This window comes from Artibeus jamaicensis, unplaced genomic scaffold, assembly GCF_021234435.1.
Source record: "Artibeus jamaicensis isolate MK-2021 breed Jamaican fruit bat unplaced genomic scaffold, CSHL_Jam_final contig_76, whole genome shotgun sequence".
Lineage (NCBI taxonomy): Eukaryota > Metazoa > Chordata > Mammalia > Chiroptera > Phyllostomidae > Artibeus > Artibeus jamaicensis.
The window spans coordinates 12114058-12320869 of record NW_026521954.1 but is presented as its reverse complement, the minus strand read 5'-3'; the positions used below and the strand labels follow the sequence as shown (position 1 = coordinate 12320869).

The 206812-nt window shown below is 39.2% G+C and overlaps 1 protein-coding gene across 2 annotated transcripts; it reads left to right on the top strand.

Moving 5' to 3' along the window:
- The first annotated feature begins 65718 nt into the window (after positions 1 to 65718).
- On the top strand, positions 65719 to 200802 carry STIM2 (stromal interaction molecule 2). 2 transcript variants are annotated; one of them, XM_037156730.2, is made up of 12 exons: positions 65719 to 66339; positions 117650 to 117780; positions 142194 to 142308; positions 171517 to 171628; positions 175348 to 175463; positions 177928 to 178105; positions 178632 to 178809; positions 182985 to 183152; positions 184037 to 184137; positions 184380 to 184618; positions 195213 to 195486; positions 199373 to 200802. In XM_037156730.2, the coding sequence occupies exons 1-12, from the start codon at positions 65934 to 65936 to the stop codon at positions 199848 to 199850; spliced, it is 2496 nt and encodes an 831-aa protein (XP_037012625.2). In that variant the 5' UTR covers positions 65719 to 65933; the 3' UTR covers positions 199851 to 200802. The 2 variants fall into 2 exon arrangements, with proteins under 2 accessions (XP_037012625.2, XP_037012626.2); XM_037156731.2 differs by lacking the exons at positions 195213 to 195486; positions 199373 to 200802 and adding an exon at positions 188701 to 189912.
- The last annotated feature ends 6010 nt before the right edge of the window (positions 200803 to 206812 follow it).

Sequence of the window (206812 nt, the reverse complement as noted above, 5' to 3'; positions counted from 1 at the left end):
AAGAAAGGAAACAGATGCAGAATGAGGGGCAGAGAGATGTTGATAGACAAGATAAATGGTGTAATTTCTTTGTTGTTAATCATCCAAATGGCTTCTTCAAATTAATCTTTTTACTTAGTCATTTGGCTTCAGGTATTATCAATGCCTTTATCATGTTAGGTAACGTGACAAAGGCATTGATAATTCGTTATCAATGACAGGTCATTGTCTTTGTATTACTTCTGTATTTACAACTTTTTTTAAAAGGCATGTGGTGTGCATGTATTCAACAAGCATCAGATGCTTGCTCTGGGGAAGGTGCTGTGCCCTGGATTCAATGTTTATGTAAATATATTTGTATGTTTGCTCTCTTGGCACCAGGTGTTTGAAAAGACAGCACTTTTTTATGGAAATGGAATAGTAACACCTCTCTTTTGAAGTAATGGCGTTACCTGTGCTCTGGTAAGAAACATGTTTCTGGCAAGAAACATGATGGTCCCCTCCCGGTACTCCTGTCCCAATTCCTGAATCCTACGAACGTGTTACCTGACATGACACAAGGTACTGTGCTGTAATTAACCTCCTCTCAGATAATGTGGGTTTAGCATAGCAACTGTAACCTAGGACAGTAAATTCACCTTGTTCCCATTCTCTTACCTGTAAAAATAGGTGATTCTACCTTTCTCCCATGGTTTTTATAATGACCAAATAAGATCGAATGTGTAAGGGTATTTTGAATACTACCTTCTGCTGCTCTGGTGCTGACAGGGAAAAGACCCCAGACAGTCGGGCGTGTTTGTAAGACAAGTGTAACAGAGGAAGAGAGGAGTTGGGGGAATCGTATCACCAAGTCCTGATGTTTCCTTCCACGGAGAATTCACTGGGTTCCGCTCCTCCTCCCTCCCATGGGGAGGGGTGACTGACACTACCAATAGGGTCGGGACCAGTGAGGGGCGTGTAAGGCCAACTCTTTTCTCACCTTTCTTGTGGGCGCTAGCCGCCCCGAGCAGTCATGTTTTGTGCCACTCCTCTGTGCCCCGAGCTCCGGAAGGTATCGACCCCATGGTATGGGAGGCAGCAGTGGGGACGGGGGTGATGGCTGAGTGCATACATCCACAACTTGGTTTTGCCGAGCCCATTCTTGCTGTAAAACTGAGTCAAACTCCCTACGATTAACTTTATCTGCAAGAAAGGTGACATCTTCATCTGCCTAGATGTTAATTTTTCCTCTCAAGAATTCAGAACTTAGGCAGGAAGGAGGATGCTCTTTATTGGATCTGTAAACCTCATTCAACAAGGCAAAGATGTTAGGGGTTGCAAGGAGCAAACTGTTGCAGTGGGTCATGGGATATAATAGGAAAGGAGAAATGAAGGGGAACGAGGGTTGGCAATAGATATGAATAAAGGGGGCAGGGGATTGAAAGTGACAACAAAAATGTAAAAGCACTTTTGAAGGAAGGATACTTGTGAAAGCAACTTGGAAGGATGATATTTGTAGTCAAAACAAGATACCTGCAGTTAAAATTTTGGTGCCATTTTTGTTGATGCCAAGATCTACAGCACGATGGGTAGCTGAGGTAAAGTGGAAGAAAGAAAACCTCAGTTAAAATATGAGGGAGAAACCAGGAGCTCATGGTGTTGGATGAATCATCAGCATGCATGTTGAAGTCACCAAGAATGACAGGAGTGGGGATAGAGAAGAAAACGGAGTGGCTTATAAAAAGTTAGTTGTACTGACAACGAGGAGGAGAGACCCAGAAGCTACTTGTAGGTGAGTGTAACTTGGAGGAGGAAGAGTGTTATAACCAGATGGCGTAAGCCTCAAAGGAGCAGAAGGGGTTTGCAAGAGGGAAGGGGGAACGGCACTCTAAAGCAGGCATTGAGAGAGGTTGCAAAGCTCTCTGGGAGCAAGAGCAAATAACTCGTCCGTTTGAGAAGGATGCAGAGGAACCAGTCCCCAGGATACACCCTGCTTTTAGATAAGTGAAGAGGTGACTGGGACCTTCAGAGAAGAGATTGGAAAATACAGGCGTTTATTGACCTCACATTGGGAACTGGGATTTCCAGAGGCTGAAGGGAATGGTTTACTAGAGAGGGAAGAAGGGGAAGGGTGGATGGAAATAGGTCAGGTTAAGGGAAGAAAGGAGAGGTTATGGGTGACCGGGAAGCAGGGCACTCTGATGGCGTGTGGGATAAACAGGGATGTGTGGGTGGGCTGATCATGTGGGGCCTGAGGTTCTGCCTTTTCACACTGGCCGTCTGCATGTTCTCTTTGGAGAAGTGTCTATTCAGGTCCTTTGCCCATTTTTTAATTGGGTTGTTTGGGTTTTTTGGTATTTAGTAGTATGAGTCCTTTATAAATTTTGGATATTAGCCTATTATCAGATGTACCATTGGCCAATATGTTCTCCCATTTACTAGGATGTCTTTTTGTTTCGTTAATGGTTTCCTTTGCTGTGAAAAAAACTTTTTGGTGTGATGTAGTCTCATTTGTTTTTCTTTTGTTTCCCTTGCCTGAGGAAATGTATCAGAAAAAATTACTGCCAAGAGAAGTGTCAGAGATTTTACCGCCTATGTTTTCTTCTAGGAGTTTCACGGTTAGAGTCTTACATTTAAGTCTTTAATCCATTTTGACTTTATTCCTGGTGTATGAAGGTGGATAGCTTCATTTTTTGTATGTATCTGTCCAATTTTCCCAGCACCATTTATTGAATAGATCGTCTTTCCCCTATTATATGTTCTTGCCTCCTTTGTCAAATATTAATTGACTGTATAAACGTGGGTTTATTTCTGGGCTCTGTATTCTGTTCCATTGATCTATTTGTTTGTTTTGATGCTAGTGCCATGCTGCTTTGATTATTGTGGGCTTGTAGTACAGTTTAACTTTGAGTAGCATGGTACTTTCAACTTTATTCTTGTTTTTCAATATTGCTTGTAGTACAGTTTTTAATGTTTGTTTTTACTTCTTTGTTTTGGTCTTCCATAGGAACCCCTGGAATGGTAGGTGACCTTATATCTTTACATAGTTCTACTAGATAGACCTTGTTACCCCTATTTTTCAGGTAATGAAAGTGATGATCAGAGAGATTATGTAATTCAAGCTTCCACAGTTGGTAAGGGGAAGACTAGAACTCTGATCTGCTCAACCCCATATCTGAGGCCTTTTCTCCCACACTACCCTGCTGCCTGTGTTGATTTCACTGCATTTCTTCCCAAATGGTCAGCCTGATGTGTCTTAAAATCATGCTTCTCAAAGCAGACTGCCTGGGCCTGCAGGCCTAGTATCCCCGGGGAAGCACGGGTTTAGGAGGGAAGTCCACAGAAGTCCACAGGCAGTTCAGGCATCGCTTCTCCAGCTTCACAGCACATTAGAATCACCCAGGAATCATTTAAAAATCCTGGTACCCAAGCCACACCCCCGATCAATTAAGTAAGACCCTCCGAAGACGGAGCCCAGACATCAGTACATTTTAAAACTTCCCAAAAGTACAGCCAAGCTGGGAACCAATGATTAAGGCACTGGTTCAATTTCTTAATGTTTGCAGGAGCCACCTGAGAGCATGTTAAATAATTTAACAGAAGGTGACTCACGGATCCAGGGTGGGGCCTGAGGTTCTATATTCCTGCCAAGTCCTCAGATGCAGACACTGCTGGTCTGAGGAGTTTCTGAACTAAAATGAAATTACTTGGGGTGGTTTTAATACTGGTAAGTACAAATAGTAGTGAATCAAGCTTCCCCAAGGCACAGTCCTGGAGGACAGGTGGTGCTGCACTCTTTTGGGGTTTCAGGTGACTTCGCACCTGGTGCTGGGCTGAGTGGGCCTGTGGTTCCCGGGGCCAAGGGGCTACCCAGCTGGACCGTTCTCCTGCAGCCCTGGGAAAAGCTTTCCCATCACCCCACTTCTCTCTGGGTGCCTGTGCCCCGTCTTTCCCTAGTCTGATCTGCTCTCCCTTGGCTCCAAGGTCCTGTGTCTGGGGATCCTGGCAGTCCCTGCAGCACTTGCTCGATCCCCTGGGGACTCACTCAGGCTCTGGACTCAGTCAGAACTGCAAAAGGTCAGGCCCTACCAACTCGGGACCGCAGCCAGGACATCAAGGCCGCGGGGGTGAGTGCGACGGGGCTCGATTCGTTTTCACCCTGGCTCCATTTGTGACATGCAAGATTTGGTCTGACAACTGTGGCTTGACAGGACTTAACATGCACCGTTCTCACTTGAGCTTATAATTTACATAGTTCTCTCCCTCGGCAAGCGCCAAGCCACTGTCATCAGCAGGGTGTGTGAACCCGGCTGTGTGAGAGGCAGGCTTGTATTAGGTTCAGCTGCTGCCCAGAAGATTTTTTTTTACTTTATTAATGTAAGAGAGACATCGATTTTGTGGTTCTATTTATTAATGCATTCATCGGCTGTTTTTCATACGTGCCCTGACTGGGGATCAAACCTGTCACCACAAGGCTCTAATCGTGGGTACACAGCCAGGGCCTGGTGCCCAGAGTTGTGACTCAGACCCCTCAGCTGCAGCTGAGAGGAGGCCTGGGGCGGAGCGTGGTTTGTGAAGCAGAGGCTGAGTAAGGGCTTCCCTCCAGACGCGTGGAGGCTGAGGGGTCCCCAACAGCCCTGTTTCTAAGATGGTGCGAAGCTTATCCAGAATCCCCGTGGGCCAGAAGGTAACCTCTACAACACAGCCACCTAATTCACCTTTCTTCAGGTTTGACAGAATAAAAGGAACCATGGGAAGGGAAGGGGACAGCTGAGACCGTAGGACAGGGGTGTCAAACTCATTTTCACTGAGGGACCACATCAGCCTCGTGGTTGCCTTCAAAGGGCTGCATGCAATGTTAGGACTGTGTGAATGTAACTGCCCCTTAACAGTTACGAGACAGCTCAGCGCTGCTGCCGGGTAGAAACAAGGAGCTGGGCTGGATAAAACGAGGTGGGGGGCCGGGTCGAGCCTGCGGGCCTTGTGTTTGCCCCTGTGTACCTTAGGCTATCTCATGCAAAGGCAGCAAAGGAGGGGTTCTTTAAATCTCACTTCCACTTTAGAATCACCGGTGTTTTTCATTTGGGGCTGGTGCATGGGCATTTTTCTAAGCCCTACGTACAAGGCATTTTATCACATGCCAGATAAAACAGCATCAGAACACAACCTGTTTATCCTACAGAATAACACCTCTTTCTCCGCTCCCCAAATTCTTGAGACTCTAATTTCCTGCCAGTTACTAAGGACTCAGAGAGAGCAACCCTGGTTCCTGGAAGAGTTAATTTAGCTCAAAATCTGAGCACGTTCCTCCTCCCCGCTGGTAGCATAACCAATCCTCATTGTTCCCCAAAGGACAGATGAGGTAGTTCAACCATCTCCCCAAGACTTTGGTCCCAGCTAGTAAGCGTACAAGCTCCCACAGTGTTTGTGGGCTGGACCCCGCCTCTCGGGATTGGCCTCTGGTCTCCCGTGACCACATGGACTCAACATTCCTCTCTTTTCTTCCCCAAGCCTAATGACACCCCATGGGGTGCTGTTTAAGTGTAGGTGTTTAAGGACTGAAAAGAAAGTTTCTGGCCCCTAAGTGGGTAATTGGCATAGAGAAACCTCACAGGGGGGAGGAGCTATTTGACCAATAGAGAGCGAACACTAAGCGCTTCGGGAGGAAGGCCCCGCTGGCCACTTTCAAGATAGCAGGGCCGCTCAGGGCACGTGGCAGCCAGAAACATCCCATAAGTTAGAGGAACACCTGAAGGGCTCTTATATCCAGGCCTCAACCCTCCACCTTGGAAAGTCGTAGAACTCGGGTCCTGCTCTCGCCCACCAGTCACCAGCAAGCAGCCTCAGCGTAAGCCTGGATCGTGTTAGAGAGGCACGTTCTCAGGCCCCCTCCCACACCTGCCGAGTCCAGATGTCCGGTGGCGGGACCCAGCAGTCTGTCTCGACAAGTCTACCAGGTGACTCTGGTGCGGGCTCGTGAAAAACAACTCGGTTTGTTCAGTCCCTTTAAATCAGGCTGAATCGGGACCAGCTGGAGGTACGGGGAATGGGGTTGGGTCACAAAGTGGGACTTTCCCGTCAGATTGCCGGTTCTTATCATTAGCTCTGTGACTTCTGAGTCACGTGGCCTGCACATCAGTTCCCTCGGCTCCGAGATGGAGAGTGACACACCCCCCCACAGGAGGTCATGTGTGTGCTTCCCCACCCCAGTCTTTCTTTTTCTTAAAAGATTATTTTTAGAGAGGGTAAGAGAGAGAAAAACCTCAACATGTGGTTGCCTTTCATGCACCCTCTACTGGGGACCTGGCCAGCAACCCAGGCACGTGCCCTGACTGGGAATCGATCCCGTGACTCCGGTTTGCAGGCCAGCACTTGATCTGCTGAACTGTACCAGCCAGGGCCACCGCAGTCCTTCTAAGGAAATTTACAGAACAAGACCTACTGCCCTTAGAGTAAAAATCTGTGAGACAGAATGGCCACACACAAACAGGATGATGTTGTTAATACATTTTTAATTAACATTCTTAAGTGACTTTAGGTTTACAAGAATTCAGTTCAGCCTTTGAGTCCCGAGGATGAGGGTGCTTGTTTTTTGTTTTTTGTTTTCAGCAGAAATGTGTTTCACCGTGTGGACTTCCATCCACATAGTTTCAAAGATTAAATGAACACTTTCCTAAAAAGCGAAACTTCATGCAGTTATGCTTTTGTTTTCTTTTTAAGAGACAGGGAGAGCTGATCGTGTGAGAATTGATTTGCTTTTCTGTGTATGTACTTCAGAATTTGGTCAAGTTAACAAAACTAATCAAAATGATTTGAGCATTTTCCTTCTTTCTTAAGGCAGAGTGTTTTTGACTATTGCATGCTATTGCTTTTTGTTACATATAAAGTATATGTTCATAGCAGGAATTTTAGAAAATACAGAGAAATATGAGGAGGAAAGAAAACACCCACATCCTACTGCTCAGAGAGCATCGCTCCCAGTGTGTAGTCTATTTCTTTGAGGTTTTGTTCCTGCTCACAGGTACAGTAATTATGTGCACATACATAAACCTTTTAAATAGGATCATGCTGTACGTTTACCCTTTAAAGGCAGGACGGCCTCTGCCCCACATGCAAAATTTAGCTCAGCTGTCAAAACTGGAGATGCTGTGCACACACCGACAGGATATGAGAGGGTTTGGTGCACGGGAGGAGGCTTTCCGGGGAGGGCAAGGCAGGCTTCCAAGGAGGCCCGTAAAAGTGTCCAGACAGCAGGGAGAGGAGATGGGCCGGTGGAAGGCTGGGCTGCGGGGCCTCAGGTGGTTCTGAACTTGCCAGTGGTACCCTGAGGACACGCCTGGGCTCTCTCAGCAGCTTGTCCAGAGGTGGGGCCGAAAGGGCCAGGGGAGCAGTGGGCTTGGGGGTTGTCAACAGCCAAACATCAGAACTGGAGTTAGACTCTTCATTACTTGCACAATTTTGCATCGAAAGTTGTATGCTTAAGGGTGACAATAAAGCAGATTGTCAAATTCCACAATGGCATCTTGTGGCAAGGCCAGTTTTCCCTGTAGGTGATTATGTATTTATAAGGATGTGTGGATTAAAAACATTTTTTCTTATGAAACAACAAAAAGTTCATGGAAGAATAAAACATAGCATATATTGTGAAAGTGAAGCATCAATAAATTTACCCTGATAATAACTACAGCCTGCTCAGGGAAGAGAATGCAGATAGTTTTCTTGTTTGTGAGTATATTTGCATTTTCTATGATCACACATGACTCTCACTATTCTGCAAAATATGACTGCAGAATGTGTGAGTCACATAGCTCATCTACTTTTAAATATTGGCCCAAATAACAGAGGTACTTGTAATCCTACAGTTAGAGCCTGCACCTTACGACAACGGAAGACAACTCGAGTCAGATTCAAACAGGAATCTGAACTCGCCGCGGGGCTATTTTTTCCATCTGCAATGAAGAATGTTCCAACATCTTTAATGACCGAAGATAATCCTCTGTCGTCATCTTGTGCATCTAGATTACAAAAATATATACAGAGCTTAGGAAGGTTCTGGTCCACCGATGTCAAGTCAAGGTCAGATTACAGAAAACTGGCATTGTTACAATAAGAAATGAAGCTTGCTTATGTTTTCTCTTGGTATTTTGAATAAAGGATCTCACCACATAGTTTCCAACTCGAAGATTTAATTAAGGACATGAGGAGTGATTGATTCTGGATGCTGAACACTGAAGATGACTGGCTGTGCGTTGGAGAAACAACTTCTGTTGAAACGTGTGAGTGGCAATAATCTGGTTTCAGGGTGAAGGCCTACTGGAAAACATTTTGAATGGACCGGGAAGATAAGAACAAATTGGAATGTTATATTCTGAGATTAAAAACAACCCCCCCCCCTTTTAAAGCTATTTGGTAGCAACATCAGCCAATCCTATTTTTTTCCCCTTTAATACAAAAGAACTTGTCATCCCTGAGATATTAAGTGGGTGTGTCTTTTGAACTGAAGTGTAAAGATTGACAATACAATGTCAAAATAAGAGCTCGATGGGTGAGAAGCCGGGAGGGAGGGTGGAGGCAGGCTGACTTTAACAGAAGGAATGCTCTCCACCGCTTTTAATTTAGAGACCTTGGTGCTCCTCATCCCTCCCCTAGGAGGGTGGCTCACCTGCCCCGGCAGCCTGCACCTGGAGCCAGCCCTTCCTTCTTGTGGTTGCCCTCTCCAGGAAGTCCCGCCCCGCCCCCACCACTGTGCAAAGTCAGAGTGCAGTTAAGCTTCTCCTTCCTGAAAGTGCTAACCTCACTAAAATTTTTAGCTGTTCAGTGGCTTTGGGCTTCAAATCGCATCTCCTGTTTTCCACCCTCAATAAGAACTCCATCATCCTTACCAGGTATAGAAAGAAACCTGAGTAATCTTGTTCACCCTAAGCTGGGGGCAGGGAGACTAACCTTGCCCCTTCTCCTCTGCCCAGGCCATGACAAAGGCGATGGTGACCGATAGCAGCACAGCAAGGATCCCCAAGAGTCCCAGGGGTCCGATAGTCCCAAGTGGTTCCCCCAGTAAAGAGTCTTGGGGGCTGTGACTTTGCTAGCATCACTGTGCTCCATAAACCTGTTGTGGGGAGGCCAGGGAGGGATTAAAGACCTTTGTCTAAGCCTCTTATCTCTCAGACCCAAAGTCATCTTGTGACTTACCCAAGGCAGCTGGCAGGAGCCCATGGCCCCAGTCTGGAATCCTAGGCTGGGGCTGGCTTCATCCTCACCTCTCCTCTGCAGGCTATGGACGACTGCTTGGGCTACTGAACAACCAGGCAAACCACCAGATGTAGCCCAAAACACAACAGAAATGGTTCTTTATGAGCATTCCCAAAGTTTGTCTTTGTCTGTACCCAGGAGACATTCCCAAGGGCTCTCAGTCTGCCCCTGCTTCTCCCTCCAGCCTCCGGCCACTGCAGAGCCAGGCTCAGAGTGGCTGGGTAACTCCTGATCCAGCACAGGCACATGCGTGGTGACTCTAGTCTGAAGCAGGTCCCGTGAATCCCCTGAAGATGTAAAAGATCATAACCCTAGACCAAAACAACGTCTTCGAGTACTTTCATATCTCTAGTATGGCAAGTTCATGTTCTAATACCAAGCAATTTCTGAATTTATGAGGGGAGAAATAGTTCTCTGCCTTAGGGAACATTGGCTAATTATTTGTGGAGAACTAAAACCAGCTTTGGTGTAAGTTCAGGCTAAACACCAGCTTGTATTACTCTCTAATGTTCAAGGGTAAGTACTGACCATGAAAATAATGTGAAAATAATCACAATTTATTAAACACCTACTTTGGGTCATGCACCATGCTAGACACTATGCCTACGTTCTCCCTGGTTTTCCTAACACCACAGGTCAGGTTTTATCACCCCACTTTGCATTGGTTCAAACTGAGGTTCAGCGAGGTGAGTGAACTGGCCCAAGGCCATGTGTATGGTGTTAGAGGGAGTTTCCCATCTAGGTCTGCCTGTCTTTTATCTCCCCACAACCCCTAGTTATTTTGACATTGCCCTAGAGATCTTTCTTTTTTTAATGCTTACCTGAGGATATGTTTTTATTGATTTTAGAGAGCGAGGAAGGGGGGGAGAGAGAAAGAGAAACATCCATCGATCGACGCCTGTATGTGCCCTGACCAGGGGTCCAGCCCACTGCCTAGGCACATGTCCTGACTGGAGGTCAAACATGCGACCTTTTGGTGTAAGGGAAGGCACTCCAAGCAGCTCAGCCACCCGGCCAGGGCTGCACTGGAGACCTTTGAAAATTCTGTTCAAAAAGTTTCTATCTCAGAAATGACAAGTTCTTCTGCTAAAGGGGAGCTATTTCTCCTCAACAGCTTTTTTTAAAAAGAGCTTTTACACCAAGACGGACCTTGCTGAACCTGCACGTGGGGACTGCAGAGAGCGCACGGCCCCAGGGAACTCTAAGAGCACCTACCTGGCAGGATTGTCCTCGCTGGATTCCAGTAATACACATGGGGCCTTAACACGAGGTCTGTCACACAGCACCGAAGAATGTTAAGTATCACCAGGATGACGATGACCGTGACCACGCAGTGACCGCTCCCAGGGAGTTAACAGTCTGGTGGAGGAAGCATTCAAGGAAGCAGTCAGTCCTAAGACAGCAAGGTAAGAATAATGCACAAAGTGTGACCAGGACTGGAGAGAGGAGATCCCAACCTAGAGCGGGGCAGGCAGGCCGTGGGGACCACAGCCTTCGGTCAACACGCAGGTGTCCCGTGTGCGTGTGGATGCATGACTGCAGAGTGACCACTGGCCTGCCCCTCTGTCTGCGTCAAGAGGAACAGAATGAGGTTCACACAAGTGATGCTTTGGTCATTTCCTTTTCCTTGTGCCACGGAGGGCCAGGGTCTCCGGGAGCTTTTTTTAAAAAAACCACATTGGATGCTGCTGAAGTGTGTTCTGAATTTGTGTTCCAGTTGTCAGAGATCCCACTGTAATTCAGAGGGACAGGCAGGATGGAAAGAGCAACAATTACGGTTGCTTAGGAAACTAAGTGCTGCATTTCCTGTGCTTGCATTCCCAAGGCCGAAGTTCCCTGCTTCTTGACAGCGGTGTGCACCTGTCAAAAGGGTTTGAAAGAGATATAAAACGGGTTCTTCTGGGTTCCCGGAGACTCTGGCTCAAGCATCTGAAAAGAGGCCCTTCATCTGTTGATTTTTTTTGAAAGGCCTTCCCTGGGCTAGGTGACCTGAAGACGTGGCGGCCTGGCCCCTGGTCATCTAGGGACATGGCGGGTATCTTCCCCACCTGCCCACGGACTCAGGGTCAGCCTTGGAGGTTTTGAAGGCAACTGGGTACGAGTTGCCGTTCTGTCTTTTACTAGCTGCATCACCCTAGGATATTTAATTACCCCCTTCAAACCCAATTTCCTCACCTATAAAACACTGATGATAATAGTTGCCTCACAAGCTCATTGAAGAAATTAAGTGCGGTGAGCCTTGTGAAGCACTTGGCACAGGGTAGGTGCTCCATAAAGAGCAATTATGCTCATTTATGTTAGTAACAGTCTAGAGAAGTTGCCAGGTGGACCTGGAGTCGGAAGCAGGCCTGGAGACAGGGTGGGAGGGAGGCAGATGGAGAGGAGGAAGAGGGCAATCCGACAGAACAGCGCCACGAGAGCACGTGCCTGGAAAAGCTGGCGGCACATTTGGGGGCCTTGGGGGGGGGGGGGCGGCGCAACTGGAGCCTGAGGTCTGTGGGGTTGGAAAGGTCAGTTGGAGGCAGGCTTTTGAAGATCTGAACGTTAAGTAGTTCTGGCTTTCCCGTGGAGGTCAGGAGGGAATACTAAAGGTTCAGAAGGAAGCAGAAAGTTTCCCTCGGGTCCCTCTCTTCCTCGGCCTGAACTTGACAACATCCGGATTTCCTCCGAACTTGGAGACACTAATTTTTTACAGTATTTATAGTTCCCCTTCCTTTTGACAATAGTGGCTGGACTTCCTGTGCCTGGGACAGCTTCAGGCCAGTCCGGGCCAGCCTCAACTCCCTCTCCAGCGGAGCAGGCGAAAGGCGGCGGGCTGTGCACAGAAAGTCTCCTGACCATTTAGAAGCAAATGATTTTTAAAGATTAGCTGGCACAAAGGGAAACAAGGCCCTTAAACTTCCCTTGTCAAATAAAAGCTCCCTCTGAATCAGAAGAGCGATCTGCCATGACTCATGCTTTCATAAAGCTCCGTGCAGCAGGCCATCTGCCAGCAATCGGGGGTGCGGTTCCAGGCAACCGGAGGCCTCTGGCTTGCGGGGAGGGGCTGTGCAGACCTCCTGGAGGCTGACACAGGGACCTGCCTAGCTGCTGCCTAGAAGGTTTTCTTCCACAGGAGGCAGCCGAGTGAAAGAAAGCCATTCTTTTGTCACTGCATCTTGGGAACACAGAAGCGTTAGAGCTAAGAGTGCCTGTAGTCTGGCTGATCTTAACTAGTAGTCCACAGATACCCTTCAGGAAGTCTGCAGTAGACTCCTGTAAAATCGGTGGGTTTGCATTTTGTGGGGAGAGGACCTGTAGTTTTAATCAGATCATTTTGGTTCTAAGACCCCTTACATGTCTTCTTATTTTGCCCAGAAAACAAAATTGGGTGATTTACCTAAAGTCAGTCCACCAATGGGTAGTAAAGAAGACAGTGGAAGTCAAGTCTCCGCGGCCCTTTCTGATGCCCCTGGCCCAATGAGAGAGCCTAAAATAAGGTGACATTCTATAGTACCCTGAACATGGCCCCCTAGACAGAAACTAAATGTGCTAAGAAGGATTACTTTGAAGTTCTTTTTGCCACCAACCCCTCTCCTCCCTCCAGTTGACCCCTCCCCTAAATGTGCTAAGGATTACTTTGAAGTTCTTTTTGCCACCAACCCCTCTCCTCCCTCCAGTTGACCCCTCCCCCTTAGCCCCAGGCACCACCCATCAGTCTGGCTTTCTGCTAAGAGGACAGCAATACAAGAAGCTCTAGGGAACAGGCATTGGCCATGGGGGGTTGCTGAGGCGGACTCCATGATTATCACCTACCTGGGGGTGGAGGCAGGTGGGATTGTGGCTGAGTTTCTGGCCCTATTGGCTCTGTACTCAGGGGCCATAGCAGATTGAGAGAGAGCAGGAAAACGGGAGCATTCTGGGGCCTAGGAGTCATTGCTGCTGTTTTTCACTTATGTGAATGACCAGTTGTCACTTTGATCTAACTTCCATGGAACAGTGTCACAGGTGTAGCGATAAAGCACACCTACCCTGGAGGCTGATAGCTTGGGTTTGAATCCTGGCTCCATCACTTATTAGTGATACAAATTTTTGGCAAGCTTCTTAACCTTCTAGACCTCGGTGACCTTGTTTTTCCCATGTGTAAAACAGCATACTAGTACCCACGTTTGGGAAAGACAGATATATGCCAACTCTTCACACACCAGGCTGTTCTCCCCTTGCTCTCAGGTCTGCTGGGTGATTGAATTCCCTAGCAAATAGAATGCAAGGGGAAGTGATGTGCACTAATTCCAGGCCTGGCCGTAAAAACTTCCCAGGCGATCCTCCACATTCTTTCTTATCCCATCCGCTGGTGAAGGGTCCCTAAGAGGACCCTGCAGTCTTGGGGGATGATGGAACCACCCAAAAGGAAGAAGCCTGGGGGCCATGCAGAAAGCTGCCTGCCAAACACCTGCACTGAACTATTGCTAGGATGGGTCTCCAGCAATTAGCCTACTTCACATGGTTGTTGTAAGAATTAAATGAATTAACATATGCAAAGCTCCTTCAACAGAGCCTAGACTATATATATACATGTACATATATGTATGTATGATTATATACATGATTGCTATTGTCATGACAGATGGGCAGATGGGAAGACAAGTAGATATTGAGAGAGAGAGAGCCTGTGAGAATTATCTTTAAGGATGGCGAAGGTCACTGGCCTCAGAAGGCTTTCCCCAGTTCTACTGAGCAATAATGGACATGCAGCATGTTGCAAGTTTAAGTGTGCGACACCATAATTTCACTCACACATACTGTGACATGATCACCACAATGGGGTTACTTAACATCTATCATTACACAGAAATAGAAAAAAAAAAAGAAAAGAAACGCATGCCTATTTTCTCGTGATGAGAAAATAGGGATCTATTTTCATGGAATCTACTCTTTTAACTTCCAACTATATCATACAAAGGTGTTAATTGCAATCATCATGCCGTATATTTAGTACTTATTTACCTAATAAGTGAATAAGTAAATAAATTGGTACTTTTTGACCACCGCTATCCATTTCTCCCTCCCAACAACTCCACCACTGGTAAGCACAAATTTGGTTTCTTTTTCTATGATTTTTGTGTTTTGTTTTAGACTCTACATATGAGTGAAATCATACAGGATTTGTCTTTCTCTGAGTTATTTCACTTAGGCCAGGGTCTTGTTCCTTAGATTACCACCAAGATAGTATTAAAATACACTCTTACTGTACAGCTGCAGAGTTTGCATTTGGGGGGCATAAGATGGCATTGAGGAAAAGTGCATTGAAGCATTTTGAGTACATTCCTGTTTTCTGAAAAACAAGAGACTACCCCTTTCTTCAAAGAGATAAGTCTGGACAAGACAGATTTTTTTCAACCAAATAATAGTGTTTATGCAAAAATAAGATTTTCACTTTTCTACTCAAATAATTATTAAAATCATTTGCCTATATGGAGAGTAAGAAGGAAAGGCAAAGAGAGGAAAAGGGAAGTCATAATTGATCCTGCCTCCGAGGTAGCTCCCTCTACAGATGTTGGTATTTCTCTTTTTGTGCCAATTTCAAAGGCTTAAACTCCAAAGCCAGCATTAGCTCTTTTCTTGACTATTAAAATGTTCTCCCACTGGGCAACCTGCCCCCAGTTTCTTCCCCATGCCTCCCTACCCACACTCAGATCCACCCAGCGCCCTCTCTCCAGAACAGTTGCCCCGAATCCTCCTTTGTCACCTCTCTCTCTTTCTCCAGTCCTAGGAGCATTGCTCTTGCTGCTTCCTGCAGAAAACTTCACACATTTCCAGGGAAGAGCCATCATGATAGAGAAGGATGAACTGCTGTCATTCATTCCTTAATCACTGATTCATTGCACTCAAATAGCATTTTCGAGTCCCTGCTGTGAACCGGGGGGTACAACAGTGAGCAAAACAGGCAAAAAGATTTCCGCCCGCATGGAGTTCATGTACAGTGTAGGTAGATAGAGACTAAACGAATAAATAAGTTAAATCATGGTGCATTAAATGGTGATAAGCATAAGGGAAAAAAGTCAGGGATGAATAAATCGTAGGTACCAGGAGTGGGGGCAGAAGGATGCTGTTTTAAATAAGGTAATCAGGGAAGAACTCATGGAAAAGTGATATTTAAGCCAAGGACTAAGGAGGTGAGGGAGTAAGGTATGTGCAAAGCTGAGGAAGAGCATTGCAGAAGGAAGAATTTGGGCCAGGGCAGGCCTGGTGGGTTGGAGGGGCAGCAAGGAATCCAGCATGGCTGAAGGGGAGTGAGTCGGGAGAAAGAAGCAGCTAGATTAAGGGCCGACCTGAGGACCATCAGACGGAGTTGGGCTTTTACCCTGAGAGAACTGGGAAGCTATTGGAAGGTTCTGAAGAGAGGAATAGCGTGATCCAACTTGTGTACTGAAATGATCGCTCTAGTTGCGAGGTAGAGAATTGCCTAGAGTGGGCAGAGACAGAGCCAGGAGACTAGTAAGGAACCTAAGATAGTATATGAGTAAGAGGTGGTGAACGATGGCAACTTAGACCAGGGTGGGACCGGTGAAAATTCTGGACCCAGAACTACGATGTTTTCTGATCGATCATACGTGGGGTAGAAGAGTAAAAGAGAAATCAACAATGACTCTATAGTACAAAGCCTGAAAGTATAAAAGGTAGAATTGTCATTCAATGAGATGGAAGAAGAGCAGGATGGTTGTGGGAAGATTAAGAGTTTCTTTTTTAAGTGTGTTAAGTCTGAGATGCATATTGGATATCCAAGTGGGGATGGCAAGTATGCAGCTGGAATTCAGGGGAAAGGTCCAGGCCAGAGACATGAATTTGGCAGTTGTCAGCATGCAGACGGTATATAAAGCCATGAGACTGGATGAGATCACCCCATCAGAACACATGCAGAGGGCAGGCCATAAAGGGCTGAGACCTGGGAGTTCCCCACCTCACACTAAATGGTCTGGGAAATGAAAAGAACCAGCAAAGGAGGCTGGGAAGGAGTGGCCGCTGTTGGAGACAAGAGCGGAGCAGAATGTATGTCTTGGAAGCCAGGCGAAGAGTGCTTTCAGGAACAGAGGCTGATAAGCTGCATTTGATGCTGAAGGAGCCAAATAAGCTGAGGGCAGATAATTGCCCATTGGATTTAGCCACATGGAAGCTACTAGGGACTTGGCAAGTGCAAAGTGGGAGCCAAGGGGGTGGGTTCAGGAGAGACGAGGATGAAGAGAAGTAGAGACAGTAGATTTAGACACAACTTTTTGAATTTGTGTCTGTACAGGAAGTCGATTAAAGGGGCCATAGCTGGAAGACAATATGGAGTTGGGGGAGGGTTTTTCTTAAATCGGGAGCAATCACTTCATAAGTGTATGTCACCAGAAAACTGAGGGTGCACTGGAGAAAGCAACCTGCCGTAAGCATAAAATTTCTTTGAAATCTTAAAGATTGACATCAGTTTTTCCTTTTGTTTTGAAGAATTCTGTTTTAATTTACAAGTAATCTATCCTCCCTAAATCTTTCAGTAAAATTAAACTGCCACCCCTGCCCCAAATGCTGTATTTGTCCTATTGCCCTGCAAATACCACAAGGGATATGCATGTTCCATTCAGAGAAGCCGGGTTCGACAGCCAACCAGAAGACTTGGAGAACCAAATGATGTGGGAGTTGCCTGCTGAAGAGCCCAAGGGAGTGAGCGTTTCCAAGAAGGAGGGAGTCAGGAACAGTGAGGGTTGCAGCTAAGAAAGCCAGAGATTCATAGCCTATGGTATGTGGAGTAACTCTGCCCCTGGTAGCTTGACCACACTCTGCCAAGAGACAAGCAGGAGCCTGCTTCTGGTGAAAAAGAGCCTGACATGGTCTGTGTCCACCAGGATTCCTCTAATGCTGTATGGCAGAAGCCCCATTCAAACACAAGGAACAAACATGGGAATTTACTCACATAACTGGAATGTTCAAAGGGGGAAACTCAGCTGCAGACATGACGATCCAAGGGTCCAACTGATATTAAGGATCCAGCTCTTTCTCTCCGTTCTTCCTCCATGTTGATGTCATTCTCTGGCAGGCTCTTTCTAGTGCCAATAGAGATGGCTTCTAGCCCCTCCAGACTTTCCTGCTTCGTAGCACCTAAAATCTCAGAAGGAAAGAGGGTGTCTTTACTAATAGTTCTAGCAAACCTTGGAAAGAGATTTAATTGGCCCATCTCGAGTCATACACCCATTCCTGGACCAATCACTGTGGTCAGAAAGATGCAGATCTCCAATGAGCTAGGCCTGAGTCACATTGCCTTCACCTTGAGCTTGGATTTTGGATCTTGTAGACTGAGGATGAGAAAGAGATTGTCCCCAGAGGGAAATTAATGTTTTGTTGCAAAGAGAAAGAGAGGTGCATATTACAGGAATCACAATAAATATCAATGTCCCTTTTACACAACTAATTTCAATTTACTTTTGAGAAAAAATTCTTTTTTAAAAAAGATTTTATTTATTTATCTTTAGGGGGGACGGGAAGGAGAGAAGGAGAGAAATATCAATGTATGGTTGCCTCTCATGAGTTCCCTGCTTGGAACTGGCCTGCAACCCAGGCATGTGCCTTGACTGGGAATCAAACCACGATCGTGTGGTTTGCAGGCCCACACTCAATCCACTGAGCTACATCAGCCAGGGCAGAAGGAATTCTTATTTTAGTCAAGAATTATTGTTGCTTAGCTATTCCTATGTTGGGGGTTTATTTTGTTAATTCTTTGGAACTTGAAATTAAGTTTGTAAAAATTAAAAAAAAACCAAATCAAACTAGGAAGGTGAAAATTAATGAAGACAAGAATCTAACACTATTGAACTATAAATCAACAAAGCAATGAGAGGGTAAATAAATCCAACATCAAATTATTTGGAAAGACTAATAAACAAATTGAATGCGCTTTATTAAGGATAAAAGAGAACAAAACATGTAAGTTTATAAGTAGAAGTGGAGACACACCACGTATACAGAAGATTAAAAAGCATATACAAAGAGATGCACTATTGAAAACAAAGGAGACATATAATTTTTAAACAAAATACAAAATGTCAAAATTAACCATAAGATAACTAGAAAAATCACATGAACATTAGTTATCATAGAGGAGATGGAAAAAGCAACTTTAAAACCACCAGCGAAACAGACACTAGCACTTGATGGTGCCACAGTTGAGTTCTAAGTTTAGGAATGGTGAATCAGTATAAACCAACACTGTGGTGGCTGGTCCACACATTGTACGCCTTAAGTTCACAGAATGATTTGTGTTAATTATATCTCAATAAAAATAATTTTTAAAAAGAATATTTAAATGTTAACTCTAGGCCAGAAACCTGTAACTATTCTATGATTCAGTATCTGGAAAACTCAACCATTCAACTTGGCATGCAAAATCTTTTTAAAAATGAGCCAATAGACTCCAGCAATGAATCAAAAGCATAACTTCATGATCAAGTGGAGTTTTTTCTAATAATCTGATTCATAGAAAAGCAATTCCAGGTAGTGAACACATGTATGAAAAGAGGTTCAAACTCATGTGCAATCAGGGAGATATGAAGGAGTCAGCATGAGACATCAGTTTACAGGGAGTGATCAGACAGAAAAACGAGAGCGTGGTGGGCTCCATCGCTGAAGGGGGTACGAGGACCTTAGTAAATTTCTGGTTAGAAATACATATTCATGAAAATTTGGGGGAAGCAATATGGTGAGATTTGTTATGAATAAAAATAGATACATTTTTGACTCTGAAATCCCAGTCCCAGGAAGCTAGTCCTTAGGGATAAAGCCTAAGGATGTATTTACACAGAAGTGGATTAAATTGTAAGCAGTGGTAAACCAACAGAACTGGAAACAGGGACTATCATCTACTATATGAGAATGGTTAAATAAATTATAGTGCTGCTGCACCATAACATCATATAGGACCCTTGCAAAGAATAAGTTGAGGCTCAATTGGGTGAACTAAGGGGGATTCAATCCATTAGATATTGGAGGAAAAAAATCAATACAGAAAAATATAAAAATAATAAAATGAGGGTAAATATTTATTATGTATCTACAAGGATGTGCATGTACATTGATGTTTATAGGTGGTTATATGAACACAGAGAAAAAATAGTGGAAGGATAATGCCATAGTCTGTTCCAGCTGCTGTAACAAAACTCCATAGACGGGATGTCTTAATCAATACAGTTATTTCCCACAGTTCTGGAGGCTAACATCCAAGATCTAGGTGTCAGCAGATTGGGCTCTTGGTGAGGTCCGTCGTCTTGGCTTGTACATGGCCACCTTCTAACCTCACATGGCCAAGAGAAGAAGCTCTGATGTCTCTTCCTCTTCTTATAGGGACACTAATTCCATCTTGGGGATTGTACCCTCATTCCCTCAGGTAGTCCCAATCCCCTCCCAAAGGTCCCACCTCCTAATACCATCACATTCAGAGTCAGGACTTCAACATAGGAATTCGGGGGACAGAATCAGCCAGTTCATAACAGATAAGCACTGATTGTCTGTAGAGGTGCTGAGGTATCTAGGATACATGGGGTGCTACAGCACAACTAAATAGGAAGCAGGGAAAAAAAATAAAGCACTAGATCTATCTGTTAAAATGAAGATTTATCAGCAGATTCTAGAGCACTTGACAAATAGCTGCCGCATGGAAGATTTCTCCCTGTTTTCAAAACGGAGAAGTGCAGGCTCACAGAGGACTAGTCCCTGAGCCAGAACCCTGCAACAAGGCACTCACTGAACCATAAATACCACCCCGGCCTTTCCCATGGCTTGAATCAAAACCATTCCCATGTAAATATAACTAAGTCATCAGCATGAAATTGATGAGCACAAACAGACAAGAGGAAGGCTTGGCTTCGCAGCCTGAGAATTTGGAACTGGCCCTGTGACTAAAGAGAGTCATCCAGTGTCACCTAGCTGGGTGGAGTCAAGGTGACTTTCTCTGTGTTTCCTAAGGAAACAGAACAAATGGAAGTGGAGCCCTGTGAATTAACACCATGGTCTGGCTCCCAGTTGTCTCCAGCGAAGCGCGCACTTGGAGGGATTAACAGGGAGTGGGAGAGGGTGAGCAGATGCTACAGATTAGAGAGGAAATCTGTTCCTGGGTGGCTCTTGGCAAACTGGTGGGGGTTCTGGCAGAACAGAGGAGAGAGAGGACATTTGAGGAAGGGTGGAGAGGAAAAGGTCTCTTTCATTTTTTATTTTGCAGCGCCTTCTGGGCAGGAATCTTTACTGCTTGCAGATCTTGGGAAACTGCAGCTACATTACGAATAAAGGGAAGGTATGAGTTGAGGTAGGAAAGATGGAATCTCCTGGGATCCAAGGGTTTGAAATGAATTCAAATGGAATTCAGTGGGCAGTGTCAATTTCTCATTCAGTCACTTTGTGTCTGAGGGCCCAGGAAATCTAACTCCTAAAAAACAAAACAAATAAGAAACCAAGCAAGCAGCTGCCTTCTTCTGTGTTACTAAAAAGTTTACCTGTGCTCTCCAACAGAGACCGTGGACATTCACCCTAGTGTCTGGAAGCCTGTGTGGAACATGACACCCTCCCCAGGTTTTCACCAGGGGGCATCTGGCAGACCTCAACTAAATTAAAACTGGTGGGAGAGCTGGCAAGCAGCCTTGCTTTCCCAAAAGGGGCTCTGGCTCTGCTGGCCCCTGAGGGCCAGCTTTGTCTGAGCAGCTGCGGGAGGGGCCCGCCCGGGTTGTCAGGTTTGCGGGGCTTTCCTCTCTCGCCCTTGACCATGGCCATCTATTGTTGCCGATGCTCCACTTCACCAGCACTCAAGGCTGTGTGACAAAGAGCGCTCTTAAATAAACGGGAAGCTGCAGACACAGTCCAGAGGGCAAGATTTATTTTTATTTAGAAAGGTTAAAGAGGAAAAATTTAAATATTTACTCCAAGAGGAGATGGAGCTGAAAGATTCTAACCTCAACTCAGGACAAGAAGCTGAAGGCTGCTTTTCTGGGCAGTCCACAGGGAAACCCCTTGGTTGAAGAAAAGAAAGGGGGCTTAAAGGGTCAGGAGATTCACAAAATCAGCTTATGGTCTGAGATCATGTGGCCCAGCTCCTTGACCCATACATGTTTGGTTGGACTTGGTCTGAGATTTTGGACCAATTTTGTACTTAAATGTTCTATGCCTTCATGTTTTCATGTGTTACAGGTGGGGGGGGGGAGCATCTATCTCATAGCACTTTTTAGATGTTATTTATTTATTTTTAGAAGGGGAAGGGAGGGAGGAAGAAAGGGAAACATCAATGTGTGGTTGCCTCTTGAGCGTCCCCTCCTAGGGATCTGGTCCACAACCCAGGAATGTGCTCTGACTGGGAATCGAACTGGTGACCCTTTGGTTCACAGGCTGGTGCTCAATCCACTGAGCCACACCAGCCAGGGCAGAGTTCTGAAGAGATTATAATACAAGAAATGTCAAGTGCACACAGGAAGTGGTTAATAAAAGTAATCTATTACTACTTAAGTCTATAGTAGGTATGTTGTAAGTACAGATTCTTGGGTCCTCTTGTATTTAGACTCAATGATTGTGAGAGCCCACGAGTCTGTAGTTTGAACATGGTCTCTGAGGTTTTCCAGTGGGCAACCAGGCTTAGAAACTAGGCACAGACCCCACACACAAGTGACCAACCCTACAGTGGACACAGGCAGGATTCTCAACAGGGAGTCCTCATTCTGATGCGGTCCCACAGCTTCAAAGATGACTGGATCTCTAACAGACACACAGTATTAAACTTAGTACTTGCTCACCCACCACTCCAGTCTGTCACCATCTCACCATCTTGCCTGTATCCCTGCGGCCTCATCATTCCCCGAGGGCCTCAGGCTCCAAGCGAATGATTTTCCTACTGTTTCCCCTTCACATCCATCAGCAGAGCCTGGCAGCAGCCTTTCCTCCCAGCTTCGCCCTTACATAATCAGGCTCTCAGCTTCCTCTTCTGGACTCAGGGCCTTGGTGTGGCTCTTCTTTCTGCCTGGAACACTTGTCTGCACCCCCTCCACCCCTAGACTTCCTGTAGCTGCTGCTCTCTCCTCATCCAAGTGTCTACTTGTGTGCCAACTCCTCAGAGAGATGTGCCCTGACTTCCACAGCCAAAGGAACTTGCTCTTGACCTTTGGCAGGTCATTCAGCTTTTCTGGAATTCAATTCTCTCATCTATAAAATGGGGATAATAATAGTACCTGCCTCTTAGGTTCACTGTGAGGATTATATGGGTTTAAATGCACATTAATTTTTTTAATTTTATTTTTTACAATTTTATCAAGCTATTGACAAATTATATTAAAGTTGTACAACAGAAACATTTGGTATATGTATATATTGCAAATGGTCACTGTGATAAGTTTAGTTAACATTCATCCCCTCATATAGTTAAAATTTTTTTCTTATGATGAGAACTTTGAAGATGTACTCACTTAGCAACTTTCAGATATACAGTATTGTACACTGTACAATAGTCATTGTATGTTGTAGTCATTGTACTGTGCATTATACCCCCGGGACTTTTATATCTTATAAATGGAAGTTTGTACATTTTGATCTCCTTTTCCCCACTCCCAGAAACCCCCACTCACCTCTGGCAACCCCCAAGCTGTTCTCTGCATCTAGGTCTTTTTTTTTTTTTTAGATTCCACATATAAGTGAGATCATTCAATATTTTACTTTTTCTGATCTATTATATTATTTCAAGTTCCATTCATGTTTTTACCCAGGGAGGAATTTTCTTCTTTTTTATGGCTAAGTAATATTCCATCGTATATGTACCACATTTTTGTTGTCCATTCATCCATTGATTGAAAATGTACATTGTTTAAAACAGTGCCAGGCACTTAGTAGGTGTTCAGTCAATGTAAAGTATTAGCTCATATTTATCTCATGGAGTTACAATAATTTATAGTGCTCATGCACCTACCTTATCTCTATACCCAGGCCAACCGGCAGGGTGTCTCAGCATAAGGAAGACAGCTGTACTGGGTTGAACAGTATTCCCTTCAAATTCATGTTCGCATGGAACCTCAGAATGTGACGTTATTTGGAGTTAGAGTCCTTGCAGGTGCAGTTAGTGAAGGTGAGGCCAGAGCGGATCATCTTGGGCCCAATGACCGGTATTCTCATAAAAGGCCATGTGAATGCACATATAGACACAGACGCGGAGGGGAGACCTACATGACGGAGGCAGAGATTGGACTGATGTGACTACAAGCCAAAGAGCCTCAGAGATTGCTAGAAAATGCCAGAAGCTACGGAGGCAGAAGGAAGGATCGTCCCCCAGAGTCTTCAGAGAGCTGGTAACACTGCCGACACCTTGATTTTGGACCTCTATCTCTTCCAACTGTGAGACAAGAAATCTCCATTGTTTCAGGCCACCCAGTTTGTGGTACTTTGTTCTGGCAACCCCAGGAAGCTAATGCAACACCCAACAACCAGTGAGTGGGTGAGAGAGGGAGTGAATATTCAGGCGCCGCCTTCCCCCTACATTCTGACCCTCGTGAGAAGGCAAAGGCTTCCCTTCTCTTTCTCCCTGGAACATTACAGGGCACGGTTAGAGGTGTTGGCAGACAGGGTTCCCTCAAGGGACACAGTGGCTGTCCACAGTCCTCCTTACTCTCCACTGACCACCCTGCCTCAGCCAAGGTCAGCCCAACACAAACAGCGCTGCAACCTGCCGTCAACACAATGGCCTCTGTCCAGCAGGGAGGAAGGTCTTCCACAACAAAAGTCATTTAAACCCATCCATGGGTTTGGTAATACTGACCGAGGACCCACATGGGCCAGGTACTGGGCCTGGTTCTGAGCTCCCTCAACCACGGCTCTGCCTCTCTTGGGAAATCTCTCACTTCCTCTCTCCAATCCGGGCTATTTATATATGAGGAGCTGCCTCGTTTTCCCAAGGGGGTCATTTTGCAAAGATAAAAATGGCTCAGAGAAAACCACAGACTAAAATACCTTTTCAACAAGAACCACCCGCCCTTCAATGTGCCACTTGCTTGGAGAGTTCATGCTTTTCCACCCACGGGAGGACGTCATCATTTTGCCCCGGACACAAGAGCATCTACTAATCCCATGGGTTTCTCCTCTGGATCCCAGGATTCGTGGCTCTTTCAGGTCAACACCTCCTGTCTGTGGGACAGGTCATAGAGGGAAGACAGAAGTAGTCACAGCTGATCTCACTGCTCACCCTGCACCAGGCACCAGAGGTTCATTTCATGTTCATTCTACATGAGGGGGTAAGACTGTTATTAAGCCTACTTTGGTGAGGGGAAACTGAGGCACGGGGAGGTTATACAGTGCATGAGGACCATGTGACCAGCTGGAGTGTGGTGATGGGGGTCAGCTCCAGGGCCCAGGCTCTCAGCCACCGCTACCAGTGCTGCTGAAGGACAAGTGCCATATCTTGTCGTCACTGAGGACTTGTTTGTTGTGTTTCTAAAAATAACCAGTATCAATTTTCTTAGCAATAATCCACTAGAAGCCTCTACTGAATGCATAGAAGAATACGGACTTTGGAGTCAGCAGGACATAGACTCCATTCCCACTAGATGTGCAACCTTGAGCAAGTTACTCAGCGCTCTGGGCCCTGGACTCTCGGTCTGTGCAGCGATGGTGGTTACAAGTCGTCTGGTACACAGCAGGCTTTCAACACGTTTAATTCTGTTGGCCCCCATCGCCCTAAGTTGATTTTGCAAGAAATTCCAGAGGAAGGGCACTAATAACAGAAAGGGCACTAATCCCATTCTTGAGGGCTCCCTCCCCATGATGTAATCACTTCCCAAGGCCCCACCTCCAGATGCAATCACATGGGGGGGTAGGATTTCAGCACATGAGATTATGGAGGGGGTACAAAACCATTGTCTGTAGTGTCACACTAGCTCACCCCAGTTGAAATCAGATCACTATGAAAGTAAGAAATTTGAAGCTAAATGGGAACTTCAGAAATTGAAAGGGTTGGTTACTGACTCTTAAATAACAAAGATATATGGTAACACTTAGAATACACTCACTGCTGAGCACCAGAGACATTCTTTTCTGGAAAGATCTAGTATACTAGAGTGAATGATGGACTTGAAAAAAAAAGATAAGATATGGATTCCTGGCTCAGTAGGGAATGGATATTAACACCTGCTACCCAGCAGACCCCGTTATTTTGAAGCCAAAGCAGTACAGGGTCAATGACAAGTACTTATGATGAGTTCACACACAGAAGGCATTGTTGGAAAGGGCTGTGACTGCTGTGGAATGATGAGCGTGCTGGCAGCCCGGCTTCAACCTGAACGGTGAGGGTTGAAAGTTACCCTTCAGGTCTCAAGTGTTGAGACCACCGATGCCTGCTCTTGGCACCTGTCTTCCCTTGTGGCTGCTCACCTCTGTCGCTCATTCCTTCTTCCAACTCTCTTCACTCACCCCTTGAGTGGGCCATCTCTTTCCTGCCCTGACTCCACAACCTGGCATGTTTTTCCAAATTATTCTATTGGAATGACCAGATGTAGCAGAAGCTCATGGCCCACCCCATCCCTTATCACTCGCTGGTCCTTGTTCATGCACCTGCATGTTTTCTCTGGCCGAAGGCTGCCATGGCCCTTACCAGGGGCAGACCACAGTGCTGGGGAGTTCAAGCCCCTGTGATCAGGCCTTGAGCAAAGACTGAGAGGAACTGGCGGTACTACCCTCCCTCCTCCCCTCCCTCTTCCTCCTTGCGTGGATTGACTCAGAAATTTGTTCGACAGTAGTCCAGATGCCTGAGGGAGCTGCTCACAGCGATAACCTGCTGTCAGAGCTCCTGCAGTGGCCGCCTTCCCTTTCCTGACACTCTACCCCATTCCCCGAAGAGTCCCCAGGGTCTCCTCACAATTAGCCCCTTTTCATTTGACTCTCGATCTCAGAATCTGCTTCTGTGGGAACTCAACCTAAGAATAGCAGGTGATCTTATCTTGACCTGGGGTATCACTGACTATTTCATCTACACAGGTCCATTACAGCCACAGTGAACTAAACAAATCCTATCACAAGGTTGATAAGACCAAGACTGGGCTGCTGATAACTATCCAGATTCACCTTTCCCCAATACTTTCTCCTCCACACCCTCCTGCTTGATGTCCATACACCAATTTTACTCAACTATTTGCAGTTCTTGGAATATACTCCAATCCTCAAGCCTCTGGCCCCATGCCATGCTGTTCTCCTCGCTAGGAACATCCTTCCCTACTATTCATTCGTTCACTTCCCACTTGACTTCGAGATTTCAGCCTTCCCTGACCACCCGCACCAGAACACACACCAGCTGGGTGACATAGCCCTCTGACATTCTCCCAGGCCACTGATATTGTACATTTTCTCTGCTAGATCAAGTGAGCTCCGTGGCAGAAGAAACCTATCTTATTTATCTTAAAACTCTGAGCCTAGCACCGTACATACACAGACTAGGTTTTGAATAAATACTTGATGAATTAATGAAAAAATGTAGTAAATAAACAAAGCTTTTAACTGGGGAGAGGGAATAAGACAATTCCTCTAATATAAGGAGAAATGGTGAGAATCATGAGGAAAGTCCAGACCAGCCTGTGGGCTGCCAGAGTGGAGAGAAGGCCAAGCGATTCCTTCCTTGTGAAGAGGTGAGCTTTGGCTTTGAAGGTCGGGAAGGGCCGTGGGAACTGGGCAAGTAGCACTGAAGAGGTTGAGGAGCCAGGGGTGGAAACGTTCCAGAGAGATCCCCGAGGCTGAATATTTCTGCGTAAGGAATGACCCTGGCCAGCTGAGTGCAGGGCACCCAGGGGAGCGTTGGGGGCAGCAAGGAAGGCGTGGGCAGGGGGGTTTCCTCTGACCACACAGACGCATCCCAAGGCACGTGACTGCGCTTATTGTTTAATTACTGGCCCTCCCCCAGCACTGCCATCTTTCCTTCCTTCCTCAGCTTCCTCTGTTAGTGGGTGAGGCTTCCTGTTAAGGCGTTCTGAGAACTGTGGTTTCAGAGCCTTAGCGACCAGGAATGCCTGCCAGCAAAATCGCCACCAAAGGTCCCCATTGAATTCTCAGAAACCATTCCTCACTCTGCTCACCTGGGCATTCCCGAGAGCGCCGGTCCCCAGGGGGATGGAGACCAGGAGAGGTCCACTTCCCCTTCGGGGCCCACGTCCTTGACCAAGCTTCCAGTACCACGCAGGAAAAGTAGCCTATCCCTCTTTTTGTCGGCAAAGCCAATCTGTAACCACCTGGGAGCTCGCTGGGTCGAGTTGAATCCTGCTGTGAATTGCCATGCTCTTTTAGTTTTGAATTAATATTTTTAAGAACCTGTATATGGCAATTTTCTATTTTTCTAGAATCCACAGAAATACATATAAATATTAACGAGATAATAAAAGAAAGACTATACAAGGACAATCAGCATTCACAATAACAACCATAAAATGCCACCAAATCCTAGGTGCATGTTGAAAAGTAAACAGCTGGTCAGTAATCGCTTATCCTCAATTCCAAAATTCATATGGTAGCAAGAAATGACCTGAACTAATGAGAAGTGATTTATCTTTATTTATCTCAAGTAGACTGGATATTCGAACCCTTTGCTGCCCTCAAGCCAGCTGTATATCAACTATACAGTGTATGCACACTATTATCTTTCTGGAATTCAAAACATTCTGAATTACAGAACACATCTTGTACAAAGGGCTTCAAGTAAGGGACTGCGGACCTGAGTCTGTATAAATTATGTTCAGGTTTATTTTAGCGTTAGATTTGTTTTAGGGCATCACAAGTCTGTATGGTTGGAACATTGGCTGTTTTTCTCATTTTATTGCCTGTGCCCTCCCCACCCACTCTTGATCTGCACGTCACTGCCCTGCTCTGCCAGGAGGCTGCTCACATGTTTGGCCTCGTTCTGGCTGGGCCCCCTAATGGCCAGTGGCAGGGACTGGCCTGGGAATGGAGGGCCGAGGGAGAGAGGGAGGTCAGGCGCTCCTTCCATACTTCAGCAGCTATGCTGGCGCTCCCTGCCTCCCTCCCCGTGTTCGCACCTGCTGGGAAGCCCTGTGAGCTGGGGACCATACATGCTCCCCTTCCTCCTTCAGCTCTTGGGGAAGTAACTGTTCCCCATGATTGCCGAGGGTGAGTGCACCCACCCTCCTGCTGGCTCTCCGTGGCCTGCCCTGCACCCCCGCCTTGTATCCTCCCCAGTGAGCACTGTCTCCGGCAGCACACCAGCCAATATGTTGACAGCTCCGAGTGTCTGCAGTGCCCGGTAAAACGCACTGGCCTCCAATCGCGACCTGCCTTTGAGGGTTGGTGAACTTGGGGCGGGTCCCTTCACTTTTTGGATCCTCCCATTTTCTCTCTGTTAAAGGGCTTGACAATGCCTATTTCAGAGTGTGCTGTGATACTAAAAACAAATCAGTTGTATGTGAAAATGCCTAGGAAACACGAAAGAAACGTCAAAGAATTTACAATCTCTTAGGAAACTAGAATATACCATTATTCCTCGATGGGAAGGCCACCATCGATCACGGCTTGGGTGGATCCCATTTCTGGTGGGGACCAGCTTCCTGCCTTGCAGGGGGCCGCCTTCGCCTCGTGTCCTCACGTGGCAGGGAGCAGAGGCAGATCCGGCATCTCCTCCTCGTGTTAGGAAGGCTTTACCCCCATCTCGAGAGCCCCCCTCTCATGAACTCACCTAACCATGCCTACCTCCTTGGCCCACTGCCTGCTACCGTCCCACTGCGGGTAGGGTTTCAACATAGAATTTGGGTGGGGGGGGAGGGCACAAACATTCAGTCCACAACATGGTGTTTAAAGCATACATACTCTGCCCTGTGCTGAGACCAGAGTTGACTCCTAAAAGGAAGGCCCGGGGTCTCCCCTCCCTCCTCCTTAAATGTCCATTTTTATTCTTTTGTGGCCTGAGCTTAATGTCTATCATCCGCCCTCAGTGAGAACTGGGGCAGACGCTTCTGTGCTTTGGTCTCATACTAATCAGTCCACTTTTCTTGTTGTTCTTGTCCATCTTCTGTCTTCGCTCAGAGCTTCATTTCTATGTTCTTCCAAATCTTCAAACTTCATTCCAGTTTTTGGTTGCTTCATTTGTTTTAAAGTCATGTGCTTCCCTAGAATGAGAAGTAATCATTTTTAATAAAAACCCATCACTCACTGAAATGCTTCCCACCTCCCCATACCGACGCCATCTCAAACATGGATCTACCATGTCTAGTTTTGATCAATAAGAAATGGTGGCTTTGGCTTTAGAAACACTTAGCTTGATTTTTTTGTGGTGAAAATTTACCAAAAATATATTTAACTCTCTATTTTACTTGAATCCTATAGACACGGCCTGAAACTCTGACCTCTTCCTGGAGCTGGCCATCCCAGCACCGCACGGGTGTTCCCCATTAGAGGAAATAGTCAACGAGATTAAGTTACTCTGGGTTCTTAATTGATTTTCCAGAACTTCCTCTTCCTATGCAAAACATAGCCTTCTGAACAACACATTCAATTTAGCCTAATCCTGCCCAGAGCTTTAGTGAATAAGATACATTCTGGGAATGAAAGTGGTTTCTCATACGGATGACTAGTTGATTCTTTCACCCTCCCAATAACCCTTATTATTTATCTTTGTCGAAGCTAGTGCCCAAACAGAGTCCGATTTCAGGCTGCACACTTTGGGTTCGAGTTCTTCTGATCCCTGGAGTTTTGTTGTGCTACACAGTTGCTAGAAGTAAAGAGGGCATTCTTTCTCCCAGGGCTTGGGAAGGCTTTGACATGCAAAGGCTGTGTGTGGTCGAGCTAGTCGTGGTGATTGTATTTCATTGCTATGGCAGTGTGTACATTTCCTTCTTTTGATAATCTATGCAGGGGTGTCAAACTCATTTTCACCTGGGGCCACATCAGCCTTGTGGTTGCCTTCCAAGGGCCGAATGTAGTTTTAGGACTGTATAAGTGTAACTACTCCTTAACAGTTAAGCAAGAGTGTGGTGCCGCCCCGGGGTAGAAACAAGGTGCCAGGCCACATTTGGCCCAGGGGTCTTGTGTTTGCCACCTGGGAGCTATAGTTATACTTTATCAAGAGCGAAGGTAATCTCTTGCAAGACGTGGCATGGCACCTCTGTAGTGTGTGTGGTGACCCACACGGGGAAGCCTGGCCCAGGACTAGGCTCCAGGGCAGGAGCACCGACGGGCCTGCAGGGCAGACGAACGGGCGAACGCTCCCTGAGTGCCACCCACGGACACGGAATTCCAGTTCATTCCCGAAGGGCTCCCCCCACAGGCCTTTTATCGGGCATCAGCAAACTTTCCCGTGAGGCCCAGGTAGTCAACACATTAAGCTCCATGGGCCGTGGTCTCTTTCACAATGTTTCACCGATAACATTGAGAGAGCAGTCACAAACAATAGGTAAACAGCCAGGCATGCTTTGTAAATAAAACTTTATTTACAAAAATAGCTGTTGTGCTAGATTTGACCCAGGAGCTTGCAGCTTGCTACCCGCTACCTTACTTTATTACCGAGCAATCGCTGCATTGTACTATACTTGTTTCTAACTTGTCTTTCTCCTCCATAAAGCCATGTACTTCTCATGAAGATTCTCCACTGTTAAACATTTTCAGAAATAAAGTCCAATCATTGTGCTACTGCTCAGGGCCGGACCTACAGCAGGTCTGCCTCAGGCCAGCCTGTAGTGTGCGGGTTCTTGACTTCATGCAGGAAAGATTTCAGTCCACGGGTCCAGGTGGTTTGGAGAGTGTGTTTATTAAAACTGAGGACAGTGAGAGAAAGGAAGGACTTGTGGTAGAAGAAGCAGCGGGAGAGAGCCGAGGCGGTGCTCTGCTCTGGCTCCCTAGAAGGGTTATGGGAAAGAAGTGAGCCAAGGTGGGCTGTTGTTAGCTCACTGGGAAGTCCGAGAAAAAGGGGGCCTTGGAGGCAGGATCGGGGTAATTCCAGGATGAGCTGCCGCTGCCCACTGCTCCCCCCGGTTGCAAGTCTTATGGGGCCCCTTAGAGTTTAGGAGCAGGTAAAAAGTTCATGTCCTCACAGGTGCTTGGCCGTGCTCTAGAGAGAGCCTGCACTGGGTTTTATATTTTTCTTCCAAAGATCAGTATCTTAGGGGAGGGTCTCAGCAGAATATATCCATCAGTCTTCCAGGTGTTTTTAAACGATGCTGATGCACCAGAATGAGCATGTAGGGGAGTTTGGGATTATTCTTTGGTCCATTTTACTGACTTACTTTCATCTTGGGTCTGTCTGGCTCTAACTAGGTCTTTGTTATACTCGTATATTTGTTCCCCTGACTTCATCCATCCTTGGGTTTAGCTGGCACAAAAGGCATCAATTGGGTCTCTGTTCTCTGTCTCCCCAACCAGGGAGATCGAAGCTGTGTGTTCTCTGGTCAGGGAAGAGAGGAATAAACCATTTTCTCTTAACTGTCCTTGGTTAGGGAAGATAAGATCTTGTGATTCACTCGCTGGCTGTAAGTCGTTCAAATTGTTTGGCTCTGTTTAATTTTCTTGCCTCGGTTTCCCCATTCCACTTGGCCTGGAAATTTTCTAGCTTCTTACGATCCTGACTCAGCTGGTGGCCCTCATAAAAATAATCGGTTCAGTTAAGAGTCACCAATGAACACTAAAGTGGGAGAGTCCAACGAGAAACAAGGCATTGACATAGTCTCCACACATCTCCCCACGGTACGCCTGTCAACTGCAAAGGGGAAAAGAGTGAATTCACAGTCTCAGTGGGAGAAACCTGACAAACCCACTCCCTCAGCCAAATGATCACAGATAATATACCTGCTTGGGGGATAAATAATGCATCATCCAGTGCCTCAGTTCCATGACTCCTGCCAAAATCAAATAACCTGAATTCAATCGTGTAAACACATCACACGAACCCACACTGAGGGACATTCTATGTCATGCTTGGCCTACACTCTTCACAAATATCAGTGTCACAGAAGACAAGACCGAGGAGCTGGTCCAGAGTGAAGAGCAGAAGGAAACCTGCAGAAGTGAACGCAACGTGCCATCTGGGATTTTCTCTTTACAAAGGACGTCACTGGGAAGGTTGACGCAGTCTGCGAAAAGGTCTGAGTATTTGGTATCAAAGGTCATTTCCAGATTTTGATAATTACGCACTGGTTATGTCCTTGTTTTTAGTGCATACACCTTCGAGTATTTACAGGTAAATGGGCATCACAGCTGCAGCGAAGGTGACCAGTCACCCCCATTTGTAAGGCCTGAGGTGGTTCCCAAACGCAGAAGTTTTCACATTCGAATCAGGAAAGTCCCCGGCAACTAGGAGGAGTTGCTCGCCCACGCTGCATCGGACTCTCCAAAGTTCAGGACAGACTGTGTGCATGCGTGCGTGTGTGCGTGTGTGTGTGAGAATATGTGTGTGAAACACGTGTGATAAATGTTAATATTGGGCAGATACACGTGATGAATCTTTGTACTCTTCTTGCCACTTTTCTATGTCTGAAATTACAGCAAAATAAAAAGTTGAAAGGGAAGAAATCCAACCCAGTTTCAAGAAACACCCCCCCGGAGCAGGTTTAGTCGTGGGTCCTGTGTCCAGTCTCAGAGAAGAGCCACGCTGACCGGAGTCTCTGCGTGTGGGGCGTGGCTCCGGGAGCACCCCCTGGACTCCGAGCCGCAGCCCTGCAATCAGAATCTTTCCGATGCCAGAGTGCGAGGCCAGTCAGAGAATGACTGACAGCCTGTTATTTCATCACCGCTTCCATGTCGGGCACTGTGTCACTCACTGTCCTTCAGGGAAGCTCTGTCGATCCTCACAGCCATCTTAGGAAGACTGTTAATAACTTTGTTTAAAAATGAAAGAAAAAACTGAGTCATAAGAGAGTGAAATACTTGACCAAGATCACACAGCTACAAAGTGGCCATGGAGGGTCCAAAATAGCGGTGTCCATCTCGACTATGCAGTAGGGAGAGTTGTTGGAAAATAGGAGCTTTTGCTGCGTATACTACTGAAGGTTGTCAGTGATGTTTCGTGGAGTCCAATCAGCCCAGCTTCAAAGTAGCAAACCTTCAGTTTGCGTTGCACGAGCTGCTTTGTGCAGAGGAGCGTGTGTAGTGCGTGTATGTGTCAAGCTGTGTGCACACATACACGTCTTGTGTTAATGGAAGGGTCAAGGACAATGGGCCTCTCGAACTTAAGAGTCCATAAGAGAAACCCGGTGAACTTGTTCAAATGCACATCAATACAACACTCTCTGCTCCCACCAGAGAGGTAGTTCAGGAGGGGACCCGTGAGTTTGCATTTCCAATGCACACTTAGAATCTGGAAGGCCACAGATCAGGTTGTTTCCAAAGGTATCAAGTACAGAATGGGAGTTTTGACTTCTCACTTTTTAAGTATGTTGTGTCCTATGAATATTTTAAAACAGGCATGTACCATTTTTATATCATTAAAGTTTATTTCTAACCCCTGCCCTGACACCAGACCACTCACTGCAAACCCACACCTGCCCGTCAGTCAGCTCCTGGACCCCACCGGCCCGCAGCTGCTGCTGTGGCTGCAGCCGAGACCTGGGCCCCTGTGGAAGCTGAGCGCTGTAAGACCATCCTGCAAAAGTGCGTCCTTCCTGCTGTCAGGCTCAAGATAAAGCCCAGGGCTTACCTCATGTGTAGAAAAATCATCAGAGCTTCTGGAAACAATGCCTGTGGCATCTCCAAGGAAATGGATGCTCAGGAGACCAACACTCAACAAAGCAGGTTGTGACCTCTCAGGGCAGCTGCGGGAGGGAGCAACAAAAGCAGTCACTAAAAGCAATCGCTAGCAACTGCTTGTCAAACAAGAATGTGTTTGCGAGCAGCTTGCTCTCGCCTCAGGAGTCTGTTTCCTCTCCCAGAACAGTGGCCCATGGGGGTTCTGGGGACCAGACATGGGGCACGGAAATCAAGGTGGCTAGGATTGAATCTTTGCAGCTGGGAATACTGACAGGTGTGCTGATGCTTCTGGGATCCTAGAACACCCGTTCTTGCTCTGGTTGGCTTCTGTTTCCTCTGAGCAGCATGGGGGGGATAGTGGAGAGAGGAGGGAAATGCCCACACAGAAAAAAAGTAAGAATTTAAAGTTGACATGCATCCAGCATCTGTCTTGTCACTCCTCATCACTTCCTCGCACGTGCACTGGTCCAGCTGCCATGTCTCTCGCCTACAGGACAGCCACAGCCAGAGACGTGGCCGTTGCAACAGCAAAACCTGTGATCGCCTGCTTCTCCTCTTGGCGCTCTCAGCCTGTGCTCAATAATGCCTCCGTAGTCATCCTATACGAATTGGATGATGTGACACTGTTGCCTCTGGTGGCTTCCTATCTAACTCAGACTAAAGTTCAAATTACTCATGATGGCACCTGAGGCCCTACCCAGTCTGATTCTCAGTCATGCCTCTGACCTTACTGAATACTAATTGTAGCCTTGATTACTCCTCTATACCAGCGCTGGCTACTTGCTCTCCCTCAAAGTATGCAAACATGCCCTGCCTCTGGGCATCCGTACTTGCCCTTCCCTCAGCTTGGAATGCTTTTCCCTCAGATACATGCCTGGTTTTCTTCCTCACCAGTTTTAATTCTTTGCCTGTGTAATCCCTTCTCGATGAGACCTTCTCTTGCCACTATCTCTAAACTGTACCCTTCAATCTACTCTCTCTGCTTTACTTTACTCCTTAGCACTTACTACCACCTAACTTATTAGATAGACACTTAGCCTATTTGGCGGCAGTCTTTGGTCCCACCAGACTGAAAGCTCCAACCATGCGGGGTTTGTTTTTTGGTTGTTTTTTTTTTTTCCCTCCATGGCTGTATTCTTAGTGCCCAGACATCCCCTGGAGGTAGAGTGGCACACAGATGTCTGTCGGGCAGGTAGTACTTGAACAGGAATCACTCTGCTCAGCAAGCCCTGAGCCCTGTGCTGCACTCGGTGTGGGAACGCGTGGGCCCCAATGTGAGGCACGGGAGGAGAGGGCCTTTGCACCTCAAGCATGATGTGAATAAACACTTAGCAGTTACCAGACTGTTTTTTAAAATTTATTGGGGTCACACTGGTTAACAAAATTATACAGGTTTTAGGTTCCTGTATAATTTTGGAAATTATGCAATTCCACAACATATCATCAGTACACTGTATTGTGTGTTCACCACCCCAAGTCAAGACTCCTTCCATCACCATTTATCCCCCCGTTACCTTTCTCCTTCTCCCCTTTCTTTCCTGCCCCCAGCAATCACCACACTGTTGTCCAAGTCTGAATTTTTTCCTTTTTTGCTCAGTCCCTCCACTCACCCACCCCCCACCTCTAGACTGTTTGAAAGGGCTGTGAGTCCTAGCCACCCTCTCTCTCGAAGGTCCCACCTTACCTATTAGCCATATATTTAAGTGCACCAGCCTTGCACTTTAAGCCTAATCTTGGCTGAAAAAGGGACTATTATACTTTTGCTTTTGGAATCATTTGGCAAAGGGTGACAGTTAGTCTGCACTTGGCTCTGACTTTCAGCAGTCATCATGCACACTAGGGAGTTTTTTCGAAGTGGAATTCAATCTAACCATAACATAATTTTCAAATATCATGAAATTTTTATGAATAATCAGTTTGACAGTTAATGAAAATTGGGATAGTTCTGTGCTTTGTGGGCCTGGATGGGAGCCCTTGGTAACTGAGGTCTTGCAGTGCGCCTAGTGTCTGTCACAGCTGGTAATTTTTTCTTTGGAGACTCAGCCATGTATCTCAACCCTTGGAATCTCATAGGACCCACGTCTCAGACCTGGAAGCTCCAATGGATGACATAATCGGGGCATGAATCAGAGGCTTGAAAAGAGAAGTCTCCTTTTACTGCCCATTCACGTTGGTCCTTGAATAGCAGCCGATGCCCTGTGGCGGGGGGAGGGCTGGAAAGCTATGGCAGGGCTCACCATGGTTGTGCTGGAAGTCTTGTCCCACCGTGCTGTCAGGCACCAACCAGCTGGGGACCCACTTTTTATGTGTGGCAGACCACTGGTGGCCAGATGGACCATTTCTGTCCATGACCACCTCTCCCCACTTCCATTGTCTCCTGGGCTCTGATGGAAAAAACAGTCTCACTGACATTTTATGACACTTTTGCAGAATTCTGTTGACTCATGTGAGACAAGATGGGGGATTTTTCTGCAGCAGTTGCCACGTGGGAAAACAGATCACTTAGTCACATCATCTGCCAAGCCCTGCTGTCGTCTGTGTGGAGCGTTTGAAGTCATGTCACCTTCTAAGCTGTCACTTGTTTGCAATGGCATTCGCCTTGATGGGCTTTTCCCCTCCCTCTTAATAAGCCTTCAGCTGCCCAGGCTTTCTTGTCTCTGTCTCCGACAGGGGCACGTTCATTTATCACAGGAGAGGTTAGCTCTGAAAAAAGTCAGCAAACTTCCTTCTGGAGAGAAAAAGAAAGCATCTCATTCCTAGCCTGTGCCACCCCCTGCAAACCTTCCAAAACCCAGAGCTAGTGACGGTCCTAGTGGACAGATGTCACCCGAAGCAGAAGCAGGCATGGCTCATTTTGTTTGTTTTTCTTGCTAAGCCTGCACGACTTTGAACCCACTCTGCAAATAAGACACAGGAGCTCAGAACCTGCTCCACTTCCTGCTTTCCCTCCAGTGTGCTGACATTTCAAAGCCCCATATGTTCCCTAAACAAAGTTTCATGAAAATATGTATTAAAAAAAAAAACAACTGTTTGCAGGTTATTACAACTGAAGGGAAGAGAGGCTGGCGGCAGTTGAGCAGGACAGTTCACAGCATGATGTGGTCGTCCCCACCCCTGTGATCGCAGCAGGCGCCCTCAAAAGGTTCCAAGTGGACATGTGGCTGAAGACCTGCCATCAACGTATGGTTCCTCCTTTAGCCATGGGAGCGATTAGCGATATTCTGCAACTAAGCCACAAGAGGGATGTAGTTTTCATAAGTATTTTCTAATCAAAATAAGCAAGTAACTAGAGTTTAAAGCATGTTGGACTCCTACTAAAGAGTTGTTTGTGATGGACCTTTGCTAATTACCTCTCCAGTGCGGATTCTTCCTTCCCCACTTTGATTCTCCCTGGGAATACACAGCTATTCCATCTGCACTGGCAGTCTAGATATGGTTGACTTTCCCCCTCAGCTCCCAAAAATGGACTCGGAAGGGCTCAGGCTGAACAATGCATCCCAGTCCTCAGGCCCCATAGAATGGCCGGGGATGAGCACATGATCCAATTTGGGCCAATGCTTCCTAATGATAAACACCTATGTGAAGACAAAAGAAGTCTCAGATAAGCAACCTAACTTGATATTTTAGGGAACTAGAGAAAGAAGAACAAACTCAGCCCAAAGTTTGTAGAAGGAAGAAAATAACAAGGAGCAGAGTGGAAATTATAAATGAAATAGACTAAAGAGACAATAGAAAAGATAAATGAAACTGAGAGCTGGATTTTTGAAAAGGTAAAGAAAACAGCAAACCCTGGGGTGGGAGCCCAGGGTTGCCAGGGGCCTATGTGTGGGACCCAGAGCAGAAACCCTCATCATTGGAGAAATTGCAAAAGCCGGATCCTTTGCTGGCTTAGACTCACCTGGAGCCAGCCCTACCGCTGGGCTTTTCAGAGTAAGCCAATAAATTCTCTTTGTTGTTTAAGCCAGGTCTAATTGAATTCTCTGTCACTTGCAACCACAAGAGAACTCAGTGATTCAAGGCTGCTTATGCAGTTCCTAGCCTTACATAGTCACCATTTAAAGAAACTCTGAAATCTGTGGTGAATATGGTGAATGTGTCTTTGTTTCTTTGTTGTCTGGTTTTAATCTCACCAGCTTTATACACTGTCATTGTTCTTTTTTTTTTTTTATGGAACCCCATTGTCTCTTAGGGAACTACCCTTCCCCAACTTACTCCATGACATCCTAGCTGAACCCCACTCCTAGCTCCAGCAGTGGACATGTGACCCTGGCATAACCAATCAGGGCATTCCATTGTAGGGACCATTTGATTGGATCAGGGATGAGAACTTGATCCCAAGAACTTGGCCAATAAAAATAAGATCCAGGACTTTTATTTTAAGTCCTATTGAAATGGAAATTAGAGGGTTTGTCCAGGGAGAAGGATATAAACTTTTCCATAGGCATGTCATCAGAAGGTAGAGAGAACATTTATGAAAATGGAGCAATAGAGAGCAAAGAGAGACAAGAGACATGAAGACAGCCAGAGAAGGGCCAAGTCCTCACGGCCTTGACTGAGGCCTGGAGCCAGCCATGCCTGACATATGTAAAGCAGTATCTTCTTTCGTGTTGAGACGGTTTGATCTGGGCTTTCTGCCACTTGCAGTTCAGAATCTTCGTTAATACAGCCCTGAAAATTTTTGCACACTAAAATAAATGTTTCTTTCTATTTGTAATAATAGCTTTATTCCTCCCTAGTACAAAAGTAATACATGCTTAATGCAGAAAGTCTGGGAAATAGAAAGAAAACAAAGCAAAAGTTACTGTTAGTACTGCCACTCGGAGATTATGACTGCTAACCTCTTAGTGTGTACTCTTTGTCTCTTTAATATGCAACTTTATGGACTCCTACAACGTAAGTCCTGAGTTCTGTAGGGGCACTAACCTTCATTCTCTCCTTTGGACAGCTGAAGCCACTTCCTTGCTCTCTCTCTCCTGCCGTCACTCACTCTGTACCACCCTGAACGTCTGCGTTGACCGTCTTTGCGCACGTCCGTGGCCATGTCCTTAGGGCAAATTCACGTGGCCTTAAACATTAACGTCATCAGGTTGTTTTCAATTCTTCCTTCTAAATAACATTTAAATGAACATGTTTATGCCTTCCTTTGCATGGAAAAAGCTCCTAGAGTCGGGGTTGCAGGGTAGAAGCCTCTGCCTGTTTAAGGCTCTTGACAGACCACCCAGAGAGCCCCGCAGAGGGGGGCCTGAGCCTGTGGCTCTGCGGCTCCGCCACAGTCATGCACCCCCTGCTGCTACTCTCACCTTCCTTACTCAGCAAGGGGACATTTTCTTCATATGCTGGGTGGATATTTGTACTGGCGTTTTCTTGATTTGCCATTTCACACCCCAAAATATGGAGTTCTTTGACTTTCCTTTCAGGAGTGACTGGGTGCTCATTATCAGTCATTTCAGTGATTTTTTCCCCCAAACACATTTTCTGTACGTACAGGCCTGACTAGGTGCAGTTTGGTTGGAAACACCCATTGTTCATTGCTTTGAAATCTTGCTGACGAATTATTTGTCACTGACCTGCCGTGAGTTCAGTACGATGACTTGAGAGGCGCTATTGTGTAGTTAGTTATATGAGTTAAGTCAACAGCATTAAGGGCTAGACTTTCTGGGTTCAAAATCCCCCTTTATCACTTAGCAGTTGTGTGACATTAGAAAAATTACTGAAAATCTCTATTCCTCATTTTTCTTCTCTGTGAAACAGGGACAATAGTACTTACTCTGCAGGGTTGTTATGATAACGTGAAAATGAGACAAGTACTTATAACAGGACCTCCTGGTACAAGTTAAAACCTCAACAGACTCTAACTGTCAGTAATAGAATAAAATTACCATATTGATTTTTGTCTGTGGTACAATGAAATAAACATCCCTTTTGATCTTCACCCACTCTCTGAGTTAGTTTCTTTTGTCGTATTCATTTTTGTAAATGAAGAAGCTAAGACACAGAGGGGTTAACTAACTTTGAGACCAAAGTCTCAACATGTGGGGTTGGGACTCCAGCCCCCGCTAGATTGCCTCTGGGAGAATATAAGGGAAGAAACTGTTTACATTTAAAATATTTTTTTCTTATTTGAAGACCATATTTTTGTTATAAGAGGAAAATTTTATTCCCACGGCAGGCAGAACTTCACATTGTGCCTGTCTGTCACTTAATTCTAGTATCAGAACATTTTGCCCAGCAACCTAGTACATATTTAACAGTGGCACTAATCATGGAAAGCGGGATGTTTTAAACAATTTAAAGTTTATGTACATTAGTGCCCTCACTGTGTGCTTAGACTGGGTGAATGTTATTTACAAAAAAATACAGAATGGCATTACTAATAACCACGTTTTAAATTCTAAACAAAGAGACAATCATTATTAAGCTATTAGAGCTGTTACAGTCATAGATGTTTCTTTTTTCTCTTTCCCATAATAGACCTTCCTAAATGCTCACTTTGAGAGTCATTGATAGTCGATGTCCACATGTATTTTGTTAGCTTGGATTCAGCTGCATATACAACAACCCGCCCAAACCCAGCAAAGGTTGGCATAATGACTTTTCAAGGTTTATAACCCTGTCGGTAAGCAGAAAAAGACTGCTATTTTACTTAATAACGATTAGTGCCCCGGTGTTGGGTGGATGTTTATAATGGCTCTGAGTGTGGGTGGTGACGTAGATTGGGAGGACCAAGTGGAGAATGAGTGTTATTAGCAATAAAAGATAAGTAAGCCCTTCTAGAGAAATAATAATCGTTATGAAACAGGAATGAGCCTCCCAGCCATGTAATTCAACCCCCTGCCGAGATGTGGGGCGAGGCAAGTCTCTCTCTGCTAAACTGGTTACATAATATTTTTTTTTTCCTTAGGAGGTTTCACAGCCTCTTTTATAAGCTGTGAATGTGCTTGTTCGATTGTATCATGGGGAAAACTAAGTAATTTTTAACTTTGACCAGGGTGGCTTGACCTTCTCATGGTAACTCTGCTGAACCCATGCACACTGCTGTTCCGTAGTCTTTCCTTTACTCTTGACAAAACATTTCTTCACAATACATGGCAAATAGAAAGACGGATCACTCTTTATTTTCACTTTCACTTGATTGAAATACGCAGCTTTCAGCATATTACTGTTCAAAGGATCTCTCATCCTAGTCCCCAACTCCATCATTTGGGTCAAAGCATGAGGCTGTCACCTGCCCACCTAGCCTTACATCCAAGCAAATGTTTTTGAGGACGGGACCATTTCCTGGGCTTGGAGGTGAACTGAGGCCACCACCAAACAAACCTGTATCTGAAGATTCTTACTAGGAAAGGACTTGGAGACAGTTCCTCCCAGATCTGGTTGGGCAGTTCCTCGGACAGCGGTGGGTATAAAGGGCAGGACAGAAACTGCCCTGGGCTGCTAGTCAGAATTCCCCTACACCCGCTGTCAAGAAGTGTGTGTGGTCCCCAGGAGAATTATCAACTATGCTGAGCCTCGGTTTTCTCTTCTATAAAATGGGTTCGGCAGAGGATGAGCAGGCTCTGCGTGTGAGCTCAAGGGAAGCCGCTTGTGATTATTGCTCCCAAATAGACTTGATGCATGTCAACTGGGCAGTGAATTTACACCTCCTAGGCTGTAGCCTCAGCTGTCCTATGGAGGCAGCCTGACATGTGAGCTGAGCCTTAACCTAGAGTAAACAAGTAAGCTTTTCTGGCTGTATTTTTTTCATAAATTCATCATGGGAACAGAGATAAAAAAAAAAGTACTGAAACATCTGTTCCACATAATCTTGGAGCTGTTGCTTTTGTGCTGAAAGATTATTCAATGGAAACCATTCTGTCATTCCAAATTATCTTTCGATAAACCTTTACTAGGATGGTAAACACTTGATAAAATGACATTTAAAAAATTACATTTTATAAAATGTCTATTATAAAACATTGCTTCCCAAATCCATGAGTGCTGAAATATAATGCATTGCAGGAGAGCAGTCCAGAACATGAACTCTGGAGCCCGACCACATTCAAATCCTGCTTTTGTCACTTAACTAGCTGAGGGACCTTGGGCAAGTTGCTTCAATGCTCTCTGCTTTCAGTGTCCTAGTTGGTAAATAGGTGCAATAAAAATACTTACCTTAAAGGATTGCAAGGAGATTTAGCTCAATTAACAAGTTTAAAGGACTTAGAATGGTGCCTGGAATATTGAAGTGCTGTGTTTAGTGTTAGCCTTTAAAACAGTGTTTGGCAATAGAAAGGCACTGAGTAAATGTTGGCTTTTACATTCTGTTTTAAATAATGGAGGCTGTGATGCAGGAGAGGGGGGAGGGAGATTTGGGCAAATTCGTTTAGTTTATACCCATTAGTCACTGTATCTATGACCTCTATCAAACCAATTACCTTTCTGGAAAGCTACAGCTTTGCCTGGGCATCCATAGGTGCCTGGGATTCCATATTAAAGGAAACATGTAGCTCAAATAACAGGTAATTAGAAGGAGCTCACTTTGAACACTATGTTTGCTTTTTAATGGAGCTTTAAATGAGCTCATGGGAAGTTTATTATTAAATGCTTGCCTGTACCAAATGCCTTAATGGGGAAAGCCTTATTGCAACTGAATTGTTTTAATAATACCCAAGCCATGTCCCTCCTGAGACTCTGATCCCGCTAGGAGAGTCAAAGATTCTTTGATTATCCCAATGCATTTCAAAGCAATCATAAAAATCCCATTTTAGAGGTAGGAGGGAATTCAGAAATCATCTCCTGAGCTCTCTTTTTATAGCTGAAGAAACAAACCTAAAGGAGTTAAAAGATTTGTTCGAGGCCACGCAGCAACTGCAGCGCTAACACCAACACCCCCTTCCTCACCTCCTTGTCCAGTCAGTGCCTTCCCACCAACGTGTGTCCAAACCCACAGAAGCAGGGAGCGGGAGCTGCTACATGCAGATGGGAATTCTCTATTTTTTCCTTTCGAAAGAAAAAAGGATAAACTGATCACACGGCAGTAAAAACAACTAGGATTTTTCAGAGGAAGTATGCAGGCTAAGCCACGTACCACCAAGCATTCACGGTGAATGTTTATTATAGGTGGGTAAGATGTTATTGTTGTTGTTAGTTTATTTTTACTCGATCAGGACTAAAACGTGTTGCTGTGTTGGGTCCAGGCCGTCATGACGCTGTGGACAAGGAGCATAGCAGACTGCCCGGGAGGTCTAGCCAGCGGTGTCACCCGACGCAGGGCCACTCCGGAGCTTCCCCGTATGCCAGGGTGGGAGGGGGCGAGAACCGTAGCTCATCTTTCGGCAATTCCCGCTGCACCCCTTCCACACCCGTAACACACTACAGGAGCCAGCCAGGACCGCACTTGAGGAGCAGGGCCCCAGAGCTGGAGCCATTCCATCCCACTGGGGCCAACTGCGGTCCACAGAGAGGTTCTATTTCTGCGAGCAGCTGATTCTGCCAGAGCAGCACCCCGTGTCACACTGAGTGTGGCAAGGAGCGTGCATGACCGTTCACTCAACTGGACACATGCGGCTGACTCTTGACCAACACGGATTTGAACTGTGCAGCTCCACTTATATGTGGATTTTCTTTCAACAAAGCCAGTAAATGCATTTTCTCTTCCTTATGATGTTCTCAATATTTTTTTAGCTTACTGTATTACAATACAGTATATAATATATAATAGCAATAATATATAACACACTTACTACCAATGTGTTCATTGGCTATTTATGTTGTCAGGAAGGCTTCCTGTTAACAGTAGGCTCTCAGTAGTTAAGTTTCGTGGAGCCAGAAGTTATACATGGCTTTTTGGCTGTGCGGAAGTCACTCGGTGCCTCTGACCCCTACGTTGTTCAAGGGTCAGCAGCACTCGCAAATCATCGCTCTGTTCTATGGACAGACTGTGCTTATATGCCAATGAGAAGCCTCCTGTTTGGCCAGGGCTCCTAAGTACCGCGGGGCAGTGAGTCAGTGGACACTCCACTGGAGCGCTCCTGGCTCCCATCTTCAAATGGCTAGGTTATCTCTCAGTTATTTTCCTTAAATGAAGTGTGTGTGACATCCTACCTCTGCAGAGTAGATGTTCTGCAAAAGTGATTTCCTCTGTACACTAACGGGCAGACAAAACTGAAAGAGATAGGAGATGGGTCATTGCAGTTCTGGGGGGGGAACTCTCAGAGCTGCCCGATGTTTGTGTATTTTGGGACACTTACCACTTCTGAATTCTACATTTGTCTTCTATGACTGGGGCTCCCCTAACCACCAGATTGCAACTTCTGCAATTCAGAGGCACACAAAGGTTTTTGTTTTTACCTAAGATCACATAGAACTCAGACATCTACAACCTAAAAGCCTTTAAGACTTCAGTTTTATAAAACAAAGTGATTGCTTATGAGGTGTGATTTTTCAAAAATACTGGGACTGCCTTGATACCCTCCACATTGCCCTCCTCAGACTAGCTCATACCAGGAGTTCTGCCTGTTGGTCATTCTACACTCACAAGTTGCTAAAGGAGTAATTCACCTGACATGTACTAGGTGGGCTTTCAGACCTCTGGGAACTCTTGAAAACGCACATAGAGTTTGAGTGTTATTTGCCCATTTTTAGCTCCCAAGAAAGAATCTTTAGAGATTTCTCTGATACCCAAAACTGTCAGTACCTCACCAAAAGTTTAAGAATAACTGCTTTTCTGATAAGTTGTTTTAATTACTTACTATTGAAGGCACATGAAAACACATAGACACATGACCATAAATTTGATATATCACAAAGAGGGCCAGTGGGAAACTGCCTGAGATATTTTCTAAAAACAAAAACCACCCAAGAGTTTTATTAAACTTTTCCCTATTTATTATTCAAATGAAGTGTCTGTATTAGTGAGAGAGATTACCACAACATAGATGCTACCTTTCCATCCTTAACTTCCTAAGTGAGGCCTCAGTGAGGTTAGGTCTGATGGGGATTCAATGACTATGGAACATTTTGTTTTCTTGGAGCAGGGATGGCCAAACTTCTTCTGTAAAGGGTCATAGAGTAAATATTTTCACTTTTTCAGGCCACATGGTTCCTGCCACAACTTTACAACTCTGTTGTGTGGAAAGCAACCATAGACTATTTGTGAACAAACTGGAGGTGGTGTTTCAATAAAACTTTATTTGCAAAAAACAGATAGGGGGCCAGATTTGGCCCATGGGAGTAGATTGGTGACCACTTAAAGGTCTAAAGATGCTACTGAACGAAAATAATAAAGGTCACCTATTTGCCAGGGTATGTCATATGCCAACTCTGAAGCTACTTTGCAACAACAAAATGCCTGATCATATTATTCTGTTAGTTGTTGTGCTGAAGTGAAAGTAATTTCAACAAGTATTTCTACATGCAGGGCAAGCTATGTGTGATGTTAAACCCCTAACAGTGAAAATCTAGAGCTCCACATGTCCGATTTTTCCAGGGCATAAAGCAAAAATACAACTGGATTCTTTAAACAGACATTTGTCTTTCCAAACAACTTGAGAAAGTCCAATTTTGGGCAACTAATTATGGTAAAATAATCCTTTTACCCTAAGGCCTCACTCTGGGTGGGAAATCTCTCCCTGCTCCTCTGCAGGTAGAATTCCGTGTTTTCTAGAAACCTGATATCTTCTGGAATCACAGGCTTCTGGCACTGCAGACACACGCAGGCGGTGCCCGCCAGGCTCAGGCTGCTGCCCGTGCCGTTGGGGAGGAGAGAAATCCCCGTGCCGCCCGGAAGTCTGCAGTGTCTTTCATTTCCAAGGCGAAATGGTAGACACTCTTTCCACACTGGAGATATTAGTCAGGACATCTTCCTGTTTACTATTTAATTTTGCATGCTGCCTGGTTAGCAACTTTCACTTCTGGAGAGGAGCAGACAGTGAGGTCTGACCAAATGAACTAAGAGAGAAAGGAAATGGGTTGGAATGGGTTGGAACGGACCCTCAGTGAGCCAGAGGGTCCGCGATCCTCCCTTTGGGAGGTGATCCAAAGGCCAAGAGTCCATCCAAACTGAAATCACTCCTCTGGATCAAAACATCCCCACAGAATTAGCAAGTGCTGAGTTACCTGTAGGAAAAACAAAATGGAAGTAAGCTCTGCCCACTGTCCTCCAGGAACACCAGGCATAGTTGCAGACACACAGACTGAGAAACCGGGAAAGACTTCACATGGCTGGGTAACCTTTAAATGGACAGGAGTACTCAGATTTCACAGGTGCAATGCAGGTGCATGGGTCATTAAGGAAGAACGATGCCTTTTTTCTTTTAAGTCAGAGTCATTCAGGCATAGTTTACAAGCAGTAAAATCACCTTTTTTTTTTTTTTAAAGTATATAGCTCTGTGGGTTTTGACAAACAGAATTGTAAACACATTTCTACCATCACAGAATATTCCCTTTGCCCCTCGGCCGTCAGCCTTTCTGGCCACTCCTAGTCCTTGGCAATCACTGATTTGGTTTCTGTCTTTCTAGTTTTGCATTTTGCAGAATGTCAGATAAATCGAATCATATCGTCAGTAGCAGAAATGGTGAGATTTTCATCTCAAACAGAGAGGAGTTTTTTAGAGACCAAATGTCTCTAAGGCATCTTAACACAGATGGGACAGATTGTGCTATAGACTCAGCATGTGTAACAGAACTTGTGCAGGGCTATTATTTGCACACAAACTTCCTAAAAGGAGCACCTGATCCTGTCACATCCCCATCATAAACCTTCATGGTTTCCCATTGTCCTCAGGATAAAGTACAAACTCTTTACTGTGGCTGACGTGGTGCGGTGTGGCACAAATTGCCCCCTCAGCCCCATTTTTCTTTTTCCCCTTCTCCACTTAAAATCTGTGTGCTGGCTTCTCTGCTCAGGTTCTTCCTGGGGAGGTGCACTCTCTCTCACCGCTGGGCCCTGGGTGGGGTTTTGTTTCTCTCAAGGGCTTTGCACCGTGACCCCTCCCTCTTTGGCTTCAAACATTGGCTTTCCTGGGAAGCACTTCCTGACCCTCCCAGCTCGGTTTAAACATCATTCTCGGGGACTCCAACACATGCACTTCCCCTGTCCTGATGCTTATCAAACTACATAGCGACTGCATTTTTCAGTGTGTCTCCCCAACTAGAATTTAAGATCCACGAAGGTCTAAGGGAACAGAACCAAGTCTGTTCCTCACAGTTGTATTTTCAGCATCCAGCACAGTGTTTAGCACACAGTGGTTTCTCATTAGTTATGCTTTACATTGAGTCAGAGACAATCCAAGTTCACAGAAATGCAGAAGAGGGAGAAGTTTCTTTTAGTTGGGGATGTAGAGGGGCAGGGAAGGGCAAAGAATCAGGAAATACTTTAGGAAACACATGGTATTTGAATCGGGCCCTTGCCTAGTTATTCGCCTGTTATCTTGTAGCCCCATCTGTCCTTCTGTATTTGGCTTCATAGGGGAAACGGCTCAGTGTCTGAAAACTACGTTTCCCAGGCTCCCTGGCCAGCTGGGCCCAGATGGAAACCAAAGGCAGCGGAAAGAAAAGGGTCCTTCTCTGGCTATTACCTCCTTCAAGGTCTAAGTAGAATAAACATGGAAAAAAAAAGTCCCAGGGGATTGCAGATATCAGTGTCAGTGATGTAGTGGGACAGAATCTAGCCTTCCAGTGGCTGAGAGTGGTTGAGTAATGAAGTGAGAGTGAAAACAGCCTATTTTACAATCCTCTTGGCCCCCTTTGCATCCATCTCCTCTGCCTACCACAAAGCCCTTTCCCCTCACATCCTCAGCTCTGTGCTCAGGAGCTCCCCGACCGCCTCTACTGAAACCTCGGGTGGGCCACCTGTTGGGACTGTATATGCAGAGCTGGCTCACTGACTTGCAGGTTGGGACCTCATGTCCACACTGTATCAGCTAACTGGGGAGGTCAAAGTTATTGATTAGTGTCAAAGAATAGTGTTTACAGTTGTAGGGTTTGTCTTAAAGGCACCTAGAAAATTTTTAAATAAAGGCTAAGTGCCCTTTATAACTTCATTAAACAAACATGAAAAACTTACATAATCCCCCCCCCCTTTTTAAATAAGTGTAGCTTGTCTTATGGACTTGACATCCACTCAAAGTCACAAAATCTCATGAACACACACCGTGAGTGTTTAAATCTTTGTTTTCCACAGGTCCCTGGTGGGCTGTGCAGACCACACTCTAAACAGTCGGTGAGAGTAGGCCGCAGAGGGAGTGAGTACGCTTCCTGTACTTTGAGAGACTAGCGAAAGACAAGGTCAAAATCTGATTACTTCCCAAGGAATCCAAACCTTGACCTAAATCACGTCACAGAAATTTTTTTGTAACAGATGAGAGCATCTTTAGCAAGGACTGAATGCCAAGCAAGAGGCATTCAGTCCTCACAATTCTGGTAAATTCCACTGTGAAGCTAGGATATACCCAACCAAGTTAGACCTCTCATGAAATGCAGAGCCTGCTGAACCCAAACCTACCCATGTTCATGATAAAACACCAACCTTGTAAATGACATTCTTTATGAACAAAGAAACCTGGAAAACACCCAACAACAGTGCAGTAGTAGAAACAGATGGCATCATTATTTTAAAACTAGTTTATGCAACAATGGAAAGGGGAAATATTACTTGTTTTGCACAGCAGCGTAGGACAGTCGGCCTGTCGAAGAGTTCTCTGAGCAGTAGCCGATCCGTGTCGCTCTGTGCCCTGGAGTATGAACAACACAGATTTTTCCTAACACCTGCCATGAAAACTATGTTGTTGCAGAATAGAATAGCTTAAAATAAGTAAAACAAAATAATAAATAAACAGATGAAATGAATAATATTACATAAAACCAAACAGAAAAAAGCGGCTTAAAAAACTCCTGGAAATCAACCTCTGAACAGCCTAAATTCATTTTTTTCAAATCACCAATACTGACAGCAGTAAATACTCAGGATTGGCATCTCTGAGTATGGAAAATCCTGGTGAATTTCTACTTCTGGTCTTGAATTGTTTTTTGTCCTCAAGTGTAAAATTTCGAACAGCGATCTTACTGCATGTCATCTACTTCTCCTATATTTAGTTATAGAGAGTGTGTGGGAAGGAGGATGTGGGAGGAGCAGGGAGAGCTGGGTGGCTTCAAACTACTTTTGCATCACCCTTCTGTGTGACAAAAAAAATAAAAAACAACAAGCTTGAAATATTAGTCTCTGCCGTCGCTGTCTGAACTTCATCCCCTCCCATTCACTTCGCAGCCCACTGCCATCTGGCTTCCACCCCATCACTCCATTCAGACTGTTCTTATTAAGATCCTACCAATGTTTTCCCACTTGCCAAGTTCAATGACCTATTTTTCAGGCCCCCCTTCCTTGACCTTTCTGCAGCATTGGACATGCGGTGCAGACCCAAGCTTCCGAACTCGGGTGTCCGCAGTAACCTGCATCGGTGAAGCCGGTCCCACACAGCTGCCCGTGTGGCCGCAGAGAGAGTCCCAGGGGCCTGACAAGCGGGGGGCCTGGGCCCCTCTAGGGGAGCTGCTGCTGCTCATCTCTGGTTTGTACTTTGGCCATGGAGGCATAGAGACATGGCGTCGTTAAACCTTTTCATTTTTTTCTTTAAAGAATAGCTTGGTTTTTATGAGAGTACTTTTAATTTTTAAATATTGGTTCAAACTTTTAAAATGCTAATGGGACAAGGAAACATGTCTGCAGACCCCCCCCCGGGAGAAGCTTCTACCCCTGATGACCGCGACTTCCCTCAGCTTGTGGGTCTACTTCTCTCTCTCTTCTGCCTCTTCATCTCTGCCTGGTTTTCACTCTTTTTTTTTTTTCCTTCCCCACCTGCCTCTCTTATGCAGGGGTTCCCTACTCTTCCTCCTTGGTCTTCTTCTATTTTCTCAGCCTCATGGGCGGTATCACAGGTCTAGGGCTGGCCCCATGGTTTGTGGCAGTTGCACACGGCCCCCTATTCGGGAGGCCCCATGTTTGGGGGTTAATGCTATGCACCTAAATTTTTTGTGGTATCTTTGAACTTAGATTTTGTGAGTGAAGTCTGATGGGCAATGGGACTGTGTCCTGGGGGCTTGGTGTCTCATTTTAAGAGTGATCCCTCCTCCCCTGCCTCCCTGGCAAGCGTTCTTGGCACTGGCTTCCTGAGCCTTGACTGTTGTACCCTGAGCCCTGCCTGTCTTCCTTGTAGACCCCTATCCTCCAAACTGCTGCTGTCCTCTGCCCTGGCAGGCATCTGAGTGCAGGTTTCCGGAGGGCTGGGATCACAACCAACAGCATCTCGGGGCAAGGCCTGGCAGTGGTGGCTGTCCCTACCCCAGGCAGGCAGTACTGCATCTCATTCCCTGGGCAAGTTGGCCTAGGCCAACCTCTGGCTACCCTTGAACCAAGTATCTAGTGGGTTTTGGCGCAGAGGTTGCAATACCCTTGGAGTTGCCCATCTGCTGTAGGTTTAGACAGCTGGCCCGTGGAAAGGAGAAATGCTTGACTTGACTCCCCAGCTCCCTGCAGAGGTGTGATTCATCGATCTGGGGGCTGGTTGGAGAGGGAACATAGCAGTCCAAGTGCATCAGACTTTGCCAGTCCCAGGCTCTGAACAGACTCTACAACTATGCTCAGAACCTCTGAGCCCACATTGTGCCTAGGGGATCCTTTCCTTCCTCCTTCTGACTTCTCTAGTCTGGCTTGTATTCATTTCTTCTGACCAGCTCAGGACACCCTGCAGGACCAAGCCATGAAAAATGAATTGCCTAATTTTAGTAATTCCACACACAAGTTAATGTGCTGATATATACAATTTGGACTGGCATTGCACAATATAAAGACAAATGGTAAAATTCATGACAATTATCTAAAATTTTCATTTACTTTGAACCACATTAAATAGTTCATAAAAACCATCATGATATATTGTGAGACTATGAAAGAAAAGAACGTACTTTTTATTTCAGTAACTTAGTAGATTTAAAAACTTAAATGGCACCTTTTCCTGCTTTTGGAACATGGAGGACTACGTTTTTATTTTTCACCGGTCCTCACAAATTGTGTGTCTGGTCCTGCCCAGTTCTGCACTTGCGGATGCCTCCATGTCTTCATCTTCAGCTTGGACCCTGCTCCTCCTCTCAGACCCGTATTTCCGAGGGTGGAGGTGTTGCAGGCGACTCCAGCTCAGCATGTTCTCCTCTGACCTCATCTCCAAGTCTGTTTCCTCCTTTATATTTCCTTTCGCTCTTAAAAAAATATCACCCAGTCACTTCCTTGCAACAGAGTAGGTACTAATGGTTGAAATCTTACAAGTATTATTATCTCAGTCCTTCCTCTCAAGTTCCCATACCAATTGGTCAACACGTTCTATTAGTTGTACCAGATACTCCATGCCCTCTTGGGTCTTTATGCCTAAGTATGATACATGCTGCCTGAAATACGTGCCTGGGTTAAAACCCAGATCATATATTCCCTCCTTCAGGAAGACTTTTTTGTAATTGCCCAGGCAGAATTAGTCTTTTTCACCCCCCTGCAATCCAACTGCCTACTGTCTTGTAATTATTTGTTTACATGTCTGTCTCCTTTATTGGACTGTGAGAAATCAAAGACAGAATGTATTTTTTATCAATTTTTTTTTATGTCTAGCAGAGGACATGGGAGACTCTCAATGAATGACGAACTAGTACAGGGAAAACAAGAGAGAATTTATGGGTACCGGAAAAAAAGCATATTCTTGTAGAGGATAAACCTATTTTCTAGGGATACCTGAGCTCAGGGGGACAGAAAATAGAGGCAGACCCCTTATCTGGATAGTTAGAGGTTCATTTCAAGCACAAAATTAATTGTCAGGAAGGAAAAAGGAGGGAGAGGCAAGGAAAAATTCTTTGCTACTGGCAGAAACATGATATAGTGGAAATCAATGCATTATAAAATAATTTCTGTATTAAACTTTTGAAACATAACACTTTTTATTTTTAAAAACGCTTTGACATATTTAACAAAGTGTGAGTTCATACAGAAGCTGTGGATAATTAATGTATATTACTTGACAGGCATGGGGATAAGCCCACACACGTGAAACTGTTGTCATGATCGGTGGCGCAAACTGCTCATTGCCTCCAAGTCTTCTCCTGTCCTCTTATTTATTATTCTAACCACTCGATAAGGACACTTAACATAATATCTGCCTTCTTAGCAAACTTTCAGTACACAATACAGTATTGTTAACCACAGGTGCTATGCTGCACAAGAGATCTCCAGACCTTATTCATCTTGCATAACCCAAAATGTTTACCTTTAACTGATACCTCTCCACTTCCCCTTCCCTCCTGCCCCTGGACACCACCGTTCTCCTCTCTGCTTTTAAGAGTTTGACTATTTAATATTCACCATATGAGTGGTATCATGACACTTTTTAAAGCTTCATTCTTATTTAGTTAAATTCCATTGAGGGAAAAAAATATCAATGCCATGTCCAGGTAGATTCATTCATGACTCCTTAAACTTTTTAGTAATACCATGCATTCGATTAAGACTTCTTTATGCTCACTACATGATTCTCCCGGTGTCAGACAAACAACCCACCCTCCCTCCAGGTACCAGGCATTGGGACAAAACACCTCAAGAAGTCAGAGAAAGGCTATAGGGTATGAAAACATTCTGCAGAAAAGGCAGTGGTAAAATGGTACTGACACCAGAGACCACTGCTATGCTATACTGTATTACATTTTTATCAACACTAAATACACAGCTGGGGTCAGGTCTATTGTTGACCTAAACATTAAACATTAGTACTAGCAGAACAGGAGTTCTTGAAAGTTAAAAACAGAACCATAAGATCTTAACTAAAGTCAGCACAGGTATGACTGGCAACTGTCTTAATAATGCAGCAGGTTATTTTAGGTCAGTTAGTACTTTTGTTTAATCTAAGGAGTGAAGGTATGTACCTCTTTTCATGCAGAATAGCAAGCATTAAAATGTTTTTGGCTGGAGGCTTGGGAAAGCTTAGAACTCACTAGTAATTTCCAAACTAAGTCTTCATAGCCTGATTCCACTATTTCAGAATGTCTAGAGCAAATTATCTGGGTAACTGTTAACAATGCCAGTATCCCAAGTGTGCCCCAGCCCATAATGCCCATTACACAATAGAAATCAATGAATAATAGATCTTGGCATCACGAGGCATCAAATTCATGATGTATGTGTGCATCTCTGAGTGTGTGAACACTTTAGTGTTGAACCACTTGGAAAGTTCTTAGAATACTACATTTTAATTGGGAAGATTTAAACCAAAAAGTTTATTTTTACCTAATAAACAATGTGTTTGGGGACTTCCGCCAAGATGGAGACGTAGGTGGAGGAACCACCTCGCCTCTGTGCACAACCAAATCTAAGAACAACTATTTTTAACAGCAGTCACAACCAAGCCACACGGAAAATCGACAATACGGAGTCCAAAGGACAACTAGATACTCAGCTGGACCGGTACGAGGAGCGAGGCCAGCAGCGGAGCAGGTTAGCAAGAAGAAATTCCAGGGGTGGTGCACGGTGCGAGCAGGCAACCGAGGGCGCTGATCGCAGCGAGCTGGCTGCCGGAGCGCACAGGGAAGAGGCGCGGTGGGTGGGTCGGTCGGTCGCACACATTTACCACATTTACGTGCGGAGAAACCAGTGAGAAGGGAAGCCGGCGCGGGGCAGCAGGCTCGCACAATTCCGATAAACAAGGCCCAGGCGTGTGGAGTGACTGGATGCGCTGGGCTAGCGGAGAGGACCGCCATTGCTCCCTCTCTGACCACGCCCCCACACACAGCGTCACAAACCAGCGACCTGGGTCTCCCCGTCCTGGTAAACAACTAAGGCTTCGCTCCGCTCACTTAACAGCACGAATAGACCAAAAATGGCTCTAGGACAACTCAGAGCCCCAGAACCGATAGACCTAAGTGATGAAGAAATAGCCAGTCTTTCAGATGCACAGTTCAAAGCACTGGTTATCAGGATCCTTACAGAACTGGTTGATTTTAGTCACAAATTAGAGAAACATATGGAAGCTAAACTAATTGAAATGAATGGTGATACAAAGGATACCAATAGTAATGGAAAGAAAACTGGGACTCAAATCAAGGGAGTGGACCAGAAGGAAGAAAAAAATGATCAAACAGAAAGGAATGAAGAAATAAGAATTCAGAAAAATGAGGAGAAGCTTAGGAACCTCCAGGACATCTTTAAACATTCCAACATCCGAATTATAGGGGTACCAGAAGGGGGAAAGGCACAGCCACCAGTGGAAAACTTATTTGTACAGATAATAAAGGAGAATTTCCCCAAGCTAGCAAAGGAAATAGACTTCCAAGAAATCCAGGAAGCTCAGAGAGTCCCAAAGAAGTTGGACTCAAGAAGGAACACACCAAGGCACATCATAATTACATTAGCCAAGATTAAAATGAAGGAGAGAATCCTAGAGGCAGCAAGAGCTAAGGGGACAGTCACCTACAAAGGAGTTCCCATCAGACTGTCAGCTGATTTCTCAAAAGAGACCTTACAGGCAAGAAGGGGCTGGAAAGAGGTATTCCAAGTCATGAAAACCAAAGATCTACAACCAAGATTGCTCTACCCAGCAAAACTTTCATTTAGAATGGAAGGACAGATAAAGTGCTTCTCAGATAAGACCAAATTCAAGGAGTTCATCATCACCAAGCCCTTATTATATGAAATGTTAAAGGGACTTACCTAAGAAAAAGAAGATAAAAAAGATGAACAGTGAAAGGACAGCAAACTCACAGTTATTAAGAACCACACCTAAAACAAAAGCAAACTAAGAGGACAGCTAGATCAGGAGCAGAACCATAGAAATGAAGATCTCACGGAGGGTTAGCAACAGGGGAGTGGGAGGAGGGGAAGGGGGGGAGAAGGTACAGAAAATAAGTAGCATAGACAGTAGATAGAAAATAGATAGGGGGAAGGGTAAGAATAGTAGGGGAAATACAGAATCTAAAGAATTTGAGATATGTGTTCATGAACTAAAGGGGGAAATGGTGGGGGAGGGGTATGCAGGGTGGAGGGGAATGGAGGGGGGAATAGAGCAAATGTAATGGCATAATCAATAAAAAAAGTTAAAAAACAAACAAACAAAAAAAAACCAATGTGTTTGGACAGATTGAATAAAGCCATGGTAATGTACATCCCAGGAGCATATATGGGTGGGAGACATTCTTTGGGGAAGCTGGTGGTTTATTATTGTAAAGTAAGAGAAAACAGTAATAATGTTAACAGGGCTTCTGAGAATTTGATAAGCGGCATTCATTCTATAGCTGTGGGAAGCTCAAAGCTGAATATGCTGCAAGATTTTAGTTCTTGGATAGGAACACAAATGTATATAACAACTTACTCTTTCACCTTGGTTTTTATTTCTCTGCCCTATCAAAGTGGCGGTTCTATACATAGAAGTGGAGAATAAAACAGGAGCATCAGTTCTGAATTCTTGATATGGGTAGTTTGAAATGTTTTGGTATATGCACAGCAAGCACTTATATGAGTATATACGACAGAGTGAGTCAGAGCACACTGCTGTTCTCCACTACACTTATTCTTTGATAATGTCATCTAATCACATGGCTTTAAATGCCATCATATTTTAATGATTTCAAAATTTATTTCTTTGAATCAGAGCTATTTTGTGAATTCCAGACTTACAGTGTGATGTCTCCACTTGATTACCTGATTAGCATCTCCAATTCACATGTTTAAAAACCAAGTTCCCTTTATCTTCCCCCAAACCTGCTTTTTTCTACAGTCCCCATCTATCATGAGAAAGAGACACTCCATAGTGGATTGTCAAAGGTGTCCAAAAAGTCCGCGCTGCCTGTGCCCTGTGTGCTGTCTTCCATGGAAGAACCCTGTGAGGTTCTTCCTCGAATTCTCGCATCTAATCACTCAGCAGATCCTGTTGACTCTGCCATTTCTCACCATTTCTCACCACTTCTACAGCTACCACTCGGGGCTGAGCAACCATTAACTCTTGCCTGGGTTGCTACAATTGCCTCTTAACTGGTTTCCCTCTTTTTCCCATGCCCTCCAAAGTTTATTCTTGACATATCTGCCAGAGATCATAGAATTTCTCTCCTTAAAAACTCTCAAACAGCCCATCTTTCCAGGGGTAAAAGCCATATAATGGCCAACGGGGCCCTGCCTGATCTCCATCACCTCTCTGACCTCACTTCCTAGGGTTTTCTTCATTCCATCTGCAGAAGCCTCCTCACTCCTACTGCCTTAGGCTGTAGCGTGTGCGTTTTCTTCTGCTCGGAATGTTGCCCCAGGCTTTGGCTTTTGCTCTTCCTTCTGCCTGGAATGTTCTTTCAACAGATACCTACAATGGTTGCTTCCTATTCTAATTTCCTTCAGCTCTTTGGACAGTCCTCTTCTCTGCAGGGCCTTCCCTGACCATGCGACTTAAAACTGCAACCCTCACATCTCTCCGCAGACACATTTCAACTTCCTTGCCTGCATCCATTTTCTCCATAGCTCTTATCACTACCCAGAACACCACATATTGCCTGTGCTCACAGTACTGTCGGTCTGGACCACAGTACTGCAAGCGGCACAGTGACTGGCGTTAGTAACCGATTGGTGACGTATATACTAAACAAAGTAGTGCCCTTTGTGAACAAAAGAGCCTTATTACCACACAGAAAAATGATGATGTGCTTGTTGTTGAACTGACTCTGAGTCCATGTCACATTGAGTTTAAATCCTAAACCACTTTCCAGGTTTTAGGGTCACTCAACACACTAATAGCCTCAACTTTTAATTGGTTTTAAGGGAGAGTGAAATTTTTCATTATTTTAATAGCCAGGGTTGATTGGTTCCAGAGACTTCTTTTTTTGTGAATTATAAAGGTCATTTCACACTTTGTGTAAGGTGTATAAGATTGTAAACCTAAGATACTGAATTTTCTGTAATTGATAAACTTTAGATCATTCAATCATTCATTTAACTAATCCTTCTTTGAAATTATATAAATATTTATTTTGTACCACTTGTATGGGTGGTGAAGTCTATACGTTTTTCTCTTGCTATGGTAAGACCTATTTCTTTTATTTGTACCTGTTTAGTAAGTGAAGAAAAGACAGGAAGGGTACATTTAGGGAATGTGTGAATAATCTCATGACTTTAAAATCAGTCCATGTGCTGATGACTCCTACATTTAAATCTCCAGCCTGGGCTTTTCCTCTGAACTCAAGAGGTGTATATGCAGCTGCTCACCGATGCTTCCACTTGGACACCTAATTGAATCTCCAATTAAGCCTACCCCACACTGACCTTTTAATCTTATCCCTCTCCATTCCCAACCTGTCTTCTCATACCTCTCCCACCTTGGTTGATAACAACTCCATTCTTCTAGTTGCTTAAGGCAAAAATTTCAGTGTTCTCCTTGACTTTCTTCTTACACACTGTGCTGGGTTGGGCCATAAAGCCTGTTGATTCTACTTTTAAAATTTACCAAGAATTTCACTTTTTACCATCACTTCTGCCACTATTTTGACCCAAACTACCTTCATTTCTTGTCTGGATTGTTTTAGGAGCTTCCCAACTGTTGTCACTGCTCCTGCTATGAGGCAGCTAGAAGGATGGATGAAAATATGTGTCATGTGACATAAGAGTACTCAAAACCTTCCACTGGATTCTAAACACACTCGGGAGAAAGAGCTAAACTCTTACTATGGCCTGATAGACCCTGCATTTTCTGGCCCCTATTACTTCTCTTACACTTTCTACTGTTCTCTCCCTTAGTCTATTCTAGCCATGCTTTTACCTGTTTGCTATTCCTGGAATGAGCCACACACATCCCCTGTTTCTCCAAAACCTTCCTGCAGGCTGAGATCCTCTTTCCCCAGATATCCGTTGATAGTCTCACTTGGTTTAATACTTTGCTCAAAAGCCACTTTCCCCCTCCTTGCTTTTATTCTCCATTAGCAATCTAGCACACAATTTATTTTATTTATTTACCTCAAAGGGTATAATTTCATGAGGTGTCTTTTCTTTTTCTTTATTGTCGCATAGTAAATTTTGGCCAAATAGCACTAATTTGTCTTGATTAGAGAGATAACTTTAAACTATCTTCTTCTTCCTTTTGGATTTGCAATAATACTAGGAAAATGTGCTCTTTTTAAATCTGAACTCCATGTTCCCAGGCTCTCTGCTTTCCTTCCTTTTTCTCTTCTGACAGAAGGCTTGTTTCCAAACTCTCCTTTATTCATTTTATTCACCTAACTGCAAACACATTCCGGAATACCTTTGTGTAAATATTAAAACATTTAGACAAACACCTCATTTCGCCAGTTCCTGGCAGCTGTATTATGTGAAGTATGAGGTCATTGATAAACTCACTTGATACTAATTTTTTTAGGCAAGAACTTCTCACATCAAACTGTTTTCTTAGAATGGGTTAGCCCCATTTGATGGTGACAGATATTATTAAATGACAAATCAATCCTGGACATAGAGATTATTTTATTCATCTTGGATCCTAGCACCTAATATGGTATCTGCCCCCTGAAAGGCATTTACTATTTGAAAGCATGAAGAGTTTCTCTTAGTTCACAATGCCTTTTAAGTCTTGGTCCTCCTATGCCTCTGCCATTACTATTATGTCGAGCCTAATTTACTTACCTTCAGAGTTTGCCTGGCCATTGTTTTTTGTTTGATGCTAGTGTTACCGTCTGGGAACATTACTGCAGTGCACTAACATCCTGCCAGATCGCAGAAGGGATGTTTCAATCTTTGTTGGAGGGAGGTTTGCTGAGCTCTGTGGCTGCCCTGTGTGGCAGTGGCTGAGATGTCGTGACTTGTTTCAGATCCCTCAGGTTGCTTTTGGGCATGACTTAATAATGCCTTGCTCAATGCCTTGAATCCATAGCTTTTAAAAAAGGTCTTGGTGGGGTTTCTCTGTTTCCACAGAGGTGGTAGACATGGCTGGAAGCTGCAGGCTGCAGGTGGACAGTTGGGAAGTGCCTTTGGCTCCCTTTCACTTGCTGGCTCAGCTCATGCATGCTTAATGCCACTGCTGTTGAGGGATCTGGCTCCCCTGGCAGCTGCCTGGAAAGGCAGGTGGCATGATTCAAAAGTCTGGGGGAGTTCATGTCTACTGCAGTAACCTTTCACTGATGGGAGCCAGGTCTCCTCCCTTTCTCTGTTCCCAATCTCACGCCCAAATGCCACGATCTCCCAAGTTCTTTATGGAGACATCTCATGAGACTGAGCAGCCAGTGCTCTTTGTTGCAACTGGTGGCCAGCTCAATAGTTCATCTCTTTGATTTTTTTTCTACCTCCTTCCCTCCTGCATTTCTTCTTTCCTCTCATTCTTGCTTCTCTGAGGTTTTACTTTCTAAGAAATTGTTGTTATATAAGCCTTTATCTCAGGTTTTCTTGTGAACCTAGATTAAAATATCACCATTGACTGTCCCCTCAGACATAAGGCTCTGTGAAGATTTTTATGTGCTTATTCTTTGTTTTTTCTTGTGTTCTTTCTTTCCACTTTCCTCTTGTGTACTATGTGACTGAAAAAAGATCTTGTACTTAACACTATCAAGGGCTTAGATAATAATTGCTAACTATGCACTGGAAACTTTTATAATTGTTTTTAGCTCAAAATAACCCTGTCTAGGTATTGATAGTATTGCCTTTTACAGAAGGGGAAACTGAGGTTAATGTGTTTAGTAACTTGGCCAAAGTCACACGGTTAGTAAATGAGGGTGTGAACCCCAGAATCCATATTACTGTTGAAAAAATTTATTAAGTTAATCATTGTGGCATTGGTTAATAAGTAACATAGTTTCAAGTGTATAATTTTATAACAGTTCATCTCTATATTGCACTGTGTGTTCACCGCCAAAAGTCAAGTCTCCTTCCATCACCATATATTTGACCCCCTTCACTCTTTTCTACTCCCCACCTACTTTCCCCTCTGGTAACCACCATACTGTTCTCTCTGTGTATATGAGTTTTTTTTGGTGGTCTTCTTTATTGCTTTCTGTTTTATATCACACATATGAGTGAAATCACATGGTTCTTGACTGTTTCCACCTAACTTATTTTGGTTAGCGTGATATTCTCAAGATCCATCTATGTTGTCATAAATGACATTATTTCACCTTTTCTTATGGCTTAGTAGTATTTTATTGTGTATATGTACCACATGTTCTTTATTCCATCATCTATGGAAGGACACTTAGGTTGTCTCCATGTCTTGGCCACTGTGAATAATGCTGCCATGAATATAGGGGTCTATCCATCTATCTATCTATCTATCATCTATCTATCTTTAAAAATAAAAGTTTACAAAATTTCAGGTAGATACTCAGAAGAAGAATTGCTAGGCCATATGCTAACTCTAAATTTAGTGAGGAAACTCCATGCCATATTAATGACCAAACTGGCTGTATCAATTTATAATACATTCCCACTAGAGGTGTATGAGAGTTCCTTTTTCTCTATAACCTTTCCAACACTTGTTACTTCTTGTCTGCTTGATAATAGCCATTCTAACAGGTATGAGGTGGTACATTATTATGGTTTTGAAACACATTTTCCTAATAGCTAGTGAAGTTGAACAACTTTTCATATAGCTGTTGGCCATTTGTATGTCTTCTTGGGAGAAGTGTCTCTGCCCATTTTTTAATTGGATATTTTTTGTTGTTGAATTGTATGAGTTCTTCATATATTTTTGATATTGGCCCCTTATTAAAGGAATTGTTAACAAATTATTTCCCCCATTTAGTCAGTTGTCTTTTCGTTGTTGTTGTTTTTTTTGCTGTGCAGAAGCTTTTTAGTTTGATATAGTTCCATTTGTTTACTTTTGTTTTTACTTCGCTTGCCTTTGAGGTCAAATTCATAAAATCCTCTCTAAGACCAAGATCCATTTAGGTTAGTACCTAAATTTTCTTCTATGTATTGTATTGCTTCAGGTCTTGTATTTACATCTTTGATCCATTTTGAGTTAATTTTTGTGTATGATGACAAATAGCAGTCAAGTCTGGTTTCATTCTTCTGCATGTGACATTCCAATTTTCTCAGCCCCAGTTATTGAAGATTTCTTTTCTTTTTTGTATGTTTTTGGCTCCTTTGTTGAAAATTATTTGCCTGTATATAGTAGGTTTATTTCTCGGTTCTCTTCCATTGGTTTGTGTGTGTGGTTTTTTGCCAACACCATGCTGTTTGATTATTGTAGTATAATGTAGTATAATTTGAAATCAGGGAGTGTGATACCTCCAAACTTGTTCTTTTTTCCCCCTCAGGATTCCTTTGGCTTTTCAGGGTCTCTTGTGGTTCCATACAAATTTGATAATATCTTGTTCTCTTTTTTAAAAAATGTCATTGGAATTTTGATGGGGATTGCATTAAATCTGTATATTTCTTTGGGTGATATGGCCATTTTAACTATGTCAAGAATCTACATTCTTAAAGACATCATTCCTCAAATAAGCCTCCAGTAAAGACCTGGCTTTCCTGGAACCTAGAGAGAGGAGCTCCTCTTTTTACACAGAGTTTAGATTCCAAATGGCTGTACTTAGGGCCATTGTTTTTTATTTAGACTTAATGAGAGGAGTTTTCAACGTGCAGTTTCTGGATGCATTTTCCACTAAAGAGGGAGGTAGGCAACTTGAAACTTTAAAACAGGTCTACTTTTCTCCTCCTAGCTCATGTATGTTCTATGCTATCTTTTTCCAAAATACATGTTTTGTATACTTTGAAATTGAGGGTATGTAATTCCCTCCTAGGTAATTTCTTCAAGTGTTGTAAGGAACCTGTTAGTAACTTCGTGCCCCATAACTCAGACATTATGAACATTTGGTGCTTGGGATGCATGGAACTGCACTTTTCCAGAAACATGTATTTTACCAACCTAGCCTTGGTTCTAGAACAAACGTTTGGTCTTCTGTGACTTAAGATTAGGTTTAGTAGGCATCTGACTTCCCAATTTAGTCTCTTTCGTCATACTTAAAAACTTTTGCATTCTGTCAATCACTTTTTCAATGTCTTGTTGTCAAGAGCATAGGCGTACCATCTCACGTTTTACCTGTTTGCCTTTTGCGTTCGCAACTGTCATTACTAAGCAGTCATCTTTGTGCAAATGAGCAGTTCTCGTTTTCTTGTGATTTTCAGTTGTGAGTATCTATCTCCTTTTGTTTTCATCACAACGTTACTCAGTTCACAGTAACTGTCAGTACTCCTACTACTTTAACGCTTATCAGGTATTACACAGAACACCTCAAATTAAGTAGTCTTAGAGCAAACATCCTTTTAAATAGAAACAACCCCATGAGCCCACTGACTCACTTGGCTTTGGTGGGCAACGTTGAGTTTCTTTTGTTCTGTTTTGCGGCTTTTTAAAAAAACGATGTGAAGAAGTTAAAAATTCTTAGTGAGTTTTTGATTTCCTACTGCGGATGTAGGACACCTTTCAAATGACTTCCTCAACGCATTGAAAGATGGGAAGATGAGGTTTACCACCATCACTAAACTAGTCGAGGAAAATCCCATGCCTTATTGGCTTTAGGGAGAAAGAATCTTGCTAATGAGTTACTCCCACTGTGTCATTTTTCTTTTCTTAGTGCTTTCATTCAACCATTTTTATTTGCTGGGGCTTCATTTACTGTTTGGATCCTGGGGCCGATAACATCACTCAGAGATGTTTCGCAAGTTCTCTGGACTTTAATTCCCTTACAAGCTTGTGTGGGAGTTGGTGGAAAAACAAAGTGGTTGGTACTCAACACGACTTCCACCAAAAAGAACTCTTATGCATTTCTCCAAGAGGCTTAACCGTGATGAGCAGAAGAGACCTGCTCCCGGATGGCGCTCATATTCCAGAAGCGCGGAGTGGAAGCTGAGAAATCCTACATGCAACCCGCCCTTTGAGTCAGAGGCGGGTCGGAGAAGCTAGTGAGCAGGCGTGTGGTCCGGCGAAACTCAGGAAGAAGCCCCTCTCGGTCAACCACAGCCGGAATTCCCCACTCCACTAGCTCCATCCCATCTCTTCTCACGCCCACCCACAGCCTCCGGAGTCCGCCCGCGCGGTAACGTCACCACGAGGCAGCCCCGAGGCCCCACGGATCCGCGGAGGGGCGCTCCGACGCTCCGCCCCTGAAGTGGAAGCCGGAAGCTGGGTGCGACGTCGTGGGGCGTCCCTTAACCGCGGAAGCCTAATAGCTGGCGCACCTGCAGGAAGGCGGCGGGAGACAGCGGGCATGCGCAAGGCTGCTGAGCGGCGCACGCGCTCTACTGGCCTCACCCGGCGGAGGTGATCCGGTTTTCCTGGTTGGAGTGGGTGGCGCGTCGTGGGCTGTCCTGGCTTGCGGGGAGAAGGAGGAGAAGAAGGAGATGGGGAGGGACCCCGACTCTTGCGAAGGATGGGTTTGCTTTTGGGATAGAGAGGAGCTGAGTGGACGGATCCCGTTGTGCATTTGTGCTGGCTGTGCCTCCCGGAGTAAGGGAATTATCTGTCGAAAGATGAAACCAAACCACCACGCAAAATGCAATGAGCTTATTCTAAGCCTGGAACACTGGCTGTACACGACTAGAGCCTGGGACCAGTTCTCCCTAAAGGGATGACAACGTATCTGTATGACAGACACTGCCTTGCTGACAACCTTGTGGGGCATTATTACAAGACCCCTAATTTCCCCTCGGAAACCGAGTACAGATTAATTTGTCTACCGGTCACACGGCAGAAAAAGGGTGGAGTTGCCATTTCCATCAGATTTGTCTGATTCGAAAACTCAGAGCTGTCTACCAGATGCTTGGAACTCATGAACGGGTGAAAAGCAGATAGTAAAGACATTCTGTAAATAAATGGCAAACGTGAATTTTAGATGTTAAGAGATATAAACCAGGCTGGAGGAGACAGGTGGGGCAGGAAAAGGGGGTAGATTTTGAGTGGTATTTGGCAAGAAAAAAGGAGAGAAGAAAGGAAAGGTTTTGGGAAGCAAGGAAAGGAAAGCAAAGGCTTGGAAGTGGGAGAGGAAACCTGAGAGAAAAGGGGAGTATTTACCTTAAAGGGAATCTTTTCTGTTTGGCTTGCAAATAGATGATCTGTTAATTCCAGAGACAGGCTTGTCTTCCAGAGCAATGGACTTTCTCTTTTCTGCACAAAAGTATATGCTAGATGCACAGTGATACCTCTGTCTGTTCAGCAAGAAGACACATTCCAGCTTATTTCACAGTCGGAAACTTCTGTACTGGTGACAAAGATGAAACAGGTTGGGGAATTTATTGCTGGACACCGGCTTGCCTGAGAGAGCTTTCTTCAGTGCTTTCAGCTTCCCTGTCTCCTTTATGGCTACAGTGATGAGAGGAATAAACACTTAACCCCAAATCCAGTATCCTGTCAGTGTCAACATCCTGTCTTTCAAAGAAAGAAAAAAATCCTACGTCATGTTTGTTTATAAAAGGTTGGCTTCAGTTGTTTTTTTAATGTGTTCATGGTTTTATGCTGCTTTTACTGCTCTAACACAGCTTATCTACCCAATTTAGCAACTGATTACTACCTTGTATTGGCCTGCAATTGTTTATAGGTGTAAATTATCTTCTAAGCAAGGTAAGATTCCTCAGACAGGGACTATGTTCTCTATCTTATACCCATGAGTACTGATTTAAATGACTTTTTCAAGTGTCTCTTTTCTACCCTGTTGAATCCTCACAATTCAGTAACCTGCCTGTAACATACTAGCACTCAGTAAATATTAAATGAATGAAATGATGTCTTCTGGAGATATTATTTGTTATTTTCTCGGTTCTCTAGCATAATTATGCCCTTTTTGGTGGACATTCAGCAAAGGTGTGACCTAATTGCTGTGCCTCTTAGCAGGGGAAACATAATCTCCCTGTTGCCCTATAAAGAATTGCCACCTGAACATCATGTCCCCAAGAAGTCTGTCAAGAAATAATTGTTGAGAGACTGACTAGCCTCAAAGAAATTCTTGATTCTTCCCTGAACTGTGCATGACACTTCCACAATGGTGCTTCATTCGAGGCAGGTGAAGGCAACTCAAGTCTGAACCACCTTTCTTCTGCCAACGTATTCAGCTGACAGTAAAGACTCCATGGGGTGACCACGGGTAGGGGGAGAGGGGCTAGAGAAGGGATGAATTCAGGTACTGTTTGAATATAGGGGAGCTAGAGGCTAGAGCAAATTTCAGTATTTCCATTTAGTGGTGCTAAATCTGACTCTCCCATTAATTAGTTGTGAGTGTGTGTTGCAAGTTATTTAACATTTCTGGGCCTTAGTTTCCTGATTTGTAAATGGATTTGATAAGGATAACGCCACAAAACCGTAAGTTATAATTTGTAAACTGGTAAAGCGCCGCACAGTGGCAAGCGTTTTAAGTGTTTGACGTGTAAATAAAACGCTGGTCTAGGGTAACCTCCACTTCTACATTGCTAGCCTCTTGGAAGCCCCACCTTTATTGAATTATGTTTTATAGCTGTTTCCAGTTACGAGGTTTCCCCGGACCCAAGCAATTATTTTTGCTGCGGTCTACAGGGCTATAAATCGCCCAAACGATTTGGGATGCCCATGCTATTCCAGCCGTCTCCTCACTGCCCATGCTCCGCCTGCAATCGTGGTGGGGGCGTGAGAAGGGTAGGTGGCACGCCTATGCTTCCTCCCACCTCGCCAGCTTTGCAGTTCAGCTAAATAGCTAGAAACAACTCCGCGGCCCTCGTCTCCTCCCCGGAACGCCTTCGGAGGCGGGGCTATGCCGCCACGCAGGCGCAGTGCGTCAGTGCCGCGCCTGCGCGGAGGAGGGACTGAAGGAGGCGGGGGATTGGTATGCAAGCGAGTGTGTGAGGGGTGGAGGCGACGGGGCAGACGGTGGTACTACGACAGGCGCGGGGCGGAGGGGCGGAGGGGATGCGCCGCGGCAGCCGCGGCTCAGGCTCCGGTGCTTGTGTTTGCAGGCGCCAGAGCAGTGAATCCCGGTTTCATTGCCGCAGCAGCGCGGTTGTCGCGCGCGGCTGAAGACGCTCTACCTCTCTGCTCTTCAGTTTTTTTTTTTAATAACCGGAACCAATGAACGCAGCTGGGACCTGGGCTCCGGTGGCTGCCGGTGCCGAGGGAACCAGGCTGGCGTCCGGCGGGAGCTCGCGTCCGAGGCGGTGGGGGCCGCCTGAGGAGTTGCAGGCGGCAGCACCTCGCGGAGCGAGCGAGCGGCGGGCGGCCGGGGCACCCGCGCGATATCTCCCCGCTCCTCCTCCTCCTAGTCCTCATCCCGCCACGACGCCCGGTCTGGCCTCGGGCTGGCTGCTGCGCCGGCATTGGGCTGCGCTGCTGCTGCTCTGGCTGCTGGCTGCCGGCGCGGCGGACGGATGCGAGCTGGTGCCCAGGAACCTCCGTGGGAGGCGGGCGGCGGGCTCTGCCGCGGCAGCCGCCTCCTCTCCCACTTCGGCGGCGGGCGAGAGCCCGGCGCTCCTGACAGGTGAGAGCCGGGTAGGGGGCGGCGGGTGGGGCTCTGTGGGTCTCTGCGGGACTCCCATCCTCGGGAGGGGCCCCTGCCCGAGCCAGGCGCCCGCTACTCGAAGGCCGCGGCCGGTGGAGCGACGCCGAGCCGGGCGCTCAGCGTCCTGACGGCCGCTTTGTCGGGGTCCCCTCACTCCGGACGCCTTCCTATTACCCGCACCCCCCGCACCCCACTTTCGACAGAGCCTCTCAACTGCGCTCGCCTCTCCGCCCTTTAGTCGGGCTCCCCAGTGTTCTGTGCTGAGCTATGCGGAGGTTCTCTTCTGTGCTGCAGAAGAGCAGCAGGGTCTGCAGGGTATTGGGCTGATTTTTTTTTTTTAAAGATGCTAGAAAAAGTCAGCAGCGGCAATGCGGTATTGAGTCGGCCTCTGATGCTGCTTTTGCAAAGGCAGCTGGCAGCGAGTTTTCAGGTTCAAAGCTCTGCTGAGCATAGTGTCCCAGGGGAGGTTGCTAAAATATTCTTTGAGAGCCTTAATACCTAGTGGTATTAGTGGTTCCGCATTAGTATGAGGAATTCCTCTAAGTCTGATGTGTATTTTTTGAGCGGTGGGAGGAAGGCCGTTCTTTAAATGATGGAAAGTATTTATTTGCTGCTGGGAGCATCAATAGGTGATCAAGGATGCGGAAAGCTCAGCAGGTAACAAGAAACGTACCTAAAATCTACCAAATGCAGGATATTCGGGGCTTGTATTTGAGCAGCACAGTTCTGATAGACTGTACTAGCACCTTTTTAATATAGAACGTTCTCGAAATTATTGAAAAGTTGAAAATATGTTTGATAAGTTTAGGTACAAAACTCTTTTTCAAGCCTTCCAATGTCATGTACAAGCAATGTATCATGGATTAAGTCATGATATAAGGATCTTAAAATGATTTCTTTTGTAGAAGTAGTGGACCTAATGTTTATCTTTTGTACTTTATTTTTAAAAGTAATCTGTAGGTTTTCTACATTAATTGCTAGACCAAAAAGGAAAAAGTAAAACAGAACAAGATGGTACATTGTTAACCTAACCGAAGTGATAGTCCAGCAGGCATCTGAAAGTTGCTAACAGCTGCTCTGGAAGTGTCCAGGAGCTATATTCTTGAGCGCAAAGAAGCTTTTCTCTGACAGGATGTTTACTATTCTAGAGAGGAGGGCCTTGGTAAACTTCACCAGCTCTTTGGGGGATGTAGAAAGCATAATGATCAGAATTTTTAACTTACTCTATCCCGAAATATCTCAACCCTTTTGAATGGAACTTGAAACATCATACCTATCACTGGGTAATTTGGATAAAATGATTACAGAATGGTTAATATTAGGAGTATAATGTAGTGTGAGTGAGAGGATAGGTTTGAGAGTCTTATTCTTGAATACTCTTTATTCTCCAAATAAAAATGTGGTGAAGAATAGTCAGGAAAGTAGCTCGATAAAATACAATGTGAAGGTTTATGCCTCGTGCAGGAGGAGGGAGGGAGTAGAAATATTTGAGCTGGAGTGCAGCTCTTGGTTTCTTGAGCAGAGAAGTTAGATTAAAAAATTTTGGCTAAAGTGTTTATCAATATGTAGTTGGTAGAAGGGCACATGATTCAGAAAACAGTATTTATTAACCACTAACAGTATATATTGTATACTATGTAGATTATATCAAGAAAATTACTTCAAAAGGAATTTTATTTTAATAACCTTTATAATCCTTCCTTTTGAATACTTAAATTTCTGAGACATTTGGACATTGTGAAAAAGGAAGGCTGATTGTTATTGGGTAAGAAGTCTGACTTTGTGCTGTAGTGCTTTAAATAAGTTTACTAAAATGATATTAACTCTGAAATTTATTTCTGATGTTCTTGTTCTTCTTTTTGGTAGAATGTAGGTTAAATATGTAACTTTTTAGTAAGTTAAATATGTCCATTTAAAGTTTAAGATAATCAAACTACATGATGTACAAGTTAAATTGTGGTCAGTTTAGTAAGTTTATGTAAATACAGTTTATAGCACTGGTATCTGGGAAAAGGTAGATTGAAAGGTAAAGTGAGAGCATATTAAAAATTTCTTTGAACTGTATGGTCTGTGTAGGGTTCCTATTCTTCTGATTGTATGAATAGGGCTTTCTTTTATGGTTTCCATTGGTAAAATGTTGTGCTAAACCCAGAACACAATTATTGCTGTTGCACACTTCAGGAAGCCATCCTGTAGACCGAACTTAGGTATTGCATTGTTAACGGATAGAAACGAAGTAGAGAGCATCAGTAATAAAACTAAGCTTCATGTGAATTTTGAAATTGAAAAATTATTGAAAGAATTCTGAGAGAATTGTTCTGTCTGCATGTTAAAGTTGTCAGTTAGCTGTGATTATCCTGAATAGCTCTGCAAGTGACAGACAAAATCACTTTTATCTTCTCTCTTCCTCTCCTGGTTGATATTTTTAATACCGACCTTTATAAACTTCATTAGAGTTTGCTTCTTACTAATAAGATTTAGAAAACATTCTTTTCCCCTGAAGTTACACTTCACAAACATTTTACTTTAGACATTTAGTGTGTTTTAAGACCAAATTGCCTTAAGTCATCTATTGCATAGTTTTGAGCAAGCAAATGTTCCTATAGAGACTATGACAGATCATCAAAATAAACAAAACTGTTGTCATAATGTTTAATTTCCTTTTCTCTTTTATATTACCTTTTCAAGATTCAGTGTACAAATATTTTGATAAGGGGAAACCAATATTTATAATACTGTGTAGTAAGGGCTTACATTATATGCATTAGGACTCTTTCTTGGAAAGCAATTGAAATTTAAAGCAGATAAGGCGTTGGTGACTGAGAGCTTGTTGATTGTGTTGGCAGAGTAGTACTTTTAATAACTTAAAATGTTACTCTATTTTTTTTCTTTTTCTTTCTTCTTTTTTTTTTTTTGCCTAACAGATTTAGAGTCATTGAGTTGATCCTAGTTGGGAGTGATGGATCTTATCGGCTATAGCCCCTGAGAAGTTTCTGAAAGGACAGTGAATATGCACACACACACAAATACACAAATATATTGCATATATAGAACATGATCTTCATTATGGCAAAACACAATAATTTAAATTAAAAATTCTTATGGAGTTACTTGTTTCATAATTTTGTAAAACAGATTTTAACTTTGGAAATATTTCTACCATTTTTTAAATGGATGGATGCAACCTTCTTTAGTTCCTAGTAAAAGTTTTATATCAATTATGATTTCACTAATTTTAAAAACATTTTAAAACATGTCTTTTGGAAGTACTAAAATTTCAATAAAAATTAAAAATAATTTTTCTTAGTTTGAAAGAAGTTTAGAAGAGCTTTAGCACTTTACTCATTAGTGCTAAACACATCTGTGCCTAGGGGTTTCATTAATTTAGATGAACGTATCTCACATGAGCATGATTGTCACTGGAAAAACTTTAAGCATCACTTTTATTTATTTATTTATTAAATATTTATTTATTTTTAGAGAGAGGGGAAGGACAAAGAAAGAGCGGGAGAGAAACACCAATGCATGGCTGCCTCCCATGTATTCCCTGATGGGAACCGGCCTGCAACCCAGGCATTTGTCCCGACTGGGAGTCAAACCGCGATCCTTTGATTCGCAGGCCGCGCTCAGTCCACTGAGCTACACCAGCCAGGGCTAAGCATCACTTTTAATGATCTCATGTTGCACCCTAATAACATTTACTCAGCAAATGTCATTTTTTATTAATGGTTTTTTGAGTGCAGTTTATATGTATTAGGTTGAGGAATATATTACAGTGAATATATTTGCTAATGTTTACAGTGGGACAATAGTTAAACTCAGTGTAGCTCATATAGTACTAGTCAAACTGTTTTTCTTCCTTTTGTGAAGTTGCTCTTCTGAATTTAGCTTATGATTTCCTGAAGCTGCCTTTGGATGGCTAGGTTTCCTGCTATATCTTTTTCCTTCCCTGTTGTTGTTATCGGTCCCTTCATCAGTCTTTGGGGCTTTGCTGTAGGTTTTTTTGTTTGCTTGTTTGTTTGTTTTTGTTTTGCTGAGGATTAAATAATCTCCTCCGTTTCGATCTAGTCTATTGTGAACATTTAAGAATTAGTAGTAATCTTGGTCTGGAAACATCTTGAGTGGTCTCGAGAATACCATGGCAGAACTGATTTGTTTCTGGTGGGAATCCCCTGGCACAGGAATAACTCAGGGGCCAGTAGAAAAGTGGGTTCAGAATTTAGTGTGGTTTTAACAAGAGGAGGATCCACATGGGAATTCTTTAATTTGCTAAATGCTTGTTTTGGATACTTGCTAATGTTTTTAGATTAGTTAGGACTTTTAAGTAGCTCTGTCAGTTATTTTGGATATTGGCCTACTCCTGATAGTAATACAGTGTTGAACAGTTTTAGAATGATAGTTTGGGATCTGCATTCATGTATATGGTAGCTAACATATACACTGGTTAAACTAATGTTAAAATTAACAGCTAATAATATGATAAGCGAGCCATTTTGGGTAATTGCTAGGATTTGGACCTTATTAAGATTTGCCTAGGAGATGAATTCTGAATTGATCAGAAATTAAGAAATTTAATTACTAAGTACATGCAGACTAAGTTTACTAAGTACATGCAGACTACTACTACATAAAAGAATACAAAAATGAGTAAGACATGGGTCTGCCTATTGGGAATAATGGGTATATTTATTCAACTGTTAGATAGCTATTTTCATAAAAGAGACGAGGAAACCAGTGCAGGATGATTCTTAAGTAACTTGCTCAAGGTCATACTTAGTAAATATCACAGTCAGATGTTGACTTGAGTTTCTCTGATTCCAAAGCTTTCATTCTTAACTGGTATGTTGTATGCATATCTTTCTGCACACAATTAAACATAATAATGAGACAGACTGATTACTATCATAATGGACTACAAAATTTGGGGGAAAGGAAGGCCGTTAGGGAGTATTACTTGGAAGAGGGTAGGATTTGAGCTTGACCTTGATGTATACATAGGACTTCTTGTGGAAATGAGTGAAAAGGCTTTTTAGGAGGGAAGCATATGCCAGAAATAAGGAGTTTCCTGGCCAGGTAGCTCAGTTGGTTAGAGCATCATTCCAGTACACCAGGGTTATGGGTTCCATCCCTGGCAGGGACACATATAAGAAGCAAGCAGTGAATTTGTAAATAAGTGGAACTACAAAATTGATGGCTTTAATATCCCCAGATTTATTTCCTCTGTATTGAAATGTTAACACATCTAAAACTGGGGTACTCAGCCTAGTGCTGAGGAGTATGGAAAGCCACAGAAAAATTACAGTGCAGCCCTGGCTGGTGTAGCTCAGTGGACTGAGCGCGGCCCGCGAACCAAAGGATTGCAATTCCCAGTCAGGGCACATGCCTGGGTTGCAGGCCAGTTCCCAGCAGGGGACGCACGAGAGGCAACCATACATTGACATTTCTCTCCCTCTCTCCTTCCCTTCCCCTCTAAGGATAACTAAATAAAATCTTTTAAAAATTATGATGCAAACAAAAGGCTTGAAAAAGTATTTTGACATTTCTGAGGTTTTTATTCATAAACTTCTAGTTCTAAATCTATTATCCTATTGGGGTTGAGAAGTACTGTGGTTTTTGAACATGGGAGTGTCACGCCCTCTGTGTTTAAGAAAAATCTGGGTAAATGGAAATGAGATCATAGAGATGTAAAAAAAGGCCAGTTAGGAGGTTATATAGAAGTAGAGGTTTTGAGAGTTTAAATTATGCACCGGCTATGAAAATGTTTAGAGGAAACTAAAATTTTATTGGTAGATTAGAAAGGAATCTTACTATAGGAAGTTTAAAAAATAAAAGTTACTTTTATTTATTTTTTTTGTTTTGAAAAGGTCTTTTTTTAAAAAATTAATTTTATTTAGTTATTTTTCAAGTACAGTTTTTTGTCTATTTTTCCCATCCCAGCCTCCCCCGCCCCTTGCTCCCCACCTCCCTCCCATTTCCACCCCCCTTAGTTCTTGTCCCTGTGTCCTTTAAAAAGTTACTTTTAATTTTAAACACCTAGAGTTTGTAGACTGACTTAAATTGGTATAAGTCCTTGAAAATATGCAAGAAGAAACACTTTTGTTGTCTTTTATTTCAAATGTGACTTTAATATAAAAATTATTTTTGTGTGTATGATTGGACTTATGTTGATTTGCAAAATTATTTATATAGAGCTTTGTAATGTTCCATATTTACAAATATGTTGATCCCTTAACAATTTCCTCAAAAGAATAACAGTTTCCTCATTTAACTAATGTTGTAATGCACCAGAGTTAAGCTCCCCCAACCTCTTCTTTGAATGACAGTGTGTCAGGGTACTGGCCTATTATTTGTTTCAGAATTAACTTTTGAATTTCCTTGTGTGAATTTCAAGCTTGATCTGTAGATGATTTAATCGATTTGCTCTTTTCCTTATCCTTCTACATCTTTGTATTAATAGGTATTAGATATTTAATCCCTCTTGACGTTTTCGAATCCTGCCTTCAGTAGCTATCGTCTTGGACTGGTTTCATTGTTGCTGATTTTAAGGGCGGTTCTTTCAGTCTGATGTTCCTTTAGTCTAGCTGAACATTTCCTCCTCAGGGAACTTCATTACTAGGAAAGTTCTAAATTGGGGATAGGGAACCCCAAGCCAATGATTGATTTGAATTTTGGCTTTATTTCATTTGGCGTGACCTGAGAGTAATTTCCTTTCTTTTAGGCTTCCTCAGCCATATTGTCTAAAGTGAAACAGCTTTAAGATTAGGATTAAAATTAGTTTTAGAATGTTTAATATTGGTTTACTCAGGGTTTTCTTAGGGTATTGGTAGTACCCCACCCTCCCTTACATCCCCTTTCTCTCCAGGACTGGGGAGCCACAGAGTGGAAGAACAGTTGACTTTGACATTCATCCCAGAACCCAAGTGCCTGTGTCTGTCCCAGTGTTACTTGCAAGTGAATTAATTTGTCTTTTTGTGTGCTTATGGATCTTGGCCTCTGTGTAACTTACTCTTTTTCCTCTAGTTGTTTTCACTTTCTTCATCCGACTCTCTCTTTGATCTTCCTAAGCTTGTCATTATAGAGAACTGAAACACCTCAGAAACTCTTTTACTGAATTAAGTACTGGGGTTTTAATTTAAAAAATACTTGAAGTGAATACTGAATTTATGTATCTAAAAATGTTAAACTACCTCATCACAAACCCCTAGAGTAATGGAAATGATTTGCAGTAGCTTTTTAAATGATTCTCAATGAGTAAAATGGTTTTTTAAACCTTTATTTGAAATTTTCACCTGCTATTCAATGCACTGTACATTTCACAGCTCCATGTTATTGTGCTCATGTTTTCTTTCCACTACTGTTTTTCTATTCCTCTAAAAAATACATAATTTTGAATGATAGATAATCTTAATCCCTTTTTATTCCTGTTCTCCAGCAGTAAACCTCTTTGTCGTTAATGACAGTGATGTAATTTTTCCTCTTTCCCTACTGTGTGTCATCTTCACCAGTTTTTTCTACTTTGTTATGCATGTTCAGGCTGTGTTAGTCCTTGATATTTCTTCTGTATTTTAAAAAAACTAAGTTACTCTTTTGTAAATTAAAAAATCTACTTTGTCACCACTTGCCGTTTTTTGAATTTGCTTTTTAAAATATACGCTCTGATGTGCATCCAGTGTTTGCTTCTCGGCTTGTCAAAATGAATCCAAAGAAGAACTATAGAGCACAAGCTGAAGTGAAAAAGTCAGATTTTGGTGAACCTGTGTGTGTTCGTGCATATAATTTTAAGTACCACTAAGTGACTGTTTTGTGCCAGACATGATGTAAGGAATTGGGAATATAAAGATGCTGAAATTAACCATTTTTATCTTTGTAAGAACAATATAAACTTGAAAATTACCTGAGAGTAGATTGCATAATCTAAAGAAGTATAAATAGCATGTTTGCTTTTTAAAATGAACCATTGTGGTAGCTTACCTAGTAGCATTTCTGTGTTTATTAAAATACCTATTAGAACATTTATGACACGTTTTTTGTTATATATTTGCAGTATTAAAAATAAACCTCTCTTCTCTCTTCTTTGGAACAAGGCATAATATAAATAAATGTAGTTTTTGTTCCCTTTTTGGATCCTTTTATTAGTTATTAACAAGCAAACAAACATAAACAACAAAAAACTTCAGTAACTATTTTGTGCCAGTCACCAAGTTGGGTGTTTGGAGTTTTAAGATCAGTAAGTTATTGACCCTGCCTTGTATTCCAAGAATAGATAACCAACCCCACTTAAAGGGTGATGTGATGATACATTGTGACATGGGTATAAGGACATAATGGTGTGTGCTATATTTAATAGAATTACAAAGATGGAGTTCTTAACTTTGATTTGAAGAGGTGCGTTACTGATGAAGAGTTTTTTCCTAGCATAGCGATATTCACTGAAATGTGTGTTTGTCAGGTAGGGAAAAGTAGAACAGTATGAGCAGAGGATGCTTGGGAGTGGCATTTATCAAGGACATTGGCATCTGACATGGCTAGGTGGAGAATGTGAATTACCAAATAAGGCAGATTAATGGTTAGCCTGCTTGTAGGGTACCAGCATTCATATTTGCATGTGGAATTCAAATTTATGCCAGGCATTTGTATATTTTACCTCATTTTACTCTTATAGAATCCTTGTGAGGTTATTAGCATCTCCATAGTAGGTTACCATATATAATGGAGATTTAGTATTTTTCTCAAATAGTTCCTACCTTTAAAATTCTCCAGTGCCAAGATTCTTTATAATAAAGCACAGGTTGTAATTGGAGCTAAATTAGGAAATGAGCTGGAGAAGTAGCAGAATTAAACATTCCTATTAATGTTAAATTTTAGATTTTTATTGTCTGAGGACACTCATGAGCTCCATCTTCATTTATCATTGGTAAATAAATAACCAGTTTTTCATTTTTTAAATTTTGCTATTAAATATTCTAAAATCTTAAAAAATCATTTAAATTATATAATCTGTGGAGTTTAAGATAGATGATTTTTAAAAATGGTATGAATAAGTGGAAAATTACTATTTGTGCTTCTTCCCTGCCCCGTGAGTATTTCTTAAGGATGGAATATAATTTTTAAGAAGCATAGCATTTTGTATTGAAATTTTTCTGTGCCATAAGTCTGTTCCCATACTTCTACAGTGTGATTAAGAGCGTAGCCTCTAGACTTGAGCAGGACTTCCTGGACTTGAGTCCTTGCCTGACAGTGGCTTTGTAATTTTGGATAGGTAATTTAATTTATTAGTGCCTAAATTTCCTTATCTCTGAAATGAGTTTGAAGAGTGAATGAGTTAATCTATGTAAAGTGCTTAGCACAGAGTCTGGGAAGTGTAAGTTTTCAATTATTGTTGACGTTTTAAAAATCTATAGATGTAGATGTAGGATACTTATATTAATATGTTGTGATGTATTGAGAGTTAATAAAGATGTTATATATTGCATTTTAAAAAGGATGAAGATGCAGTTTTAGTCACTTCTGTGACCCGAATCATCATTAATGATCTGAGATTACCTAAACCTTTGTAGAAAAGTGAAACTGCGTTTAGACAGTGAGGTTGAGGAGTAATATGGTATTTTTAAAAAGTTTAGTTGCATCATTAACTTAAGTCATTTTGTACATTTACTTTATATAATTAAAATATTTAAAGCATTTTACAGTTAAAGTGTCAGTTAAAAGGTCTTTAGTTTCTGAGATTAAAGGTTTATTATAGAAAAGTTAGAACATGTTAAAAAATATGAGGGAGAAAATGCATCTAACTGAACAACTAGAGGTAACAGCTGTACATCAGTTATAGTCTTTTAAAGATCTGTAGTTATATTTGTATATATTTAATAACATGCTCAGCATAGTTCTTAAAAAATGTGAACTCAGTATTTGAATGTAAAGTATATGCCAGGCATATAATAATTATTGGGCACACAATGATGATCAAATCTGACGAGATCCTCGTTTACATGGAACTTGCATTTTAGCTGGGAAGATATTAAAAAAGTATTTCAATTTGTGAGAAATGCTATCAAGGAACAAAAGAAACACTAGATAAATAATGTGGGTGGTATGGGCACTTGTACTAATAATTTAGGTAGGCAGGTCGGGGTAGGCTTCTGCACAGTTCACATTTAAGATAACATCTGAAGGATAATAAGGAGCCTAGCTAGTGAAGAGTTAGGGAATAGCATTCCACACAGGACTAATAAAAAAGACCACATATTACAAAGTCTCGTAGACCTTATTTGGGTTTTTATTCAGTGGTTGATAGGAAGCAGTTGAAACATTTTAAGGGGGAGTAAGGTGTTATTATTTACTTTAAAAAAACAACAAAAAATTTAACATAAATAATCTTAATTATTTTTGAGTGTCTAGTTCGGTTGCCTTAAGTATATATATTCACATTGTTTTAAAACAGATCTCCAGAACTCTTTCATCTTGTAAAACTGAAGCTCTGTACCATCAAACAGCTCCTCCCAGCCCCTGGTAACCGCCGTTCTACTTTCTGTTTCTGTGAATTTGACTACTTAAGATACCTCATACAATATTAGTTTTATTGTGACTAGCTTACTTCACTTAGCATAATGTGCTCAAAATTCATTCTTGTTGTGGCATGTGACAGGATTCCCTTCTCAAAGCTGAGTAATATTTCACTGTATGTATAACCCATTTTTTTAATATCCAGTCATCTGTGGATGGACACTTGGGTTGGTTTTTACCTCTTGGCTGTTGTGAATAGTGGTGCTATGAACATAGGTATACAAATATCGCTTTGAAACTCTGCTCTCAATTCTTTTGGATATATTAGTGTTAGGATTGCTGGATCATAAGGTAGTCCTATTTTTTAATTTTTTGGGGGATATCCATGCTATTTTCCTTGATAGTTGCACTTTTTTACAGTTCTACCAGCAGAGGAAAAGGGTTCCAGTAGTTCCACGATTTCTTTGGCTGCTGTTTGGGGAAAGAATTGTTGGTAAGGAGGAAGAGTGTTTATAGGGAGATTGCCCAGGAAAGTAGTTATTAGGAGTCCAGTGAGAGTTAATAATGGCTTGGACGAAGATTGTAGAAGTAGAAAGGTTAACAAGATATTTTGAAATTAGAATTGATTTGGCTTCCTAATGGATTAGGAAACCAGAGGGAAAGATAGGGAGGAATTAAGGACAGCTCTTAGATTGGTGACCTCAGGGGTCCTCGTTATGTGTTCACAATGGTAATGCAGGTAGGAAAGTCTTTTCCGGGGGCCCTCAGCATACGAGTACTTCTCTCATAGGTCAGGACTGGGTTGTTGGAGAAGGGCCATGTTTGTTTGTTCTTTATCCTTACCCTAGGATATATTTATTGACTTCAGAGAGAAAGAGAAACACTGATGTCACAAACATTGGTTGATTGCCTCCTGTAAGCACCATGACCAGGTATCGAACCTGCAACATAGGTATGTGCCCTGGCCGGGAATTGAACTCACAACCTTTTGATGTACAGGACGACGCTTCAGCCAACTGAGCCACCCAGCCAGGGCAGACCAGGGAAATGTTTAGAACAGTCAGGTTTCATTCTCCTAGGACTGGGGGGTCCATATATTCCTGAGTACATTGCTCCCCCATATTTGAAAAAATGGAGGTTCTTTTAGGAAGTAAGAAGGAAGGGAATGACAAAATTAAATTAACTTTGTGAGCTTTGGGGAATTATCTTGACCTTTTTTGCCTCATTTGTAAAATGAGAGTATGACCACTTCACCAGGTTGTTGTGAAGATTAAATAAGTGTACCTGAAGTGCTTAGCAAGGCATAAATGCTCAATAAATGTCATTTTAAATCTGATTCACTTTTTCTGCCCAATCTTCTTTTCTTTCTTTCTTCTAATTTTTACTTGTATTTCTTTTAATGGTGCCACTGTTTTTCTAACCAGCCAGATTCTTGGGGTTACATTTGACCTCTTCCCCATTCTTTTCTTCTTTATTGCTACCATATTCTAAACCAAATCATTTGTGCTAGATGAGGCATGCATGTTATTACTCACCTTGTGCTTTCTTATATATTACTTACATTACTAAACTTTTATTATTTATTTCATTTTATTTTTAATTATATTCTATTGATTGTGCTATTACATTTGTCCCAATTTTCTCCCCTTTGCCCCCCTCTTCCCAGTAACCCCCTTCTTTCTCTTCTGTTTCCTAGCTGGTAACACTCCAAATGATCTCCATACCTAGGATTCTGTTTCTGTTCTGGTGGTTTGCTTAGTTTTTTTTTTTTTTTTTAGATTCAGTAGCTGATAGTTGTGAATTTGTCCCCCTTTTAATGTTCATAGTTTTGATCATCTTTTTCTTAAATAAGTCCCTTTAACATTTCGTATAATAATGTCTTGGTGATGATGAAGTCCTTTTGCTTTACCTTGTCTCAGAAGCACTTTATCTGCCCTTCCATTCTAAATGATAGCTTTGCTGGATAGAGTAATCTAGGTTGTAGGCCCTTGCCTTTCATCACTTTGAACACTTCTTGCCAGTCCCTTCTAGCCTGCAAAAATTTCTTTTGAGAAATCAGCTGACAGTCTTATGGGAACTCCTTTGTAGGTGACTTTCTGCTTTTTTCTTTCTGCTTTTAAGATTTTCTCTTTAACCTTTGGCATTTTAATTATGATGTATCTAGACCTTTAAGAGTAGCAAAGTCAGTAGGTATTAAGCATGGACTATGATAATTATGTTGTGCTACTTAGTTGGGGAATCTATTTATTGAACAAATGTTTGGATGGCTACTGCTTGACACTTTTTAGGTGCTGAAGAAATACTAGTTTCAAATGAAATCTCTGTTATGATATTACAACAACTTTTAATGCTCTGGTTATTTGTTGTGCAGTTATAGTTTTACTATATATAGTATGAGATCTTTGAACAAATCGACAACTTCCTCATTTTATGATTGCCACTGATCCCAGTGTTCACTAGTTCCCAGACTTTGTAACTGAAGCTGATTTATTAATCTTTTTACTCATTTATATCAGTTACAGAAGTCTCAAATTTCTTTGAATCATATACAAAGTATATATAAATACATGTATTTTCAAACCAACTTTAATGTAATATAATTGACCTAGAATTAGAACTTGAATCTATTAACTCGTAGTTCTTATTTTTGCCATATGCTATATAATATTTCTTTATGGGACTTATTTTGAAATGTCATAGAAATATGCAAATGTGTTGATGCTCTGAATTTAGTCCAATGTGTGTTGAAAATCTATGATAAATTGTTTAAACTTGTTTATAAAATTATCAATTTTTATAGTGTACTATAAATTTAGACGTATATTTTGAAGTCTCTAAAATTTTTTTTTGAATATTGAACTATACATAGTTAGGACTGTTTTTTGTCTTCATATTCTAGATTAGTAAAGGAGTAAAAAATTGTTATGATATTCTAGGGCCTCAAACTTATAATGAAACAATATGAGAATAGACTGCTTAGGAATTAAAAGATAATTAAATAAATAAGTATTCTTTTGTCCTCACCTTTTCAAGATTCCCAGATAAACAAGAGCTGTTTGGGGTTAAATACAAATTCCAGAGCAAAGCATGGTATATATTTATAGATAATTTTTTCCCATCATTGCGAAGATTTTCCAGAAAAATCTTACCCTAGTACAATTCAGTGTTGAAGAACTAAGATCTTACGGGAAAAAAACAGTCTGTGAAATGAGGATCAATAAGCCCTTGAAAGTCTTTATTAATAATTTATATTTGCTAAAAGAAAATACCATAGTGAAAAGTTATTTTCATGTTCTGAATTAGTATTTCAGAAAACTTAATTTTAATTTACTATCTTTTTATAAGGAAGGATCCAGAATTTCCTTCTGTAGCTTATGAAATGCTTGAAAAACCATTTTAGATTATAGTAAATGGGATGTACACTAAGAAGCGTATTAGTATGCTACTTAGTATTCAGTCCATCAAAAAGTTAGATAGCCTTTTTTTTTTACCTAGAATTGTTGATTCATACATCTTAGGGTCCACAGTGGTTTCAGATATGTTGTTTAACTTGAGTGAATAAAATAGCAAAAGCTTTGGGTAAATTTATTTAAAAAGTCTTTGAATATCTCTGCTACTGTGGCTCAGCCATCTTGTGTAATTCACGGGATACTGGTAAAACTTAAATTTTTCTTGTAGGCACCTTGTGTCAGGAGACATGAGAATGTTGAACTTGGTTTTGTTCACTTTCCTAGCTTTCAGACACATGGAGATACTTAAGTTAGACTTTATCTGGGTTTCCTTTAACTAAAGGTTGCATTTTATTTTTATTTTTAAAAATATTTTATTTATTTATTTTTAGAGAAAGAGGGAGGGAGGGAGAAAGAAAGAGAGAAAAACATCAATGTGTGAGAGAAAGATCAATTGTTTGAGTCCAGTGCACTGGGGACCTGGCCTGCAACCCAGGCATATGCCCTGACTGGGAATTGAACTGGTGACTTCTTGGTTTGCAGGATGATGCACAACCTACTGAGCTACACCAGTCAAGGCTCAGGATTGCAGTTTAAAAGTCTCAAGTCTGGCTCTTCTGTGCTTTACTCTTGTCAATAAATTGATTCCCTTTCTTTCCCCCTCTCTACCCTGACACAGTTTTCATAGTAGAAATGATAAACCATAAGTAAATTTGTAATACAATTTTGACAAAGTAGAATTATCCTAGAGGGCTTACTAAATTCTTATACAGTAATTGCTTTTACAAGTCACAACTTGAATGTACTTGCAGAAAATTAACATTTGATTTTGTCAAAGTAATATAGCCTGAACATATTTGGTGGCTATTGGAAGGAAACCAATATATGTTTATTGGGTTATATTTTACAGTTCAGGTTTTTAAAAATCTTTTACCGCCTTGTTTTCTGTTTTATACATTTCCTCTAGTTCATTTTTATGTGGAAATGGTAAATTGTCTGCCATTATATTTTTATGGACAACAGAAAATATTTTTACAATGTCTGCTCAACACACTTCAGTAGTTAATTATTTAAAGCTATATCTTTTGTCTAAAACTTTGCTTTAACTAATTTGATATAAGATCAGGATAACTTCACAATTTTAGGAGTTTTCTGACCTCCTTGGCTCTATGTTTTGTTGTCTTTAATTTTGGAAAATATCAAACAGATTTAGTTGGAAAAATAAAAGATCATTCTTTCATTTTTCTTCTCCCTCGGGTACTCCAAGTAAGTGTATGTTAGGTGATTTGACATTGTCCTACAATTGTGTGCTCCTTTCATTTTCTTTTTTGTTTCAGTTTAGATGATTCCCATTGACCTATTTTTAGTTCAGTGATCGTCCTGTCAGAGAAATTCTCCAACTTTGAAATTATGTTTTTAAAATTTTTATTGCCATTTGTCTCTTTTTGTATGGTAGTTTCCATATCTCTGCTGAAATTCCCTGTTTGTTTACACATATTGTTTAGGTTCTTTAATATACTAATCTTTTCCTCCAGATGTTTTAACATATTAATCATAGTTATTTTAGCATCCCTGCCTGATAATTCAACATTTGGATCATCTCTGTGTTTTGTTTCATTGTTTGCTTTATATCTTGACAGTGAATTGTTTTTAAATGTGTCTTAAAATTTTTGATTATGATAAAACAGTTGCAGCTGAAGTAAATATTATCTGTGTTCTGAAGTGGATATGCTGCTTCTCTCAGGCCCACCATTAGTACAGTAGGTTGAGTCAGTTCTGTCTCTAGTTTATCGAGGCGTGGCTCTGTTGTCACTCTCATTGTACCACAGACTTGAAATTTCCCAGTGGTGGTGGTGGTTACTTTTGTGTGTCCTGAGTAGTGTTCCTGCTCCATTGTCAACTGTCAGCAGTATGCCCACACTATAGAGGAGTTTGTGTGTGTGTGTGTGTGTGTGTGTGTGTGTGTGTGTGTGTGTGTGGCTTGTGGTGGGAGTGGAGGAGGCCTTGGTTCTTCTGATCTACCCTCACTCTTAGGCTGGACTTGTGGCCATGGTTCTTATTTGTTTTCCCCCCACCCCCCTTCTTCCAAGTGGCAGCCAAACTCTGCTTTGTACTTGAGATAAAACATGGGCCAAAGAGTTCATTGCCCAGTAGTAGTGTACTGCTTTGTTTAGCTTCAGGACAAGAAGGTTTCTTGTCCCTCTCCTGAAGTAGTGGACTTTTACTTCTGCCTATCCTCTAGGAGCAGTGGATCTTTTCCTGGGCCCTGGGGGTGGGAGGGTTTCCTAACCCTATCCCAGAGGTAGATAACCGCTTCTCTTGGTCTTTGCTTATCTCTCAGACTCTGTCTAATCCTGGTTTTTGTCATTGTTTTTCTTTTATCCTGGCTCACCTGTATTCTCTATGTAGTTCTTGATTTCCTGTTGATGAGTCCTCCCTGCCTAGCCTTCCTCGGTCTAACTAAGTTCTTAGACTTGTGCCCTTTGCATTGCATTCAGGTCGACTCATCAGCCTAACTTAAGTTAGGTGCTTACGGAAAGGTCAGTAAGCTTTTCAATTATGTTGTGATTCAGAAGTTGCCTCGGCCCGCGAGGCAGTCAACGGGGTCCGCCGATATACCTGTAACGGATGAAGGGGGATGGGACAGGAGGCGCGAAGAATGGCAGCAAGACAAAGGATTCTGATCAAGCTGCAAATTTTATTTCAAAATGGAGGGAGTTATATAGAGGAGGGCAGTGGAGGAAGTGCAGTGGATAGGTGGCTTCAAAGCGTGCTCTAGCCTGCGATTGGCCGGGGGGTGCATGGCGGGCGCGTGATCAAGGCACTGATTGGTGTGCCACCCGCATGTCCAGGAGGGGGAGTTCTATGGCTCCTAACCGCAGCGTCCTGTTATTCAGGCGCAACCTTCAGGTCGGATTGTATCAGCCTGTTTCAGGCTTATCCCAGCCCCCAATAAGAAATTACTAATTAATCTACTTGACTGTGTATAATACTGAACCCTCTAGTCCTTGGATTATTGTATAATTTGTACCAAACTGTCTTTAATGAGGATTCCATAGTTCTTACATGATTTCACAATCTAACGGTTCTTACAGTTTTTAATTTTCATTGCTCACTTCTAGTGAAGAGTGTATAGTTTTGTAGAGATTGAGTGAGATGACCTGGGCTTAAATTCCCACTCCTCCAGATCCACCTGTCTGTTTATCTATGAAACGTTTATTGACTACCTTCTTTATTCTGGGTGCAAAGTCATTGCTATGCATTCTGGCAGCTTAAGTTATTGATCACAGTCACTTCATTATTGTTTTTCCTAGGTTCACATTTGATCCTCCCAATAAGTCAGAGAAGTAGGTATTAATTGTAGTAATTAATTGAGGAATTATTTTGGGAAACTGGAGAACTGCATACTTACGTATCATGCCCATTATGTCATAGATAGTAAGAAATGGAAATCTTCCACAAATATTAATAATGTTTCATCTGATAGATACTTCATAATATACTTAACTATTTGTCTATTTTTGGAAACACACCAAGTTTTAGTTTTGTAAGTAATGATCAGCCAGATGCTTGGGAGCTCTACTTGGTTGTTCTGGTCCTCATTACCTACATCCTGACCATCTGTTGGTAAACACTGTGGGTTCTGACCACCCACATGTATTTTGAGTTTTTCTACGTTTCTCTATTTCCATTGCCATCAGACTAGTTCAGGCTTACCTCTCACTGGGATCATCCTGCAATAGCTTCCTACTTCTTGTTAAACAATCGCTCTTGACCTTCTACAGTCTATTCTCTCAGAAGCTTGTAAAAGTGTACATAAAATCATTCCCTTTCCCTTTCAGTGGCTTACCAGTGTAATTACAGTAAAATAGAAACTTCTTACCCTGGTCTGCAAATCTGCATGGTCTGGTCCCTGTCTGCCTTTCCAGGTTTATCTCTTTTTACCAATCCAACCCCCCTTGCCCACTCAACTTCCTTCCTGCTGCTAGAATATGTTAAACTCTCAGTTTCTGAGTCTTTGCACTTGAGGTGTCTTGATTGTTCCTTCGTTCCTCATCAGATTCTTACATGGCTGATTTTAGGTTTTGGTTTGTATATTCAGAAATACTTTTTTTTGGTTACCACATATAAGAGTAGTCTTCTTACTTCCCCTTTCAATAAATACACAAAGCACTTTTAAAACTTATATGCACTTATAAGTAGAAATTATATTTTAATATGTTCACTAACTTGCTGTCTATACTTGTCAGCTTTTAAAGAATTGGACCGTTGTCTGGTTTGTTCATGTATTACCTAGATGGTGTCTAGTATGTCATAGGTAATAAAACCTTTCAGGTAAAGATTGTCTTGTTTCATATGTTTTGTGCATAAATCTTTTTCTGTATTTTGATGTGCACGCCACAACCCCACACCTCTTCGAGGTAGAAAGCCAAAGTAGAATTAAGCTAAGGGAACTGTTTACTTCATTTTCAGTCATATATGCTAATTACAACATTTCAGAAATGATTCCCTGCCCCCATTTTTATGTGTTGTTATACTTAAAATGGATGCTGTACCATATGAATTTTCATTCTTCTTTACATAAATAGTTTTTTTATTATTAGCTTGGAAAATACAGACAAGTGTAACAAAGAGAATAAAACAAATTTCACCCCTCAGAACCACTTCGGTATTAATATTTTTTACATGCAGTAGTGTTATTTTATATACTCACAGTCATCTTAGATGTAATTATGCACTGTGTGTCTTTAAAAGCTCATTCTGAGCTTTTTCTTAATGGCTAATTAGAAGATATGAATTATTTACTTGTTTTTGTAGGAGATCTGAAAGGGTCACCCCAAGATGTGCCTCTGTGGTATACAGATTGTTTTGAGCTAAAGGCAGCCAAGACCCGATGAGCTCAAGAGAAACTTCTGTCCCCCTTAACTACCAAGAAGAATTTGAATTAGTGGTCTTGACCATAATAATAGGTTATCAGAGATGTATAGGGCAGGACAAACTTCTAGTAATTACTGAACATCTACTCTTGTAATCCTTCAGTGACCTTCCTCCACTCTGAAGCTCCAAAGGGATCCTTGGCTCAGAATGTCTTATATACCTCATGTTCCCTTCCTGTCTTGGAACCTCTTGGGTCGGCTTTCTGACTCTCATATATATGGGGTTCCTACGGGTATGTATGTATTAATTTGGTTATTTTCTCTTGTTAATGTGCTTCATGTCTATTTGATTCATGACTAGCAAAAAGAACCTTGAGAATAGAGGAAAGTTTCTTGTTCCTCCACCTTCTTATTGTTGGATAGATTCCTATTGTTGAATAGATTGATTTCAGTGTTTCTGTTCAGAATATTGTTGAAAACACTAATGTACATAAACCTTTTCTGCATTTTGGATTTTAAGCTAACTTCTAACTAAAAGCATACCATTAGATTAAAAAGTATGGAAATTTTAAGATTTAGAAAACATACACAGTGCTTTTAGTAATATATATTACTGCTATTGCCAGATTGATTTCTGGAACAATTGTGTTTTTGAGTGCCCATTGGTGTTTTTATTGAAAAAAGAATCTTTGCTATTTTGGGTGAAATGTCATGTTTCATTTCTTATAACTATTAGAGTTTAAGGGTTTTTTTCTTTTGTTAAGTTAAACACATGGTCCCTTATGATCAAGGGTGGAATTGCCCTGACAACAGATTTCTTAAACTAGTGATGGGATGAAGACTGATTCCTTTCCTGATGTTCCATTACAGTGACCCTCGTGGAAATGCGATGTCATTAAAAGGGTTTAACTTTCTGATAGTTTTATTGTGCTTCCATTTTCTCCAATTTTGTTACAGTTTAAGCTGTTGTTAGGTTTTTTTCCTTCTTTAAATTTCAGTTTAATCCAGAAACCTAGTTTCTTGAATTTTTTAATTTAGCAACTCAGATTTCTGAAGAGTAATTTACCATAATACTACAAGTGTTGGCTGCCTTTATTTCCTATTGCAAGTTCCTCTTGAATATTGAAACTTCTCTCTAAATAGTGAGGTTTATGGTAACTAATTGCGTAGTGTGAAGTTTGTTTCATTCATCTTTTTTTATGGCTTAAACTATATAATATGTAAATTCAGGGACTGTCCATGCGTCTCTTTCACCATGGGGATTGGCGATGAGAGAAAACTACAGAGTGAGAAAGGGGGCGGGGAGGGTTGGGAGGGGAAAATAACATGGAGTAAAGGAACAACTGGGCTTTAGATTTACAGTAACATATACCTGTACTTTAATTGTGTATCATTTACTAACTCAGAGTTTCTGTTCCACAGTTTCTTCCTTGGGGAAAAAAGTAGATAATAGTCCCTTGTCTTTCAAGGCCATAAAGTAAGGGTTAAGTTATATAAATTAAATTATATATGTATATGTGTGTGTAACACACACACCTGTGCTGTATTATATTATTATTTGGTGTTCAGTAAATAAGTTTTTTTGGGGGGGGCGGAATGGAGGAACTGTCACATCTGGGAAGCTCCTATTATACATGTAACACAGGTTTGGCATATACTCATGTATTTGGCGTGTACTAGGACATTGACTGCATTGCTGAACATATACAGTAAGTTATATTGTGGTGGGAAGAGCAGTTTAACAGATTTGTTCTCTGTAACCAAGCTGTAGTGGAAGTAGAATTTTATAATTAAAATAAGGTATGAAAATACCCTTTGAAGGTTAATTTAAAATGAAAACTCCCTGCTACCTTTATTAATTACTTTGAATGAGACTTAATGCTGTATCAAATAATGCTCCTTCTGTAATTGAAGGGAAAAAAAGCAGGCAAATTATTAGAATGCTGCTGTTATACTGAGTGAGATATGTAAATCTGCAAGATTATGTCTCTTGGAAGAATATTGATAAGTTAATATCATATTAGATGCCCATCAAATGGATCCTCAACATTTATCTCATTCTCAGAAAGGTTATTGCAACAGGATTATTAAATTGTCACCTAGATTAACACTCAGCAAATGGATGAACCTCTCCGCACACCAAGATGAGACTAAAATAATGGGATTAAGTACCCATTCTTTGTGTTCCTGTGGAAAAGAAGGTGCTTGCTCTAGAATTCACTCAAGGTGGTCAGGATTGTGAGTTGCAATTTCTCATCCCTGCAATGACTCCGTTCCTGGCGAACATTCCTGAGCCCCTTTCTGTGTGCCATACTCTGCCTGATATGGAAATGGGGAATTGAGGAATTTATAATCTAGTGTGGAAGAGCAGGTATAACTACAAAACATCGTGATAAACATAAACAGTAACACAGTGGAGCCACTTTAGAATGGAAGTTACAGCTGCCATGCTAGAGGAACTGCTCTGTAGGTTTTACGTCTCAAACCTTTGGAATTCTAAAACTGAGCAAAATGACCTTTGGACTGGGCCTCAGCAACCTGGTTTCTCAAAGAGCTTTACAAAGAAACAAGATCACTACTGGATGAAAAAACTAAAAATGTTGTTTAGAATTCATGTTGCCTGCTATGTTTTCTGCATCCATAGAAATGTCTTGCACTGATATGATTGTTTCCCTTCCCTTTCTCATAAATACCCATTGCCTTTGTCTCCAGATCAGAACATTACTTGGACTTCTGCCTGAATTAATAATTCCTGAATAGCTATTTATTATTCATCTCAAGTAATTATTTGCTTGCCTCTCAGTTTGAAAGTCCTTTTTATTTTTTTACTATTTAAAAATATTTTTATTTTAAAATTGCAGTAGATGTACATTATATTAGTTTCATGTGTACAGTCCCATGGTGAGACAAAGGGATCACCCTGATAAATCCAGTACTCATCTAATACCATACATAGTTATTACAGTGTTACTGATTGTATTCCCTGTGCTGTACTTTATATCCCTGTGACTATTCTGTAACTACCAATTTGTACTTCTGAATCTTTTCACTGTTTTTCCCTATCCCTCTAAACCCCTCCCATCTAGCAGTTGTCAAAATGTTGTCTGTATCTGTGAATCTGTTTCTGTTTTGGTTTATTTATTTATTTTTTTAGATTCCACATAGAAATGAAATCATCTGGCATTTTGTCTTTCTCTGTCTGACTTACTTCATTCAGCACAATACCCTATAGGTTCATTCATGTTATTGTAGGTAGTAAAATTTCATTCCTTTTAGTTTTTTTTAACAGTTAAGTCATATTCTTGTGTACGTGAACCACTCCTTAATCCATTCACCTATTGAGAGGCTTCTATAGCTGGACTATAGTAAATAATGCTGCAATAAACATATAGATGTATATTTTTTCTATTTAGTTTTGGGTTTCTTTGGATAAATACCCAGAGGTGGAATTGCTGGGTCCTCCTTTGTCTCTGGTTACAGTTGGAAGGCCTTTTTAATTTTAAGTGAACATATCTGTGTCTGTTTAAAGAGTTAGTTGTGAGAGAATAAGGTGAAGGAGATAAATGAAATAAAATGGGCTCTGAAGTAAAATGGACTTGTGCCATTTTAGTCAGGGTGAGCAAGAATACGCCTACTTAATAGGGTATTGTCAACAATAAATAGCATTAGTATAAGAAAAATGTTTAGCACAATATTTGCCACATAGTAACTCTTACAGTGTTAGCTGTTACTATTTTAAATTCCTGTAGTTTCTTCCTATGATGATGCAGTTCTGTAAGGGGTTATTCATTTAATTTTTAAAGATACATGTAATAAAGAATTAAAAAGGCCCAGAATGGGATTGGAGTGTGATTTATTGCTGCCACAGCACCTACTTAGGGAAATTCAAATATAAAGAAAGCTAATAGTTAATGACCTTGCTTTATATTAAAAATACTCTACAAATTATTTGAAAAAGGGGCTCTTTGTGGCATTTAGTGCCCACCTATCAGTTGGCTGTGATAGAAACACCCAGTTTATTGAGCATCCTTGGGAGGTTGTGTCCCATGTAAATGAAGAGCCAACATTTATCGAGTACTTACTATGTTTCAGGTGCTGTTCTAAATATTTTACACAGAATAACTCATTTTGTCCTTGCAGCAGATCTTATGAATAGATCTCTGTTTTACAGGTGATATAATGGAGCCCTTGGCTAAGGGGTTAAGTACAAGTTCACACAGCTGTCAAGTGGTAGAGATGGGATTCTACCAACAGGACTCTCAACTTTAATGAGTATTCTTTTGACTCTTGAATAATCACAGATTAACTCCCTGGATTATAAATGTTTTATTGCAAATATTTTGGAAGCAGATTATCTCTAAGATTTACTTTTTCCCCTGCCTTCTACTGAGTGTGGTTTGACAGGTGCAGTGTTACTGTTAGTGCACATGTGAAAACACTGGTATTGTTTAGTACTGCTGACTTGTGTGGGGCTTTTCAAACCTATCTTCATGACTTTGAGCTGCTGTAATATTTATATCTTCAGAAGCTTTTTATTTAACAGTATAGAAAAGGGCACAAAATCAGTATATAGCTCACCTGTTTTTCACAAAGTGAATATTCTCATATTACCAGCATTCAGACTAAGAAACATAATATTGCCTTCCTTCTCGAGGAAGTCCCTTATGCCTTCTTATAATTACTGCTGGCCCCTGCCCAGGGCTAAGCACTGTCCTTATACTTTAATGTCATAGAATAGCTTTCTTTCCTTTTTACAAGTAATATAAATGTGGAACCATCAACATGATTATATCCAGTTTATTCATTGGACAGCTGTACATTTAAAATTTTTTCTTGGTATCCGTCAAGGCTGGAAGATGGGTGTCAAAACTTGAGTTGTCATATTATTGGTAGTGTGAAGGGTCCTCTTTTGAGTAAAGTATATAAAGTTTTAGTGTGACACATTTGTGACATTTGCTTAATTTTTGAGGATTTGTACTTTTTTCAGGTTTATCTGCATTTTGCCTAGTTGAAGTCAGAAAACGCTTTCAGAGAAGTGTTTACTGTGCATATCAGATTTCAAAGAGTGTTAGAGCAGAGAAACTTAAAATGGAAGGTCCAGTGTTATTTGCATTATGAAAAGAAGCTAAATTTAGTACCTCAGATTATAGGTAGGATGTATATATGTATAATTGTATATACATATACAATGTTGGTTTATCCTCAGTACCAAGAAATGCTATGATAATTTATTAAAAAATTCATATAAACTTTTCTTCAAGTCCGATTTTAGGAAACTAGATCTTTAGAGGCTGATTACCATGAGCTAGTTCCTGTTGTTTAACAAATAAGGAAGTTGAGAACCTGGAAGCTCATAATTTGTGGTTAAGTGGGGAAAAAAAGAAAATATGATAGGGGGAACATTTACTTTCTTTTTATATTCAGTGTAAAACCAAATCAGTGAGGAGAATGGAAGAAGTAGGAAAGTATATCACATTTTCCTGCTTACAGCTTTTACTGTTTACTAGCATATTCCCATAACTGAAAAGATTGTTTGAAATTTTAGTTTAAGGCTAATGTATGAATTCTACATATATTTATTTAGTACTTATAGACATGTTCTAAGCACTGGAGCAATGAATAAAAGAGAACTAAACAATGAGCTTATTTTTAAGTGGGTAAGGCAGTCAAGAAGTGGACAAGTAATATTTGTCGGGAAGTGATAAATGCTGTGGAGGAAAATTAAATAGGAGAGGGAATAGAGAATGTCAGGAAAGTGTATCTTTTTATTTGCTGTTTTGTATTCAGTGGTCAGAGAAAGCATAGGTGACAGTTAAGAAGGAATGGAGGGATAGAGTGATAAGGCTATCCCTTAGGCGGAGGGAGCCGCTAGTGGGCCCTGATGTGGAAAATGTTTGGATCCTGGAGAAGCTTCTAAGGACACCACTGGGCTGGTGATGGAGTAAGCAGTTGAGGGAGGAGTAGGATATTAAGTCAGAGAAATAGCCAAGGCCAGAATGTACAGCCTCGTGTTTGTAGACTGCTGAGAGGACATTTCTTGGAGTAAGACTGGAGCCAGTATGGGGTTTTGAGAAGCTGTGACATGGTCTGACTTGTGTTTTAAGAGGATCGCTTTAGTTGTTTCTTTGAGGTTAGATTGTAGAAGGACTCATCTCAGGGAGCAGGGAGACCAGTGAAGAGGCTTCTGTCCATGGGGAAGGGTGATGGAGCTCCAGGGCTAGGTGTGGAGATGGTGGAAGGTGGAACAGGTGATACTGTATACAGACACCAAATGCAGTGAATGATTTTCTGTTCTGTTGTCCCGAAAATCAAGTACATTGTGGCATAGACATTGTGATGTAAAAACACAGACATTTATGCTATGTTATATAATTTAAGGAGTTAAGACATTGGAATAAACTTATTAAAGTTCTAAGATGTTGGGTATTGTGGTGTAGCATAAACATGATACCAAATAATTAAACCTTTTTTTGCTTGTCTCCATGTCCCCAATGCATTTAAAGCATAAGGATTCTTTTAGTTTATTTTATTACTCTTTTGGTAATTATTGCCTTCATTTCTCATAACTTTCTTTATTTTTTATTTTTATTTATTGATTTTTATGGAGTGAAACATCGATTTATTGTTCTACCTATTTATGTATTCATTGGTTGTTACTTGTATGTGCCCTGAACAGGATTGAACTTGCAACCGTGGTGTATTGGGATGACACTCGAACCAACTGAGCCGCCTGGCCAGGGCCTGTCATAACTTTCTTTAGCTTCTGATTTTTACCTTTCCCCTTATGTGCATATCAGACTTTACAAATTATAAATAATGTAACTACAAATAAATACCTGGTCTGTTTTGTTCATCCATACTTTAACTAGTTTTCCTTTTGTAGTTTATTAGGTTTTTGATTGTTCTTTTTGATTTTGTACAATGTCTTAAATTCTCTGAAACATAGCATTGTTTCTAATAGCTACCTTCAAGTTATTTTGCTTAGTTTCATAACTTCAGCTAATTTCATTTTGAAAAGGCAGTAGAAATAATGAATTACTATCAATGTCTAGCAGATAAAATGTACTCAGTAAATGCTTAATTTCTTTTGCTTTATTCACTTTGGATTAATTTTTCTTTGTTAATAACTTTATTCACTTGTTGCAAATTATATTAATTATATCATATACACTTAGTACTTCATGCACATGAGGTCTGTCTGGAAAAAATGTAGCCATTGTTAATATAATGGGAACGGCTTGTACAACATTGACGTAACCTGGCAGCCAAGGAGAGTGGACTGGAATGTGTATGCGTGAGCAATGACGACTTCACTGTACTAGTCTATGGGGGCAGTAGATGCCAGTGACTGAGCATGTGTACCATGTGGTCATGGCATTTGAAATGACTGCGCAAGTAGGGCAATGAATCTGCGTCATATTTTGCATTAAGCTTGAACATTCCTTTGCGAAAACTATTCGGATGATTCAGAAAGCCGCGGTTATGGGCAGCTGGTGATTGGCAGCTTCGTGACCACAACATACCTGCTCGTGCATCACGTCTCGTGAAGAGTTTTTTGGCAAAACATCAAATCACCCAGGTGACTCGACCCCTCTACAGCCCAGGTTTGGTGCCCTGCGACTTCTGGCTTTTCCCGAAACTAAAATCACCTTTAGTTTTAGTGAAGAGATTTCAGACTGTTGAGGAGATTCAGGAAAATATAACAGGGCAGCTGATGGTGATTCCAACAGAAGATTTTGCAGTGTTTTGAACAACGGAAGAGATGCTGGGAGAACTGTGTGAGGTCCCAAGGTGCTTACTTTCAGGGGACTGTGGCATCATTGTCCTATGTACAATGTTTTGTATCTTGTATCTTCTTCAGTAAATGTCTCTTTTTCATACTGTGAGGCTGGATACTTCCTGGAAAGACCTCCTATATATTCCAGTTATCAGTCTGTGTTAAGTATCCAGACTTTAAATCCAGACCACTGTGCATTTGAATCTTGGATCTGCCACTTACTAGATTAGCAGGTGTTTTGGAGCCTCTCTAAAATGGAGAGTGTCTGGTTGTGAAGTGTGCCTAGCACAGTGTCTGGTAGCATTAGTAGTCCCTTGAATAATTATTACCTCTTTTTCCTCTGTAAGCCATTAGGTTAATTTTTTAAGAGTTGACATAAACCATATGAAGTATGTTGTTGAATTTTTTTTATTTGGTACTCCCCTCGCCTTTTCTCTTCTTTCCTTTTGTTCTTGTCCCTCTGGAAGGAACTACAGAGACACAGGTACATCTTCATCTACACTTGTAATAAGCGTAATACATCAATAATGAAGCCTACAGGAACTACTTGTGAGATGACCAGAAGCAGATAAATTGGATTTAGTAAATGAGGCTAAGGAAAGATGGTAAAAGTAGTTTCTACTTGGGTTAAGGTTTTTTATTCTTGTTCATCTAAAATCACAGCATGCTGTTATATAATTATAGACTTTGAATTGGAAGAGATAGACAAGCTTAATGATCAAATTTCCTACTTGTTATAGGAACCCCTGTGGTGCACCCGCCATTCATTAGCTCCTCAAATTCTTTGAATGACTGGGAGCTCACTGGTTCCTGAGCAGTCTTTTTGCGATGGGAGACAGCTCTGGTTTATGAAAACTTGTTATATTGAGCTGAAATTGTTTCTTACCTTCTGTGGACTCTAGATCCATTCTTAGAAGCAAGGAATGGCTGCCTTGTCTCAGTGTTTTGAAGGACTTTGTGTCAGAATTCTCTAGAGAAATAGAAAAGAGGAGGAAAAGATATAATAAATTATTTTAATTAATAATCATTTAAAATTGAAATATTAAAATTAAATTATATATATAAAGCTGAAAGATTCGTTTTAAGGAAATGATGCAGATAATTGCAGGGACTGCTAAATCTAGAATCTATATGGCAGAAGTTGAAGTTTCAGCCTTGAGACAGAATTTTTCTTTCTCAGGGAAACCTCAGTTTGGCTTTTAAGGACTTCCAACTGAATGCATCAGGCCCATCCACATTATGGAGAATAAATGAACTTTGTTTAAAGCTACCTGATTGTAGATGTTAACTATGTCTACAGAATACTTTCACAGCAGCACCTAGGTTAGTGTTTGTGTATGTAAATGGATAATGTAGTGTAGTCGAGATGACATATAACACTGACCATCATGTTTTATTCTTGTCAACTTGGCAGTCATACACATCTTCTAAAAACCATATTTAGTCTGCAAATAAAGGCAGTAACAAAGTCAAACTTCCCCCTAACATGATAACAACTGTCCTGTGTATAATTGAGAACATGCTAAACCTTTTCATAGGAGAGGATGCAAATTCCTTGTTCACTTTTTTTACTATTCTGTAACTTAAATACTGTGATGTAAAGTTAACTATTATTAATATGACTTATGTTAGATTTTTCTTCTCTGCCCATTGATGCAGAGGGAGGAAGAGCCCAAAGTGGGTGGGTGGTAGGTTTGGCAGAAGCATTGGATGCAGTGAAGGCAGATCAGTATCCAGAATATCTGTTCCAGTGAGACTAAAACTTTTCCCCTTCCATGATGGAAGCAGTTCATTGTAATCAATCTGCTGCAGGTAGCTGGCTATTCACCCTGAGGAATGATGCCATATTGGATACTCAGTGCTGATCTTTGAAGCTGGCATATTAGGCACTCAGAAGTGGCTGCAGCCATGTCAGCCATTGTGAGTAAAAGTCCATGCTGCTGAGCACATGTATGATCTTGCTCCCTGCTGTGACTACTTTGTTCATGAGCCCATTGGGCAGTGATTGGAGTGGCTGGGGAGGGAGGCTGACTGGTATGCAGGCATACCTGGTAGATATTATAAATTTGTTTCCAGGCCACCACAATCAAGCAAATATTGCAATAAAGTGAGTTACATGAGTTTTTTGGTTTCCTAGTGCATGTAAAAGTTATGTTTCTATTGTACTGTATATTTGTTGTGCAGCAGCATTATGTCTAAATGGCAATATATATTCCTTAATTTAAAAATACTTTATTGCTTAAAAAATGCTAACCATTACCTTGGTCTTTAGCATGTCATAATCTTTTTGCTGGTGGAGGTATTGCCTGATGTTGATGGCTGCTGATTAATTAGGGTGGTGGTTGTTAAAGGTTGATGGTTGGGCAGTTTCTTAAAATAAGACAAATGAAGTTTGCTGCATCAGTTGATGCTTCCTTTCATGAATAATTTTTCTGTAGCATACAATGGTGTTTGATAGCATTTTGCCCACAGACCTTTCAAAATTGGGAGTTAATCATCTCAAGTAAGTTTATGTAATTCTAAGTCCTTTGTTACCATTTCAGCAGTCTTCACAGCATCTTCACCAGGAGTAGATTCCCTTGCAAGAAACCTTTTTTTCTCTGCTCATCCATAAGAAGCAACTCTTCATCTGTTAAAGTTTTATCATGAGATTGCAGCAATTTAGTCACATCTTGAGATGCTACTTCTAATATTAGTTCTCCTGTGATTTCCACCACGTGTGCAGTTACTTCCTCCACTGAGGCCTTGAGCCCCTCAAATCATCCATGGGGGTTGGACTCATCTTCTTCCCAACATGTGTTCATGTTGATATTTTTAACCTCTTCCTGTGAATCACAAATGTTGAATCACTTCTAAAATGCTGAATTTTTTCTAGAAGGTTTTTAATTTACTTTGCCTAGATCCTATCTGTCATAGAATTGAAGAGAGTTTGGGCCTCTGGATTAAGCTTTGGCTTAAGGGAATATTGTAGCTGGTTTGATATTCTCTCCAGACCACTAAAACTTTCTCCATATCGGCAATGAAGTTGTTTTGCTTTCTTATCATTTGTTTGTTTACTGGAGTAGCACTTTACTTTCCTTTAAGAGCTTTTTCTTCACATTCACAACTTGGCTAACTTATCAAAGAGGCCTACCTTTTGGCTTATCTCACCTTTTTAACATGCCATGCTCACTAAGCTTAATCATTTCTAGCTTTTATTTAAAGTGAGAAATGTATGACTCTTCCTTTCTGTTGAATACTTAGAGGCCATTGTAGGGTTATTAATTGGCCTTTTAAATTTAGCATTGCTGTGTCTCAAGGAATAAAGAGGCCAAAGGAGAGGGAGAGTGATGGGACTAACTGGTTGGTGGAGCTCACTCAGAACATATATTATATTTATTGATTTAGCTTGCAGTCTTATATGGGCCAGTTTGTGGTACCGCAAATAATTACAGTAGTAACATCAGAGGTCACTGATCACAGATCACCATAACAAGCATAATAATGATGAAAAAGTTTGAAGTATTATTGTGAGAATTACCAAAATGTAACACACTAAGTGAGCAAATGCTATTGGAAAAATGGTGCTTATTGACTTGTTCAATGCAGGTTGCCACAGACCTTCAATTTGTGAAAAAGGCAATATTGCTGAAGCACAATAAAGTGAAGTACAATGAAATGAGGTATGCCTGTATACTAAGTTGCTGAGGCTCACCTTACACATTTACGTTTTCAAAGTTGTGGTGAAAGGTACATCCTCTGGATTAGGCTGAGGTGGGTGAGCAGGTTTTACATGATAAAACTATTGTAACATTTTAATTTTTCATGCTTTTGGATACTTCTACATTATACCAAGGCAGTTCTGGGTTTTCAGCTTTCCTTAATGTAGTCCACCTTTTGATTCATGTTTCAGCCAATGAAATAAACTGTTAGAGCCATTTCCACCTTCTCAAATTACAACATTAAATCTAGATTCTCTGCTTAGTGGTCTCACCAATAAATTTGGCCTTGTCCAACTTTATATTTTATCCATATGATCTCACATCCTTAATATCAAATTCTACACATTCCCCAGGTTTCTCTGTATAGAAATAGGAAAAACCATGCTGTTCTTCTGGATTATAGTACATCTCTTGGGTGGGGGGGTTGTCACAATTTAGATACCACCTTTTGGAGTGGGGTGTGACTTGAGTCTAGTTGTACGTGTAGATGCAAAGAATCTTTATATCGGGTCCTGAGGAGAATCAGCTGTGTCTGGCAAGGCAACTGCCTCCAGGGAGGCCGTTACAGGTTCTTCCTGCAAAGCATAGGTCACCCCATTTGAGGTTAGAAGGTCTGCTTCTAGCAAAGAATACCCAGGAAAATTTGGGGCTTAATGTTCCCAGCTTCACCGATAGAGAGCTGCCCATACGTTTCCATTTTTTCAGGATCCCGTATCTTCCTAATGAACACCCTTGCTTTAACAGATAATATTGTATAAGGTTGGGAATTCAATTAGTGTTGCAGCCCCTTGCAGGGTGACACTTTGGTTTGGTTTTCAGAAATCTCAGCTCTGAGTTATCAGTAGATAAGGGTTTCTCTTAGGGCAGACAGGGTTCTCAGGTCATTTATGTGGCATTTGAGCTGGGCATATTAAGCCCTAAGCTTATCCTCTTGTTTCCTAACTTTGTTCTGCCCAGTCAGTCACCAGAGAATCTCATAATAGTTGAATAGTTGTTAGTTTGACAAATGTTCTAAGATATTGATTGCATGTTCACCTAGAACCTTGCTTTTTATAAATATTTTATTAGGTGTACCTGTGGTTGCGTTTTGTGTATTCTTACCACTGTATTATTCCATGGACTACCAGCGCCTTCTTTACCTCTTTACTGGAAATGAAGTCATTAGTGTTTTTAAATAAAAACAGTTGAAAACCAATTTTAGAAACTACTTCAGAAAACTCATCTTTAAGTTTTTCTCCTTTAGAACTACTCTTTGTACTCAAATCAGTATCAGTCAGAACTCTTCAGAGAAAGTATTTGTGTATATATACTCCATATGTATGTATGTGTATATATACTCATACACACACATATACACATACTCATATATAACGTAAGATTTCTTCAAAAGAGTTTACCTCACGAGATTGTGGGGCTAGAAAGCTTGAAATTTGTAGGGCAGGCTGAAATGTCAACTTGACCACCATCAAATCAAGAAATAGGACTTTACCAACATCCCCAGAAACTTCTTCCCCCATGTGCTCCTTCATCTTTTTTTCTTTAGAAGAAGTTTTTTTTTTTTTAAGATTTTATTTACTTTTAGAGAGAGGGGAAGGGAGGGAGAGAGGCAGAGAAACACCAATATGTGGTTGCCTCGCTTGCCCCCTACTGGGACCTCTCCTGCAACCCAGGCTTGTGCCCTAGCCTGGGAATCAAACTGGTGACCCTTTGGTTCAAAGGCCTGCGCTCAATCTGCTGAGCCACCCCAGCAAGGTCCATGTTCCCCTTCTTAATGACAGCTTTTCTTACTGCCCAAAGTATTACTACTTTTGTGATAATTATTTCCTTCCTTTTTACTTTTACCATTTGTGTATGTATACCTAAATAATATTATTTAATTTTACCTTGAATTATATATTAATAGAGTCATTGTATGTACTTTTTTATCTCTTGCTTTTGCTCAAGAAAAGTGTTTTGTTCATTTTGTTGTATGTACTGCAGTTGATTCGTTTTGCTATATTACAGTTTTGAATACTTTACAGTTTAATAAATTTTTCTAATAAAATTTTATTTCTAGTTTTGGCTTTTTATGAAAAATGCTTCTGTGTCTGGTTACATCTATGTGAGTTTCTCAGAGGTATGTAACCAAAGAGATTGCTGGATAGGATGGCATCAGCTTTATTTAGTAATGCTTAATTACTTGCCAGAGGAAATGTATCAATTACTTCCCAGCATCACCAACATTGGTATGGTACACTTAAAAAATTTCTGTGGTGGATGTAATGGTATCTTCTTGTAAGTTTAATTTGCGCATTATCATTGAAATTGAGCATCATTTCCTATTATTCGTTATTTGGATTTCTTCTTTTGGAGATTGTCTGTTCAAGTCTGCTGTCTTTTTTTTCTCTCTGGTTGGTTCTTTTTTTCCTTATAATGTTCTTGTATTTCTGTATTTTGGTTACAGAGTATATTTGAAGTTCTTTATATTTCTATCTCTTAGTTACTAAGTATTTTTGGAAATTTTTATATTTCTGTCCTTTGGTTACAATTGCAATATCTCTTTTCAACTTGTGGCATGCCTTTTTATTTACTTTATGGTGTGTTAATAAACAGAAGTTCTTCACGTTAGTATTGTTAAATTAACCAGGTTTTTTACTTTACTGTTTAATGCTTTTTGTGTCTTAGTTAAGACGGCCTTCCCTACCCTAATGATATCCTCCACTGTCTTCTAAAAGCTGTATAGTTTGTATTTCAAATTTAGGCTTTTCATTTACTAGGAATTGAGTTTTGTAAGAATCAAGTCTGGTTTTTTTCTTTTTTCTATATGTGGATGCTCAGCTAATTCTAGAACCATTTATTTAACAAGTTTGGCTTTTCCCTACAATTTGCATTGCTGATTCTTATAGCAAGTGTCTGTATGTGTGTGGACCTGTTTCTGAGCTCTTCGTTTTTCTCTCACTAGTTTGTCTTTTGCTTTGACAGTACTCACAGTGTTTTTAAGTTCCTGTCATCTTATGTCTTAATATTTGTAATAGCAGGTTTTCTTACTTGGTTCTTTTTCAGGACACTGGCTTTTTTTTGTCCTTTGCATATTCATATAAATTTTACAATCAGCTTGTCAGACTCTGGGGGAAAAGCTTTTGTAAATTTGAATGGAAATTGATTCTTTCAAATTGATTTGGACATGACTGCCATCTTCATAGCACTGAATCACTCAATATAAAAATTGGTATTTATCTCCACTTTAAAGTATATTTTCATTTCCTTTATTATTTTTAGAGAGAGGGGTAGAGAAGGAGAGAGGGAGAGAAACATTAGTGTGCCAGAGAAACATTGATTGGTTGCCTCTCCAGCACCCTCAGCTGGGGACCTGGCCCACAACCCAGGCATGTGCCCTGACTGGGAATTGAACTTTCGACACTTTGGTTCATAGGCCAGTGCTCAACCAGCTGGGGCTAAAGTATGTTTTAATGGCTCTCATACTGTTTTATAATTTTCCCCCGGACGTCTTGCACATTGTTGTATTTATTTCTAGGCACTCTTATGTTTTATCCCCTCCTTTAAAAAATAATATTCAAAATTTAAAAAAAATTTAAAATGGGATTGTCAGTTCCCACTCTTTGGGCAAATGGGTATTATCATAGATTCATGACTGTCTGAGATTTTTTTGTACCTCAAGAAGTATGGACTTGTAAATTATTTTTCTGAGATTTTTTGTTGTTGTTGTTGTTTTGGTATGGTTAGGAAAAGGCGAGAGTTTAATCTTGTGCTGGATTTTGAAAACCCACTAGGGAGGAGAAACCTAAATAACAGGAATTTGGCACTAACCATGTTTCATTGGTTTTAAGTAACCACCTTGCTCTGTCATTTGTGAGGCTAAATAGAGAGTTGTAATCTCAAGCTATGGACCTCTTGTAATAGTTTGTTTTGACGAAACTTTGAGCCAGAACATGAGGACCTAAGGTTCAGACAAATTTTTAATTAGTATGAACAAGTAAGTGAATCTGTTTTTGGCTTTATCCATTTTCTCAAAGTCATTCTCTTTGTAAGCATGTTTGATAAATAATCATTAAACTTAGTATTAAATTCCCACAAACTCAGCTGCTTAAAACAACAAATATTTATTATCTTAGAGTTTCCGTTCACCAGGGGTCTTAGCATGGCCTAACTGGGTACTCTGTTAAGAGTCTCACAAGGCCGGAATCAATGTACTGGTTGGGCTGCATTTTTATCCGGAGGTTGGAGTGCTCTTCCAGTCTCTTTCAGGTTGTTGGCGGAATTCAGTGCCTTGAAATTACAGTACTGAGGGGCTTGATCTCTTGGTGCTTTTTTTGCCAATCGTTGCCTTTTGCACAATATGGCAATTTGCTCCTTCTAGGCCAGTGGGTAAATACACTTCTTGTTTCTTTGAGTTCTTTTAAGGGCTCACTGGATGAAATTGTGCCCACCCAGGACTTTGAAGTGAACTCAGGGTCAACTGATTAGGGACCTTAATTATATCAAAATCCTTTGTGTCATGTAATGTAACATAATCATCATAGTGGTATCTTATCATGTTTACAGGTCTTCACATACAAGAGAATTGGGTCATACAGGGTATACACATATTCCAAGGGGCAGGAGTCTTGGCAGCCATCTGAGAATTCTGCCTGTCACACTCTGGTCCACGTATGAAAACTTCAGTTCCTCATACCAAATGATGCCTTGATTCTTCTTACACCTGGATTATAAAACTTTTACGGAGAGAGATCATGGGTATCCATCCTGGTACTGAATCATCCAATCTAGAAATTGGAAGGTTCCCCCAACAGTGACATCTTGTATAAATATAGTACCTATCAAAACCAGGAAACTGATATTAGCATATCACAGTTAAGCGGACTATAGGCTTCTTAACTATAATATGCTGCAGTTTCATGAGTTTTGTATGCATTAATTTTGAAATCTTGATATGTCTTTTTGGGTAATTCTATGGATAGATTCATACAACCACTACATTCAAGACACAGAATTGCTCTGTCATCACAAAGGAATTCCCTTGTACTCTCCCTGTGTAGCAACACCCTATCCTCAGTTGTTGGCAACTACTGTTCATATCCTCACTTGTGCCTTTATGCTATGACTGTGTATATAAATGGAATCCTAGATTATGTAACTTTTTGAGATTAGCCCTTTTCATTTACTTTCATGTCCTTAAGATCCATTCGGATTGTGGAATGTAACTGTAGTTTATTCCTTTTAATTGCTGAGTTGTATTCATTTTTATGGATGTACCACAGTTTATTTAGCCATTTACCCATTGAATGACATTTGGGTTGTTTCCAGTTTGGGCCTATTAAAAATGAAATCTTTCATGTGAACATGTTTACTTTTGTCTGGAATAAATGTCCAGAAATGAGATTCTTGAGCCATATGATAAGTATATGTTTAACTTTTTAAGAAATTGCCAGACTGGCTATACCATTTTACATTCTTGCCAGAGAAGTATGAGAACAATTTCTCTGTGTCCTTGTCAGCATTTAGTTCTATTAGTTTTTTTTACTTTGACCATTATAATAGATATGTGGTAGAATCACATTGTGATTTTAATTTGCATTTCTCTCATGGCTAGCAATGCTGAACATCATTTCATGTGTTTATCTGACATCTCTAGATCTTTGTTCATGCGTGCTCATTTTGTAACTGGATTTTGATTGATTTTTATGATAGACATTTTCCAATAAATACAAAAGGTGATACAATATAATGAATTCATTATCGAACTTCAACAGTTACCATATTTTGCCCTTTGTTTCTTTTCAGTATTTCAGAGCAAATCAGGTACTTAGATATCATTTCACTTGTAAATACATTATTTCTATCTTATAAGGACTTTTGAACACTATAACCACCAGGATATTATCATAATTTAACATAATTCATTACTATCCAATACCAATACCTGATAATACTAGTATGTACTTTATACATTGTAGTAATAGTATATATTTGTAATCAGTATATATGTAGTATATAGGTAATAGATATCTAATATACTTAGTCCATATTTACATTTCTTTCTCAAAGATGTATTTTTAAAAGTGGTCTTAATCAGAATTCAGATCAGATCATTTAGTTATGTACTCTTTTTGACAGCACTCCTTCCTTTTTTTCCTCCAGGCAGTGGATTTGTCCTACAAATTGGGTCGTTTGTCTTCTAGATTAATTTGGATTTGGCTGATTCTTTTCTTCTTCAATTTAACATGTTCTGTACCCGGTTTCTTTTAAACTGATAGAAAGATTTAGTGGCTCGGTTAACTTTGGTTCAGATGTTTAGACAGGAGTACCTCATGTGTACTTCTTGTTGCATCACATCACGAGGCACGGAATATTTGGTTGTTCTAGCTTTGGACTGCTAAGTTTTGATCAGTTGGTTTGGGTATTTTCAACCCCATCCCTACTTTAAAAACATTTCCATTAATCTATTACCTATGGTTATGGCTTTTATTGATGATTGTTGCCTAGATCCAATATTTCATTTGGGATTGCAGAATGGCAGTTTTCCAGTTTAGTTATTCCTGCATTTCTGTGTTGGACTGTTACCATTAATCAACTCTGTGGTTTTTGTGAGAAATATTCATACAGGAAAGGCAGGAAAAATGATCAGTTCTTCTCACTTCCCTTTATTGATCAGTTCACAGAGTAATGAAAGCAAGCTACAGAAGACAACAATCATTTTCTTTGTGAGTCATTTTGAATTTGTGGATTTTTTAAAAAAAGGCATGTTATGCTTTCCCACGACATTTTCTTTAAAGTTTTATTTTCTACCTGTAGGTATTTAGAAACACTGATTTTTGCCCATTGGTCTATTAATTCAGCAACCTTATCAACTTCTTACTCCTTTACATATATTTTTAGGTTTTATCCTCTGCAGATGGCAGTTTTTTATTTTGCCTTTTATGTCTTTATACCTTTACTTTCTTTTTTTCCTTACTGTAGTACTATAGAACTTTATTCCTATTTGAGTGGAAATGAGATGCTGCAACCCTGTTCTTGTTCCTTACCTCAGAGGCAATGCTTTTAATATTCCACTGTTAAGAATCAGATTAAGAATGTTTCCTTATATTCCTATACATTTCATCATGCTTTAATATCTGATTTTATGGAATACTTTTCTGCACCTTTCCCATGATCATGGGAGTTTTCTACCTTTAACTGATAATGTGAATTACAGGAATTGGTTTTCTAATGTCGAACCAGTCTTCCAGTTCTATGATAAACTCAACTTTATCATGGTGTGTTACCGTTTTTGGAGTTTGTTGAATTTAATTTGATAATATTTTTAGATTTTTGCATTTATTTTCACAAGTGAGACTGGCTTTGTAATTTTCTCTTTCATTACTGTTTCCTTGGTTTTGGTACTAGTGTTAAGCCACTCTCATAAAACAATTTAAGGAAGTGCCCTTTTTCTATTATTCTCTGTGAAAGTTTCTGTTAATAGTAGAATTACTTTTTCCTTGAGTTTTGCGAGAACTCACTAATAAAGCCATCTCAGCCTAGAATTTTCTTTGTGGGAAAACTTGCCAGGTGGTTTAGATTTTAGTTCTTTGAAGAATGTAAGGTAAAAGTAATACCTTCCTGGGTTGACAAGCTAGTAATTATAAGTAAAATTCAGTTATTGGTTAATATTTTTTACTGAAGGGTTTGAGTAGATTTTTTTGTCTTTACTTTTGAGGTATATCCAACATCAATTATTGTCTAAATAATTACAAATTATATTGAACACAATTATAAATTGCATTGAATACACTTTAAAAATAGGTTATCTATTATGCAGGGTAGGGTAAAAGTAGGTTTTCAGTTGTGAGTACACAAAATAATTTATTCTTGTATTATTTAATTAGTATGTTATTTTCCATATGAGTAACTGTAAACCTATTTCGCTATACCCTGTATTTAATACTGTTGTTTAAATTTATATTTTAAGCTTCTTAAGTTAGTAAGGTTTCTAAATAATGAATTTTTAAGGAGTGTTTAAGAGGACATAGAGTTAGATATCCAAGCTCAGCTTTTGGCTCTGCCAGTTACTATCTTTTGTGTATTTCTTATTTGTGTATTTCTTATTTTCTAGGCTTCACATTCCTCATTTAAAAAAATACCTACTTAACATAGTTTTTAAGAAGATAAACTGAGAAGTGCTTTATAAACCATGAATTATATAAATGAAAGGTGTTAAAGACAGTGCAAGTTAGTGAGTTAGAAGGAACCTTTGCGATCTGTTTGAGCCCGTCATTTTATAGGAAATAGGAGCTGGTAGTGTGTGGTGTGTACAGAGCAGACTGCACAGCCCGGACTTCCTGCTTCCCGGACCACTGGGCTTTTTCTGTTGTGCCTTTGTTCAAATTAAATACTAGGTACTTGCAAGAAACTTGGACTTCTTTAGGAACATAGCTGAGTGTATCATTCCCTAGAGGTTGGGTAGAAAAGGACATGTGACATTAGGGAGAAAAAGGAATTTTAAGACTTTAGTTTCTTAAGTTACCAGTAATTAAAACTGCTGTCAAAGTAGTTACTGAATTTTTTCCCCCAGAATTTAGACAAAGAGAGACTTGTTACACTTTTCGGGGATTAAAATTCATCTAATACAGTAAGAAGTAAGGCCCTGTGTGGTTGCTACATGACTTTATACTTGAAATTCAGTTGAAATTTTACTCTAAAAACCATTGCTTCAGTATAATTTTAGTTAAATCTTAACATATTTAACATGAAAACTTTCAAGCTAATTGTGTTTGTAAAAGGTAGTTCCTTGGAATCTAATTTGCCTCTTTATTTTTCTTATTTTCTCTAAATATAGTCTTATTTTTCTAAATATAGAAAAATAGTTTCGAGTTTTTAAGTTGATAATACTAGTGGAAAGTGTTATTATTTGACCTTGGAAGATTCACTATATTGTATAGTATTTGCGATGTCCTGTCCTCGGGGCGGAACTTGTTTCCTCTCTTTCTCACTGCTGTGTACCGGAGGCCCCAGACGGTACCCCATTGCTTTGCTCCCCATTCCCTTCCCCTCCGTAAGGTGCGGCACATACTTCGTTTACTAATCCTTATCTCCAGTTCTGTTTTAAGAACTTCTTTTTTCCTTCCCTTCTTACCCTTCCTCTCCTAGGAAGTTTTTTTCCTGTGAAATAATGAGACACACAGGGACACATTGAAGGGAGGAACCCAGATTGGCTGAGACAGTTAAAAAATCCCAAACACTTTTGTGGAAAATATGTATCCCATATTTTAGATAAGTTTGTAAAATGTTTACTTAAATCATTTTAATCCAACTTTTTTTTTTTTTACAGGTAACGCCTTTAAATGCTAGATTTTGTGAAGTTATATTTTGAATAAAAAGTTTCCGAGAACTGAGGAACTGAGGCTGTTTTTACTAATTTCTATGAGGATTCAATAAGAATTTATGTAAAATGAATTAAATTTTGTTGGTTTAAAGTTGAAAATAAGATATAAACTTTTTTTGTTAAATTTATTGGGGTGGCATTAGTAGGATCATGTAGGTTTCAAATGTACATTTCTATGATATAAGATCTGTATGTTGCACTTTGTGCCCACCACCCAAAGTCAGACCATCTTCCTTGCCCTATATTAGGTGCCCTCCTCCCTGCGACCCCTCCCACTCATTTCCCTTTGGTAACCACTGTTACCAAACTGCTGTGTTTGGTAACTGCTGTGCCCATGAATTTCAGTTTTCAAATATGAGTGAAATCATAAGGTTCTTAACTTTTTCTGAGTGATTATTTCACTTAGCATAATATTGTCAAAGTCTATTCATTTTGTTGCAAGTGGCAGTATTTCATCTTTCCTTATGGCTAAGTAGTATTCCATTGTATATCTGTACATCTTCTTTATCCAATCCTCTATTGAGGGACTAGACTTTGGTTGTCTCCATGTCTTGGCCACTGTGAATAATGCTGCAGTGAACATAGGGGTGGTGCATATATCTTTGCAAATCATGTTCTTGAGTTTTTTTGGGTAGATATCCAGTAGAGGGATCATATGGTAACACTATTCTTAATTTCTTGAGGAACCACCAGATTGTTTTCCACAGTGGCTGTACCCGTCTACATTTCCACTAGCAGTAAATGAGGGTTCCCTTTTCTCCACAACCTCTTCCACACTTGTATTATGATACTTGTCTTACTGATCATAGCCATTCTAACAGGTGTGAGATGGTATCTCATTATAGTTTTGATTTACTAATAGGTAGTGAAGTTGAACATTTTTTCATATAGCTGTGGGCCATTTGTATGTCTTTTTGGGAGAAGTATCTTTTCAGGTCCTCTGCCCTTTCTTAATTGGATTGTTTGGTGTTTAGTATGAATTACTCTTTCTCGGAGCTGTTGTTTGCAAATATCATCTCCCATTTGGTCCGTTGCCATTTTGCTTTGTGGTCAGTTTCTTTTTCTGTGCAGAAGCCTTTTAGTTTGTTTTAGTACCATTCATTTATTTTTGCCTTTATTTCCCTTCCCTTGGGGTCAAATTTAGAAAATGTTATTTATAACCAAGGTCATAAGTTTAGTACCTATGTTTTCTTCTATATAATTTGTTGTTTCAGATCTTATATTTAGGTCTTTGATCCATTTTGAATTAATTTTTGTACATGGGGACAAACTGTTTTCGTTCTTTTAGATGTGGCTTTCCAATTTTCCTAGCACCGTTTATTGAAGAATTTTTCTTTTCATTGTGTGTTTTTGACTTTTTTGCTGAAAATTATCAGCCCATATATATATACTGTGTTATTACCAGGCTCTCAATTCTGTTCCATTATCTGTATGTCTGTTTTTCTGGCAGTACCATGCAGTTTTGATTATTGTAGCTGTGCAGGATAATTTGAAGTAAAGTAGCATGATAGTTCTGGTTTCGTTCTCTTTTCTCAGAATTGCTTTGGCTATTTGGGGTCTTTCATGGTTACATACAAATCTAATGATGTTTTTGCTCTATTTCTTTAAAAATTGCCATTGGGATTTTGATTGGGATTACATTAAATCTTTAGTAATATGGCCATTTTAACTGTGTTGATTCTTCTAATCCATGAACATGAATATTTTTCCATTTTCTTGTTTCTTTTTCAATGTCTTTTAATAATACTTTGTAGTTTTCAGTATATAGTTCTTTCATATCCTTTGTTAAATTTATTCTTAGGTATTTTATTCTTTTGGTTGCAATTGCAAAAGGATTTTTTTTCATTTCTTTTTCTGAAGTTTTGTCGTTAGTATACAGGAAAGCAGTGGATTTTCTTACATTGATTTTGTATCCTGAAACTTTTTGTATTTGTTTATTGTTTATAATAGCTTTTTGATGGAGACTTCAGGGGTTTTTTTGTACTGATTCATATCATCTGCAAAAGGTGACACTTCTTCTTCTTCCCCAGTGTGGATGCCTTTTGTTTTATTCTCTTGCCTTTGATTTCATTCTAGCTCTGGCTAGGACTTCCAGCAATGTGTTGAAGAAGAGTGGTGAGAGTAGGCATCCTTGTCTTGTCATTTACTGTCTTTATCATGTTTGGGTACTTTCCCTAGATACCTGTTTTACTGAGTGTTTTAATGATAAGTGGATGTTGTATCTTATCATGCTTTTTCTTCATCTGTTGATAGTATCATCTCATTTTCAGCCTTTGTTCTGTGGTGTATTACGTTGATTGATTTGCATGTGTTGAACTATCCTGGTGCCCTGGAATGAACCCCACTTGATCATGATGTGTTATTTTTTAAAACGTATCAATGTATTTGATTTACTACTATTTTGTTAATAATTCTTGATTGTATTCATCAGAGATACTGGTCTGTACTTTTCTTTTTTGTGTTTCCTGGCTAGGTTTTTGTATCAGGGTTATTTTGGCCTCATAAAATATGTTAGGAAGTATTGCCTCTTCTTCACTTTTTTGGAGGAGTTTGAGAAGGATCTGTTTCAAATCTCTGAATGTTTGGTAGAATTCACTAGTGAAGCCATCTGGTCCTGGACTTTTATTTTTTGGGGGGGTCTTGATGGTTGTTTCAATTTCCTCACTGTTGATTGGTCTATTTAGATTTTCTCATTGTTCGTTATTCAGTCTAGCAAGGTTATATATTTCTAGGAACTTATCCATTTCTTCTAGGCTATTGAATTTGGTGTCATGTAGTCTTTCATAGTATTCTAGTATGGTCCTTTGTGTATCAGTGATGTCTGTGGTAACTTCTTTCATTTCTGATTTTGTTTATATGGGCCCGTTTTTTCCTTAGTGATTCTAGATAGGGGTTTGTCAATTTTACTGATCTTTTCAAAGAACCAGATCTTTGCTGTATTAATTTTTTGTATAGTCTTTGTTCTCTATTTCATTCTATTCTGCTCTAATTTTTATTATTTCCTTTCTTCTGATGACTTTGAGTTGCTTTTGTTCTTCTTTTTCTAGTTCTTTAAGCTGTAATGTTAAGTTGTTTACTTGGCATTTCTCTGGTTTCTTGAGAGAGGCCTGTATTTATATAAACTTCCCTCTCCTTACTGCTTTTGCTGCATCCCAGAAGTTTTGACATGTCGTGTAGTTGTTCTTATTTGTCTCTATATATCTTTAGATCTCACCTTTTATTTCTTCTTGGACCCAGTCATTTTTTTAGTAGTGTGTTGTTTAATCTCCACATATTTATGGGTTCTTTACTTCCTTTTTTGTAATTGATTTATAATTTCAAAGCAGTGTGGTCAGAGAATGTACTTGGTATAATTTCAATCTTCTTGAATTTGTCGAAGCTAGTTTTGTGACCCAACATATGGTCTGTCCTTGAGAATATTCTATGTGTACTGGAGACGAATGTATAATCTGATGGTCTGGGATATATGTTCATTTGGTCTAATGTGGCACTTAAAGGCCAATATTTCTTTATTGATTCTCTGTTTGGATGGTCTATCTAGAGCTGTCAATGGAGTATTAATGTCTCCAACTATGATTTTGTTTTGGTCTTTTTCTCCTTTTAGTTCTGTGAGTACTTATCATCAAAAAGTGTCAATTTTTTTCTTTTGTTATTTTAAAATGTATTTTGTGAAATTAAGTATGGCTATACCTGTGAAGATAAGATTTAATGTTACTTTAGCTGTTGTATAAGTTTGTGGCATTTTTTTTCTGAAAAACAAGACTTTAAAAAAAAAAAGAGACTTCCGCCAAGATGGAGGCATAGGTGAATGTGCCGTGCCTTCTCACACAACCAAGTTTAGAGACAACTAAATATTAGCAACAGAAAACACAGCCAGAACACGGAAAATTGAACTTTTCGGAAGTCCGTTAACAACAAATTCTTCAGCCTAACCGGTAAGGGGCGAAACCAGAGGCTGGTGAAGCGGGGTTGCACAGGAAAACTTGGTCAGACGGACTCAGGCGCGAGGAATCCAGGCGCAGGGTTGGACCTAGTGAGCGACCAAGCGAGCGACCAGGCGAGTGACCGCGGGGGAGACAGCGGGGGAGCGGGGCTGTGTGTTGACTTTGGTCGCGCATTTGTGCATGGGTGGACAGGCGAGGGAATGGGTGGTTGGACCGGGCCCGGCCGGCGGCAGGGAGGGCGCTGCCATTTCCCTGCTCTGACCCCACCTCCACATACAGCGTCACAACCCAGCGACCTGGGAGTCCAAGGCGCCGCTTCTCACACTTAAAGGGCCAGAACAGACCAAAAATGTCACAAGAATATCTCAAAGCCCCAGAGCCCATAGATCTAAGCGATGAAGAAATAGCAAAACTCTCAGACGCACAGTTTAAAACACTGGTCATCAGGATCCTCACAGAACTGGTTGATTATAGCCACAAATTAGACAAATATATGAAGGCGAAACTAATTGAAATGAATGGAATTGCACAGGACACCAATAGCAATGAAAAGGAAACTGGGACTCAAATCAGTGGAGTGGACCAGAAGAAAGCAAATAATGGCCAAACAGAAAAGAGTCAAGAAGCAAGAATTCAAAGAAATGAGGAGAGTCTTAGGAGCCTCCAGGACATCTTTAGATGCTCCAACATCCGAATTATAGGGGTGCCAGAAGGGGGAAAGGCACAGCCACCAGTGGAAAACTTATTTGAACAAATAATAAAGGAGAATTTCCCCAATCTGGCAGAGGAAATAGACTTCCAGGAAATCCAGGAAGCTCAGAGAGTCCCAAAGAAGTTGGACCCAAGAAGGAACACACCAAGGCACATCATCATTACATTAGCCAAAATTAAAATGAAGGAGAGAATCCTAGAAGCAGCAAGAGCTAAGGGGACAGTCACCTACAAAGGAGTCCCCATCAGACTGTCAGCGGATTTCTCAAAAGAGACCTTACAGGCAAGAAGGGGCTGGAAAGAGGTATTCCAAGTCATGAAATCCAAAGACCTACAACCAAGCAAAGTTTTCATTTAGAATGGAAGGACAGATAAGGTGCTTCTCAGATAAGATCAAATTCAAGGAGTTCATCATCACCAAGCCCTTATTATATGAAATGTTAAAGGGACTTATCTAAGAAAAAGAAGTTAAAGAAACATGAACAGTGAAAGGACAACAAACTCACAGTTATTAACAACCACACCTAAAACAAAAGCAAACTAAAAGGACAGCTAGATCAGGAGTGGAAACATAGAAATGAAGATCTCAAGGAGGGTTAGCAACAGGGGAGTGGGAGGAGGAGAAGGGGGGAGAAGGTACAGAAAATAAGTAGCATAGACAGTAGATAGAAAATAGATGGGGGGGCAAGAATAGCATGGGAAATATAGAATCTAAAGGACTTGAGACACATGGTCATAAACTAAAGGGGGGATAATGGTGGGGATGGGGGGTAGGGTGGAGGGGAATGAAAGGGGGAATAGAACAACTGTAACAGCATAATCAATAAAAAAATTTAAAAAAAAAAGAATAAAGCTCATTACAGATGTTCCTTGACTTACAACAGGGTCATGTCTTAATAAACTTATTATAGGTTGAAAATATTATAAGTCAGAAATGCAGTTGGTGTACTTAACCCACCAAATGTCATTGCTTAGTCTAGCCTACCTTAAGCATGGTCAAAACACTTCCATTAGCCTACAGTTGGGCAATTATTTTGAATTACATCTCAAGAGTAATTGCCTTCTTGTCACCAGCATCAGGAAACACAGGTGTTTTGTAGACATGATGGGATTTGAAAGCACAAAAAACAATGTCAAAAAAAAAACTGCTGGAAATCACGGTATACTGTAGAGTATCAGTTGTTCACCCTTGTGATTTTGTGGCTGACTGGGAGCTGAGGTTTGCTGCCAGTGCCCAGCATCACAAGAGAGTATCATACTAAATATTGCTGGCCTGGGAAAAGACCAAAATTCGAGGTACAGGTTCTACCAAATGCATAATGCTTTCACATCCTCATAAAGTTGAAAAATTATAAGTCAAACCATCTGTTAAGTCAGGGATCATTTGTACATGTAGTTTCATCACAAACGTGGAACTTGTACCCACCATAGAGAAAGTGTAGTTCCTTTGTATAATAAATGTTAGGTTTTTTTTTAAGGTTTTAGGTTTTATGGGTGTTACTACCTGCACTACAGATCTGTAGGTTTTCTAAAACTGTTATTTTTATTTATATTTTTTCATTGCTATTCATAGGAATGCATGAGGGTGAATATTTTATGCTAATTTTACAGCCGAGGAAACTTAAGAACCAAAGGCGTTAAGAGGTTTGCTGAAGATTCCGTGGTTAATAAATAATGGAATTGAAATTTGAGCTCATGTCTGACTCCAAAGTTGGTGGTGGTGAGATTATTTAAGGAGAAGGTGGGTTGATAGGTAAGCAGTTACTTGCAATTATAATAGTTATGCACAACATGCTGTAAGAGTGGAGAATAGGAAGCATCTAACTGTTAGCAAGATCAGGAAGACTTCATAGAGGTGAATCACTGCTGAAGTGATTCTTAAGGAATCAGAATGCATCTTTTATTTTGTGCTGTGGAGACCAGACTTTATCCTTTGGGGGACTGGGAGGTACTGAAGGATTTTAGCAGGAGGGCTGATGTGACCAGCTTCATATTCTTACAAAAATAAGATGGCCCTAAAAGGCAATATACTTGTAGTGTGTGTGTACTCAACATTAGGGAGACCAACAGGAAAGCTGTGGGAGAAGTGATGAGGTTGTCATTAATGGCAGGAGTGGAGATACGGAAAGGAGGGAATTGGATTTGAGCTTTTAAAAATTAAAGAATATACAGATGTTCTCACTTATTTCTCTTCCCCATCAAAAATACCGAGATCTAAAAGTTTGTGTTTAGAAAATGGACTGAGTTCTCATCATCTTTAGATTGCTGATCTGGAAAGAACTTGCTCTTAATTGTTGCGTGTAGCCATATTTAGGATAATGATGATGTCTTTTAGTTACAAATCCATCGAACTTTAGATGGAAGTGGAATTTATGTCTAGACTATGCTAATAATGTAGCTAAGACTTTTCAGTGTAGAATTTACACAGTCATATCATTTCAGGAAGCAAAACTAATATTACTCAAAATGATGAACACTGTTTTATGAATGACTTCTTTTATTCCATTCTTGATCATTCTAAATAATTTCTTAGAAATTTCTGATTGAGTTCTGCAGGCAGGAAGAATGCAGTATTGTCAGTCTTTTTGACAACGTGTTCTCCTAGGCAAATTTCTACCAGTTTGATGCCACCCTGCATCTTGTCTTTTCCTCATATCTTGAGCTGGAAGGGAAGCTGTTGGCAGTGTTCCAATCTGTCATGTGGTAGGTGGAGTTTCTTGGATTGTCTCTAAGAACAGTCTTCCTGTTGTTAACAAGGTCAAAAAAAGTTTAAAATAATATGCATTTAGCTTTTAGTATCTAATCAATCAGAATTTCATTTATATATCTAGATGTATCTTCGTCTAAAATTACAAACTACAAAGGAAAATGATAGTTATCTCTTTGCTTGATAGTGAATAAGGTCTTTTCCTGAACAATGACATCTCTATTTAATGGATGCTGCATACTGTAGTAGAATGAATGAGAAATCTAGGAATTAGTAAATCTTATCTTGTAAATATTTTTGTAATGTGCCCCTTCCGTCTCACCTTGTTGCTTGGGATGATGAAATATCTCCCTACCTCCAATCTGCATTTCTAAATCCACATTCTGCAGCTACCTAAATCTCTTTTACACAAATCCGATACTGTCCCACCCATGTCTCTGCGAGTCTCTTAACTGCTAGTAAGTTCTGCTAAATGCTTGGAGAGTAGCATAATCAGAGTGGCTCCTTCGACATTTAATTTCCATGAAGTCTCACTAGCTTAACAATTTTATACTTACACACACAAGGCGTGTTTAATTTTTGTAATGTATTTTAATGGATTATATCTTCAAATATTATTTTACTTAATTACACATAATAGTATTCAAATACATGAGAAAAGACAGGAATGCTCAGAGTATAATACTGAAAAGATAATATCACACCATGTTGCATTTAATACAAGGTGAGGGCACTGAGGGAAGAAATTTGTCTTAGTTGTCATATTGGGTGCCCCACACCAACCAGAGGGCCTGGCCCATTACAGGCACTCCATATCATGTGTAAGTGAACAAGTGAAATCTGTTTAGTGGAGACAGATGTTTCGGTATGGAGTGCGTGATGTGCACTGGTGCATTTTGGGCAGCTAAGGTAAATGTCTATCAGGTGTTGGCAAAGGGCAATGGTTTTGCTATTTTTGCCATTGTCCTTGTAACCTGTCCTTGTATCGCATTCATTATAGGCATGGATCTTTTCTGATGGCTCATGATACTACTTTAAAAGAAATTTAGGTCAGTAATTTGCGTTAAAATGATTACTTGTGCTAAATTAACCTAGAAGAGAAACAACTGAGAAAGAAATGTAGAAGACTAAAACAGATATTGGAGTTCAGAATTCCCAACTATACTAAGTTAGATTTGTAGGCCTTATGCCATTGTACCAAAAGGAAATAAAATTTTATGTGGGGAAATGAATTACTCTTGCCATATCCCCAACTCCTGTCTTTCTTTCCTTCTGCTACTTTAACTTGGCAAAACACCAAACGCTAAAGCAGTCTTCATCATTTACCTCCTGCATTCCTTGGAGGCAGGGACAGTTGACTGTTGCTGGGATTACTGTAGTGCTCTGTGACAGCTGTGCCTCCAAATCTTGCCACCAGCCTGTCCTTTTACTGTCACCAGAATGATCTGTTTATAACAAATCTAATTGTTAGTCCTCTCCTTGAAATCTATGCACTTCTTATAGTCTTCAGGATTAAAAATCAAAGTTCTTAGTGTGGAAAATCACTTTTAGAGATCTGGCCTCTTATCAGCGTCTTTCCTGATCTTTTAGCTCTTCTCCACAGGTTTTCTGTACTCCAGATATATTAACCACTTCCATTTCTCTGACTGTTCCATGTTGTTTTTATGCCCCTGAACACAGGTTGCTGCCTTTTCCAGGCATGCCTTTTGCTCCTTGCCAATGTCATCAATCACATGTCATTTAAAACTCCCAAAGTTACCTCTAGAAAACTTCTGAGTTTTCTTTGCCATTTTGTATTAGGTAACACTCAATGGCTAATGTTCTCAGTGGTACCTAACCTAATACATGGTTCATGTGCTTTCTTTCTCAGTAGACCTTTTTCAGTACTCGTGAGCTTTTTTGAGTGCTGGATAATCGTATTTTCACTTTAGTTCCTAATCCTTGTTGCTGATTTGCCTTGAACTTTAGTTAATGTGTGCTGGTTAATTTATCAGAAGCCCCACATGTGCCCACCAATGTGTCTTAGGTATTATGAACATTTGAGAAAAGGAAGAATGTGGTTCCAGCCCTCTTTATAAGTTAATGGTATGGACAAAATGATTCATAAAGTGATTAGAGATTAATAAAATACAACATTAAATGAGAACTTAGGTTGAGTGGTTTGAGAATAAAGATATAATTGAAAATTTCAAATCCCTTGACATTTTATATCTGCTCTTTACTCTGTTTTTCTCTGTTAGTAGTAGTAATACCACTATTAACACCCTACACTTTCTACATGTTTATCTTGTTATGCTTACCTGTATTACTAGAATATAAATTTTATGAGGAATTTCCATCTCTGTTGTTCACTGTGGTATTTCCAGGGTCTGACACAAGGTAGATCCTAGTGCAATGGATGGAATGATGTTCAGAGAAGGAAGTAATCACTAGAAGATGGCATTTATGAAATACTTCATGAAGAAGTTACATCCTGAAGTAGACCTTTAAAGTTAATGTTTTATTAGATAAGTATTTATTAAATAATTAAAAATTACCAATTTTATTTTTATGAGTTTGTTCTGGTCATAGGTTCCTCCTAATTTTCCCTTCAAGTTTAATGAGGTTTGTACAGCCCTCATTGTTGACTTCTTTTTGAGAGTTTGACAAAGCCTATTTAGCCAGTGTCAGTTTTGCTGACCCTTTCCTAATATACTTGTTGCAATACCATTTCACTTTATATATTTATTAGAAAAATAAAATGTGTTTGAAAAGTAGGTCTGCTGGAGGCAGTAACACATTTTACACAGGTCATTACACAATAAGTTGTTATGAAACCTGAGAACTTATCTTTTATTTTGCATCCACTTAAAATAACTACAGATGAGTTTGAATTTGTAGGCACGTCAGGGTCCTGGTTGTTTTGTGAATTAGGGATCATAATTGACTATTTGCCTGTAAGTTCTTATGTAGCAAATCCTGATGATACTTTTAAATGTTGTATATACACATATGCATGTGTCTCATAACTTATAATTACATTTTCCATTTCTATAGAATTTCCTTTTCTGTTTCTTTACCTTCCCAGAGTAACAAAATAACAATTGGATTTGGAATTAAAACTATTAAAAATGTTAAATCACCAAAACAGGCTGTAAGTGGAACATAGTCATAATACTGATTTGCATTGTAACATTATTAGTTGGTCTCTAGCATTGGCTTATTTTCTTGCATTTTTCCTTTAAGCACAGAATTAGATATTCTTAGGTTATTATACCTGAAATAAGTTCTTAATAAGGAAGCATCTAGTCTACTCACTTTATTTTAGATGCTAACCTTCTAGTATGCTAGTAATCACTTTAAATTTCAAGGTTTTACTACTTCTGGAATATATATAATTCTAAAGATATTTTAAAAGGATATTATTTTAGTGAACAGGTAGAAGCAAGTGGCTGAAATTTGTCAGTCCACCACCAGTCAGCCAGATTGGATGTGAATGAAGTTTTGGCAGTACTTTTCCATTTTGGTTTACTGGTTTAGTACATAAGAGGTGATTTTTATCAATCTGATTTAAAGCCATGAAAAACCACACTGTCTCTCTAAATTGATAGTTTTTGACAACATGAATGTGAGGATTCACATATTTCACATAGGAAGCGTTTTAACCAATAAATTTATATTAAGGGAGCCATCAGGAATAAGATTTTTAAAACGTCAGTCTTTTTTGTGCCTTTTTCTTGTTGAATCTGGAAGTTGTACATTTAAAAAAGTCATGGGTTAACTCTTGGATTCTCTTAAATGGAAAAACGAAAAAAAGTCTTTAAGGATCATATAAATATTCTACATTTCCTTTTCTTGTATTGTTTGTGATATTTTCCTAGAACTTACATTTTATTTAAACTGTTTTATACAAAAAATAGCATCTTGTAATCTGATTTTTTTAAGGAGTAGTTCATCTTTTTTGTTGGGAATAATTGGTAAATATAATGGTTTGCATAAGAATAAAATTATTAAAGATGTGGAAGAATGTAGACAACCTTCAGTTACTACTGGTATAATTCCTGGTTGTAGTTGCCTAATATCAATTAAGTTGAATTATTTATTTTTTGTCATTTGTGTTCACATATTATACTTTTGATTTGAAGAATACTCTGCCAGACTTTTAAAAGCCTCTTACTTTGACTTAATTTTGAATCTAATTTGTTGGGTTTTTAAAAAATTATACCTTCTAATTACTGCCTGTGTTTGGTATGTCAGGTTAGTAATTGTTTTTTGTTCTATTTCAGATCCCTGCATGTCACTGAGTCCACCATGCTTTACAGAAGAAGATAGATTTAGTCTGGAAGCTCTTCAAACAATACATAAACAGATGGATGATGACAAAGATGGTGGAATTGAAGTAGATGAAAGTGATGAAGTAGGTGGAAAATTTTCTCTTGTATTCTTGTAACATACAACAAAGTTTTAGTATTAAATTTTCCCATTATTTGTTATATGACTTAACTCCTTCAACACCTTTTGTTTTTCTCTGTACATTTCAATTTTTCCCTTCGTATTTACGTGTTTTTTTCCCTTCATGTGTATATCGAGTTTACCCAGTTTTATAAGAATCCTTAGTCTCATGTTCTTGGATTTCTCAACATGTATTTTTTTCTGACTCTATTCCCACAAAGTTAATGGCTTAAAATATAACACTTTATTATTTCTTCTGATTTTCTTGGTTGACTGCTTAGCTGACACCTTTTCTGTATCCCTGAATTGGGGCTGAGGTCCCTGTGGCAGTTCCAGTCAGTTGGGAGCTCTGCTGGGGCTGGAATATTTAAGATGCCCTTTTATCCTTCAGAGTCTCTCTCCATCTCTCTCCATGTGATAGAAATTTTTAAAACATGCAATACCTGACTAGTCAGGAGCACTGATCTCTTTTTCTTTAGATTGGTTAAAAAAACCTGACAACAGCCAACACAGCAATAGCTATTTGGTATGAGTTAATCAAAATTATTTTTATTGTCAGGTCAGCAAAAAATACATTTTTTGATATGCCACAGAATTTTAGTAATTAGTTTGTTTGTGCCATGGGATGAAAATGGTTGAAAATTGCTGATCTAGGTATTTATTATCTTGTGTCTAGATTATCACCTCTAAATTTTCCCCATCTAATCCATTTGAATATCACTTTGAGAATATTTTTCTCTGGCTGGAAAACTTAATAGTGATTTCTTAGTGCTTATTAGATCAGATATTAACTTTCATTTTATATTTAATGTCTCTGACTGACTTGTGCTTTTTGAGATTCTCTCTTCTCATTGTGGTTAAATCATTTTAGTATTTAGAGCCCAGTGACATTATTGTTGGAATCACGGCTTCTGGTTATAAATAGTCCAATTTATTTCATTCATTTGTAGAACCACAGATGATAGGATAATCCTATTTTATGCTGTGTTTTCAATACTTAAAAAGTATTTGAAGTATTTAAATATACTTTGTCATCAGGTAGAATGAAATGAATTGATGGGTTATTGAGTTTCACTATTACTGGAAACCAACAAAAAGTACTTGTCATTTGTTGGTCATTTTATTATATTTAGTAATTCATTCATTTTTTAAATATATTTTATTGATCATGCCATTACGGTTGTCCCATTTCCCCCCCTTCATTCCCCTTAACCTTGCACACCTCCTACCCCCCACATTCCCCCACTTTAGTTCATGTCCATGTGTCATAAGTTCTTTAGCTTCTACATTTCCCACACTACTCTTGCCCTCCCACTGTCTATTTTCTCCCTACTGTCTATGCTACTTATTCTCTGTACCTTCTCCCCCACCTCCTCCTACCACTCTCATGTTGCTAACCTTCCATGTGATCTCCATTTCTGTGGGTCCGCTCCTGTTTTAGGAGTCCACTTAGTTTGCTTTTAATGTAGGTGTGGTTGTTAATAACTGTGAGTTTGCTGTCCATTCACTGTTCATATTCTTTATCTTTTTCTTAGATAAGTCCCTTTAACATTTCATGTAGTAAGGTCTTGGTGATGATGAAGTCCTTTAACTTGACTTTATTGTAGAAACACTTTATCTGCCCTTCCATTCTAAATGACAGCTTTGCTGGATAGAGCAATCTTAGATGTAGGTCCTTGCCTTTAATGACTTGGAATACCTCTTTCCAGTCCCTTCTTGCCTGTAAGGTCTCTTTTGAGAAATCCGCTGAAAGTCTAATGGGAACTCCTTTATAGGTGGCTGTCCCTTTATCTCTTACTGCATCTAGAATTCTCTCCTTCATTTTAATCTTGGGTAATGTAATTATAGTGTGCCTTGCTGTGTTCCTCCCTGGGTCCACCTTCTTTGGGACTCTCTGAGCTTCCTGCACTTCCTGGAAGTCTATTGCCTTTGCCAGATTGGGGAAGTTCTCTTTTGTTATTTGTTCAAATAAGTTTTCCATTTGTTGCTCTTCCTCTTTCCCTTCTGGTACCCCTATAATTCAGATGTTGGAATGTTTAAAGATGTCCTGGAGGTTCCTAAGCCTCTCCTCATTTTTTTAAATTCTTGTTTCTTTATTTTTTTTCTGTTTGGTTGTTTCTTTCTTCCTTCTGGTCCACTCCATTGATTAGAGTCCCACTTTCCTTCTCATCACTATTGGTTCCTTGTGCATTTTTCTTCATGTCACTTAGTGTAGCCTTCATTTTTTCATCTAATTTGCGACTAAAGTCAACCAATTCTGTGAGCATCCTGATCACCAGTGTTTTGCACTTTGTATCTGATAGGTTGGCTATCTCTTGGTCGCTTAAAAGTATTGGATCTGGGGCTTTGATTTGTTCTTCTGATTGAGCCATTTTTGGTCAGGTTGTGCTTGTTATGTATGAGGGGTGGAGCCTTAGGTGTTCACCAGGGCGGGACAACACCTCGCTGGTGTATGTGAGGGCGGTGTCAGAGAGGGAGCTATGGCACTTGTTCCCTGCTCTCTTGGATTTCAGTCCCCTCTGCCACTTTCCACACAGGCACCTTTTCAGTCGGTGCTTTTAGGCTTTATTTCCAGTTGCTGGGGCCCTGGGTTGCATGGTTTGTCTTGCTTCCCGTTTTTGCTTAGGTGTTCACCAGGGTGGGGCAACCCAGTCGCTGGGTTGTAGGGGCAGGGTCAGAGAGGGAGCAATGGTGTTTTCTGCGCTCTCTCTTGGATTTTGGTCCCCTCTGCTGCTTTCCACAAGCAAATTGAACCCTTCTGGTGTGGCTTCTTGGGTGGGTGGTCTTGTGTACTTCTAGGACCCTGTGGATCTCTCCAACAAACTCTCCTGTGAGACCGGGAGTCTTCTCCCGGCACCTCAACCCTCTGCCGCTTCCCACAAACTAGCACCTTTTCAATCAGTGCTTTTAGTCTTTATTTCCCATTGCTGGGGCCCTGGGTTGTGTGGTTTGTCTCACTGCCCATTTTTTGCCTGGTTTATCTGTGTGCAAATGTGTGTCCTTGGTCAGCCAACAACCTGTGCGCTTTATTAGGTTTGCTGGTTTCCTCCTCCCCGCCCTGGTTGCTGACCACCACCTTTTCCTGCCCCTTTGCAGGCCACAGACTCCGCCCCTCTTACCAGTCTGGATAAATGGTTCATTGTTGTTGGACTTTGGTACAGTTTAGTTTTCTGCCCGTTCTGGTTGTGTTTTTGTTTCTAAATCTTGGTTGTCCTTAAATTTGGTAGTGTGAAGAAGTGCAGTGTTTCTACCTACACCTCCATCTTGGCTGGAAGTCCTCATTCTTTCAGCATCATCAGCATTTCTTTACTTTCTCCCTACACACACACACACACACACACACACACACACACACCCCCAAGCTTTAAGATTACTTTCAGTAATAATACTCTGGATTATTAGTGATGAATTGTTCTTTCTAATAGTCTCAAGATTGTCTAAGTGGTTTATTTTGTTGTCAGTATAATTGTTTAAGAAATAACTATTAAATACACTAACAGATTCTATTAGTCTAAATTATTACAATATCTATAAATTATGGAATAAATATTTACTAGCATATTAAGTACTTTCTATGGACAAAATTATTTTCAAGTCTAAGTAGCTTTTCTTAAAGATATTGTACATTTTCTTAGTCATTTATAGTATAACTGTATTAGTTTTGTAAACAATTCCATGCCAACTTTGAAGTATTTAGTATTTAGTATGTGGATGGTATGTGTAGTTTTATAACTTTGTCCAACAGTAAAGTTGGAGATAACTTTTAACATTCAACTTTGTGGTACCATGCTGAGAGGGCATAGTTTTAAGTTATTAGGCTGGTAGTTCTTCACTTTCCTTTGACATTGGTGTTACTTGAGGACCTAATTATTGCTTACATTGTTTTAATGCTGAGGGATTATTTGGGGGTGGGGAGAAGTGAGACTGGAAGAGCATATATGTTTAATTAAGAGTTTTAGTGTTATAAAGTGTTTGAAAAGATTGGTACACATTTTCACTTTTGAAGATGGAATAGTTGTAGATAGCCACAGTTCAAGAGTTAATAATAATTAACTTACTGAGATTGGTTAATTTTGCGCCTAGAATAAAGCTAGATTATTTAAAAAGTCTACATAATAGAAATTACTTTTGTTATTGATATATGAAGTTATAAATATTACTACTTTGGGATGTTTTCTTACACCAATCAAATTCTCCAACTTCAATTCTCCAACGCCAGTGGGGTGCCCAACAGTTTAGTTTAATTCTGACAGTGTCTATCTGGATTAGTGTCAGATCCCACAGGTTAAAGGGCTTAGTTTCACAAGACTGGCCCCACTCCAGATGCCAGTCAAAAGTCTCTGGCCATGTGTACTTTTGACCAACCTGCTCGTAATTGGGGGTTTCTACAATCCCTTCTCAGATTTGATGTTTTGCTTGAATGGATCACAAAACTCAGGAAAACACTTTACTTACAGTTCCTGTTTTTCTATGAAGGATACAACTCCAGAACAACCAAATAGGAGAGATATTTAGAACAAGATGTGGGAGGAAGGGCATGTCATCTTCTCAGTACTTCCGTGTGCTCACCAACCTGAAAGTGCTATGATCTCAAAGTTCAAGAGTTTATTTTAATAAACCTTAGTTTCCCCAGAGGTCAGGTGGGTGGGACTGAAAGTTCCAGCCTTAATCACTCAGTTCTGAGGACCAGTCCCATCCTGCAGCTATGTTAGGAGACCAACCCTCGGTAGTCTAATTAGCATAAACTAAGGGCAAAAGACACTTCTGTCATGGGTGCAGCTCAGTTAGTTGGAGTGTCACCCAGTAGACCAGTCGGTCGGTCAAAGTAAATAGTATTTGATTCCTGGTCAGATTATAGTAGGAAATATATTTTTTTATGGACATACTGGATTACCTGAAGTATAATATAAAATTAGTTTTACTTGTTTCTTTTTGCTTTTTAATGTAACTTCTAGAAAACTTAAAGTCACACATATAGTTCATATATAGATTATAGTTTATTTCTGTTAGACAGCACTTTTCTAGAAGCTGTGGTGTGTTGTGGGCTATAAGGAATGAGTTATTAATTATGTAGTTCTTGGACTGGTTTGGTGCTTTCAGTTCAGTGTAGCTACATCTAGGTTTGTATTTTCTGTAGAAGTGTCTCTTTTTTAAAGAAGCAGTACTAAATAGTAATACTATTGTGGACTTCTAGCAGCCATAATTAGAAGACTTCACAGTTTTAATAGGAAACCTTAGTAAACATTTAAAATACTTTATTTCTTGTTGTAATTATTGGTTTGAAATACTGCTTTTTGTAAAATTTGGAAAAAATTTAGCACTTTAAAATGCTGTTTGAAAATTTAATTTTTTTCCTCTTTAGAGCCCTCTGTTTTTGTTTTTGTATGTTTTTTGGGGGGGATCATATGATAAAGAATTTACTTTTCTAGTTTATTCATTCATTTAATATAGAGCTAATACTTGAGGGTCTATTATATGCCAGGTACTCAAATATATATTGCAGTATGTTAGAAACAGACAATATTCATATCAGTCTTTCAGCCATTAAGCTAATGTTCTGTGGGTGCTAAGGGAAGGCAGACTAAACAAAAAACTCAGTAAGCTGGGAAAGTGGGATCAGGTCAGCTAGATGATGGGTGACTAATTTTAAATGGGGTGGTCATGGTAGGCCTCACTAAGAAGGTCACAATTAAAGTATGCACTAGTAGGACAAATGAGAGAGTAAATATCTAACGATTTTCCAGAGCAATTGTAACACAAATTGGAGGATTTAGGAGTATTTCAGATTAGGAACAAGCTGGAAAGCTTTTGTTCTCTAGGTCATTATCTTTTGTCCCATGATAAAAAAAGATTAGATGTCTGTATACCTGGAATTTGTGACCTCTTTAGATCGAGTTGCTGATTACTGTCCACTTTGCATGTTCTATCAATATTGAAGATACTTTGGAAAGTATGGGTACTTGATCAACAAATAATTTTAATAAGAGAAATGAAGGGCGTTGCTGCTCTGAGCACAGCAGTAGGAGTCGGTGAGAATTCACATTGTTATTATCTGCTTTGTGATGGAAAAATTTATGGTTTCTTGTGTGTATAAGCTTTGTTTTTTTCTTTAAATTTTAAAAACTTCCTTCTCTTTTTCTAATTTTTCTTTTTTTAACCCATTCACACCTTTCATTTATGTCATTCAGAACAGTTTTAGAGTTTTTGTTCCTATTAGTTGGTTTGATGTATAGTCAACTCTAAGATCAACTTACACGAAAAACATTGTACCCGATATTTCAGTTTTTCTTATGTTAGCTGTTCTGCCTGAAAACCTTTGACATCATTTGTCTAGACACTTCAGAGAACTTAGTTAACATTACAGATATATCTATATCTGAAACAAGGAGAGTCACTTATGAAAATAGGCAGAAGTAAGGTTAGAAAAAAACAAAATAGTTAAAAAAATAGAATCAGTGAGTTTTGAATTATGTAGAGTATTGTTTCTAAAGGAATAAATTCATGTGTTTTTTCATGTTCTCAGTTAAAAATTTAACCTATTTATTAATTATCTATTGCTGTGAAACAAGTTTCTCCCAGATGTAGTGGTTGACAATACACATGTATCACCTCATGGTTTCTGTGGGTCAGAAATCCAGGTGTAGTTTAGCTGGATCTTCTGGCTCTGGGTCTCACACAAAGCTGCAACTAAGATGTCAGTGGGTATTGCAGTCACCATAGAAAGTAATATGGAGGTTCCTCACAAAGTTAGAAATAGAACTACTGTATGACCCAGCAGTCCCACTTCTGGGTGTTTATCTGAGGAGATCCAAAACAGTAATTTGAAAAGATGTATGCATCCATATGTTCACTGCAGCATTATTTACAATAGCCAAGATATGTCTATCAGTAGATGATTGGATAAAGATGTGGTATATATGTACAATGAAATATTACTTGGGCATAAAAAAGAATGGCATCTTACCATTTTTGACAACATGGATGGATCTAGATTGTTTTATGCTAAGTGAAAAAAGTCATGCAGAGAAAGACAAATGTATGATTTCACTTACATGTGGATTCTAAAAAACATGATAAATGAAAAAAATAGAAACAAACTCATAGAGGACAAACTGGTGATTGCTAGATAGGAGCAGCACTGGGGGACTGCATGAAAAAGATGAAGGGGTTAAGAAGTACAAATGGGCAGTTACAAAATAGCCACAGGGATGTAAGTACAGTATAGAGAATAAAGTCAGTTTTTTGTGATGATTATATGTTACCAGGTGGGTACTGGACTTGCTGGGGGATCACTTCGTAAGTTAGATAAATATCTCACCACCATGCTAGATGCTTTAAACTAACATAGTACTGAATGCCAACTGTAATTGAAAAAAATTAGATATATACAGTTTTTCATTAAAAATTGTTTCTCATTCCTGTTTCATCAGTTTTTAATTTACCTTATCAGGAGTTTCATATTAAATACTGTTACAGCCTGGAAGCAGGCAGAGGAGTAGAAGTGTGAATCAGGTCTTGCATCTGTGCTCCTTCAGTTCTGGCCTGACAGCACTGCCAGTCCTGCTCCTCTCCTCCCCCTTCCTCCCTGGGCCTTTTCAGGGTCCCAGCATGGCACTGCACTTATGTAATATATTTTTGTGAGAGTTTAGCACATTTCACATATTGGCTCATCTTCTAAAGACCTGTGAGTTGGGGTGGGTACAGAACCTGTTTATTTCCATTTCACGAATGAATTAAATAAAATTGTACCTTTACTGTACCATTAACTCTGTGCTATATGTTGTTGTCATTATAGATAGGGTGACTGCACAATTCATCATCCAAACTAGAATAATATTGAGAGTAAAAGAGGGTGCTATTAATAATTACACCAGGCCAATGGGTGTATCTGAGGACTGTCCCAAGCAAATAAGGCTTTGTAAGTACTTTGCTGTATGTCTTATCACAGACTGCTTTCCATTTGTACTTGCCTTGATCTGGATCTTGCTCCTTCACTAAGTTGTTATTAAATTGACTTACATGTTGTGCAAAGGTTTGAACTATTAGTAAAGCTTAGATCTATTTCAGTTTAATTTATCACCCTGAGTCTTTTTATGTAGTACAGTTTTTCTAGTAACATGGCAGAGACTTAGGTTTTTTTTTTTATTCCTTTTTCTTAGAGTTAAGTACTTTTTTGGTGCCTTTTTTTAGTTTTTAGAAATAATATAGCTTAATATTTTTATAGTAATTTTTTATTGTTTCTCAAGTACAGTTATCTCCATTTCCCACCCCACCTCCCAGCCTCAATCCTACCCCTCACCTTTGGCTTTGTCCATGGGTCTTTTATACATGTTCCTTGACAACTATTCCCTTTCTTTTCCCCATTATTCCTGCCCGCCTCCCCTCTGATTACTGTCAGTCTGTTCTTTATTTCAATGTCTCTGTTTATATTTTGCTTGCTTGTTTTGTTGATCAGGTTCCACTTATATGTGAGATCATATGGTTGTTTTTCACTTCCTGACTTATTTCACTGAGCATAATGCTCTCCAGATAAAATAACACTCATCCACCCTTTCTTTTATTTTTAGAATAAAAAAATTTAATAGTAAGTTTCCTGGCTTTCCCAAGTTTTCACATCAGACTATCATTTATGTAATAGTCTAAATTTTCCCATAGACCTATTTAGTGTTTGGCCTGCCAGAATTTCTCCCAGGACTTAGTGTTGCAGTTACTGATCACATGGTCTTCAGAAGGCTGTTGTGCTCTAGAAAGCTGTTTTTCGCAGTTTAAGGTAAGGTACTGTGCTGTGTCAGAGAGTTGTGAGGTGAATTGCTTTTAGCCCTAGGTAACCTCGTTTGTGTGTTGGTTGTAGCATCATGGTTTATGAAGCATTTATACTGTCTTCCATTCTCTTTAGTGATTTTTTTTTTTTTTTTTGAGATGAAGAGACTGAGGTTTACAGCCAAGTGTGGATGACTTGCTTCTGACCACCCCCTGACCTTCCTACAGTGTTGTTAGGTCTGTGGGATGAAACTGGAGACTCAATTGATAAAGAGCACTGTGTTTTTAAACTGAAGAAATATTTTACCTTGATTTTGAAAGTGTTTAAAATAATTTAAAAGAATATTTACAGCATTTCATTTTAATCGCTCATCCTTGCTAACTGACCTTTTAAAAAAGACATTATATCCCATAAGTAGCTAAAATTTCTTTCAGGTCTTAGCCAAGGAGATATGGGAATTTTTAAGGAATTTTAAAAACCTTTTTTAATCCTCACCCAAGGCTGTGCTTATTGATTTTAGAGAGAGGGCAAAAGAGAGAGAAGGAGGGAGGGAAACATCGATGTGAGAGAAACATTGATCAGTTGCCTTTCACAGGCACCCTGACTGGGAGCAAACCTGCAAGTTGGCATGTACCCTTCCTGGGAATCAAACCTGTGATCTTTCGGTCTCAGGGACTGTGCCCAACCAATTGAACCATATGGGTCAGGGTGTAAAATTATTTTAAAAAATCAAAGAGTTGATTTCTGTTTTGTTTTAGTTTTCATTTTATTTTTCCTGATTCCCTCAAGGGCTTGGGAAATATGCCTACATTCTTGACTAAGGGCGTTGTTGACCAATTAAAAACAAGACACACCTAGTATTTTAAGTTCCTACTTATGTGTACAGCACCATACTAAATATGGGGCAGAATGAAAAAATATGAGCTTAGACCTTCTTGAATTAACCATGTAGTGGGCCGCGTAATGCCATAGATATATAATACAAGGCATATGAGGGGGAACCTCCAGAATTTGAAATTTATTTATAAAAATGTTTATTTATTGTTCCATGTTTAAACTTTAGGCAGCTTCAAAGTACTCTCCATTTGATGCAATACACACCTATCAAGAGTTTTTTTCATTGCTCAAAACAGTTTTTGAACTCATTGATTTCTATGCCTTTTAGTGCTTCTACCTTTTTTTGTTTCACCTCTTCCATGTTAGCAAAATGTTTCCTTTTGAGGACTTTTTTCATTTAGGGAAACAAACAGAAGGTATCTTGGGATGAGATTGGGTGAATAGTGAGGGTGGGGCTTGGGGATCATGCTGTTTGGGGTCAAAAACTGAACAGTTAGTGTGGTGTGGGCAGGTACGCTTGTAAATCACCCATCATGAAATGGGCAAACACTCTGAGTCTTCAAAAAAAATTCACTGAATCCTCTCACAACAATGCCAGCTGGTACACTGATACAGATGGGTTCCTAGAACACCCACCTAGAAGGGGGAAGCATGTACTACAAGGGGCCTGCCCTCCAGAAGATAATTCAGGGTTTTTGGGGGCCCCTCCTATTATGACAGATTATATACTAGGAATACACACGAATCATGGAAGTGCTCCTGTGTTTCAGAAGATAAAGTGCACATCTGTTTTTTGGGGTATCCAGGAAAACTTGTGTAGGAGATGTGCTCGAGATGGACTTTTGGAAATGGGTCTGATTTTCACAGGTGTAGATGGTAGGTAGGACATTCCAAGATGAAGGTAGGTCAGGGTAGAGGAAAAGCATTAAAGCAAGAACATAGAGGTACCAAGTTATGCAGCAGTGAATAATAAAGTCTGACTCAAGTATGGTGTTGTGGGGGATAGATAGTTTTGAAATGTGCTTGCTTGATTTTTCTTCTTCCTGCTTCTGATCACTTCTCTGATTTCTTTATTGTTCTTGCATTTCTTGCACCCTTAAGTGTATGTATTACATAAGATTTATTTATTAAAACTCAATTTTTTTAAAGAACACTTTTAGGTTTACAACAAAATTGAGATGGAGAAACAGATTTTCCATATACCCTATACCCCAACACATGCATAGTATCTCTCTTTATCAGCATCACTCACCTAGATTGGTACTTTTTCTTTTCGTTTTTAACCAGTGAGCCCATAGTCTGCTTTAGGGTTTATTCTTGGTGTTGTACATTCTGTTGGTTTGGACAAATATATAATGACATATTCATCTTTATAATATCAAACAGAGTATTTTTACTGCCCTGAAAACCCTCAGTTATTTTTGTTTCAGGTATTTCTTCAGTTCCTTTATCGTTTTCTTTTCTTCTAGTATTTTTATTACACACATCTTATACTTTTGTTGTTGTCCCATAGTCCTTGGATGTTTTGTCATGTGTTTTTTTCATCTTTGTTCTCTCTGCTTTTTAGTTTTTGAGGTTTAGGTTGGTATATTTTCTAGGTCAGAAAATTTTTTAATATTTTATTTTATTTTTTGTTATTCTATTACAGTTGTCCCATTTGATTTCCCTTTGCTGTCCTCCACCCAATCCACTCCCATAGTCAATCCCCACAGTGTTGTCCATGTCCATGGGTCATTCGTACATGTTCTTTGACTAGTCCCTTCCCCTTCTTTCTACCATTATCTCTGTCCCCCTCCCTTCTGGCTGTTGTCAGTCTGTTCCATGTTTCCATGTGTCTGGTTCAGCTTTGCTTGTTAGTTACCTCGGAAATTTTTTCTTCAGCTGTATTCAGTCTACTAATAAGCCCAGTCTACTAAATTAAGAATTTCTTTATTTCTGTTACAGTGTGTTTGATCTCTAGCATTTCTTTCTGGTTCCTTCTTAGGATTTCCATCAGTCTGCTTACATTGCCTGTCCTTATGTACTGCCTTCTTTATCCATTGAAGCCCATAGCATATTAGTTACAGTTGTTCTAAATTCCTGGTCTGATAATTCCAGCATCTCTGCTGTGTCTGATCTGATACCTGTTCTGTTTCTTCAGATTGTGTTTTTTGCCTTTTGGTATGCCATGTAATTTTCTTCTGCATAGCTGCACATGATGTATGGGGCAAAAGGAACTGCCATAAATAGGCTTCTAGTAATAAGGAGGTGAGGTGTGGGAGGGGAAAGTGTTCTACATTCTTGTTATTATGCCTTGTGTTTTTTCAGTGAGCCTCTGTCTCTGGACTATAAACTTCATTGGTGTTCCGTAGTTTTTGTTTTTTCTTCTTCCTGAGGTGAGACGGGATGGCTAGAGTGAGCTGGAGTTGGGTATTTCCCTTCTCCCACTGGAAGGATAGAACCTGGTAGAGTTGAGTATTTCCCCTGGTCAGTTAGGCTCTGATAATATGCCTGCAGGGTAGGCTCTGGGTAACTAGTTTCCCCTGAGGGCAGGCCTTGTTTAGAGGAACAGAGCCATCTGGAGTTGCCTTTAAAAATTAATCTGTATTGTATTTTTTTCCATTACTATTTAGTCCCCTTATATCTCCCTCCCTACAGCAATCACCTCCCTGTAGCAATCACCACCCTGTTGTCCATGTCTATGAGTCCTTTTTCCTCCATCCTTCCACCTCTTAAACTGCACCCCCCCAGTTAGCTGTCATCTACTCTCTATCTATGAGTCTGTCTTTGTTTTGCTTGTTAGTTCAGTTTGTTCATTAGATTCCACATACGAGTGAAATCGTATGGTATTTGTCTTTCCCTGACTGGCTTATTTCACTTAGCATAATGTTCTCCAGGTCCATCCATACTGTATCAAAGGGTAAAACTTTCTTCTTTTTTATAGCCAAGTAGTATTTCATTGTGTAAATGCCCCATACTTGTTTAATCCACTCATCTATTGATGGAAAATCAGTTCTTACCATGTATGATTCCAGTGACATATTTCACAGAGCTAAAACAAATATTTCAAACATTTATATGGAACCACAAAAGGCTCTGCATAGCAACAGCAATCCTGAAAAAGAAGAACAAAGTTGGAGGACTCATGTTGTCTAATACGAAACTATACTACAAGGCCATAGTTATCAGAACAGCCTGGTACTGGCATAGAAACAGACACCTAGATCAGTGGAACAGAATAGAGGGCCCAGAAATAAACCCACACCTTTATAACCAATTAATATTTGACAGAGGAAGCAAGCACATACAATGGACTAAAGATAGTTTATTCAATAAATGGTGTTGGGGAAATTGGACAGATATGTGCAGAAAAATGAAAATAGACCACTGCCTTCTATATCACACACAAGAATAAATTAAAAATGGAGTATTTTGAAATGGTTCATTTTTTCCCTCCCCTTGTTGGAAACAGGAAGGGATTTTTTTCTTCTCCTCAATATTTGCTGTGGAAAACTGGTCAAGTTCCTGACGGTAAATTTCACAGTATGGTGGGGGTTCTTGTCAGGTAGGAAGAAACTTTCCTCTGCCCTCCTAAGTTCTTTAGGCTGGCCTTATATTATAATTAAATCTGCATGAGACAGTAACAAGAGAAAAAAAAAACATTTAATTACGTGCGTGCACATGGGACTACCACATACATGAGAGAGTCAGAGACAGAGAGGAAAAGTGAGGTACATATGGCATTCTGAACTAAAGAAGTAAAACACCTTGGGGCTTCAGAGGGTCATTGCAGGATGAGAAGAAGGGTAAATAAATGTTCAGTAATTAGGAGTTTGCCTCACCATATACATAGGTGAACAAAGTTTTTCTTCAGTAATCTTTTACCATGGGCAAGGCCTCTTGATTCAAATTCTTCTAGGTAGTTAAAGGGGGGTGGGCAGAAATTTCTCCTGAGTCTGCAGGGTTTCTGTTGCCTTTAGTTCAAAATCACATACCTCAGAGGTACATTTTGGGGTGACTCATTCTGAGCCTCTATACCCTCCTTTCGACTGGATATCCCTGGAGTTTGTAATTCTTAGATTTCCCTGCAGTTTGTCAATTACAGTTCATATTTTTCTACCCCTGCATTGGCAGCAGTTAATTCTGTGTCCTCCCTTCTCTAATAGATCCAAGAAGAGTTTTTTACTATTTAGTCGGTTCAGATTTTTTACTGGTTAGAATGAAGTGGCAACTTGCAAGCTCCTTACATGTGGAACCAGAAACTAGAAGTCTGTTTCATAAGATTTTTGTCTTTTGGGCCTCTTTTCCTTCTTTCAAGTAGGAAGCTTTATTTAGGCTTATGGCTTTAATTATCACTTCTCTATATGTTCAATTCTGACTTCCATTCTTACATTTTTTTGTATGCTAGGATCTCCAACTCTGTCCTAAATTCTAAAAAACTACATTGCTGTCTCTCCCTGCTTTCTTGTCTAGAAAGTTTTAGGCTGAATCAATTACTGACTGACTTCTTTTTTAAAAAAAAATTTTATTTATTTATTTTAAGTGAGAGGGTAAGGGAAGGAGAAAGAAACATCAATTGGTTGGTTGCCTCTTGCACCTTCCCAACTGGGGACCTGGCCCGCAATCCGGGCAGGTGCCCTGACTGGGGATCGCAGTGGCAGCCTTTCAGTTTGCAGGCTGGTGCTCAGTCCACTGAATCATACCAGCCAGGGCACTCACTGACTCTCTTAAAAACTTGTTTCCTGTCTGTCCTGAACTGTGTTGTTATTTTTATTGATGGTATCACTGTTTTACTTAAAACTCTGGCTCAGTGCTGCTTCTTGCCCTCCTCTGAGTTACTTGTTTTGTTTTTATGATTTGATTTCTAAGTGGCCTTCCTATTGCTATTTTCTTCCTTTAAAGTCCATTTTGACCATTATTACTTGACTAACACATTTTAGAACTCGGTATTTTTTTATTCTCTTTCCCTACTCAAAACCTTACATTAGCTCTTCATGGTCCACTGGTCTCAGTCTTTTGTGTGCATCAGAATCACCTGGAAGACTTGTCAAAACACAGGTGACATGGCCCACTGAGAATTTCTCATTCAGTAGGCCTGGGAAGATGCCCAAGGATTTGCCTTTCTCCTAAACAGAGGCCATGTAACCACTGGGGACTCATTTACCTGCATTTGTGTCCATAAACTCTGTATTCTCTCCTGTTACCATGGGTTCACTATGCTCCTTGGGAATGTGAATTCTTTGTGTACTCACTCAATCTCATCTGTTCTTACTAAACTTGGACAATGATTTAGCATTTTTTCTTCTCCAACAACCACAATTTTGGTTTGTTTTCATTAGTTGGAATGCTTCTTAAAGGGAAATTTTAATACATCGGTCATTTGGTTGTCTATAGGGAAGACAGGATAAATGTTGGTTCTTTACCTTCATTTATAGCTTTCCAGAAATAATTAGTTTCCAAGAGTCCTTCAAAGGAGATAGAAGAATGTTGGGGGGTGGGCAGAGCTAAGTGGGTAGATGAGTATGTGTGTAGTATCATGAACATATTAATTTAAATGCATTTCAGGCTATTATGATGTATTTTGTCGTTGTTTAAATTGTCCCATATTTGATCAGTGGAAGCTAATTTTAGCTTGCACCTTAATCCTTGTAGCCCAGCCTTAGTAGTCTCTGATATTTTTTTGCTTTATTCTGTGATAAGTTGTTCCAGGCTCAGCTTGTACATCTCTGGCCTCAGAATTCCACTTTCTTCAACCATTTCCTAAGAAGCCTTGATTTCTTTTATAGGAGGAAAAGAATACATGGCAGACCACAATCAAGGTGCTAGTAGTGCTCTTGGTCATTTTTTCTTGTCTTTTCCATGACTAGAACTAGGAATTTTTTTAAAAGATGATATACACCGAGAATTCAGCTTGATACTTAATGAGACAAATTTAGTACTACAGGGTTTTTAACTTAGTACAGGGATTTTACCTCTTTATCTTCCTACAATCACATGGAAACTCTTAGTGCTTAACCATGCCAGCATAGTTACTCACTAGATTTATCACACAATGTGTACACAATAGGCTCAGCATAACATTGCTAACATAAACACCAATGATATGTTTATTGAAAACAGTTTAATGCTCTTTTTTAATGAGTTCTTTTTTTTGTCGTTCATGGGTTATATTCCACTAGGGATATATAGTGAGAGTCAGTGGAGATAATGCCTAACTGTATGATTACATTCTAACTAGAAAATACAGTTATGTTAATTTGTTTAACTTAACTTTTAACTTTGTGATTACATTTAAAGATTAATTTTGTTTTGTAATTTAAAAAATGGTTCCATAGTCCTATCTCTGAGGCAAAACTATATGCAAGAAGTATAGCTTTTATCCCTGTCCCATATGCATACATCATATTTCCTCTGTCCCTGTTAAGGTCCACAATACCCTCTCCTTACTCCCCTGCCAATTTTGTGGTGTACTTGCCATTTGAATTATTAAATATTAACAAATACTTACATATTTTTATTCTCATATTCTTAAAAAAATCACCTTACTGCAAGTAGCAAAATACTTTTAATTGTACTTATTTGATTAATTCTGGGTTCCTGGTGCAAGAAAGTACATTCTTTGAGGTTAGGGATTTTGTTTGTTTCATTCTGCTACAGTCTCATCACTTAGAGCAGGGTCTGGTCCATAATAGGTAATGAATATTTATGTGAATAGTTGATTTATGTGAAAACATGATTATGCTTTCATGTTGTTTCATCTTAATGCAAATTAAAATGTGTATTTGTTAAAATATATTTCACTGTAAATACTCTACTTAAGAGTTACAAGATAGTGAAGAGCTCAAATTATTCTAAAAGTTTATTTTTGCTTCTGTGTAATAATCTTTTCTAGTAATTAGTGAAGATAGTTTCTTAACAAAAGTAAAGTATTCTTTTTAACAGTCACTGTATATTTGTTTTTCCATTGATTGCCCAACTATTTCACCAAACTTTTGTTTAGTCTCTATATATCTGTACTGATTTATGTGTATGGCTCAACATAGATTTTTAAAAATCTAACAGTGCATGGAGAATATTTATATCAAAAAAGCATGTACTATGGAAGAAGGGATATTCAGGAACTCTGTACTTTTCTGCTAAATTTTGCTGTGAGCCTAAAACCGTTCTAAAAAATAAAGTTTTAGAAACTTAATGTGCTATTTTAGTACCATTAGTACTGAGATTCATGGCAGATTTACAAAGTTACGGTGATGTCAGTTAGATTTGTGCCAGAAACCATATATAAAGTTATTGAATTTGTATATGATGTCATTGTTATAAATTGCTCATGCAAAAATCATCATGTTTTCTTTTATTAGTAATAAGGTGGAACAAGTACATGCAATTAATAGAATGAGTATACTGGGAATAGAACTGTGTGTGTTACGATTAGGTAGACTGTGCAAAGATACTGATATCTGACCATGTTTAAAGTACATAAAGGTAGCATTGCAGATCACTAGGAATATTCCAGTTACTTCAGTACACAATGCTTGGATGATTAAGATTTAGAGAAAAATAAAATTAGATCCTAACTTTCACCTTATATAAAAATAAACCAGCCTGATTAAAAAATTTAATAATGAAAGTGAAACTTCATAGAAATTACAAGATAATACAGGTGAATCTTATGAGAAGTTATTAGCACCTCTGATGAGAACCTGCCGGTTTTCTTAATGTAATCTAATTACACATTGGTTCTTTAAGATGGGCAAGGGTAAAAAAAAGTCAAATGGAAATAACAGCTCAATTTATAGCTCTGACTTTTATCTCCAGACCTTTTCCTTCTCTCCATAGGAAGGTATCTTACTGTTTGCTGCCGTAATTGCCAGCCATGCTTATGTGTGTGTGTGTGTGTGTGTGTGTGTACTTGTGTATTTGCACTTATCTGTACCCTTCTTTTTCTTTTAGCTCCAGTGTAGAAATATGCCTTTCCTCGAGTTCCCTCAAAGCAGAAAGAATTTTTTAAAATACATTTTATTGATTATGCTGTTTCAGGTGTCCTGATTTTTCCCCCTTTGCCTGCCTCTACCCAGCACCAAACTCCACCTCCCTCCAGCAGTCCCTCCACCATTGTTCATGTCCATGTCCATGGATCTTTTGTATAAGTTCTTTGGCTACTCCCTTTCCTATACTGTACTTTACATCCCCTTGGCTATTCTGGGACTATATGTACTTCTTAATCCCCATTCACCGTTCACCCACTCCTCCCATCTGGCAGTCATCAAGACACTATGCAAATCCATGATTCTTGTTTGCTTAGTTTGTTTTTTAGATTCAGTTGTTGATAGATAGATATATTGATAGATAAGATCCCTGCTTTTCATAACTTTGAATATTTCTTGCCAATCCCTCCTAGCCTGCAAAGTTTCTTTTGAAAAATCAGCTGTCAATCTTATGGTAACTCCTCCATAGGTAACTAACATCTTTTCTCTTGCTGCTTTTAAGATTCTCTCTTTATGTTTAATATTTGGCATTTTAATTATGACGTGTCTTGGCATAGTCCTCTTGGCATCCATGTTGTTCAGGACTCTCTGTGCTTCCTGGACTTATAAGTCTATTTCTGTCACCAAATTCGGGAAATTTCCTTTCACTATTTTTTCAAGTAAATTTCTAATTTTTTGCTCTTTCTCTTTTCCTTCTGGAACCCCTGTGATGAGAATGTTGGACCTCTTGAAGTTGTCCAAGAGGCTGCTTATACTATTCTAATTTTTTTGTATTCTTTTTTCTTTTTGTTGTTCTGATTGTTTTTTTTCTTGCTTCCTTATGTTCCAGATCATTGATTTGATTGACTTTATCTACTCTACTGTTGTTGCCGTGTAAATTGTTCTTTATTTTAATTAGTGTGTCCTTCATTTCCAACTGGATTTTTTTTATGCTGCTGAGGTCCTCACTAAGTTCCTTGAGCACCCTTATAACCAGTGTTGTTTTTTCTCTCTTTTAAAAATCTTTTACTATTATTTTAAAAGATTTTATTTATTTTTAGAGAGAGGGGGAGGGAAAGAGAAATAGAGGGGGAGAAATATCAATGTGTGGTTGCCTCTCACATGCCCCCTACTGAGGACCTGGTCTGCAACCTAGGCATGTACCCTGACTGGGAATTGAACTGGTGACCCTTTGGTTCGAAGCCAGGGGTCTGAGCTACACCAGCCAGGGCATAACCAGTGTTTTGAATGCTACATCTGCTAGATTGCTTATTTCCATTTCATTTAGCTCTTTTTGTGGAGTTTTGATCTGTTCTTTCACTCAATCCACTACGCCACACCAGCCAGGGCTTGATCTGTTTTTACATTTGGGTCATATTTGTTTTTCTCCTTGTTTTGGCAGCCTCCCTGTGTTTGTTTCTATGTACCAGGTAGAGTTGCTTTGACTTCATGTTTTGGTAGTGTGGCTTAATGTAGTAGGTGTCCTGTAGGGTTCAGTGGCACAGACTCCCCTGTCACCCATGCTGGGTACTTGAGGTGCGACTTATGTATGGGCTTAGTACACCCTCCTCTTGTAGTTGGGTCTTGGTTGTGGTTGGTAGATCAATGGGGGGTATTTACCCAAGCCAGTGAGCTGCAAGGATTGGATGTGACCATATCACCAGCCTCTTCCCTTTGTGGAGGGTCAGCTGTGCAGGGACAGGGTAGTGGTGCTCCAGTGTGGTCTGTAGCTGTCCACTGGGTATGGTTTCCCAGACGGTGCAGGCCAAAGTCAGCCCCCACTTGTGTTTTTCCCATGGCCACCTGCCTGAGCTATAAAACAATCTGAGATGGCTGTTACTTTGCTGGGCTTGGAGATTCCCAGGTGAAGCCAAGCTATGAATCTAGGCTGGCTGCTGTTAGCACCAGGTCTGGAACTCACTGAGTCCAGCTGTTGTTGACAGGATTTAGGAAGTTGTGAAGCAACATGTGAAGCATGAGCCAAGACCAGCCATTCATATGGAAAAGCCATTTAGGTGGGCTGGTAAGTTGGGTGGGTCAGAGACTCCAGGGATCTCCAAGTTGGGTCAGTGTTAGCTAGGTTGATGGAGCCTCAAATATGGCACCAGCCTGCCAGCTCTGTGGGGAGAGGGTTTGGAAGAGGGACAGTGGCCACTGCTGGCCTTGATGCCAGACACTTCAGCCTCCCCCTGCAAGCCACTGGCGCCCCTCAAGCTACCACCCTGGTGCTGGAGCCCAGAAGGGGTGAGTGAGTAGGTGAATCTGTGTGTGGGTTAAGAGAAACTCCTTAGAGTTCCAGCACTTTCCTCCACTGACTTAATCCTCACTGGTTTATAAAGTTAGTTCATCAGTTTGCTTTGGTGATGCCTTATATTTAAAATTCTTTATTTGTGTCTTGCTTTTTCCCCTTGTGTCAAAAGCCATCTTTGCTTATTACCAGTCACTAAATGATTCTAGACTCTGAATACCTGACCTACCTGACAGGGGCCAGCAAGCTATAGGAGTTTTGTTGTTTGAGAATGGTACATGTAGCACCTCCTTATCTTCAGTTTCTCTTTCATGGTTTCAGTTACCCATGGGCAACCATGGTCTAAAACTACTACATGGAAAATTCCATAAATAATTTATAAGTTTTAAATTGCGCACCTGAGTAGTGAGATGAAATCTCTTGCCGTCCCTTTCTGTCTAGCCCAGGACATGATTCATCCTTTCATCTAACATGTCTGTTCTGTAGAGGCTACCTGCCCATTGTGTCTTAGTAGCCTTTTTAGTTATTCTATCAGTTATCAGAGACAGAGAGACGACATTTACATAACTTTCATTAGAGTATATTACTAAATTATTTTATTTTGTTATTTGCCATTGTTAATCTATTAGTGTGCCTAATTTATAAATTAAACTTTATCACAGATATGTATGTATAGGAAAAAACTTAGGATATACAGGGTTCAGTACTATCTGCAGTCCCAGGTATCTGCTGGGGGGTCTCAGAACATATCCCTTATGAATAGGGGGGGATTGCTGTATATTTTAGGGTGATGTTTTTTGGCTGCATGTAAAGGAATACTTCAATTAAAGTATCTTAAACAATACTAGTTTAACATTTGAAATTACATTGCCATAAGTCTAGGACTAAATGCTTTCAAGATTAATTTAGAGGCTCAATAATATGTAAGACTCTGTGTTAGCTTTTCTTTCATTTTGTTGGTTTTCTAATTATGATGGGAAGGGTGGTAGTTTCCCTTTTTCTCTGTCTCTTATCAGAAAGAAAACAATACATGTTCCCACATGTAAATTAAGTATACAATAGACATTTCATAAAAGAAATACAAATGGTTAATAAGCACATAAGAGAATTTTAACCTCAATAAGACTCTGGGAATGCCTGATTTAGTTCTGCGTTTTTGCTGGGAATTATCAAACAGTGCCTTGGTGAACCCAGGTAACACATTCTTGCATTAGGATAGATGTTAAGAGAGACTACCTCAAAGTACAAGGTCTCTCCAGAAGGTATCCAGCTATGTAATATGAGAAATAGAGACATTTACTGGAGAAGATACGAGATACAAAAAACATTGCACACAGGAAGACCCTGCAGTTTTTTTCAAGGAACCCATCTGCTTTAATGACTCACATATCAGACCTTGGACACTGTGTTGTTTTCATGACAGGTGTCCTTTGGGAAAGTCTCTGCTTACATTATTCGTGAAAAAGTTGTGGTTTTTCTACTTCTGAGTTATGTATTTTGTTTGAGAAGATCTAAAATGGTACTTTAAGAATGTTGGGTAGTCTTTTCTTTATAAATGTCTCATAGTCCCCCAAGTGTGTATTAAGCCTACCAGTATAGTCAGGGTGAAACTCATTTATTCAGGCTTTAGACTTGAACAGCAAAACAACACTTATAAATAAAAACCAATAAAAATATTTTGATTTAGCCCTGGCTGGTGTAGCTCAGTGGATTGAGCGCGGGCCTGCGAACCACACGATCGCGGTTCGATTCCCAGTCAGGGCACATGCCTGGGTTGCAGGCCGGTTCCCTGCAGGCCAGTTCCCAGCAGGGGACGCACAAAAAGGCAACCATACATTGATGTTTCTCTCCCTCTCTCCTTCCCCCACTTCCCCTCTAAAGATAAATAAATAATAAAATATTTTAAAAAAATATTTTGATTTAATATAGCTTTATTATCTAATACTTCTGTGTACTATGCATTTGATTTTCATAACCATACATGATAGACAGTTTTATTTTTCTGGTTGTACAGAGAAGAAATATGAGACCAAGAAGAATTTAAGTAATGGTCAGGTTTTGAATATAGTCTGTCAGAGTGCAGAGTCTGAGTGCCTAACTGGGATAATAAATCATCTGTGCTAGGTATTCAGCTCCTAAAATTATCTTTAAAAATAAAAGGGGAAACAGATTTTTTTCATTGTCATATCATGGAAATCAGGACAAGAATTGTGTAGCCCAGGCCTCCTGAGGAAGTGAAACAAAAGTCTTCAAGAACCGAGGCAGTTTCTGCTACCATTTCTTTCTCTCTCCGTCCCCATTTCCATCCTCTTTTATTGTTTCTCTTTCTGTGTGTTGGCTTTCTCTCTTCTCTTTATCACCTGGTCCACCCTGACTGCCCATAAAATGGTACCTTCAATACCAGTGTCTTTATCACCTTAAAAATCTAGAGCCATGACCAGCTGTACCTTTTCATGATCTGAGTTACAGTTTCTGGTGAGATAGAATTCTGTTGTCCTGATCAGGCTCTGGATTGTTTTCTTTTGGGTCACTGTCCATCTTTTGATCACATAGCCATGGCCCTGGGTGATAGGGTGAGGGAGCTGTGACTGGACACTTTCAGGGCTTCATACTAATTGATAGATAGGTTCTCAGGAAAAGTGGTATAGGCTGAATAGAGTCCCAAAATATGTATATACAGCATGTCCTCAAATAATGTCATTTCATTCAAGCTAATTTTGTTATAATGTTGATGAGATGCCATAGGAGCTTAACTTTTGTTTATATCAATTAGCTTGTGGTAAAGTTGATTTCATTATACATCAAATTGTTTAAAGTCACAGAACCTACTGATGATGTTAAGTGAGCACTTACTTTACTAACTTGTATCAGGTAATATTAAAGTAGTATCATAAATACAAAATATAAGTACAAGGCAATAACATAAAAATAAAATGTAAACAACAAAAACAGAACAAAAATAACAGCACAAATACAAAGTACAAAATAATAATGGGCACAAAAAACTGAAATTAGTTGATCATTTAAAAGCTACCTTCCTGAAACTGAGTATGTAATTTTTTTATGGTACTAAAATAATTTAATTAAAACAATAACCTGTGCGAATGTTTTTGAAAAGAATATTCAATAATCATTATTTATTGAGCATTCTTTTATTTGTATTGTCAGTAAAGGTTTGCCTGTAGTGAGTTTGAGTAAGTGAATATGCTTATTAAGGAAGTCTACATTATTTGATTTACATTACTTGAAGATTTACTGCATAGAATTTAAGATTCTGCTTTTTGATTTCTTATTTCATTATTTCTGTGAATAAGAAATATTTGTCATTTGTCGTGCATTTTGAGTTATTGGTGACTGCTTTAAGATTTTCTCTAGTAATTTTTTACTGAAATGATTTGCTCAGTATTACACAGCTATTGAATTTTTTTTGTTTGTTTTGGTAGAGAACAGCTCTATTCAAAAGTAAAAGTTGGTCTTTTTTCGGAAGGTGATGTTCATTGTCAGTATGTAAAAGTCAGGAAATTATGCCTCTGGGGATTTTAACTTTCTGCATCGCGGATTCTGAAGTAATCTTTTGTATTGTCTTATATTTTTGGAATCAGAAGAAAATCAATAAAAATGCCAAGTAAAACAATACCAAAACAAGAAAAATCAGAAATATTGAAATATAAAGAGCATAATAATTTTAAAAAACTATTAGTTTTAATTAATTAGATTAATATATTATTAATATGGGGGAAGTGTGAAGAGATAGGACCTAAAAGACTGTCAGGGACAGGATTGGGAATGGTGTGTAAGCCATAAAAGGAGTTTGCTTTTTATCTGTAGACAGTGGAGAGCAATTGAACAATTTTGTATGATGAAGTAATATAGAGGAGGTTGGTTTTTAGCAAAGAAAGTTTTAGTGCTTTTTCTTTATACTATTAAAGTAAGATGAACAGAGGGTCTACTTCAGTTTTGTAAAATACTTTAGTACTAAATACTGTAATTGAATGCCTGTCAGTTGTAAGTCATAGCTTAAAAGATAGGAGAATATAGAAATTAGATGCAGTAATTGAGATTAGTACTTAGTGTGTTTTGAAACAGCCCTGCCATAAGTAGTTGGTACAAATGTATAATATTGAGGTAGTATATTATGCTATTGAGCACAACCAAATTGCTTCCTTGCTTTGCATTATATTTTCAATCTTGGGCAAAATACTTAACTTTTTTGAGACTTGGTTTTCTAATCTATAAATTGAGGCTACATAATACTTAACGTATGGAACTGTCATGGAGTTAAATGACTGTGTGTGTGTGTTTTGTTATAGATATGTAGACATAATTATTCAATAATGTAGACTACTAGTTCCTGGCAAATGATGAACATTAAATATGTACTTTTTCTGCTGCTGTCATGATTTGTAGTAGAAAGCATTTTATTAAATAAATTATATAAACGTATAAGAATAATGTGAGTATAAAGTATCAAAATGTATCGGTTACTATCTGATAATCGCCACCCACTGGATTTCAATTTTTTTTCTCAGTTTATAGAGACTGAAGTAATGAATTTAAGTGTATTTAACTTAGTGTTTTCTCTTTTATAGTTTATCAGGGAAGATATGAAATATAAAGATGCTACTAAAAAACACAGCCATCTGCACCGAGAAGATAAGCACATAACTGTTGAGGATTTGTGGAAACGATGGAAGACATCAGAAGGTGAGATGATACAGTGCCCTAGATCCCTTCCCTGCTTCTCTGCTTGCTTAGCCATCGTTAACTCACTGATTCTGTATGATCTTACAAAAGATCAAAATAACATTTCTGCGTGGATATTTACATTTTAGTAAATAATTATTTTATCAAATAAATATATAGATTCCAGAGTTTTCTTTTTAGTTATGAAGAAGAGTTTCTAAAGTGTTTAGATGACAAGGAACTTGTAAGCTTTTCCTTAAATAAACCCTTAATAAAGTTTCTAATATTTCCATGATAAAGTTGTGTAATTTATATTTTTATTTCTTTTTTTTAAGTCCTCAGGCTTACTTACAGACAGTAATTGTTTAGGGCAGGAAAAGCGTATTACCTAAAACCTCAACTTGATCCCTAAAAGTGGAAAGCTACTTAATTTATTTTAAAAGCCTGTTAAGGTTATTATTACTTTTTTGAGTAACAGAGTCAACCAAACTGTCTAATTAGTTTCTGTGCTTTTACCAAAGTCAAAGAATTATGTTGTAGTCAAATAAATATGTTTTTCTCTTCCACGTTTGAACAATAAAATGAAATTAGAAGGAAGCTGGAACAGATTACCAAGTAGGAGTATAAAGAAATAATGAAGTTTACTACACTGTCAATGACAATGTTTGGAAATGGGAAAAGTACAGAAAACTACTCCAGCAACACTCAGTACTTTTATCAGTGTAGAAGACTTATAGCTTGCTTTTATATATATATATATATATATATATATATATATATATATATATATATATATATATATTTTAGTTTTTTAAAAGAGGCATGTGTTGCACATACTAGAAAGGAGGTAAAAACTACCACTAACTTCAGTGAAAGATACATAGACTTTAGAAATTTGTCTCTGCATTTCCCCTCCCCATACCACTTTTAAATAATATAAACTTGAATAAGAATAGGAATAAATGAATATAAATTGCATCAGGGAAAGGCTCAGGTAGAAAACTCAGAAGGACTGCATGAAATATCATGGTAATATGTAGATGCTACGGAAGGAATTGGAGACTTATTATTGCTACTAGTATATTTTAGATTTCATGTATCTGATGAGTTGAATGGAACTCACTGAAACATTTTTTCTAGTAAAGGAAAGAAGATTTGACCATTTTTCATTACTTGATATGCTACCACCTAGTTCAGTCCCCATGTCTTGCCTGGGTAATTGCAGTAGCCACTTAATGGTCTTCCATATACTTGTGCTCTGCTGTAGTCTGTTCTTCATTTAGCAGAGTAACTTACTTAAAACATAAATCCTATCTGCTCAGTACCCTACAGTGACTCAGAGTAAAAGCTTCTATGTGATCTGCCTTATACTCCCACCCTCTTATCTCTCTTCCTGTCCATCTTCCTCACTCACTGAGCTCTATTGGAGTTGGACTCTTTGCTATTCTGCAACTGCAGAAATGCAGACACCCTCGTGGCTGGCTAACTTCCTTACCACTTTTATTGAAGTCTGTCAGGGCTATTCTCTCCAGGCCCACCCTGACCCCTCTATTTAAAACTGCAGACCACACCCCCCACCCCTGTTTGTTGTCATTCTTGATCCCTGTTTCTCAGCTTGATACTTTTACCCCTGTATTGTGCATTACCTTCTAACATATCATAAAATTGACTTTTTATTGTGTTTGTCTCCTTTCTTTCTCTCCCCTGTCCCCAAGAATGTAAACTAGGGTTCTCTATCTATTTTGTTTATTAATGTATCCCAAATCCAAGGGGACTCTGTCCTTTAACCTCATTTTGCTTCTTATCCTAGTAAGCATGGTGAGATCTTTTGTGATCTAGGAGAGTCACAAAAGATTCTCCTTGTTGTTGTTGTTGTTTTTTAAGTTTAAGGCTTTTTCAAATTGAAAAGCCTCTTAATCTCCTTTTCCCTATTTTTTTCACCTTGATTTCCTCCCCCTAAGATTTTACCATTATGATAATGAGAAGATTTCCCCCTAAGTTTCCAAAGAGTAGTCCTAAATTATCTAATTTCTGCTTCCTTTTTGCTGAAGCCCATCTCTTTACATAATCTTTTTAGGGGATTAGTGTGTGGGAGGAGTTGTTTTAGTACTCTTAACTAAAACAGCTTCATGAAGGGGAAGTAAGAGAAGTCTGATAAAATAAACCTCTTCCAGAAGCTTTACAGTAACCTAATTCTAAGTAGCAGAGTAGGTCTGTCTAGTATGTGCCAAGCAGACATTGGAGCCTGGGTATTAAAGATGAGTTAAACGTGTCTCTGGGATATAAGGAGTAAATAGCTCAGTAGGAAGACAAAGTACATGATTATAATATATGGTAAGTATAATAATAGAAATAACTGTAGGATATAGAGATAGCTCACTGAAAGGAGTAATTAACTCTCTGAAAATTGTGTTTGAGATAAACTGAGGGTTGAACAGGAGTTCTGGAAGGGGATAATGAGGTAGACCACAAACAGTAGCCCTCTCATGGCTCCTTCTTTAGTTACCTGAACATTTGCTAGAAGTGGAAGTGGAGGTGAGATACGTACTTTAGGAAGTACGTGGGCTTTCAAGCTATACAAATTTAACTCCTGGCTCTTTTATTTATGAACATTAAGACATCGGGCACATTTTAAAATACACTTACAGAGTGCAATTCTGGTGTACTATAAATGGGTAATGAAGAAAAAGTGACAGGCATAATTCCTGGCAATACCTGGCAGGCAGTAAATGTTCATTTATCTTTATAATAAAACTGAGTAAACCAAAATGTTCAGCTGCATTTAAAGTTTTGTAAGGTTTTAGATTCAGTCTTAAAATGTTAATAAAATGAACAGGATTCTATCAGGCTAAATACCATTGTAGTATGTAATTTCCTGGAGGGTGAAATGCACCCAAGATCTTGGTGGAATGTTGTCAGCTGATGAAAAGTAAATTCTGTTATGCAGAAATTGGTCCTGATTTCACTAAGAAAAATTTCAATGTGACCTGAATGTACTTTTTTTGGTTTCTAAAGAGAATGCTTGGTCAGTTTGCACATGGCAACAGTCCAGTGCCAGTGAAAGCCATTTTATAAACTAGTATTAGATTTCAGATAGATTTTGAGAAACTGGATATGCTGTTAGAGTTGCTGAATGTAATTAAATACATAGTGAAGGAAAATGTAGATAAAAAATTATTGGTTATGTATAAGATTTAGGGATCATGGAATATAAAAACTGATTAATGTACTGTTTTTAAAAAGATAACTCATTGGGTTAAATGTTATAACGTGACAAGTGTGAAGTAATCTTTCCATCTTGTTCAGCAGTGGGTCTTACCTTACCTAAGGTCATTGTGTAATTTTAGGCTACAAATTGAATAGGTATTTTGAAATTTTGCACAAGATTTAAATTTTTTTGGATTAAAAATTTAAAGTAACTGCTCTGGTTGGGTAGCTCAATTGTTTAGAGCATCGTCTGCATATACCCCAAGGTTGTGGTTTGATCTCCAGTCAGGGCACATATAGGAATCAACCAATAAATTCATAGTAAGTGGAACAACAAAAATTGATCGATGTCTCTTTCTTGCTCTCTCCCTCCCCCTCCTTTCCTTCCTCTCTCCCTCTAAAATCAGTAAATACAATTTGAAAAAATAAATTTAAAGGAACTGAAATCGTCTGAGAGATGAGAGAGGTAGGCATTTTAATAAAGGATGTTTTCAAGTTCATGTAAAGCTTAGTCAGAGAGAAAATGACTATTTTCTTCTGTTTAGGAAAATGAAAATGTAAATGTTATGTAAAAGAAAATGTAAAGGAAGAAGTTCCTGGATATGGATGTTAAGTTTTTATAAGTAAGGAGGATTTATAAATACTTTCTTTATATAGATTCTTAATGTTCATAAAGATTTTCTTCTGGGTGTGAAAGTATAATTGGATTTTTAAATATTGATAAAATGTACCAGGTTTTTGAGATGTTATGCTGTTGGTTATAGTGAGACTGGAATAAAAAAGTAAAAGGATCAGTGTATATTGTGTAGCATTATCAGAAGAGTAACTCAAAATATAGGCCTTACAGACAATAAGGTAGCATTATCTTTGTGATGCCAACAACACAGTATTTATTTGCATATTTACAATATGCATAGCAGTCACTGTTGTAGGACAGATGAAAGTATAAGATAAGGCCTTTCTTCTCAAGAAGTTCATATTATTATTACATGATCACAGATAAGATGGTAAACAGAATTCAAGAAGTTTTGATTAAATACTAGGTAAGTGGTACTGTTAGAGTCAGTATATGTGAGATAAGATTAAATTGCTGTTATTAATATTTGTCTTTTGCTATTAATATGTAGTATTTTTTGTGTCTTAGTTTCATCATGTGATAAATGGGGTAAAAGACACCTATCACATCAAATTGTCGAGGATGAAGTGGATTTGTACATGTAAAGTGCTTAGAACAGGGCCTAATACCTACCAAGTACTCAATGACTGTCTCTTGTTACTCTTGTTCTGTAAGACAAATGCGAACATGCCACGTGTAGGGAATGTTGGAGGCTGACGTTGCAGGAAGAGGCATCTGAGTTCAGAAGTAGTAGAAAACAGGGTCAGTTACAGAGGGAGACCAGACTATTGATGCTTAAACCTGTGGGACTGCTCCAAGAGTGGCAAGTAAGATTTCACTTATATACCAACGCTTCCAAGTGATAGTGGTTGTCTAGAGCACCATATTAAGGAAGCTTGATCTACGTCTGGTCTCAGTAAGTAGCAAAAAAAGGATATATATAGTAGAAATTATTGGTTAGCAGTATTTACTATGTGTGTGAGAGGTGATAGCATATTTTGGCAATTTTATCATCATTGGATTAAGTATTAGGAGCTATTACAGCTTCTTGTTTTAGTAAGTCCGATATCAAAGTTACAGGAAAATGAATTCACTATAGGTAGGAAGACTAGCTTTGAGCTTAATATAATGTGGGTTTGAGTGGGAAGAATGAAAAATTATGAATTCTAAGAAATGTTTTAAAGGAACATTTGACTCAACTTTCCTACTTTGTTCAGAATTAATTTCATTTTTTTCCTGCTTGTGATGTTGGACCCATTTGGCTTGAGGCAGATCATTTAACTGATTCATATAGTGACATTTTTTAAGTAAATGGTTATTGTGAACAGGGCATTTTTCTAGGTACTGAAGATACATAGATGAAGAATATATTTTCTGTCCTCCACCTGTTGATAGTCTTACTGGAGAGAGGTCTATTATCAAGTAATTAAAGGATGCGATATGATCTGTCATGAAGGTGTGTCATAGGCACTGTGGGATAATAGAGTAAGAAGTATGTTAGTGTGCCTTCAGAGGTCAGGTAAGGCCAGAGGAATTAGTTGCATTAAGGACAATTTACTTTTAATCTCTTGATACCTCTCACCAGGAGGTGCTTTGCTAGATTCATAGCTTTCAGGATATTTGTAGTTACTATAGCACATTTTAAAAACACTAGGCTCTGAATATGCTTTAAATGTTTGTATTGTTTTACTAACTCAGGATTTTAATACTTTTCCAACTTTTATACTATATTGTTAGTTCTAGGAGAAGTTGTTGTTAGCCATCTATAGAGGTAATGGGTTTTTATTGTCCTCAGAGAGCAGTTTATATAAGGGAAGGCCTGTTCTTGAGGTGGTCTAGTTTCAGAATGACAATGCCATTATTTGTCTATTAGCAAAGGTCTTTTATAGTCATAGTTTCTTGTATGTAGAGAACAGATGACTCAAATATGTTGCTCATTTATTCTACCAACCAACATTTAAGTGCAGGTTTTCCCAGCTATCTGAAAGTAAAGTATTCCTATGAAACCTTTTATAAGTAGAAATGGAGAAAAACAGAGAAGCAATTACCATTAGTTTATATGCAAAATTTTTGAGCATTCTCAGACCTCAAAAATAACTTACCAGATCATACAAGTAATACATTAAATTAAATAACACAAACATATAGTAAAAACAGGAATGATATACAAATGTGGTACATACCACACTTTATACACCCATCTCTTCACTCAAGCAGTAGAACTACTTTCCATTTTATATTTTACTGGTTGCCAACTAAAAGAGCCCACTTTGCTATTAGCAAAACCAAGAGTAACTTTGGTAGCTTTCAAGATTCTTTCTCTCTGTGTAAATAGTGCCAGCGATGGACGCAGGCAAGTTCAGTGGATGCACAATGTCTTTATCTCATTCACCACAGTCAAAATGCTTAGTTACAAGTCCAGTTTTATTTTATGTGTAATGGTCTTGTGAGATCTTTTCGGGTTTTCTGATACATTAGAACGTATTGTGCTAAAGGATATACAGAGTCAGTCAAGGTGAAGCACAGATGCTCACACAGTTCAGAGCTGTGGTGGCCTGGTGCTGAGATGCCGAGTGTGGTTCCTGGGAGTGTGGTCTCCCTCCTCGGGTGCTGCCATTAGCTGCCAAACAGACGCTGAACACTATTTCTGTTTTTCACCCCTGTCTCATAACAGCAAAAACCTCTTTCTATTTCTTTTGGTTATTGAAAACATGTACTCTTTTAGGTCTTTTATAAATGCAAAGTGATGAAATGAGAACCTTTGGAAAATGGGGACATACCTGTTTGCTTAACATGGGTTTTCCCCAGAAGAATTATTATAAATATTCAGTGATTTGCAGATTACTTGATCAATTTGCAAAACTCTGTATTAATCAGAATATGTTTCTGTATTTTGTATAAAGTGTGTCCTTTATTTCTTTATAATTAAACAGCATTGTTTTTATTATGAAATTATCTAAAGGGAACTCACAGAAAGTTTTAAATTTTTCTTGATTAGCATCCTGTGTTAGCATCTTGGTCTCTGTTCTCTTCATTTCAGATCTATTCATATAGGATTGACTGTTTTTGTTTTCGTTTTTTGTTATAGTAGTTGTGTTCTATTTCTCTTTGATTATTGACACGTGTACTCTTTCATTTTAGAACTTTAGGAGATGTAGGTTCATTGCATATACTGATTTGCGAGGATTAATTATGCCTTTTTAATTTATGGAAGATACTTAACATTGAGACAGTTTGGCTTCCCTTTATAGGTCTTTCTTGGTTTTATTCTGAAATAGACCACCACTCGTAATAGGATGCAGAGACCAGCTGCCTATCTCATTTCTCTGTCCTTTGGGTCTGGAACTTCTGACAGTTACTGTGCTGTGGCAACATATGAAACAGATAATGTTGTGAGCCTCATTTTTTCAAATAATGAATTTTCTTTTTAAGAAAACATATTTTATTTATTACTTTTAGAGAGAGGGGAAGGGAAGGATAAAGAGTGGGAAAGAAACATCAATGTGTGGTTGCCTCTCATGTGTCCCCTACTGGGGACTTGGCCTGCAACTCAGGCATGTGCCCTGACTGGGAATTGAACCGGTGACCCTTTGCTTCACAGGCCTGTGCTCAATCCACTGAGCTACACCAGCCAGGGTGAATTTTCTTTTTTAAAAATTATATTTTATTGATTATGCTATTATAATTGTCTTGATATTTTCCCCTTTGCCCCCCTCCACTCAACACCCCAGATTTCTTCACCATCCTTGTACTTTTGTTCGTATCTATTTGCCATGCATAAAAGTTCGTTGGCTACTCTCCTTCCTGTACTGTACTTTATATCCCCATTGCTATTCTGTAACTACCTATTTGTACTTCTTAACCCCCTCACCTCTTCGTCCATTCCTCCAAACCCTCCTCCCATCTGGCAGTCATCAAAATGCTTTCTGTATTCATGATTCTGTCTCTTTTCATTTGCTTAGCTTGTTTTTTAGATTCAATTGTTGATAGATATGTACTTTTGCCACTTTATTGTTCATAGTTTTGATCTTCTTTTCCTTAAATAAGTCCCTTTAACATTTTATACTATAATGGTTCAGTGATGATGAACTTCTTTAGTTTTTTCTTGACTGGGAATCTCTTTATCTGCCCTTCAATTCTTACAGCTAGCTTTGTTGGGTAGGGCAATCTTGGCTGTTAAGTTTCCACTTTTCATGATTCTGAATATTTCTCGCCAGTCCCTTCTAACCTACAGTTTCTTTTGAAAAATCAGCTGACAGTTTTATGGGAACTCTCTTATAGGTAACTAACTCCTTTTGTCTTGCTACTTTTAAGGTTCTCTCTTTATCTTTAACCTTTGGCATTTTAATTATGATGTGTCTTGGTATGGGCCTCTTGGCATCCATCTTGTTTGGGACTTTCTGTGCTTCTTGGACTTGCATGTCTATTTTCTCTCCCAAATTATGGAAATTTCCTTTTATTCTTTTCAGTATTTTTTCAAATAGATTTCCAATTTCTTGCTCTTTCTCTTCTCCTTCTGGTGCCCCTATGATGTGAATGTTGAAATGCTTATAGTTGTTCCAGAGGCTGTTTATACTATCCTACTTTTTTTGTATTCTTTTTTCTTCTTGTTCTGATTGGTTATTTTTTGTTTTCTTATGTTCCATGGCCCTGGCTGATGTAGCTCATTGGATTGAGCACGGGCCTGCAAACTAAAGTATCGGGGTTCGATTCCCAGTTAGGGCACATGCCTGGGTTGCAGGCCAGTTCCTAGCAGGGGACATATGAGAGGCAACCATACATTGATGTTTCTCTCCCTCTCTAAATATAAATAAATATAAAGATAAATAAATAAAATCTTAAAAACTAAAATAAATAAAACAAAATAACAATGTAGAGTTGTGAGTCAGTATCATAAAAGTATCATAAAGTCATATGAATTGAGAGTTAACTAAGAGAATGAAAGAGAACGGGGATAGCTCTTTGGGGATACTGCTAATAAGGCAAAAGCAAATCATTAGCTAATGAAGTAAGTAATGGCAATCAGAGATACGGCAGGTCATTGTGGAGGGTACAGTGTCTTGAAAGTTTGGCGAGGAGTTTTAAGAAAGTGAAGGATGGTTGTCTAGTTGAGGGCCTAGTCTACCATATTACAAAGTATCTGCTGAAGCTCTTATAAAGAATGTTCTTTTTCTAGGTGTCGATACTAAGAAAAGTTGTGTTCCTGAAAAGATGTGAACCCTGTGACTGATTTTGATTTCTTCCTTGTCTACTTCTGGTAGCTATTATTAGACAGTCTTGTGTATATTTTGTGTGTGCTCTATCTTACTTTCATTTTATCTCCCTGGTCCATTAATATCTTTCATGTTTTAGTCTCTCTATATTACAGTTGACCCTTGAACAATGTGGGGATTTAGGGGCCCAGCCCCCCACATAGTTAATAGTCCACCTGTACCTTTTGACTACAGTTGTGCCTCAGTATCTGCTGCAGATTGCTTTCAGGGCCTCCTGTGGATACCAGTATCTCAAGTCCCTTCTATAAAATGGCACAAAACAGTGCATGCAGTCTGCTCTCACATCTGCAGATTCCAAGCTGTGGATTGAAAATATGTACTGTTTTCAGACTCTGGTTGGTTGAATTCACAGATTCAAAACCCGGGAAACAGTACACTTATTGAAAAAAATTGTTTGTAAGTGGACCCACATGGTTCAAACCATGTTGTTCAGTGACCAATGGCTTAAAAAATGTATATCTTTTTAAGCCATTTCTTTTCTCTCTTAGTGTGGATAGAGGGGAGATGAAAAGTGGCCAGTAGTTCTAATACAGAGAAATGTGATATGTTGGGAAGGAGCCATTAGATTTAGCAAGAAGAAAAATCATTAACCTTCAGAAAATCAATTTAAACATTTGTTTGGGGAACTGAGTCACATACACATACAAAATAAGTCTTAAGGTAGATTTAAGTGAAAGCAATCTAAATATTCATCAACAGGTAAATGGTTAAACAAAATGTAGTGTATACATACAGGGAATATTATTCAGCCTTTAAAGGGAAGGAGATTCTGACATGTGTTACAGCATGGATGAACCTTGAAGACGTTATGCTGAGTGAAAGAAGCCAATCACAAGAAGGCAAATATGGTATGATTCCACTTATACGAGGTACCTAGAGTAGTCAGAATCATAGAGACAGGAAGTAAAATAGTGGTCACTGGGGAGGGGGCAGTTAGAAGAGGGTAGTGGGGACTTGTTGTTCAGTAGGTACAGAGCTTTAGTTTTGGGAGATGAAAATAGTTGTGGAGTTGGATGATGGTGATGGTTGCACAATATGAATACTTAATACCATCGAACTGTACACTTAAAATGGTTAAGGTGGTATATGTATTTTACCACAGTAAGAAAATTGTTTAAGAGAATGAGAAGATGGGAAGAAACCCTGAGTAATGCTGTATTTAAGGATAGACAAGAAGATGGAGGGAAATTAATTGAATGGTATTTATGAATGGGTAGTATGATCAAGTAAAGAGTTTATTTAAAAACTGGTAGATCTGACTATGCTTAAAGAAAAAGGTAAGTGCTATACTGATATTTTAAAAAGTTGAACATTAAAAAAATTTAACTCAGCAAGTACTTTGTTCATAAAGTACTACTACTATGTATAAGAGTCGGTAATCGGGATTACATCTTATTTTATCTTTCCGTTTAATGTCTGTATTAATTTTCTTCATGGATAATTGTGTTGGTTAATGGATTGAAAAGGTATTAGGCTATCAAGAAATGAATTTAAGCTAATATAGGCAAAAAATTGTTGATAGAATAATTCTTTGTTACCAGATGGTACTAAATGGTACTTACAGGCATGTCACTGTTTTCAAATCCTTCATAGAAAGTATTTCTTATGAAGAATTTGAATCAATTCTTTTAAAATAATGTCGTAACCTTTTTGGAAGGGATGGAGGTGGGCTGGCAAAAGGGGAAATGGGAGGGTGAGGAATCAGAGAGGGGAGGCCCAAGAAATCTCCTGCCTTTTAAATTTGCTGATACATTTGTTTGGTTTCGCAATAATGTATTTTGTAAGGGTATAGAATTCTAACATCGTTATTTTCCATGTTTTGACCAGTACCAAATATTTTGTGGCAGAATTTTTAAGATAGTGCTGCAGCTCTAGCACAGTGAATAATGATAGGTTTCTGTGTACTAGCTGCACACCCACTGATCCAGAGCCTGTGACCTTAGCAAAGGTAAGCACGTCCCAGATTGCAGTGTGAGATAGTTGAAGATTGATCTGCTTTGGTAATTGTCTAAATTTCTCTTATCTGTTTTTAATGAGCATGCTCAATTGCATGAGTCTGGCCGTGACATTAGACTGCATTCTCTTTTAGATGTGTAATTGAAAGCTTTTGAAAAAGGAAGGTTGAGTTTTAAGTCAGTGGATATGTGTTTTAGAACTGTGTCTAGATTCTTTGAGTGATTTTCAGCAATGCTCAAAGAAGTAATCACTCCAATTTTTAATGGAACCCGCACTACATTAAATACTGAAGGCTGAATTTATCACAAAACTAAACGCTTAATAAATTCCTCTGCATAACCGATTGTTCAACATGCTTTGTTGAGTGTCTTGAAATTACAGTGTACTGTCTTCATTTTTTACTATAGAACTTTATTTTAAAATTTGAGCAGCTTATCTGTTTTAGTAAGTCTTTTTTAGTGGCAGAAGATAAAGAGAGATACTTAGATTACCTCAAATATAATGGGAAATTTGTTGTAAGGATACCCTATCTATCATCAATAATTTGATTAATCACAGGTGATGAAAGTCAGATTATCTTGCTCCATTCATTCAATAGGTCATGGAAAATTTCTTTAATTCTTCTGTGATAAAGGGATTATTCTGAGTTTTGGAGATAAAGCATTAAGAAAAATACATATCCTGCCTTCAGGAAGTTAACACTCATTAGGGAGATGGATTGCATGTGTGTGTGTATATACACACTCACATAACTGCTGAAACACATAAGTAATATGATAAAAACAAAGCGGGTAACTGTAGTCAGTGACCAGGTAGGACAAAGGCTATTTAATATAGTCAAAGAAATGGTATTTTGTTATAGATCTGAGTGATGACAGTGAGCCAAGGAAATGTCTGGATGAAGTATATTCTAGGTTTAGGAATCAGTTAGGCTGAGATCCTATGGCTGGCATGACCTCCATGTGTTTTGGGACTGTAAGAAAGCCAGTATAGCTTAGAGGTCATAAGGGATTGTGGGAGGCAGGCAATGGTAGGAGATAAACAGATGAGCGAGATAGACATGGGCTAGATCTCATAGGATCTTACAGGCCATTAAAGAGTTCGAGATGTATTGTAATCATAATGTAAGTGTATTGCAAGTCTAATTCCATTTAGAGGTTTTGACCAAAGGAGTGATGTGATACATCTTTTGAAAAGATTACTGTAGATACTGTGTGGATATTGGACTCTTGAGGAAGAGGGGCAGAGTAGAGTTGAAAGGCCTGTTGAGGCTCTTATGGTGACCAGGTGAGAGGGAGGTAGAGAAAGGGCTGATTTATGATACAGTTTGAAGGAATATCTGATAAGTTTTGCTCTTGGGTTGGATTCAGGAAGTTGATGGGGTTGGGGAGAGGTATTAAGGATGGCATCTAGGTTTTACGTACCTGTACTGTAAAATGCCTTGGAAATAGAAGAGTTAAGGTTAAAAAAAGTATGAACAGGCTCAGTTTAGGTGGGGGGGCAATAACGAAAAAAGGTAGAAAATTACTGACATCATGATGCAAAGAGGTGAAGGACTTACTCTATTTTGCCGTGTATAATGTGCATTTTTTTTGCCCAGATTTTTGAGGGAAAAATTAGGATGCACCTTATACATGGGTATAGTTACTACATAGCATGGGTATAATAATCCCATATATAATGTGCACAAAAATATGGGTGTGTATTATACATGGCAAAATATGGTAATGCTGAAAGGTCAGGAAGCAGAGGAGGAGCCAGAAAAGAAGTGACCAGTTAGATACGAGGGGAACCAGTTAGATATGTAGGGTCCTAAAAGGACACCTGAAGGACATATTTTAAGAAAGAGGGTGCAGTCAGTGTCAACAGCTCAAGTGTCAACAATTCAAGTAAGGCGATGACAGAGACCTCGCCATTGGCAAAGTAGAAGTTAAGGTTAGCAAAAACAGTTGCACTGTAGTGGGGGAAGTGAAAGTCTGATTGAGGTGGATTAAAGAGGAAGTGAAGATAGTAAATATTGTTGACTTTCAAAAGACAGAGAATAGAAATGGAACTGTGATACCTGAATATAGGTTTGATGTGAAAGAATATTTTATTTTCTGAAAGATGGAAAAATTTATATTATGTTTACATATTAGTGAAATGACCCAGTTGAGGAAATCAGACTATCTTAATTTTAAAACTATCTTTATTTAATGGGGTGGTGGAGGTATGTGGTCAGACACTGAATCTACTCTGGTTATCTGTGTATCTGTTTCTCTCTGTATTTTTATTTCATTCTTTTTTTCCATTTCATTTTTTAGAGACTAGCAGTGTGGCTGCTGGAAAGTTTTAGGTTTATGTTTTCCCAAGATCATTACCCAAAAGAAATGAGTCTATCCTGTCTGCTCTAGTTAGAAAAAATTCAGGTAGTAACTTGCTTAGTTTGTGTGGCCATACCTAGAACTAATGCTGTGACCTTCAGGATGGAGTCCTATGATTACTTCCTCCCCTGGCCTTCTGTCACTGGCAATCACAAGCCTTGGCTCGGAAGACAGAGAGAAGAGGTACTTAGCAGACAGACAGCTGTAATAGATTGACGTGCAAGAGAAACTAGACTTTGAGAAGAGTAGCTAGAAGGAAAGCTTAAAAGGTTATTTGAGGTCAAGGGTAGTTTTGGGGTCTAGCAGCGTGGGCCACAGGATTTTCTCTTGTACTTCTTTTGGTCCCACTCTGAATTTTATGATAATTGAGTTTATCATTTTCCAAATATAGATATCATATTAAATCCTATTTTGGTATTTTAATGAAATGACTAATGTAGCTCTCAGCACTGGAAAGTGTATCAGTAAATTCTGTTCTACCTCTCTGCTTTTCAAAATCTTCCTTACTATTATGGATTTTCACTACTGAGTGACACTTTTTACTTGGACAAGGTGAAACTGACTGTGTTCACCCAGGATCCCCAAACGTGTCTGTACTATGTAAGAGGAACATAAGTATTTTTAAAAGCATCATTAACAGAGCAGAAAAGTGAATTTAAGGTGACAGAAACTAGGTGCTGTCCATTCTGTCCGTTTGGAAATCCTGAGAATGAGATGTCCTCCAAATACTTGTAAGTTCAGGGAATAGATGACCTAAATACTCCTAAGGTAAGCAGCATCCATCACACTTAAATAATGTAAGAATACAAAATACTGTTCCCAACTACTGTTACACTTTACTGTATGTTTGAGAATGTGGAAGGGTTTTGCAATGTTGTATCTTCACGTGGTCCTGGGGTTCTTGTCATTTGAGTTTCTCGTGAATTTTTGCCAAGTGAGGCCTTCTCAATAGGGAAAAAGAACAAATACAATATTAGAGAACCAATAAGTATAAAATTTATAAAGCAAGTCAGAATATTGTCTAGGAGGATATGCCTTTATGAAATTACAAAAAGTTTAATTGAATTATAAGATATAGGTAATACCTTGCTGTTACCAAGTCTAGGAAAAGCAATTTTTATGTGACCTATGCCAGTGGTCCCCAACCTTTTTGGCACAAGAGACTGCTTTCGTGGAAGTCAGTTTTTCCACAGACCAGGGGCAAGGGGGTGTAGCCTGCCACCAGATACAGCTTGGTTGTCACTTGCCAGGCACTAATAGGGTTTTGATATGAGTCAGCAAGCAGTTGACTTATTATGGTCTCTGTGCAGCCAAACCTCTTTGCAAGTGATAATCTGTATTCGTAGCCAATCAACGGTAGCATCACCACCTCAGCTACACCTCAGATCATCAGGCATTAGATTCTCATGAGGAGTGTGCAACCTAGGTCTCTTGTGTACCATTCACAGCAGGGGTCGAGCTCCTGTGAGAATCTAATACCATTGCTGATCTGACCAGGAGACAGAGCTCAGGTGATAGTGGGAGTGATGGGGTGTGGCTGTAAATACAGACAAAGCTTTGCTGTGCAGCTCAGTTCCTAGTAACAAGGCATGGACCGGCACCAGTTCATGGCCTGGGGGTTGTGCAGCCCTGACCTAGGCTACCTTATGAAATGATAGTTTTATAGTTTACAGTGCTGAATTTTCTATATTATCATGAAAATTTGGATTGTATTTTTTAAAATTATTTTGATAGTACTAGCAATATCTTTGATTTTTCTTTACATTACTAGGAGCAGAATTCTCTGAAATATCAAATTGGTATAGTATATTGTAGCATTTATGTAGAACGAAGGCATATGTAGACTACAAAGGGCTATGGTGTTTGTCTTCTAAAATATAAGAATTTGTTTATGTTGCAAATAAATGAGTTAGGCAGGATTTAGAGATCACTTTTACTGTTTTCAGTTGTCAGTGCTTCCATTAAAATAAATAATTCTTACTTACTAAATAATAAATTATATTGTTTGCATGGAAGACACCTATAAGAAAAGGCAATTTATAATTTAAGAAGAATTCTGAATTTAATTATTTGGTAATAACTTGTTGGTTTGTCTCCATCATTGTTTCACTAAGGTAAGCAGAATCACTTTCTTCCCATTGGCACACCTGGGGCCTGGGGGCGGGGGAAGTTGAAACTGGCAAGCACTCCAGATCTGGGAAACAAGTCACTTGTAAGAGAATAAAGAAATACAAAGGAATAGAATTTAGAATTACTAAATACAATTAGAAAAAGCAAAGCAAATATGGAACAGGTTATTTCAATTCCAGCCTATAAAAGTAGAGAATTAATAAAGTTTTGTTGTTTTAGTAGTTTAAACCAATATAATCACCATGCTTTTTAAAAAGACTAGTAAAATTGTAGATTGTTCTAGAGTGCAACCAAAGTCAAGAGAATTGGTTTTCCTTTAACCTCTAGTTCTCAAAAGGTATCATAAATATTTTTATAGTAGTTTATTAGCTCTTTGCTAGATAAACACCCTAAATCTATATGAGAAGCTTTCTAATATTGTAAATTTAATCTTACTTTTTTTTCAACCTGGTACTCATGAGTATTGAACAAGTAACTTTTTGTGGGTTCTGAGACTTCATAATCATTGAAGCCTTTCATCTTTTAGACACCGTTATTTTAAGAAACCAAGAGGCATTGTTGTTACCCTTTCCTAGAGAGACAATATCCCGAAGTAAGGGTGGAGCTTTACTAACTGCCTGGAGTCAAGTCTCTACCTAACACTTACTAGATTTGTGACCTTGGGCAAATACATTCATCTTTCTGCTTTTAACTCCCCCATCTAAAAAATGTAGCTAATAATAGTACCCTCTTTAGAAGAGTATGTTAAGGATTAAATGAGTTAATGAATATATAGAATTTGGAACAGTAATTGACAGCAAATAAGGACATAGTATTTGCTATTTATTTTGCTGCTATGGAAAGATTATTTTCCTTTTTTTTTTTGAAGAAAAACCACAAGCTACAAAGTAATAGAGAGTTAGCAATTATTAGAAGCCTCTACTTAACGTAATTGAAAAGTAACTGAAAGATTTCTTTTTTAAATTGAATTTCAAATTTATTGAAAAGTTACAAGACCAGAACAAAGAGCTCCCGCAAGCACTTTGTCCAGAGACCCTCATTGCAGTTTTGCCAAAGGATCCGGGAGTGTGCCTCATACACAGTTGTTTGCCTCTGTAGTCTGTGTTTGATGTGGAACAGTTTCTTAGTATTTCCTGGACTTGCATGTCTTTGGTGACTAATTCTCAAAAGTGTCATTTTGTAGATTGTAACTAAATTAGGATCTGTTTGATGCTTTCATGATTATCTCCAGGTCATGCATTTTGGGCTGGACTGTGGGAGAAATGATTCTTTTCATTACATTCTTTTGAGTGGCACATGGTGTCAAGATGCTATCTGCTACATTTCTGTAACGATGAAGTTACTTTATCTTCACCTTTGTAATTAATAAATATTTGTTTGGGTGTGTGAAGAGAAACTTAGTTTGTAACATCACATTCCTCATATCATTTTACCCACAAGTTTTAACATCCATGGATGTTTCTTGCCTGAATTATTACATTGATGGTTGCCAGACTATAATTTTGCAAATTCTGTCATTGTTTCTACTTATTAATTTGCTTTCTACTATGAGGAAAAGGTTAAACAGAGTGTATCATCAACCTCTTGTTCTGTGAAGATGGTGGGTTATAACAGACATATCTTGAAAATAGAAAGTAGAGAAATAATGCATCTCAAATATTACAATTGTTCTGAAGATTGATCTTCTGCTTTTATTTATTTACATCAGTGTGGGCATCCAAATTTTTATTTTCCTGTTTTTTTTTCAGTGGGTTATAATTTGTTATCATTATTTTGAGGCTTAAGTTATCCCAAATTTGGCTACTGAGAAGCCTTTCAAGTTGGCTTCTACATTCTTTTGCATGTATGTCCCCATCATTTTTTGAGCCCTTCATTTCTAGCACAAAAGAATGTTCTAGGCTCATTTTATTATTTCTTAGCCTTAGCTCTGGAAACAGCCATTTCTCCAAGGACTCCTTGTTACTTTTAGTTGCGGTGGTTTTTAGAAACTAGTGTTTGTTTACTAGGTGTGCTCAGAGCTGCTGAGGTGTTTTGTGTCAGGCTCTGGGAGTGAGGGGACAGCTAAGAAATGCACACACCTATATTGCTCTCTCTATATTAAACATTATGGGTTCACTCTGATACCAACACTCCTGGGATAATCCTGGCTTAACCTCTTTCCCTGTTTGTAATTTCTTTCACTTACTGACAAACTTAGCTGTGTTGTCATCGATATGTATTCTTATTTGCCCTGTCCCTTTGTACATAGCCAGTCTCCTGACCCTATTAGGCTGTTGCCTCACTCAGGAGACTGCCTTGTATGGATCTCTGTCTTCACAGAGTCACCACCCCAGTGTCTCCATTACGGAGATTCTGGCCACCACTGGCTTATCCATCTGCCCATTCTTATATGCTGCCTTGCGGGCAGTTGAAGGGGTTTGAAGTGAATTTGAAAATTGGAAAAACTTTGGAAAGTCAGAGTGTATACTGTATAGTGTCATTGTGTTAATGAGTCTATTTTTATGAATTAATTTTTCATTGAAGCACATTATTCACATGTTTTTGTCCTCATATAACTCTAGCTATTGACAAAAAAACCACAGTGAATGGGGAGGCAACTTAGTATTTTATTGTTTTAACCATTATGTCAGTACTCACAAAACAAGCAGCCTTTTCTTGAAAGTTGTTTTGGTATTAGTAAGAAATAGTTAAAGCACTACTGTATATAGTAAGTAAGCCTCAGTTGGAAAATATATATACCAAGTAAATGCACCTAATAGTATTGTGAACTGTTAGATTTTAAAATGTTAATTGTAATAGAAAAAGCTGCAGGTCAAACAGAAATTTTCTGAGTAAAGTTATCTTGAAATGCTTCTGATATTGGAATCAGTTATGTTCTTTCTATTCTAGAAGAAACTAGCATTCACAAGTTAGGGATGTAATATCTCTTCTTACCTGGAGACTGTGTGGCACCCAGGTGTGAAAGCCTAAGTTTTAGGAGGCCTTTTATGCCTTTTAGAAAATATTAACTGGGTTTTGTGTTCATTTCTTGTTGAACTCCATCTTAAAGTCAATACTTTTTTTTTTTTTTTTTTTTTTACATTGAGCTTTCTGCTTGTCTTGGCAATATTGACTGTGATGTTTTACATTTATTTTATTCACTGCCTGTCAGTAATTACCATACACTCAGTAAATATTTGCTGAATAAAGGAAGCCCTAGTTATTTGCACAGAAAATCTTTTGAAGAAACTTTCAAATTTCAAGATAAAAAATGAGCATTTCTGATAATTTTAATAGCAGCAAATTAAAGGAAAAATGTGTAAAGCCATCATTTTGAAATAGAATTTATGTTGTTAAACATATTTTTTGAAAAACAGCATTCCCTCGATTTTATGAAACTTAGTTGTACTTTTGAAAGAATTTATTTCTTTTTCTAAAAATGCCACTAAAAAGAGTGAATGAAGGTCACGTTTTTCTATCAGCTTTGCTTAATAGAATCATTTTGTCATCCATTCACTCATCCATTCAGCAAATATTGAGTTCCTAAGATGTAGCTGCCATTCCACATTTGTTTAGTGCCTGCTATGTTTTTGATATTGGATAACATGTTGGAAATAATAGAAATGAGTAAGAAATATTGTCCTTACAGAACTTACCTTTATTTGATGCAAAATGTTCTTTTTATTCTCTGTATTTTTTTCTAAGAGGAAAGAAACTGAGGGACAAGTATAAACTGAAAGAATGAATACTCAGAGATTCAGTCACTGTGTCGCTCAGGCGATATCTTCGATGACATATGTAGGAAAACTTGATTAAACATTTAGTTTCCTTATGGTCATTGAGTCCATTGGTTTTGTTGAATCATAAAGGAAGTATATTCCTTGAATATCCTTAATTAGAAAAATTCTGATTATTATAATAACTTTACATTTGTAGAACATTTTTTACCATTCCTAAGTCACTTCAAATATGTTTTGTTGATCTTCAGAACAGTCATATAGTTTTGAGACTCAGTGCTTCTCCAGTTTCTGCTTTTAAGATACAACTTTATTACCTCTCACCATGTTAGTGAAGCTAGGTTGATAGTACACTCTGTTTAATAAGAAGCAGATTGCAGTTTACAACAGAAAAAGTAGTAATGCCCTCTCTGTAGTACCATTGTACCACTTTTGGGAGGAGAACACCCTGATCATTTTTAAGTTCTGAATGTTCACACATGCACCAACATTTACCTAGTCTATCTGAAAATTTCATGTAATTCTTGCATGGTGAAAGGTAAGGAACTCATGAAAGAAAATGTGTATTTCTCTTTGGTACAACTACTACTATCTGGACTTCCCAAGTTCAGGCTGTGGCTTTTAGATGTCCAAATATAGCATGTTGCAGGAATTTAGTCCATGTTACAAAGACATGCTCTGCTGACCAGTGAGCAAATGAGGAGCTCCCATTCTGGCTCCGTTCTAAAGATAAGCCCATTTGACTGTGCTGAGCAGCTGGTCATGTCAAGTTTCACTCAGAAGTGACACCACAACATCTATAAACTTAGCTAAGATGAAATGCGGAAGGCTTTACATTTTTTCATCTTTCATATTTTAAAAAGTTATTTTTAGGTTTACATTACATTTTGTTAAATTTGCTTTTTATCAAAGTTTTGCCATATTGAACCTTGGGTTAATGGCATTTTCCTGTGGTGAATATGTATGTCTGTCACTGTAAAGAGAATTTCTGAGGCTTTTATGTAACTTGAAATTCTCAGTTGAAATTAAATTTAGAAAAGTGGTAAATACTACACTCATTTTATAATGTAGTATTTCATTATAAGTGTCAATATAAGTGTCAATAATTCAGACATTTTTCTAACTGACTAGTTTTTAGCTCATATATCAGAAGCTTCAAAATATAGGAACTTTTTCAATGACCATTTCATATGGCCAACTTTAAGTATAGTTACTTTCATTAATAATGTTTATTCTTTCTCCTCCCTGACCCTTTTACCAAACCTTTGATACTTATAAAGATGTTTTTATGCTTTAATGGAAAGTATTTAACTGTACAGTACTGTATTGTGATATCAGAAGTTGGTTTCTCTAAAGTATATTAGTTATGCCAGTGCCTCTGTCCCTTTCTCTGTCCCTCCATCCCTTCTCCCTTCCTTTCTTCCTTTCTAGAGGGGAATGGAGGGGGGGGGTAGAAACAATGATGTGAGAGACAGACATGAATTTGTTGCGTTTCATATGCACTCCTACCAAGGACTGAACCCACAACCTCAGCATGTGCCCTGACTGGGAATTGAACCTGCAACCTTTCTTCGCAGAACAATACCCATCCAACTGAGCCACACCTGCCAGGGCAGCCAGTGGCTTTCTTAAAATTAAGAACAACACTACAAATGGTTTTTTAGCATAAATTTAGGATTTCGTGGTTTTAAAAAACTAGTAGGAGAGCTATTAAGTGAAATGCAGAATAAATGTATGGTGTGTCTATTATATCCAAGGTCTGACTTGACTAATAGTGAGTTTGGCTGTATTTGGAAATTTTCTCAGCATGCTGGGGAAGGAGAAAAGGAGGAGCTTACTGGTTTAGTTGGGGCTTTGACAACAGTTTTGAATCCTATTTTCACTATTTACTTGGTGTGTGAATTCAGACAAGTTACTCGTATTCTCTAAGCAGCCTTGGTTTACTGATCTTTAAACCAAGATGGAATGTTGAAACAATTTTATGAAATTATTCATTAAAAGCATTTTGTACAGTTATAGGAAATTGTGAAGTATTCATAAAATATTAGCTACTGCTATTATTAACATGCACACTAATACTTTAGAGAGATTAGTTTTGCTTCCATAGTATGTAGGTGATTTCACACATGATCTTTGAAGATTTTTAGGATAGCATGAATTTATAGTAAATATAACAGAAGAAAACTTATATGGTGGTACTTCAATAAGCTGTTTTGTATTTTTAGGTCTGTAACTCACTGTGTTTTGCTCTATATAATGCTCACCCATGTTTTTGGACTAAACTTTCAGGAAAAAAGGTTTTGTTTTAATTTTTTAATTCAAATTTTATTTATATTTAGATAATTTGCTTTTTATATTGTAAAGGAATTTTAACATTTATTTTTGAACATATTACAGTATAAGAAATTTTATGTAACAAATAATTACAAAACACAAGAACAGATACCAGTTATTTTAGGTACCAGTTATTTCAGGTGTATAACAGGCAGCCTTATTTTTCCCTAAAAAATTTGGGTAAAAACATGTACATTATACACAGCAAAATATGGTACTGTAAGTATGTGGCTAAGTGTATGGGGTACATTGGTTTTATAAAATTTCCTATTATAGATGAAAGCAGCAAGTAATCTTTTAATGTTTGTCCTTCACACTGATTTGTGTATACTATGTTTACTTAAGGCAGGGATGGACTGAAGTGCACACAAATTCTTATCCTACTGTCAAACACACAGCTATAAATTGGCACCTTCTAACTGCCATTATGTTATGTAGGTCCCTGTGATCCTGTTTCGGAGTCAAGGATTTTCCAGTGCTTCTTTGAAATAAGATATAATGAAAACAATATTGTGTGTCTTACTGGGAGAGCCAGTAGACAACTAAAAACAAAATAAAACATCCCTGGCTGGGTGGCTCAGTTGGTCAGAGCATTGTTCTGTACACCAAAGGGTTGCTGGTTCCATCCCCAGTCAGGGCACATACCTAAGCTGTGGGTTCAGTCAGTCGAGGTGCCTACGGAGGCATCATGACCGTGACTGATAGATGTTTCTGTCTCTCTCTCTCTCTTCCCCTTCCCCCTCCCCATCCTTCCCTCTTTCTTCCCTTCGCTCCCTTCCTCATCTCTCTCTAAAATTAATAAACATATCCTCTGGTGAGGACTAAAACAAACAAAACAGGTTCTTGTCTCTAAGGAAGAAAAAAGTCAGTTACACATTCAGCTAATACTTAAATGGCAACTTTATGCCGGGCTGCATCCTGCCTGTTATGGAAGTTTACAATATGTAATATGTTAGAAATATAAGATGTGATGAGGCAAGTAGTTACAAAATAAGGCAGCACATATGATACGCCATTTGGTAGAAATAGTAAGTACAACAGAAATTAAGGGGCGGGAGCAGTCGCTTTCTCCTACTTGTAACCTAGTTCATACAACTGAAGGTGTACCTGTGTATGACTTATGTGTCTTTTGTAGAAGGCTGCTTCGGCTGGGTGGCCACAGGACTGCTAGTTTCCTTACTTCTTGGTTGCCAGGTAGTTCTAGCCCTTACTATCTCTTCATTTTCTCCATTTCTATTGATCTACTACTGTCTAATTCCTATGTTTTGCTTTTCGTGGGGGTGACTTTCCTCGAGAGACCCCCCCGTGTGCCATGGATGAGAGTAAATGTAACTGAGACATGATGTCATCTGCTTGGAGAGGAGAGGTGGCCAGTTCCCCAGAGGAAAAAGGCCTTGAGCAGTGGCTAGTTTCTCAGGAGAAAAAGGTGTTGAACCGCTTCCTCCAAGGGCTTTTATTGGGTTGTAATACACAGGAATACCGAGCAGCAAGGATCAAACAGTAGATAACATTTCAAAGAAATCTGAGGGCTTAGTCTGAGTCAGAGTCTGTCAGGAAGAGAGTTTTAGAGTTTCTTGCTCTAACCCTTAACATATGAATGAAAGCACTCTTAGCAGAGCAGATTTCACAGGTTTTTCAGGAATTCTTTGTGATGCCAGATTTTTCCCTAGGACATGCTCTAGCAAGGCAAGGAGCTGCACCCCTCCCCATCAGGTATTCAGGCTTAAGGGGATTAGAGCCAGGAAGTTTCTCCCAGAGGACAGGGAACTTGGGCTATGTCAAAGCCTGGGGGGGGGGCAGGAAAGTCCATTGCTCTTTGTTGCAGCCCCCCCCCCCCTCCTTCCTCGTGGGTGGTGGTTGCCCCCCCCGCTGTGAGGGGTCTTACCTATCAAGGACTTTCCACCATGCTTTCCCCAAAGCAGGGAGGAAAACAGGCAGCATTTACTGCCAGAAACAAGCTTTGTTTCCTTCGGCTCACATTCCAGAGGTCACTGACTCCTCCTTAGCCACAGGGGTTAGAGTTACAATTCCTAGAACCAGGCAGATTGGTCCACAACAGCTTAATAATTTATAAAATTATAGTTATAATTTTCCATCTTTTTTAAGCATCCAAAATAATTACATGGTAGTGGTACTGACAGTAGCAAGTAGGAAGGGGAAGAAAGGAAAACGATTTGGTGCAGAATCAGGAACATTATTTCCTATGGTAGAGATAGCCCTGTTGATAACAACAAAGGAGAGGCATGATGAAGAGGAGACTCCTCATCCTGTCTCTGTTCCTGTGAAAATCCATAAGTGTCTGCCCCATGAATACATCCTACATCTGCACACCCCGTTATCTCCTGGAAATTTGGTTCTGCTCACCATCCTGTCCCTACTCTCCTGCCCCTGATCCTCTCCTTTGCCCCGAAGTCCTGCTCCAGCTCTGAATCCTCTGGCTTTTTGAAATCTTGCCCTTCAGTCTCTTAGAGCCCCCTTTTTAAGTGTTAGGAGCTCCCCCCATGTTGAAGAACTGGCAGAGCTCCATTGAGCTCTTATGTTACTACCTCCAGGTCTTCATGATGGACACATGTTGTGTATGGTGAAATCCTGAACCCACTAATGCAATTACCTGTGACAGATTGCTTATATATAATGTTTGACTCTCGTATTATTATTATTAAAACTATTGAACGAAAGACTTGTTTCTAAGAAAAAATGTGTTTCAAGTTTTAGAGTTAAACAGTGAGTTTTGTTCCAAATCAAGAGCCACCTGTATTGGTAGTGAACTTGGAGTCTGAAGGTTACAGTTCAAATTCTGGCTCTCTCATTTCCTAGACATGTGTGATCACAAGTGTGATTACTTGGCCTCTCTTGACCAAGTATAAGAATATAGAAGTAACAGCTATCTCTTAAATTTGGTTGGTGGAGGATTAAATAAAAACATGTGAAAGTGTATAATAAAAATGTGAAATCCTATATCAAATGAATGTAGCATTATGGTGATAATAATTACTGTACTGGTAGAAGAACAAGTTCCTGCCCTCTAGGAACTTATCATCCAGGAGGTAAGATGCAGGCATGGCCAATCACATTGGAGTAGGTGATAATCCAGAACCAGATATGGTAGAGGTGATCAGGGGACACAAAGAAGAGGAACTATAATCTGGAAAAGGGTGAACAGGGAAGACTTTGTGGGGAAGGAATTCCTGATCTGAGTCTTAAAGGTGAAGGCAAGTCTGGTAAAGAAGGAAGGAGAAGGAAAAATCATTTCAAGTTGAAGGAGTGGCCCAGAGGAATATGGTACATTCAGGAAGCTGCAAGTATGACTGGAGCATAAACTGTCTGCTCATAGTGCCTAATTTGGTTATTTGGATTGTTATTATCACTTGACCCAACTCCAAAGAGGCATTGCTACTGCACAGAGGTTAATAACTCTAGAAACAGACTTGGTCTGATACCTGGTTGGATCATTTACAAATTGGTTATCTCTAATTAAGAATTTCACCTTCAAGCCCTGGCTGGCATAGCTCAGTGAATTGAATGTAGGCCTGCAAACCGAAGGGCTGCTGCTTTAATTCCCAGTAGGGGCACATGCCTGGGTTGTAGGCCAGGTCCCTTATGTGGGGCATGTGAGAGGCAACCACACATGGATGTTTCTCTCTTTCCTTCCCTTCCCCTCGCTCTAAAAATAAATAAATAAGATCTTTTTTTTAAAAAAAAAAAGGAATTTTGCCTTCATAAACTTTTAGGATCAATCTGATGATAAAAGTATCTTACTTCAGAGGGTTGCTGCAATAAGTATTTGAAGTAACATTTGCAAATCTCCTGGTGTTTAACAAGCATATCATAAATGTTAGCAGCAGTTTCTACTGTTGTCCTGAAAGTCTTAGCAACTTCTTTCCTCTCAGTATTCTGTAAACCTACTGTTCTAGGCTAACAGTTTAGTGCTCTTTTAAATTCCAACTTGTGTTTGTGATAATGGAATCATAGACACAGAATTTGAATGTACTTAAAGTGGTCTAGCTCAGAGAAACTGAGTCATAATTAGATAACCTGTCTGTGACATCACGATGAACCAGTGGCATGGATGGAACGGGAATCAGGACTCTTTCCAGAGTTCTTTCTGCTGGTCTTCCAATAAATTTCCTCAAATCACTGAGACACCAACTGATAGCATTAACCACGATTTGTTGCAGAAACAACATGTTAAAAGTATAGAAATTGACGTTTTTGTGGCTTTGCAGATAGGGAAATGTATTTTGAAAGGAATACTGTATCTCCCCCTGCCTACCCTCTGGTGGAAGTGCTGTTTAACAGCAGTACCTATGAAAAGAGCATTGAGAGGCATGTAATAAGGAACCAGATAATTCTTAAATAAGTAACTCCTTTGCTGTCAAGAATTGCTTATACATACAGATTTCTATTTCTGGATATTAGGTTCTTCTTACTAAACTGTGGAAATAAATTTTTATTGTACCTGTCAATTACACATGTTCTACTTCATTTATTCAAGAGGATCCAATAAATAATTTGTTGCACGCTCTTTATGTACCAAGTGCTAGGGATAGAATGGTGAGCAAAAAGCTTATGATTTAGTGGATTAAACAGATGTTGAAATTATCATCCAAATAAATATAATTAGTTAAATGCTATGCATAAAAAGTAGAGTGATTTATGATCATATAGCAGTGTTTGGGAAGGCTCTCCTAAAAGTTTTAACTGAGATAGGAGGACTCAGTAAAGTAAGTAGGTGAAGGTGAGTCACAGCAATGGAGAAAAGGGTCTCACACTGATGAAACAGCGTGTGCCAAAGCCCTGAGGAAGGACATAGAACGTTCTGTCCTAAGAATTGGAAGACAGTTAATTAGTATGTTTGGAGTAGAAAAGGCTAAGACAAAATGCAAGCCCTGTTCATGAGAAGAAAAGTGAAGGCATCACTGAAGAAATCAAGCAGCACGAGGAGTGGACCTCCTCCCGAAGTGAAGGGTGTGCTGTGTGCATCAGATTTTGTTGTGAATATTCCTTGTAAAGAAGATTGCTTTAGAACCTCTGTAACACTCAGTTTACCAGATAGAATAATATAGTAGGATTTGGGCACTTTTAACTACAAATTATTTTTCATTTGATTTTTCTGTCTCTCAGTCCTGGCTCATTACAATGGAGGGAATATTTTGATGTCCTGGTGTGTTTAGGTTAGGGATTTTTGCTGTTGATAGTTGAACAGCCTAGAAGTGACAGAGAATCCTGTTTTCTTGGCTGAGGGTTTTGTGTGGGTGTATGAGGTGCAGCTGCACTGTTTCTTGGCAGTCAAGAGAGGGTATTCATTTTGAATAGGAAGAAACTTAAGAGTAAAGAGGTTAAAAGAAGAAAAAAAGAAAAGGAACAAAAGGGGAAAGAGGCTACTTTGAATCTATGAAATTTAGTAGAAGGTACCCAGGTCCTGAATCTTTGGCTGATACTCTAAGTTATTTGGCTAAATTGATACAGCAGCCCCAGGCATATGTCCAAGCTTACAGCGGGAACCCATGCAGCAGAGAATGTAAAAGAAATAGTCAAAGCTTTGTTTCAATATGAAATTAGTAATTACCATATGCAATTTTCAGTGAATTTATGTTCATTTTTAATTAAGCTTTTTTCTAAATAATGAAAAAGGCATATTGTGAAAAATTAATTTTACAAAAATGAATTAATAATTTGTAGTTCACTAGCAAGATCTTTTCTCAGATTTATTTTCACACAAATGGATTCCCAGATCTGCCTTTATTGCTCACTTGTTTTCTTAAGTTTCCTTTGACCTTTTCTGTGGTATATAAGCACTTTGTTTTCCAAAATCCTCTAATTAAATACAGATAATATGCAGCCCTTCTTTTTTTCAGGTGTACCTACATCCTTTCCTTTGAATAAACTCTTACTGTCCTTCATACTCTTCAAACAAGAATATCTGAGTTGCTTCCCATATTTAGCTGCTTGTTTGTATCTCTACTGTTAATTAATATTATTGCTCTCAGGGTAGCACAGAGTCAGGTCCTGAGGTTGGTTGCCTGGGTTCGAATTTAGTCTTGTTGCTGACTGTTTTGATCCCTCTAACTACTCAGTTTCTAATCTCCAAAGTGGAGATAATCAGGTTAGTTCCTCATAAGTAATTTTTTTAAGCCTTAAAGGAAAAAGTGCATGTATCAATAAAAAGCTTAATTCAAACTCAGTGACCAAGAGAAGAGATGCTGGCTATCATTTTCTTCATGATTTGGGGTCAGTCTCTTAGAAATCATTAGGGTTATTAGCTATTAATAGCTATCTTCACTCAGTCTAATCTGTACTGTATGCTGATCACTCCCAGTTTATATCTCCATTCTTAACCTCACCCTCTTCTAAGCTTCAGATTTTTAAGTTTGATGGATTCTGTTTATCTACATTTAAATATCTAATACCTACTTTAAACATAACATGTCTAAACAGATCTTTGATCTCCGACACCTGCCGCTACTTGCGTCTCCAGTCTTTTCCCACCATTCTTTCCTGTTTAAGTTAATGACCCCACCCTCTGTACTTTTTTGGCTTTCTTCTAGCTGTCAGCCCCCATCCATATTATCAGCACACCTGACAGCATTATTCCCAGAATATGTCCTGAGTCTGACCACAAGTCGTCATAGTCTCTACCAGCACCACAGTTCAAGACAATAACCTCTTCTGCTTGGACAGATATATAAGGGATGATCTCCTATTTCTCTCTGTTTTCAGTTTTGTTTCCTACAATCCATTATTCACATTTTGGAGACTTATATATTAACAACATAGATTATTTTATCCTTACCATCTTTTTACTGAAATGGGAAAAGTGTCCAGAATTTTTGAAAATCCTCTTATGACCTGGACTTTCTGATTGCTTTCTTCCTATCTCTAAACCATTGCCAAAGTTCATTTCTGTCCTAAGGCCTTTACATTAGCTTTTCCTTTCATTTGAGATATTTTTTAATCCAGATCAGCACAATGTTGGCTCCTTGCAATTTTTAGGTCTCAGTTTAGCTTTTCAGAGAGGTTTATTCTGACATCGTTCCATTCTTCCTTTCTTAATAGCTGATGACTACCTGAAATCTGCACCTTCTTTTCTTCTTTCTTTCATGAATTACCCCTTCTCACTCCCAAAATAATTTATGCTTCATGAGGGCAATGACTTTATTCATCTCATTTATTACTATATTCTCAGTACTTAGAGTAGAACCTGATACTTAGGTTTATTGTACTATGTGGAAAGAAGGATGAATAAATATGTCTATATACCTGGTAAATTTTCTACATTCAGGGAAATAATGGATTGTTTCATTCTGTGCAAACTTTACATAGATGCTTATTTTATAATTAACTATGCAGGTATTTTGTCTCTTTTATGTGCTTTCTCTGTTGTAGTTATATGCCCGTAAGGGTCAGAGGTATGTCTTCATTGTTTTTAGCTCTCATAGAATGCTAATACCATTTTAGTACTTAGCATTGGTTGCATTGAAAAATTGAATCTAACATCTTTATTTCTTCTGAAGTTATAGTAAGTATATGTGTGTTTGTGTGTATATGGATATGTGTGTATGTATATATACATACAATTTATATACATAAAACAGGCATGTATAAAATATGCCTTCCCCATTTATCTCTTGTAGTTCATAATTGGACCCTCGATGACACACTTCAGTGGTTGATAGAATTTGTTGAACTACCCCAGTATGAGAAGAATTTTAGAGATAATAATGTCAAAGGAACAACACTTCCCAGGTGAGTCTTTATTATCCAAATGTATTTTTTCCACTCATGGAGAATTATATGCTACATGTTACTTTTCATTGCCGAATCTACAAGTTACTTCCGTGACTAAGAGCTGAAAGGAAATATTATAAATATATCCATTCTTTAATTTTTTAAGGTATGAGTTTTTGCAAGTTTTAATCATTTTTCCTTGTCTAAACAAGAACAACCTTTAAGAAAATTATACCCAAGAAAAATAATTTGAGGATGAGAAGGTGGGCCAGCTATACCTGTTTTAGATAATATCGAAAGGCCAGCCTCTGATCATCTGGCAAATATAAAAAAACTTATTTGACACAGATTCATCTTTATGAACAGATTTTTTGAATAGATTAATTTACAGATTCTTCTGAACTGGTAATCTTTTAGTAACAGCAGTAACCACTTAGTGGCCATAAGTTAAACCTTAAAAAATTAAGTTTAATAAACAAAATGTAGATAATAGCAACCGTTTTAAAATATATATTAACTAGAGGTACTCTATATTATCTCATTCAAGCTTCTTGGTTGAAATGAAGTGGGTATTATTAATTCCCATTCTGTAGATAAAAAAAAAAAAAAACAAGTCAGAAGTTAAACATTTTGCCCAAGAAAATGTTTGAATACAGGTGACCTGATACCAGAGTGTAGGATGCTGATTTATCCTTTATATGTCTAGAATTAATTGTCACTAGTTTTTTGAATTACATTTTCTAGATCTCAGTTGTTAATAATCTTTAAGATTTAAATGTTAAAATTTGAAATAATTCTACCAAAATTTGGCCTTACAAGATTGGTTATGTTTTATTTCTCCCAGGGTTGTTTTTGATACCAAAGACTCTAATCCCTTTTTATTACTGTCCAATCATTATGTATGATGAAATAGGCATATTGTATTTCTCCTCAGTTTGCTTACATACCTTATTTAAAAATTGCTTCTGTTGATTTAAAGTTTGTATTTTGGATCAAGTTGAATGTTTTCATATTTTCTTTAAATGTATTCTGAATACGAACCATCAGTATTTCTGATTTTACTATGCACATGACTGTAGTGATGGAGTCAGGGAGTAAGAGTCAGTTCAGCAGGTGTGTGTATTGGGTATCTTTTATGTTCATGGTGCGACTGGATGCTGGAAGGAAGACAGAATTAAGTAAGATGTAGTTCTTGTTATTAAACAAGACAAGTTACTAAGTAATAATAGAGCATTAAAATGGGATTAGGGTTTTCCGATATATATATATATATATATATATATATATATATATATATATATATATATATCCCTGGTTATGAGGAACCCATTGTATTTTTCTTATGCTGTCCTTTGGGGAGTTTATTTTTTTCACTGTTGTTCAGTTACAGTTGTCCCCACTTTCCCCCCTTACTCTGTCCTGCCCTACCCACCCCCACCTCCCACATTCAATCCTTTTCCATGGGTGCTATGTACATGTTTTTCCCCTTCTTCCCACATTACCACCCTCCCTTTTGGTCACTGTTAGTTTGTTCTTTATTTCCATGTTTCTGGTTCTGTTTTGTTAGCTTGTTTGTTTTATTGATTAGGTTTCACTTACAGGTGAGATCATAGGGTATTTGTCTTTTACTGCCTGGCTTATTTCACTTAGTGTAAAACTGTCCAGTTTCATCCATGCTGCCATGAAGGGTAGGAGTTCCTTCTTTCTTTCTGCTGTGTAGTATTTCATTGTGTAAATGTATCACAGTTTTTTGATCCACTTAGTTACTGATGGGCAAATGTTATAGCCACTTTTTTTCTTTTGATTAAATAGATTGTACTGGAGATACATCAAATTCTGGTAGAATTGTTGAGATAATGCACAGTTAATCAGGGTCAGTCAAAATAACTTTTTAAAATAGTGAACATGTTTCTACAGAACAAAAGTTAATGTATATAGAAGCTTTCAGAAGCCCATTAGAGTCTCCTTGAGTGCAGGAGAAGGGGATACTGGAAGACCCTTCATCCAGCCCCTCTTATGTGGAAATGCAATTAGATAAGTCAGTTTAAATGGGTAATATTAACACAAACAACTAGGTAAGTTATGTAGGGTAATTCTAGATACAAGAGCTATTTATAAGACTATATAAGAAAGTGTATTACACATTCCAGATGTACACATGCCTAAAATAATTCATTATTATTTCCTTTCTGTGACATTAAAATATTGTTGCTTCTGAAATAGGTAGCCAAAATTATGTTAGTTTTATGTTAGTTATAATGGTTATCTTAAGCCCTGTAGTGTATTTTCTATACTGTAATTCTTATACCAGCACTTATACTGAGGCTTTCTTCACCTGATAACATGCTTGCTCATTCCTTTCAGACCTGTGTCAACTTCCTTGACATCCTCACCCTCTCAGGTAGAATAACTTCCACCTCTGGGCTCATATTGAACTTGGCATAAAATTCTGTCACATAGTTTTCTTATTATTACATCTCATTGTCTTTCTTAAAATTAGTCTGTTGGTAGTATTGTTATGAATTCATTCATGTATCCATCCATGCATTCATCCATCTATTATACACATGTTTGTCATCATCTACTTTTGCCAAGCACCATGCTAGGTTTGGGGATACAGAGCTAAGATAGTTTTTGCCTTCAAGGACTTTGATAAGTATATTAAAGGAGTAACGAGAGCATACATGTAAGGCACCTGGGGAGAACATGAGGGCATTTTGCAAAGGGAAAGTTAGAGCTCTTCACTCAGTAAGTTTTATAGAGGCCTCAGAGGAGTTCCCATAACTTCTGCATAATCAGAGGTTCTGATACCTTTCTAAATAAAATGTGGTTCAGGTACAGTCATTGGAATCATTCACATTTGGGTTTGAATCTCTGCCTTACCTCTTACTAATTATTTAACCTTGGGCAAGTTATTCAGCCTCTCACTACCTTGACACAGGTCCCAGCACATACCACATGCTTGTTTTTATTGTCACTGTTATTAACACTTTTATTATTGTTGTTATTAGACTTTGTGTTATAAAATTTTTGTTGGCATCATACTTGGTTGTTAAGAAATCTTAGTTGACTACTGGGCTACTTGGATTTGAAGTCCAAACTGAAGTGATTTTATTTATTTATTTTACCTGTGCTTTGGCCCCTACATACTTTTTTTCATTGCTTAATACAATGGTTTAGTACTTCTATTACATAAATCCTTCAGATTACTTTCCCAACTACTGATGAGTTCTTCCTACTTATGACTTCAGTGGATTTGTTTAATTTTTAAACAGTTTAAATATTAGACCAAAAGTATAGACTTCTTAGGTAATTTTAAAGAAAGGCAATAATCTAAATTGAGAACTGTTTTTTAAAGTCTGCTATTGACATAAAGTAAATTACTTATAATTTTCTTGTTCTTTGTGAAATGACATTAAGATACCAGGTAATTGATAATTATAAAATATTTTTAATTTGATAAATTTAAAAATCATATTAAGTTACTGCACAAAATAATCTTAGAAAACAAAAATATCAATCTAGCTAAACTAAATTATTAATACACAAGAGTGTTTGTACAACTAAGTTTGTACTGAAAATGTTTTGGATACATGTAATAAAATATTAAATCACACCTGATGAGGTCTTATAGTAATTATCATTAATATGTACAGTATTGATTATATTGCTCAAATATTTACATTTATATACTAGAAATATTTTATTTAATGTGTATGTGTTTTTTAAATGAACAGGATAGCAGTACATGAACCTTCATTTATGGTCTCTCAGTTGAAAATCAGCGACCGGAGTCACAGACAAAAACTTCAGCTCAAGGCACTGGATGTGGTTTTGTTTGGACCTCTGACACGTTAGTATTTGCTCTCACAGAATATGGTGCAAAAGAATAATCAGATCATCTATTTGTTGTCTAAAGAAGGAAAAAGTAAGGAAGGTAGTAGACCACTAAGAAGAATCATCTATTAAGTGTAAAAGAAATTTAACACTGTCTTAAAACAAAAGATTTATAGGATGAGACTTTTGGTCAGTGAAATATAGAGTGCAATTTTCAAAGCTGGTTACTGATATAAGAAATTGTAAAAACTATGTTACTTGATAAATTAGAATTAAATTTCTATATTTAAAACTTTGTTCCTTTATACCAGTTTTAATGTTGATATTATAGCTGGATGTTCACTGAAGAACATTACACCTTTAAAAAATGGTGCAGTCTAACCATCTTGAAAGCATGAAGTAATGAAACTTCACTTGATTCCATTAACCACCAAGAAGATATCTTTTTCGATATAGATCACAAACAAAGAGCCACTTTGAAGCTTCACAAAGTAGCACTGTTCTGGCAGAAGCACGAGGTGGAGAGTTGTTCCTAGACTGTTTGAAGAGGAACAGTTAAGAAATTGCTCTGTCATTTTCATAAAGAAAATAAAACTGTATTTCTTTAATTTGACAAGAGTACTCTTCTCAGAAGGAAAGTTTCATATGCCTATTTTATTTAATTTCAAATTTTGGAAAGCTTTGGGGCAAAGCATTTGAAGAGTACACATTTTCAAGAAATTGTTTCATTTTTCAGTAGCCAAAAACAAATACTAGAACAGTGACTTTCATAAATTACAAATCAGGAAACTAATGTTTATTTTGCCTTCATTCTTGAGTTAGGAGACATGCAGGTTTCTGTGATACTAACTAGGGGGCGGCTTTGCTAAAAAAGGGCTAGTGGGGTGGTTGGATGGGTTCCATGACTTCACTGGTGGTGCTTTTTTGGCTCAGGCTGAAAGAGCAGCTGGTGAAACAGCTGGAACTTCCCTTTGTGAGGGTTGGTGGATATGCACTGTTGGTGGAAATTGCAAACCCTAGGAAATAGAACACTGCTGAAATGCCGAGCATTCCGCGGAGATGATACCCTTTTTAACCCTTCCCTCGCATAAGTTTTCTACTGAATCTCTTGGGGTGTCTTGTGTGAGATTCTGATTTGTTCATGTGAATGGTTGGTGAAAGTAGGAATTATATAATATGGAATTTGTCTCTCTATACAACTTGGTCAGGAGTACTTGTATTTTATTAGGGAGACCATTATATCACTATTTTTTAAAAGATTTATTTTATTATTTTTTAGAGAGGGGGAAGGGAGGGAGAAAGAGAGGAAGAGAAACATCAATGTGTGTTTGCCCCTCATGTGCCCCACACTGGGGACCTGGCCCAAAACCCAGGCATGTGCCCTGACTGGGAATCAAACCAGCAACCGTTTGGTTTGCAGGCCTATCCTCAATCCACTGAGCTACACCAGCCAGGGATATTACTATTATTTTAAAAGGACCCAAATGAGTCTCAGAGAATGTTGAAGACAAATGTTTTAATAAACAAAAAATGTTTTAATAAACACCTTTTTAATGTTTCTCTTAAAATTATTATTTGAGTGAATGAGCCCTGTAGTTGGAACACCCATGTTATTTATTAAAAAAAAACAACTAGCATTGTTAAATGAGCAGAGATACATTTTAAAGGTGTTTTCACCAAAATCTTTCCTAGTTTGTGGTACATATTGTAGTTTGGGACTTGCCCACCTATTGCTGTTTCTGGTGATTATATTTCAGCCTGAAGAAGGCTCATATTTGAACTGGAGCCTGAGCTGAACCTCTCAGCCTGAGGCAGAAAAAGAAATAAATCCTTTAAGACTTTAGCCTTGTGTAGTGCATCTCTTTCACTGTAGATTAGGGTATGCACTCTAACAACTCTGGAAACAGGCAACCCTGGGGGTCTCTGGCATGGAGCATGCTGTTTATCACACTGTGTAATCGTACACGGAGCCTGGGGTTGTAAGCATAGGAACTTGTCCTTTCTGTAGGGTTCTTCATCTCATCAGACATGCAAAGCGTCTTCCTGCTGGAGGTCTGGGCAGTCAGGCAGTTTTTCAGGTATCTCTTTGGAGCAGATAGTACATTTTATTAGTTAAATCATTGTGTCTCCCAGAGGACCATTCCCAGTACATGGTGGGAAGTGCTGTTGCTTTTCAGGGGTCCCCAGGACTTCTGTTACTACCTCCTTTCCCAAAGGTACATGGTATATCCATCCATGTTGGTTTACCTTTGTTCTCCTATAGCCTGGTATATCAAATAGTAAGCCTTGACTATCAAATAGTCAAGTAGTAAGCACATTGATTATTTGAAGAAAGGATTTTTAAAAGCTAGAGCTTTTATATGGGAGGGGCATTTTTGTGTTTTATTTTTAGATGCCTCCTCATTTTTAAAAAAGTCTCTGTATGTTGAAATTCTGTTGCACTCAAAGATTAATTTAACCATCTTTAATTCTCTTCATAGGCCCTCCTCATAACTGGATGAAAGATTTTATCCTCATAGTTTCTATAGTAATTGGTGTTGGAGGTTGCTGGTTTGCTTACACGCAGAATAAAACCTCAAAAGAACATGTTACAAAAATGATGAAAGACTTAGAGAGTCTCCAAACTGCAGAGCAAAGTCTACTGGACTTACAAGAGAGGTGAGTAAGTAAAACAAACTGTAGCTCTTGTGAAGCTGTAATATGGGCATGTGCATACACACTTATATTTAGGTTGGTACATACATCGGGAATGTATGTACACTTCATTTCACACATTTACAAAAGTACCATTGTATTGTTATAATAACAGATTATTATGAAGGTATGCACTAGGGAATAAATGGGTAGAGACCAGTGGAAATCAATCATATATAAGAGGAGTTATATGTGGAGTTAAATTATATTTTTGACATGATATAAATAATCTGTATTTTTTTAAAGTTTCTTTGCTAAAGAGTATTTCCCTGCTATTTTGAACTGTTCCCTGTGTTTTGAACTCAAGATAACCAGAATAGGTGTATAGTAGGCTGCATGATGTTTTTACTATCCAAACTTAAGATTAATAGAAAATTCTGCAAATTTTGATTGAAACATGTGTCCTGTTGCTTGATACACATTTATATTTCTTTCAAAATGAAATTTTGGCAACTTTTATGAGGAATTTACATTTTTATTGTTCTGTAAGGCTTGAAAAGGCTCAGGAAGAAAACAGAAATGTTGCTGTAGAAAAGCAAAATCTAGAGCGCAAAATGATGGATGAAATCAATTACGCAAAGGAGGAGGCTTGTCGGCTGAAAGAGCTGAGGGAGGGAGCTGAGAGTGAATTGAGTAGACGTCAATATGCAGAGCAGGAATTGGAACAGGTATTTATGTTTTACAAAAAGTATTTGTTAGGATATTTGTACTGCCATTCTGAGTTTTTTGTTTCTGTTCAGTCTTATACATTTAATTCCATTGTGTACTCATCTTTTGTTAATCAAAGAATCATTTGTTCAGATTGTCTGCATTGATCAAAGTCCTCGTAGCAAACTCACAAAGTAGTAACTAAAAGGTAAAGTTACCATCATGTTCTTTCATTCATGAAACCTTATTTCATGCCATATTAATTATCTTTAGTAAATTTAAGGCATTTATTTAACATTTGTAATATGCTTTGGTTTTCAGCGGTAACCTAGTAAAGTGTATCTCATGTTAAACTTCTCTGCAAAGGTAAAGAATCTCTATTGAGCATCCATTTGAGTCCTGATAAGTGCTCAAATGGATTTAGGATATAATCTGCTAAAAATTCTGAGGTTGTCTAAAGGATACTCTTTCCAATATCTGCTTCCATTATGAATTTACTGAAGATGGAATATAGGCATTGAGGCATTACATAGTCCTTTGGGCAGTGATTCTGAATAAGAATTTAATTGCGGGCAAATGTATTAGTTTTTTATTTCTGCTATTAAAAAATCACCATAAACTTAGTGGCTTTAAAAACAACACATATTTATTAGTGTACAGTTCTTGAAGTCGGAGTGTAAAGTAGGTCCGTGGGTTGCATTTCTTCTGCAGGCCCTGGAGGAGGATCTGTTCTCTTGCTTTTTCCAACTTCTAGGGGCCACCTACATTTCTTGGCTCATGGCACCCTCCTTCATCTTCAACCTCTGCTTCCATGGTCTCATCTTCTGTTTTTGACTTTGACCCTTTCGTGATTGATAAAGAAATTGAGTAACAAAATGAGGATGAGAAAACATTTTTCAAGATTAGAGAGTGGCTCAGTTGTAAACCAGGGACAAGAACCGAGATATTCTGCCTCTCACTTTGCAAAAAGCATTGTTGCCTTCTCAATCAAGTGCTTAATAAGGATAAAAATCTAGTGACTTATTCTATTTCAGCTCCTGTGAAAAATGTTGTGTACATTACTATTTCCTTTGAGTTTGTCATTTTTGACTGAATGCATCCATCTCTTCCTACTAACTGTTCTTTCTCTTATACCTCAGACATCTATTTTTAATGTTTTCCCTGTGAGAAGTTTGTTCTCTTAAGTTGCCTCCTAGACATATTTTGTAGTCAGGTCCTATTTACCTGAGGAGAAACTTCTGCAGACAGAACATAGTAAAGAACAGGGGGTTAAAAAATAAATAAAAAGAAAGAAAGAAAAAAGGCCTAGCTAAAATTATACTGTGTCCAAAAATTAGATATTTTGCCCTTTACTCCTCTGAGAACTGCCTTCCTGTTCCCACTGAGACATCTAACTTTGGTTTGTTCTTAGTACTAAATTAAAAGCTTGTTAGCTGTTTTTCTGATAGTGCAAATCAGAAAGCAGTAGTAGGAATTCTTCTAGAGATAGAAAGTGAGAGTGATATTTTATAGGTGACTGCCTCACAGTGAGGGAGAAGATATAAAAGAATACCCAAGAATCATTAACATTCTCAGCTCAGGTTTTCGGCTTAGGGACCTTGTATTCTGTAGACCCTAAGATTACTGCATGTCCCAGTACAGACATACTAATCCTAATAAGATCCTGAGTCAGCAAGAGGTGGTTTAAAGGAGAGAAATGGATATTTAAAAAGAACTCTGTTCAACATGGTTATAGTAGTAAGAAACACAACTTTATGTGTACTTATATGTGTTATTACACATACTGTGAATGGTTTGCTCCTAAATTTTAATCTTCAAAATGCATAGAAATTATCCTCATTTACAGATATGTAAAGAAGTTAAATAACTTGCCATAGGTCACACAGCTATTAAGTGAAAAAGGTAAGTTTAACTGGGAGATTAATTTATGTGTAACATCACATGATCCACAGTTCCACCCAGTTTGAAGCATTACTACATTTGTCTGGGGAGTAATCAACTTCTCAAAGTCAGAATGCAGGAGAATCTGGTACATATTTTGTATAGTGTTATTTTCACGAAAACAAAGCTTTTCAGTGAATAATACTACCACTTCATATTTTGTGTAAATCCTTTTCACGTAAAATTATTTTGTTCTTAAAGTCTAATGAAGCCTAAAGTCAGGGCAAGTTGTACCCCTGTTCTAAATACACAAACAGTAAGCTTCAGAAAGTAAAGAACTTGCTGGTGGTCTCAGTAAATAATTAAAGTTGAATCTAGAAGCCAGGTTCTCAGATGTTTAGGCTGTTTCTGTGATACCATGTTTTTACTTATTGCTGTTTTTCACAAAAGTTATATAAATGATAACTGTACTTTTAAATAGTATTCATATTCTAAAAGCTATTAATTCAATTTTCACAGCATCCATTCTTCAATAAATAACAGTGCAATCCAAACTAAGGGTTGGAATTAGGTCAAAAAATAAATTTAGGAAAAATAACAGAGAAAATAGTTAAAATGGTTGCTATTATATGTTAGGTCAGGATTTTTTAAATTTTGAGAAATTATTTGACAGTCAATCAAAACACTGTAAAGCCTCAGTTTATGCTAGAAGTGTATCAGTTTTGTTTTAAATGTGTTTATTGAGTTCTTTTAGGGGTAAAAATTTGTAGATATAACATTAAAAAATGTCTTAATGATCAAAAGAGAAAAACTTGAGTGAAATTTGTTCAGATTCTCTGTATACTTCCTTGGCAATGAAAATTCTATAGAAATCGTAGCTTTAAAATCTTGTAAGAAGAAGGGCCTGCAGCCCTGCACTTTGTGGTGTTATGTGGACCTGCATGTCACGGGACCTGAGCTCAGATTCTCTCTTCCTGGGAGATTAGCAAGGACGCCACACAGCTTAGCCAGACTTCTTATTAAATACAGTATTGTCCCAAGTGCATTGCACCGTGAACTGTGTCGGGCAAATGTTGCTTAGGGTTTGTTTTCAGTGAGTAGTTATCTTATCTTTGCTTTTAATGTCTGTTTTTTGAATTGTTTAATTAGTGTCCATTGTGAACTTTTTAAAAAACTTTGAACTTAAAAAAATACTTTTCTACATACAATTTTTCTTAACAGGATCTGACAGCCCTTCCATTGCTGTATCAAAAGTTTGTGTATAGTACTCTTAGTTTAATCTGGCACATCACAACAGCTTATTTGTATGAGCTGGGTTTTCAGATCAAACTTTCTTCTACACGTTAGTTTAGGAAGGAGCAGATTTTTCATCACCTTAGTTGACTTGAGGAAAATTAATTTGCAGTCATGGTGTTCTAGAGGAAGCAGGACCCTCCATCACTCACTCATTCTGTCTGAAGGTCTGAGCGTGTGTGTACATAATTCCATAGATCCCATTGTGTATCTTTACATATCTTTAGCTTGAACTCTCCCTAGTTTAAGTGAATTATTTCTAGAATGGGTTGTCTCTTCCTGCTTTGTCCTTTTTTCTTAGTGACGCTTTCCTTAAGAGTATTTTCCTTAGCTTTTAACACCACCTCACACTCTAAGCACTGACACCCCTCCAGGGCAGCTGCAAGAAGGACACTGAAGGCTCTGCAGAATCTCTCATGGAAAAGTCAAACAGACTGTCACTCAGAATCTGTTTTCCCAAAATTGGCACTTTATTTTCTGGTATATTAGAAGCAGTGAAGTAAATAAAAGTGGCAAAAGTGAGTTTGTAGTTAAGGAGCTACAGTAGAGCTTTCTGGGAACATTAGAAAGGGTACTAGAACAGATAATCACCCTATTTTGCATACTTATATCCTACTTCATAAACAAATAATGTATTATGAGAGGAGTATGATCAGTTTTAGTTTTATATGCCCTGGATTTCTTCTCTCTTAGTGAGTCTGGTTATACTAAAATATAGAAACTAAATATTGCAGCTTGAGATACATGTAAGTCCCTTCTCTCCTCTGGCTTTACAACTCCGCTTATTGGATTTTAGATGCACTTAAAACTTCAGCTTTAGTTTTAATGTCAGAAATATATTGTTTTAGACTTTGTGACTTAAAAAATGTTTACAAAGAGCGTAATTAAAACGAATCTTTGTCTTATTTTGGGTACTAAAATATCTGAAATTCTTCTAAAAATTTTAATTTAAATATCTTTAAAAAATAAATTTCTTTCTCTTCTTCCCCCCTCCTCCCACCGCTTTCTCCCTCCCACCCAGGTTCGAATGGCTTTAAAAAAGGCTGAAAAAGAATTTGAATTCAGAAGCAGCTGGTCTGTTCCAGATGCACTTCAAAAATGGCTTCAGTTAACACATGAAGTAGAAGTACAGTACTACAATATTAAAAGACAAAATGCTGAAATGCAGTTAGCTATTGCTAAGGATGAGGTACTCTATTTCAAAACTTATTAAATTTCTAGAAGGGTTAACTAGTTGGAATACAAGGGTATGAATAAATTTTTATTATTGCAGTTTCTTTTCTTGAGCTAGAACTTACTACATGAATTGATCCTCATGATCATAGGTTGTAAAGTAAAATTACTTAGAGAGGTGTATACCTTTCGGAATGACCTGTCATTTAAAAATAATCTCTGTTATCATTATAATAAACATTTTATACAGAGCTTTTCTCCTCTGGGTTGCTGCTTCATATCTGATTTAGGTTAGTAGTTTAGAAATTAATGTCCAACTTTATTAAATTGTGTGAAATAAGATTAAGTCTTAATCTGATTTGTAGCAAAAAAAAAAAAGCTTTTAGTTCACTCACTAACACCTCTATTGCAGTAAGATATAATGTTATTCGGTTAGTTTTAATAGAAAATTCAGGCCTTTCTGAGCCACAGAAATAAGAGAAAATTTTTCTGGAACAAAGTTTCAAATCATATTGTTTGGGTTGGGAAAGCATTTTTTTTTTCATCTATTTTCTTTTCATTTTTGGAAAATAGGGCTATGTATTGGGTAATAATTTTTTACTGATTTTTAAAAGATTTTACTTATCTTTAGAGAGGAAGGGAAAGAGAGGGAGAGAAACATCAATGTGTGGTTGCCTCTTGTGTATCCCCTGCTGGGAACTGCCCTGCAACCCAGGCATGTGCCCTGACTAGGAATCGAACTGTGATCCTTTGGTTTGCAGGCCTTCGCTCAATCCACTGAGCTACACCAGCCGGGGCTGATTTTTTAGTTATTAATGTATTCAAAACAAAATAAACTTTATTAGCATGTGCGTTTTCTTTCCCCAAACTACCCTTACTTTTCTCTCCTTTGGTTTCTAGGCAGAGAAAATTAAAAAGAAGAGAAGCACAGTCTTTGGGACGCTGCACGTTGCACACAGCTCCTCCTTGGATGAGGTGGACCACAAAATTCTGGAGGCCAAGTAAGACACTGTTCCAGCTCTTTGCTTACTTTCGCTGTGTTGAAGTAGGACATTTGTAGACCACTTGTGTTTTCATTTGTCATTTGATCATGTATATATAATCACACAATTTATACTAATTCTGAGAGTGTGTAATTTCTTCTTGAAATTAACTAATTGTCATGGTCTGTTCACGTAGTTGCCTTTTTCAGTGCCATATTAAAGACTGTTTCAAATAACAATTTCTATATTGACTTTTTCAGGAAAGCTCTTTCTGAGTTGACAACTTGTTTACGAGAACGACTTTTTCGCTGGCAACAGATTGAGAAGATCTGTGGCTTTCAAATAGCCCATAACTCGGGACTGCCCAGCCTGACCTCTTCCCTTTATTCCGATCACAGCTGGGTTGTGATGCCCAGAGTCTCTATTCCACCCTATCCGATTGCTGGGGGAGTCGATGACTTAGATGAAGATACACCCCCAATAGTGTCACAGTTTTCTGGTAAGTAATGAGTTCCAAAAAGAGAGTTGGTACAGTTTTTAAAGTAACTTTATGTCATGTCATTTATGGAGCATTTACTTTGAAGTCTGTGATAAAAATTTTGCTCATTCTTTATTTTCTCCTTTTGTTGTTAATTTGTATTTACTGTTTGATAACAGTATACAAGGGGTGTATGTGTGAAATACATCATACGTACTAAAAAAATCATTTGTATGAATGAAGTGTTGAGCTTTGAGGGGAAACATTCTTTCAAATAACAGCTTAATCTACAGTAGAAAGTAAAACTAAGGGGAGGATCTTGGAAACCTGAGTCCAGTCCTAGCTTTGCCACTCACCAGTTGTGTTGTGTGACTTTGAGCCAGTCTGTGGTTTACGTTAAAATTGAGTTGATTTTCACAATAGGAAAGTTTTTTAGTATTTTGTTTTGCTTTTCTGATTCTATCCTTCTATCAAAAGAATATTAACTCATAAGCACTGAATCACTTTGACTTTGTACAAACTTAAACTGCGTTTATGTGTAGAAAATCCTACGTATCTTTTTGTTGTTAGGAAGTGGAGCCCCCCCAAAAGCAGTTCTAATGTGTATAATTCCTTTGTTATGCTTTAGTCTGAGGTTTTTTACATGGTAAAGAGTACATTTTGGTAGGAAAGCGAAGTTTAAATATTTTAGATTTTATTAATGTTAGAATTTATTAATACATATTTGGACTTTTTGCAAAGTCAGAGATTTTTGAATTTGAAATGGTGCATTTTATGTATTAGAAATCATTAAAAAATTCTTTTAAAATGATTATTATTTTAGCCTGCCTGATGTGTTTCCCAATATTTCTGACCTTTTTGAAACAGTGTAGATAGAACAGGAGTCCAAAGAATGGAGAGCAGAAGTTAATCATTAATTGATTGAAAATTTACATGGAAATTTTAGCCTTTGAGACAAAGCATGATTTTTGAGCATTTTCCAGTTCGAGTTTTTCTATTCAATTGTTATACCTTTTCTGAAGTTATGATTTAGAAGAAGTTCTACTTTTTAAAACAATTTTATGAAAGAAAGCTCTAGATTTTCAAACGAATAGTCAGTGACTTTGTGCTTATGTTCATTTCTGTGGTTTAATGACAGGCAGATAATGCAGGCAGGGTGGGGAGGCCCTAAACTCTTACAAAAGGGAGGAGGAGAGGAAAGATGGTAAATGCAATGAATACTGGGTGTGTGTGGTCTCATTCAGTGAACTGGCCCTATGCTACAAGATAGTGATGTTTATATGTAAGGTAGTTTTTTTTTATTTAGGTCTGAACCAGCTCTGCTGTTTGAATATTGTGTTTATTTGAATTACCGTAAGCTTGCCAAATGCAACACTGATTCATAGGTATATAATGTTATTTGAAAACTACAGCTTTTTAAAGTTGCAGGTTCTCCTTAGAATACATAATTATGCAATATCAGAAGTGTACATGAACATGTATTCCCTAAATTAACCAGGTTTTTTTCTTTGCTTTTTGTTTTTTCAAGTACTTTTTACAGGCCATTTTATATATGTACATTAAATGTGAATAATTATCTTAAGTAATTGTGATACAGAAATTTGACCTTTCAAATACTAAAAAGTACAAGAGTTGACTTTAAATTTAATACGTTGTTTTAGAAATGCTGTGATCAAATTTATTATCTTGGAAAAATAACTCATGCCAAAGATTATACTTTGAGAGCTCTGCCTCCACCCAGTGGCACAACAGTGGTGCTCCATGCGCTGAGCTGTAAAGGTGTGATCCCTGCGCCTGATAAATCAGAGTTCTCAGCAGTAGGGAGAGGATCTAAAGTAGGATGAAGGCTCTTCATTATATACTCTCCTGAGCAGTTTTAAATTTGTACCATGGGTGTGTAAATTGTGTAAGTGTGAAATAATGACAAGGAACCGTACCTGTGGTATGTTAAGAGCACAGTAAGATTGTAAAACTATGTACACATAGCATAATATTGTGTGTTTAATTATTTGAAGTGGAAAAAGACAGAAGATACAATCAAAGGTTAGCCCTGTGTTTGTAGGAGAGCAGATGATAGTTTGTTTTTCTATTGATACTTTTACGGTACTGCTAAAAATTTACAGTAGGAATGTAGTAACAATTTACTGAAAATTTTTTATTCCAAAGCCTTTTAGATATTCCTAAAAATAATATGCTCACCTACAACAAAGTAGACTTTTTCTTTTTTTCAAAAGGGGGTTTATTTTACTTATATTATTTTACTTATTGATTGACTGATTGATTTGAGAGAGAGAAAGACAGACAAACATCGATAAGAGAAACATCCATTGGTTGCCTCCCATATGCACCCTGACCCAGGACGAACCAGAAACCTTTTGGAGTGCGGGAAGATGCTCCAGCCAACTGAGCCACTTGGCCAGGGCAAAGACAGATTTTAACATTTTGCTTTGTTCATCTCTCTCTCTTTTTAAAAAATATATTTTATTGATTATGCTATTACAGTTGTCCCATTTTCCCCACTTTATTCCTTTCTGCCCTCCACACCCGTTCCCACCCACATTCCTCCACTTTAGTTCATGTCCATGGGTCATACGTACAAGTTCTTTGGCTTCTCCATTTTCTGTGCTATTCCTCACCTCCCCCTATTTTTTACCTACCATTTATGCTACTTATTCTCTACTTTTTCCTCCTCTCTCCTCCTTTCATTGCCCTGTTGATAACCTTCCATGTGATCTCCATTTCTGTGGTTCTGCTCCTGTTCTAGTTGTTTGCTTAGTTTGCTTTGTGGTTGTTAATAAGTGTGAGTTTCCTGTCATTTTACTGTTCATATTTTTTATCTTCTTTTTCTTAAATAAGTCCCTTTAACATTTCATATATTAAGGGCTTGGTGATGATGAACTCCTTGAACTTGACCTTATTTGAGAAGCACTTTATCTGCCCTTCTTTCATTTTAAATGAAAGCTTTGCTGGATAGAGTAATCTTGAATGTAGGTTCTTGCCTTTCATGACTTGGAATATTTCTTTCCAGCCCCTTCTTGTCTATAAGGTCTCTTTTGAGAAATCAGCTGACAATCTTATGGGAAGTCCTTTGTAGGTAACTGTCTTCTTTTCTCTTGCTGCTTCTAAGATTCTCTCCTTATTTTTAATATTGGGTAATATAATTATGATGTACCTTGGTGTGTTCCTCCCTGGGTCCAACTACTTTGGGACTCTCTGAGCTTCCTAGACTTTCTGAAAGTCTATTTCCTTTGCCAGATTGAGGAAGTTCTCCTTCATTATTTTTTCAAATAAGTTTTCAATTCATTGCTCTTCCTCTTCTCCTTCTGGCATCCCTGTAATTCAGATGTTGGAACATTTAAAGATATCCTGGAGGTTCCTAAGCCTCTCCTCATTTTTTCAAATTCTTGTTTCTTCATTCTTTTCTGGTTGAACGTTTCTTCCTTCCTTCTGGTCCACACCATTGATTAGAGTCCCAGTTTCCTTCCCATCACTATTGGTTCCCTGTGCATTTTCGTTTATTTCACTTAGTGTTGCCTTCATTTTTTTTATCTAATTTGTGACCAAATTCAATCAATCCTGTGAGCATCCTGATTGCCAGTGTTTTGAACTCTGTATCTGATAGGTTGGCTATCTCTTTGTCAAAAAATAGAAAAACTCCTATTTTTTCTGGAGCTTTGATCTTTTCTTTCGTTTGGGCTTTTTTTTTTTTTTTTTTTTTTGTCTTGAGGCACCTGCCTCAAGGTATAAAGTATAAGGGGAGGAGCCTCAGGTACTTACCAGGGTGGGGCATCCCAGTCACTGCTTTGTGGCACTGTCTGTGGGGGTGGGGTCTGAGAGGGAACAATGGTTCTTGTTCTGCTCTCTGCGGGATTTCAGTCACTTCCCCAGCTTCCCAGAAGCAAAGTGGGCCCTTCTGGGGCTGATTCCCAGGTGGGTGGGCTTGTGTATGTTCTAGGACCCTGTGGGTCTCTCCATCAAACTCTCCTGTGAGGCTGGGAGTCTCTCCTGGCACCTCAATCCCTACAGGTATTTTCTATCAGGTGTTCGAGGCTTTTATTTTCTGTGCTGGGACCCCGGGTTGCTAGGTCTGTCTCGCTCCCCAGGTGTTCCTCCTGGTTTATCTGCTCGTGAATGTGGGACCGCCCGCTCCACCAGCCGCCACCTTGCCCGACCACCAGCCACTGCCTTGCCGGCCATCTGCAACCTTGCTCGCCCTGCTCTACAGTCCACCGCTTCACTGGGTCCACCAGCTGCTGCCTTGCCCGCCCCGGTCCTCCACCGCCGTTTTGCCACGACCCGTCTCCGCCCAGCAACCCGTCTCCGTCCCTCCTACCGGTCTGGATGGATGTTTCTTCTCTAACTTTTTGGTTGTTGGACTTGCATACAGTTTGACTTTCTGTCAGTTCTGGTGGTTCTTTGTTTTTAAATTAAATTGTTATTCTTGCTTTTGGTTGTATGAGGAGGCACCTATGCCTCCAACTTGGCCGGAAGTTGTTCATCTCTTTTTATTGAAATAAACCACTATAGCTACAGTTGAACCAGATTACCTCCCTTTCCCATTCTTCAAAATTTGTTTATCATTCTAAAGCCTATTGTACTTTTATTACATGCAGATATATCCATAAGCAGTTAATATAATTGTTATTTATTTAAAAGTTTACATAGATGTTATTGTTTTGCAACTCGCTTTTGCTCAAAACTATGTTTTAGAAATTCTCCATGTTTATTATATATAATTTAAATTCACAGTAATTATTTAATATGAGTTAACCACAGTGTATTTATTATAATAATAAACCATAGTTTATCCCTTTTTCTACTAAGATAGGTTCTTTCTACTTCTTTGTCCTTATAAAATAATGCTATAATGAACATCTTTATCTTTATCTCCATGAGCATAGCTTTGAGAGTTTCTCTGGGTGGACATCTAGAAATGGATTTGTTGGGAGGGTACCCTATACTAGTCATTGCCAAGTTGCTCTCAGAGTGGTTCTGTCCCTTTACATAGCCACCATGTGAGTGCCTGTCTTCTTATATCCTTAACAGTACTTGGACTGCTCTGATTTGTTTTGTAACTGGAATGGGTGTTATCAGGTACCTTACTGTTATTAAAATTTTTTATGTCCCTGATGATGACTGTGATTGAATACCATATAATTTATTGGCATTTGTTCAGATTTCTTCCAGAGTTGCTTGTACCTGCTTTAGAATTCCCTCCAAGGTTTCATACTGATCTGGAAGAGTTTTTAAAAATGTTTCCTGATTATTCTCTGGGTTAAAGGTATCTTCTTGTTGGCTTTGGCTTTTCTTTTACTGTGCTGTTATTTATATTTTCTTTTTTAATCATATGAATTAAAAAAACCTTAATGACAAATTTATGAATATGATTTGTACTTTTTATGTCTTTTTCAGAAGATGATGATTGTCATTTGCTGTCTTAAAAATTTAAGTTTGCTTTCATCTCTTAATCTTTTAATTCACCTGGAAGTTAGTTTTGTTTATATTGTGAGGCAGGACTCTACATATATTGATGTCTTGAGAAAGAGTTGTCCAGACTCATTCTTACCACTTCTCTCCATAGATATACACAGAAATGCTTCCAGGCTCTTTATTTTCTATAATTGGTCTCATTCTGTTTTAGTTGCTATTTATAGCTTCATAGTAAGTATTGAGGTTTGGTAGGAAAAAAGCTTCATTTATTACTCAAATTCAGAATTGCTACCCTTGGCCATTTTATGATCAGCTTATGAAATTCTATGAAAATTCTGTTGAGCTTTTACTGGAATTTCTTTGAAATTATTGATCAGGGGATAGATGTTATTTGTAAATACCATTTGAAACCTACTTTTATATCTTTAAGTAAAGTTGATAATTTTCTCAGTTATTGTTCTTACATATCTTTTTTAAAAGAATAATTTCTAGGTATTTATAGTTTATAGTTGATGTATAAGGAAATGCTGTTGATTTGGGTGTGCTGATCTTATATTCACAAACACCGAATTCTCTTATGAGAGCGTTTTGGATTTTTTTGTGTAAACAGTAACAATGCCCCTCCTCCCCCTGCACCACCAGCCAGGCCTTATGGCTTTCCACCCTTATTATTATAAGTTCCATCTAAGGGCCTCCAGTAAACGGCTGAATGCAAGTGGTGATTGCAGGCAGTAGTTATTACCAGTTTGACTTTAAAGAGAAGACTTGCAGTATTTCATCATGAAGTATGATTTTTTTTTTTTTTGCTTTACATTTTTGGTAAATTGCTTTTAAGTGAAAAAAATTAATTTTAATCCCTATTTTGCTGAGTGATTTTTCTTTTAAATCATTGGATGTTAAATTTTACCAACTTCTTTTTCTGCATTATTTGAAGTTAGCACTTACTTTATTTTTTCTTTTTTCTGTTCAATTTTAACCTGTTTACTTAAAGATGTAAAAACCTGCCCTGGCTGGTGTAGCTCAGTGGATTGAACATGGGCCTGCGAACCAAAGGATCGCAGTTCCATTCCCAGTCAGGGCACATGTCTGGGTTGCAGGCCAGTTCCCAGTGGGGGACCCATGAGAGGCAACAGTACATTGATATTTCTCTCCTTCTCTCTTTCCCTTCCCCTCTAAAGATAAATAAATAAAGTCTTAAAAAAATAAAGATGTAAAAACCCTTAATAAAATAATATAGCAAACCAAATCCAATTTATTATAAAAACAGTACATTGTGGCAAAAATTTGTAATACTTTTAAATGCCAGTGCAGCTATTTTTACCACAATGTACTGTTTTTATAATAAATTGGATTTGGTTTGCTATATTATTTTATTTAGGCTTTTTGCATCTTTAATCATACATTAGGTTAGCCAATAGTTTTCCTTTCCCACAAACTTTATTTTGGTACCGAGTTTATAACTAGCATCACAGAGTAAGTCAAAGAGTACTCCTATTTTTCCATTCCTTCCTACTCTTAGGTAGAGGCTGTGTAATGCAGTGGTTAAGGATGTGCAGTCTGGAACAAGATGCTTAGATCTGAACCCTTACTCTGAATTCTTAGTCTACCATTTACATGTATTGCCCTCCCCCCCTTATAGGTTAATACCGTCAGGTATTTTGCTCTGAGTGTCCTGTGAAACAGTCATTATTTTTTATTTGTATAACTTTTGGGGAGGCACTCTCTCTGAGTCTCTGTAAAATATAGCTCCCCTTGTGTAGTTCTTTCATAATTTAATTCAAATAATATCTGTAAAATACTTAAACAGACTGTAATAATACCCAATAAATGTTTTCATTTTAAAAAATATTTTATTTATTTATATTTAGAGAGAGGGGAAGGGAAGGAGAGAGGGAGAGAAACATCAGTGCGTGGTTGCCTCTTATGTGCCCCCTTACTGGGGACCTGGCCTGCAACCCAGGCATGTGCCCTGACTGGGAATCGAACCAGTGACCCTTTGATTCATAGCCCATGCTTAATCCACTGAGCTATGCCAGCCAGGGCTGTTTTGAATTTTTTATTCTATACTCTGATATAGTGTGAGATATGGATTATTAGTTCTCTGAGGATTTTGAAGAAATTGCCCGTAAATTGAACTTGGGGTGTATGTGTCATGTATTTTTTGGCAGGGAAGAAGGGAACAGATTTTTAACTATTGATTTAGCTTCTTATAATGGGTGAATGTCCAGTTTTGTTGAAGTTATGTGTTTATACCACTGGCTGGTGTGGCTCATTGGATTGAGTGCTGGCCTACAAACCAAAGGGTCACTGGTTCAATTCCCAGTCAGGGCACATACATGGGTTGCAGGCCAGGTCCCCAGTGAGGGGGCACATAAGAGGCAACCACACACTGATGTTTCTCTCCCTCTCTCTCCTTCCCTTCCCCTTTTTCTAAAAATAAATAAATTCTTTAAAAATATTATGTTTATATGATTTTAAAAATCTTACTTATATCTTTAAGTCTTCTTTTCATTTGCCTTTCCTTGGTTAATTCAGCATAATTTGTCTATTTTATTTCACTATTTCATTCCTCAAAGAACTAGCTATTGGATTTTTTAATATTCTTTATTTATTTCTGGTCTTTTATTTTCTTTACTAGAACTTTTTTTGTTTGTTTTAATATTTATGAATTTTTAATTCTCCTTTTTTCCTTTATGTATGATTTTATGGCTATGAATTTTCCTTTAAGAACCACTTTAACTGTTGCCTTCTCCTGATTTCCTGACCTATTTCCTGATTCTCATTTTTATGTTATATTCTTTATTGGATTACATTTCTCAAAAAGAATAAGTGAAACAAGCATAGAACAAGGCAGAACTTTGAAGAAGTCCAGCAGTTAAGGGACAGGTAAAGGAAAAAGTGAGAGTGCGGTTAGAGAAGTCAAGGAAAGGACAAAGTAATCATCAACGTCAATGGCAGTATAGACTGGTGCAGCCACTGTGGAAAACAGTATGAAATCTCTTCAGAAAATTTAAAGATGGAACTTCCTTATGACCCAGAGATTCCACTGCTGGGAATATACCCTAAGAATCTTGAAACACCAATTCAAAAGAACTTATGCACCTTATGTTCATAGCAGTGCTATTTACAATAGCTGAATGCTGGAAACAGCCCAGTTATCCATCAGTAGATGAGTGGATGAAAAAGGTGTGGTACATTTACACAATGAAATACTACACAGGAGAGAGATAGAAGGAACTCCTACCTTTTGCAAAAGCATAGATGGAACTGGAGACTGTTATTCAGATTGGAACAAGCCATTCAGTGAAAGACAAATACCATATGACCTCACTTAAAACTGGAATCTAATGAACAAAATAAACTAAGGAGGAAAATAGTACCAGAGACATGGAAATATGGAATAGTGTGATAGCTATAGGAGAGGAGGAGGGAGTGGGGAATGGTGGAAGGAAGGGGAGGGATTTGTCAAAGAACATGTATGAGTGACTCATGGACATGGACAACAGAAGGGGATTGACTGTGGGCTAGAGGGGTATGCTGGGTGGAGGGGGGCAAAGGGGAAAAAATTAGGACACCTGTAATAGAATAAACAATAAAAATAATAATGTCAAGTGTGTTGATCAAAGAAAGATTGAGTTATTCATAGAATTAAACACGTACGTTGTGACTTTGTTGAGAATAGTTGCAGTGAAGTTGTACCTAAACACTTTATAATTTTCTTGAGGAATGAGTGAAGATGAAGTAGTAGAAAATGTAAATCTTTTTTTTAGATAATTTAAAAGATTTTTTTTTAGTAGAGAAAATAGGTAATTCTATTTCATAAAAGGGGAGAGATATATGTCCACTTAAAAAGTCATCTGAGGGTGGAGGAGGTTTTTGGTTGCTTTTATATATCTTTTGTTTTAGGGGTTTTTTTTACCATTGATTTTTAAATGCTTATGGGAAACAAAACAGGAGAAGATGAAAATAAATGCAACAGAAGCAATAGCCAACAGAGTAAGGTCCTTGTGCTTGGGATAGAGAATGGGACAGATAAATGGAAGGAACATAGTATGTGACCTGTAGAGGTAGCAGTGTGGTCAGAATCTGTTTAATGTCTTGATTTACAATTTCAAAAATGGAGCAATTTTAAATGATGAGACAAGGCATAAGAATGGGTGGTGGAGTAGAATAAAAGTAAATGTCTGGTGAGAAGAGATGAAAACTATAATTAGTTAAGGTGGCGGTTATGTGTTACAAATGGGATTGCTCCAATTGATGAAAGGGCATGACCTGGTAAGGGCATGACCAGGAAGTGACTAGTGAAGTGCAGATGGAATATTCACAAAGCTTACCACAGTTAGCTTCAGAAGGGGTGCGTTTCATACAAGAGTGTAGGAGTGAGGGTTTACAGACAGTGAAGGGTAGTGAGAAGGCCACTAGCCTGACGTTTCGACGCTGCAGTTTATGAGACGTACAGGCATGAACAGCTTCAGTTTGAGAAGGTTGTTCTTAGGAGAGCTATGCTTCAATTAAAGCAAGGAAGTGGAAGGATCATTCAATGAAGATAATAGCATTAAGGGAAGTTTGTGTGCTTGAGTCGAGGCTTAGACTAGTAGCAGAAAGAAGATGACCTAAGGCATCTGGTTAGTTCCACAATGGCCAGTGTTCAAGAAACAAGTTTGGGTCTCACTCTGCCTAAGGAGCTGTAAGACTGTGTATTGTTGTATTTAAAACTTCCTGAAATTAAAACCAGTTTCCCTATCTCAAGAAATATCCATTGATAAATCCAACCTATTTTTTACTGATAATTTTCTCTTAATGTTAAAGTTTATTTTGCAACAAAATACAGATTTCTTATAAATATATTGATTTTTAATATTAATGGTTTGTTATCTTGGGTAGATTTTTAAATCTTCTTGGTTAGTAATGTCAGATTTTGTATTAAAGCTTCATTTGTTTATGTTCATTTCTGTTTATTTTTAGACATGCTTTAATTTTTGTTATATTTTATTTTTTACTTCTTAATTTTCCTGAGGAGCAGTGAAGGTGATGGAGGATGGTAAAGGTTCAGTTGCTTACTTCAGTAAAGGTAGATCGAATAGTTACATATTAGTAACATCAGTGGTCTTGTGTGTCTTTATAATGTATATAAAGGAGCATTGGATTTTATGAGCTGTCCTGTTTCTTTATGTTTGGTTTTCAGGGACCATGGCTAAACCTGCCGGATCATTGGGCAGAAGCAGTAGCTTGTGTCGCTCTCGTCGCAGCATTGTGCCCGCCTCGCCGCAGTCCCCGCGTGCTCAGCTCGCTGCACATACTCCTCACCCGCCACACGCTCGGCATGTCCACCATGCTCAGCTCACACAGCACGCGTTGACTTCTCCTGATCCAGACATCCTCTCAGTGTCCAGTTGCCCTGTTCTCTATCGGAGTGACGAGGAGGAGGAGGCCATTTACTTCTCTGCTGAAAAGCAATGGTATTGGCGGTGCATGAACTGTAGCATCTGTTGACGGGGGTGTGTTGGAGGTGGGAGTGGGTGGGTGGGAGTGATGTGCAACACCCAGTTTTAGCACCCAGCTCTGTATGCCCGAGTCCTAGCTCAGTGTGGCTGGGCTTTCTGCCCAGGGTCTGACAAGGCTAAAATCAAGGTGTTGATTGAGCTTTGCTCTTTCTTATCTGCAGCCTCTGGGCCTCTTTTGGTTGTGGAAGAATTCAGTTCCTTGGGGCTATATCACCGAGGTCCAGGTCCCCGTGCTTGTTTTCAGCCAGGGGCTGCTCTCAGTTCTTAGATGCCATTCACTGTTCCTTGCTACATGTGACTTCCATCTTCAGAGTCAGCAACAGAGAATTGCCTCTGTCAAATCTTTGTTTTGAATCTCCGACTTCCTCTGTATCTGATCTCTAGGCTCAAATTGAAAAGGCTCATCTGAATAGTAATCTCTTTCTATTAAGGTAGACTGGTTTGGGGCTTTAATTACATCTGCAAAATCTCTTCTAGGTTTGTGTTTGAAAACCTGACTGGGAGAGGGTATCTGTGTACCAGGTCTGGGAGTTTGGGGACCATGTTAGAATTCTGCTCACTATAGACTTAGGTTGATACTTTGAGATCCAGCTTTAGAAGAGGCCATAGCACACAGTTGACTCAAGTCTCCAAACATAAACTTGTCTCATGAACAGTTTTATATGTAAAATATGCTTTTGTATAAAAGCATGAGCTTAAATATATTTAAGCACAAAGAAACATTAAATATGACCAGCTGAGTTTTTAAAATGTTTGTTGTCAGTTAATGATTCATTGTTATGTGCTGGTACTTGGTAAAAAACAAGAAGTATCAGATGCCAGAGGTTTAAGAAAATGTGGGGAACTTGAAGGAGGAATTTCTATTCATGCTGTTTTTTTCCTATAAAATGGGCATGGTAGCAGGGTATTCTAGCCCAGCCAAAGGACCCCACTCCTCCATGAGGCTTGTTGCTATGGGATCTTTCTGAACCACTGCCCTTTTTTGAAACAGTGTGGTACTGACAGGACAACTGGTGTTAGTTTCTGATTTTGCCACTTAATAGCTGTGTAGCCCTAAAGTCTCATTGTCCTCGTATGAGAAACACAGCTACGTGAAGTGGGCTGGAACCTTTCCATGTTTCTGTGTAGCTCAATGTCATGTGATTCTTTAGTCAATGTCATCATCAAATAATTTTTTTTATATTCGTAATTCTTTCCCATACTAGTGAAAGTAAATTTTTATGATCAGCAAGTGATCATAATTATAGCATATTTCTAAAATGGTAGTCCACATTTTGTATTCTCATTGCAAGTGGAGAATTTGAGGCAGGCAGTTTTGCTTGGTTAGTACTTTATGATTAGCTATTTTATGTAACCTTTGCAATAAACTACAGTCACCGACAAGATAGCTTTACTGGCAAAACTAATTTTGTGTGGCTTATGGAAATTAGTGGGAAAACTCCAGAGCTCTGCTTCCCAATAGAATTTTTTGAGTTGATGGAAGTTTTCAGGTCTCATTTCATATTTAGGTCTCATGTCACAAATTCATAGCTAGCTCAGAAATATGAGAAGAATTTGTGGTTAGAAAACCTTTCCTCTTCTCTGTTTCAGTCTTCTAAATGTTGAAGCAGCAGAAGCTTACAAAATAATAATAATAATAATAATAAAAATTTACTCTTTACTGATGTTTTGTGTCCTATGCATTATGCACATAGATGCTCATTTAAACCTCACCTGAGTTGTCTTGTTATTTATGCATTAAACTTACATGAGTTCAGCCACACATCACTGTGGGGGAAAAGGAAATAGAAAAATACCATAAATGGTACACAGAGTTAAATTCAACATACCAAAGAATATATGTTCTAGAAAACATGGGAGATTTTAGGGTCCACTCTCCCTACTCTCTGGATCTGAGTAGTTAGGCAGAAGATGCAGCCCTTCAGATTATTTGTTTCGTAATTAGAATGTTAGAACTAGAAGTATTAATAGAGAGTAATAGAGTTCTCTTAACTTTTACAGGAAAGTTAACTGGTTAAATTAAGTGCTTTGCCCAAGATTGTGTGGCTGATTAGTGAACCGGACAGGTTTCCTACTGTAAATTGGTATTCTTTTCACACATTATTTAGAACTTCCAGACTAGTTTTTGAAATATTTTTCAACCTACTTTAGAATTTCACACAGAGCAGCCAAACCACGTAGCAAAAATAGAAGTTAAATTAATAAAATAGTAACTAATTAGCTTCTGGATGTGGAATCTAGAACAGTTTTAGGGAACAATGATATACATGAGGTCTGTCTGGGGAAAGTCCAGCCATTGTTAATATAATGAGAATGATTTGCAACATCAGCGTAACCTGGCAGCCAAGGAGAGTGGACTGGAGTGCACATGTGTGAACAAGGATGACTTCACTGTAGTGGTCAGTGGTAGGTGTCCTTGAATGAGCATGTGTACTGTGCAGACATTGCATTCAAAATGAGCAAATAGAGCAATGAATCTGCATCACATTTTGTATTAAGCTTGAACATTCCTCCCTGGAAAATGTTTGAATGAATCAGAAGGCCGCAGCTATGGGCAACTGGTGATTGGCAGCTTTATCACAACGGCATGCCTGTTTATGCATCATGTCTCATGCAGTTTTTTAGCAGACCATCAAATCACCCAGGTGACTTAGCCCCCCTACAGCCCAGATTTGGCACCCTGCAACTTACCTCTTTTCCCAAAACTAACATCACCTTTGAAAGGGAAGGGATTTCAGACCATCGATGAGATTCAGGAAAATACGACAGCTGATGGTGATTGGGAGAACTGTGTGAGGTCCCAAGGTGCCTACTTTAAAGGGACTGAGGTGTCTTTGTCCTATGTACAGTGTTTCTTGTATCCTGTCTCTTCTTCAGTAAATGTCTCTAGTTTTCCTATTACATGGCTTGGTATCTTCTGGACAGAACTTACTATTCAATTAATGGACATTTACTCCAAAAAGAAGCCTAGCAGAAAAGTCTCTACTAATGATAGATTTTTTTAGTCATTTTTTTCCTATCTGAACTGCCTCTCACTCTCTTAGCACTAGCCATTATCAGATTGTAAAAGCAATTGAATATTGTACAGTACATGTAGGTATATTATATGAAAGCATTTTTTAAGTTTTTATTTGCCCAAGTGATTGTGTACATTCTGAGAGCTTATAGTGTAATGAAGACGATCTTCACATACATGTGTGGATACATAAAAATGACTACGTGAAAAAATCAAATATATCTCTAAAATACAGCATCATTATAGATAATTATATAGATAATTATATATAGATATAGTATGTATATCAAAAGTAATAAACACGCCTAGCACCATGAATAATTATAGTAATCCTAGGTCATCCAAGGTGACAGCTCATTCAGCTCCATTCCGTCTATAAATATGAGTTTAGTTGCTGTGTGCCATGCACTTGCTAATAACTTGAGCTGCCAAAATAAGTGAGACAAGATCCTGTCCTACTTCTTGCTGGTAGATTATGATCTTAGGTGTTCTTGCATTTCTATTCTGTCTTCAGCTCTACTTTTTTCTCCCACTTTATTTCTTTGGCCTGTTTTTTTGGCCTTGACTGTACTTTGAAATTCCTTACTGATTTTTTTCATACAATGAACAGTGTTTGTGTCAGGCATGTCATGTACAAAAATGAGTAAGACACGGTCCCTGTTCTTCAAGCTCTCCCTCCTGCCTTCCTTCCCTCCCAGATCCTTTTAGAATTTCCTCCATTTACATTTTGATAGACGATGTGTTGAAGATTGTTTTAGTTAGAATGTTTGCTGGTGCTCTTAACATATTGACTTAAAATTTTACCTTTGTCTCCATCTTATCCAGGGAAGTGCCAGACACAGCTTCAGAATGTGACTCCTTAAATTCTTCCATCGGAAGGAAACAGTCTCCTCCTTCAAGCCTTGAGATATACCAAACATTGTCTCCTCGAAAGATATCAAAAGATGAGCTCTCCCTGGAGGATTCATCCAGAGGAGATTCACCCATCACCGCAGACCTCTCTCGGGGTTCTCCTGATTGTGGGGGTCTGACAGAGACGAAGAGTATGATCTTCAGTCCCACAAACAAAGTGTACAACGGCGTCCTGGAGAAGTCCTGCAGCATGAACCAGCTCTCCAGTGGCATCCCGGTGCCCACAGCACGCCACACGTCCTGCTCCTCCGGCGGCAGCCGCAGTAAAGCAGTGCAGGAGGTCCTGAACGCCGCCAGGGTGGGCAGCATCCCGCACGACCTCTGTCATAACGGAGAGAAAAGCAAAAAGCCATCAAAAATTAAGAGCCTTTTTAAGAAGAAGTCTAAGTGAACTGACTGACTCGCTGGAATTCTATTCAAGTGGCATCTTTAAACTTTTATCTCCCACCCTCTGTTCCCCTTTTTTTGTTTTAATTTTAGGAATGTAACTCCATTGGGGCTTTCCAGACTGGATGCCATAGTGGAATGTCCTTAAGGGCAGCTGTCTACTGTCTGCTTATTTAAATGACTATATAATCAATTTGTCAAGCTAGTTATTACTGAAAAATTATTAAGAGAGACAGTTTACAGTAATTTCTGCCTATTTATTTCTGCTTTGTTATTAGTGATGTATATACAACATTTTGTTGAAAGCCACTATGGACTTACAAGCTTTAATGGACTAGTAAGCCAGCATGGGCTTGCACAAATTTCTTGTTTACCAGAGCATCTTCTTATCTTTCCACAGAGCTATTTACATCCTGGACTAAATAACTCAAAAGAAGTAAAACTAATTGCACTACTGTTTTCCAGACTGGAAAAAAAATCTCTGCAAGTGAAACTGTATAAAGTTTATAAAGTGACTGTGGATAGGGGTCTGTTTTCACTTTTAGATCAAATGGGTTTTTAAGTAGAACCTAGGATTTCTAATTGACTTGATTTCTGGAAATGAAAACCCATGCTTTTATTATGGGAAGCTTCTTTAAATGCATTTAATATTATAAAGTTTCAAGTCCTGCTGTAAAGATCTTGTTGTCTTGTTTTTCCCAGGGCTTTCACTGTGATTGACTGCGTTGCAGGCTGTATCAGAATATCAGTAATTTAAAGACAGAAGGCTCTTTATTCCTTATGCAAGTGGAAGAGTTAAAACTTGGTCGAAGGACTTAAAAACATTCACAAGCTTAAACTGAGGTGGGGGGACATGGGGATTCAGACACTTGTTTACAGACTTTGAATAACTGCAAAGGATTTATGGTTTGTGAAGAATTTGTACTGTGGAAAAGATAATAAAATTGGAGACATTATTGTGTGGGACTGCTGATTTCTGTTGGTGACACTCCACTGAAACACTACGTGTTTTCTGAAGAGCTGTGTAAGCCATCTGGTTGCTTAATTACAGTATAAAAAATAGCGATGTGAGTTGTCAACAAATTTCTTTCTATTTTATATTGTTTGTCATGTTTTTATGTAGTTTGAAATGTTCAAATGTTCTAATATCAAAGTTAACAAATATAAATTTATGGTGCATTTAGATGGTGTTGTATTAATTTGTAAAGTTTGGGGTGCATTAAACTGATAGATTATTAAAAGGGTAGTTTTCACTGTGAAGATTGTCATATAGTACAACAAAGTGTATTAACACCTGGGAAGTTTCTGCTTAGAACGCTTCTTTTAAAAATTCAATCATAAATGATCTGGGTAATACAATGCAGATGGGTGTTTGGGTGAACAGCTGATACACATTAGCAAGAATGGTTTTTCAGCATTGTGGTTAAAATACATAATGTCTAATCCAGTCCTGTGTAGATGAAAATGCTGGTTGATAAGAAGTTTACTCCGAGATTTGCTCCAAAGAAATATTTTATTAAGAATATGAACAGTTTCATGAAATCTTTCTGTAAATTGTGATTGTACTGTTAAGGTCTTGAATGATATTTGTACACATGGGTATTTATATTTTTAATAGTGCTATAAGGCCAAAAATTGAAACAGACATAGTGCTTTGGATTAATTATAAGGGAAGAGAATATGGAGGGTCAGGGGTTGAAGAACATAGGTTCTCAAGCTGTTTACAAAGGGGAAGAATCATGCATGAAGAATCGAAAAGCATTCTGGGAAGTTTCTTCAGAGTGAATGTAATACCTCATTTTTCCCCCTTATAACCAGACAGAGTGCTTCCCCTCAGGAGGGATGAGATAACTTTATAGTTTACTGGATAGAAAAGGTAAAAGCTGCTGGAGGAGGAGTGAAGCTGGGAGAAGGCATGGCTCCAGGAGCTCCTAGCAAGGCCTGCTGCTTGTTCAAGATTAGGAGGGAGTTCTGGATCAGAACCACCTGCGTGCCAGAACTTGTTCGGGGCTGAGGGCACGGTGTGCACCCTCTTACATCAACGAAGGCATTGTTTGTGCCAAATTTCACACATTTATAAACAAATTCAGCCGAGGGATACTTACTGCATTGTGTTTCTTGTAATTTTTACTTGGCATTAGTATAAAGCTCTGTTTGAAACTTCAACAGAAAATAATTGTTTTGGAAAGCCACAATAATTTCTGTACTACATCATTTACATGTGAAGGATTGGGGATTAATACAAACTTTGTAAGTGACCCTTTCGTTACCTTATTTTAACCTCATAAAACCATGGTGTTTTCCTATGTTCTTAAAGCAGTATTTTCCTTACTAGAGAAAACAATCCATGATAGAAATGTATAAAGAAGAAGAAGAACAAGCAGGTCAAATTCTGCCCAAATAATTGCTTTCAATATTTTAGTATGTTTCTTGGTAAATCATTTTCTATATATTGATACTGTATATTATATATTTAATTTCATACCATGCTTTATTTAATAGAAACACTTCTCCAATATCATTAGCAACTTTTCACAAATAACATTTTAATGATTATAATACGCCATTGTATGGATTAACCATATCTCTTTAATCATTCTTTTATTATTAATCATTAGGCCATTTCCCAATTTCTTATATGTGGACTAATAGCATTTGACATTTATTGAGCACTCCATTTTCCAGGCACTGTTCTAAACTCAATCTACATTCTCATTTAGTCTTCCCACCTCACTTGTAAGGTAGGCACATTTTTTCCCTTTGGCTTTTAAAATCACCATTTTACTAGTGAGGAAACTTAAGTGCAGAAAATTAATAACTTGCTAAAGGTCACATAGCTAGTAATTGGTAGAACCATGTTGTTAAATTCTAAGTTATATCACATAAATTCTAACCAATTTTTATCCTTAGGGTATATATATTTAGAAGTATATAGAAAACCATGAAGATGTTTTAGTTTATAAGTACTTGTGTACCTGTCCACACAGTACGGAGTCTCACGTACGTACCTTGAGTTAGCTGTTTTCAAGGTTCCTTCTCCACATGGCCATGTTTATATCTCTCCCACCACATGAGTGTATGAACACCTTTTGCTTTGCATTGACTTTAGGAGTCACCATGTGCTTACAACTTCACTAATTTAATAGGTAAAGAATGTATGGTGGGAAAGGATTCCTGGTACATTGTTCATTTCAGTGAATTATCTGCTCATGTCTTTTATCCGTTAAGTTCTTGGGATCCTAGTGTTCTTCCAACTCTTGTGTATAGACTTGCAAATGTAGCTGTTCTTGTATTCTTTATTTACCAACTAAAATAGTAATTTAAAAAAATTATGTATTTCTTCATTTTTATTTTAAAAAAACAGCAAAAGAACCTAGATTTCAGTTTTAGTATTATTGATCTTGTGTTTTTAGGTCTTGAATGAGAGGATAGATTCTCCCCCCAAAATTGCAGGTGAGAGACAGTACAGAATCCACTTAATTCATTCAACTAACATTTAATAGCTTACCATATAACAAGCATCATGATAAGCTCTGGGGGTATAGAGACTAATGCAACAACAGACCAATGCAGCAGCAGACCAATGCAACAGCAGACTAATGCAACAGCAGACTAATGCAACAGCAGACCAATGCCCTGGCAGGCGTGTCTGACCTGCAGCCTGTGGGCCGCCTGCAGCCCAGAACGGCTGTGAATGCAGCCCAACACAAAATCGTAAATTTACTTAGAACATTGTGAAGGGTTTTTTTGTGTGTGTGATTACATGTCACAATGTATTTAATGTGTGGCCCGAGGCAATTCTTCCAGTGTGGCCCAGAGACGCCAAAAGGTTGGACACCCCTGCGGCCTAAAGGAACTCGATTATCTAATAGAGCAAACAAAAGTCCTTATAATAAGGGCAGGGATAGAAGTGTAAACCAGATGTTGAGGAGGTGGGAGCTAATGGGGAGAGAGTTTGTAGCTCAAAGTAGTTACTAAGTGTAATTTAAAGGTGCTAACTTGCTGGGGGTGTGGAGAAATTTGCTGTCTGGAACATACAAATCCAGGGGTAAGTTAGCTTTGGGGCTTCTACTAACTAGTAGTTCAGTTGTAATGAACGAGCTTGCACTTCCTGAGTTTCAGCAAAAACACTGTAAAAACTGTGAGGGTGCTTGTTTTGAGATAAGTTGTTTACCCCGGAGAAACACAGCATTTGAGCAATGCCATGTAAGTCCTGATACTACCAATGAGCAACTGCTGTGCCCCACACCCCCAGCCCTGAAACAGCAAAGTCTCTGCTGAAAGACACGCTCCTCCCGATGTACCCAGGTAGGCCTTGTCCTGTCTTAAATCAACTGGTGTCGAGTGGGCTTCAAGCCAAGATTGGGGATTTTAGCTGGGTCCTGTGGTTAGGGTTACCTGAATAAGTACAGGTCTCCGAAATGGCCCTGAAGAGGTCCTCTCTGTGGCAGTGTCTGCTGTAGGCCAGGGAGGACATCCAGATCTTGGTCACTGTGCAGGGACTCAAACTGTGCTCGGGGTCCCGTCACGAGTTAAGAGTTTTGACCCCAGGTTCTCCCTTCTGATGTTTCACGGTTTGCTGGACATGTTGCCGTGCCTTCATCGGCCTCCACAAGTGAGAGAGAGCAGTGAGCCTGGGGATGGCAGGCAGTTGGCTTCCCCCTGGTGGGAAGAGTTCTGCAAACGCCTCCCAGGGAGTCCCCGTTGCTCAGCCATTCAAAGCTCCAGGCCCTAAAAGCAAGGGCAGCGCCTCCGCTTCCCCTTCCCACCTTCTTCCGTTTGCCTTGACAGCTTCTAGGAAGCAGGACTCAGGAAATGTTATCTGGGTCAAAATTGTTCTTCCTCTTGGTTGCAACATTTTAATTCCAAAAGCAGCCGCGCTAGTGTTGCAGTTCTGTTCAGAATATCTTGTGTTTGTTTATTATGTACAAGGTCTTTATTTGAAGCATCTGAGTTCTAGAATGTCCACTCGAGCTAATTTTCCACGTGTGAGAGTGAACTGCTGAAGACCACAGACCTGTAGTTCCCAGCCATGCTGGCCCTGGCGGGGGTGCAAGGGGGATGAAGGCTCCTGCCACTTGTGAACCAGAAAAGCTTTCTAGAATAAGAATGCGGCTTTTATGTTTTGTTGTTGAAATACTAGGTCTTCAGGTTTGATTGTTTTCTTGAGAAAGCTTTCTAATAACACTGGGGATATGCATCTATAGCCAGAAAGTACAATGATGAGAATTTAAAAGAAAGGGGGATGGGGGTGATAAAATGAATCGTGAGTGCGGCAGTGAATAGTACCAGGCGTTGCCTTTGACCTGTGAGGTGAAGGTAAGAAAACCAACCTGAAAACCGGACCAGGCATGGGACCTTGGAGAAGGGGGGGATGTAGGGAGGGAAAGGATGCACTTCCTGTTCGATCGCCAAATCTCGTCCATTTAATCCGAGTAGCTCAGCTGATGTCTCTACTGCCTGGGGCCTCACCTTCATTTCTCATATTAATTACCTTCAACATGCAAACTGAACCCACACTTACCTCCTTTTATCCTCTCATTGGTGAGCTTTCTTAGCCATATGGCGGGCTTTTTCTGATTAGAATCTTTCTAGGACTTTCTCATTACCTGCAGGATAAAATATAAACTTAATAGCGACTAGCAGAAGACTGATATTCTGGGCCCTGCTTGCTTCTCCAGCTGCATGGTTGGTCATGGTAGGGATGTAACCTGAGCATCAGCCCAGAGCTGCACACAGTTTCCTGAACTAGCCAGGCTGCCCCCACCCACCTCGCCAAATCTGCATGGGCTGCTTTTTCCACCTGGGTCATCCTCTCCCTCCTGGAAACCTTTCACTCAGCTCAGGGGCAGCTCCAGAAAGACTTTTACATGAGTCCCCAAAGTTGGTGCCGTACCACTTCCATGAATGTCCAGAACTTTGTGTTTATTACACACTTGTCACATCCTATTACAACAGCTTGTTTACTTACTTGGTTGCCAATCAGCTCAACTCAGAAGTGCCTTATCTAACTTTGAACTCTCAAAGACACACTTCAGGCACTGAATACATGACACACCTGATGAATGAATGAATGAATGAATGAATGAATGAATGAATATTATTGCTGCCTTCGAGTTTCAGGTGGTTAAGGGCATTCACAAGCTTAATGATTAGGAAACAGTTCAATACTGTGACCCAATACATTGTACACTCTCTTTCATTGTGTTACATGGAGGTTCCAGGAAGAACGCACTCTCTGTGGGATCAAGATGTCTTGGAGTAGCATGCTCTCTGTGAAACACATGGTTTTGAGCTGGGCTCTGAGTGCGGTCTGAACAGGCCTATGGCAAGGACCTGAGCCCTGCAGGCTCTGCCGAGGCATTTGGTCCACGCGGTTACTCACTCAGCCTCCCCAGCCCCGGAGCTCTGCCTCCTTTCCTGAGCTCAGCATTTAATGGCTACGTATGTGGCCACTAATGAGATTTCTGCAGAATAAGATCTTACTCTTGCAATGATTAAATAGTGTGAACCTGTGTATACTGTGCTGAGTGCTGGGCATACAACACAACGAAGATAAACATGACCCACCTTGTGAAACAATTCTGCAAAATAATGAAATAACTGTGCTCGTTATTAGTGCCGTGAAGGAGAAGTTCATGGGGCTATGTGACTCGGAACAGCTTCCGAGTGGCCCGGGCAGCTGTGACAGCACCTGTGGCGGAGGCTCCAGGAGGGAAGGACTTGGGTGTGTTCAGGAACCTGAATGGTGGCGGGTAGGACCGGGTTGGTGTGAGGGGGCAAGGGCAAGGGGCGAGGTGGCGCAGTACCTTGCAGGCAATATTTAAGGTTTTAGACTCCATCCCGAGATCAATGGGAAATTGTTAAAAGGGTTAAGCATGGGAAACCTGATTCTCTTTACATATTCTGCCTCCAGATGACTTGAGGGATAGTATGTTGGCTTACATATCCTTAAACTTCCCTTTA

Bases quoted from the DNA above. Each gene is read 5' to 3' on its own strand.
- STIM2 (XM_037156730.2), top strand. From the start codon at position 65,934: ATGAACGCAGCTGGGACCTGGGCTCCGGTGGCTGCCGGTGCCGAGGGA. The intron at 66,340-117,649 runs GTGAGAGCCGGG...GTTCTATTTCAG, and splicing joins GAGCCCGGCGCTCCTGACAG to ATCCCTGCATGTCACTGAGT. The intron at 184,619-195,212 runs GTAAGTAATGAG...TTTGGTTTTCAG, and splicing joins AATAGTGTCACAGTTTTCTG to GGACCATGGCTAAACCTGCC.